We start from the raw sequence: 269,002 nt of genomic DNA, 5'->3' as shown, positions 1-269,002 counted from the left end.
GAACTGTATGCAGTATTTTCTCTCCCATAAAAAAAAAAAAACAGATACAGTAAATTTAACATTGAAGTCTTTGGAAAACAGATGAGCCTTTAATGTCAACCGTTTAATTCTGAGCATGCCCAGAACATAAAAAAAAAAAAAGTTTGTTTAACTGAACAATAACGGATCCAAATAGATAACATCCGTTTTATTGACCTTTTTTTTTAAAGTCCGTTTTTATTTTTGACAGGAGATGAACAGGACAGGTCTAGACGGCCGTGTGAACGCAGCTTAAGAGGGTTTATCCTGCCTTCTAGTTAGTATTACCGTATTTTTCGCCGTATAACACGCACTTTTTCTTCCCCAAAACTGGGGGGGGGGAAAGTCAGTGCGTCTTACATGGTGAATACACACCTATCGGGTCGGTCCCTGCGGCCATCAACGGCCGGGACCCGCGGCTAATACAGGACATCACCGATCGCGGTGATGCCCTGTATTAACCCTTCAGGGAAAGTGACACTAACCCGGCTGTTCTGGACCGCCGCATAGCCGGGTTAGTGCTTACAGGACACCGGGAGGGACCTTACCTGCCTCCTGGGTGTCTTCCCCGTTCAGGGATCCCCTGTATGGCCGGCGCTCTCCTTCCTCATCATCACATCGTCCCGTACGTGCATCAGCATGCGCAACGACGGCGACGGAGAGCGAGGATACCCGGCCGGCAGCAGAGACGTTCAGCCGCAGGTCGGCAGCAGAGCGACGGGGACACGGCGACAGCGATGGAGCGACATCCAGGGCAGCGGTGACGGGTCCGGAGCGGCGGGGACACGTGAGTATTACCTCCTATGCAGTGGTCTTCAATCTGCAGACCTCCAGATGTTGCAAAACTACAACTCCCAGCATGCCCGGACAGCTAACGGCTGTCCGGGCATGCTGGGAGTTGTAGTTTTGCAACATCTGGAGGTCCGCAGGTTGAAGACCACTATTGGGTTCAAAATCTTTTAGATTTTGCACCTAAAAAAAATAGGGTGCGTCTTATACGCCGGTGAGTCCTATAGGGCAAAAAATACAGTACTTGTGTTCCATCTGTGGTTGTCAGACACCCAACAGATGAGCTCTTAATTCCTTTAAAATGCCTAAAATTGATAGCCTAATCTCAGGCTAGGTCATCAACACTAGATTAGCAGGGGTCCGACTCCCATCAGCCCCAAGGATCAGCAGTCTGAAAAGGCCATGTTTGTACAAGCTCTGCAGGTACTTTAAATGTTCCCCTGTATTTCCATCCAATGTTGCAGAAATAAATATTGTAAGGGTGGAAGTACTGCAGCCTCTGGTTTGGTTTTCTTCTCAGCCCTGTAATAGTGCCAGAACATTGTACCACAGCTTCCCCTACTGAAAAGGGGTTATACATGAAGGGGGGGGGGCGGGGAACACTATCTACAGGATGTATGTAATACTGCAGTCCAGTCCCATTCACTTCAATGGAGCAGACCAGACAACCTGTAGTCTAAAGTCGTGTTTCTGGCATGTGTGTTCTTTGGCCTCCTCAGACAATGAGCGGGTGTTTTGCTAGATAGACCTTGGTCTTATCTGAAGAGGCCTAAATTGACTCAGTTATAGGATAACAAAAATAAAAATCTTGTCACTGACTACAGGCTGGAACAGTTTCCCCTAACAGAGTGCCTCCAGCCGTTGCTAGACTACAACTCCCAGAATGCCTGCAGAGCCTTTGTCTGTCCAGGCATGCTGGGAGTTGTAGTTTTGCAGTTTCTGAGGCACACTAGGGGAAATCCTGGGCTAGAACCAACCCAAAAGCAGCTTTACTCACCACCGCAGTGTACATTGACTCTTTTATACATAAACCCCCCCCACTTGTGCCCACTTCTGTAAGCAAGAAACAGAAGTGGGCACAAGCCAATCTTGCTCTTCCTACTAATATCCACAAACCAAGACTCCCATGCAGTGTACTGAGGTCTCGCTTGAAATAGCCGGGTGCTCAGTCTTATTAAAAAGACAATAAAACAAAGTCCACAAATGTTATAGTAAAGTAACAAGAGGCACTCAATGCATCTGGTGTTCAATGATTTAATTTTTTGCGTGCTGATAAAATTATGGCATGACTGGGTTAGGATGCTGTAATTATGTGCACACGAAGAGTTAAAAATCACATTGACCACAAATGCAGTGTGCCTCGTGTTACACTTTAACCTGTTAAGGACCCAGGGCGTACCTGTACGCCCAGAGTCCGCTCCTGTTCTATAATGCGGGGCTAATGGCTGTGACCCGTGGCTAATAGAGCATGGCACCGATTTTGGTGCTGCATGCCATTAACCCTTTAGATGTGGTGTTCAAAGTTGACCACCACGTCTATAGTGAAAGTAAACCAATGCCGGATAGCTCAGTGGGCTGTTCAGGATGGCCGCCGTGAAATGGCAGCATCCTGAACAGCTTACACGACAGCTGGAGGATCCCTACCTGGCTCCTCGCTGTCCGATTGCCGAATGACTGCTCAGTGCCTGAGATCCAGACATGAGCAGTCAAGCGGCAGAATCATCGATCACTGGTTTCCAATGAGAAACCAGTGATCAATGTAATAGATCAGTGTGTGCAGTGTTATAGGTTCCTATAACTGCAAAAAAAAAAACAAAGTGAATAAAGATCATTTAACCCCTCCCCTGATAAAAGTTTGAATCACCCCATTTCCCATTTTTCCTCATCACCTTCTAAAATTCATAACGCTTTCAAATTTGCACCTAAAAACACATGATTGCTTTTTTGCGCCACCAATTCTACTTTGCAGTGACATTAGTAATTTTACCAAAAAATCCATGGTGAAATGGAAAAAAATTGTGCGACAAAAATTAAATTTTTGTAACTTTTGGGGGCTTCTGTTTCTATGCAGTGCATTTTTTGGTCAAAATTACACCTCATCTTTATTCTGTAGGTCTATGGTTAAAATGATACCCTACTTATATAGGTTTGATTTTGTCACACTTCTGAAAAATCATAACTACATGCAGGAAAATGTATACCTTTAAAATGGTCATCTGCCCCTATAACAATTTTTCTGCGTACGGGCCGGTGTGAGGGCTCATCTTTTGTACCGTGTTCTGAAGTTTTTATTGGTACCATTTGTGTTGGACTTTGATTTTTATGATCTAAAAAGTGACTAAAAATACGCTATTTTTGATGTCTACACCATTGACCGTGCAGTTTGATATTTTATAGTTGACATTTCTGCACGCGGCGATACCACGTTAATTCTTAGTTTTTTATGGGAAAAGGTGGGCGATTCAAACTTATTAGGGAAGGGGTTTAATGACCTTTGTTCACTTTTTTTGCAGCGCTATAGCTCCCATAGGGACCTATAACACTGAACGCACTGATCCCTGCAAAGCCATAGCTTTGCACGGATCAGTCAGATAGGGGCTTTATTGCTCAAGCCTGTAGCAATCGACGATCGGACGCCACGGAGACCTCCCCGTGTCCCAGCTGATCGGAACATCGCGATGTCCCGATCAGCCCAACTGAGCTGCCGGGAAGAGTTAACCTTCATTTTCAGATGCGGCGATCAACTTGGACCCCTGCGTCTGAAGGGTTAACAGCGCGTGGCACAACGATTGGTGCAGCATGGTGTTAGCCCAGGGTCCCAGCTATCGTTAGCAGCCGGACCGACCTGGTGTGATGCAGGGTCACGGCATGACCCCGTTTCACACCAGGACTGGGCTCAGGGCGTAAAGGTAGATCCAGAGTCCTTAAGAGGTTAAAAAAATTAATAGAAAAACCAAACATGTGGTATCACTGTGTGCGGAAATGTCGAATTATAAAAATATCATTAAACCGCATGGTCAATGGCGTATGTGCAAAAAAATACCAAAGTCCAAAATAGTGTAATTGGTCACTTTCATGAAAAAAAATATAAGCGATCAATCCCAAGTCCTATCAATACAAAAATAGTACCGCTAAAAACTTCAGATCACGGCACAAACATGAGCCCTCATACCCCATATGCAGAAAGTTAAGTTATAGGGGTCAGAAGATAAGACAATTTTAAATGTATAAGTTTTCCTGCATTAAGTTATGATTTTTTCCCCAGAAGTACCACAAAATCAAACCTATATAAGGAGGGTATTATTTTTATTGCATGGGCCTACAGAAGATCGTGTCATTTTTACAAAAATGTACCGTGTAGAAATGCTAGCCCCCAAAAGTTACAAAATGGCGCTCTCCAAATTTGTCTATGATTTTTATTTCCATTTCACTAAATTTTTTGGCTAAAATGACTGATGTAATTACAAAGTAGAATTGGTGTTGCAAAAAAAATCAATCATATGGATTTTTAGGTGCAAAATTGAAAGTTATGATTTTTTTAAGGTTAAGGAGGAAAAAATACAAAAAAATGGAAAAAAACCTTGGGTCCTTAAGGGTTACTATAGTATTTAATGAAGTGGTTTGACTTGTTAGAAGTCAGGAGGAACATTGAAAATGGAATTCCTCAGGTTGATCATTCCTTGTACTGTTGAAAGTATAAACACTTCTACAAGAGCACCATAATTTAGCAACTGAAGGATCCCAAAAACAAAACACAACAAGCACACTTTATTTAAATCGGCTTTATTGATAGCAAGTTTGTTACAGTTTTAAAATACAGTAATATGCGAAAGGGCTCAGAATCAGTTTAAAAAGGTTTCTTTTTGGATTACCGGCTGGAACTGACCTATTAAAAACCCAAAAGCTTCCCCTAGATCTGCTGATAACATGCACATTAAAGGGGTACTCCTGTGAAAAAAAAAAACTCTCAACTGGCACCAGAAAGTTAAACAGGTTTGTAAATCACTTCTATTAAAAAATCTTAATCCTTCCAGTACTTTTTTTTTTAGGGGCTGTATACTAAAGAGAAGTCCAAAGAAATGCATTTCCTCTTATGTCATGACCACAGTGATCTCTGCTGACCGTTTTAGGAACGGTCCAGAGCATCATATGTTTGCTATGGGGATTTTTTCCTGTTCTGAACAGTTCATGAAATGGACAGCAGAGAGCACTGTGGTAATGATAGAGGAAATGCATTTATTTTTGGATTTCTCTTTAGTATACAGCCCCTAAAAAGTACTGGAAGAGTAAGATTTGTTTAATAGAAGTAATTTACAAATCTGTTATAACTTTCTGGCACCAGTTAATTAAAAAAAAAAAAAACATTTTCCACGGGAGTACCCCTAACAAGACAATGTAGCCAATATATGGCCTTGGCTTACATGTAACCACCGGGGCTGCAATACCATATTAATACAAGTGATTTCACTACAGTCATTGACTGATTCTTTTTGAAGTCAGTGGGGAAAATGTTAAAGTCAAAATCTGCAACTGAAATACTTGAGGCACCACATTCATCTCCAAACCTGAACAATCTGGTGCAGAATCATCACTTAGGTGTGGGTAAAGTGCTTTTGGGTGGCTTGACATTTGTTTTTTCAAACTTCAGCCTGACTTGAGTGGCAGGAAGGAAGCCTTTTCTTACAAAGAAAAACCTCCACCCCATAGCCCAATGATATGAGGAAGCCAAGAGATTGTTGTCACAAGTTGCATACAAGCCAGTATTTGCCAGAAATTCCTGCAGTTCCTTTAAGTTGCAGAGAGACTCCCTGACCAGTTGTCTTTCCCATTAACTTTGGAGGGATGTCCAGCTTAGTTAAAGGGGTACTCCGGTGAAAACCTTTTTTCTTTCAAATCAACTTCTATTAAAAAATCTTAATCCTTCCAGTACTTAGCTGCTGACTACTACAGAGGAAATTCTTTTTAGAATGCTCTCTGATGACATCACAAGCACAGTTCTCTCTGCTGATATAATAATGCTTTATTGTTCTTAGTGGGATTTGAACCCAAGTCCCCAGCACTGCAAGGCAGCAGTGCTAACCACTGAGCCACCATGCTGCCCTTAGCATACATCTGCTATGCATGGTTGCTAAAATGGACATAGATGTCAGCAGGAAAGCACTGTGCTCGTGATGTCAGTGTTCCAAAAAGAAAGGAATTTCCTCTGTAGCATTCAGCAGCTAATAAGTACTGGAAGGATCAACATTTAATAGAATTTATAAACCCGTTTAACTTTCTGCCACCAGTTTATTTAAAAGAAAAGGTTTTCACCGGAATACCCCTTTAAGTCTCTGTTTCATGATATATCTAATGGCTTGGAAATTTTGTACCCTTCTCCTGAATAAGATCCCTCTGCTGCTTTGGAAGCTCTCTATGGACCCTAGCTTTTGCTCTGAGGCAACTAAGTAGATGTCAGCAAAAAGCCTACTAGAACAGCTGAACTTTGGAAGGGGTGTAATGGCTGCTATTTAACGTGTAATTGGCTAATTCTTAAAATATCCACATCCCCAGTTATGAGGTAGTGCACATTTATACTATCAGAGTGTTTGTTTTTCCCTTGTAGACAATTCAACTGCAAAACTGAAATCTTTATCAAACGAAACTTTCTGATATGACTTATTCATCACAAGAACCTGACATTTTTGAGGGGTGTGAACTTTACTGTAGGAGACCATTTCTGTTGTCTCTTATCCTGCACATATGGCATCTTGTCGCTACCCAATCCATTAGGAACCATACAAACCAAACTTCATTAGCCTTGAAATCTCTTGACAGCAGAGAAGATTGTTTACCTGTGAAGAAGCTGAAAAAACATTGAACTGATTAGTATAAAACATAACTCCAAGTATTAACCACCTATAACATTGGGGAAAACCAATACTGGAGTTAGTGCAACATGACATATTGACTAGGAATAGACAGATCAGATTGGCCGATATGCACGATTTTGAACATTGCTCAGCGTTTGAAACAAACCGTTTTGATGCCGGGGGGCTTGTGATTTCCTGCCCCAGCCCCTCAATGCAAGTCTATGGGGGCCTCTCCCATAGACTTGCATTGAGGGGGCAGGAAATCACAAGCCCCCACCCAAAAACAGTTTGTTCCAAACGCTGAGCAGCGGAGTACCCCTTTAAGATAATCTATACTTTCCTCACTACATCACCCCTTGAGGACCTTTCCTAATGAAATCATCATAAGGGGCATGCACGTACATGGTTTCAAGTTAACAGTACGGAACTGTATAGAAAACTGTATGCAGTGACTTAACATTGTAAACTGTATGTCAAACGCATCATCCGGTTTAGGCTGGGTTCACACCATGTTTTGTTATACGGCTCCCGTATACGGCTGGGAGGAGGGCTTAATCGCGGTGCCCGCACTCAGCCGTATTCGGGAACCGTATTTAATGCATGTCTATGAGCCGAACGGAGTGAACAGTAGCCTCCGGTCGGCCTGCTTTTTTGGCCGTATGCAGTTTCCCGACCGCAGGCAAAAACGTTGTCGACCGCGTTTTTGCCTACGGTCGGGAAACCACATATGGCCGAAACACAGCCGACCGGAGGCTACGGTTCATTCCGGTTGGCTCAGACATGCATTACATAGTACGGTCGAAAAAAAGACACGTCCAACCAGAACTTTATGGAAATGGTTCCCGAATACGGCTGAGAGCAGGCGCCGTGATTAAGCCCCGCCCCCTCCTCCCAGCCGTATACGGGAACCGTAAATACAGACCGTAGTGTGAACCCAGCCTTACCACGTTTTTTGGTCTGGGTGAAAAATTACACCTTTTTTTTAACATGTGAGTCAATGGGAACTGTACAGAACTGTGTGCGTACGGTTCCATCCGGTTTTCACCATACAGTCTTTGAAATTCCAAGAAAAAAAAAACTGCGCAGACAATCAAGTGAAACTTTATTCAAAATGGAAGTTAAAAATGTACATATTTTTTTCTTATGACACAACAGGACATCATTTTTCAAACCGTATACGGGTTACAACTTGTACATGTTTTAATGCAGTTTAGTCAGGTTTTGAGGAATCAGTTCATTAAAAACCTTATACGGGAACTGTACTGCAAAAACAGTGTGCATGCACCCTAAGGCTGGGTTCACACCACTTTTTTGCAATACAGTTCCTGTATCAGGTTTGTGAGAAATGGCTTCCTCAAAACCTGACTTGACTGTACCACCACGTGTCCAAATATTTCATCTATATACAGTTGAAAACCGTATATGGTTTGAAGAGTAATGTCCGGATGCATTTTTTTTAAGAAAACCCGTATACATTTTTAACTTTTCACTCCATTATGAATAAAGTCTCTTGTTTGATTGAAATTCCAAAGAATATAAAAATAAATAAGTGAGCAAAGCCAAAAACCAGACGCAACCATACACACGTGGTTCCCATTGACTCCCATGGTTTAACAAAAAAAAAAAACATGTGGTTTGAAAAATGGACACAACCGTATACATAAGTGGTCTCCAACTTGCGGACCTCCAGATGTTGCAAAACTACAACTCCCAGCATGCCTGGACAACCAACGGCTGTCCGGGCATGCTGGGAGTTGTAGTTTTGCAACATCTGGAGGTCCGCAAGTATACATTATTGTGCAGAGTTTTGAATAGGAAGTCTATGGCATAGTTTTCTGTACAGTTGCACACTTTATGAAACCATGTAGTAAAATCGTGGTGTGAACCCACCCTAAGGCTGGGTTCACACCACGGTTTTCAAATACCGTTACCTTATACGGTTCTCCACTAAAACCGTATGGCAAAAACCGTATGACTCCAAATTAAAACTTATACGTTTTTTCCCCCGTACGGTTCTATCCGTTTGCATCAGTTTTTCCAACGGTTTTGCTATTTTGTTGGAATTAGCCTTCCAGCAATTTAATAAAGTTATTATTGTTCTATTGAAATTCCAATCTGCGCATGTGTCAACTCCAAAAACAGATTAGAAAAACCGTGTGCAACCGTATTCTGTATACGGTTCTCATAGACAAGAATGTTAAAAGAACCGCATACGGTTCTCCAACCGGAAGCAAAAACGTGGTCAACAGCGTTTTTCCCCTATGGTTGAAAAATCGGCAAAACCGTAGCCGAGGCAAAACGGATGCAACCATACACAACATTTGGAATACGGTTTACAATGCATTCAGTTTTGGATACAGTTGTATATGTTTTTGCAGAAAACCGTATAAAGTTAACATATTTGAAAAACATTGTGTGAACCCAGCCTTAGTGAGGCAGCCAGCACCACACGTGGCCAAACTGAGGTACTGCAACTTAGCTCCCACTGAAGTCTAAAAGGTCTGCGGTCTCCAAACTGGAACTCCAGTTGCAAAACTACCATTCAATATGCCCAGACAACCAATGGCTGTCATAGCATGCTGGGAGTTGTAGTCTGCAACAGCTGGAGGTCTGCAGATTGGAGACCACTCCTAGAATGATTACATGATTGCAGATAACTATGGAGACAAACAAAAGCCATAGGATGGAAACATTCTACTCTAAGGAATATTAATACACAACAATAGACAGGAGCCGCCATGCTGAGGCCGTATACCGCTTGTACCGGTGATTGAGGATAGAACCAGCCCAGGAGAAGAGCTGGCACCGAAGACATAGCACCGGAAATGTTCTACCTCCGAACATTACACACAGGGGTACGGACAACACCCGGCATGCCAAGAAATGGAGGAACTAACCAACCCCAACCCACAAGCGCACACAAAGCTTCTCACCTTCCCGAGCACGAAGAGAAAGAAGAGCGTGCGGCCAGCCCTTATATACCCCTCACTAGCTCCGCCTACCTGCCGACCCGTCATTGGTCAATGCGCAAAAGGCTACCGAAACCGAGGCACGGAACGCGAGAGGAAGCGGAAGTTGCTGGTCGAAGCGCACACGTGACTGCAGCATGGCTCCCGGAGGGAAGATCAACCGGCCGAAAACTGTACGTAGTGTTCGGTGTTCCGGGCTGTTCACGTGCAGTGATACCAATGTAAAGCAGGGGGATAGACAAGCACTGTGCGGGGAGTTACCAGACTAATACAAAGGGTGAATGGCGGAGTTTATTAGCCGGGTGATATTTTACAGGGCTCTCTAGTTGGTTTTCTTGGAGTAAAGGGAATGTTTGGGTCATTGTGAATAATAATTATTTAGGATATTTCTGAGTTTAAAGAGGTCAGGACGGTGTTTCCTCACCAGGGGGCTTCCACCTGTTGCAAAACTACAACTCCCAGCATGCCCGGACAGCCTCTGGCTTTAACGCAGGGCTCAACAAATCCCAGGTGCCAGCTCCTCTGGAAAGGGGACACTAATGACTGGCACACAGGGAGAGATGAGGGGACACTAATGACTGGCACACAGGGAGAGATGAGGGGGCACTAATGACTGGCACACAGGGAGAGATGAGGGGACACTAATGACTGGCACACAGGGAGAGATGAGGGGACACTAATGACTGGCACACAGGGAGAGATGAGGGGACACTAATGACTGGCACACAGGGAGAGATGAGGGGACACTAATGACTGGCACACAGGGAGAGATAAGGGGGCACTAATGACTGGCACACAGGGAGAGATGAGGGGGCACTAATGACTAGCACACAGGGAGAGATGAGGGGGCACTAATGACTGGCACACAGGGGGTGATAAGGGGGCACTAATGACTGACACACAGGGGGTACTAATGACTGGCACACAGGGAGAGATGAGGGGCACTAATGACTGGCACACAGGGAGAGATGAGGGGGCACTAATGACTGGCACACAGGGAGAGATGAGGGGGCACCAATGACTGGCACACAGGGAGTGATAAGGGGGCACTAATGACTGGCACACAGGGAGAGATGAGGGGGCACTAATGACTGGCACACAGGGAGTGATAAGGGGGCACTAATGACTGGCACACAGGGAGAGATGAGGGGGCACTAATAACTGGCACACAGGGAGAGATGAAGGGGCACTAATAACTGGCACACAGGAAGAGATAAGGGGGCACTAATGACTGGCACACAGGGAGAGATAAGGGGACACTAATGACTGGCACACAGGGAGAGATGAGGGGGCACTAATGACTGGCACACAGGGAGAGATGAGGGGGCACTAATGACTGGCACACAGGGAGAGATGAGGGGGCACTAATGACTGGCACACAGGGAGTGATAAGGGGGCACTAATGACTGGCACACAGGGAGTGATAAGGGGGCACTAATGACTGGCACACAGGGAGAGATGAGGGGGCACTAATGACTGGCACACAGGGAGTGATAAGGGGGCACTAATGACTGGCACACAGGGACAGATAAGGGGACACTAAGGACTGGCACACAGGGGGTGATAAGGGGGCACTAATGACTGGCACACAGGGAGAGATGAGGGGGCACTAATAACTGGCACTCAGGGAGAGATGAGGGGGCACTAATAACTGGCACACAGGAAGAGATGAGGGGGCACTAATGACTGGCACACAGGGAGAGATGAGGGGACACTAATGACTGGTACACAGGGAGAGATGAGGGGGCACTAATGACTGGCACACAGGGAGAGATGAGGGGACACTAATGACTGGCACACAGGGAGAGATGAGGGGGCACTAATGACTGGCACACAGGGAGTGATAAGGGGGCACTAATGACTGGCACACAGGGAGTGATAAGGGGGCACTAATGACTGGCACACAGGGAGAGATGAGGGGGCACTAATGACTGGCACACAGGGACAGATAAGGGGACACTAAGGACTGGCACACAGGGACAGATAAGGGGGCACTAATGACTGGCACACAGGGAGAGATGAGGGGGCACTAATAACTGGCACACAGGGAGAGATGAGGGGGCACTAATAACTGGCACACAGGAAGAGATGAGGGGGCACTAATGACTGGCACACAGGGAGAGATGAGGGGGCACTAATAACTGGCACACAGGAAGAGATGAGGGGGCACTAATGACTGGCACACAGGGAGTGATAAGGGGGCACTAATGACTGGCACACAGGGAGTGATAAGGGGGCACTAATGACTGGCACACAGGGAGTGATAAGGGGGCACTAAGGACTGGCACACAGGGGGTGATAAGGGGGCACTAATGACTGGCACACAGGGAGAGATGAGGGGGCACCAATGACTGGCACACAGGGAGTGATAAGGGGGCACTAATGACTGGCACACAGGGAGTGATAAGGGGGCACTAATGACTGGCACACAGGGAGAGATGAGGGGGCACTAATGACTGGCACACAGGGAGAGATGAGGGGGCACTAATGACTGGCACACAGGGAGTGATAAGGGGGCACTAAGGACTGGCACACAGGGACAGATAAGGGGACACTAAGGACTGGCACACAGGGGGTGATAAGGGGGCACTAATGACTGGCACACAGGGAGAGATGAGGGGGCACTAATAACTGGCACACAGGGAGAGATGAGGGGGCACTAATGACTGGCACACAGAGTGATAAGGGGGCACTAATGACTGGCACACAGGGAGAGATGAGGGGGCACCAATGACTGGCACACAGGGAGTGATAAGGGGCACTAATGACTGGCACACGGAGAGATGAGGGGGCACTAATGACTGGCACACGGAGTGATAAGGGGGCACTAATGACTGGCACACAGGGACAGATAAGGGGACACTAAGGACTGGCACACAGGGACAGATAAGGGGGCACTAATGACTGGCACACAGGGACAGATAAGGGGGCACTAATGACTGGCACACAGGGAGTGATAAGGGGGCACTAATGACTGGCACACAGGGAGTGATAAGGGGGCACTAATGACTGGCACACAGGGAGAGATGAGGGGGCACTAATGACTGGCACACAGGGACAGATAAGGGGACACTAAGGACTGGCACACAGGGGGTGATAAGGGGGCACTAATGACTGGCACACAGGGAGAGATGAGGGGGCACTAATAACTGGCACACAGGGAGAGATGAGGGGGCACTAATAACTGGCACACAGGAAGAGATGAGGGGGCACTAATGACTGGCACACAGGGAGAGATGAGGGGGCACTAATAACTGGCACACAGGAAGAGATGAGGGGGCACTAATGACTGGCACACAGGGAGTGATAAGGGGGCACTAATGACTGGCACACAGGGAGTGATAAGGGGGCACTAATGACTGGCACACAGGGAGTGATAAGGGGGCACTAAGGACTGGCACACAGGGGGTGATAAGGGGGCACTAATGACTGGCACACAGGGAGAGATGAGGGGGCACCAATGACTGGCACACAGGGAGTGATAAGGGGGCACTAATGACTGGCACACAGGGAGTGATAAGGGGGCACTAATGACTGGCACACAGGGAGAGATGAGGGGGCACTAATGACTGGCACACAGGGAGAGATGAGGGGGCACTAATGACTGGCACACAGGGAGTGATAAGGGGGCACTAATGACTGGCACACAGGGACAGATAAGGGGACACTAAGGACTGGCACACAGGGGGTGATAAGGGGGCACTAATGACTGGCACACAGGGAGAGATGAGGGGGCACTAATAACTGGCACACAGGGAGAGATGAGGGGGCACTAATGACTGGCACACAGAGTGATAAGGGGGCACTAATGACTGGCACACAGGGAGAGATGAGGGGGCACCAATGACTGGCACACAGGGAGTGATAAGGGGGCACTAATGACTGGCACACAGGGACAGATAAGGGGACACTAAGGACTGGCACACAGGGACAGATAAGGGGGCACTAATGACTGGCACACAGGGAGAGATGAGGGGGCACTAATAACTGGCACACAGGGAGAGATGAGGGGGCACTAATAACTGGCACACAGGAAGAGATGAGGGGGCACTAATGACTGGCACACAGGGAGAGATGAGGGGGCACTAATAACTGGCACACAGGAAGAGATGAGGGGGCACTAATGACTGGCACACAGGGAGTGATAAGGGGGCACTAATGACTGGCACACAGGGAGAGATGAGGGGACACTAATGACTGGCACACAGGGAGTGATAAGGGGGCACTAATGACTGGCACACAGGGAGAGATGAGGGGACACTAATGACTGGCACACAGGGAGTGATAAGGGGGCACTAAGGACTGGCACACAGGGGGTGATAAGGGGGCACTAATGACTGGCACACAGGGAGAGATGAGGGGGCACCAATGACTGGCACACAGGGAGTGATAAGGGGGCACTAATGACTGGCACACAGGGAGTGATAAGGGGGCACTAATGACTGGCACACAGGGAGAGATGAGGGGGCACTAATGACTGGCACACAGGGAGAGATGAGGGGGCACTAATGACTGGCACACAGGGAGTGATAAGGGGGCACTAATGACTGGCACACAGGGACAGATAAGGGGACACTAAGGACTGGCACACAGGGGGTGATAAGGGGGCACTAATGACTGGCACACAGGGAGAGATGAGGGGGCACTAATAACTGGCACACAGGGAGAGATGAGGGGGCACTAATGACTGGCACACAGAGTGATAAGGGGGCACTAATGACTGGCACACAGGGAGAGATGAGGGGGCACCAATGACTGGCACACAGGGAGTGATAAGGGGGCACTAATGACTGGCACACAGGGACAGATAAGGGGACACTAAGGACTGGCACACAGGGACAGATAAGGGGGCACTAATGACTGGCACACAGGGAGAGATGAGGGAACACCAGTGAGAAAAAAAAAAGCAACCAATCAGATTGCTAATTTTATGTTTCAGATGCCTCTTTAAAGGAGTACTCCGGTGGAAACTTTTTTTTTTTTTTTTTTTTTTAATCACCTGTTCCCAGAAAGCTAAACAGATTTGTAAATTACTTCCATTTAAAAATCTTAATCCTTCCAGTACTTATCACCTGCTGTATGCTCCAAAGGAAGTTCTTTTTGAATTTATTTTCTGTCTCACCACAGTGCTCTGACACCTCTGTCCATGTCAGGAACTGTCCAGAGCATGAGAGATTTGCTATGGAGATTTTCTCCTGCTCTGGACAGTCCCTAGATAGGAAGTTAATAAAGAGTTAATAACAGACATGGACAGAGGTGTCAGCAAACAGCACTGTGGTCGTGACAGAAAAGAAATACAAAAAGAGAAGAATTTCCTCTGTAGTATACAACAGCTGATAAGTGCTGGATAGATTAAGAATTTGTATTAGAAGTAATTTACGAATTTGTTTAACGTTCTGGCATCAGTTGATTTAAAAAAAAAAAAAGTTTTCCACCGGAGTACCCCTTTAAAAATAAAAGTAGCAAGCTGGTTTGGCATCAGCTCCCCTCTAGTTCTCTACAGAAGTTATTCCTATGTTTATTGCTACATACTTATTGGTATCAGGTTAATTATTATTATTATTATTATTATTATTTTTATTTATTTTTTTCATCGTCAACAGGATTTGCAAAAAAAAGTTTTTAAAAGGCGCCGTCTGATTTCTCGGGAGAAACGGAAGAAGCATAAGATAGTTGGTGCTGTGGTAGACAAAGAGTTAATAACAGTTCATCACTTACGGAAGAGAAGGTTGGTGGAATAATGGGAGAGATAAATAGAACTACACACAAAACATAAACTGTCTTACACGCCTTGCACTATATTGTGGCATTATGCACTATATACTGAATTGCGCATTTTACCGCTGTGTATATATATTTTTTTTTTCTCACTCATTCCCAAACCGGGAATGGTCTGGAGAACTAATCATATATGACCCGCGGGCACTGCTCTGCTTCTCCTCCCCCCAAATGAATTATCAGCCGCAGCGCTCTGTTCCCGCATCGGGGGACTAATCATATGTTACCCGCAGGCACTGCTCTGCTTCTCCTCCTGTGAGCGCTGCACATCCTCCCCACGTCAGGAAATTAAAGGGGTACTCCGGCGCTTAGACATCTTATCCCCTATCCAAAGGGTAAGGGATAAGATGCCTGATTGCAAGGGTCCCGCCGCTGGGGACCCCCGTGATTTTGCACTCAGTTACAATCAGTCCCTGGAGCATGTTCGCTCCGGGTCTGATTACTGGCAATCACGGGGCCGGAGCATTGTGACGTCACGGCTCCGCCCCCATCAATGCAAGCCTATGGGAGGGGGCATGGCAGCTGTCACGCCCCCTCCCATAGACTTGCTTTGAGGGGGCAAGGCGTGACATCACACGGGGGGGGCAGGCAGGCAGAGTCCTGACGTCATTCCCATGGTCCAGCGCTTCTGGAGCAGAAACAGGTGGGTGCCGCATGCTATATTGCCAGCGGCGGGAACCCCCGCAATCCTTTGGATGGGGGATAAGATGTCTAGAAGTGGAGTACCCCTTTAAATGTAGATAAAATGTTTGAAATGCCATTTTTCCATGACTCCTGAATTTGACTACTTTGGATGGGAATAATACCATCATATACCCCTTCCTGTGCGCTACAACCAACATTCCTGATGTGTACATTTCCTGTTTTTGTCTTTCTAGTTCCAGCGCTAGAGCAAATATCACACTTTCTGGTAAGAAGAAGAGAAAATTGATTAAGCAAATCCAACATCTCCAGAAAGAGAAGGCGACCATGCATGGTACGGTTATGGATATGAAAAGTGACAGACATCCACAAATGCATCTATTACAAGCTTGTTAGGTCCTGTTTACACTGGTGACAGCGCTTCTGTTATTAGCAGACTGGAATGTAAAAGAATGTATCCTAAAATATTCCAAAAAAGGGCTATCTATCTTATTTTATTGGGTAAAATGGTGAACATCTTTCTGATACTTACAGCTGCATTCTCTTCCTGAAAAGTCCAGTTTGAATAATTTAAAGAGGTACTCCGGTGCTCCAGAGTTTTGAACATTTTGTTCAGAACTACCTGGAGACAGAGGCCGTGATCGTGACTTCATTGCCACGCCCCCTCCATTCATGTCTATGGGAAGGGGCGTGTCGGCCCCTAGAAATGAATGGAGGGGGCGTGACATGAAGTCATGAGGGGAGTGGCTGTGACATCACGACCACTGCCGCAGGAACCCGGCGTTTGTTTAGAATGTCATGTGCTGCGAGAGATCTTAGGGGACCCCAGCAGCGGGACCCCCATGATAAGACATCTTATTCCCTATCCTTTGGATAGGGAATAAGATGTCTTGCAGCGGAGTACCCCTTTAATGAGTGTAGATGGACAGACTGCCTAGTGGGGCATTAGGCTATGTTCACACATAGTATTTTTACAAAAAAATTGCCAAAAATAGGAGTGGGTGGAAAGCACAGTAATGGTACAAATCTTTGTTAAGGCTATGTTCACACAGGGGAATAGCGGTGGAATTTCTGTGGGCTCAAAACACAGAATTCAAGCCCGAAATTCAAAGCCCCATTGAGTTCTAAGGGATTCCACCCGCAATTCTGCAAAATGTAAACACAGGTCTTTAAATTATGCACAAATTCCACTATGTGAATAGGACAGCGGAATTTCATTAAACATATTTTTGCGGGATTACGAAATTCCTCTGTGTGGACATAGCTGTATAATCTTTTTGTCTGTATCACTCCAGGTTTTGACTAAAAATACAGAACAAAATATTCCAACTTAAAACACTTTTTTTTTTCTAATCAACTGGCGCCAGAAAGTTTGTAAATTACTTTGATTAAAAAATCTAAATTTTTCCAGTACTTATCAGCTGCTGTATGCTCCAGAGGAAGTTGTGTAGTTCTTTTCTGTCTGACCACAGTGCTCTCTGCTGACACCTCTGTCCATGTCCGAAACTGTCCGGAGCAGGATAGGTTTGCTATGGGGATTTGTTCCTGAAATGGACAGAGGTGTCAGCAGAGAGCACTGTGGTCAGAGAGAAAAGAACTACACAACTTCCTCCAGAGCACACAGCAGCTGAAGTACTGGAAGGATTACGATTTTTTTTAATAGAAGTAATTTTACAAATCTGGAGCCAGTTGATATGAAAAAAATAGTTTTCCAGCGGAGGGTTTTTCCGTTTTTGCACTTTCGTTTTTTCCTCCTTACCTTTTAAAAATCATAACCCTTTTAATTTTCCACCTAAAAATCCATATTATGGCTTATTTTTTGCGTCACCAATTCTACTTTGCAGTGACATTAGTCATTTTACCCAAAAATGCACGGCGAAACGGAAAAAAAAATCATTGTGCGACAAAATCGAAGAAAAACGCCATTTTGTAACTTTTGGGGGCTTCAGTTTCTACGCAGTGCATATTTCCGTAAAAATGACACCTTATCATTATTCTGTAGGTCCATATGGTTAAAATGATACCCTACTTATATAGGTTTGATTTTGTCGCACTTCTGGAAAAAATCATAACTACATGCAGGAAAATTTATACGTTTAAAAATGTCATCTTCTGACCCCTATAACTTTTTTATTTTTCCACGTACAGGGCGGTATGAGGGCTCATTTTTTGCGCCGTGATCTGAAGTTTTTATCGGTATGATTTTTGTTTTGATCGGACTTATTGATCACTTTTTATTCATTTTTTTTAATGTTATAAAAAGTGACCAAAATGCTCTTTTTTTGACTTTGGAATTTTTTTGCGCGTACGCCATTGACCGTGCGGTTTAATTAATGATATATTTTTATAGTTCGGACATTTACGCACGCGGCGATACCACATATGTTTATTTATTTATTTTTTACACTGTTTTATTTTTTTTTATGGGGGGGTGATTCAAACTTTTATTAGGGAAGGGGTTAAATGACCTTTTAACACTTATTTTTTTTTACATTTTTTTGCAGTGTTATAGGTCCCATAGGGACCTATAACACTGCACACACTGATCTCTCATCCTGATCACAGGCGTGTATTAACACGCCTGTGATCAGCATTATCGGCGCTTGACTGCTCCTGCCTGGATCTCAGGCACGGAGCAGTCATTCATCGATCGGACACCAAGGAGGCAGGTAAGGGCCCTCCCGGTGTCCGATCAGCTGTTAGGGACGCCGCGATTTCACCGCGGCGGTCCCGAACAGCCCGACTGAGCAGCCGGGTCACTTTCAGTTTCACTTTAGAAGCGGCGGTCAGCTTTGACCGCCGCTTCTAAAGGGTTAATACCGCACATCGCCGCGATCGGCGATGTGTGGTATTAGCCGCGGGTCCCGGCCGTTGATGAGCGCCGGGACCGATGCGATATGATGCAGGATCGCGGCGCGATCCCGCTTCATATGGCGGAAGCCGGCGCAGGACGTAAATATACGTCCTGGGTCGTTAAGGGGTTAATGTCCTGGGCCCGGCTCACTTTCAGCCTGCTCCTTGTATGCTAAAAGACACAAATGTGAACAGAACCTAATTGACCATCGTTTATCCCACGAGTATATTAATATCTGGCTTATATTTATTTTCTTCTTAGTGGAGCCCAAGCCAAAACCTCAAAAACCAATCAACACTATGGAAGTTGAGGCCGGCACTTCAAAAAGGAAATCCAAGAAACCTCTGCAGGATGTGGAAATGGAGGAAATCGTTCCAGAAACCATTACAGAGGGAGGATCTCTTGCATAGGGATTAGTGTGATCAGCATTAAAGGGGTACTCAGGTGGAAAACGTATTTATTTATTTATTTTTTAAATCAACTGGTGCCAGAAAGTTAAGCAGATTTGTAAATCACTTCTGTTAAAAAATCTTAATCCTTCCAGTACTTATTAGCTGCTGAATACTAGAGCAGAAATTCTTTTCTTTTTGGAACACAGTGCTCTCTGCTGACATCTCTGTCTATTTTAGGAAATGTCCAGAGCAGCATATGTTTGCTATGGGGATTTTCTCCTACTCTGGACAGTTCCTAAAATGGACAGAGATGTCAGCAGAGAGCACTGTGCTCGTGATGTCAGCAGACAGCTCTGTGTTCCAAAAAGAAAAGAATTTCCTCTGTAGTATTCAGCAGCTAATAAGTACTGGAAGGAATAAGATTTTTTGAATTTGAAGTCATTTACAAATCTGTTTAACTTTCTGGCACCAGTTGATTTAAAAAAAATAAAATAAAATAAAAAGTTTTCCACCGGAGTACCCCTTTAATTCGGGCCATCTGCCTCTTAATCTTTTTTGGGGGGCATTTTATAGTAATATAAGATACAAAAGATCCCTGGTATAAACATATCACTTCTCAAGTGGATTTTCTATTGACCACCAGCCCTTTCTTCGAGGTGGAGCCCACAAACCGAGGACTAACAGATGTTGCAAAGCTACAACTTCCAGCATGCCCAGACAGCCAACGGCTGTCTGGGCATGCTGGGAGTTGTAGTTTTGCAACAGCTGGAGGGCCACAGTATGGAGACAGTTTACAGCCTAAAAAAATTGTGCAAAAATATAAAACAGCTGGACTGTAGCATATAGCAGGAACTACGTGCCTTAGTTATGCTCTCCACCTTCCATAAAGGATCATGGCTAGAGATGAGCGAATTTACAGTAAATTCGATTCGTCACGAACTTCTCGGCTCGGCAGTTGATGACTTTTCCTGCATAAATTAGTTCAGCTTTCCGGTGCTCCGGTGGGCTGAAAAAGGTGGATACAGTCCTAGGAGACTCTTTCCTAGGAATGTATCCACCTTTTCCAGGCCACCGGAGCACCTGAAGGCTGAACTAATTTACGCAGGAAAAGTCATCAACTGCTGAGCCGAGAAGTTCGTGACGAATCGAATTTACTGTAAATTTGCTCATCTCTAATCATGGCGTCAATCCCAGAACTGGTTTGCTAGCAAAATGTATTAATTGAGAATATTGCATAATAAGGCTCTTTTCTAACTGCTGCACTCCTCTGGAGCAGTGTTTTTCAACCAGTGTGCCTCCAGCTGTTGCAAAACTACAACCCCCCCCCAGGCTGTCCGGACATGCTGGGAGTTGTAGTTTTGCAACAGCTGGAGGCACCCTGGTTAGGAAACAATGGAGTATACAGTGTGTAGCCCTGCATGCTGGGAGTAGTAGTGCCACAACAGCTGGAGGCACCCTGCTCTAGAGCTATAAACCATAACTGATGTTCATTCTGCCAATACCCACGTCATAATGCTATTCATACTGTATTTTTTGGGCTAATGTGAACAGGGTTCAACTGATGTGCCTGAACAAAATTCATGTAAATTAGTTTTTTTTTTGTTGTTGTTTTTTTATGCAATAAACGCCTGTAACAGGGTTATTCATTTATCCTGTATAAAGACTTTATCTTGTTTCCCATACAGATGCTTGGACCTGCCTGGCATATACTTTATTACAGGCTCTGCATATTTCCCATATCTGAGGATACGTCATTGATTTGCATCATTTTTTGGTAGTATGGAAGAGATGCAATTTTTGTGAATTGCCAAATCTGTATATAAAGTATGTGTGATCCTTAAAGGGGTTCTCTGGTGGAAAAAAACATTTTTTTTAATCAACTGGTGCCAGAAAGATAAACAGATTTGTAAATTATCTTATTTTTCGCCGTATAAGACGCACTTTTTCTTCCCCAAAACTGGGGGGGAAAGTTTGTGCGTCTTATACGGCGAATACACCCCTATCAAGTCGGTCCCTGCGGCCTCAACGGCCGGGACCCGCGGCTAATACAGGACATTACCGATCGCGGCGATGCCCTGTATTAACCCTTCAGACATGGCAATCAAAGCTGACCGCCGCGTCTGAAGGGAAAGTGACACTAACCCGGCTGCTCAGTCGGGCTGTTCGGGACCGCCGCGGTGAAATCGCAACGTCCCGAACAGCTTACAGGACACCGGGAGGGCCCTTACCTGCCTCCTCGGTGTCTGCTCCGTGCCACTCTCCTTCGTCGTCATCACGTTGTCGCGCATGCTGTCGCGTCATCCAATAGGAGCGGCGTGCATAGCGACGTGATGACGGCGACGGAGAGCGTGGATCCCGGGGAAGAAGACATCTGGAGCGTCGGGGGACGTGGCAACATCGATGGAGCGACATCCAGGGCAGTGGTGACGGAGCGGCGGGGACACGTGAGTATTACCTCCTATGCAGTGGTCTTCAACCTGTGGATCTCCAGATGCTGGGAGTTGTAGTTTTGCAACATCTGGAGGTCCACAGGTTGAAGATCACTGTTGGGTTCAGAATCTTTTTATTTTTTTTTTTCTAGATTTTGCACCTTTAAAATTGGGTGCATCTTATATGCCGGTGCGTCCTATAGGGCGAAACATACGGTACTTCTATAAAAAAAATCTTTACCCTTCCTGTACTTTTTAGCAGCTGTATGCTACAGAGGAAATTTTGTTCTTTTTGAATTTTTATTTTTGTCTTGTCCACAGTGCTCTCTGCTGTCCGTGTCAGGAACTGTCCAGATCAGGAGAAAATCCCCATAGCAAACCTATGCTGCTCTGGACAGTTCCTGATACAGACAGGTGTCAGCAGAGAGCACTGTGGACAAGACAAAAAAGAAGTTAAAAAAGAACTACAGCCTTTAGCTGTCAGGGCATGCTGGGAGTTGTAGTTTTGCAACATTTGGAGGTCTGCAGGTTGGAGACCACTGCTATAGGAGATACTGAAACAACTCAGTGTAGCACATATAACAAAAAGCTTCCCAATTTTATTTAGGATAACCCTTAAAGGGGTACTCTGCCCCCTAGACATCTTATCCCCTATCCAAAGGATAGGGGATAAGATGCCTGATCGCAGGGGTCCCGCCGCAGCACCCCTTGCCATCTGCTGCATAGAGCGAAGTTCGCTCCGTGCCTGATGACGGGCGATACAGGGGTCGGAGGATCGTGACATCACGGCCCCGCCCCCACAATGCAAGTCTATGGGAGGCACGTCGTGGCCATCACTCCCATAGACTTGTATTGAGGAGGCGGGCTGTAACGTCACAGAGTTCCCCTTTTTAATGGCGCCTTTTTTGCTTTTAAATTAGGAAGTTTTCCTTATACAGTGTCCCCTAAAATTCTTAATTTATATAAAAGAATATATCTAATTTCTAGACACACATAAGTCTAAGCAAAGGATTATTGATTAGAATGGCATATTGTTAAAGGGTAGCTCCCACCATCCTATTTATTTTTTTTTATTTTTTTTTCTGTCCCTGCCTATTGCTAATCTATCCCTAACCCCCTCCCTGCTTTTTATTTTTATTTTTACTATATTAAAAATGCTTTTTGTCTGCCTGGCAGTGTGCTCACTACCAGGCAGACTTCCCCAGCAGGCACTACGTCACTGATGCCTGCTGGGAGGGACTTCCGCCCTTAGTTCATCTACACAGGGTGCCTCCAGCTGTTTCATCACTACAACTCCCAGCTTGCCCTGACATCTATTGGCCGTCAGGGCATGCTGGGAGTTGTAGTATTGAAACAGCTGGAGGCACCCTGTGTAGATAAACTATTAGTTACATGCGGCGCTAGCCTCCCCCCCTCCTTCTCCCTCCCCCGCATCCCCCCCCCCCCCCCCCCCGTGCCATTGTGCCATACCCCGTTCCCTCCATCACAACACCCCCCCCATTACACTTACTGCAGAGTCCGGCAGCGGGCGTGCAGGGACAGCGGCGGCGACGAGACGGCGGCGATGTGCGGGAGGAGTGGCCGGGGAGCCAATGCGCTCGCTACCTGCCTGTCTGATTGACAGGCAGGGAGCGAGCGCAGGCTGAATGACCGGGCATCAGTCCTTTTTCAGGCGTGTCATCACGCCAGGCTGCAGCCGGCCACTAGGAGGGATACCCCTAGTGGCCGGTTTTCAAATGTAAATTAAACTATTTTAATTTAAAAAAATAAAATAAATAATAAAAGTATATTAGAGATATGTTGTAGTACATAAGTACTACAACATATCAAAAAATAAAGGTGGTGACAGTGCCCATTTAAGTTTACACTGCCATTGTGTTCTGACCCATTCTGCGTCCGCTTGGCTTTTTAAAATTTATTTAAATTTTTTGCACTGATGGCAGTGTGAACCTATTAACTGATTTATACAGAGTTATACCACCGAAAGAGATATTTCTACCCGATAAGTAGAAAAAAGGTGCATGAAAAACGTATTGCACCTACAGAAAAAATGCACCAGATACTGGAATATAGACAAAAAGTATAAGCAATCTTTATTTAGACAAAACATCAGTTAAAAACATACATAGAACAAAGTAGAATAGCACCAGTCACATACAAGGTATAGGTAAGGAGAGCACTCAGTACATAAGATGGTATTGTAACAGAGGATACCTATGTAAAGTACAAACAGTAAGCCAAATGTAAGAATACCGTATTTTTCGCCCTATAGGACGCACCGGCGTATAAGACGCACCCTATTTTTAGGTGCAAAATCTAAAAAATTTAAGATTTTGAACCCAATAGTGGTCTTTAACCTGCGGACCACCAGATGTTGCAAAACTACAACTCCCAGCATGCCCGGGCAGCCGTTGGCTGTCGGGGCATGCTGGGAGTTGTAGTTTTGCAACATCTGGAGGTCCGCAGATTGAAGACCACTGCATAGGAGGTAATACTCACGTGTCCCCGCCGCTCCGGACCCGTCACCGCTGCCCTGGATGTTGCTCCATCGCTGTCGCCGTGTCCCCCATCGCTCTGCTGCTGAACGTCTCTGCTGCCGGCCGGGTATCCTCGCTCTCCATCGCCGTCATCACGTCGTGACGCACGTACGCGACAACGTGATGATGAGGAAGGAGAGTGCCGGCCATACAGGGGATCCCTGAACGGTGATGGAGGCAGAAAATGTAGTCTGTTCTAGAGTAGGATCTTCGAGGATGGGAAAAGAAAGTATAATCTCGGGTATCAGGATAGAGGGCTCGCCAGACATCATTCAACTGCATTAGGTGCAGTTTCTTCTTTAGGGCACGTAGTTTGCGATAAGACGTATAAGAGTGTCCCGTAGAGGCATCCAACAATGGAAAAAGTGAAAGATTCAAGTCACCACAAAAAATAATAGGACCTGTGGAAAATGAAGCCAGTAGATCCAGCGTCCTGAGAAGAAATGGCACCTGAGCATGATTGGGGGCATAGATTGTCGCTATCGTCAATTTCTGACCCGCCAACTCACAGTTAGCGAAGATGAATCGGGCCTGAGGATCTATTAATATATTAAAACAACTATGGGAAATGATTTGTGGAAGGCTATGGAGACACCCTTCGTCCTGGCTTCTGGGTTAGTGCTGTGCAACCAGGTAGAATGATATCTAGTGGAGACAGGAGGGAAAAAAACGGTTTTAAAATTCGTTTCTTGCAAACACAAAATATGCGGCCTTTTCTTATGAAATATGTAAAGGAGTTGTGCTTTTTTTCTCCGGTGTATTAAAAACCTTTACATAAAGGGTAGCAAGTCTGATGTCAGCCATGGGGAATGTGTAGTGATAGGAGATGAGCAAATTTCTGGAAAAATTCTATTCGGCCGATAGGCTATTTCTGGCCTATGGAGAGCCTCAATAGGTGTGCAGAACACTTTGCCTTGCTGTAACACGCATAGGGTGTGTGCTGGGTTAGTGAAATAATACTGTTCAGAATGACATGCAGATTAGAGGCGTCGCTAATAGAATCACTGTCGTAGAGCGGCACAATGACACAGCATGGAGGTGGCGGCAGCATGAGGAGACCATATAGTGCCTGAATGACACAGCCTGGAGTTGGCGGGAGCATGAGCAGACCATATAGTGCCTGAACGACACAGCGTGGAGGCAGCGGCAGCATGAGGAGAACATATAGTGGCTGAATGACTCAGCGTGGAGGTGGCGGCAGCATGAGACCATAGGGCCTCACAATTGAAAAGAATAAATATATTTGTAACATTTAAATTGAAGATTTCAAATAGATGAACCTAAAAAGTTTTATTCAATGTGCCAGCAGCATGAGGAGACCACATGGCGGTACATTGACACAGCCTGTAGTTGGCGGAAGCATAAGGAGACCATATAGTCACTGAATGACATAGCCTGGAATTGGCGGCAGCATGAGGAGGCCAGATAGTGTCTGAATGACAGCCTGGCGTTGGCGACAGCATGTGGAGACCATATAGTGGCTGAATGACAGCCTGGAGTTGGCGGCAGCATGAGGAGAACATATAGTTGCAGAATGAGACAGCCTGGAGGTGGCAGTATGAGACAGCTTTGAGCTGGCATCAGCATGAGGGGAACATATGGTGGCAGAATGAGACAGCCTGAAGGTGGCATCAGCAGCATCAGAAGGTGATGTAGTGGGGAGGTGGGTGGCAATACCAGTACTCGGTGATGAAGGTGAGTGAAAAAAGGAGAACTTGGCAGAAGATGTGTGGCTTCAGGCGGGTGGCAGGATCAGAATAGTAGCTGAGGCAGGTAGGCAGATGAAAACGGTCTCTTTTGGTAAAAGTGTTAGTGTGCACAAGTAAGTATTGAGGATATGTATTGCGTAAAACTTAACTTTTAATAATATTCTTAGGATAAAATATATGTACCCCAAATTTTTTTGAAATCAGACAAAAGGAAGGTGTGCAAAAACCACCATGTGCCACCAACAAGAAAGCTACTCGTCAGCGACTGTAAATCAGACTGCTGCTGATGGAGTTGGTACTGCTCCTGACACCCCACCCCTCCCCATCAGTCATGGCAGTGGAAGGTGAGCGCAGAGGGCCCCCTGAGTCAAACATGCGAGAGGATGGATGATGGTACAGATAGGCATTGGCCAACTGACTACATAGGATGTCTCTGTAGTAGGTCAGTTTGTCCTCTCTCTTAGTGGGTGTAAAAAAGGCCCCCATTTTCTGCTGTTAAAGAGGGTCCAATAAGGTGGAGAGCCAGAAGTCATCCCGCTGCTGAATGGTGACAATTCGGCGGTCACTACCGGCAATTGAGCATGCATCGTGCCATTTGTGCAAGTGACTCGGAGGGACTACCTGCCTCCATCTCCACTGCCCCGGTGTGTCTGGATCCTCTGTCTCGTCTTCCTCATAACCCTCTAGCTCCTCTGGCTGCTTCTGCAACTCCTCTCCTGTCAGATGACTAGAAAAACCGCACATGTTGCAAAACTAAACTGTGCTCCACCATGCCCCTCCCCCCCCCTCATCCTCCACCAGTTCAGCCCCCACAGGGGCTCATGTGGCCGTGAGATGTAGGCGCCACTTCACTAGTGCCCTGATCAGACATCGTTTTCAACACGTGTTGTAGTAAATGAAGCAGTGGAATGACGTAGTTCATCCCGTAATCCTGGCGACTGACTAATAATGTGGCTTCCTCAAAGGGCCTGAGCAAGCGGCAGGTGTCACTTATGGTTGACATTGAAGTTACACTGGGGGAGTCCCCTTATCCGCTTGGATCATCAAGAAATCGGTGATGGCTTTTCTCTGTTCGTATAGTCGGTCCAACATATGGAGGGTGGAATTCCAACGTGTGGAAACGTCGCAAATCAGACTATGTTGGAGGATACCATTCTGATACTGCAGCTCAAGGAGGGTGTCCTTTGCGGTGTATGAGTGGCTGAAGTGCATGCAAAGTTTCTTTCCCATTGTTAAGATGTCTTGCAGATGGCGGGAACACTTCAGGAACCACTTGACAACCAGACTGAACACAGGTGCCATGCAGGGCGCATGCCTCAGACTTTCTTGTCGCAGCGCAGACAAGATGTACTTTTCGTTGCCGGTCACCATGGTTCCCATTGCCAGTTTTCGTGAAGTAAGCCATGATTCGATTTCTTTATAAATGTGTGACTCTGTTCGCCAAGGCAAACCATTATGAAGAACCGCGTGACACCGCAGTGCCCTGCACACATGGAATGCTGGAGGGGCGCTGAGACCTGTCCGTAGAGTGGAGGCTGAGGACACGGTGGAGGAGGTGGAGGCGCACACTGTCAAAGGACCAATGACCTGAGAGCGTGGAGGCTTAAGCGGCGTGACCTGTCCAAGTTGCTGTTGTGGCTGTGCAGAAACCACATTCACCCAGTGGGCTGTAAAGGACATGTATTGTCCCTGACCATAGTCACAGCTCCACACGTCGGCGCTGCCGTGCACTTTGGTACACACCGACAGGCTCAAGGATTGGCCCACCTTCTGTTCCACAAAATTGTGCAGGGCTTGTACTGCCTTCTTCGCAAAGAAATGACGGCTTGGGACTCTCCAACTCGGCTTGGCACAAGCCATCAGTTCTCTGAAAGGTGCAGAGTCTACCACTTGAAAAGGGAGGGACTGCAGCACCAGCAACTTGGACAAGAGCACATTTAGCTTCTGCGCAGTTGGAGGAGTGGGCACATACTGTTTTTGCTTGGACATGGCTTCGCTGATGGATTGCTGGCAGAATGACTGACTCGAAAGAGAAGGAACAGGAGCATCTGGAGCGACAGAAGATGGGTAGGACACACAGCTCCCTTCGGCTGAGGTGGTGGAGCCTTGGCTGGCTGAAACAGGGAATGGCATGCCAATGGGTGATGCAGCAGGCTGGACCACCACATCGGAGCCACGGTTCTCCCAGGCTGTTTTATGATGACGCTGCATATGTTGATGCAGGGCCGTGGTGCCAACAATCGGACCATGGCCTTGCTTCACCTTCTGCCGACACATCTTGCATGTGGCCAGGTTAACATCCTCCGGATGCTTCATGAAAAACTGCCACACCGCCAAGTAGCTTATTTTCCCACCAACAGTCCGCACTGATTGACTGCTACTGCCACCGACTCCAGGAACCCCTGTTCCACTACCTCCCGGGAAGGTAGGCTGCTGCAAAGCAGGGGGTCTACCCCGCGCATGTTTGGCTCCAGACTTTCCACTTCTGCCACCATGCTGACTGCCAACCATGCTACCACCTTGCTGGCTTAGCTGCTGCCTCACGGGTAACCTGTAACCCTTTTCTCCTGATGATGATGAAGCCCCTTCTGCACCCAGCTCCCAAGTGCAATCGGCTTCATCATCATCGACTTTTGTCTGCACGTCACCGATGTCCTCCTCAGGTTCCTCAACAGTGTCTGCTTCAAGACCCTGAACGCTCACAACACCTGTCACGCCACTCTCCTCATCACTGCGGAGGAAGCGGTGGATGTCTCCTCCACTTCTTGGCTGGGCAGTAGCTGCTGACTGTCCTCTATTAGATCGTCCTCACAAAATAGTAGAGCTGAACCCACAGCATAAGATACTTCTGTGGCGGAGGGAACAGCATAGGACAGAGGCAATGAAAGGACAGGAACTGCTCACTGGCCATGCCAAATATTAGTGTTGTGTCTGATGAACCCACCGACTGTTGACTGGGGGTGTCAGATGTCACTTGTGATAAAGTGGATGATTGTGTTAACCAATCGATGACGGCAGATGGGTTGCTGGTCGAGACACGACCGCTAGCTGATACCAGGAGCTTAGGCCTCTCGCTGCGACTCCTGCTGCCACTCGCCTCTAGTCTGCTGCAACCTCATCCTGATGAATTTAGGCCTCTGCCATTCCTCTGTGCACATCCTGGCCCTTCTCTGCCTGACATACTTAGTGCGTATATGAGGGGAGTACAATATGCTCCACTACGCTTAACACAGTATTTGTCTACAACACCAGCAGGTGTGTACTTTTGGCTGGCCTTTCACAGTGTCTAGGCCCTTAAGACTTTAACAGGAATAAAATGGTACACCACTTAGATGTACGTATGTTGTATGCACTTATGAGGGGAGAACAATGCGCTCCGGTATGCTTAAAACAGTATTTGCCTACAACACCAGCAGGTGAGTACTTTTGGCTGGCCTTTCACAGTATCTAGGCCCTTAAGACTTTAACAGGAATAAAATGGTACACCACTTAGATGTACGTATGTTGTATGCACTTATGAGGGGAGGACAATGCGCTCCGGTATGCTTAAAAGAGTATTTGTCTACAACACCAGCAGGTGTGTACTTTTGGCTGGCATTTCACAGTATCTTGGCCATTAAGACTTTAACAGGAACAAAATGGTACACCACTTAGATGTACACACAGGTTACACTTAAAGGACAATACGCTTTTAATGGTGTGCTTACCCCCACTGGCTGGCTACTATTAGCTTTTCAGTTGTTGTACACACCAGTGCAGCACACAGTCACTGTGTACTACACCCAAAATTGCAATTTCTCTCTCAATCTCACTCCCTTCCCTATCAGTGCTTCTAGGTTGGATTTGGGCTTGATGTGAATCGTTGCTGTAAAAATGCTTTTCTGTTCAACACAAACTGCTCTCTGTCCCTCTCTCTCTGCAAAGGAACGTTGATGTGACTGGCTGCAATATGGCTGCCGATTATATAGGGCTGTGACATCACAGGGGTGACTGGCTGCTTGTGATTCAGGGTCATACTGCCGACCCTTGTTCCGACCTTCCCAGGATTCCTTGTCCCATGTCCTCACATGTGGGTCCACCATTTTAGATGTCCTGGAGCCTGGACCACACTAAAATGGAGTTTAATGAAGCGATTCATTAATCGCGGCGATATTCGCATTCGTTACGAAACCAATTTTTCCTGATATTCGTAACGAATTCGGATTCGGCAGATTTGAATCGTTCATCCCTAGTCACTTACCATGACTCAGGAGAGCCCAGAGTGTGAGGCGCCCTGTCGGCAGTATATAAACAACCACACATGTCCTATGAAAAGAAGAAAAAAGAAGGGGTATGAGAAATGGAACAAAGAAGATCAGAAAACTAAAGGAAAGTAAGAGGACAGTCATAAGGGGTCTAAGAGAGGAGGCCATAAGGACGATGTCAACACCGGAACCAGTCCGGGCAATAACCAATAACAGTATGCCACCTTTGTATTGTGTCTCAGTTATAGATCCTTATATGATTAAATCCAATGATGTAGTCTATGCAAAAAATTCCCCAAAATAATCCTGTGTGCCAGTAATTAAACTAAACAGAGTTGCGATGTGAGCGCCGGATGATGTGAAAGTTATAGTTTAATTACACACTGTCCAGTCTGTTCAATAACCTAGTGGAGAAAAACGCGGGAGGAACAGTAGAAGGGCAGCAAGAGGGCAGAGAAAGTTAAGGCTGAGAACTACATAGGGAGAGGGCCTAATAATTCAGGAACAAGTACCCAGCCCACTAAGTCGGTTATCAGTGGGTAGCTTAATAGGGCAGCAGTAATAGCTGGTGAGCAGGTCCATACAGACCGTATTTATAATGTAGGGAAAGGCAGGAATAAATACTATGAACAATGTTATTAAAGGGGTACTCCAGTGGAAAACTATTTTTTTTAATCAACTGGTGCCAGAAAGTTAAACAGATTTGTCAGCTCTCTCTGCTGACATCATGACCACAGTGCTCTCTGCTGACACCTCTGTCCATTTTAGGAACTGTCCAGAGTAGGAGAAAATCCCCATAGAAAACATATGTTGCTCTGGACAGTTCCTAAAATGGACAGAGATGTCAGCAGAGAGCACTGTGTTCCGAAAAGAATTTCCTCTGTAGTATTCAGCAGCTAATAAGTACTGGAAGGATTAAGATTCTTAAATAGAAGTAATTTACAAATCTGTTTAAAAAAAAAAGTTTTCCACTGGAGTACCCCTTTAAGGGAGTAAGAAAAACAAATAATGCAAACACATTAATGCAAAATTCAGGGAAATCCAGTAGGATTCAAGATGAAGCATGTTTTTTTAAAAGGCACCATCAAAGAAGAGAAAAGGCAGTAACATAAGTATCACAAAGCAGGAGAGTCTCAGGTCTGTTCTATGTCCTATACATAGAACAGATCAGTATTAGCAATCATGGTATTGCTATGAATAGTCCCCTATGGGGACTATTCTAGTGTAAAAAAAATGTAAAAGTAAAAGTAAAAAAAAAGTGAAAAATCCTCTCCCCCAATAAAAAAGTGAAACGTCCGTTTTTTCCTATTTTACCCCCAAAAAGCGTAAAAAATTTTTTTTTATAGACATTTGGTATCGCCGCGTGCGTAAATGTCCGAACTATTAAAATAAAATGTTAATGATCCTGTATGGTTAACGGCGTGAACGAAAAAAAAAAAAAGTCCAAAATTCCTACTTTTTTAATACATTTTATTAAAAAAAATTATAAAAAATGTATTAAAAGTTTTTATATGCAAATGTGGTATCAAAAAAAAGTACAGATCATGGCGCAAAAAATGAGCCCTCATACCGCCGCTTATACGGAAAAATAAAAAAGTTAGAGGTCATCAAAATAAAGGGATTATAAACGTACTAATTTGGTTAAAAAGTTTGTGATTTTTTTTAAGCGCAACAATAATAGAAAAGTATATAATAATGGGTATCATTTTAATCGTATTGACCCTCAGAATAAAGAACACACGTCATTTTTACCATAAATTGTACGGCGTGAAAACGAAACCTTCCAAAATTAGCAAAATTGCGTTTTTCGTTTTAATTTCCCCACAAAAATAGTGTTTTTTGGTTGCGCCATACATTTTATGATATAATGAGTGATGTCATTACAAAGGACAACTGGTCGCGCAAAAAACAAGCCCTCATACTAGTCTGTGGATGAAAATATAAAAGAGTTATGATTTTTAGAAGGCGAGGAGGAAAAAATGAAAACGTAAAAATTTAATTGTCTGAGTCCTTAAGGGGTTAAAGGGCTATTCCTGTTTACAGCATTTATGGCATGTCCACAGATCCCGCCAACCTCTGGACCCTCAGTCTCCAGATAGGTACAGATACCAGAGGTGGTCATCCCAAAGAAAATGGCGGCTTTGCATAATGTTGGGTGGACTGAAAATCTGTAACACAAAGTATGGTCCTGATAAAGAGATGGTCTTCTCAAAGGGGTAGTCTATTGAAATGGTTTCACTTTATATAAATGTCAGGAAGGAATCTCTGCTGGAACATTTACCTGGCTGCTTAGTTTTACATTTTTCTATAATAGCTTTACAAATAGACACAATAAATTATTTTTATTTTTTTATTTTATTTTTACAGTTTGTAAGGACACACATTTATATTACTATATATCTATGCTTCCAAGAGCTTACTTCTATGTCAATTTTGTGTAAATTAAATTTTCTCTATTTCAATATTCCCTGATGTCTCCTATATATATAAAGTCCATATGGCTGTAGCCGGCTGTAAGATGACAGCAGTAAAGATACTTCCCATCTGTGTGGCACCATGTAGGAGGGTATACGACGGAAGCCCTTGCTTTGTCAATCACCTTCTGGCTGACACATGTAATGACCAATCCTCACCACTAGATGTCACAATCATTCTATTTGCTTTGCACTTCCTAATTACCTGGAAGCTGTGATAACACCCCACGGAGTCAGGCCCTGTAACACTTTATTCTGGAATAGGCTGTGATACCCAACGTCAACAATACCATAGAAATGTCATTCCAAAACTGCAAAGGAACAGCCTGCTTAGAAAAACAAAAGGTCACAAAAATATCAGGAGTAAAAAACATTTTGAAGATGGAAGTATAGATTGTTAGAAAGGATAGACAGATAGATAGACATTAGATAGGTACGTAGATAGGTAAGTAGGTAGGTAGATAGATATGAGATAGATAAAATAGATCGATGCATGGATGGATAGATATAAAGTAAACGAATAGATAAATAGCTAATTATTGGAAAAAAAATAGCATTTAAAGGGCCTGAGGAAGACTACGAAACATGTGTCGAGGTGGGGGGGGGGGGGGGGGGCGGTCCAGCGATCTTGAAGGACTCAGTATGACAACCTTAGGTAATGATATATGACCATATTATTTTCCACAATTCTGTTATTACTGTACTGTCTGAGTCCATAGATGAGCTGCCCCTACCTTGTTTGTGGGGTTGGTTTTAAGGGTGGGTCTTTTTAATTGGGTGGGTCCTGTATTTGTAACTTATTTGTAATAAAGTTTTGCAATTTTGACATTTATTGTGATCTCTATAATTATTTTGTGCTAGTTGTAGGTTAGTAGTTAGTTTCTTTCTGGCACTTTTAGTTAAGCTGGTGTATGGCCAGAATTGTAGGTTTATAACATTTAAAGGGGTACTCCGGCCCTAAGGCATCTTATCCCCTATCCAAAGGGGACCCCCGTGATCTTGCATTGGGCACCTACCTCTGAGCTGCACGCCGCACTGCCAGCTCACAAACTGCCAAGTGCTGTCCACGGTACTCCGGTACTCCGTGACATCACGATACTCCGGCCCCGTGGTCGGCACCCAGCAGTTTGTGAGCTGGCAGCGTGGTGTGCAGCTCAAAGATGTGGGTGCCCAATGCAGGATTGCAGGGGTCCCTGGCGGTGGGACCCCCATGGTCAGACATCTTATCCCCTATCCTTTGGATAGGGGATAAGATGTCTTAGGGGCGGAGTACCTCTTTAATGGAAGAGAAAGGGGAAAGAGGACAGTGTGGTGTCAGGGTGTGTGGTGCAGGGCAGATGTTGTTACCCTAGGGGCAGATGGCATTAACTCCTTGTATTTGTGACACCAGGGCGTGGTTTAGCCTATAACCACCCGAAGGTATACCGCTGGATCCTGGGCTAGGCACGGGGGCAATAAAGACTCTGACTCCAAGTTACGGACAACGGTAGCTTTACTGAGGGTAGACAGAGGGTAAAGTCTATACAGTTCAGCCAGGGCCCTACAAGGTGACCAGTGATGCAGAGACCTTAAGGGCTTGCTGGGACTTGTAGTAGGACTGGACAATTGAATGCAGACCACGCAGGGAGCCCATAGGTCAATCTTGGGATCACCTGGTCACTGGTACCTCCTGGGTAACAATCACATGACATATCACATGGTATAACTCTTAAAGGGGTACTCCGGTGGAAAACTTTTTTTTTTAATCAACTGGTGCCAGAAAGTTAAACAGATTTGTAAATTACTTCTATTAAAAATTATTAATCCTTGCAGTACTTAATAGTGTCTGTATACTACAGAGGAAATCTTTTCTTTTTGGATTTCTTTTATGTCCTGACCACAGTGCTCTCTGTTGACACCTCTGTCCATTTTAGGAACTGTCCAGAGCAGCATATGTTTTCTATGGGGATTTTCTTCTGCTCTGGACAGTTCCTGGCATGGAAAGAGGTGTCAGCAGAGAGCACTGTGGTTGTGACAGAAAAGAAATCCAAAAAGAAAAGATTTCCTTTGTAGTAAAAAAAAAAAAAAAAAAAGTTTTCCACTGGAGTACCCCTTTAAAGCAACATTACATTTTATAACACTTTACATGGTAAAACATATTTACAATGGGGAAACAAGTGCAGGGGGCCTTGGGGACACTGAAGGAGGCTGCCTGACAGGGCAGCAGGAGCACGGGGTAACACCTCCCGTACTGGGACACCACAACAGTAAGGGAGAAGCTGAGACAGATTGATAGATCATTGATAGATAGATAGATAGATAGATAGATAGGTACATAGGAGGAGATTTATCATTGGCTTTACACCACTTCAATGTTCTAAATGTCTTTGCATTTTTTGCGCAATTTTTGGTAGAACATCTTTAAAAATTGTCTACTGTTTGGTGCACTGTATCCCACTTTTTTGCAGTGGAGCTGTATCTATTACTTACGCAATTTAAATTTAGAAGTGTTTTTTTTGCGCAAATCTACACCACCTAAAAGGGCGTGGTACAAAAGTGTCAGATGCCAAAGCACAAAGCTTAAACCAATCTCTGCAGATCACTGGTTCCTATAATTGTCCTATGTCCTAAAAGTCCTTGCCACCTTTTTGATAAATTTTGAGCAACTGAGCAAACAGGGGTAAAATATTTACTAACTTACACCAACATTGATAAATGTCCCCCATAGAAAGTAAAATAGACAGATAGATGATAGATGGAAATAAAGATAGACAGATGAGATAGATAGATAGATATAAGATAGATAGATATGAGAAAGATAGATAGATAGATATGAGATAGATAGATAGATAGATAGATAGATATGAGATAGATAGATAGATATGAGATAGATAGATAGATAGATATGAGATAGATAGATATGAGATAGATAGATATGAGATAGATAGATAAATAGATAGATATGAGATAGATAGATATGAAATAGATAGATAGATATGAAATAGATAGATAGATAGATATGAAATAGACAGATAGATAGGTAGATGATAGATATGAGATAGATAGATAGATAGATATGAGATAGATAGATAGATAGATAGATACGAGATAGATAGATATGAGAAAGATATGAGATAGATAGATATGAGATAGATAGATAGATATGAGATACATAGATAGATATGAGATAGATAGATATGAGATTCTTTGTCTAGATATGAGATAGATAGATAGATAGATATGAAATGGATAGATGATAGATAGATAGATATGAAATAGATAAATAGATATGAGATAGATAGATAGATATGAAATAGATAGATAGATATGAAATAGATAGATAGGTAGATAGATAGATATGAGATAGATAGATATGAGATAGATAGATAGATAGATAGATAGATAGATAGATATGAAATAGATAGGTAGATAGATAGATATGAGATAGATAGATAGATAGATAGATATGAAATAGACAGATAGATAGGTAGATGATAGATATGAAATGGATAGATAGATAGATAGATACATATGAGATAGATAGATAGATATGAGATAGATAGATAGATATGAGATAGATATGAGATAGATAGATAGATATGAAATGGATAGATAGATAGATTGATATGAAATAGATAAATAGATAGATATGAGATAGATAGATAGAGATGAGATAGATAGAATTGCTATTTATTGGAAAAGAGAATAGGAATTTGATGGAAGAGAAAGAGGGAATTGGAGAGCAAGGGAGGAGGTGTGACAGAGAGAAGGAGGTAGAGAATGAACTTGAGAGGGAGGGAGAAGCGAAGCAGGAAAGACGAGGAGTCCAAGGTATTAGAGACTGAGCAGCAAGGAAGAATAAGAGTGCTCCACCAGGACGAGAGTGCTGAAGATGTGTATGTGTGCGCTGACATCCTAGGTGGCGTGCCCCCCACTGCCCACCAGCACAGACAGGGGTACAGAACAAAGAGCCTCAGCACACACAGAAGAACAGGAGACCAGCAAAGAGGTGACAGGGACTTTGTGACAGGCAGCGACCGAACGCAAAGAGGAGGAAGGACTCAGCAAAGACAACTAGCGCACATCCACACATGAAGATACATTGATGTCTACTTCCAAGTCCAGTGCCACACACCCACACAATGAGAAATACATGGCGGAGAGGAGAAGATAGTTCTCCCCACATTGAGAATTAACCAGATTTAAGAAGACCCCCTGGACCAGGCCAAGTCCATCACCTGCTGTCACGTCACCTGTCCTAGACTGGGACTGGAACTTCCTAAGCTTGCTATCACCTTGGCTGGGACTGAGTCAAAGTGTCTGCCTAGCAGTGTGTAAGTGCTCAGCTCATTGACTAAAAAAAGGGTACCTTGCCACCCCGTGACTATTTCAAGGAATTCTCCTGAAGTCCCCCTTTGGCGGACCTATTGGGGGGAAGTAATATTTCTTGGTAGTCTGTTACAGCCCAGAACAGTCCTGCTTCCTGCAGCTTTTCCGCCAGCCATGGCGTTTACCTTTGCAGCCTTCTGTTACATGCTGACTCTGGTCCTCTGTGCTTCTCTCATCTTTTTCATCATCTGGCATGTGAGTTTATCTATTGCTAGGGGTCTTATTGTTGGGGGGCGGGGGGGGGGATGTCACAAGTTCAGGGGGTCCGCTAATAAGGGTGGAGGGATATGGGGAGTAGAGAGTGGTAGTAAAAAAGCAAGAGAATAAGGAGGATTCGGAAAAAGTACTATGAATGTAGGCCAGTGTTTCCCAATTGGAGTGCCCCCAGCTGTTGCAAAACTACAACTCCCAGCATGCCCGGACAGCCTTCGGCTGTCCAGGCATGCTGGGAGTTGTAGTTTTGCAACAGCTGGAGGCACCCCGGTTGGAAATCACTGCACAATGAGCACAACAGGCCTATGGCAATGGGCAGCGCAGGATGGGAACAATGCACTTGATCAGGGAGTTGAAGTTTTGCAACAGCTGGAGGCACCTCGGTTGGGAAACGCTGCAGAAAGAGCACAACAGGCCTATGGCAATGGGCAGCACGGGATGGGAACAATGCACTTGATAAGGGAGTTGTAGTTTTGCAACAGCTGGAGGCACCTCGGTTGGGAAACGCTGCAGAAAGAGCACAACAGGCCTATGGCAATGGGCAGCACGGGATGGGAACAATGCACTTGATCAGGGAGTTGTAGTTTTGCAACAGCTGGAGGCACCTCGGTTGGGAAACGCTGCAGAAAGAGCACAACAGGCCTATGGCAATGGGCAGCACAGGATGGGAACAATGTACTTGATCAGGGAATAGTTCAGGATCAGTCAAAAGCAGCATGGCTCTTGCCCTTTGTTTGCAGATATGTATATATATATATATTTATATATATATATATATATATATATTTGTGTGTGCGCAGGTCTCAGGTGTCACTATATTCACAACTATACAGTTCACTGCCCAAGTCACAGCTGTTCCTCTGCTCCAGCAAGTCATTTACACTGTGTCGCTTCTCTCCAGTCCTTTCCCTTTTAGTCTTGTTACACATGGCAGGATCGATTTGCCAGGTTTAACATGAGAGTCGTTCACTTTGTGTAGAATCAATTCACTCTTTATACCCTATGGTCAATGGTCTCCAAACTGTGGGCCTCCAGCTGTTGCAAAACTACAACTCTCAGAATGCCCGGACAGCCAACGGCTGGAGGTACACAGTTTGGAGACCACCGCTCTGTGCACTTAGGGATAAAACAGATCTAACCGAGCTGGTTTTTAAGAGATTCACTCTTTATACCCTATACCAGTGGTCTCCAAACTGTGAGCCTCCAGCTGTTGCAAAATTACAACTCCCAGCATGCCCGGACAGCCGCAGGCTGTCCCGGCATGCTGGGAGTTGTAGTTTTGCAACAGCTGAAGGTCCATAGTTTGGAGATCACTGCTCTATGCTAGTGTTTTCCAAACAGCGCGCCTCCAGCTGTTGCAAAACTACAACTCCCAGCATACCTGGACAGCCGTGTGCTGTCTGGGCATGCTCGGAGTTGTAGTTTTGCAGCAGCTGGAGGAACGCTGTTTTGAGATCACTGCTCTATGCCAGAGTTTTCCAAACAGCACGACTCCATCTGTTGCAAAACTACAACTCTCAGCATGCCCGGACAGCCAACAGCTGAAGGTACACAGTTTGGAGACCACCGCTCTGTGCACTTAGGGATAAACCAGATCTAACCGAGCTGGTTTTTAAGAGATTCACTCTTTATACCCTATACCAGTGGTCTCCAAACTGTGAGCCTCCAGCTGTTGCAAAACTACAACTCCCAGCATGCCCGGACAGCCGCAGGCTGTCCGGGCATGCTGGGAGTTGTAGTTTTGCAACAGCTGAAGGTCCACAGTTTTGAGATCACTGCTCTATGCCAGTGTTTTCCACACAGCACGCCTCCAGCTGTTGCAAAACAACAACTCCCGGCATACCTGAACAGCCTGGTGCTGTCTGGGCATGCTGGGAGTTCTAGTTTTGCAACAGCTGGTGGTCCACAGTTTGGAGACCACCACTCTATGCACTTAGGTATAAAACAGATCTATCCGACATGTTTTTTTTAAATGTATTTAGTTATAAAGAGATTCACTCTTTATACCCTATGCCGGTGCTCTCCAAACTGTGTGCCTCCAGCTGTTGAAAAACTAAAACTCCCAGCATGCCTGTAAAGCCAACAGCTGGAGGTCCACAGTTTGGAGACCACCACTCTATGCACTTAGGTGTAAAACAGATGTAACCGAGCTGCTTGACGTCTAGCTAACTTTCTCTTAGTGTGAACAGATGTTAACAAAAAACACAGTGCCTATGGTTGCAAGAACATGGTCCCCTACAGGACATGACACAGACAGGCTATTACATGCGGATACATAGTGTCCGCACAGAACGGATATATATATATATATATATATATATATATATATATATATATATATATAGTTTGATGGTTTGAAGAAAAAAAAAAAGACAAGTCAGTCAAGTCCATCCCATAACCCTACTGTGTTGATCCAGAAGAAGGCGAAAAAAATAAATAAAAAATAAAAGAAAAAGCCCTCTTATGAGGCCGATGCCAAAATACCCCTGCCCGACTCCGAATATGGCCATCAGAATAAATCCCCTTATATAGAACTTATAAATGGAACTAGAACATAATACTAAAATCTGGGTGTGATGAAATAACAAAATCCATCTATGGGTTCTGGAATTATACTGTGGGATTCTCTATTGCCTTGACTGTACAACAGCTGATGTTGTGTGCATGTATATATATATATATATATATATATATATATATATAAATATATAATCTCTATATATTGTGGCTTCCGTCTGTAAGGCTATGGTTTTTATTAGGCAGAAAATCCTTTACTATGATGTGTTCCGTGGCCTCGATCTGTAGTGATGAGGATAGGACGGGGTTCCTTTTGTGTAGCCGATCCCATTGTTATACGGATTTGTCTCAGATTGTGCCAAACTTGTAATTTACTGTACCTTTTATTCTGCGTATTTTTTTTTTGCAAAATATATGCATTTGCGTTTGCTTTTCTATGAATCTACATATATATATATATATATATATATATATATATATATATTGTATCACAATGTGTGTATAATTGTGTGTGCCACATTTTCTAAGCCCCCACCCTCCCCCATGTGTTCATCCTTTATGTTTCTGCTTCTCTCTGTTGCTTTGGAGACTGATCTCGTATCCATGGAAACTGCATATGTTTATAAAGTGGTACCCAGAGAAGTAAGCGTGCCTTATGTACAGTACAGATCCAGCGCATCAGCCCCTTCCATTGTGTCTTATACGTCTGCCGTAGCCGTACCTCTCCTCCGCTCCTATTGTCTTCTTGTCATTCTACTTTCTGTCTGTGACTTCCTCTCGGTTCCTTGTCTCCTCCATACTTTTCCATTTGTATCTACCTCCTGCATTAATGATATATATATATTTTTGCTAATTTTTTGTGTCGTTTTTAGTCGAATCGAGGAAATGCAGACACATTGGCCCTCATTTACTTACAAAATCGGGTTGTAAGTCTATCTTGCTTTCTTACCCGACTGCTTTTTTCCCCTGGTATTTATTATTATGTCGCATCCTGTTTGTCGTACGTGGGTTTTGTTGGTTTTGGTTTCCAACTCCTCTGAATTGTCGGGAAAAAATCCACAACAATTCAACAAATTCGGGTTGGAAACCCTTATAAATACGTGGGAAAGCTCAGAAATGTCGGGTTACGCCCCCTTTTCGGGTTTGGGAGAATCCACATCGGGTCCGTCGGGAAAAAATGTTGCATCGTGTCGCAGACTGGCGCACGATGTCTGCGACATGTTGCAGACAAAGATGCGCCAAAAAAACCCGGGTTTAGAATAGTAAATGAGGGCCATTGTTTTACAAAAATTATTGTTTTTATTGTTACTATTTATGTTTATAAAACAACCGTATTCTTTGGAATATGTCATATGCTGTCTGGGCATGTTGGGAGTTGTAGTTTTGCAACAGCCGGGGGCACGCTAGTTGGGAAACACTGCCATAGGGTAATACAGGGCTCATCACAAATGTAACTACCTACTTTTTGAATGTACCAAAAAACAAAAACAAAAAAGGTCAGAAATTGTCTAATATTGTGAAAAGACACAGGGAAAAAGTATTGAACATGCTTACTGATATTTAATACTTTGTACGAAAGCCTTTGTTGGTCATGACAGCTTCAAAATGCCTCCTGTATGGAGAAACTAGTGGCATGCATTGATCTGGAGGGATTTTGGCCCATTCTTTCACACAGTCTTTAAATCTTGAAGGTTCTGCGGGCCTCTTCTATGTATCACGATCTTCAGTTCTTTATCATAGATTTTCAATGTGATTTAAGTCAGGTGATAGGCCGGGCCATTCTAGCAGCTTTATTTTCTTTCTTTGAAACCATTTAAGAGTTTTCTTGGTGATGCGTGTTGGGATCATTGTCTTCCTGAAATGTCTGCCCCCGTGTTTCATCTTCATCATCCTGGTAGATGGCAGCATATTTTTGTCAAGCCTCGGTAAATTTGTCCATTCATTCTTCCTTCAATAATATGGAGTTTTCCAGTACCATTTGCTGAAAAGCAACCTCATACCATGATGTTCCCACCTCCAAACGTCACTGGTTTTTAGGGTGCAGCATAGACCACAGCATATTCTCTCAGTATTTCATTGGATCTTCCAAATGAATGGGCCTCATTTACTAAGGCTTTTCCAAATAGATTTTGTAGGACATGTGTCATGCGCCAGAATTTCTGACAAAAAAAAGAAAAATAATACCCTACTAACTCTCCACTGTACTAGCGTGCCGACGGTAAAGGGGCATGGTCACTGGAGAAGGGGCGTATCCCCGACAGTTTTGAAAAATCTATTAAGGTCCCTCTGTAAAACACAACAGCTTAGAGCAGTTGTAAAAAAAAAAAAAAAAAATGTAGGGAAAGGAGCAAAACTTTTAATCCCCCAATTTACAAAAAATAAAAAACTACAAAAATGGTGTGGCCATCAGGAAAAAGGGGCATGTCCTTAAAAAAAACCACATTTTCTAAAGAAACCTACAAATGTTTTTACATTAAATGTGGTGGATTTCAGCTCTGGAAAACCTGGCAGCTTAGAGCATGTGTAAAAAAACAAAAAAAGCAAAACAAATACAAGATACAATAGTAAATACCATGGAAAAATACCTGTCGGAAACAAAAACCCACAAAGATAGCTACACTCCACTCTTGGTAAATGAGGCCCATTGTCTTTCCACTTCTATCTTATGGCCTCCAACAGGGCTCACTGAAACATTCTGAAGCTTAGAAATGCACCTGTAACCAACGCCATTGTTATGTTGGGAAGGTCCTGAGACAACTCTTAGCTTTTACCCATCATGAGATGTGTCTTGTGTGACACCTTGGCATTGAGACCTTTTTGTAGCCTTTAGTTGGGACTGAACCAGATGATAACAATTTGCACTGACAAGAGGCTGGATTACTTTTTCATTACTGATAGATTTCAGCTATTGTCTTGGATTTCCATGCCTTTTTGCACCTTCCATTCTTCATGTGTTCCAGACATTTTTTTCCTGTGTCATTTCACATTTTTACATACAACTAAATTTCTGAGCTTTCTTGTTTTGGTGTCTTCGTATGTATGTTGTTACCAACATCTGGTGAAAATTTCACCTTTGGATATATATTTAGTGAAAAAAAATGGTGACGGGTCCAATACTGATACAATCTGTCCCTAGTTGTTTTTCTCCCATAGAGTTAAAGGGGTACTCCGCCCCTTGACATCTTATCTTCTATAAAAAGGATAGAGGATAAGATTTCTGATTGCGGGGGTCCCGCTGCTGGGATCCCCGTGATCTCTGTTCAGCACCCAGCGTTCATTTAGAACACAGGGTGCGGGTGGCAGGGTCGTGACATCACGCCATGACATCTCAATGAGAGTCTATGGGAGGGGGTGTGGCGGCCGCCACGTCCCCTCCCATAGACTTTCATTGAGGGTGTGTAGCGTGATGTCACGAGGGGGGCGTGGACTTGATGTCACGACCCCGCCGCCCCCTGCAAGCGAGCGGAACAAAATGTTACGAACGCCGGGGAGTGGAGTACCCCTTTAAATAAGATGTGTGGGCAGATTTTTCAATATGAGTAGTTTTAATAAAAAACAAAAAAAATACAGCACTGCGAAAAAGTTAACAACATAGTCTAACACTGTGACTAATATACTGATGCGAAGGTCTTGCCGACCAATTTCCATTCACTGCTGCTGTAAGTAACGCACAGTAGGTGTCTATAGAAAAGCTTTCTTTTAAAAGGCCTAAGAATTGCTTTCATCTAAATAAAAGGACACTGTCGCAATTTCCCGTGTAAATTGCTTGAAATGACGTTTTTTGTATTACGGAGCCTGGAAACCAGAGTTATACAAGTCTGGGCTGACATTCAATGTACGGGAATCAATACAATCTTTTTGTTCAGCTCAAATTATTAACAATTCTCATGTGCAAAACGCAGTGGGGGAGATTTATCAAAACCTGTGCAGAGGAAAAGCTGCTGAGTTGCCCCTAGCAACCAATCAGATCGCTTCTTTCATTTTTAAAAAGAGGCCTGTGAGAAATGAAAGAAGCGATCTGATTGGTTGCTATGGGCAACTCAGCAGCTTTTCCTCTGCACAGGTTTTGATAAATCTCCCCCAGTGAACTTAGCAGGTGTCCATATTAGGTTCTGTTGTGGTCACAAGGGTTGGCCACTCTGCTACCAAATTAACCCCTTGGGGACGCAGGAATTGTTCATTTTTACACTTTCGTTTTTTCCTCCTCGCCTTTTAATAGCCATATTACTTTGTACGTCCTGTGTATCGATGTTCCGTAATTCCTAATAAAGAAAGTTTTATTCCACGTATTACCGCGCTGGACATTTCTCTCTACAAGTTCCTCCAGTTGTACTTTGTAATGACGTTACTCATTTTACTACAAAATATAGGGTAAAAGCAAAAAAAAATAAAAAATTTTTTGTAGGATTAAACAAAATAAATAAATAAATAAACTCCAGCCATTTTGCAACTTTTGGGGGATTCTGTTTCTACACAGTGCACTTTTCAAAATAAATGGCACATTGAGCCTCATTTACTACGGCTTTTCTGAGTAGATTTTCTAGGATTTTTTATGTCGCATGTGTTGTGCACCAGAATTTCCTACAAAAAATCCAAAAAACCCTACTAACACACCACTTTACTCAGAAAACCCTTCAAAGGGGTGTGACCATCAGGGAAAAACCCTACATTTGTTAAAGGGGTACTCCGGTAAAAAAAAATGTTTTCTTTTTCTTTTTTTTATTTAAATCAACTGGTGCCAGAAAGTTAAACAGGTTTGTAAATTACTTCTATTAAAAAATCTTAATCCTTCCTGTACTTATTAGCTGCTGAATACTACAGTGGAAATTATTTTCCCTTTGAAACACAGAGCTGTCTGCTGACATCATGAGCACAGTGCTCTCTCCTGACATCTCTGTCCATTTTTAGGAACTGTCCAGGGTAAAAGGAAATCCCCATAGCAAACATACACTGCTCTGGACAGTTCCTAAAATGGACAGCAGGTGTCAGCAGAGAGCACTGTGGTCATGATGTCAGCAGAGAGCTCTGTGTTTCAAAAAGAAAAGAATTTCCGCTGTAGTATTCTGCAGCTAATAAGTACAGGAAGGATTAAGATTTTTTAATAGAAGTAATTTACAAATCTGTTTAACTTTCTGGCACCAGTTGATTTAAAAAAAAAAAAAAAAAGGTTTTCACCGGAGTACCCCTTTAACCCCTTAACCCCTTAAGGACTCAGCCCATTTTGGCCTTAAGGACTCAGACAATTTCATTTTTACGTTTTCATTTTTTCCTCCTCGCCTTCTAAAAATCATAACTCTTTTATATTTTCATCCACAGACTAGTATGAGGGCTTGTTTTTTGCGCGACCAGTTTTCCTTTGTAATGACATAACTCATTATATCATAAAATGTATGGCGCAACCAAAAAACACTATTTTTGTGGGGAAATTAAAACGAAAAACGCAATTTTGCTAATTTTGGAAGGTTTTGTTTTCACGCCGTACAATTTCTGGTAAAAATGACATGTGTTCTTTATTCTGAGGGTCAATACGATTAAAATGATACCCATTATTATATACTTTTATATTATTGTTGCGCTTAAAAAAAATCACAAACTTTTTAACCAAATTAGTACGTTTATAATCCCTTTATTTTGATGACCTATAACTTTTTTATTTTTCCGTATAAGCGGCGGTATGGGGGCTCATTTTTTGCGCCATGATCTGTACTTTTTTTTGATACCACATTTGTATATAAAAAACTTTTAATACATTTTTTATAATTTTTTTTTTAATAAAATGTATTAAAAAAGTAGGAATTTTGGACTTTTTTAATTTTTTTTCGTTCACGCCGTTCACCGTACGGGATCATTAACATTTTATTTTAATAGTTCGGACATTTACGCACGCGGCGATACCAAATATGTCTATAAAAAATGTTTTTTACGCTTTTTGGGGGTAAAATAGGAAAAAACGGACGTTTTACTTTTTTATTGGGGGAGGGGATTTTTCACTTTTTTTTTACTTTTACTTTTACATTTTTTTACATTTTTTTTTACACTTGAATAGTCCCCATAGGGGACTATTCATAGCAATACCATGATTGCTAATACTGATCTGTTCTATGTATAGGACATAGAACAGATCAGTATTATCGGTCATCTCCTGCTCTGGTCTGCTCGATCACAGACCAGAGCAGGAGACGCCGGGAGCCGCACGGAGGAAGGTGAGGGGACCTCCGTGCGGCGTTATGAATGATCGGATCCCCGCAGCAGCGCTGCGGGCGATCCGATCGTTCATTTTAATCGCGAACTCCCGCAGATGCCGGGATCTGTATTGATCCCGGCACCTGAGGGGTTAATGGCGGACGCCCGCGAGATCGCGGGCGTCGGCCATTGCCGGCGGGTCCCTGGCTGCGATCAGCAGCCGGGATCAGCCGCGCATGACACGGGCATCGCTCCGATGCCCGCGGTTATGCTTAGGACGTAAATGTACGTCCTGGTGCGTTAAGTACCACCTCACCAGGACGTACATTTACGTCCTGTGTCCTTAAGGGGTTAAGGACTCAGGGTTTTTCCGTTTTTGCACTTTCGTTTTTTCCTCCTTACCTTTTAAAAATTATAACCCGTTCAATTTTCCACCTAAAAATCCATATTATGACTTATTTTTTGCGTTGCCAATTGTACTTTGCAGTGACATCAGTCATTTTACCCAAAAATGCACGGCGAAACGGGAAAAAAAATCATTGTGCGACAAAATCGAAGAAAAAACGCCATTTTGTAACTTTTGGGGGCATCCGTTTCTACGCAGTGCATATTTTGGTAAAAATTACACCTTATCATTATTCTGTAGGTCCATACGGTTAAAATGATACCCTACTTAGGCTGGGTCCACACTACGTTTTGTCCCATACGGGAGCGCATACGGCAGGGGGGAGCTAAAAGCTCGCGCTCCCGTATGTTACCGTATGCGCTCCCGTATGTCATTCATTTCAATGAGCCGACCGGAGTGAAACGTTCGGTCCGGTCGGCTCATTTTTGCGCCGTATGCGCTTTTACAACCGGACCTAAAACTGTGGTCAACCACGGTTTTAGGTCCGGTTGTAAAAGCGCATACGGCGCAAAAATGAGCCGACCGGACCGAACGTTTCACTCCGGTCGGCTCATTGAAGTGAATGGCATACGGGAGCGCATACGGTCACATACGGGAGCGCGAGGTTTTAGCTCCCTCCTGCCGTATGCGCTCCCGTATGGGACAAAACGTAGTGTGGACCCAGCCTTATATAGGTTTGATTTTTTTCGCACTTCTGGAAAAATTCATAACTACATGCAGGAAAATTTATACGTTTAAAAATGTCATATTCTGACCCCTATAACTTTTTTATTTTTCCACGTACAGGGCGGTATGAGGACTCATTTTTTGCGCCGTGATCTGAAGTTTTTATCGGTATGATTTTTGTTTTGATCGGACTTTTTGATCACTTTTTATTAATTTTTTAATGGTATAAAAAGTGACCAAAATACGCTTTTTTGGACTTTGGAATTTTTTTGCGCGTACGCCATTGACCGTGCGGTTTAATTAATGATATATTTTTATAGTTCGGACATTTACGCACGCGGCGATACCACATATGTTTATTTTAAAAAATTTTTACACTGTTTTATTTTTTTTATGGGAAAAGCGGGGTGATTCAAACTTTTATTAGGGAAGGGGTTAAATGACCTTTATTAACACTTATTTTTACATTTGTTTTGCAGTGTTATAGGTCCCATAGGGACCTATAACACTGCACACACTGATCTTTTACACAGATCACAGGCGTGTATTAACACGCCTGTGATCAGCATTATCGGCGCCTGACTGCTCCTGCCTGGATCTCAGGCACGGAGCAGTCATTCGTCGATTGGACACTGAGGAGGCAGGTAAGGGCCCTCCCGGTGTCCGGTCAGCTGGTCGGAACGCCGCGATTTCACCGCAGTGGTCCCGAACAGCCCGACTGAGCAGCCGAGTCACTTTCACTTTCGCTTTAGAAGCGGCGGTCAGCTTTCACCGCCGCTTCTAAAGGGTTAATACCGCACATCGCCGCGATCAGCGATGTGTGGTATTAGCCGCGGGTCCCGGCCGTTGATGAGCGCCGGGACCGATGCGATATGATGCTTCATATCGCGGGAGCCGGCGCAGGACGTAAATATACGTCCTGCGTCGTTAAGGGGTTAAAGAAATCTACAAATTTACTAATGTTTCCAACCTAAAATGTGGTGGATTTGAGGTCTGGAAAACCTGACATCTCAGAGCATGTGTAAAAATTGCAAAATACAAAATACAATGGTAAATACCGAGGAAAAAACCCACAAGGAAAGTTTTCTTTTGTGTTTTTTTTTTCAAACAGATATTTTTCCACAGTATTTACTAATGTTTCCCTACATTTTGCACTTTTCATGCATTTAGATTTCTTTTTACACATGCTCTGATCTGTGGGATTTTCCAGAGCTCAAATCGACCACATTTTCTGTGGAAACCTTAGTAAATATGTTGGGATTTTTTGAAAATTTTGGAGACACACCCGCTTTTTGGCAACCACACCCCCTTTTTACTACGAAGCCACACCCCTGTCTCGGGTTTTCTAACTCCTATTCTGGTGGAAACAGAAATTCTAGTGCAATGTTCCAAATTCTGGTGCACAACCCGTCAAAAAAGATCAGGTTTACAATAGTAAATCAGGGCCGTTATCTTTATTCTGTAGGTCTATACGATTGCATCAATACCCAACTTATATAGGTTTTGTTTTATTTTACTACTTTAAAAAAAATGATAACTTTTTGTACAAAAAATTATAATGCTTAAAATTGTCATTTTCTGACCCCTATAGTTTTTTCATTTTTCTGTATATGGGGCTATTTGAGGGCTCATTTTTCACACCGTGGTCTGTAGTTTTTATTTATACTATATTTGTTTTAATGTGACTTTTTGTTTGCTTTTTATGATTTTTTCTTGTATATGAAGTGACCAAAATTACTCAATTCTGGACTTTGATATTTTTTTTTAATGTTTACACCATTGACCATACAGTTTAAATAAAAGTTGTAATTTAATAGTTTTGCATACGGCGATTCCACATATGTTTAGATTTAGTTTTGTTTACATTATTTATTTTAACCCCTTAAGGACCGGAGGTTTTTCCGTTTTTGCATTTTCGTTTTTTGCTCCTTGCCTTTAAAAAATCATAACTCTTTCAAATTTACACCTAAAAATCCATATGATGGCTTATTTTTTGCGCCACCAATTCTACTTTGTAATGACGTCAGTCATTTTGCCCAAAAATCTATGGTGAAGCGGGAAAAAAAATCATTGTGCGACAAAATTGAAAAAAAAACGCTGTTTTGTAACTTTTGGGGGCTTCCGTTTCTACGTAGTACATTTTTCGGTAAAAATGACACCTGATATGTATTCTGTAGGTCCATACGATTAAAATGATACCCTACTTATATAGGTTTGATTTTGTCGGACTTCTGGAAAAAATCATAACTACATGCAGGAAAATTAATACGTTTAAAATTGTCATCTTCTGACCCCTATAACTTTTTTATTTTTCCGTGTATGGGGCGGTATGAGGGCTCATTTTTTGCGCCGTGATCTGAAGTTTTTAACGGTACCATTTTTGCATTGATAGGACTTATTGATCACTTTTTATTCATTTTTAAATGATATAAAAAGTGACCAAAAATGCACTATTTTGGACTTTGGAATTTGTTTGCGCGCACACCATTGACCGAGCGGTTTAATTAATGATATATTTTTATAATTCGGACATTTCCGCACGCGGTGATACCACATATGTTTATTTTTATTTTTATTTACACTGTGTTTTTTTTTTTATTGGAAAAGGGGGGTGATTCAAACTTTTAATAGGGGAGGAGTTAAATGATCTTTATTCACTTTTTTTTTTCACTTTTTTTTTGCAGTGTTATAGGTCCCATAGGGACCTATAACACTGCACACACTGATCTTCTATGTTGATCACTGGTTTCTCATAAGAAACCAGTGATCAACGATTCTGCCGGATGACTGCTCATGCCTGGATCTCAGGCACTGAGCAGTCATTCGGCGATCGGACAGCGAGGAGGCAGGTAGGGGCCCTCCCGCTGTCCTGTCAGCTGTTCGGGATGCCGCGATTAGCCGCGGCTATCCCGAACAGCCCGACTGAGCTAGCCGGGAACTTTCACTTTTAGCCGCGCGGCTCAGCTTTGAGCGCGCGGCTAAAGGGTTAATAGCGCGCGGCGCCGCGATCGGCGCTGCGCGCTATTAGAGGCGGGTCCCGGCTTCACTATGACGCCGGGTCCGCCATGATATGACGCGGGGTTACTGTGTAACCCCGCGTTATATCAGAAGAGCAGGACCAAGGACGTACCGGTACGTCCTTGGTCCTTAAGGGGTTAAAAATGGGAAAAGGGGGTGATTTAAACTTTTATTAGGGAACGGGCTTATTCACATTTATTAACATTTATTTAAGACTTTATTTTATTATTTTTTGTACTATTACATGCAATCTTTAGATTGCATACACTAAACAATGCTGTGACATAGCACAGCACTGATCAGTGTTATGGGCGTTCCATTGCTACGGCCTGCCATGGCTTTCTGCAGCATTGGAGCACCGACCGGATGGCTAGGGGGCAGGTAAGAGACTTACCTTCACCCTAACAGCTGACCAGGACCCTGCGCCACAGGTGTCCCTTTCAGCTACCCTAAGTTTCTGGAATGTGTTTTGCAGGAATGTGTTTTGCAGGACTTTAATGTACAAGGGCATACATTAAAAGTTTACCTGTCAGATACCACAAAAAAAAAGTACCTCATCCTGACCATGCCCATCTCTATCACCTATTATGCTTGTATCACCTATTTTTTATTATAAAAATACCTATTTTCATTAGCTCACAGTATTAGAAATCCTCTAAGGGGAAGAGGGTGTGTCCTCTGTGGTGGGAGGTGATTGGTGTGTGGTGGGAGGGGGGGTGTCCCTCCCTTGTGGTGGTGGGAGGTGATTGGTGTGTGGTGGGAGGGGGTGAGTCCCTCCCTTTTGGTGGTGGGAGGTGATTGGTGTGTGGTGGGAGGGGGTGTGTCCCTCCCTTGTGGTGGTGGGAGGTGATTGGTGTGTGGTGGGAGGGGGTGTGTCCCTCCCTTGTGGTGGTGGGAGGTGATTGGTGTGAGGGGGTGTGTCCCTCCCTTGTGGTGGTGGGAGGTGATTGGTGTGTGATGGGAGGGGGTGTGTCCCTCCCTTGTGGTGGTGGGAGGTGATTGGTGTGTGGTGGTAGGGGGTTTGTCCCTCCCTTGTGGTGGTGGGAGGGAATTGGTGTGTGGTGGGAGGGGGTGTGTCCCTCCCTTGTGGTGGTGGGAGGTGATTGGTGTGTGGTGGGAGGGGGTGTGTCCCTCGCTTGTGGTGGTGGGAGGGGGTGAGTCCCTCCCTTGTGGTGGTGGGAGGTGATTGGTGTGTGGTGGGAGGGGGTGTGTCCCTCCCTTGTGGTGGTGGGAGGTGATTGGTGTGTGGTGGGAGGGGGTGTGTCCCTCCCTTGTGGTGGTGGGAGGTGATTGGTGTGTGGTGGGAGGGGGTGTGTCCCTCCTTGTGGTGGTGGGAGGTGATTGGTGTGTCTGATCATACATCCTTGTCCATGACTCATCTCTTGTCAGTGACCCATGGACATGCTGATTCTGCTGCAGGACTGGTTTTAGTGTCTCAGTAGGTATGGGGACCCCTAATAGTGGGATTTCAGGAGCTGTTTTCTTTATAAAATATTCAAAAAATGTAAACAACCATATTACAACCATCTTTAATTTTCATCAGTAACAACATATAAAAAGTTTTTTGATCTGACATTCCCATTTAAGGGGTTAAAGGTATTCCAAATTAAAACATCCGCTACCCACTGGGATTCCCCATGATCTTGGAATAGGGACCCAAGTTTCACCTCCGAATGAAGTAGCAAGTCACACATTTGTACAACAGCTCCAGAGAATTTACAATCACTGCTGTAAAACTTATATTCTTCACATTCCATCGCAAGTGCTGCTTCTTATGTCTTTATTGCAAAATAATTTGTTTATGCCACTATATTCCGGGACTCATACCTTTTTTTATTTTTATTTTTCTGCCAAAGAGATGTGTGAGGGCTTGAATTCTGCAGGTTGAGTTGAGGTTTTCGTTGGTATTATTTTGGGGTACATATAGCTCTTTAATTACTTTCTATTTAATTTTGTAGGAGGTGGAATCAACATAAAAACTACAATTCTGACTGTTTATTTTTTTATGTTTTATAGTTTTTCATTGCTGGTAGAATAAACAGAAACACCCCTGTATTATAATGTATTAGAAATGTTAGTGTCAGTATGATGCTGATAAGCATTTTATAGCAAGGTATGCCAGAAAAAGCAGAGCAGCTCCAGTAGATTTACATTTCATGCTTTATTTGTAATCTTAGTAAAAATGTATCACTGGAAAAAGCCGCGGCATTGCGGACACGTCGCTGATCTAAATCATAGCTGTGTATTAAACTTTCTATAGGATGTACATTCCATCATAACAATTATGTCAAATCTGCGGCATCCAACAATAGGGAAGCAGAGCAGATTGAATGGTAAGTTTATACAAACGTGGACAAAATTGTTGGTTCCCTTTCCCTAAAGACAGAAAAACCCACAATGCTCATTGAAATAACTTAAAACTGACAAATGAATAAAGTAATAAATAAAAATGTACTGAAAGTTAACTGATTAGATCAGACATTGCTTTTATATTGTGGTTCAACAGGCAAAATAATGAAACTGTCCTGGACAAAAATGATGGTCCCCTAAATTAAAAGGGGTACTCCGCCACTACCCCCTATGATAGGGTATAGGATGTGTGATTGGGGGACTCCTCATAAGATCCTGCTCCAGCTGTCTTAGTTGTGAAGGTGTCTTCTCCAGACTGCAGGTATCTTGGCTCCACTCCTCATAGGATCCTGCTCCAGATGTCTCAGTTGTGAAGGTGTCTTCTCCAGACTGCAGGTATATTGGCTCACTCCTCATAAGATCCTTCTCCTGCTGTCTCAGGTGTAAAGGTGTCTTCTCCAGACTGCAGGTATCTTGGCCCAGACTGCAGGTATCTTGGCTCACTCCTCATAAGATCCTGCTCCAGCTGTCTCAGGTGTGAAGATGTCTTCTCTAGACTGCAGGTATCTTGGCCCACTCCTCATAAGATCCTGCTCCAGCTGTCTCAGGGGTGAAGGTGTCTTCTCCAGACTGCAGGTATCTTGGCCCACTCCTCATAAGATCCTGCTCCAGCTGTCTCAGGGGTGAAGGTGTCTTCTCCAGACTGCAGGTATCTTGGCCCACTCCTCATAACATCCTGCTCCAGCTGTCTCAGGAGTGAAGGTGTCTTCTCTAGACTGCAGGTATCTTGGCTCACTCCTCATAAGATCCTTCTCCTGCTGTCTCAGGTGTAAAGGTGTCTTCTCCAGACTGCAGGTATCTTGGCCCACTCCTCATAAGATCCTGCTCCAGCTGTCTCATGTGTGAAGGTGTCTTCTCTAGACTGCAGGTATCTTGGCCCACTCCTCATAAGATCCTGCTCCAGATGTCTCAGGTGTGAAGGTGTCTTCTCTAGACTCCGGGTGTCTTTACCCACTCCTCATAAGATCCTTCTCCAGATGTCTCAGGTGTGAAGGTGCCTTCTCCACACTGCAGGTATCTTGGCCCACTCCTCATAAGATCCTGCTCCAGCTGTCTCATGTGTGAAGGTGCCTTCTCCACACTGCAGGTATCTTGGCCCACTCCTCATGCCTTGATTTGAGATGAGATTTCATTGTATCCTGTACAGAGTCAAGATTCAAGACACCCTGTGCCAGATGCAGCAAAGCTCCAAAACATACCCAAGCCTCCTCCATGCTTCACAGTAGGAACGCTATTCTTTTCTTTGTAGTTTTTTTTTTTTTGCATCTGTGAATACAGAGCTGATGTGACTTGCCAAAAAGCTCCAGTTTTGTCTCATCTGTTCAAAGGACATTCTCCAAGAAGCTTTGCGGCTTGTTCATTGGACAGATTTGTCAAGTCAAATTTGCTGTGTTCTCAGACATAAAAGCACATACAAAAAAAAAGAATACTATACCTACTGTGAGGCATGGAGGAAGTTCAATGGGATTCTACTGCACCGAGCAAACGGCGGAATTGGTTGAAACATCTGCTGTGGAAATGCAGATTCTGGCCTCCGTAGAAAGAATTGACATGTCAATTCTTTTTGCGGAATCTGCTCTGAAATGCATTGCCGTTTATGGGGATGACACATTTGCAAGCGGTCCTAGCACCGGCATGTTTTGATGGAAATTTTTTGGGTGGGCGTTCCACTTTCTATATTTTATTTGAGTTTAAAAGAGCTGCCACTAGGTGTCTCCCTACTTGTCCAGAGCACATTTTCCCTCATCTTTTGCACAGACCTTGGACTCCTGCTCGCCTGGCAGAAGTCCAAAATCAGGAAATGCAGCATGGAGTGCTGAAGGGGGTGTGTGCAGCTTCAGACAATCATAGCTCATCTCACACTGAACTGCTCTGGGCTGTGTGTAGCAGAGTAAGGGAGGAAGTTCTCCCCTGCATGGCTTCAGATGATGTCAAGCCTGCTGGGTAAACCCAGAAAATACAGAGTAATATAAAGGTAGAAAACAAAAAAATAATAAAAATAAAGGCAGGGGGTGGTTTATCATGGGGGCAGTGAACCGGAAGGATTATAAAATGTAAAAATCTCATGCGAGGTACTCTTTAATGGAAGGGTACTGACAATTTTGTCCACGTCTGTATATATATAGCCTTTCTAGTTCTCTATAATAAATATACGCCTGTAAACAAACTTCTCTAGTTCTTTATGTGATAAGAAGGTAACAATTGAGAAAAAAGCAGAGCTCTCTAGTTCTGTATGTGACATACAGTAAGCGTATAACCGGAAACCTCTAGCCCTGTGTAGTTCTATATGAGATAGAAGAGTTATTTCTGTATATAGTAGCAATATTATTATACATACAATCAGAGGAACGTAGTTCTATATAAGATATGTATGTTACCATAATCTATATACACTGCTCAAAAAAAATAAAGGGAACACTTAAACAACACAATGTAACTCCAAGTCAATGACACTTCTGTGAAATCGCACTGTCCACTCAGGAAGCAACACTGATTGACAATCAATTTCACATGCTGTTGTGCAAATGGAACAGACAACAGGTGGAAATTATAGACAATTAGCAAGACACCCCCAATAAAGGAGTGGTTCTGCAGGTGGTGACCACAGACCACTTCTCAGTTCCTATGCTTCCTGGCTGATGTTTTGGTCACTTTTAAATTCTGGTTGTGCTTTCATTCTAGTGGTAGCATGAGACGGAGTCTGCAACCCACACAAGTGGCTCAGGTAGTGCAGCTCATCCAGGATGGCACATCAATGCGAGCTGTGGCAAGAAGGTTTGCTGTGTCTGTCAGCATGGAGGCGCTACCAGGCCAGTACATCAGGAGAGGTGGAGGAGGCCATAGGAGGGCAACAACCCAGCAGCAGGACCGCTACCTCCGCCTTTGTGCAAGGAGGAGCAGGAGGAGCACTGCCAGAGCCCTGCAAAATGACCTCCAGCAGGCCACAAATGTGCATGTGTCCACTCAAATGGTCAGAAACAGACTCCATGAGGGTGGTATGAGATCCCGACATCCACAGGTGGGGGTTGTGCTTACAGCCCAACACCTTGCAGGATGTTTGGCATTTGTCAGAAAACACCAAGATTGGCAAATTCACCACTGGTGCCCTGTGCTCTTCACAGATGAAAGCAGGTTCACACTAATCACATGTGACAGATGTGACAGAGTCTGGAGACACCGTGGAAAACGTTCTGCTGCCTGCAACATCCTCCAGCATGACTGGTTTGGCGGTGGGTCAGTAATGGTGTGGGGTGGCATTTCTTTGGGGCGCCGCACAGCCCTCCATGTGCTTGCCAGAGGTATCCTGACTGCCATTAGGTACCGAGATGAGATCCTCAGACCATATGTGAGACCATATGCTGGTGCGGTTTGCCCTGGGTTCCTCCTAATGCAAGACAATGCTAGACCTCATGTGGCAGGAGTATGTCAGCAGTTCCTGCAAGAGGAAGACATTAATGCTATGGACTGGCCGCCCGTTCCCCAGACCTTAATCCGATTGAGCACATCTGGGACATCATGTCTCGCTCCAGCCACCAACACCACGTTGCACCACTGACTGTCCAGGAGTTGGCGGATGCTTTAGTCCAAGTCTGGGAGGACATTCCTTAGGAGACCATCTGCCACCTCATCAGGAGCATGCCCAGGCATTGTAGGGAGGTCATACGGGCACGTGGAGGCCACACACACTACAGAGCCTCATTTTGACTTGTATTAAGGACATTACATAAAGTTGGATCAGCCTGTAGTGGGGTTTTCCACTTTGATTTTGAGTGTGACTCCATATCCAGACCTCCATGGGTTCATAAATTTGATTTCCATTGATAATTTTTGTGTGATTTTGTTGTCAGCACATTCAACTATGTGAAGACGAAAGTATTTCATATGATGAGTTCATTCATTCAGATCTAGGATGTGTTATCTTAGTGTTCCCTTTATTTTTCTGAGCAGTGTACAACCAGATCTTTCTTGTTCCTTATGTGATACAGATGTTATCATGTGTGTGTGTAAAAAAAAAAATAAAAAATAAAAAAAATATATATATATATATATATATATATATATATATAAAACCAGAGCTATCTTGTTCCTTATGTGATACAGATGTTATCTTGTATATATAACCAGTGCTCTCTATTTCTATACAAGATACAAATGTTATTGTAATCTCTCTGCATATTTGGGTTCCAATTTTTCTAATAAAAAATGAAAAGTCCTTATGCTGTATTCCTTATAAGGAAAAAAAGAATGAAAATTGTGTGGGAAGGGAAGGGGAACTTCAGTACAAGACATCTTATCCCCTATCCACAACATAGGGGACAAGATATTTGATCATGAGGGGTCTGCTCATGGGGACCCCCTCGATCTCTGGCCCGGCACCCCAGTGTTCTGGACATTTATGTCCAGAACGCCGGCTGTGCTAGGCTTTGGAGCAGCCGGGATCATGTATCTCCGATTCTCCCATAGAGATATATGGAGGGGGCGTGTTGACCCCAGCTTCGGTTTGTGGTTGACAGAAATCCGCCACGGGGCAGAGATTGCTCTATTATGCGGATTACCGGGGTACTGGGCGGGAGATCGTGGGAGTCCCAGTGGCCTGAGGCCCTGTGATCAGACACTTATGCCCTATTCTATGGTTCAAAGTTCACCTTTAAAGGGATAAACATATTAAAGAAGAACACTCTAGTTCTTTGTGTCAGACAAATTGTATTATGTAGATATAACCAGCCTTCTATAGTTGTATACAAGGTACAATTATTACTATAATTATTTATATAACCAAGCTCTCTAGTTCTCTACGTGATATAAATGCTACCATATACACACAACCAGAGCTTTTTCTTTAAATATAGATATAAATGTTACCATATTCAAGTATACAGAGCTTTTTTTTATACATACTGTATACTAGAAGTCTAAAAATACGCAAAACCTTAGTGCACTACCTCTATATGATATATATATATATATATATATATATATATATATATATATATACACACACACAGAGAGCTTTTTTCTACATATGATATATGTTACCATGTACATATAACCAGAGCTTTTTATAATATCCCTATGTTAATATACTATGCACACACAAGCTTTACAGTGTATAGGAGACATCAGCCGTAGTTCCTGTGATTTCAGTTCTGGAACCAAGCATGAAGTCACACTAGAAAGATAGATTTAAGCCTGTTTTATTGAAAGTCCGGGAAAGCAGTTGCCATGGAGACATACGCGCTGATTGGTTGTACGGCTCTTTGCAAACAGCTCCATTCTCCATCATTCTGATTTGGTGACAGCGTAACAGGTGACTTCCAGACTTACTTTTTATAGAGGTTAAAAAAACGACAACACAAAAGGTTAAACAGGGTGTAAATAAATTAAAATCCTTATATGCATCCTGGCATTCTAAGGATAGGGGCCGGGGATATTTGCGGGTAGCGTGCCCCTTGGTGACAGGACCTTGGTGACACTTTTCAGTGACGAAGAATAAAAGAAGGTACAGAATTGAAACTTGCTCTTTTTGAGTGTTGCTGTGTAAGAGGGGGCGTGAAAGAGGAGTTTCAAAAACTGGAGTTTGAAAGCAGGAGGTTGAGATCGCTGTGAGTTTTCATTTTTGAACCCACAAGGTCTACAAAAAATTTTAAGTGTCATTTTGACTGTCTGTTTTTTTGTGAAATCCCCATAATTAGATGGCCTCCATGTTGGAAAATGCAGTCCAATGTACATCCTGTTCAATGTATGCAATCCTTGAACAACAGTTTGAGGGTGCATATTGTTGTGCGAGATGTGTGCTAGTTGTCCGTTTGGAAGCCCAGATCCTGCATCTAGAGGGGCGACTGGCAACAATGAGAAGCATTAACAACATGGAGAGGAGTCTCCTGCTCACTGAGCAGGCACTCTCGGGAATAGAGGTGGGGGAGGAGAGTGGGACGGAGTTGCAGGACAGTCAGGCAGTTAGCTGGGTTACAGTTAGAAAGAGGGGTAGGGGAAAAAGTGTCAGGGAGGCTAGTCCTGAACTGGCACACCCCAACAAGTTTGCCCGCTTGGCAGATGAGGGGGATGCCATTACAGAGCTAGCAGAACTGCAGCAGGATACCGCCTCTGACCGCCAGGGGGGTGTCTGCTCCAGTAAGGAGGGAGGGAGGAGTACAGGGCAGGCCAGACAGGTACTAGTGGTGGGGGACTCAATTATTAGGGGGACAGACAGGGCAATCTGTCACAAAGACCGGGATCGCCGAACAGTGTGCTGTCTGCCTGGCGCACGAGTTCGGCACATCGCGGATCGGGTTGACAGGTTGTTGGGCGGGGCTGGAGAGGACCCAGCAGTCATGGTACATATTGGCACCAATGACAAAGTAAGAGGTAGGTGGAGTGTCCTTAAAAATGATTTCAGGGACTTAGGCCGCAAGCTTAAGGCAAGGACCTCCAAGGTAGTCTTTTCTGAAATACTACCAGTACCACGAGCCGCACCAGAGAGGCAGCGGGAGATCAGGGAGGTAAACAAGTGGCTCAGAAGCTGGTGTAGGAAGGAAGGGTTTGGGTTCATGGAGAACTGGGCTGACTTCGCTGTCGGTTACCGGCTCTACCGTAGGGACGGGCTGCACCTCAATGGGGAGGGTGCAGCTTTGCTTGGGGAGAAGATGGCTAGAAGGGTGGAGGAGTGTTTAAACTAGGGACTTGGGGGGAGGGAACCTACAGCAAAGAGGGGGAAGATAGTGTAGATAGAGAGGTGGGAATTATAAATGTACCTGGGGGTGGAGCGGAGGGAGGGGTTAGAATAGTTAATAGGAATAGGCTTCATAGGAAAATAAAACTTACACCCTTGAATCCCATTAACCCCAATAACATAAAGGATGGAAATGTAAAGTGTATGTTCACAAATGCCAGAAGCCTAGCAAATAAAATGGGGGAGCTTGAGGCCTTGATACTGGAGGAACATATTGATATAGTTGGGGTCACTGAGACATGGCTGGACTCCTCGCATGACTGGGCTGTCAATCTGCAGGGGTTTACATTGTTTCGCAAGGATAGAATGAACAGAAAAGGTGGTGGAGTCTGTCTGTATGTAAGAAGTGGTATGAAAGTCAGTGTGAACGATGCCATAGTGTGTGATGATTCTGAGGATGTGGAATCATTGTGGGTAGAATTACAAAAGGAGGGAAATACTGAAAAAATAATATTTGGGGTAATCTACAGACCCCCTAATATCACTGAAGAGATAGAAGTTCGGCTTCATAAACAAATAGAGAGGGCCGCCCGGGCAGGTACAGTGGTAATAATGGGAGATTTTAACTATCCAGATATAGATTGGGGTCCGGGGTTGGCTAAAACTACAAAGGGGCGACAATTCCTAAATTTATTGCAGGATAATTTTATGGGCCAGTTTGTGGAGGACCCAACAAGAAGTGATGCCTTGTTGGATCTGATCATTTCCAACAACGCAGAGCTGGTTGGTAATGTAACTGTGCGGGAAAACCTTGGGAATAGCGACCACAATATAGTTACTTTTGACTTAAAATGTAGAAAACAAAGACAGGCGGGGAAGGCAAAAACATATAACTTTAAAAAGGCAAATTTCCCTGGGCTGAGGGCTGCACTACAGGACATAGACTGGGGGGAGGTGTTGTCAAATACTGATACAGAAGGTAAATGGGACATCTTTAAATTAACTCTAAATAACTATACAGCTAAATATATACCAAAGGGGAACAAATATAAACGATTGAAACTAAATCCTACATGGCTGACACATGAGGTTAAAAGAGCAATAAACAGCAAAAAAATAGCCTTCAAAAAATACAAATCTGATGGGTCAGCGATAACATTTAAACAGTACAAGGAGCTTAATAAAATCTGTAAAAATGTAATAAAAACAGCAAAAAATCAAAATGAGAGACAGGTGGCCAAAGAAAGCAAAACTAATCCTAAATATTTTTTTAGATATATAAATGCAAAAAAACCAAGGACAGAGCATGTAGGACCCCTTAATAATGATAATGGGGAGGTTGTCACAGGCGATCAAGAGAAGGCGGAGCTACTGAATGGGTTCTTTAGTTCTGTATACACTATGGAAGAAGGAGCTGACATTGGCCAGGTCAGTGCTGGTAACACATCATATAATGTACTGAACTGGCTTAATGTAGAGATGGTACAAGGTAAGTTAAGTGATATAAATGTAAGCAAATCCCCAGGACCGGATGGACTACACCCAAGAGTTCTTAGAGAGGTAAGTTCAGTAATATCTGTACCCCTGTTCATGATATTTAGAGATTCTCTGGTGTCTGGTATTGTGCCAAGGGACTGGCGCAAGGCGAATGTGGTGCCAATCTTCAAGAAGGGCTCTAGGTCTTCCCCAGGAAACTATAGACCGGTAAGTTTAACGTGCATTGTGGGTAAATTGTTTGAAGGACTTATAAGGGATTACATACAGGAATACATAGGGGATAATTGTATTATAAGTGATAGCCAGCATGGGTTTACTAAGGATAGAAGTTGTCAAACCAATCTAATTTGCTTTTATGAAGAGGTGAGTAGAAGCCTTGACAGAGGAATGGCTGTGGATATAGTGTTTCTGGATTTTGCCAAAGCGTTTGATACTGTCCCTCATAGACGTCTGACAGGTAAGTTAAGGTCTTTGGGTTTGGAAATTTTAGTTTGTAACTGGATTGAACACTGGCTCATGGATCGTACCCAGAGAGTGGTGGTCAATGATTCGTACTCTGATTGGTCCCCGGTTATTAGTGGTGTACCCCAAGGTTCAGTACTGGGCCCGCTGTTGTTTAATTTATTTATCAATGATATAGAGGATGGTATTAACAGCTCTGTTTCTATCTTTGCAGATGACACCAAGCTTTGTAGCACGGTACAGTCTATAGAGGATGTGTATAGGTTACAAGATGACTTGGATAGACTAAGTGTCTGGGCATCCACTTGGCAAATGAGGTTCAATGTGGATAAATGTAAAGTTATGCATCTGGGTACTAATAACCTGCATGCATCGTATGTCTTAGGGGGGATTAAACTGTCAGAGTCACTGGTAGAGAAGGATCTGGGTGTACTTGTAGATCACAGACTACAGAATAGCATGCAATGTCAGGCTGCTGCTTCCAAAGCCGGCAGGATATTGTCATGTATCAAAAGAGGCATGGACTCAAGGGACAGGGACATAATACTCCCCCTTTATAAAGCATTGGTACGGCCTCACCTGGAATATGCTGTTCAGTTTTGGTCACCTGTCCATAAAAGGGACACTGCGGAGTTGGAAAGGGTGCAGAGACGCGCGACTAAACTAATATGGGGCATGGAACATCTTAGCTATGAGGAGCGATTAAAGGAGTTACAATTGTTTAGTCTTGAGAAGAGACGTTTAAGGGGGGATATGATAAACGTATATAAGTATATTAATGGCCCATACAAAAAATATGGAGAAAAACTGTTCCAGGTTAAACCCCCCCAAAGGACGAGGGGGCACTCCCTCCGTCTGGAGAAAAAAAAGTTTAGTCTCAAGGGGCGACACGCCTTCTTTACCGTGAGGACTGTGAATTTATGGAACGGTCTACCTCAGGAACTGGTCACAGCAGGAACAATTAACAGCTTTAAAACAGGATTAGATACATTCCTGGAACAAAATAAGATTAATGCTTATGAAGAAATATAAAATCTCATCCCTTCCCCAATATCGCGCCACACCCCTACCCCTTAATTCCCTGGTTGAACTTGATGGACATATGTCTTTTTTCGACCGTACTAACTATGTAACTATGAAACGTTCCAAAATAATGTCGAAAAAGGCTTTGTAAATAATGAAAAAGAAATCACAATATGTGAAGTAAAATAAAAGAGCATTTTCCATAAACAAATACGTGCACAGTTGCCACCATCAGGCGGCACTAGAGAGTCATGTTTCCACTCCATTCTGCATACCTTTCCTAGAGGATATTGCCTTTAAAGGGGTACTCCGGTGAAAACCTTTTTTCTTTTAAATCAACTGGTGGCAGAAAGTTAAACATATTTGTAAATTACTTCTATTAAAAAATCTTAATCCTTCCAGTACTTATTAGCTGCTGAATGCTACAGAGGAAATTCCTTTCTTTTTGGAACACTGATGACATCACGAGCACAGTGCTCTCTACTGACATCTCTGTCCATTTTAGCAACCATGCATAGCAGATGCATAGCAGATGCATAGCAGATGCATAGCAGAAGTACGCTAAGGGCAGCATGGTGGCTCAGTGGTTAGCACTGCTGCCTTGTGGTGCTGGGGACTTGGGTTCAAATCCCACTAAGGACAACAATAAATAAAGCATTATTAATATTATAATAACGTCAGCAGAGAGAACTGTGCTCGTGATGTCATCAGAGAGCATTCCAAAAAGAAAAGAATTTCCTCTCTAGTATTCAGCAGCTAATAAGTACAGGAAGGATTAAGATTTTTTAATAGAAGTAATTTACAAATATGTTTAACTTTATGCCACCAGTTGATTTAAAAGAAAAAAGGTATTCACCGGAGTACCCCTTTAATGGGGTACTCCGGTGAAAAAACTATTTTTTTTTATTTTAATCAACTGGTGCCAGAACGTTAAACAGATTTGTTAATTACTTCTATTTAAAAATGTTAACCTTTCCAGTACTTATCAGCTGCTGTATGCTCCACAGGAAGTTCTTTTCTTTTTGAATTTCTTTTCTGTCTGACCACGGTGCTCTCTGCTGACAAATCTGTCCATGTCAGGAACTGTCCAGAGCAGGAGCAAATCCCCATAGCAAACCCCTCCTGCTCTTGACAGTTCCTGAAATAGAGGTGTCAGCAGAGAGCACAGTGGTCAGACAGAAAAGAAATTCAAAAAAGAAAAGAACTTCCTGTGGAGCATACAGCAGATGATAAGTACTGGAAGGATTAAGATTTTTAAATAGAAGTAATTTACAAATCTGTTTAACTTTCTGGCACCAGTTGATTAAAAAAAAAAAATAGTTTTTCACCGGAGTACCCCTTTAAGGAGAATCAGTATGGAAAAAAAGGTATAACTAGGCGCAACAGCTGTTACCCAGCTCACGGATGACTAGCTGCGTCCCTGGAAAATCGTCCGTGCACACCCCATGTCTATGCACCGACGAAATAAAGTATCCGTGACACTGCATCCCGGGGAGTGACACCCTTCAACTCTACCTGTACAGTGTATAACTGGGTAGATTGACCTTACTGGGTCTAGCGCAATGTTTTCAAATCAGGGCGCCTCCAGCTGCTGCAAAACTAAAACTCCCATCGTGCCCGGACAGCCTTTGGCTGTCCGGGCTCGATGGGAGTTTTAGTTTTGCAGCAGCTGGAGGTGCAACGATTGGGAAACACGGGTCTAGGGAATTTAGATAACTAAGTATAAAGCACTAAGGGGGAGATTTATCAAAACCAGTGCAGAGGAAAACTTGCCCTGTTGCCCATAGCAACCAATCAGCTTGCTTCTTTCATTTTTATGAAGGCCTGTGAAAAATGAAAGAAGCAATATGATTGGTTGCTATGGGCAACTGGGCAAGTTTTCCTCTGCACACACTGATCTTTCACATTGATCACTGGTTTCTCATAAGAAACCAGTGATCGATGATTCTGCCGCTTGACTGCTCATGTCTGGATCTCAGGCACTGAGCAGTCATTCGGCGATCGGACAGCGAGGAGGCAGGTAGGGACCCTCCCGCAGTCCTGTAAGCTGTTGGGGATGCCGTGATTTCGCCACGGCTATCCCGAACAGCCCACTGAGCTAACCGGCATGGTTTCAGTTTCACTGTAGACGCGGCGTTCAACTTTGAATGACGCGTCTAAAGGGTTAATAGCGCGCGGCACAGCGAACAATGCCGCGCGCTATTAGCCACGGGTCCTGGCCGTTGTTAGAGGCCGGGCCCGACCCGCTATGATCGGGAGCGGACACATGACGTTCCAGTACGTCATGTGTCCTTAAGGGGTTAAGAGTGTTGTGTAGTTTTCTTTGTGGGTTTTAATTCCCTACAATTTTTTTTCCACGGTATTTACTAAGATTTCCCTACATTTTGCACTTTTCCCTACATTCTGCTTTTTTTTTTTTTTACACATGCTCTGATCTGTCGGGTTTTCCTTAAATCCACCACATTTTCGGTGGAAACCTTAGTTTTTGTGAAAATGACGGGGACACGCCCCCTTTTCTGCAACCACGTCCACTTTCCCAGGTGGTCATGCCCCTTTTTCAGGTTTTCTCAGTAAAATGGAGAACTAGTCAAGTTTTTTCCAATTCTGGCGCACCTTCTGGTGCAGACAGAATCTGGACCACAACCCGACAAAACATGTCGGGTTAACAATAGTAAATTTGGGCCAATCTGTCCATCTGGAAAATCATTTTGGACTTGGCTCTTGACATTTTTGGACTGTCTGGAGGGCTGCAAAACTGGTGCCTCCGATGTGACTGCTATAAACCGCGCTTCATGTGTCTGATATTCATTTCTTTACTGTCCTTGATGTGCGTCTAATGTATTGTTTTTACATGGACACTGTATGATGTAAATTATGTTTTCATTGTTACATGTTAATAATTCTTTGATTGTATATTCTGTATGGTTTGAATTGGTTTTTCTAGGAAAGGATGTTTTTTTTTACAGTTGTTGCATTGCATGCATCTGTGGAAGCCTTAGGCCTCTGATATTGAGGATTGATGTTGATGCTGTTTTATATTTTTTGTGAACTTGGTTGTGGAGGCTTTTTATAGGCCCAGATTAGGAGCTTTTGTAAAAACAATGGGAGCTTGTGATGGTAGCGATGGGCCTATGGTTTCATCAGTCTGTAATAGATGCCAATGTTTATTGATGATTCTCTTGATCTGACGATGCACTATGTCAAATGGTAAATCCAGTTTTGCTGTTGGAAATCTTGTGTTTTAGATCGTCTATCTGTGAAAAAAAAAGGGATCGGTCTTGTTGTTTGGCGTCCTCTAGAAATTTTATTGGATAATGTTTGTGTTGGAATTGTTGTATGTCTGTGCAGTTGCGTCTTATCCGTCTGTATTGTCCATATGGGATGTATATAAGCCATTGGGGTAGGTGACAACTGTCAAATCTGATAAATTCATTTCTGGCTGTTGGTTTATGATAAGTATTGCATGGTAATTTTGAATTATTAACTTTAATGGTAAGATCTAAGAAATCTATCTGTTCTATGCTGATGTTTGGAGCGAATTATAGATTGAATGAATTTAGATTCAGATGATTTATGAAAGTTTGTAAGGATTGTGGGGTGTCTTTCCATATGATGATAATATCATCTATGTAGCGTTTCCAGAGAACAAGGTTTGCGCCCAGGTGGGGAGATATGGTTAATTCTTTCCAATGGGCCATGAATAGATTAGCGAAACTGGGCACAAACCTGGTCGCCATAGCTGCCCCGAAAATTTGAAGGGTCCATTACGGACCAGAAACGCGTTACTACAGTACAAATAAACCTGATTTTAGGACAATAACCGTGTGTCCTTACCATTTCTAACTCATTGGATCAGCGCCTAGAAGCTCGAATTTTTCTACTTGATATGAGTATTTTCCTACCGTACTAGCACCACTAACACCGGACGAACCACGGCTGCAGATCCAAGGCTACCAGCATAATAATTGATGCCCTCTGAGGTGTTGTGCTCTTAGCGCAACCACCCTTGGTCAGTGCAATTCCACCTATTATATGCAATTTGTATTCGGACATATTTCAGTGGGGCGCATATCGCGTTTTCAGCTTTTTCATTGAAGATTTGGAGGTAGAACTGATCATTAAAACAGAAAAAATTGTGAGTGAGAATGTAATGAATACCTTGCAGACTAAATGTGATGTGTTCATGAGAGATATTGCTTTTGGATAAACAGTGATTCTATCCCTGAGATCATTGGCCTGCCTGGAGGTTTCAAAGGATTTTTGTGTATTTTCGGGATGCAGTAAAATACAGGTATACGTTTTTCTGTGTTAATGATGTATTCATATTCTTGTTATGTTAAGACCTGTTGGTCTAAAGCATTTTGCATAGATTATGTAGTTCATTGGTAAATATATTAGTTCATTACTCTGAGCGCTGTGTGCGGGCTTCTGTGTTCGCGGCTGCCGGGCGTGACATCACGCCCGGCCCCTCGCAACGTCTTGCCCGTCCCCTCGTGACGTCTCGCCCGCCCCCTCGTGACGTCATGCCCGCCCCCTCGTGACGTCACGCCCGCCCCCTCTACCAAAGTCTATGGGAAGGGGGCGTGACAGCGGTCGCGCCCCCTTCCCATAGACTTTCGTTGAGGGGGCGGGTGAGACGTCATGAGGGGGCGGGCGAGAGGTCGCGAGGGGCTGGGCGTGACGTCACTCCTGGCGGCCGCGGACACGGAAGCCCGCACACAGCGTTCGAAGTAATGAACTTCCGGACGCTGTGAGCGGAGCTCCGAAAGTCAGGGCAGCGCACAACCCCTTTAATATCAGCCAGTTGACTCCACATCTAAAATGACAATACCTCCGCTTTTATCGGCAGGATGGATCACTACCTGGTTGTCTGTTTGTAGTTCCTTCATGGCTTGTATCTCTTTATACGTCAAGTTATGTTTTTTGTGTGTTTTTAGTTTACAGTGGTCCTTCAACATATGATATTAATTGGTTCCAGGAGAACCATCATATGTTGAAACCATCATATGTCGAGTACATATGTCTATGTAAAAATGGTAATTGGTTCTGGGGCCTTGGAACCATTGTATGTTGAATACATATTTCTATGGGAAACTGCTAATTGGTTCTGGGATGACCATTGTATGTGGAGTTTATGGGGAGTGTTTAACATACCAGGGTGCCTCCAGCTGTTGCACAACTACAACTCCCAGCATGCATGTACAGCCATTGACTGTCTGGGCATGCTGAGAGTTATAGTTTTGCAACAGCTGGAGGCACACTGATAGGGAAACATTGATGTATGGGGTGTATAGTGTGTATATGTATTGTATGTGATGTGTGACATCACATACAGTACTGTACAGTTCTTTAAATACCTTCAGGGGGGACAGAATGTCCTCCATTACCATCCTGCCAACCACAGCTCTATAGGAAAGGAAGGGGAGGGCAGCCAGCAGCTCATTGGATGCCTGCAGCAAGATGCTCCAGGCTATTGGCTATAGCTGCACTGGGGGGGCGGGGCTTACACGGAGCACACAGTGGAAGCCTGTATGAGTTAGCAGGACAGCATGTGAGTAACAGGAGGCAGAACGGGGCACACGGGGCACATTATACAACTATCTGTCAGTTGCTGAAGTTGTCAGCGCTGTCAGATAGCTGTTTGTACGATGGCCCCGACACACAGCAGCATCATATGTTGAGGCTGCCTTCAACATACGATGGGCTCTGAGAGGCCATCATATGTTGAAATGATCATATGTCGAGGCCATCATAAGTCGAGGGGTCACTGTATTAACATCATTTTCTACATTGAATTTAAAAGCTTCAACTGTTTCACTGGTCTCTTGTTTGGGATAGAATTTTGGTTTGGGTTTTAATGATGTGTGTGTAGGTGTATTGTTGTTTTGGAATATGTTGCTGCTCTATAGGATTTTTTAAGTAATATTTTTTTTAGACAAGGTTTTTGCATATATTTTTCTATGCCTATGTATACCTTGAACTTGTCAATTGGTTCATTTGGAACAAATTTTAAACCTTTATTGAGTAAAGGTAGATGGTTAGGGCTAAGTGTTTTGGAACTGAGATTGGATAGGAGATAACATGTCTTATCGTGGATGGTTCCGCGATTTCTGGGCCGTTGCTGTGGCGTTACAGTCACAGAAGCCCCAGGCGTCATGACATCATGCCATGTCCCCTCCATTCATGTCAATGGGATGGGGCGTGACTGCTAGTACACAGTCGTCATGCCTCCTTCCATAGACATGAATTGAGGGGGGGGGGGTTGGCGGCTGTGTTCGCCAGTCATCCGGCACTGCATGGAGTTCATGTGCACCAGATGACCGGGGCAGAGATCGCGGGGGTCTGGGTGCTGTATAGGGGATAACATGTCTAGGAGCAGAGTACCCCTTTAAATAGGCAGCAAAAACACTGTTGATTTCACACATCTAAATCGCAGCGGAATTGTTATTTGTGTATGTATCCTTAGTCAAGTGTTTGTTCCTTTTTTGGAGCACATGAGCCAAAAGTTCAATGTTCAAACCAATAAAAAAATTTTTTAGGTTTCACTATAATAAATCATTATAAAAAAAAAATGCATAAAAGTACAAACAGCAGAAAATACTACAAAAAAGTGTGTGTGTGAAGAAGGCCTTATGGTTGTATGCCCAGCCATGCCAAGGGGGTATGCCTCGAAGTGTCAGCATCAGTAAACCCAGGACTTGCAGTCGTAATACAGATGCTAAAATGTCGGCTCCATTACAGCGGTCTAAATAAGGACTAAATCATTGCTGCCTTAAAGGGGTACTCCGCCTCTAGACATCATATGCCCTATCCAAAGGATAGGGGATAAGATGTCTGAGCGGTCTGGGCGTGACCGTGACATCATGAGAGGGGCGTGGTCATGATGTCACGAGTCTCCGACGCTGCCCCCAACGCTCTAAATGAATGCTGGGTGCCGCAGGGAGATCGCAGGTGTCCCCCGCGATCAGACATCTTATTCCCTATCCTTTGGGAGCCCTGAGGTCAGTTTTAGGTGGTTTCTTATTAGGAATGTCTGGACTCTGTGCTACTGAACTTTAAGGGGTTATCAAGAAATTAAAAAACAGAGCTAATTTCTTTTTTTTTTTTTTAAAACCTCCCTGTCTGTCTCCAGGTTGGGTGTGGTTTTGCAGCCCAGACCCATCGCGATCAGAAATCTTATCCCCTATTCTCTAGATAGGGTATAATATGTTTAGGGGCAGAGTACCCCTATAAGGGATTAAAGGGGTACTCCGGCGTTGAGACATCTTATCCTCTATCCAAAGGATAGGGGATAAGATGCCTGATCACCGGGGTCCTGCCGCGTCACGCGTCATAGGCTTGCATGGAGGGGGCGGAGCGTGACGTCACACGGGGGCGGAGCCGTGACATCACTATTCTCCGTCCCCATGATCGCCAGTAACCAGACCAGAAGCAAGCACGCTCCGGGGGCTGATTCTAATGGGGTGCGGCGTGGAAGATCGCGGGGTCCCCAGCGGCAGGACCTCCGCGATCAGGCATCTTATCCCCTATCCTTTGGATAGAGGATAAGATGTCTTAGCACCGGAGTACCCCTTTAAGGCCCAATTCATATAGTTTGGATTTGTTGAATTTTTAAATGCTTTTTTTTTTTTTTTTAAATAAAATTCTTCTAGATGTTGAGATTTGAACATAAAAGAACAAATTCTCCCAGTGCAATGTAAAGTGCCATTATTACCTGCATTGTCTAATTACTTTGATTTCTTCTACCCGCCCACAGTTTTTGGAATGTACGGTTTTTCTAGCAACAGGGAAAATCCTCTGCGCACACTGCTGGATTTGTTCCTGTTCTGAAATGCTGGCTGCGGTTGAATCATTAAATTTGCAGCCTTTATTAACTCTGTTCTGCTTATTCAAGGAGGATACATATCAGAGAAACAGTAATGGTCATACATGCTTACAAAATTCTGTGTCCTACTTTCCAGTCCTGCATAGACTTAAAATCATATCTTATTTTGAAGGTATATGTTTTGCCCCACGTGTATATTTTGCTTTTTTTTTTCTGTTGAACATTAATCCAAAAGTATACAAAAAGAAGGTAAATATTTAAAATATACCCCTGTATATGTAAACACTAGAAATCATGTATTAATATTCTTGGTAGAATTATTAAAGGGGTAGTCCAGTGGTGAAAAACTTATCCCCTATCCTAAGGATAGGGGATAAGTTTGAGATCGCGGGGGGTCTGACCGCTGGGGCCCCCTGCGATCTCACTGTACGGGCCCCCGGCTCTCCGGCCAGATAGCGGGTGTCGACCCCCGCACGAAGCGGCGTCCGACACGCCACCTCAATACATCTCTATGGCAGAGCCGGAGATTGCCGAAGGCAGCGCTTCGGCTCTTCCATAGAGTTGTATTGAGGGGGCATGTCGGCCGCCGTTTCGTGCGGAGGTCGACACGCCCCCTTCCCGCGGGCTGTCGGGGCTCCGTACAGGAGATCGCAGGGGGCCCCAGCGGTCGGACCCCCCGCGTTCTCAAACTTATTCACTTTCCTTAGGATAGGGGATAAGTTGTTCACCACTGGGTCACCACTGGACTACTCCTTTAAGCTGTTCTTTAAAGGGGTACTCCGGTGGAAAACAAGTTTCTTCAAATCAAGTGGTGGCAGAAAGTTGAACAGATTTGTAAACTACTTCAATATAAAAATCTTAATCCTTTCAGTACTTTTCAGCTGCTGTATGCTCCACAGGAAGTTTTGTATTTCTTTTCAGTCTGACCGCAGTGCTCTCTGCTGACACCTCTGTCTGTGTCAGGAACTGTCCGGAGCAGGAGAGGTTTGCTCTGGGGATTTGCTTCTACTCTGGACAGTTCCTGACACAGACAGAGGTGTCAGCAGAGAGCACTGTGGTCAGACAGAAAATAACTATACAACTTCCTCTGGAGCATACAGCAGCTGAAGTACTGGAAGGGTTAGTTTTTTTTTAATGGAAGTAATTTACAAATCTGTTTAACTTTTTGGAGTCAGTTGATTTAAAAAAAAAAATAATAATTTTCCCCCGGAGTACCGCTTTAATGTATCACTAAATATTCAGAAACTTTCCTATATTATTCAGTTGTCATGGATCAGAGATGGGCATATTGTGCGCTGTACTGCAGCCGCTGTGTTCTATGTGAGGTTCCACTTCATAACACTAAAAGCCCTGATGTTACTGCTTATAGGGGAAAACTTATTCTGATATACGACAACCAAGGGAGAATGCTGCAATTTTTTTTAATGCAAACTCCATATACAGTTCTATAAAAGTCCCAGTTGAACAAGCAATAACATAGTATTCAGAATTCAAATGCAAAAACTTGCAAAAATACAAAACGTTCTTTTAACATCGACCTGCCATATGGAGTTCACATGTCATGTCGTGTACAATTTAAATATATGATGGACATGTTGAAGGCAGCATCAACATACGATGTCGGGGCCATCGCCTAAACGGCTATCCGGCAGCGCAGATTGCTTCAGCTGCCTCCGGATAGCAGTTTAAGGTGCCCCGTGTGCTCCGGTGATGATCACTCACCTGTCCCGGCACTTGGGACCATTCTCTTCAGGATCCCCTGCATTGCCGTTGCTCTCCTTCGTCGTCATCACGTTGCGGCGCACGCCGTGCCGTCATCCAATAGTAGCGGCGTGCGTAGCGGCGTGCGCAGCGACGTGATGACGGCGATGAAGAGCGACGATCCCAGGCAGCAGACACGGTCCGGAGCAGCGGGGACACCCCGGGGACTCAGCGACAATGATGGAGGGCGACATCCAGGGCAGCGGTGATGGTCCGGAGCGGCGGGGACAGGTGAGTGTAACTTCCTATACTTATCATTGCACCGATCCCTCAACATACGATGGTTTCTACTAACAATGGTTCATTTGGAGCAAATTACAATCGTATGTTGAGGGACCACTGTATTAGGTAGGGAAGTATAGAGCAGGCTGAGCAGTAGACTTCACACTCCGATGCTGGACATTTAACCTCTTAGATGCTGTGATCAGTAACGACCACATAGGGCTCATCCAAACTGCGGACATTCAGCCGGGTTCCTCTATTTTCAATGGGATTCTGCTGCTCTTTCCAAACTGCAGAGTTTTTACACAGAATTCTCTGGACACGGAATGGATGCCCACCAAAAAAATTGACATGTTTATTCTTTGGGGGGAATATTTGGCTAGACTGCATTACTGTCTGTGAGACCACACACGTCCGTTCAGTCCTGTCGTTGATGAATGCGACGGCGCCTGCTGCAAGCAGAGTTCTGGTGGCTGAATGTCCGCAGTGTGGATGAGCTCTAAGGGTACGTTCACATGAGCGGATTTTTGCAGCGTATTACGCTGCGGATCCGCTGGTGAAGGCCCGCTCTATTGTCACGATGCCGGCTGGCAGGTAGTGGATCCTCTGTGCCAGAGAGGGATTGGCGTGGACCGTGCTAGTGGACCGGTTCTAAGCCACTACTGGTTTTCACCAGAGCCCGCCGCAAAGCGGGATGGTCTTGCTGCGGCGGTAGTGACCAGGTCGTATCCACTAGCAACGGCTCACCTCTCTGGCTGCTGAAGATACTGAAGATAGGCGAGGTACAAGGGAGTAGGCAGTAGCAAGGTCGGACGTAGCAGATGGTCGGGGGCAGGCGGCAAGGTTCGTAGTCAGGGGAGATAGCAAAGGTACTGGTACACAGGCTATTTAACACACAAGGAACGCTTTCACTGGCACTAAGGCAACAAGATCCGGCCAGGGAGTGCAAGGGAGGAGACTAGATATAGCCAGGGAACAGGTGGGAACCAATTAAGCTAATTGGGCCAGGCACCAATCATTGGTGCACTGGCCCTTTAAGTCTCAGGGAGCTGGCGCGCACGCGCCCTAGAGAGCGGAGCCGCGCGCGCCAGCACATGATCGCAGGAGACGGGAACGGGTAAGTGACCTGGGATGCGACTCGCGAGCGGGCGCGTCCCGCTGTGCGAATCGCATCCCCAACGGCCATGGCAGAGCAGCGCTCCCGGTCAGCGCTGACCGGGGAGCTGCAGGGAGAAGGACGCCGTGAGCGCTCCGGGGAGGAGCGGGGACCCGGAGCGCTAGGCGTAACAGTACCCCCCCCCTTAGGTCTCCCCTTCTCTTTATCGGGTAACTGCCTCCCCTGGGATGAGGACACCGGGAAAGGATGGAGGGATTCCTCAACGGCAGGCAGAACCGCAGGAGTAGGAATGGGGAGAGAGGGCAGAGGGCGAGACCTGGCACGGGGCAGTGTGACACCAGGAGGAGGGCCATGAGGGGGCACAGAAGCTTGCCTGATGGAACTGGGAGGGGGGGAGGGGCATTTCCTGTGGCAGGCAGAGTCCTTAAAGACCTTAGGGGGACCGAATACAGGAGGAACCACAGAGTTACGGCAAGGGTTACTGGGAACCGGTTTTAGACAGTTCTTGGCACAAGAGGACCCCCAACTCTTGATCTCCCCAGTGGACCAATCCAGGATTGGGGAATGAAGTTGAAGCCAGGGAAGTCCAAGGAGAATTTCCGAGGTGCAATTGGGGAGGACCAAAAGTTCAATCCTCTCGTGATGAGATCCGATGCTCATAAGAAGGGGCTCCGTGCGGAAACGTATGGTACAGTCCAACCTGGCTCCGTTGACCGCGGAAATGTGGAGTGGCTTGACAAGACGGGTCACCGGAATACGGAATTTATTCACAAAGGACTCCCGAATAAAATTCCCAGAAGCTCCAGAGTCCAGGCAGGCCACGGCTGAGAGGGGAGAGCTGGCTGAAGTGGAAATCCGAACAGGTACCGTGAGACGTGGAGAAGCCGACTTGGCATCAAGAGACGCCACACCCACGAGAGCTGAGTGCGAGCGTGCGTTTCCCAGACGTGGAGGACGGATTGGGCAATCCACCAAAAAATGTTCAGTACTGGCACAGTACAGGCAAAGATTCTCTTCCTTACGGCGATTCCTCTCTTCCAGGGTCAGGCGAGACCGATCCACTTGCATGGCCTCCTCGGCGGGAGGCCTAGGCGCAGATTGCAGTGGAGACTGTGGGAGAGGTGGCCAGAGATCTAAGTCTTTTTCCTGGCGGAGCTCTTGATGCCTCTCAGAAAAACGCATGTCAATGCGAGTGGCTAGATGAATGAGTTCATGCAGATTAGCAGGAGTCTCTCGTGCGGCCAGAACATCTTTAATGTTGCTGGATAGGCCTTTTTTGAAGGTCGCGCAGAGGGCCTCATTATTCCAGGACAATTCTGAAGCAAGAGTACGGAATTGTACGGCATACTCGCCAACGGAAGAATTACCCTGGACCAGGTTCAACAGGGCAGTCTCAGCAGAAGAGGCTCGGGCAGGTTCCTCAAAGACACTTCGGATTTCCGAGAAGAAGGAGTGTACAGAGGCAGTGACGGGGTCATTGCGGTCCCAGAGCGGTGTGGCCCATGACAGGGCTTTTCCGGACAGAAGGCTGACTACGAAAGCCACCTTAGACCTTTCAGTGGGAAACAGGTCCGACATCATCTCCAGATGCAGGGAACATTGGGAAAGAAAGCCACGGCAAAACTTAGAGTCCCCATTAAATTTGTCCGGCAAAGACAGGCGGAGGCTAGGAGTGGCCACTCGCTGCGGAAGGGGTGCAGGAGCTGGCGGAGGAGATGGTTGTTGCTGCTGTAGCTGAGACTGAACTTGCTGTAGCTGCGACTGTTGCTGCTGTTGCTGTGACTGGAGCTGCTGTAGCTGCGACTGGAGTTGCTGTGTCATGGAGGTCAAGTACGACAGCTGGTGCTCTTGTCGGGCGACCAATGTAGGGAGGTCGGCGGCAGCTGGCAGAGGAACTTCAGCGGGATCCATGGCCGGATCTACTGTCACGATGCCGGCTGGCAGGTAGTGGATCCTCTGTGCCAGAGAGGGATTGGCGTGGACCGTGCTAGTGGACCGGTTCTAAGCCACTACTGGTTTTCACCAGAGCCCGCCGCAAAGCGGGATGGTCTTGCTGCGGCGGTAGTGACCAGGTCGTATCCACTAGCAACGGCTCACCTCTCTGGCTGCTGAAGATACTGAAGATAGGCGAGGTACAAGGGAGTAGGCAGTAGCAAGGTCGGACGTAGCAGATGGTCGGGGGCAGGCGGCAAGGTTCGTAGTCAGGGGAGATAGCAAAGGTACTGGTACACAGGCTATTTAACACACAAGGAACGCTTTCACTGGCACTAAGGCAACAAGATCCGGCCAGGGAGTGCAAGGGAGGAGACTAGATATAGCCAGGGAACAGGTGGGAACCAATTAAGCTAATTGGGCCAGGCACCAATCATTGGTGCACTGGCCCTTTAAGTCTCAGGGAGCTGGCGCGCGCGCGCCCTAGAGAGCGGAGCCGCGCGCGCCAGCACATGATCGCAGGAGACGGGAACGGGTAAGTGACCTGGGATGCGACTCGCGAGCGGGCGCGTCCCGCTGTGCGAATCGCATCCCCAACGGCCATGGCAGAGCAGCGCTCCCGGTCAGCGCTGACCGGGGAGCTGCAGGGAGAAGGACGCCGTGAGCGCTCCGGGGAGGAGCGGGGACCCGGAGCGCTAGGCGTAACATCTATGCTGTCTTTACATGTGCCTGCTCGTATCGGCAATACGCCGCTACGAGCAGACACACTGCGATGTGCGAGTCGCTGTATACTCGCACATCGCGGGGGCTCTCTGCTTAGCCAGGGAGAGTGGCCATGATGTGCGAGTACGCCGCACACATCGCTGCAGTGTGTCTGCTCGTCGCGGCGTATTGCCACTACGAGCAGGCACATGTAAAGACAGCATAGAACGGGCCTTCACCAGCGGATCGTAAGCGTAAAATACGCTGTAAATCCGCTCGTGTGAACGTACCCTAAGGCTGATGCCAATTACCCCATAAAAGAGAAAGATCTCTATACTGTGCATTCATATATTTAAATACATATATTTATATATATACTGTGCCCCTAAGATGTCTTAAAATATAAGGAATAAGGGTCTGTCTAGCACGGTACTTAATTCCTGCATAACTCTGGGATGGATGCCATCTGGGCCCGATGATTTCTGTGTTTTAATGTTAATAAAAACCAGGACATCTAGGATGTTACATGACAGGTGCCGACTCTGACTGTCACTCCTATGAAATGAAGCAACTTTTAAATCCTCTAGAGCAGTGGTTCTTAACCTCGTTGGATGTACTGAACCCCACCAGTTTCATATGCACATTCACCGAACCCTTCTTAATTGGAAAAATAAAATATGACTTTTTCTAATTCAAAACATAGGAGGTAGATATTTGATTATATATTTATACATAGGTGCACAAAATGAACAAAACCATTAAAGAACAAAACCATTAAGACACATTAGGCGCAGGCAGTGTTCCCCCACACATTAGGCCTAATGTGTCCCCCACACATTAGGCACAGGCAGTATTCCCCCCACATTAGGCAGGCAGTGTTCCCCCACACATTAGGCGCAGGCAGTGTTCCCCCACACATTAGGCGCAGGCAGTGCTCCCCCCACATTAGGCAGGCAGTGTTCCCCCACACATTAGGCGCAGGCAGTGTTCCCCCACACATTAGGCGCAGGCAGTGCTCCCCCCACATTAGGCAGGCAGTGTTCCCCCACACATTAGGCGCAGGCAGTGTTCCCCACACATTAGGCGCAGGCAGTGTTCCCCCACATATTAGGCGCAGGCAGGTTTCCCCCACACATTAGGCGCAGGCAGTGTTTCCCCACACATTAGGCGCAGGCAGTGTTCCCCCACACATTAGGTGCAGGCAGTGTTCTCCCACACATTAGGCGCAGGCAGTGTTCCCCCACACATTAGGCGCAGGCAGTGTTCCCCCATATAAGGCAGGCAGTGTTCCCCCACACATTAGGCAGGCAGTGTTCCCCCCAGATTAGGCAGGCAGTGTTCCCCCATATTAGGCAGGCAGTGTTCCCCCACACATTAGGCAGGCAGTGTTCCCCCCACATTAGGCAGGCAGTGTTCCCCCCCCCCACATTAGGTGCAGGCAGTGTTCGTCCACACATTAGGCGCAGGCAGTGTTCCTCCACATTAGGCAAGCAGTGTTCCCCCCCACATTAGGCAGTCAGTGTTCCCCCCCCCCCCCCCACATTAGGCGCAGGCAGTGTTCATCCACACATTAGGCGCAGGCAGTGTTCCCCCACATTAGGCAGGCAGTGTTCCCCCACACATTAGGCGCAGGCAGTGTTCGTCCACACATTAGGCGCAGGCAGTGTTCCCCCACATAGAAACATAGAATGTGTCGGCAGATGAGAACCATTTGGCCCATCTAGTCTGCCCAATAATCTGAATCCTATGAATAGGCCCTGGCCCTATCTTATATGAAGGATAGCCTTATGCCTATCTCTATCTTATATGAAGGATAACCTTATGCCTATCTCTATCTTATATGGAGGATAGCCTTATGCCTATCTCTATCTTATATGAAGAATAGCCTTATGCCTATCCCTATCTTATATGAAGGATAGCCTTATGCTTATCTCTATCTTATATGAAGGATAGCCTTATGCCTATCTCTATCGTATATGAAGGACAGCCTTATGCCTATCTCTATCTTATATGAAGAATAGCCTTATGCTTATCTCTATCTTATATGAAGGATAGCCTTATGCCTATCTCTATCTTATATAAAGGATAGCCTTATGCCTATCTCTATCTTATATGAAGGATAGCTTTATGCCTATCTCTATCTTATATGAAGGATAGCCTTATGCCTATCTCTATCTTATATGAAGAATAGCCTTATGCCTATCTCTATCTTATATGAAGGATAGCCTTATGCTTATCCCATGTATGTTTAAACTCCTTTACTGTATTTGCAGCGACCACTTCTGCAGGAAGGCTATTCCATGCATCCACTACCCTCTCAGTAAAGTAATCAGCTGTAGCATCCCTATGATCAGACATGTTGTCCCCTATCCTTTGGATACGGGATAGACATGTGCAATTAGTTTAGTAATAAATTTGTTTTTGTCTGAATTGTTCATTTTTTGTACATCCGGATAGCATGAGAGTCCACAGGTAAAATACCGTATATACTCGAGTATAAGCAGAGTTTTTCAGCACGATTTTTCGTGCTGAAAACACCCCCTCGGCTTATACTCGAGTGAACTCTCCGCCCTCAATGGTCTTCAACCTGTGGACCTCCAGAGGTTTCAAAACTACAACTCCCAGCAAGCCTTGGCAGCCATCGGCTGTCCGGGCTTGCTGGGAGTTGTAGTTTTGAAACCTCTGGAGGTCCGCAGGTTGAAGACCACTGCGGCCTTCGACATCATCCAGCCCCCCTCTCACCCCCTTTAGTTCTGTACAGTACTCACCTCCACTCGGCGCTGGTCCGGTGCTGCAGGACTGTTCGGTGGGGATGTCGTCCGGTGGGATAGTGGTACCGGGCTGCCATCTTCACCGGGGAGGAATCTTCTCCACGCTTCTGGCCCGGCCCCGGAATAGTAACATTGCCTTGACGACGACGCAGAGGTACATTCATTACCAACGTCCCTCTGCGTCATTGTCAAGCCAACGCCTCTATTCCGTGCCCGAAGCGCGGAGAAGAAGCCCCCCGGTGAAGATGGCAGCCCGGAACCACTATCGCACCGGACGACCTCCCCACCAGACAGTCCTGCAGCACCGGACCAGCGCCGAGCGGAGGTGAGTACAGAACTAAAGGGGGTGAGAGGGGGGCTGGATGATGTCGAGGGCCGCAGTGGTCCTCAACCTGCGGACCTCCAGAGGTTTCAAAACTACAACTCCCAGCAAGCCCGGACAGCCGATGGCTGCCCGGGCTTGCTGGGAGTTGTAGTTTTGAAGACCACTGAGGGCGGATAGTTTACAAGAGGATGATGACAAGAGGATGATGACAAGGGGATGATGAAGGGGGGTGGGGATGATGACAAGGGGATGATGAAGAGGGGGTGTGGGATGATGACAAGGGGATGATGAAGAGGGGGTGTGGGATGATGACAAGGGGATGATGAAGGGGGGGGTGGGGATGATGACAAGGGGATGATGAAGAGGGGGTGTGGGATGATGACAAGGGGATGATGAAGGGGGTGTGGGATGATGACAAGGGGATGATGACAAGGGGATGATGAAGGGGGTGTGTGGGATGATGACAAGGGGATGATGACAAGGGGATGATGAAGGGGGGGGTGTGGGATGATGACAAGGGGATGATGAAGGGGGGGGTGTGGGATGATGACAAGGGGATGATGAAGGGGGGGTGTGGGATGATGACAAGGGGATGATGAAGGGGGGTGTGGGATGATGACAGGGGGATGATGAAGGGGGGGATGATGACAAGGGAATGATGAAGAGGGGGGGTGGGATGATGACAAGGGGATGATGAAGGGGGTGTGTGGGATGATGACAAGGGGATGATGAAGGGGGGGTGGGGATGATGACAAGGGGATGATGACAAAGGGATGATGAAGGGGGGTGTGGGATGATGACAAGGGGATGATGAAGGGGGGTGTGGGATGATGACAAGGGGATGATGACAGGCGGTGATGATGACAGGCGGTGATGATGAAGGGGGGATGATGACAGGCGGTGATGATGAAGGGGGGATGATGACAGGGGGGATGATGACAGGGTGATGATGATGAGGGTGTTAATGACAGGGGTCTGGATGATGACGGGGGTCTGGATGATGACGGGGGGGATGATGTATTTCCCACCCTAGGCTTATACTCGAGTCAATAACTTTTCCTGGGATTTTGGGGTGAAATTAGGGGCCTTGGCTTATATTCGGGTCGGCTTATACTCGAGTATATACGGTACCTCTCTATTTTAAGGGTAGGATCACACATTGTATATTCTCTTGAAGCCAATAGCACTATGTATTGCATGTGCCTGCTTTGACGTAAAGAGGTACTCTGCCCCTAGACATGTTATCTAGAGATGAGCAAATTTTTAAAAAATTTGATTTGGCCAATTAGCCGAATTTTCCGAAAAAATTTGGTTCGGTCTTAATTTATTCTCTGTGAATCGCTATTAAAAATGACTATTTCTGGCCTACTGAGAGCCTCAATAGTGGTGTAGAACACTTTGCCTGGCCGTAACACGCATATGGAGTGTGCTGGGTTAGTGAAATAATACTGTTATTCAGTATCACATGCAGATTACAGGCGTCACTATTATAATCCCTGTTGCAGAGCGGCACAATGACAGAGCAAGGAGATGGCATCAGTATAAAGAGAACATATGGCGCCACGTCTCCAGTGCCCTGACAAGCCATAATGGTGAACACCAACTCTTTATAAATGGTAGGTCCACGTGTGTTTTTCATCAGTAAGACAGAGGCTTACAGTCTGAACAGAGCGATATACAGACGCATTGCCTTAATCTAAGCCGATATTCAAATAAGCCGTCCATTGCACCTTCCGCAACAACTTTAAATCCATACCGACTGGGTGTACAGCAAAGACCGCCGCCAGCTCCACGAGTGTCATGTTTTTGCATCAAGGAGAAAGGTCCAACACCAGAACGGGTGCAAACTGCTGTTGTGGACCGTCCACCTGGGAGTCTCTTACCGGATCTCGAGTCACAACAGGCTCATACTGCCCGCACACCGTTGACAACATTGCAGCACTGGCAGAATATACCATCTTCGGCCCGTCGCAGTACGGGACCAGCGGTCACGGTGACATAACGCATATCCATTCATCTATAGACTATGGGCAGCATAATCTAGACCAACCTAGAGACTGAATTTTTCATTCCACATCCCATTTGCCGGATTAGCAGTATATTCCGGATTATCGGCATTTATCAATATTATATTGCTAGCACTTAAAAACAGGCAATTGCTTCATACTATACACCAATTCTAACATTAGGGCCCAATGACAGACTATTGTAACATCTAATATTGCTCTCCGTCTTACTCATTTTATAATAATGTTTTTGTTTTAATTTATTTTATTGTATTTTAATACATTTCTACATTTGTTTCAAATTGGCTGTTTCCAATCAATTTCCATTGTGTACCCAGTAGGGTGATGTTCTTGAGGTGTGGTTCAAACATTTTTTCTATATTATAATACATTTTGATTGGTGGGGATCGATCTTTCGGCCACATTAACCTCGGACACCTTGTTGTGAGCTGCACACACGTTCTTTGTTCAGTTGGTTTAATTTATAAATCTGTTTAACTCTCTGGCACCAGTTGATTAGAAAAAAAGAAGAACTTTTTGTCGGCTTCATGGATAGAATTTCTGTTTCTGTGCAACTGCCCTAAAGTTTTTCAATGCCAAGCATGGCTGTCAATGCCAAGCACTGACTGGCATGCTATGTGCCTCACCATCACTGGGCTATGGAGCAATGGAAATGCATTCTCTTGGGAAATAAATCACATTTCACCATCTGGTAATCTGAGAGAAGAATCTGGACTTGGTAAATGCCAGGGGAAGACGTTTCAATCCAAACTATATGAAGTGCCCAACGTTAACCACTCATTTAGAGTAGCGTATGTTCTAAAATTACCGCAACTGTTCTAAATATCCATGAGGCTGTTTTTATGGTTGGATCTTTACACCCAATGAAGGAACATCTCATAGGTTATACATAAAAATGTGGAAGAGTTTGAGGTTGAAGCCCTAGTCTACTCAGAGCCCGATTGCCCAACCTTCTGAAATGTCCTGTTGTGATTTAGTGCAATCCTTCCTTAGAGCGAGATGTTTAAGTCTTTACTCATTTTTGCCCATTTACTTTTTCTAAATCTATTGAAATTATATATTTAACCCATTTGTGACCAAGCATTTTTTTTTATTTTTTATTATCGTTGCAGTCTAGTAGCTAAACCTTTTTAATTTTTCTTTGTCCGCACAAGAGCTTGTTTTTTGCGGGACAAGTTGTACATTTTTTTTTACATTTTTTTTCCTCCTTGCCTTCTGAAAATCATAACTCTCTTATATTTTCATCCACAGTCTAGTACGAGGGCTTTTTTGCGTGATCAGTTGTCCTTTGTAATGACATCACTCATTTTACCATAAAATGTATGGCACAACCAAAAAAAATACTATATGTGTGGGGAAATTGATAAGAAAACAGCAATTTTGCTAATTTTGGAAGGTTTTGTTTTCATGCTGTACACTTTATGGTAAAGTAGACCTATTTTCTTTATTCTGTGGGTCAATACAATTAAAATGATACCCATGATTGCATACTTTTCTAATATTATACTGCTTAAAAAAATTGCAAACTTTTTAACCAAATTAGTGCGTTTAAAGGGGTTATCCACCATAAGGTGATTTTAGTAGGTATCTGGCAGGCAGTAATGGTCAGGATCTTAGGAAGGATCTGCGCTTGTCTTGGGGCTAAATGGCTATGTTGTGAGATTACCATAACACTGTGGCTAGCTTTTTGTGAACTTGTATTTCCTGTTTGACTTTTCTTTTTTTGACTACAAATCCCACAATTCCATTTTCCTCCCTGCCACACATTAGCCACCCCACCCAGTGAAACATAAATGAGCTGCACCCATTCAAAAGACCTGTGGTTTTCAATCAGGGCGCCTACAGCTGTTGCATTAGTTGCAGATTGATCTCTCTCCCAATAAGCGATCGCTCCACCCATTGAAGCAGACAGGCTCCCTGTCATCAGCTGACTAGTTAGTCAGGTCTCGGCCGCATTGCAAGCTGGGAAAAATCTGAGACAACAGTCATTTTGTATGCCGATAAAAGTAAAAATTGGAGTAAAAATCACAGAAGAATTGTGAGAAAACTGTCACACACAGGTACAGACACTATATTATGAACTACACTAACTTTACATCCCATGTAGCATAGTCAAATAAAAAAAATTCCTGGAATACCTCTTTAAAATATTTTTCTTTTGCTGACCTATAACTCTGTTTGCCGTTCTGGATGATCGGATTTCCGCAGCAGCGCTGCGGGCGATCCCATCATCCATTTTAGTGACCACAGTGCTGCAGATGCCGTGATCCGTATTGATCACAGCATCTGAGTGGTTAATGGTGGACATCAGCAGCCGGGGCCTGCCGCGCATTACGCGAGCATCGCTCGCGGTCATGTATAGGACGTAAATGTACGTCCTGGTGCGTTAAGTACCACCGCACTAGGACATACATTTACGTCCTGTGTCGTTATGGGGTTAATGGGACAATTTTGGGGTTCATATAACATATTGATTATTTTATTATTATTTTTTTGGGGGGGAGGGTTAAAACAATAAAATAAAGTCTTGTTTTTAGCAATTTATATGTACGCCATTTACCTTGCAGTAATAACACCATTATAATTTTATTTTCTGGGTATTATTCTCAGATACTCTCCCTTCTTTGGGAAGGGGTTAAAATATATGGCGCAATTTTGAAATTTTTTACAGTGTTTACAGTATAACTTTTATAGTTCCATTGGTTATGGATGTGGCAATACCAAATATGTGTTGGTTTAAAAAAAAAATAATAATAATGTTTTATGCAAAATGTGTTTTGTAAGGGGAAGTAATGCATTATTATTTTATATTTATATATTTTTAATGGACACTGTGAGAATCAAAAACTTTTTACATGCTTTACATCTTGGCAAAACATTAAATGGGTACTCCGGTGGAAAACTATTTTTTTTTTTTTTTTTTTTAAATCAACTGGTGCCAGAAAGTTAAACAGATTTGTAAATTACTTCTATTAAAAATCTTAATCCTTCCATTACTTATTAGCTGCTGAATACTACAGAGGAAATTATTTTCTTTTTGAAACACAGTGCTCTCTGCTGACATCTCTGTCCATTTTAGGAACTGTCCAGAGCAGCATATGTTTGTTATGGGGATTTTCTCCTACTCTGGACAGTTCTTACATTGGACAGAGATGTCAGCAGAGAGCACTGTGCTCGTGATCTCAGCAGAGAGCTCTGCGTTCCAAAAAGAAAAGAATTTCCTCTGTAGTATTCAGCAGCTAATAAGTACTGGAAGGATTAAAAGGGTATTCCAGGAAAAACCTTTTTTTTATATATATCAACTGACTGCAGAAAGTTAAACAGATTTGTAAATTACTTCTATTAAAAAATCTTAATCCTTTCAGTACTTATGAGCTTACTAACTTTTTGACTTACTAACTTCATATCCTCACCATCCCTAGGGTCAGGAACATCCCCCGGGGATTGTGAGGATAAAGATTTTACCATATATAACACGTTTAACCCCTTCAGGATGCATCCATTCATTCTAGATCTTTGGGGCAATACATTTTTTTTCTGTCTTTTCATTGTCGCACTTCCAGAGCCATAACTTGATTTTTGCAGGATGAGTTATCTTTTTTCCACTGGTGCTTTTTTTGGGAACCTATATCTCCATGACTTTTATTCATTTTCTTTGGAGGAGAGGGAGCAAAAAAAAATAAATAAATAAAAAAACAGCGATTCTGACAAGCCACTTATTACAAGGTATAAATAGCAATTTAATTTTATGCTACGAGTGGTTATGTTTATGCCAATAACAGATTTAAAATTTAGAATTTTTTTATAACTTTTACTTTACAAAAGCATTTATTATGGAGGAAAATTGTATCGCTATAAGGCCAACATAGCTTTTTGGGGATTGTTTTTTAAAGAGTACCTGTCATCAAAGAGGTAGAAAATATTTAGTTAACTAACTCAGATTATATTCACTAATTACTCCTAACACACCTCCTACCCTAAACAAAATTTCTGAGCTTTAATCCCTTAAAGGGGTTGTGCGCTGCCCTGACTTTCGGAGCTCCGGAAGTTCATTACTCCGAACGCTGTGTGCGGGCCTCCGTGTTGGTGGCCACCGGGCGTGACGTCACGCCCGGCCCCTCATCCGCCCCCTCGCGATGTCTCACCCGCCCCCTCGTGACGTCTCGCCCGCCCCCTCAACGAAAGTCTATGGGAAGGGGGCGCGACCGCTGTCACGTCCCCTTCCCATAGACTTTGGTAGAGGGGGCGGGCGTGACGTCACGAGGAGGCCGGCGAAACGTCACGAGGGGGCGGACGAGGGGCCGGGCGTGACGTCACGCCCGGCAGCCGCGAACACGGAAGCCCACACACAGCGTTCGGAGTAATGAACTTCCGGACGCTGTGAGCGGAGCTCCCGAAAATTAGGGCAGCGCACAACCCCTTTAAGGACACAGCCCATTTTGGCCTTAAGGATGCAGGCAATTTTATTTTTGCAGTTTCGTTTTTTCCTACTCAACTTCTAAAAATCGTAACTCTTTTATATTTTCATCCTCAGACTAGTATAAGGGCTTGTCCTTTGTAATGACATCACTCACTTTACCATAAAAATGTCTGGCAAAATAAAAATTTTGCAAGGTTTCGTTTTCATGCTGTACAATTTATGGTCAACATGACATTTTTCTTAATTCTGTGGGTCAATACAATTAAAATGATACCCATGATTGCAAATTTTTCTATTATTGTACCGCTTAAAAAAAATATCAAGCTTTTTAACCCAATTAGTGCGTTTAAAATCCCTATATATAAACGGCGGTATGAGGGCTCATTTATTGTGCCGTGATCTGTACTTTTAAATAATTTAAAAAAATTGGGGGTAATATTATGTGACAAAAAAGTAGCAATTTTGGACTTTTTTTTATATGTTTACGCTGGTCACCGTATGGGATCAATAACATTATATTTAGATAGTTCACACATTTACACACACGGCGATACCAAATAATGTAGATAAATAAATAAAAATTAAATGGGAAAAAGTGACGATTTACATTTTTATTGGGGGAGGGGATTTTTCAAATTTTTTTACTTTTATTTTTTTTTATACATTTTTTTTACACTTTAATAGTCCCCATAGGGGACAATTTATAGCAATCACTTAATTGCTAATACTGTTCAGTGCTATGCATAGGGCATAGCACTGATCAGTGTTATTGGCGATCTTCTGCTCTCGTCTGCTCAATCTCAGACCAGAGCAGAAGACCCCTGGAGATGGCTGGAGGCAAGTGAGGGGACCTCCGTCCGCCATTATGGAAGATTGGATCCCTGCGGCAGCGCCGCCGGCGATCCGATCATCCATTTTAATGACCGCACTGCTGCAGATGCCATGATCTCTATTGATCATGGCATCTGAGGGGTTAATGGCACACATCAGTGCGATCGCTGATGTGCACCATTACCGGCGGGTCCCTGGCTGATAATAGCAGCTTGCACCTGCAGTGCATGACGCGAGCACCACTCCAGTGCTCGCCGACATGTACAGGACGTAAATGTGCGTCCTGGTGTGTGAAGTACCTCCTTTGTCGTTAAGGGGTTAAAAAGTTGTGTATGATGCCGTTCCCTTTGCTCCCATTGTGTGAGCTCCCGGCAGGAGAAAGTGGGCATTCCCCAGCAGGAACAACGTCACTGAAGCCTGTGAGAGCTGCGCCTCGCCATGCCCACAGGCACTTCCTGAGTTTGGACTTCTGCAAGTCTGGGTGGAGTAAACTAGCACAGTCCCCTGATATAAAGAACACATCGCACGCAAAACTAGGATACACAAACACGAAAAAAGCGTTATAGGATTTAAAAATACTTTGTTGATTTATTTGATAAAGCAACATAAAATATGAACAAGATATACCCTGAGGGTCAGGGATAAAGAGAGATAACCAGTGTGACACTGGAGAAAAAGTAAGGACTCACATCATTTAACCCCTTAAGGACATAGGGCGTATCCATACGCCCCCGTTTCCAAGTCCTTAAAGACCGAGGGCGTATGGATACGCCCTGAGCATTTCCGGCCCCCACCGCTAGCCGGAGGGGAGCCCTGAGCCGGATGCCTGCTGAAATCGTTCAGCAGGCATCCCGGCATATCGCCCAGGGGGGTCATTATGTCCCTCCATGTCGGCGATTGCCGCAGATCGCTGGACAATTCAGTCCAGCGATCTGCGGCGGATTCCGGGTCAATCGGGTCTCCAGTGACCCGATGACCCGGAATTACTAGCTGATCGGGGCCGTCAGAGACGGCCCCGAACAGCCAGAGCCTGCAGGGGTGAGGTGGCACTGGTGCCACCTCACGATCGCCCTGATTCGTCGGCCGGATTACCGGCCGACCAATCAGGGCGCCTGCTGCGGGTGTCACTCCCGCAACCCGCTCCGCCCCTCTTCCGGAGGACGTGAGCGGGTGCGGGAAGACAACCCCCGGAGCTGGAGACCCCGATCCCCGGCGTCCCTGTTGGGATCGGGGCCCCAGGAGCAGCGGCGGCGGCGGCGGAGACGACGAGGGACTGACCTGTGCGGCTGGATCGTTGGAGGTGAGTGACAGCCTCCTGCTGTTGCTTAGCAACAGCTCCCAGCATGCAACAAGGGCATGCTGGGAGCTGTAGTTATGCAACAGCAGGAGGCAGACCACCACAACTCCCAGCATGCCCTTATGGGCATGCTGGGACTTGTAGTTTTGCAACAGCTGGAGGCACATTCTTTCTATGTAAAAGTGTACCTTCAGCTGTTGTGTAACTACAACTCCCAGCTTGCACAATCAGCTAAAGTGCATGCTGGGAGTTGTAGTGGTGCATCTGGTGGTTGCATAACTACAACTCCCAGCATGCCCGTTGGCTGTCGGTGACTGCTGAGAGTTGTAGTTTTGCAACAGCTGAAGGCACACTGAGTTAAGTAGTAAACCAGTGTGTCTCCAGCTGTTGCATAACTACAATCCCCAGCATCCCCAGCCAATGTAGTATGCCTCCGGCTGTTGCATAACTACAAGACCCAGCATGCCCTTCCGCTGTCCGTACATGCTGGGGGTTGTAGCTTTTGCAACAGCTGAAGGCACACTGGTTGCAAAACACTGAGTTTGTTACCAAACTCGGTGTTTCACAACCTGTGTGTCTCCAGCTGTTGCAAAACTACAACTCCCAGCATGCACTGATAGACCGTACATGCTGGGAGTTGTAGTTTTGCAACAGCTGGATGTTCCCCCCCCCAATGTGAACGTACAGGGTACACTCACATGGGCGGAGGATTACAGTAAGTATCCGGCTGCAAGTTTGAGCTGCGTCAAATTTTCTGCCGCAGCTCAAACTGCCAGCGAGAAACTACTGTGAACCCCCGCCCGTGTGACTGTACCCTAAAAACACTACACTACACTACCACAAAATAAAATAAAAAGTAAAAAACACTACATATACACATACCCCTACACAGCCCCCCTCCCCTCCCCAATAAAAATGAAAAACGTCTGGTACGCCACTGTTTCCAGAATGGAGCCTCCAGCTGTTGCAAAACAACTACTCCCAGTATTGCCAGATAGCCACTGACTGTCCAGGCATGCTGGGAGTTTTACAACAGCTGGAGGCCCCCTGTTTGGGAATCACTGGCGTGGAATACCCCTATGTCCACCCCTATGCAATCCCTAATTTAGGCCTCAAATGCGCATGGCACTCTCACTTTGGAGCCCTGTCGTATTTCAAGGCAACAGTTCAGGGCCACATATGGGGTATCGCCGGACTCGGGAGAAATTGGGCTTAAAATTTTGTGGGGTATTTTCTGCTATTACCCTTTTTAAAAATGTAAAATTTTTGGGAAAACAAGCATTTTAGGTAAAAAAAAAATTTTTTTTTTTACATATACAAAAGTCATGAAACACCTGTGGGGTATAAAGGTTCACTTAACCCCTTGTTACGTTCCCCGAGGGGTCTAGATTCCAAAATGGTATGCCATGTGTTTTTTTTTTTTTTTTTGCTGTCCTGGCACCATAGGGGCTTCCTAAATGCGGCATGCCCCCAGAGCAAAATTTGCTTTCAAAAAGCCAAATGTGACTCCTTCTCTTCTGAGACCTGTAGTGCGCCAGCAGAGCACTTTTCACCCCCATATGGGGTGTTTTCTGAATCGGGAGAAATTGGGCTTCAAATTTTGGGAGGTGTTTTCTGCTATTACCCTTTTTAAAAATGTAAAAATTTTGGGAAACCAAGCATTTTAGGTAAAAAATAAATAAAAAATGTTCACATATGCAAAGGTTGTGAAACACCTGTAGGGTATTAAGGTTCACATTACCCCTTGTTACGTTCCCCGAGGGGTCTAGTTTCCAAAATGGTATGCCATGTGTTTTTTTTTTGCTGTTCTGGCACCATAGGGGCTTCCTAAATGCGGCATGCCCCCAGAGCAAAATTTGCTTCCAAAAAGCCAAATGTGACTCCTTCTCTTCTGAGACCTGTAGTGCGCCAGCAGAGCAATTTTCACCCCCATACGGGGTGTTTTCTGAATCGGGAGAAATTGGGTTTCAAATTTTGGGGGATATTTTCTGCTATTACACTTTTTAAAAATGTAAAATGTTTGGGAATCCAAGCATTTTAGGTAAAATTTTTATTATTTTTTTTACATATGCAAAAGTCGTGAAACACCTGTGGGGTATTAAGGTTCACTTTACCCCTTGTTACGTTCCCTGAGGAGTCTAGTTTCCAAAATGGTATGCCATGTGTGTTTTTTTTGCTGTTCTGGCACCATAGGGGCTTCCTAAATGTGACATGCCCCCCAAAAACCATTTGACGCTCCTTCCCTTCTGAGCCCTCTACTGCGCCCGCTGAACAATTAACATAGACATATGAGGTATGTGCTTACTCGACAGAAATTGGGTTTCAAATACAAGTAAAAATTTTCTCCTTTTTACCCCTTGCAAAAATTCAAAAATTGGGTCTACAAGAACATGCGAGTGAAAAAATGAAGATTTTGAATTTTCTCCTTCACTTTGCTGCTATTCCTGTGAAACACCTAAAGGGTTAATACACTTTTGAATACTTTGGGGGGTGTAGTTTTTATAATGGGGTCTTTTATGCGGCATTTCTATATGAAGGCCCTTCAAATCCACTTCAAACGTGAACTGGTCCATGAAAAATAGCGAGTTTGAAAAATTTGTGAAAAATTTCAAAATTGCTGCTGAACTTTGAAGCCCTCTGGTGTCTTCCAAAAGTAAAAACTCATAAATTTTATGATGCAAACATAAAGTAGACATATTGTATATGTGAACCCAAAAAAAAAATATTTTGAATATCCATTTTCCTTACAAGCAGAGAGCTTCAAAGTTAGAAAAATGCTAAATTTTAATTTTTTTCATCAAATTTGGTGATTTTTCACCAAGAAAGGATGCAAGTTACCATAAAATTTTACCACTAAGTTAAAGTAGAATATGTCACGAAAAAACAATCTCGGAATCAGAATGATAACTAAAAGCATTCCAGAGTTATTAATGTTTAAAGTGATAGTGGTCAGAATTGCAAAAAACGCTCCGGTCCTTAAGGTGAAAAAGGGCTCGGTCCTTAAGGGGTTAAATAACTGGTGTTAGCTAATACAAGCAGTGCAAATGCACATAAAGAGTGAATAACATGGAAGACTTAATAATTACCTAGTGGACAGAGGAATAGTGAGACGTGGGCCCTTACCACTGACGTGTCGCCAAGTCCAGGTGAAGACCAAACTAACTGTTTGACTTGTGCAGGGAACAGAACAGAGCCACCTAGTGGCCGTTTTTTTCATTCACATTAAAAACATATAAAGGTTGAGAATTTTAACAGCAAGTAAATAGCAAAGTGTTTTATAATAACATAAGGAACAATATATTGAAAGTTTTGTTTTATTTCAGGGTTACATTTTTTAATGGTACCATTATGAGGTGCAAAAAAGTCATTTTTAGGGGGGGGGGGGATTTATAGGAAGAACAGTAACTCCACTGTTGTTTCTGGGGTTTTTCTCTTTTATTATTGTGAATAATGGAAAAATAACACATTTTACGTTTATAGATACGGGAAGAGATGAAGCGGACGGCAACTCACTTGTATCCACGGCTACTTAATTTGCTGATACAGGTGCAAGACAAACAGGTACAGACTAATGGAGCGACATTGCGCGTTACAGGCCTCTTCCGGCTCACTCACTCAGAGTCAGCCGGAAGAAGCGCGTAACGCGAAACGTCGCTCCATTAGTCTGTACCTGTTTGCCTTGCACCCGTATCAGTAAATAAATTAGCCGTGGATACTAGTGTTGAGCGGCATAGGCCATATTCGAATTCGCGAATATTCGCGAATATATGGACGAATATTCGTCATATGTTCGCGAATATTCGCATATTCGTAATATTCCCGTGTTATTTTCGTAAACGCGAAAACTTCGCGTATGCGAAAATTTACATATGCAAAAATGAGCATATACAAAATTAACATAAGCGAAAATTCGCATATGCGAAATTAGCATATGCAAATGTTCGCATATGCGAAAAGTCGCACGCCAGTCTCACACAGTAGTATTAGAGCCTTCTTTACACCACACAAGCTGGAAGCAGAGAGGGATGATCACTGTGATGTGTACTGTGAAAAAAAAAAAAAAAAAAAAACTAATATTCGTAATTACGAATATATAGCGCTATATTCGCGAAATTCGCGAATTCGCGAATATGCGATATTCGCGAATAATATTCGAATTGCGAATATTCGCGAGCAACACTAGTGGATACAAGTGAGTTGCCATCCGCTTCATCTCTTCCCGTATCTATATCAGCTGACTTTACATTCATGGGACGGCATTGCTGGAAAGTTGCGGTAGCAGTGCACCCTTTTCGGGGGGGACTATCAGTTTTTCGGCCGATACCAGTGGCAGTGCCAGCTACTATTCTCCTATACACATTTTACGTTTATGATGGACTTTGCAATATAAATAAGACTTTAAATGGAAAATTTCATTTTTGTAAAACTTTACATTGTTTAACATTTTTTTAAAGCATACCTGTCATATCACAGAAAGAAATAATGTTTATACATTACTATGTCATGCTGATTCTTTACATGTCGTTGTTTAACTGTTTAGCTTCTGTATTTGGCTCTGTTCTGCTATTTACTCATTCCGACATCCACTGCCAAGAAAGGGGCTTGTCTGAGGCAAGCAATGAGCCCGCCCTCACTCACCATACATTCACTTCCTCCCTGGGTCTGCTGTACTGTGCTGGGTCTGTGCTGCTCTGTAACTCTTCCTCTCTGTTCTCTGACAGGAGTCTGATAGACAGGACAGGAGTGAGCACACATACTAGACTTTATCCCAGCTTATGCTTCACCTGGTATGGGGGACCCCTAATTCTCTTTTTTTTTATAAGCCATGCTTTCTTAAATATCTATACATTTTTTTTTATGAAGTATATTAGAAAGGGTTATAAAAAAATATTTTTAAAGTTATAGATACTGGCAGTGCCCATACATACAATATAAATTGGCTTCAAGTTGATTATTGTATATTGACTAAAACTCTATGAAGAGAGATAATTGGTCCTGAAGCCCCTAAAATGTCATTATGACATAAGAAAACATGATGAATAAGAGAAACAAGCATAACACACTATAAGGGTTTCCAGCTTACAGCATTGATTATCTATCCATAGGACAAGTAATACATGTATGATCGCTGGGGGTCCCACTGCAGGGACCCGGCTAGCCAAGTGGTCTCTTAGCTCCCTGAAGTACCCTTCATCACTATTTAGGCTGCGCTCACACTGTGCTTTCGTATATCGTAGTAGACCATGTACAGCAAGATGAGACTGTACAGTGATCCCTCAACTTACAATGGCCTCAACATACAATAGTTTCAACATGCAATGGTCTTTTCTGGACCATCGTAAGTTGAAACCAGACTCAACATACAATGCTACAGACAGTCCAGATCTGTGACACGTGTCAATGGCTGGAAGAACCGACCAATCAGAATGGGCATTCACTGGTAAAACCCCTGTATTACTGAAGTGTATGCACTGACTGATGTCTGGTAGCGCCCCCTACAGTACAGGGAGGTATTACATGTTCTGTACACTTTACCTGTACCAGGGTTAGCTGCTCCTTTGGACACCAGGTGAGGGCGACTCCATTACTTTTTTAGGACATTGTGTGTACCCCAAAGAAGTTCCTGTCCTCTACATAGATCAGTGTTTCCCAAGCAGGGTGCCCCCAGCTGTTGCAAAACTACAACTCCCAGCATGCCCGGACAGCCTTTGGCTGTCCGGGCATGCTGGGAGTTGTAGTTTTGCAACAGCTGGAGGCTCCCTGCTTGGGAAACACTGACATAGACAGTGATTTACAGCTCCCAGCAGATCTTTCTTACTTTTATATATAAGGATTTGCTTTATCTATATTAGTTATCTACTTATTTTTCTTTAATTCTCACTTTTTCCTATTTTTGGATTACATTTTGGTGCCTTTAGAACCAATTACCAGGTTTCCATAGAGTTCTGGTCTCTACATACAATGGTTTCAACATACAATGGTCGTCCTGGAACCAATTAATATTGTAACTTGAGGGACCACTGTATATATGTTTGAGAAATGCACCAAACATAATCAATAGTAGGATTGGTTGGATCTATCTTTCAGAAACTTAAGCTTTGGCTATATATAAGATATATATATATATATATATATATATATATATATATATTAGTATTAGATATATATTGAGATATATATTAAGCTGAGAGTTATATATTTGTTTTCATTGAAACGTAAAATATCTTAGAAAAACTTCAAACATTTTACGTTTATTGGAGGAAAAAGGAATGGGTCTATAGAGTCCACACTTGCTGTGTACCAGTCCTGAGGACTATACGAGAATCCTGAAAGGGAATGTGTCATAAGAAAATTACCTATTTTTAAATCAAGTTTTTATATTAAACATATTTTAAATTAGCATTTTACGATCTTTATGGGCACTGTCAAACCTAAAAACTTTTTATGTTTTTACTGATGAAAATTAAAGACCTTTTGTAATATGGTTGTTAAAATCTTTTTTAAATTTTTAATAAAGAAAACAGCCCCTGAAAATCCCACCACTAGAGGTCCCCATACCTACTGGGACATTAACCAGTCCTGCAGCAGCAGCATCAGGCTTGTCCATGAGTCATGGACAAGAGATGAAACATGGACAAGGCTGCATGTCCATGTTCGAAATTTTTTTTTTGTTACCTAACAAAATTCTGAAAAAACGCCCACAGGGAAACTGCCCAATGGGCCAAAAATGCAATTTTCACAGAAAGCTAAAAATGCCAGAAAAACTTGCCAAAATGCAGGGAAATTCAGTGGCAGTTTTTGTAGTGTTTTCTACCTATAGAAAAAAAAACTGAAAACCTAGCCTCTTTCCCCTCCCTGCTCACTGACCTCTGCACAAGTCACACAGCATAGCTAGAAACCTCTCCCATAGAAGTAAATGAGTCCTCTCCAGTTTATTGTTCCTATACCTACGGGGCTTGCTTTTACAACTTTTTAAAAACTTTAATAACCCATTTTTGTCAAATAATAAGGTGACTCCTGTCTTTTGTTTGCTTTAAATTGTGATTCTCCATCCGCCTGGTAGACGCATAGATTTGCTTTAAAAATATAGTGCACATGAAATGCCTTGATCCGATTTTCAATGTATAAAAATAACATGTTCCATCTGGAGAATGGGTCAGATACCAAGCGTGATTCTCAGCGCCATTCTCTTTCTGCCCTCTTTTCATCCAGGAATGCATATGCTGTTTTTTTTGTACATTGATCAGAAATGCCATTCGTCACCTGCTGGTGAAATGAATTTAGAGCATTTCCCTGACGTAGAACAACATGAGCAATAAACCAGACGGCAGGAAAGTTTTCTATTCTGTGGCCTCACCCTATGATGTATTTAATAAAACTGGTGAAATCACCTGATCCTTTCATATACAAATGAGACATGCTACATTTCGGCTTGCTAAATATGTCTATAAGCATTAAAGGAGTTATCCAGGAAGAGAAAAATTTTGCTAATTTCTTTCAAAAACAGCTCTATGTCTGTCTCCAGGTTGTGTTGTATTACAACCTGACTGCATTCACTTCAATAGAACTGAGCTTCAGAACCACGCCCAACCTGGAGACAGACAGGGAGCGGTTTTTGCAAGAAATTAGCTCTCTTTTTCTATTCCTGGATAACGCCTTTAAAGGGGTACTCCGCCCCTAGACATCTTATCCCATATCGAAAGGATAGGGGATAAGATGTCAGATTGCGGGGTTCCCGCCGCTGGGGACCCCTGGGATCTCGGCTGCAGGACCCACCTGTTGCGGCTTCCGGAAACGCTGGAGGCTTCGGCTCCCGACCACGGTGATGTGAGATCGTGGCGTCACGACTCCGCCCCTCAATGCAAGTCTATGGGAGGGGGTGTGACAGCTGTCACGCCCCCTCCCATAGACTTGCATTGGGGGGGCGTGACGTCACACAGGGGCGGAGTCGTGACGTCGTGATCTCACGTCACCGTGGTCAGGAGGCATTAGAATGAGAGCCTCCAGCGCTGCCGGAAGCCGCAACAGGTGGGTCCTGCAGCCGAGATCCCGGGGGTCCCCAGCGGCGGGACCCCCGCGATCTGACATCTTATCCGCTATCCTTTCGAAAGGGGATAAGATGTCTAGGGGCGGAGTACCCCTTTAATGGCAAAGGAGAAAAAGCTGCCTGTAAGTGAAGGGAATGCCAGAGGCGACTGCTGGTGATTTTGTGCAGCGGTATGCACTTCATCCGACCTCTAAGGCTGGATGAAGAGCATGCCGCTGTGCGAAACCGCCACCAGTTGCCTCTGAGATTGTAGAATTGATCCTCACCTACCTGCTCCAGCCAACCCTAGTTCTAATTCTGCTGTAAGTGTAGGAAATGCCAGAGATGACTGCCGGCGGTTTTGCGCAGCGGTATGCACTTCATCCGGCCTCAAAGGTCAGATGAAGCGCATACCGCTGTGCAAAACCACCGACAGTCGCCTCTGGGATTGTAGAATTGATCCTCACCTACCTGCTCCAGCCAACCCTAGTTCTAATTCTGCTGTAAGTGTAGGAAATGCCAGAGATGACTGCCGGCGGTTTGCGCAGCGGTATGCACTTCATCCAGCCTCTAAGGTCGGATGAAGTGCATGCCGCTGCGTAAAACCGCAGAAAGTCGCCTCTGGAATTGTTGAAATGATCCTCACCTACCTTCTCATGCCAACCCTAGTTCTACTGTAAGTGAAGGGAATGCCAGAGGTGACTGCCGGCAGTTTCGCGGATGAAGCGCATACCACTGCGCGAAACCGCGGGCAGTCGCCGATGACTGCTCCACGCTGGACCTGATCCCCCTGCCCTGCGGTGCTTCTATGTAAGAAGCATTATGTTGTATTTTTATTTGCCATTATCTTCCTGCACCTCCACTTGGATAGATTGTTGAATTGATCCTTACCTACCTGCTCCAGCCAACCCCTAGGTGTCTAATTCCCATATGGGACACTGTGGTGCCGCTCTCATTCTCTCCCCATACGTTTACAGTAAAGGGATGCCAGATGATACTGGAGGAGGTGCCTTGATGTATTATTCTTCCCAGCTTACGCTTTTTGGACACCGCTTCCTACTGTTGGCTAAAATAAAGGAAATTAATTATCCTGAGACATTTCTTTTGATTTTCGAGGGCATAGGAGATTACAGGAGCATGTAATCCATTCTATAATGACAGAGTTATTCAAAGAATTTCAACGCAGCTGTTGGTAATATATAGCTACTTCTGATAGCAGGTTGATCTGCTGAGTTTTTCAATTAGCGCAGGGAATGTTACTGAAGAATATGGTTATTATAGGGAATGTGTGTAATATGTCAGGAACTGGCATATGGGGTGTGGTTGTCAATGATACTGCACAGACATCAAAGGTATAAAGGCAGGGGTCAGGTCCTGGGAAAAAAAAGTATGGAACGCTTCCACTCACGGGCTGGTCCTCGTGGACTCCTACTTATCGGAACGGTGTTCCTGTGGTGAAAAACGGGCAGGAGCTTAGTTCCCACGCCTTGCTGCAGGACTTCAAGGGGTACTTTTTCTTTATAATTCAACTGGTGCAAAAAAGTTAAACAGATTTGTAAATTACTTCTATTTAATTTACTCCCTGCTGACACCTCTGTCCATTTTAGGAACTGTCCAAAGTAGGAGCAAATCCCCATAGCAAACCTATCCTGCTCTGGACAGTCCCAAAAATGGACAGAGGTGTCATCAGAGAGTACTGCGGTCAGACGGAAAGGAAATTCAAAAAGAAAAGAACTTCCTGTGGAGCATACAGCAGCTAATAAGTACTGGAAGGAGAAAGATTTTTAAATAGAAGTAATTTACAAATCTGTTAAACTTTCTGGCACCAGTTGATTTATAGAAAATGTTTTCCAGTAGAGTACTCCTTTAAGCCCTGTATAAAGAGGTTGTCCGGGGAATACTTTTTACTGCGGTAAAAACATGTACTCAACTGCCCCAGTTCCTCACTTTCACCGTTGTGGTGTCCTACTTTCGACACACGCAATTGCCGGCTCAGCTAGTCAACGGTTGTCCTGTACTGTGACCTACCTCAGCCAAATCCAGACTGGTCCTTCAGACCCCAGATAGAGAAGTGTGTCCTGTCACACCCCACAGAACATGTTTCTTCTGCTCCAGAGTCTGGTGGTGTTGTGCTCTACACCACTTCATCCAACGCTTGGCATTGTGCTTGGTGGGGTAAGTCTTTCATGCAGCTGCTCGGCCATGGAAACCCATGCCATGAAGCTCCCAGCGGGCACAGTTTCTGACTTTGATGCCAGATGAGGTTTGGTCTTTACAGTTATGGATTTAGGAGAGTGTTGGTGACTTTTTTGCGTGGTCACCACCTTATGCTGTGGTTCCTAGATGCTTCCACTTCTCAATAATACCATTTAGAGTTGCTGGTGAAAGATCTAGGTGGGAAAACCTCTGTCTGTGTCAGCAACTGTCCAGATTAGAAGCATATCCCCATAGCAAACCTCTCCTGCTCTGGACAGTTCCTGACATGGACAGAGGTGTCCGCAGATAGCACTGTGGTCAGACTGAAAAGAACTACACAACTTCCTCTGTAGTATACAGCAGCTGTTTAGTACTGGAAGTATTAAGATTTTGAAATAGAAGTAATTTACAAATCTGTTTAACTTTCTGGCACAAGTTTATTTGAAAAAAATAAATAAAAATTCTACCGGAGTACCCCCTTTAATGTGTATGGAAAATCGGGAGAGATAGAAGTCGGCTGAACGGATGTTAGGCTGTAGGATGGCATACTGTGAAGCAACAGGCTTTATGTGCTACTGTACAGTGCTTTGAGCAGTGTCATCATAGAGCTTTTTCCTTGCGGCCCAGGAACTATAAGCTACCTCCATGATGACTTGATACATTTTGTGCTTGACAACTAGTTTTGGTGCTTTTATCATTGATCATTTTATACATTTACACCGCGACTGCATAATAGTAATTGGGAGGATAATAAGTACATAGAAACGGACCCTCTGCTCAATGAGCTTCTACCCTCTGCTATGTTCTTTAATTAGCACAATAAACAGTAGTAGTTAAATATAAGCCCCACAGTACATTACATGCCCAGAAGGCAGAGCTACAGCCGTGTATGGGTTAACAAATTAGGCTCTGTAGACGTGTTACTACCAAAAATTCCCACAGCATCCCCCTAAACCACCTTGAATCAGCATGGCATCGAGAACATGGGAATGAAACAGCACTTTCCATTGTGCAGTAAATTAGACCCTTGTTGAACACAAAGCTAAGGCAGCAAAAATTGCGCTCACAAATTGCCTTAGACGTCAGCCGTTTTAGTAATGCTCAGCCTCATTTATATAGGTGCTAAATAACCTGATTTGGACTAAGTCGACTTATCTGATTTTTTTTTTTCCGGAATAATTTTTATTACATTTTATTGTATTTATTTTATCTATTGTCTCTTCTTTTTTAGAAATAATTGAGACATGCACAGGGCTTGATGCGAACTACTGTGTGAAGCTGTTTGGATTAAAGATATACTCCGCTCCTAAATATCTTGATTGTGGGGGTCCAGCTGCTGGGATCACCCACGATCTCTGATGCGGCACCCCAGTCATCTGTTGCATGGAGCGAACTTCGTTCCATACCGGATGATGGGTGACCACAGCCATCACGCCCCCTTCATTCATGTCAAGAAGAAGGTGTGGATGCTATGTACTAGCTGTCGTGACATGAATGGACAGGGCGTGGCATGACGTCACGGATATGGAAGCTCCCAGATTCCATGGTGTTGGCCCAGAGATTGTGGTGGTGGGGGAGGTGGTGGTGGAGGTGGGTGGGGGGGGGTCCCAGCAGCCGGACCCCCCCCCGCGATCAGACATCTTATCCCTTATCCTTTGGATAGAGGATAAGATGTGTATAGGCGGAGTACCCCTTTAAGGTGTGAATGCATCACATCCAGGTAAAAGGATATCATGATATGTTACTGCAAAAAACATATCAGGTCATGGCTGGTTATTATGGTTTTCTTCTACTTTGATGTAAGTTCCTGTAGAGAACAGATCAGGTCAAAGTATCTGATAAAGCCATGAGCACTGGCAAAGATATTCCTGATATCAGAAATGACAAATGTGTGTAGAAACTGGGCTGAAAGAACCAGACGTCTAATTTTACTTAAAACCTGACCCTTCAATCCAGTTCTACTCAAAGATAGGAATATGACAATGAGATTTGAAGGGCTACTGTAGCTCAGCTCCCATTTATATCAATGTGTGCTGAGCTGCAGTAACCCTGCATGGCCACTACACAATATACAGAGCTTCCAGCTTTGTTCTCTTCATAAGTGGACACTGTGGCTCTGGATGATCGGTATGAGTGCTGGTGGTGGGACAATAGCCAGATATTGATGGCCTATCCTAATATGGTCATAGGAAACAGTATACTTTGGGAATGTTTTCTATGCATGCCCTGTGACCTGTGCTTAGGTCAGTGTGCAGGGAGGGGAATGATATCTGTGACCATTGCCTATTGTGAATAGCCTAATCATGTCTTATCTATAAATTGATGTTATCTTTGACTGTAATTGTAATTACGTTTATCTGAATTATGTATTTCCGGCTTTTGGTTCTGTTCAGACATTGTGTTTGTCTGAACAGTTTCTGTGTTCATTCTCCCTGGGATGGGAAAAGTTAACCTTCCTGACTTTAGCACTGGGAGGATATTTAAGGCCTCTTCAGGTGCTGCTCAGGGCTGGTTTAATGTTCACTATGTCTGTCTGTGCACATATCCTGAGTTTTAACTATTGTTATCAGTCCTGTTTGATATATAGATTTTAGCCTCCTTTGTTTTAGTACATTTGTTGGATTTTAGTATTTGTGTATGTTCAAAGCATTTGCGTTGTGTTGTATTAGGCTGTATCCACACTGTACGTTTGTCAGACCTGTTTTTACCTTGCTTGATCCTGCAACTCAGAAGATAGAATCTTGTTCTGAGCCTTGTGCTAATCTGTCTATCTTGGAGTGAGTTAGTCTTGTGTCTGTACCTGTGTTTGCCTGTATTTAGGATTTTTGTTTCCTCTTAGGCCAGTATCCTGATCACTCGGCGGAGAGTGCCCGCCAGCTAGGAGCCTATTTGGCTTTGGTATTTATGTCCCTCCATGATTGGAGTGGGGCGTCTAGCGTGTTCCTTGTTATGAGTCCAGTGTGGACAGTGCTCTTGATTTCCTGACCTGTTTAGTGTTCTGTTAATCCTGTTCATCCCCTGAATCTCCTGGTTTTGTCTGCTGTATACTTATCCTCATATTTAGTCTTGTTCATATTATCATATCTGCCGTTAATCTTGATTCAGGTTTCTGAACTGTATGTTAGTATGCTATATCCTGCCTTTTTTTTATTTATATATCTGTTTGTTGGTTATTGTATGTTCCTGACTTGTTTCCTGACCTTGTATGTTCCTGACTTGTTTCCCGACTTTTTACAGTTCTGTTTGTTTTGGCAACCAGCTCTTTACTAGTGTAAAAATCTCAGAAATGGTTGTTTTTTTTTTATTAGGGGGAAAATGTGCTATTTAATCAATTATTGAAATATAAATATTAATTATTGGCAAATGTTAATAAAAAAAAAAAATAATTTTTCTTTTCATGGTCACTGCTAGAGATGAGCCAAGTTACAGGAATTGGATTTGTCACAAACCCCGCGGCTCGGTGGTTGCTGACTTTAGCCTGCATAAATTAGTTCAGCTTTCAGGTGCTTTGGTGGGCTGGAAAAGGTGGATACAGTCCTAGGAGAGTCATCTCTAGTCACTCCACCTGCACTCACATTTAACCCCTGGACATGTTTTATCTACACAGTTATCTCTTGTTTGGGTAATAGTAATTTTATAAAAACTAATTTGTGTTAAAAAAAAATTGTCGCCTAACTCAGCAATTTTTGGGCGAAAAAACAAAAACAAAAGTGGCCCAAAAATAAACTCTCACATATTTTCATATTTTTAAAGCAGCACAATAGACCTTTGAAAGTGTGAGGAGAAAAAAAAAGTCGGATTAATATCGGTGTAACAGAAATTACAGTCGTTTTTGTAATATCTCCCCCAATGTGTATACACAGCCTTTAGGATAGTGGTATATACCGTATTTTTCACCGTATAAGACGCACTTTTTCTTCCCCAAAACTGGGGGGGAAAAGTCGGTGCGTCTTATACGGCAAATACACCCCTATCGCGGCGGTCCCTGCGGCCATCAACGGCCGGGACCAGTGGCTAATACAGGACATCACCGATCGCAGTGATGCCCTGTATTAACCCTTCAGACGCGGCGATCAAAGCTGACCGCCATGTCTGAAGGGAAAGTGACACTAACCCGGCTGTTCAGTCGGGCTGTTCGGGACCGCCGCGATTTCACCGCGGCGGTCCCGAACAGCCCGACTGAATAGCCGGGTTAGTGCTTACAGGACTCCGGGAGGGACCTTACCTGCCTCCTCGGTGTCTTCTCCGTTCAGGGATCCCCTGTATGGCCGGCGCTCTCCTTCCTCGTCATCACGTCGTCGCGTACGTGCGTCGGCGTGCGTAACGACGTGATGGCGGCGACAGAGAGCGAGGATACCCGGCCGGCAGCAGAGACGTTCCGGAGCGACGGGGACACGGCGACAGCGATGGAGCGACATCCAGGGCAGTGGTGACGGGTCCAGAGCGGCGAGGACACGTGAGTATTACCTCCTATGCAGTGGTCTTCAATCTGCGGACCTCCAGATGTTGCAAAACTACAACTCCCAGCATGCCCGGACAGCCAACGGCTGTCCGGGCATGCTGGGAGTTGTAGTTTTGCAACATCTGGAGGTCCGCAGGTTGAAGACCACTATTGGGTTAAAAATCTTAACTTTTTTTTTAGATTTTGCACCTATAAATTGGGTGCGTCTTATACGCCGGTGCGTCCTATAGGACGAAAAATACGGTATATATCTGCTGATCCTATAGCAGCAATATACAGATCTGGTTGGGGAGGGGAGAGGTTTGGGAGCTAGCAGAAGGGGATCTGATAGGTGATGATGTCTGCTGTAGCTTACAAGAAGTCAGCTGGCCCAAGACTTAACTTTCTTTCGACACTTTAAAGGGGTACTCCGCCCTAGACATCTTATCCCCTATCCAAAGGATAGGGGATAAGATGTCTGATCGCGGGGGTCCCACGAGTCATCACTGCACAGAGCTACGTTTGCTCTGTGTGCGATGACTCACAATAAAGGGGCCGGAGTATCGTGACGTCACGGCTCCATTCCCTCGTGACATCATGCCCCGCCCCCTCAATGCAAGTCTATGGGAGGGGGCGTGGTGGCCATAGGTTTACATTGAGGGGGTGGAGCCTTGACGTCACAATACTCCGGCCCCTCTATCGTGAGTCATCACGCACAGAGCTAACATAGCTCCATGCAGTGATGACGGCGGGGTGCTGCAGGAGAGATTGCAGAGGTCCCTAGCAGCGGGACCCCCATCATCAGACATCTTATCGCCTATCCTTTGGATAGGGGATAAAATGTCTAGGGCGGAGTACCCCTATAAGCCATGTGATTTTCTGGATCAGACTGGTGATCACATGACTGAGTTAGAGTAATGAAATGCATGGATGCAGCAGTGCTGGAATTGAACAAATGGGGTTTTACGATTAGTGATGGGGAGTGTGAATGATTTGGGCAAAAGGAAAAAAAAACAGAATGCTTTTTTAAACACTAAGTTCTTTTTGGATGACACATTCGCTTTATATCACATATGATTTATCACTGAGGTTTTTATCGCCTGGGACTTAAAATGATTAACTATCAGTCTACGGACTTCTATAAATCTGTATACCGCCGGAGAGCCGGGCACTGCAGAATAAAATCGAATGGGCACAGCTGAGCACTTCTGTCTGTTCATTGTACCCGGGCCCCAGAAGTTTATTTTTTTTAAAGTGACAGTAACCTTTTAAACAGGTAGGTCCAAAATACCAAGCAAAATTATGTTTTTTTTTTTTTGTCAATTGAGAGAAACAGCAGATGGGATATCCAAAGCAAATTTTTAGATGCTGAGCGTTTGATAGAAAGCCAACTTAACTTTTACCTGTCACAACAATCCATAGCAAGGATATTTAAAGGGGTACTCCAGGGGAAAACTTTTTTTTTTTTTTAAATCAACTGCCAGAAAGTTAAACAGATTTGTAAATTACTTCTATAAAAAAAAAAATCTTAATCCTTCAAGTACTTATTAGATGCTGAATGCTACAGAGGAAAATATTTTCTTTTTGGAACACAGAGCTCTCTGCTGACATCACGAGCATAGTGCTCTCTGCTGACATCTCTGTCCATTTTAAGAACTGTTCAGAGTAGTAGAAAATCCCCATAGCAAACATATGCTGCTCTGGACAGTTCCTAAAATGGACAGAGATGTCAGCAGAGAGCACTATGGTCATGATGTCAGCAGAGAGCTCTGTGTTCCAAAAAGAAAAGAATTTCCTCTGTAGTGTTCAGCAGCTAATAAGTACTGGAAGGATTAAGATTTTTTAATAGATGTAATTTACAAATCTGTTTAACTTTCTGGCACCAGTTGATTAAAAAAAAAAGTTTTTCACTGGAGTACACTTCTAAGTTTTTTCTTAATGAGTGCCTTCCAATAGCCATAACATTTTATTTTTCCATCATCATAGCTGTATGAGGACTTATTTCTGCAGGTCAAGTTAATTTTACAACTGATTCTAAATTCACAATATACCTGTCAAGAGTTAGAAGGAATGATGCCACCCAGAGCTTACAGTCCAATGGGAGGTCATGGAAATGGTAGTCATTTTAATTGGCATACTTAAAGCGTACCTGTCATCCCACATAAAAAAAGAAAGAAATTCAGTACTTAATCCTGACCATGTACATGTCATTGTTATGCCTCTATCCCTCCCTTGTGGTGATGGGAGGTGATTGGTGTGTGATGGGAGGGTGTGTGTTCTTCCCTTGTGGTGGTGGGAGGTGATTGGTGTGTGGTGGGAGGGGGTGTGTTCTTCCCTTGTAGTGGTGGGAGGTGATTGGTATGTGGTGGGAGGGGGTGTGTTCTTCCCTTGTGGTGGTGGGAGGTGATTGGTGTGTGGTGGGAGGGGGTGTGTTCTTCCCTTGTGGTGGTGGGAGGTGATTGGTGTGTGGTGGGAGGGGGTGTGTTCTTCCCTTGTGGTGGTGGGAGGTGATTGGTGTGTGGTGGGAGGGGGTGTGTTCTTCCCTTGTGGTGGTGGGAGGTGATTGGTGTGTGATGGGAGGGGGTGTGTTCTTCCCTTGTGGTGGTGGGAGGTGATTGGTGTGTGGTGGGAGGGGGTGTGTTCTTCCCTTGTGGTGGTGGGAGGTGATTGGTGTATCTGCTCATGCAGTCTTGTCTATGAGTCATCTCTTGTCTTCTGCTGCAGGACTGTTTAGAGTCCCAGCAGTTATGGGGACCCCTAGTGGTGGGATTTTCAGGGGCCGTTCTCTTTATTAAATATTCCAAAAATTTTAAACAACCATATTACAAAAGGTCTTTAATTTTAATCAGTAACAACATATAAAGGTTTTTGGATCTGAAAGTGCCCCTTTAAAGATGTTCTTTAGAGCAGGGATTCAAAACCACAGCCTTTGGCTGTCATGGCATGATGGGAGTTGTAGTTTTGCAACAGCTGGAGAGCCACAAGTTAAAGGGGTATTTCATGAAAAATTACTTCTATTGAAAAAATCTTAATCCTTCCAGTACTTATCAGTTACTGAATTTGAGAACAGTGCTCTCTGCTGGCACCTATGTCTGTCTCAGGAACTGTCCATAGTAGCAGCAAATCCCCATAGCAAACCTCTCCTGCTCTGGACAGTTCCTGAGACAGACAGATGTGTCAGCAGAGAGCACTGTTGTCAGACAGAAAAGAACAAATCAACTTCAGCAGCTGATAAGTACTTGAAGGATTAAGATATTTTTATAGAAATAATTTACAAATATGTTTAACTTTCTGGAGCCAGTTGATATGGAGCAAATGTTTTCCAGTGGAGTACAACTTTAAAGACTTGTTTTCGGTTATGTGCCACAAAGCAAAGATGCAGAACATTTTTACTGAGCTTATTTTCGACTGACCACCTTCTCGTCTGCTTGTTGAGCCAAATGCTCCTACTTTCTGGCTGCCTCTTATAAACAAAGCCCATGGTAGAATCCTTTCAATCTCCTAAGAGATTGTAGCCAATGGGTGATTCAGAGTAAAATATTTTTATAAGTATTGGCCATGTTGTAGTGGGAGAGAAGAAAGACCTTGAAAGCCAGGCTAAAGGTTTCGAGGCATGGAGGAAGCCCTCCTTGTCACAAATGTTCTCCTCTTAAGCAAACTTGGGACTTAATGTGATTTCTGAAATCACTATTTGTCTGCATTAGACTGGAAATTTTATTTAAAAAAAAACCTTACATGACCCACATTTTTACACCCTTAGGGTTATTCCTGGCAAGAATATTTTATCCCCTATCCAAAGGATAGGGGATAAGGTGTCTGATCGCGCGTGGGGGGGGGGGGGGGGGCGCTGCTGAGACCCCCCGTGATCTCCCTGCAGCTCCAGTTTTCCGGGACTGGGGACGTGACGTCATACAACGCCCCTTCCATTCATGTCTTTGGGAGGGGGTGTGATGGCTGTCACGCCCCCTCCCATAGGCATGAATGGAGGGGGCGTGGCGTGTCGTCACGTCCCCAGTCCCGGAAACCCGGAGGTTTCCGAAACAAGAGAAGCAGTCCCCACATAGAATGCGGGTACTGCAGGGAGATCGTGGGGGGTCTCAGCAGTGGGCCCCCTGTGATCAGACATCTTATCCCCTATCCTTTGGATAGGGGATAAAATGTTTTTGCCAGGAATACCCCTTTAAAGGAGAACTTCAGAATATGTTTTTTTTTTTTTTTATTTTTTTAACGAACATGCCCATTCTATCAGGTATAAAAAAAATAATCATCTACTTACCTCTCCCCGCTCTGCTGGTGCCTCTATTGTCCTTCTGCGTTCCCCAGTGAGCTCATTATCCTGGTTCCCTGTCGACAGTATGTCCTGCCTTGGCCAGTGTTTACAAAAAATGATGAAGCAGAAGTTCTGCTAAACGTATAGCATTATGGGTAATAAAATCGTTTCTTACTGACAAGAGCCCTTACTGTCGGCCAGTGATTAGCTGAGTGGCAATGGGATGTATTAATTCCCTGCCCCAGGAAGAAGGGCCATTGTATGTGACACTTCTAATGTGGAACAAGTCAAGAATGTGAGTAGAGTCTGTAGATGGTTGTATCTTGGACACATTCAGATGCCTAGCATTTAAAGCATAATGTGAAACAATAGTAACTTAGTCATTTAAAGATAGTGTTGGGTACTAAAAAGAATCAACCTTCAGGGTCTTCAATTGATGTTGGAGATGCCAGAGTACAGCATAGCACTCAGGTTTCCTTGGCGCCCACATAGAGAATGAATGGAGCGCGTGCCATCCCCAGGACACACTCCTCTGAGACACTGGGGCCTGTTCAGGAGATCGTGGGGGTCTGACCGCTGGGACACTTATGCCCTTTCCTGTGGATAGGGAATAAAGTACTTTTTGCTGCACAAGCCCTATAAGAACAAATGGATATATATTTTTTTTCATATAGCAACACCCTTACTTATGTCCAGAGCACTAGCTACATAGAAAAGATAGTAGAAGGCAAAGAATGAATGGTCAAAAAATATAGAAAAATGAGACAAAGCCCTTTCCAATGGAAACTTTTATAAAAATGAATTGTCTTGGTACATTTGTTAATGGGAGGGGTTTAAACCCACAAAAAAATTGGGGTACAATTGTTGGCCTTGGCCTATTTATGATGTGGTGATGGTGTGATGAGGGTAGATGGAATTACCCTAGGGGCAGATGGCATTAACCCCATTCAGGGCATGGTTTAACCTCTTCACCACCCAAAGGTATACCGCTGGATCCTGGGCTAGGCACGGGGGCAAATGAGAAATCCAATCCCAGGTTATGGAACAATGGCAGCTTTACTGAGTCAGACAGGTGTAACAGTCTATACAGCTTGGCTAGGCCTAAGGAGGTGACCAGTGACTTCAGAGACCTCAGGGACTTATAGTGGACTTGGACAATTTGATGCTGACTTGAGACAGATTGACTTGGACTGACTTGATTGGGACTGATTAGACAGACTTCACCCCATTTGTAGCTTACCAAGTTTTGACTTTCACCTGTGGGGTAGTAGACTTGTGGATTCGTGGCTGCAGGGTAGACTTTGGGCCTTCTTAGGACACCAGACAATCTCTCAGGACTTGACCTTGCTGTACTCAGTAGAGCAGAGACTAAAAGACTGAGCTAGCGCCACTGAGGGCTTAAATGGGGGATACTCTGGAGGGGTCCCATAGGTCAACTGTAGGTCACATGGTCACTGGTACCTTCCTTGGTTACAACACTTAGCAACATTACTTAAAGGTATATGACAAATTATGTACACGTTACACTACATAACATAGGCACTTAATAGAGATCTGTAGTGCTCTGAACTTTATCCCCACGGGGGTCCGAGCGCTGGGGCCCCCTGTGTTCTCCTGTACGGGGCCGCGGCAATGTACAGGAAAGGGGGCATTCCGTCCCCGCATTACGCGGCAGCTGGCGTGCCAGCTGCCGCGTCATGCGGGGACGGAACGCCCCCTTTCCTGTACATTGCCACGGCCCCGTACAGGAGATCGTGTGGGAGGGGGGGGGGCAGCGCTCAACCCCCCGCGATCTAAAACTAAAGTTCAGAGCACTACAGATCTCCTTTAAGATTAAACCTAAGACACAGGTACAAGGGGAGGCCCAGGGCTCACGGAATGGAGTCTGCCTGACAGGGCAGCAAGGGTACAGGGGTGCAACTCCTGTACTGGGCCACCACAATGATATATCAAAGAAATTCATATAGCCTCAAAGCAGATGGCTATAGAGCCTAGAAAATAGAATGGCCCCTCTCTCTGGAAGGAGGAAAATAAAAACCATTCCAAAACAGAAAGAGACAAACAGAGGAACAAATATCAAGAAAGAGAATCGTAAGACGGCTGTAACGCAAGGAATGTGAGCGTTAAGTGAACAAAAGACATTTGGGGAGTGCCTAACTCAGATTGCTAGAAAATATTACCTCAAAATGAAAACATTACATAAAACTAAACAACTTAAAGTTCACAACCAGATTTACATGGGTGTTATTACTAGAACAGCAAAAAAATATGCATAAAAACTCATTCAAGTATTAAGGGGAACAAACCAGTTCATACGGTGTTAAAGACCTCCATTGTGCTGTGCATGAAAGGTCGGTCGGTGCTTTTGTTTACAAAGGAATAAAAGAGAATAAATGCTACTGATCCTCATGACCTGAAGACCCCTGTGTAGTAGAGACAAAAGTGAATGTGAATCATTGTAATCAGGATGTCGCGGGTTAAAGTGTACCCGTCAGATCCAACAAAAAAACATTTTTTTTATATATCACTCAGTACCTAATCCTGACCATGTACATCTAATTTTTATGTGTCTTGCACCTTTATTTATTTTTTTACTAGCTGAGTACCCGGCGTTGCCTGGTTTTTCCTTCCTAATCCTTTTTGGGGAGGAAAATAAACAAAGGAGGAAGCTTTTGACTTCATATGCAGTCCTCATATATTGTTGTCATATCCGAACCCCACATCCCGACCTCCTATCCCGACCTCCTATCCCGAACTCCTATCTCGACCTCCTATACCGTCCTCCTATCCCGTCATCCTATCCCGACCTCCTATCCCGACCTCCTATCCCGTCCTCCTATCCCGTCCTCCTATCCCGTCCTCGACCTCCTATCCCGTCCTGCTATCCCGTCCTCGACCTCCTATCCAGACCTCCTATCCCGTCCTCCAATCTCGAGCTCCTATCCCGACCTCCTATCCTGACCTCCTATCCCGACCTCCTATGCAGACCTCCTTTCCCGTCCTCATATCTCGACCTCCTATCTTGACCTCCTATCCTGTCCTCCTATCTCGACCTCCTATCCCAACTTCCTATCCAGACCTCCTATCCCGTCCTCATATCCCGTCCTCCTATCTTGTCCTCCTATCCCGAGCTCCTATCCCGACATCCTATCCCGACCTCCTATCTCAACCTCCTATCCCGTCCTCCTATCCCGACCTCCTATCCCGACCTCCTATCTCGACCTCCTATCCCGACCTCCTATCCCGACCTCCTTTCCCGTCCTCATATCTCGACCTCCTATCTTGACCTCCTATCCCATCCTCCTATCTCGACCTCCTATCCTGACCTCCTATCCAGACCTCCTATCTCGTCCTCCTATCCCGACCTCCTTTCCCGTCCTCATATCTCGACCTCCTATCTTGACCTCCTATCCCGTCCCCCTATCTCGACCTCCTATCCCGTCCCCCTATCTCGACCTCCTATCCCATCCTCCTATCCTGACCTCCTATCCAGACCTCCTATCCAGACCTCCTATCCAGACCTCCTATCTCGTCCTCCTATCCCGACCTCCTATCCCGTCCTCCTATCCCGACCTCCTATCCCGTCCTCATATCCCGTCCTCCTATCTTGTCCTCCTATCCCGACCTCCTATCCTGACATCCTATCCCGACCTCCTACCCGACCTCCTATCCAGACCTCATATCTCATCCTCATATCCCGTCCTCCTATCCCGACCTCCCATCCCGTCCTCATATCCCGACCCGTAATATGTGTACCAGGTAATGAAATAGCTCCAGCCTAACGAAAATTATATGGGAGCATACATTTCACATTGATTTGCATGGGACTTTAAAAAAAAAAAAAAAAACCCTGACCCTCACAAATGGGGGTAGTTAAGGGTTAAATTAACTATCCTATATTTTAAGTGGACATATAAGTAACATGTGACCAAGTATTATCGAAATATCTCCAGCCGTTTGGAAGTTATGCCGTAACATATATTTCCCACTGACTTGCATGGGACTTTAAACATAAGCCCCGCCCCTGGCAAATGGGGGTGAGTAAGGGTTAAATCACCTATCCTATGTTTGTTGTTGACACATAAGTAACATGTGTGCCAAGTTTCATGTTAATATCTTTAGCCGTTTGAAAGTTTTTGTCTACATACATAGTTTTTATCTACATACATAGATAAATACATACATACATAGATATATACTGTACATACATATATACATACACACACACACACGTTGAGTTTTATATATATAGATTCCACTTTTAATTTAGCTCACTAGTCTGAATTCCTCTCAAAGGGAGGGGGCGTGGCCTCACTGTGCAGGTCTCCGCCCCCTCCCTCAGTATGCTGTCTGCTCACATCTCCCCTAGCATTAGCAAAACTACAACTCCCAGCATGTCCTCACTGACAGTAGCGGGACACAAGCTGAAAGTGGAAGGATTTTTCCTCTAGCTGTGAGCCCTGCGCTTACAGCTGTCAATCAAGGAAGTGTGTCCATGACATAGGTGATGACGCATGGACACAGCGGGACTAGTATGTGTCCAAGCAGGCAGGGGGGGGGGGCAGTTTTTTGACTGGCTCTTATAGTATGAAATACTGAAAATTTTCTAATGAAAGCAATTGCAAAACCTATTGGTTATACATGCTTTACAACACATCAAAAGTTTTTGTATCTGACAGTGCCCATTTAAGGGAAGAGACAAGGTAATAGCACAGGAAAAAACTATGAAAAGTTTTGAAACCATTTTACAGGTACCTTAAAGGGGTTGTCCAGCAAAAAATGTATCCCCTATCCCCATGTTACTGTGGAAGAGGACAAGCTTCTTTTTCCAGGCTTTGCACAGATCTATAGTACTAGCGAATATAAAAAACTTTGTAGTAAATCTTATTAAGAAAAAGAAATGCTTCTTTCTTCTTGCTGTCAAGCCCCCCCCCCCCTTCCTGATAGACTGTCTCGAACTCTGAAAATCCGTTCAGTTTTGTCCTGTGTCTGCTCAGTGTTTGTCTTGTAGCTCACTCAGGGATTAAATTACAAGCAATAAAAGTCTATGGAGGAGGAAAATTATTGGAGGAAATGTCCCTGGGAAAAACACGCTGCAGAGGGAGACACAGTCAAGGAAATCCACAAGACTTAAAGAATATAAAATAAAAACTTCACACAAGTTTGAGGCTGCACCAGTCGGTCCTTCTTAAGAGTTCAGGAGTCCAAAAACCAGGGAATCAGCAATTTTAAGTAGGTGGCAGGTGGGGCTATCTAATATATACTCAGTGTTTTGACAGCAGTTTTGAAGTCTTTAGTCAGAGCACTGTGTACACCATATCTCAATATGAGGAGACTAGTTTGATGGGGAGGCCTCAGTAGTCTAAAATATCTAGAACAGATGGCAAACTGGTATGGTTTTATAGCCCTGCACTGGTGGCTGGAACAAGTACTGGAAACAGATGATTTCTAATCTGAAAGGTAAAGTGTGAGGTAGTGCGGGCTGCCGCCAGTAACTGTTCTTTAATATAGCAATAAAACCTTATAAGAGTGAACCCGGCAGACCCTATTGTTTGGGTTCTTTGAAAGAACTATAAATGCTATTCATCGCAAGGTACCAGTAGAGATCCCTTACTGGAGATCTTGTAAAAGGGCTGTGTGGTGTATTGCAAGGCCTCAATAGATTCAGATAGACTTTACAAGCAAAGGCTAGTCTCACAAGTGTAGTTTTCAGTTTTCCAATTTTTTGTTAAAGGGGTACTCTGCAGTTTTGTGACCACGCCCCCTCAATGCAAGTCTATGGGAGGGGGTGTAGCGGCCACTTCGCCCCCTCCCATAGACTTGCATTGAGGGGGCGGGGCATGACATCACAGTAGGGGGCATGGCCGTGGGACACCCACGATCAGACACCCTGATGCACACTCTATTCCTGACCAAGCTGCTCTCTTCGGTCTGTTTTTCTCTATTTAACAAAGTGAATTTTCCAAAATGTCCCACAAACTCATTCTAAGACCTTACCCAGAAAACTAAAGAGCTGGATGGTCTTTGTTCAGTTCTAGAAGGCAATTCTAGAAGAGCAGCATAAGATGTCTACTGGTGGGGTACCCCTTTCAGCGCATTCGTTTTTTCATTGGCGTCAAAGGCTGATGCCGCTCTTTTAGAATTGCCTTCTAGAACTGAACAAAGGCCATCCAGATCTTTAGTTTTCTGGGTAAGGTCTTAGAATGAGTTTGTGGGACATTTTGGAAAATTCACTTTGTTAAATAAATTAAAACAGACCCAAGAGAGCAGCTTGGTCAGGAATAGAGTGTGCATCAGGAGAGTGTGCATCAGGAGAGTGTGCATCAGGAGAGTGTGCATCAGGAGAGTGTGCATCAGGAGAGTGTGTATCTAGAGGGAGAAAACCTGATGCCATAGTTCCTGCCCTGTTTTTCTTGGCAGGCTGTATTGAGAAGGAGTTGTGTGGCATGTTTTCTGGAGGAAGAAGGGCACCACAAGCAGAAATAATAGCCTGTCTGGTTCAGGCAAGCCAGGGTAGTGAGGAATTTAATGTGCACTTCACTTCACAAATATAAGGGGGGTCTCAGTAGACATTCATCTGAGGGTCTGGGTATTGGTAATAATTGCAGTCACAAATGAATGATCATGTGGTGGCCCAGTACAGGAGTTGCACCACTGTACCCTTGCTGCCCTGTCAGGCAGCCTCCATACAGCGACCCCTGCCCCCCCCCCCCTGCACCTGTACCCTATGTATGTTCCTAAGTGCCTGTGTTGTATAGTTTATTGCATATAAAATATGTTATGCCTTTAAGACCTGTTGTCATGTGATTGTAACCCAGGAAGGTACCAGTGACATGTGACCTATAGGACCGCTCAGAGTCTCCCCCATATAAGCCCTGGGTGGAGCCTCTGCTCACTCTCTTCCTGCTTAGCGGAGTTGCAGTAAGTCAAGTCCTGTAAGAGTGTGTCTGGAGTAGTGATTCCAATATTTTGGAATATATGGACGAATATTTGTCCTATATTCGCGATATTCGCATATTCGCTTTGTTCGTTCTCTTATTTTTTCCATGCAAAAATTCATAATGAAATTTGCATAGTGCGCATGCGCGATTATATCTTTCACCTAAAAAAAGGGAGGGATCAGTGTCCAGTGCCGATATTCGTGAATATTTGCATATTTGCGAATATTTGCATATTCACATATATTCGCAAAAAAAAAAAAATATACAGGTATTTGTCATTACGAATATATATCACTATTCTAAATTATTCACGAAATTGCGAGGTGCCGATATTCGCAGTAAAAAGTCGCATTTCGAATGTTCGCGTTCAACATTAGTCTGGAGTTCAGAAGAGGCCTAAAGTCTGCCATGCAGCCACGAATTCTAAAGTCCAGAACCCCACAGGTCAAGACACAGCCTGGTAAGCTACAGAAGGGGTGAAGTCAGTCATAGTCTGCCATAGTCAAGTCAGTCCAAGCCAATCTTCAGTCAGCGTGGCTCTGCAGCAAATTGTCCCAGTCCACCATAAGTCCCAGGAAGCCCTGAGGTCTCTGAAGTCACTGGTCACCAACATGGACCTAGCCAAACTGTATAGACTGTTACACCTGTCTGACTCAGTAAAGCTGCTGTCGTTCCGTAACTTGGCGTCTAAGTCATTATTTGCCCTCGTGTCTAGCCCAGAATCCAGCCGTATTCCTTCGGGTGGTGTAAAGGATAAACCACACCCTGGCATCACGAACACAAGGGGTTAATGCCATTTGCCCCTAGGGTAGTTGCATCTGTCCTCATCACACCTTCACCACAACTTTTGGCGTCCTACGAACAGGATACGGGTGTGGACCTTATGCCTAAAGTACCCCCCAGTCTGAACTGTGTCCAGTATTGCAGAGTAAAACGCACATCAGTCCCCAGCGGTGACACCTCTTCAATACAGCGAAGAGGAACCAAAGAGCCGCCCTGTGTAGCACAGGGGAAGATTTTGCCGACCGGAAGTTCCCTGGGTGCATCCATATTGGAGGCGACGGCTGCTGCACTCGTCCTCGGCTGTCATCTACCAAGTACCCGCTTCAGCACAGACTCTGCAAACACCAACGATCATCAGTATAAGGTCTCTGATGCCTGAGTTCACCATTTATTGTTGTCTGATTGTCTGCCAGTCTGGTCGCAAGACTAATTATTATAGAGTACTGGCAAAAAAGAGGGGGCGTGTCCCCAATAGTGCCCCAAGCAGTCAAACGAGAGCCGCTGCAGTACTTCAGAAGTCATCTTAAAGGGGAAAGCTCCCTATTCTTCTTAAAGAGACATCGCACTCAAAAAGCAACAAGATTTCTGAACCCAGCACCACAGATCAATGGGGTGCCCGCGTCCCTTCATCTCTAGCGTACTCCCTTTGCACCTGTTCAAGAGCCAATAGGGGTGGTAGCCACACCTATACCACCACCGTCACCAGCCCCCGCCCCAGTGCAACCTACTATGCCAGTCACTGCAACCTTAGATCTACAGAGCCTTAAGCAGGACAAGGGGGGAAATAGCCAAAGCTGTTAACCCCTTGGGGACAGAGGGTTTTTCCGTTTTTGCACTTTCGTCTTTCCCCCTTACCTTTTTAAAATCATAACTCTTTAAATTTTGCACCAGAAATCCATATGATGGCTTATTTTTTGCGCCACCGATTCTACTTTGTAATGAAATCAGTCATTTTACCCAAAAATCAACATCGAAACACAGAAAAAAAAAACATTGTTACAAAATGAAAGAAAAAACGCCATTTTGTAATTTTGGGGGCTTCCGTTTCTACGTAGTAAATTTTTCGGTAAAATTGACACCTTCTGTAGGTCCATACAATTAAAATGATACCCTACTTATATAGGTTGGATTTTGTCGTACATCTGGAAAAAAAACATAACTACATGACAGGAAAATGTATACGTTTTTCATATTCTGACCCCTATAACTTTTTTATTTTTCCGCATACGGTGCGGTATTAGGGCTCATTATTTGTGCCGTGATCTGAAGTTTTTAAGGGCACCATTTTTGTATTGATCTGTCTTTTTGATCGCTTTTTATTCATTTTTTCATGATATAAAAAGTGACCAAAAGTACACTATGTAGGACTTTGGAATTTTTTGTGCATACGCCATTGACCGTTTGGTTTGATTGATGATATTTTTATAATTCAGGCATTTCCGCATGCGGCGATACCATATATGTTTATTTTTATTCACACTCTGTTTTAGAACGATGCTAATTACAGCTCCTTCAAATTGGTACTTCTCGCCCGGGCAAGGGGCGTGACAGAAAAGTTCGAAGGCCACTCCATTAACTGTCTGCATGGATAATGACCCGCTGGCCCACCTGAACACTGTCAGGTGTGGCGCCATCGAACAGCGTTGGCCTTCAAGATTAGCAATCAGTTTGGTTAGTAGAGATATAACATGGTAGAGGGGGGTGTAATATGGTACATCGTACTGTACTGTGGAGATAGTTGGCACTACTACCTGTGAAAACATTTGCCCACGTTTACTATGCCTGATGTGGCAGAATTTTGGCTCAAAATGAGTCATATATGTGGCAAACTTATTATGCCAAAAAGAGCAGGAAAATCTGCCTTGCTTGACAAGGGGAATGGCCTACCAATAAAGTAACATAACATGGGCAGAAGGGGGCGTGGCCTACTAGTCCACTAGTGCTTGGTGAAAAACTAAAACTTGGGACCCTACCCTAAAACAGAATGCAACAGCACACAAAGTTGAATCAAGTTTTTTTCTTTAATCAACTGGCGCCAGAAAGTTAAACAGATTTGTAAATGACTTCTATAAAAAAAAATCTTAATCCTTCCAGTACTTATTAGCTGCTGAATACTACAGAGGAAATGATTTTCTTTTTGGAACACAGAGCTCTCTGCTGACATCATGACCACAGTGCTCTCTGCTGACATCTCTGTCCATTTTAAGAACTGTCCAGAGTAGGAGAAAATCCCCATAGAAAACACAGGCTGCTCTGGACAGTTCCTAAAATGGACAGAGATGTCAGCAGAGAGCACTGTGCTCGTGATGTCAGCAGAGAGCACTGTGGTCCAAAAAGAAAATAATTTCCTCTGTAGTATTCAGCAGCTAATAAGTACTGGAAGAATTAAGATTTTTTTTAATAGAAGTAATTTACAAATCTGTTTAACTTTCTGGCACCAGTTGATTTAAAAAAAAAAAAAAAAAAAAAAAAAAAAAGTTTCCCACCAGAGGACCCCTTTGTAGCACCAAAGTCAATGGCAACAGGAGAGGCATTCTGCTTCACTCCATTCAGTACCTTTCAAAAAACATTCAAAAACGTGATGTGAACGAGGCCTAAGAAGCAGGATGGTGTTAGGGGCAGTGTGCCATGTGGGCACTACTCTGTTGGCATCAGATACGGTTCTGCTGTGTGGGTAGACCCATAGAGTCATCTTCCTTCCTGTTTATGGATAAGCTGACACTTCAGCTGCTGTAGAACAAACTTACAGCTCCAATCCTTCTAGAGCGAGGACATCAGAGAGAATTTTCGGATGACTGCACCATCAGTCAGGTGGAAGAACGTGATGCATCTGTGTTTGTTCATGATCATAGGTATTAGACTATTTCCACATGATGTTTTTTGCATCCTGTCGAAATATTCCTTTTTTTTTTGTGTGTGTGTTTTCTAGTTTTGAAAGATCTGGTAGGGCCAGCTGGGAGTTCTGACAAACAAAGCAGTTTTATAATAACAGAACCCTGCGCAATCCCTCGTGGCCCCAACAACGTTTGTTAATGGGGGCTGCACATGTAGCTTTGACCCTGGAGCATCTGGTTTTAGATGTACCCGTCATATATAGTGTAACAAGTTGTGAACATGGACATCGGACAGTAACTTTACTAAGGTCATTTTCTCGGTGCAGCAAATACAGGGCACAGGCCCAGATTTATCAAACTGTGTGAGAGAAAAAGTGGAGGGATTTTCCCATAGCAACCAATCACAGCTCAGCTTTCACTTTACCTCAGCTCATTATCTGAGCTGTGATTGGTTGCTGTGGGAAAATCACTCCCCTTTTTTCTCTCCCAAGGTTTGATAAATCTGGGCCACAGTCTTTATAAGGCACAGGATAAAGGTAGTTTACACACACTTTAACTTCAGCGTATGAGAAGTGGTAACAATCCCATTGGTATTGACAAGTTTAAAGGGGTACTTCACTGTTAGACATTTTATCCCCTATCCAAAGGATCCCTCCTGCAGCAGCCCGGAGCTAAGTTTTCTCCACGGCTGATGACGGGCGGTGCAGGGGACGGGGCATCGTGACATCATGGCCCGCCCCCTCATGACATTGTGTCCGCCCCCCTCAATGCAGGTCTATGGAAGGGGCGTCATGCACCGCCCATTATCAGCCTCTGAGAAAATTTAGCTCGGGGCTGCTGAGGTACCGGGCTGCTGCAGGGGGGATCGCGGGGATCACCGAGTGGAAGGTGCCGCGCGATCAGACATCTTATCCCCTATCCTTTGAATAGGGGATAAGATGTCTAACAGTGGAGTAGCCCTTTGAGTGTTAAAGGGGTATTCCAGGCCAAAGCTTTTTTTTATATATCAACTGGCTCCGGAAAGTTAAACAGATTTGTAAATTACTTCTATTAAAAAATCTTAATCCTTCCAATAGTTATTAGCTTCTGAAGTTGAGTTGTTGTTTTCTGTCTAACTGCTCTCTGATGACTCACGTCCCGGGAGCTGTGCAGTTCCTATGGGGATATTCTCCCATCATGCACAGCTCCCGGGACGTGACATCATCATTGAGCAGTTAGACAGAAAACTTCAGAAGCTAATAACTATTGGAAGGAATAAGATTTTTTAATAGATGTAATTTACAAATCTGTTTAACTTTCCGGAGGCAGTTGATATATAAAAAAAAGTTTTTGCCTGGAATACCCCTTTAACTTTCCGGAGCCAGTTGATATATAAAAAAAAGTTTTTGCCTGGAATACCCCTTTAATTTAAAGGGTACAAATGTTTTCAATTCAACTGGTGCCAGAAAGTTATACATATATAAAAATCTTAACCCTTCCAGTACTTATCAGCTGCTGTATTCTCCAGAGGAAGTTGTATAGTTCTTTCCAGTCTGACCACAGTGCTCTCTGCTGCCACCTCTGTCTATGTCAGGAACTGTCCAGAGTAGGAGAGATTCTCCGTGGGGATTTGTTACTACTCTGCACAGTTTCTGACACAGACAGAGGTGTCAGCAGAGAGCACTGTGGTCAGACTGGAAAGAACTACACTTTTTGATTTTTTTTATAGAAGTAATTTACAAATCTGTTTAACTTTCTGGCACCGGTTAAAAACATTTGTTTTCCATTGGAGTACCCCTTTAAAGGGAAACTGAATATACACGTGGTTAGTGCGGGTGATCCCGAGTAAACAGATGCATTCCTTATCCCAATCCGTTCAGCTATTCACGTGTTATCACACAAGCTAACAATATACAAATGATCATTTGAAGACTATCTGCACCACTGATGCCGTCCCCTGGGTCCTGTTTGTGCCGCCATGCTGATCAATATTCATCTACTGCTAAGATGATGAGCAGGGTGGTGCGGGTGGGACCCAAGGGATGGAATCAGTGGTGCAGATTTGCATATTGCAAGATTGTGCTATATCTCAAGAACGGCTGAATGGACTGGGGTAAAAAAACAAAAACATTGTATTACTCAGGATGGTCAGGTTAGTGGGGTTGATCCATCTGTCATCTTACCTTTAAAGAAGTCCAATTCAGTGGGGGAAAAAGTGTTTAGTCAGCCACCAATTGTGCAAGTTCTCCCACTTAAACAGATGAGAGAGGCCTGTAATTTTCATCGTAGGTATACCTCAACTATGAGAGACAGAATGAGAAAAAAAATCCCTAAAATCGCATTGTCTGATTTTTTAAGAATTTATTAGCAAATTATGGTGGAAAATTAGTATTTGGTCAATAACAAAAGTTTATCTCAATACTTTGTCATATAACCTTTGTGGCAATGACAGAGGTCAAACATTTTCTGTAAGTCTTCACAAGGTTTTCACACACACAGTTGCTGGTATTTTGGCCCATTCCTCCATGCAGATCTCCTCTAGAGCAGTGATGTTTTGGGGGCTGTCGCTGGGCAACACAGACTTTTAATTCCCTCCAAAGGTTTTCTATGGGTTAAGATCTGGAGACTGGCTAGGCCACTCCGGGACCTTGAAATGCTTCTTACGAAGCCACTCCTTTGTTGCCCGGGGAGGTGTGTTTGGGATCATTGTCATGCTCAAAGCCCCAGCCACATTTCCTATTCAATGCCCTTGCTGATGGAAGGAGGTTTTCACTTAAAACCTCACAATACATGGCCCCATTCATTCTTTCCTTTACACGGATCAGTCGCCCTTGTCCCTTTGCTGAAAAACAGCCCCAAACCATGATGTGTCCACCTCCATGCTTCACAGTAGATATGGTGTTCTTTGGATGCAACTCAGCATTCTTTCTCCTCCAAACACGACAAGTTGAGTTTTTATGAAAATGTTCTACTTTGGTTTCATCTGACCATATGACATTCTCCCAATCCTCTTCTGGATCATCCAAATGCTCTTTAGCAAACTTCAGATGTGCCCGGACATGTACTGGCTCAAGCACGGGGACACGTCTGGCACTGCATGATTTGAGTCCCTGGTGGCGTAGTGTATTACTGATGGTAGCCTCTGTTACTATAGTCCCAGCTCTCTGCAGATAATTCACTAGGTTCTCCCGTGTGGTTCTGGGATTTTTGCTCACCCTTCTTGTGATCATTTTGACACCACGGGGTGAGATCTTGTGTGGAGCCCCAGATCGAGGGAGATTATCAGTGGTCTTGTATGTCTTCCATTTTCTAATAATTGCTCCCACAGCTTATTTCTTCACACCAAGCTGCTTGCCTCTTGCAGACTCAGTCTTCCCAGCCTGGTGCAGGTCTAAAATTTTGTTTCTGGTGTCCTTTGACAGCTCTTTGGTCTTGGCCTTAGTGGAGTTTGGAGTGTGGCTGTTTGAGGTTGTGGACAGGTCTCTTTTATACTGATAACAAGTTCAAACAGGGGCCATTAATAGAGGTAATGAGTGGAGGACAGTGGAGACTCTTAAAGAAGAAGTTACAGGTCTGTGAGAGCCAGAAATCTTGCTTGTTTGTAGGTGACCAAATACTTATTTTACCTAGGAATTTACCAATAAATTCCTACAATGAGATTTCCTGTATTTTTCCCCCCATTCTGTCTCTCATAGTTGAAGTGTACCTATGATGTAAATTACAGGCCTCTCTCATCTTTTAAAGTGGGAGAACTTGCACAATTGGGGGCTGACTAAATACTTTTTTGCCCCTCTGTATGCTTGTATACTGCTGGTAAGGGATCTTCACAGGTTGGCTCCCCGTGGTGGGTAAGGGCTGGTTTACAAGGCCATTGTATTCCTGTAAAGGGAGCTCTGTCGGCCAGTCCGTTAAAAGGATGGGAGTTGAGCGGAGAATAAATAGCGCATGTCCTATCATCGTTCTCCGGTCAACTCCTGTAAAATACTGGACACCTGATAGACCCCATTCAAATCAATGAGATCTGTCGGTACCCATTATGTATCCACTCCCTACGGCAGGGCATATAACGGTAAGGTTTGTGGCGTGGCAGTCATGTTGTACCAGGTCCACTAGGAGTCTAGTAGGTGTGTTCTTCTTCCTTCTGACTTTAAAGGGGTACTCCGGTGGAAAACTGCTTATTTCAAATCCACTGGTGGCAGAAAGTTATACAGATTTGTAAGTCTGTAAGTCTTCCTGTAATTATCAGCTGCTGTATACTACAGAGGAAGTTCAGTTGTTCCTTTCTGTCTGACCACATTGCTTTCTGCTGACACCTCTGTCCGTGTCAGGAACTGTCCAGAGCAGGAACAAATCCCCATAGCAAACCTCTCCTGCTCTGGATAGTTCCTGACATGGACAGAGGTGTCAGCAGAGAGCACTGTGGTCAGACAGAAAAGCTATTTCAAAAGAAAAGAACTTCTTCTGAAGTATACAGCAGCTAATAAGTACTGGAACGATTAAGATTGTTAAATGGAAGTAATTTACAAATCTGTTTAACTTTCTGGAGCCAGTTATTATTGAAAAAAATAATAATATTTTTTTCCACTGGAGTACCCCCTTAAGCAAATCTCTCTCTCTCCTCTAAGGTAGAATCTGGATTTTAAATAATATTCCTTTAGGCTGAGCTGGTAGCAGCTTGTGGGTGTAAGTCTACTTCACACAATGCTGTTAGATTCACTGTGAATGACGCAGGCTAACTAGAATTGCAGATTTACTGGCAGAGGGCTAACTAGCTTTCTGCACAGCAGGCATGCTGGTAGACTGGACTTCCTTCACTGTCCTTAGACAGGCTTGGGCTACCTATCTGCTCAGAAGCAGAGCTTGGGGACAGGGGCAGATGCAGAGTCAAGTCTCGGGAGGGGCACTATCAGAATACCGTGCGGTGGTCGACACGCCCCCTCCCATAGACTTGCATTGAGGTGTGTGACATCACAACCCCAGCAGCCCGTACCCAGGGTTCGGAACAAAATGTTCAGAACGCTGGGGCAGTGGAGTACCCCTTTAAATACGCAGCATAGTTCCCCCACACTAGGTAGGCAGCATAGTTCCCCCACACTAGGTAGGCAGCATAGTTCCCCCACACTAGGTTGGCAGCATAGTTCCCCCATGCTAGGGGAGAGCAGTGTTTTGCAGAAAGCAGTGTTTTTTTTTTCACTGAAAAGGATTTTTACTGGAGCCATTAACCTCCCAGTTACTTTCTTCAGCATTGTATTACAGAGAGGGGCAGATAGCTGTATGTTGCCTCATAAATTTCAACAAGCTGCCTCAACTTCCTAAACCTTTGCAGAGGAGGCAGGAATAATTTTTCAGCGCAATTCTGTGTTTTTGTTCCACAACAAATCATCTGCTGGTTATATTAGTCTGTAGACGGTATAATACCCAGCAGTCCATTCCTAATAGTCCTTGACAGAGTGAAATTTTGTGTTTAGTACACAGCTTTTTTGTGCTGCAGCACTGTTGTGTTCTGCTGGTGTTGTGCAAAAATACATATTTTTAAGCGTACAGTAGCGCATATTTCTTCCCTCATAAGTGCATACCACATACATACATCTAAGTAGTGTACTATTTTGTACCTGTTAATTTGTCAAGGGCCTACATACTGTGAAAGCACAGTCAAAAGTAATCACTGGCTGGTGTTTTATTAAAATACGTTTTTTTTAAGCGTACAGTAGCGAATTTTTCTGCCCTCATAAGTGCATACCACATGCGTACATATAAGTAGTGAACTATTTTGTACCTGTTAATCTGTCAAGGGCCTTGATACTGTGAAAGTCCAGGCCAAAGTAATCACAAGTTGGAGTTTTACTAAAATACCTTTTGTTAAGCCTACTGTAGCGCATTTTTCTGCCCTCATAAGTGCATACCACATACCTACATCTAAGTAGTGTACTATTTTGTACCTGATAATCTGTCAAGGGCCTATATACTGTGAAAGTCCAGGCAAAAGTGATCACCAGCTGGGGTTTTACTAAAATAAGTTTTTATAAGAGTACTGTACCACATTTTTCTGACCTCATAAGTGCATACCACATACCTACATCTATGTGGTGTACTATTTTGTGCCTGTTAATCTGTCAAGGGCCTACATACTGTGAAAGGACAGCCAAAAGTAATCACCGGCTGGTGTTTTACTCAAATAATTTTTGAAGCGTACGGTAGCGCATTTTTCTGGCTTTATAAGTTCCGCCAATATTTGTGCCGCCATATGGTCTCCTCATGCTGATGCTGCCACCTCCAGGCTCTCTAATTATGCTGCTCTATGGTCTCCTCATGCTGATGCTGCCACCTCCAGGCTTTTAATTCTGGTGCTCTGTGGTCTCCTCATGCTGATGTTACCACCTCCAGGCTCTCTCATTCGGCTGCCATGGATACTGCAAAACATAATTAAAAACAGAAATTTCTTGCATTAGGGTCACTTTCCGGACTCCTGATGCCATCTCTAGGCTATCTCATTCAGCCACTATATGGTATCCTCATGCTTCAGCCACCACCAGGCTGTGCCATTCATCGAATATATGTTTTACTGATGCTTCAGACACATCCAGGCTTTGCCATTCAACCAATATATGGTTTACTGTTGCTTCAGCCAGCTCCAGTCTGTGTCATTCAGCAACTACATGGTTTAGTGATGCTGCTGGGCCCATTACCTATATATGTTTATGGTAGTACTAGGTACCTTACATCTTCAATGGAAATTTCAAAATTAATATTTTATTCTTAGAGATTGTGAGGCTCTATTGTCTACTCATCTGCCGCCAACTCCAGGCTGTGCCATTCAGACACTATATGGTCTCCTCATGCTGCCACAAACTCCAGGCTGTGTCATTTAGCCAATATAGGGTTTACTGATGCTGCTGGGTCTGGGCCTAAAAATGTTTTAAGATAGCACTAGCTACCCTAAATACTCAATTTAAATTTCAAAATTAATCTTTTATTCTTAGGTATTGTGAAGTCATGGTTTCTATTCATGCTGCTGCCAACACCAGGCTGTGCCTTTCAGACACTATATGGTCTCCTCATGCCTCAGCCAACTCCAGGCTGTGTCATTCAGCCAACATATGGTTTACTGATGCTGGTGGGCCTGGGTGTGGGTCTAAAAATGTTTTTATGGCAGCACTAGCTACCCTAAATCCTCAATTTAAATTTCAAAATTAAACTTTTATTCTTAGGGATTGTGAAGCCCTGGTGTATACTCCCGCTGCTACCAGCTCCAGGCTGTGCCATTCAGACACTATATGGTCTCCTCATGCTTCAGCCAACTCTAGGCTGTGTCATTCAGCCAATATAAGGTTTACTGATGTTGCTGGCTTCTGGGCCTAAACATTTTTATATGGTAGCAATAGCTACCCTAAATCTTCAATTTAAATGTAAACATTTGTCATTTGTCTTTTAATGTTAAGGATTGTGAAGCCCTAGTGTCTACTCATGCTACTGCCAACTCCAGGAAGTGCCATAAGCCAATATTTGGTTTACTGATGCTGCTGGGCCTGGGTCTGGGCCTAAAACCTTTTTATGGTATCACTAGCTACCCCAAATCTTCAATTTAAATTCGAAAATTTGTCTTTTAATCTTAGGGATTGTGAAGCCCTAGTGTCTCCTCATGCTGCTACCACCTCCACGCTGTGTCATTCAGCCACTATATGGTCTCCCCATGCTTCAGCCACATCCAAGCTGTGTCATTCAGCCACTATATGGTCCTCTCATGCTGCCAACACCTCCACGCTGTGTCATTCAGCCACTATATGGTCTCCTCATGCTTCAGCCACATCAAAGCTGTGTCATTCAGCTACTATATGATGTCCTCTTGCTGCCATCACCTCCATGCTGTGTCATTCAGCCAATATATGGTCTCCTCATGCTGCCAACACCTCTATGCTGTGTTATTCAGCAACTATATGGTCTCCTCATGCTTCAGCCACATCAAAGCTGTGTCATTCAGCCACTATATGATCTCCTCTTGCTGCCATCACCTCCACGCTGTGTCATTCAGCCAATATATGGTCTCCTCATGCTGCCAACACCTCCATGCTGTGTCATTCAGCCACTATATGGTCTCCTCATGCTGCCAAGATCTCCATGCTGTGTCATTTAGACACTGTATGGTCTCCTCATGCTGCCAACACCTCTACGTTGTGTCATTCAGCCACTATATGGTCTCCTCATGCTGCCAACACCTCCAGGCTGTGTCATTAAAGCCACTATATGGTCTCCTCATACTGATGCCACCTTCAGGCTAGTCATTGTGCCGCTCTGCAGCAGTGATTCTAAAAGCGATGCCTGTAATCTGCTGCATTCTGAATAACAGTATTATTTCACTACCACAGCACACTCCATATGCGTGTTGGAACAAAACAAAGTGTTCTACACCCCTATTGAGGCTCTCCGTAGTCCAGAAATAGACATTTTTAATATAGATTTGCCGCAAATAAATTTGGATCGAACCAAGTTCGCTCATCTCTAGTTGGCAGTATAGTTCCCCCATATTAGGTTGTAGTTGCCCCACATTAGGTGTGCAGTATAGTTCCCCACATTAGGTTGTAGTTCCCCCACATTAGGTAGGCAGTGCCCCCCCCCCCCCAGACATACAGCCTTCTGCCATACACTGTATACACTGCATGTCTGTGTACTGCCCCACCTCAGTGCTCTGATCTACTGTAGACCTATAGGCCATAGCAGTAGGTCCTGGTACTGGAGGAGCGGGAGTCAGAGCACCGAAGATGATGTGCCGCTGGTACTTACCATGCGTTCATCCTCACTGCTCCACTCCGCTCTGCCCCTTCATCCCCCTGGATCTGCCACTGCTTGGAGATACAACCTCTCACCAGGGCCAGACTGACTAACTAGACTGTTTCAGCCCTCTGGGGAGAGAAGGTTCAACTCCTCCCACAGAAATTTCTGGTAGTCTCAAGCAGAAGCCTTCAGCTACATCCAAGCTGTGTCATCCAGCCACTATATGGTCTCCTCATGCTTCAGCCACATCCAAGCTGTGTCAAGCCACTATATGGTCTTCTCATGCTGCCACAGAAATTTCTAGTAGCCTCAAGCAGAAGCCTTTGAGGAAAGGATCATGCTACCTACTTCTCATACGCTTACATACAATCCACCAGAGGTGGCAGCACGAATAACATGAACCAACTACAGTGTATCCATAGATTAGGTTATGCAAAGCAAGGTAATACATGTTAGACGTGTTCTGACTTCAAGAATCGATACCAGATCATAATCTAAGAAGGCATAGGGAAAAGAATAGATAGATAGATAGGTGCTATATGTGCCTAAACCCTTTTGTATTGGAGTTCTGAAATGATGGTAGTGTATTCACCTCATAATGCTGAGCAAAGGGTGTTGTACCCATATATGCTCAAAATATTTGTGACCAGGAGATCTCCGCATCCAGTCATGGTCTAGTAAATAGAGAAGTATATACACCAGGAGCCTTGGAGACGATCCCAAAGAACAGAAGGAGGATGCTGATTGTTGGTAAGGTCAGGGTAATGTAATAAACATGGATAGGAACAGGTCCAACATATATAATAAATACAACTGCATTTCATAGATTTTACACAGTCATATTAATTATGTATGTTTGAGCTGTTACTTTGTATGTTTATTACATTACCCTGGCTTTCCCTCCGCTGTCTCCGCTATTCCATTTTTAATTTTCACCAGGGGGCGCAGTGTTTTAAGCTAGGACCAGACGAAGAGAGGGGCAACTTTTCGAAACGTGTTGTTCTTTATCCGTTTTTAGGAATTGGAATTTTTTTTATTTTCATATTGTTGTATCAGAAAATGGTTAATTTGTCCCGTTACTGCCGGTTAGAGCCAATCAGCACAATTCTTCGGGATCATCTCCAAGGCTCCTGCCATACTAGATCATACAGAGGTGGATCTACTGCCACATGACAACCTATGTAGTAGATTGCATACCTATCGGGATACTGGATTTGTATCAGTTTTGCCTTTTTCAGAGACACTGGGCTCTGTTCACACTGTCGTTGCTGCTTCTATTATAGCCGAACAATTGGCAATTTTGCTTTCTTTCTGTCATATTAAATAGAATTACCAATGGACGCTCCAAATCTGATGGTGGTATGGACAAAGCCTTAGGGTCTACTTACACGGCTGAATTCCGCCTGACATGAAAGCGCAATATGCTTCTATGGGATTCCGCAATCAGTGCGAAATCCCATAGAAGCGTATTGGGCTTTCATGTCAGGCAGAATTCGTCTGGCGGGAATTCAGCTGGCGGGAATAGACCCTTAAAGGGGTTATCCAGGAAAAAACTTTTTTTTTTATATGTCAACTGGCTCCAGAAAGTTAAACAGATTTGTAAATTACTACTATTAAAAAATCTTAATCCTTTCAGTACTTATGAGCTGCTGAAGTTGAGTTGTTCTTTTCTGTCTGAGTGCTCCCTGATGACACCTGACTCAGGAACTGTCCAGAGAAGAAGCAAATCCCCATAGCAAACCTCTTCTACTCTGTGCAGTTCCCAAGACAGACAGAGGTGTCAGCAGAGAGCACTGTTGTCAGACAGAAAAGAACAACTCAACTTCAGCAGCTGATAAGTACTGGAAGGCTTAAGATTTTTTTAATAGAAGTAATTTACAAATCTGTTTAACTTTCTGGAGCCAGTGGATATATATAAAACATTTTTTCCCTGGAATACCCCTTTAAAGTCAATTGCTAGATTTATTTAGAAAAAAACAGATGCCAAACAGGATGGATCAACTCTGAAGCATCTTGTTGCCATTGACTTTCATTGTACAAAGAACGGATCAGTCAGAATCATGTTTTTTGTCCATTTATCTGTCCTGTTGAAAAACAAGGGTTCGTGATAGAAATTTGTCAAACCCAAATGTGCACTTTTATCCATGCCCAAAGCCCCATCAAAAAACTTATGGATCAGTTAACTGATCTGTTCAAAAAATAGAGCAACCAAACATAATGTGAACAGGCCCTTAAAGGGGTACTCCGGTGGAAAACTTTTTTTTTTTTAATCAAATGGTGCCAGAAAGTTAAACAGATCTGTAAATTACTTCTATTTAAAAAAAATCTTAATGGTTCCAGTACTTATTAGCTGCTGAATACTACAGAGGAAATGATTTTCGTTTTGGAACACAGAGCTCTCTGCTGACATCATGACCACAGTGCTCTCTGCTGACACCTCTGTCCATTTTAGGAACTGTCCAGAGCAGCATATGTTTTCTATGGGGATTTTCTCTTACTCTGGACAGTTCTTAAAATGGACAGAGGTGTCAGCAGAGAGCACTGTGGTCATGATGTCAGCAGAGAGCTCTGTGTTCCAAAAAGAAAAGAATTTCCTCTGTAGCATTCAGCAGCTAATAAGTACTGTAAGGATTAAGATTTTTTAATAGAAGTAATTTACAAATCTGTTTAACTTTCTGGCACCAGTTGATAAAAAAAAAAAAAAAAAAGTTTTCCACCGAAGTACCCCTTTAAGCATATATGTCCTTAGTGGTTTGTGGCAAGTGATTGCCGGAGCGGGCAAATTTTTGCCGAATCTTTTTTCTAGTTTTGAACCCTTACATAACACAAGAACTTAGGCAAAAAACCTATATACCTATATTGTTTAAAAGTAATCCAATCATATAATACATGGCACAATATTCTTTTAACTTAGTAGCTGTATGCAGTTTTAATGTCTTATTAAGGTCACCACCGCTCGGAATCAGGACACAAGAACAATTAACTCTGCGGAGCTGAGTAGAAAACTTTTGCATCCCCGTAGTATTTATGTCTTGACCCAGCTCGCATTATAATGAAGCTTTGTAGTATGTGCATAGATAATATTGTGCATAGATAATAGAATTGCTTCTATGTGCAGAATAAATGAATCTTTAGTTGCAGTAAAGTAGCTTACTTCTTAACTATGGTGTACAAGATATCATATATGTGTCGAAATTATTTTCTAAATCCACCCAAAATGTCACATTGGCGGAATGTTAGTGAATTGATATTTGGAACAGAAATATTGGCATTTTTCTGTTCATCCAATGCAGCTGTACCGGATGTTAATTTTAAACTAGCTCTCAGACACCCAGAATGGCTGCATTTAAAGGGGTTCTCCACCATAAGGTGATTTTAGTACCTACCTGGCAGACAGTAATGGACATGCTTAGGAAGGATCTGCACTTGTCTTGGGGCTAAATGGCTATGTTGTGAGATTACCATAACACTGTGGCTAGCTTTTTGTGAACTGGCTATTTCCTGTTGGAGCTTGTTCCCTCCAACTACAAGTCCCATGTTTCCTTGTTTGTAAGTGTGAGGTCACTTTTCTCCTTCCCACACATCAGCCACCCCACCCACTGAAACACACCTGTGATCCCTTCCACGCAATATACCCCTGTTTTCTGAACAGGGTGCCTCCAGCTGTTGTAAAACTAAAATTCTTGCAGAATGATCTCCCTCCCACCCGGCGATCGCTCTACCCATTGAAGCAAAGACAGGCTCCTTTTGAACACCTGACTAGTGATGTAATGTCTCGGGCCACACTGCAACCTGGAAAAAGCTGAGACGACACTCATTTTGTATGATGTTAATAATAAACATTGGGGCAAAAATCACAGAATAATTGTGAGACCACCATGAAACACAGGTACAGACACTGTACAGTATTATGAACTACACTAACTTTACAGCCCCCTAGTCAAATAAAATGTAAAAAAAATCCTGGAATAGCCCTTAAAAGCGATTTTGCAGTGTTATGTACCAACACACATCACATTGATCATCTCTTTACCAGAGCTGCAATGCCTATAGCAAATAGCTATGTACCGTATTTTTCGCCGTATAAGACGCACTTTTTCTTCCCCGAAACTGGGAGGAAAGTCGGTGCTTCTTATACGGCGAATACACCACTATCACGGCGGTCCCTGCGGCCATCAACGGCCGGGACCTGCGGCTAATACAGGACATCACCGATCGCGGTGATGCCCTGTATTAACCCTTCAGACGTGGCGATCAAAGCTGACCGCTGCGTCTGAAGGGAAAGTGACACTAACCCGGCTGTTCAGTCGGGCTGTTCGGGACCGCAGCGATTTCACCGCGGCGGTCCCGAACAGCCCGACTGAATAGCCGGGTTAGTGCTTACAGGACACCGGGAGGGACCTTACCTGCCTCCTCGGTGTCTTCTCCGTTCAGGGATCCCCTGTATGGCCGGCGCTCTCCTTCCTCGTCATCACGTTGTCGCGTACGCGACGGAGAGCGAGGACACCCGGCCGGCAGCAGAGACGTTCCGGAGCGACGGGGACACGGCGACAGCGATGGAGCAACATCCAGGGCAGCGGTGACGGGTCCGGAGCGGCGGGGACACATGAGTATTACCTCCTATACCAGTGGTCTTCAACCTGCGGACCTCCAGATGTTGCAAAACTACAGCTCCCAGCATGCCCGGACAGCCGTTGGCTGTCCGGGCATGCTGGGAGTTGTAGTTTTGCAACATCTGGAGGTCCGCAGGTTGAAGACCACTATTGGGTTCAAAATCTTGATTTTTTTTTGATTTTGCACCTAAAAATAGGGTGCGTCTTATACACCGGTGCGTCCTATAGGGCGAAAAATACGGTACATTGTGTAGAGACAGTGCTTGGCTTCCTTTGAAGTGAACGGGAGCTGAGCTGCAGTAACCTATTACAGCCACTAAACAATGTATGGAGCTGTCTGCTCCAGCTCCGTTCTCTGTATATGCGAGTGCTGCAGGTCTGACACACAGTTGATCAGCAATTAGAGATGAGCGAACTTACAGTAAATTCGATTCGTCACGAACTTCTCGGCTCGGCAGTTGATGACATCCTGCGTAAATTAGTTCAGCCTTCAGGTGCTCCGGTGGGCTGGAAAAGGTGGATACAGTCCTAGGAAAGAGTCTCCTAGGACTGTATCCACCTTTTCCAGCCCACCGGAGCACCGGAAAGCTGAACTAATTTATGCAGGAAAAGTCATCAACTGCCGAGCCGAGAAGTTTGTGACGAATCGAATTTACTGTAAGTTCGCTCATCTCTATCAGCAATGTGTCGGCTACCCATCTGATATTAATAACCTAATATGTGAATTACCATCAATAAAAAGTCTATATCAGGGGCAGATTTAAAGGGGTATTCCAGGGAAAAACTTTTTATTTATTTATTTATTTATTTTTTTTAAATATCAACTGGATCAACTGGCTCCAGAAAGTTAAACAAATATTTCTATAAAAAAAAAAATGTTAATCCTTCCAATAATTATCAGCTGCTGAAGTTTGAACGGTTCTTTTCTGTCTGGCAACAGTGCTCTCTGCTGACATCTCTGCTTGTCTCGGGAACTGCACAGAGCAGAAGAGGTTTGCTATGGGGATTTGCTTCTACTCTGGACAGTTCCCGAGACAGGTGTCTCGAGAGAGAGCAGTTAGACAGAAAAGAACAACTCAACTTCAGCAGCTCATAAGTACTGAAAGGATTAAGATTTTTTTTTTATAGAAGTTATTTACAAATCTGTTTAACTTTCCAGAGCCAGTTGATATATATATATATATATATATATATATATATATATATATATATATATATATATAACCCCTTTAAAGTTATAACTTATTCACAGAATTGGGGAGGTCTGACTGCTGGGACTCCAACCGATCATTTAAATGGAGAACAAACGTCCCCCGAGTGAATGGAGTGGCTTGCTTGCCACCACTTCTCTTAGACTTTAGAACATAGCCAAACCCTGTACTGTGTGTACACTATAACAGCTACAGTGTGCCAAACACAACATTATACATGCTATAGATGGAAGTAATTATGTAATCAATACATATACTACAAAGCTTCCATATATTGCAAAACGTGCTCAGTAAAGAAGTACAGTGGTCCCTCAACATACGATGGTAATCCGTTCCAAATGGACCATCGTTTGTTGAAACCATCGCATGTTGAGGGATCCGTGCAATGTGAAGTATAGGACAGTGGTCTACAAGCTGCGAACCTCCTGATGTTGCAAAACTACAACACCCAGCATGCCCGGACAGCCGTTGGCTGTCCGGGCATGCTGGGAGTTGTAGTTTTGCAACATCTGGAGGTCCGCAGGTTGAAGACCACTGGCACAGGAAGTTGTACTCACCTGTCCCCACCGCTCCGGACCCGTCACCACTCATCACCGCTGCCCTGGATGTCGCCGTCCATCGCTGTTGCCGTGTCCCCGGGGTGCCCCCGACGCTCCGGCAAGGCCTCTGCTTCCCTGGCATCCTCGTTCTCCGTTGCCGCCATCACGTCGCTACACAAGCCGCTCCTACTGGATGACGGGACGGCGTGCGCAGCGACGTGATGACGACGATGGAGAGCGCCGACGATGCAGGGGGTCCTGAAGAGGACACGCCGGAGCCCCGAGGACAGGTAAGAGACATCACCGGAGCTCACGGGGCTATCCGGTGGTAGCTGAAGCAGTCTGCGCTGCCGAATAGCCGTTTATGCGATGGCCCCGACATACAAAAGCATCGTACGTTGATGCTGCCTTCAACATGCGATGGCCTCTGAGAGGCCATCGCATGTTGAAATGATCGTATGTCGGGGCCATCGTAGGTCGGGGGATCACTGTACAATACAAGGTATATGCGGCGATATATAGCCGAGCATGTGCACTGCAACTTCATTCACTTGAAAAGAAAAAGCAAAAATAGAGGTTGCGCGCCCTGTGAAGCCTGTATGGACAGATAGGCAATGTATGAACGTTAGTGATGCGCTAACCGGATTGTGTAATGGTATGTGAGAAAATATCCAAACAGGAACTGCAGCCACGATCGATCCTGGCCTGGAGCTGAGTCCACCAGGCAAATAGACATTCTTCCAAAAGTGCAAAAAATGCGATCACTGTAGCGCTGTTCCTTTAAAGGGTAGCTCCCACCATCCTATTTTTTTTTGCTAGCCCGTTCCCTCCTCCCCCCCCCCCCCCGCCTACCCCGTTCCCTCATTACACTTGCAGTTACTGCAGAGTCCGGCAGCGGGCGTGCAGGGACAGCGGCGGCAACGAGGCGGTGGTGATGTGCGGGAGGAGTGGCCTCCCAGCCAGTGGCCGGGGAGCCAATGCGCTCGCTCCCGACTGTCTGATTGACAGGCAGGGAGCAAGTGCAGCCTAACTGAAAAAGGACTGATTGCCACTCCAAAATCAGTCCTTTTTCAGTAGCCGGTTTTTAAATGTATATTAAACCTTTTTAATGAAAAAAAAAATTATAAAAGTATATTAGAGATATGTTGTAGTACAGAAGTAGCCCATTTAAATAAATTACACAATGGCATGGTAAAGTACAAGGTGATTTTATTGGGCACACTTTAACGCGTTTCTGGTCCAGGGATCGAACCCTTTGTCAGGACATTGCATAGATATGGAAGACTTCATTCACTTGGGGAGGGGTCTCCTGTGCATAGGTGAAAGCTTTTAAACCCTTTAACCAATGCCAAGAATGGGCACCAAGACCTCACTGGCCAACCATACCACACTACATTCGCATTGTCTAAATGATCTGTGCAAAAAATGTAAGACTTTCCACTCATTGCTTTTAACATCAAAAAATGGTAACACCGATGATAAATTCCCTCCAAGGTTTGAGAATGCAAGGATTGGGCTCGTTTTCTACAAACAGATATATCATGCATGTCGTTAGTAGCCTCTACAAATGTTCTTAGCTCTACTAAAAAGAAACTTAGCCGAGCTGTGTGCATTAAACAGGACATGTGCATAGGATAGCAATTACCCCCAACTCCCCCATAGCTAACAGTGTTAATGTCATTTTAATAGGGAAGAGAGACAAGCGTCTGCCAGACACATCTGGTGACACTTATCTCCTGGGAAACAAAGGATCAGGCTGCTTGAAATCTAAATGACAGGCTGATAATCACAGTAAAGAGAATTGCCACCCTAAATGTGCAACCGGCCATAGCTCTGTAAATTAGAAGGTAAAGCAACAGCAGCCAAAGTCTGGTTATTCTGTTCTTATACATATACTAGCTGAGTACCCGGTGTAGCCCGGTATTTCCTTCCTAATCCTTATTGGGGAGGATAATCAACAAAGAAGGAAGCTTTTGACTTCATATCCCGTCCTCATATATTGTTGTCATATCCCAACCCCATATCCTGTCCTCATATCTCAACCTCATATCCCGTCCTCATATCTCAACCTCATATCCCATCCTCATATCCCGTCTTCATGTCTTGACCTCATTTCCCGACCTCCTATCCCATCCTCATATCCCGTCCTCATATCTCGACCTCGTATCCCGACCTCATATCCCGTCCTCATATCTCAATCTCATATCCCGTCCTCTTATCCCATCCTCATATCCCATCTTCCTATCCCGTCCTCCTATCTCGACCTCATATCCTGTCCTCATAGCCCGACTTCCTATCCCCTCCTCCTATCTCGACCTCATATCCCGTTCTCATATGCCGACCTCCTATCCCGACCTCATATCCGTCCTCAAATTCCGACCTCATATCCCATCCTCCTATCTCGACCTCCTATCCCGTCCTCCTATCCCGACCTCGTATCCTGACCTCATATCCGGTCCCCATATCCCATCCCCATATCCCGACCTCATATCCCATCCTCCTATCTCAACCTCATATCCCGCCCTCATATCTCAACCTCCTATCCCATCCTCATATCCCGTCCTCATATCTCGACCTCGTATCCCGACCTCATATCCCGTCCTCATATCTCAACCTCATATCCCGTCCTCTTATCCCATCCTCATATCCCATCTTCCTATCCCGTCCTCCTATCTCGACCTCATATCCCGTCCTCATAGCCCGACCTCCTATCCCGTCCTCCTATCTCGATCTCATATCCCGTCCTCATATCCCATTCTCATATGTCGACCTCCTATCCCGACCTCATATCCGTCCTTATATCCAGACCTCATATCCCGTCCTCAAATTCCGACCTCCTATCCCGTCCTCATATCCTGACCTCGTATCCTGACCTCATATCCGGTCCCCATATCCCATCCCAATATCCCGACCTCATATCCCATCCTCTTATCTCGACCTCATATCCCGTCCTCTTATCCCATCTTCATATCCAGTCTTCCTATCCCATCCTCCTATCTCGACCTCATATCCCGTCCTCATATCCCAACCTCATATCCCGTCCTTATGTCCCATCCTCATATCCTGTCCTCAGGTGGGACTGATTTGTGATGAAGATATCTATATATATAGAACTCAATGTGTGTGTGTGTGTGTATGTGTGTATGTTCCAGCATCACGTCCAAACGGCTAAAGATATTAACATGAAACTTGGCACACATGTTACTTATATGTCAACAACAAACAAAGGATAAGTGATTTAACCCTTACTCACCCCCATTTGCGAGGGTCAGGGTTTTTGTTTAAAGTCCCAAACAAGTCTATGGGAAATAAATGTTACGGCATAACTTACAAACGGCTGGAGATATTTCGATAATACTTGGTCACATGTTACTTATATGTATAGTTAAAATAAAAGATAGTTAATTTAACACTTAACTACCCCCATTTGTGAGGGTCAGGGTTTTTGTTTAAAGTCCCATGCAAATCAATGGGAAATGTATGTTCCCACATAACTTCCATATGGCTGGAGATATTTTAATACCTGGTACACATATTACGGGTCGGGATATGAGGTCGGAATAGGAGGTTGAGATAAGAAGTCGAGATTGGACGAGGGGATATGTGGACGGGATATGAGGACGGGATAGGAGGTCGGGATAGGAGGTTGAGATAGGAGGTCGAGATAGGAGGTTGAGATAGGAGGTCGAGATAGGAAGACGGGATAGGAGGTCGAGATAGGAGGACGGGATAGGAGGACGGGATAGGAGGACGGGATATGAGGACGGGATAGGAGGACGGGATAGGAGGACGGGAAAGGAGGTCTGGGATTAGGAGGTCGGGATAGGAGGTCGGGATAGGAGGTCGAGATAGGAGGACAGGATAGGAGGTCGGGATAGGAGGTCGGGATAGGAGGACAGGATAGAAGGTCGGGATAGGAGGTCGACATAGGAGGTCGGGATAGGAGGATGGGATAGGAGGATGGGATAGGAGGACGGGATAGGAGGTCGGGATAGGAGGGCGGGATAGGAGGTCGGGATATGAGGACGGGATATGGGGTTGGGATATGACCTCATATCCCATTCTCATATCCTGACCTCATAGCCCGTCCTCTTAACTCAAACAGGAAATACCAGTACACAAAAAGCTAGCCATAGTGTTATGGTAATTTAGCCCCAAGACAAGCGCAGATCCTTCCTAAGCATGTCCATTACTGTTTGGCAGGTACGTACTAAAATCACCTTATGGTGGATAACCCCTTTAAGAGACACTATATTATATACCTATACAATAACACACTTGGTATGGTTTAACCGGTTGGGGTGTCATTTAATCATTGCATTTTATGACACATTTATGTCTTTGTGTGTTTTTGGTTTGTAACGCCTGGATGTTTTTGACTGGCACAAATAAAAGTTATGTTTTATAGATCTCTGCAGTGTATGTGGCTATGGGTCCTTACTCACTGACATTTTTGGATCCTGGAGCTTTAAAGGGGTACTCCACTGCCCTAGCATCCAGAACATTTTGTTTGGAACGATGGGTGCGGGCTGCGGGCTTGTGATGTCATAGTCGCAGCCCTCGTGGCGTCAAACCACGCCCCCTCAATGCAAGTCTATGGGAGGAGGCGTGGTGGCTGCCACGCCCCCTCCCATACACTTGCATTGAGGGAGCGTGGCATGACATCCCGACCCCGCAGCCCGCATCCAGTGTTCGGAACAAAATGTTTCTGATGCTGGGGCAGGGGAGTACCCCTTTAAGGCCAGAAATCGTTGAGGAAAGGAGCCCTCCTGACTGTCTCTTTCTCCTTTCGGTAATTTATAAGTACCGGTTGATGCCAGGAACATGTACAGAGGACTTGCAGGTGTAGACACAGGATTGTAGAAAAATAAGCAGCAGGTAAGGACAGAAACATTGATTTGTGGTGGGCAGGTTTGGACACAGAGCTGTAGAACAACAAGAACAACAGGAGGGCAGGTATGTGGCCACAGGATTTGCCGTGTAAGTACAGGGCTGTAGAACATCAAATAACAAACCTTGTTATTAGAAGGACTAGGGAGAAGCAGAATCCAGGAGCAGGCTGGTTCAGAGCCAGAAGATGACTTGTAAAAAATTAAAGTGTACTTTTCAGATCCCTCAAAAAAATTATATGTTACTCAGTACCTAATCCTGACCATGTACATCTAATTTTTTTTGCCTCTATAGCCTATATTTATTATAAAAATCCCTCTTTTCATTCGCTCACAGTGTTAGGAATCCTCTCAGGGGAAGGGGACGTGTTCCTCCCTTGTGGTGGTGGGAGGTGATTGGTGTGTGGTGGGAGGGGGTGTGTCCTTCCCTTGTGGTGGTGGGAGGTGATTAGTGTGTCTGCTCATACAGCCTTGCCCATGACTCATCTCTTGTCTATGACTCATGGACAAGCCTTATGCTGCTTCAGGACTGGTTAGTGTCCCAGTAGGTATGGGGACCCCTAGTGGTAGCTTTATCAGGGGCCATTTATTTTATTTTTTTTAATAAGTATTCACATTTTTTTAAACAACAATATTACAAAAGGTCTTTAATTTTCATCAATAACAGCATTAAAAAGTTTTTGGATCTGACAGTGACCGTTTAAAACAAGGAGACTATAGTTGGACAGAAAAAGAACAGAGCGGTCACTTATGCCGAGATTGGGAGAATAACAAGGTTTTTATAGTTGTCCGTGAAAAAAACAACAAACCTGCTTATTTTTTTCTGTTTAAAGACCGAAATAACCATCTCAGTGGTGGCACAACCCAGAAGTGATGTTTTTTGTTACATATGTCCGACAATCCAGCTCCGTTTCCCTCAGCTGTTTCTCTAGAAAAGCTCCAGATGGAAACTGATCATTGTGCTGATCCCATTTACTTAAATGGGACAGTTCAGATTTATCAATTGGGACGCCAGATCTCTGGATAAGCTGCTCGGCCTGCAGAAATAACTGGGCGCTGGACCATGCCAGAACTGATGCACTTTGCCATCAGCTGTGGTATCAGTTGTGGCGGATATATGTGATGGTACCCTTAGTTGTAGTGATAAGACCACACAAGTTATGTCAAAGGGTTCTCCGGTGCTCCAGAGCACTCGGAGCCAGAGGCCACGATCGTTATTTCACGGCTACGCCCCCTTGTGACATCCCGCCATGCCCCCTCTATTCATGTCTATGGGAGGGGGCGTGTCATCTGACACGCCACTTCCCATAGACATGAATGGAGGGGGCGTGGCGTGATGTCACGAAGGGGTGTGGCTGTGATGTCACCACCACTGCCGCAGGAACCCGGTGTTTGTATAAAATGCCGGGTGCTGCAGGAGATAGCGGGGAACCCCAGCAGCGGGACCCCCGCGATCAGATATCTTATCCCCTATTTGGATAGGGGATAAGATGTCTAGCAGTGGAGTACCCCTTTAACCTTTCTGAAAGTAACTTGGCTTGAAAAAGACTCTGTAGTGAGGCAAAATGTTGCATAGCTGTTTACAAATAAAGTTTAGCTGTGTTTTCATTATTTTTGAGTTCTGTGACTATTCCTTGATAGATAGATAGATAGATAATAGATAGATGATGGATAGATAGATGAATAGATAGATAATAGATAGATGATGGATAGATAATAGATAGATAGATAGATGATGGATAGATAGAGTAGATAGTTAGACACATTAGATAGAGTAGATAGATACAGTAGATAGATAGTTGGTTAGATACAGTAGATAGATAAATAGTTGGTTAGATACAGTAGATAGATAATAGATGATTGATAAATAGATATAGATAGATAAAGAGAGAGAGATACAGTCGATAGATAGATAAATAGATACAGTGGGGCAAAAAAGTATTTAGTCAGCCACCAATTGTGCAAGTTCTCCCACTTAAAAAGATGAGAGAGGCGTATCATTTTCATCATAGGTATACCACAACTATGAGATACATAATTAAAAAAAAATCCATGAAATCACATTGTCTGATTTTTTAAGAATTTATTTGCAAATGATGGTGGAAAATAAGTATTCGGTCAATAGCAAAAGTTAATCTCAATACTTTGTTATATACCCTTTGTTGGCAATGACAGAGGTCAAACGTTTTCTGTAAGTCTTCACAAGGTTTTTGCACACACTGTTGCTGGTATTTTGGCCCATTCCTCCATGCAGATCTCCTCTAGAGCAGTGAAAGACCCAACCATGTTTCATCTTTAATGCCCTTGCTTATGGAAGGAGGTTTTCACTCAAAATCTCATGATACATGGCCCCATTCATTCTTTCCTTTACATGGATCAGTTGTCCTGGTCCCTTTGCTAAAAAACAGCCCCAAATCATGATGTTTCCACCCCCATGCTTCACAGTAGATATGGTGTTCTTTGGATGCATCTCAGCATTCTTTGTCCTCCAAACACGACGAGTTGAGTTTTTTTTTTTTACCAAAATGTTCTACTTTGGTTTCACCTGACCATATGACATTCTCCCAATACTCTTCTGGATCATCCAAATGCTCTCTAGCAAACTTTAGACAGGCCCGGACATGTACTGACGTAAGCAGGGGGATACGTCTAGCACTGCATGATTTGAGTCCCTGGTGGCATAGTGTGTTACTGATGGTAGCCTTTGTTACTTTGGTCCCAGCCCTCTGCAGTTCAGGTGAGATCTTGCGTGGAGCCCCAGATCGAGGGAGATTATCAGTGGTCTTATATGTCTTCCATTTTCTAATAATTGCTCCCACAGTTGATTTCTTCACACTAAGCTGCTTGCCTGTTGCAGATTCAGTCTTCCCAGCCTGGTGCAGGTCTACAATTTTGTTTCTGGTGTCCTTTGTCAGCTCTTTGGTCTTGGCCATAGTGGAGTTTGGAGTGTGATTGTTTGAGGTTGTGGACAGGTGTCTTTTATACTGATAACAAGTTCAAACAGGTGCCATTAATACAGGTAACGAGTGGAGGACAGAGGAGACTCTTAAAGGGGTACTCCGGTGCTTACACATCTTATCCCCTATCTAAAGGATAGGGGATAAGATGCCCGATCGCGGGAGTCCCGCAGCTGGGGACACCCGGGATCATGCACGCGGCACCTTGTTTGTAATCAGTCCCCAGAGCGTGTTCGCTCCGGGTCTGATTACGGTTGACCGCACGGCCTGCGGCGTGTGACGTCACGCCTCCGCCCCCGTGTGACGTCACGCTCCGCCCCTCAATGCAAGCTTACGGGAGGGGGCGTGACAGCTATCCCGTAGGCTTGCATTGAGGGGCGGAGCGTGACGTCACACGGGGGCGGAGGCGTGACGTCACACGCCGCCGGCCCTGCGGTCGACCATAATCAGACCCGGAACGAGCACGCTCCAGGGACTGATTACAAACGGGGTGCCGCGTGCATGATCCCAGGCGTCCCCAGCTGCGGGACCCCCGCGATCAGGCATCTTATCCCCTATCCTTTGGATAGGGGATAAGATGTGTCAGCACCGGAGTACCCCTTTAAAGAAGAGGTTACAGGTCTGTGAGAGCCAGAAATCTTGCTTGTTTGTAGGTGACAAATACTTATTTTTCCACCATAATTTGCAAATAAATTCTTTAAAAATCAGACAATGTGATTTTATGGATTTTTCTCTCATTATGTCTCTCATAGTTGAGGTATACCTATGATGGAAATTACAGGCCTCTCTCATCTTTTTAAGTGGGAGAACTTGCACAATTGGTGGCTGACTAAATACTTTTTCCCCCCACTGTAGATAGATAGATACTAGAAAGTATAAACAGTTTTATTAGCAACTAATACATCCATTTTCTGTAAATTGGGTTGCAGATGTACATTCTCTGTATTTCATGCTGGTCAGCTGAAAGTTCTTTCAGGTCTTATGAACTATGCAGTAACTATGGTTGTCAATACTGGATCTCAATTATTAATGCACCATATTCTGTTTCTCGGCCTATTGTGTACAGCTAAACCTGTGCTACTGCAGAATATAAAAAGCTCATAATGCCTCATTGAAACTGTGTTAGTAATCAGAATTTCCCATTTCTCTCAGGCCCCTTTAACAGCATTTTTATAGCCATACAATTGCTGCAAGCATTTTGTTTGCATTGAAAAGCAAACGGTATAATCAACTTTATGCTGAATATGTTCGAGGCTGGATGGCATTTCATATCATAGGGTATTACATGAGCTTAGCAGTTGCCACAACATGTGCAACATTAAGAAACATTCCACCTAAAATGTATAAAAAAGCTTCATTGGTAAATCGTAACCAATGTTTGGTGACAACAGGAAGTGCGGCCATATTTACTTTTTTTTTGGTTTCTCAGAGATTAACAAATCACCCGACTTTTGTAATTTTATATTAATAAAAAAATGACAATCTTACAACTCTGTTGGATGACGTTATTAAGAAAATATTGGTAAGGACCCTAATAACAAGGGACCATAACACTTAGTTAGGCAGGAAAAACCTTGACCATTGGTTACTGATTTCTGTAAGGGCCAATACACATGACCATAGAAGTGGTCCTACACTGTATCCTATACGCGACTCTCTTCCTTGCGGAAAGTTATTGCTATTGACTAGTAGTAGGTGGACATGCACATTGCTATACACTTTGAACACCAGGTGGCACCATACTATGTAAATGTCATCACTCCTGTTTTAAAACAGTGGTTCTCAACCTTTTTTTGCCTGAGTACCCCTTGACGGCCCATTCCCAAAAAATTGTACCCCCATATTAGAGACATTTTGTAATGATTATAGTACAATTCATATGCATCCTCTATAACAGGCATCGTGTTCCTCTCCCTATCTCCCCAGTCCCCCGATTTACAGGTGACTCTAACCGGAGATGTTTACTTTTCTTTACTTCACAATCTGGCCTAGACCGCCATTAAGATTTCTCCCATACAACACTTACCCACAATACCCACCTATTTATAAACTCCCCATGTTTATTGTCACACGCACAGTAATAGTTCCTGCTTTTGTGTCCCCATAAAGTTGTTAGGCCCCCTCTGTGTCCCCAAATATAGCTGTAGGCCACCATACTGTCCCGCTTTGGTGCTCCACTGCTCCTCTGGTCTGGGGATCCATTGCTATGGCTCATAGCAGTAGGTCCCCGGTCTGCAGGGGCAGTGGAGCAACAAAACTGATGGTAGTTACTGCCCGCAGCAGCTCAGTGCCCGTGCTTCCTCTTTGCGGTCCTCCTGATCTGCTCCTTGGTGCAGTGACATCAGCCTACCATTAGTTTCAAAGTGGTCCAGACCAGTAACCAGTGGCTGCCATTAATGATTTTTTTTCAAGTACCCCCTGGAGAACTGCTAACTACCCCTGAGGGTACTTGTACCCCAGGTTGAGAACCACTGTTTTAAAACAGCAGTGTTCTTTAAAATGTAAAACATGAAAAAATAGCATAAAATGCATTTTGTAGGTCCTTTTCGCCTATGTAACAAAATAGCAGAAAGAAATTCCAAACCCAAACCATGCAGTTTTTATCACTGATCAAAAGAAGCTAAAACCACAAACTAGTTTATGGAGCAACAAAAAAATAAATAAAAAATAAAAACAACACAAGAAAACGGTTTGAAAAGATACTGTGAAAATGTCAAGAAATGCTTTTTTCAGTGCACTTTGCATAAAGTGATAGTACAAGTGCGTACAATAAACTTTGCAATGTATCTTATTATAAGAAAATTCCACTGTCTTCAGATTTATTTTCTATCCCCTCCAAAACTCATCATTTACAGAGAGGAGATAAATAAATGATCAGTTCACTGAGGGATCCTGTTATGTGCTGTCTTTAGATTATGGAGAGAGGAGGGAAAAAGAGAGAAGAAAGGGGCAGTGACTATATATATATATATATATATATATATATATATATATGTGTGTGTGTGTGTGTATGTGTCAAGTATATGGAAGACATTGCAGAAGCTAGTCTACACCCACTAACTCTAGAACAAATTAAAATTAGAGATGGGGTCTGCAGGATAGAAATGTGGTGAAAATGCCCTATACAAGTAATATAAGAGCCAAAAATAATGTTAGTCATGTACACACATGACAGCTTATCCTGAAAAATTACCTAAAACATCAGGTACACTTTAAGTATAGGCCATCTTTATTAAAATCCCAGGAAACCCCCTACAAACAGTCCATAAATATGTCATTGTTTTGTGCATGAGCCCTAACTTTGAGCTAAAAGGCGACATTTTTTGCGACAATGTTTTAGGAGGTTTTGTATAGGATGGGGGAGTGGTGGGGGGCGGTGGGGGTGGTTAGAAAACCAAACATATGTGGACAATGAAGCACATTAATTTACCCAACTCATACATAGCTTTGTCATACACCATAATAGGTGGAAAAGTGCGAATAAAACCAGGAGAATTATGGGTAAGCCAAAAATAAAGAATCATGCTTTCTTTTCTACAACATAATTGTGTTGTGGCATCATAATGGGCAATCACCAAGGAAACGCAAGCTGAACTATACAGCTAAGATTGGCGGCTTTACTTGTCCACTTCCTACAAGATCCTTTTATCCTAACAATACAAATAAAGAGGCTCTGACATAAGGCCTGGGCAATAAAAATACAAAACATCTAAACACAGAAAACATAATGCAGATACCACAGTACAGTGATCCCTCAACTTACAATGGCCTCAATCAACATACAATAGTTTCAACATACAATGGTCTTTTCTGGACCATCGTAAGTTGAAACCAGACTCAACATACAATGCTACGGACAGTCCAGATCTGTGAAATGTGTCAATGGCCGGAAGATCTGACCAATCAGAATGGGCATTCACTGGTAAAACACCTGTATTACTGAAGTGCATGCACTGACTGGTGTCTGGTAGCGCCCCCTACAGTACAGGGAGGTATTACATGTTCTGTATACTCTTTACCTGTATTACTGAAGTGTATGCACTGACTGGTGTCTGGTAGCGCCCCCTACAGTACAGGGAGGTATTACATGTTCTGTACTACTCTTTACCTGTATTACTGAAGTGTATGCACTGACTGGTGTCTGGTAGCGCCCCCTACAGTACAGGGAGGTATTACATGTTCTGTATACTCTTTACCTGTATTACTGAAGTGTATGCACTGACTGGTGTCTGGTAGCGCCCCCTACAGTACAGGGAGGTATTACATGTTCTGTATACTCTTTACCTGTATTACTGAAGTGTATGCACTGACTGGTGTCTGGTAGCGCCCCCTATAGTACAGGGAGATATTACATGTTCTGTATACTCTTTACCTGTATTACTGAAGTGTATGCACTGACTGGTATCTGGTAGCGCCCCCTACAGTACAGGGAGGTATTACATGTTCTGTACACTTTACCTGTACCAGGGTTAGCTGCTCCTTTGGACACCAGGTGAAGGTGACTCCATTACTTTTTTAGGACATTTCATGTACTGTACAGGACACTGAAGAAGCTCCTGTCCTCTACATAGACCAGTGTTTCCCAAGCAGGTTGCCCCCAGCTATTGCAAAACTACAACTCCCAGCATGCCCGGACAGCCTTTGGCTGTCCGGGCATGCTGAGAGTTGTAGTTTTGCAACAGCTGTAGGCTCCCTGCTTGGGAAACACTGACATAGACAGTGATTACAGCTCCCAGCAGATCTTTCTTACTTTTATATGTAAGGATTTGCTTTATCTATATTAGTTATCTACGTATTTTTCTTTAATCCTCACTTTTTCCTATTTTTGGATGACATTTTGATGCCTTTAGAACCAATTACCAGGTTTCCATAGAGTTCTGGTCTCAACATACAATGGTTTCAACATACAATGGTCATCCCAGAACCAATTAATATTGTAACTTGAGGGACCACTGTATATCAACACAGGCTGTATGGGGGCTCACGGAGCCTTTGAGCTGTAGACGCTTCATGGATGACTATATGGCGCGCTGTACGGTGCCCTATAAGGTAAAGTCCCACAGAATTCTATGAAGGTCGAATGATACGACGTTATATGGAGCTGCACTGTGTAGATGTCAGCATTATGGATGTTGTGCTATTAAATCTTAGGACCTTTTCTCTGATTGACTACCTGGAAATATTCATGATAAATCTGGACATATACTGTGAGACTACAATAAAAGATAAAAGCACTTAAAGGGGTATTCCAGGGAAAAACTTTTTTTTATATATATATCAACTGGCTCCAGAAAGTTAAACAGATTTGTAAATTACTTCTATTAAGAAATCTTAATCCTTTCAGTACTTATGAGCTTCTGAAGAAAAGGTTGTTCTTTTCTGTCTAAGACCTCTCTGATGACACGTGTCTCGGGAAACGCCCAGTTTAGAAGAGGTTTGCTGTGGGAATTTGCTTCTAAACTGGGCGGTTCCTGAGACACGTGTCATCAGAGAGGTCTTAGACAGAAAAGAATAACCTTAACTTCAGAAGCTCATAAGTACTGAAAGGATTAAGATTTTTTAATAGAAATAATTTACAAATCCGTTTAACTTTCTGGAGCCAGTTGATATATATTAAAACAAAGTTTTTTCCTGGATAACCCCTTTAAAGGGGTATTCCGGTGCTTAGACATCTTATCCCCTATACAAAGGATAGGGGATAAGAGGCCTGATCGCGGGAGTCCCGCCGCTGGGGACCCCCGTGATCTTGCACGCGGCACCCCGTTTATAATCAGTCCCCGGAGCGTGTTCGCTCCGGGTCTGATTACCGGCGACCACAGGGCCGACGGCGTGTGACGTCACGCCTCCGCCCCCTTGTGACGTCACGCTCCGATCCTCAATGCAAGCCTATGGGAGGGGGCGTGACAGCTGTTAATCACTTAAATGACCACCCAGTTGTTTCAACCAATAAATGACAAGTTCTACTAAATCTTTTCCCATAATCCCATACCTCAATCTGCCCAACTCCTTTTTAAAGGGTTACTCTAGTGGAAATTAAATGGTTTTTAAATCAGCTGGTACCAGAAAGATAAACAAATTTGTAAATTACTTTTATTTAAAAATCTTAATCCTTACAGTACTTCTCAGCTGCTGTATACTACGGAGGAAGTTGTGTCGTTCTTTCCATTCTGACCACAGTGCTCTCTGCTGACACCTCTGTCCATGTCAGGAACTGTCCAGAGCAGGAGAGGTTTGCTATGGGAAAAACAATTAGGGGAAAAAAAAAATTTTAGATTTCATATGGACAGAAGTATTCAGACCTTGGCAATGAAACTTAAAATGTAGATCTGGGGGGTTTTCTTTTTTTTTTTTTTTAATCATCTTTGAGAAGTTTCCACATCTTGATTTGAGTTCACCATGTGATGGCCGCCCCATCAAGCTCAGTAATAGTAGGAGAATGGCCTTGGTAAAAAAGGCGACCAAGAGCCCAATGCTCACTTGAGATCCAAAGATCCTGTTTGCAGTTGGGTGAAACCTTCAAAAGGTCAAACTCCACTGCAGCCTCTACCAATCTGGGCTTTATAGTAGAGTGACCGGAGAGAAGCCTCTCCCCAGTAATAGACACACAGTGGCGTAATTACAGAGTTCGCAGTTTTTTTTATTTATTTTATGTTTTTTTTTTTGGGGGGGGGGGGGGGGGGGGAATTTTTCCCCTAATAAAAGAACCTTAGCAATGCAGGTGGATAGAGCCGAAGAAGCAACCGTAGGACTATCTAGAGTTATTGAAAGAAGAGGGGCCATAAGGGGTTCTGCAGTAAGGATAATCTTTGCTCTCCAAAACCTTTTTCTATTGATCAGTGAGGGCAGCAATTGATCCCTTAGTTATTCGACAATACCTTGACCTTTTGCACCAGGGCGCATGAGTCATTAGTTTTTCCCCTGAAGACACATGAGAGCATAGTGGTGGCCGCATACTGTGAGTTGTTTTTAACAGACACAGAGACTGATCAAGCTTAAGAGAAAGCTGATGTTAAGTCAGGCAGGTAATAGTGAGGCCCTACTCTCACCTGGACCTCTGTCCCTGCTTATTAGATAGTGGACTCCTAACTGGGTGATGGTTCCTGCGCTGGACTTAAATGGGCACTTTCAGATGATTCAAAAGCTTTTTATATGTTGTACATCTTGGCAAAACATGAACTTTTCTAATATACTGTACTTCAAAAGAAAATGCTATTTCCTTTTTATAGAAGTCATGGCTTTTGAAATCATGGCTTTGTCCAAGCTGAAGCACAGGCCTGGACAAAGTCCAGTAAGTGAGTGTGGGATAGCATTCCTCTGTGCTCTCTCCTGTATGATAGCACTCCTCTATGCTCTCCTGTCTGATAGTACTCCTCTGTGCTCTCGCCTGTCTGATATGACTCCTCTGTGCTCTCGCCTGTCTGATATGACTCCTCTGTGCGCTCCTGTCTGATAGCACTCCTCTGTGCTCTCCTGTCTGATAGCACTCCTCTGTGCTCTCTCCTGTCTGATAGGACTCCTCTGTGCTCTCTCCTGTCTGATAGTACTCCTCTGTGCTCTCGCCTGTCTGATATGACTCCTCTGTGCTCTCGCCTGTCTGATATGACTCCTCTGTGCGCTCCTGTCTGATAGCACTCCTCTGTGCTCTCCTGTCTGATAGCACTCCTCTGTGCTCTCTCCTGTCTGATAGGACTCCTCTGTGCTCTCTCCTGTATGATAGTACTCCTATGTGCTCTCTCCTGTCTGATAGTACTCATCTGTGCTCTCTCCTGCCTGATAGTACTCCTCTGTGCTCTCTCCTGCCTGATAGTACTCCTCTGTGCTCTCTCCTGTCTGATCGTACTCCTCTGTGCTCTCTCCTCTCTTATAGCACTCCTCTGTACTTTCTCCAGTCTGATAGTACTCCTCTGTGCTTTCTCCTGTCTTATTGGACTCCTCTGTGCTCTCTCCTGTCCGATAGGACCCCTCTGTGCTCTCTCCTGTATGATAGTACTCCTATGTGCTCTCTCCTGTCTGTTAGCACTCCTCTGTACTCTCTCCAGTCTGATAGTTTTCCTCTGTGCTTTCTCCTGTCTTATTGGACTCCTCTGTGCTCTGTCCTGTCTGATAGTACTCCTCTGTGCTCTCTACTGTCCGATAGGACCCCTCTGTGCTCTCTCCTGTATAATAGTACTCATATGTGCTCTCTCCTGTCTGATAGCACTCCTCTGTACTCTCTCCAGTCTGATAGTACTCCTCTGTGCTCTCTCTTGTCTTATAGGACTCCTCTGTACTCTCTCCAGTCTGATAGTACTCCTCTGTGCTCTCCTCCATCTGATAGGACTCCTCTGTGTTCTCTCCTGTCTGATGGTACTCCTCTGTGCTCTCTCCTGTATGATAGCACTCCTCTGTGCTCTCTCCTGTCTGATAGCACTCCTCTGTGCTCTCTCCTGTCTGATAGTACTCCTCTGTGCTCTCTCCTGTCTGATAGTACTCCTCTGTGCTCTCTCCTCTCTTATAGCACTCCTCTGTACTTTCTCCAGTCTGAGCGTACTCCTCTGTGCTTTTTCCTGTCTGATAGCACTCCTCTGTGCTCTCTCTTGTCTTATAGGACTCCTCTGTACTCTCTCCAGTCTGATAGTACTCCTCTGTGCTCTCCCCCATCTGATAGGACTCCTCTGTGTTCTCTCCTGTCTGATGGTACTCCTCTGTGCTCTCTCCTGTCGCATAGGACTCCTCTGTGCTTTCTCCTGTCGGATAGGACTCCTCTGTGCTTTCTTTTGTACAGGCAGGAGAGAGCACAGAGGAGTACTATCAGGCAGGAGAGAGCACAGAGGAGTACTATCAGGCAGGAGAGAGCACAGAGGAGTACTATCAGACAGGAGAGAGCATAGAGGAGTACTATCAGACAAGAGAGTACACAGAGGAGTACTATCAGACAGGAGAGAGCACAGAGGAGTGCTAGCCCACCCTCACTTACTGGACTTTGTCCATACCTGTGTTTCAGCTTGGACAAAGTCATGATTTTATAAGCCATGACTTCTATAAAAAGGAAATACATTTTCTTATGAAGTATATTAGAAAGGTTAGTGTTTTGCCAAGATGTACAACATATAAAAAGTTTTTGTTTCTGACAGTGGCCATTTAAGTGCAGGGGTGTCACAAGTCAAAATAACAAACAAAACGGTGAAAGTCAGGGAAAAAGGTCAGGGCATGAAGGGTTAACAAAGAGTACTCACAAACAGATACAGGATACAGATATACAAGTCAGAATACAGGTATCTGGAATCAGGTGAAAACACAGGTTCAGGTTTACACAAGATAAGAGAAGTACTAGGCAAGGGGAAAAGCAAAAAAAAAAAAGCAATGGGTCAGACCCATACCAAGGGTGAAATAGAAAACACTAGCAAAAAGGCAAAACAGAGGAAAAGTCAGGATAGAAGGCAGGCTAAAAATATACAGGATATAAACAGCAAAAGTGCAGAAAGAACTACAGAAAGGCAAAACAAGGCTAAAATCCAGACGTCAGGACTTAAAGGGTACCTCTCATCAAAAAAACTTTTGATATATTATAGATTAATGTATGCATAATAACTTTACAATTGCATGTTATTAAAAAATATGCTTCTTTCTATTTAATTTTCCACTTTGAAGAAATGACCACTAGGGGTCTCCCTACCAGTCCTGGCAGCAAGCATTTCAGACTCATGCTGGAGTCCTAAACACTACGAGCTGCCAGTATGCTTTGTTCACAAAGGAGAACACTCAGAGCTGCCAGCCTGCTTTGTTCACAGCCTGTTTGGCTGTGAACAAAGCAGGCTGGCAGCTCTGAGTGTTTAGGACTCCAGCATGAGTCAGAAATGCTTGCTGACAGGACTGATCGGGAAAAATACAATAGAAAGAAGCATATTTTTCTTTAACATGCTATTGGAAAGTTATTCAACATTCATTAATCTAAAATATATCAAAAGTTTATTTGATGAGAGGTACCCTTTCATCAAGAGCCCTGCCAGAGTGCTAAGGAGGAAACAGCAGCTGATTGGTCCGGTGCCTGTAAATCCTCACTGACCAGAGAGCAGCATGCACAGCCTGTCCAAGAGTGAACATTACAGCTGAACGGAGTAAAGTACAGTATTCTTAATAAAAACCTGATCCAAAGTGCTCTAGACCTCAGACTGGGCCGAAGACTCACCTTCCAACAAGACAATGACCCACAGCTAAGACAACACAGGAGCAGCTTAGGGACAACTCTGTAAGTGTTATTGAGTGGCCCAGCCAGAGCCCTGACTTTAACCCAATGAAACATCTCTGAAGACCTGAAAAAGGCTTCCGCCGACAGTCCCCGACCATTCTGACAGACCTTGAGAGGATCTGCATAGCAGAATGGCAGAAAATCCCAAAAATACAGAAGTGCAAACCTTGTGACCTCATCCCCAAGAAGGCTGGAGACTGTAATTGCTGCCAAGGAGGCTTCAACTAAGTATTGCAATAAGTAATAAAGGGTCTGAATACTTATGTCAATGCAATTGTTTCATTATTCTTTTGCAATAAATTAGCAAATATTTCTAACATTCTGGTTCCCCTTTGCCATGATGAGGTATACACAGAATGATGAGGGAAAACTTTTAGCACAAGGCCGCAACATAACAAAATGTAAAAAAAAGGAAAAGGTGTGAAAAATCTCTGAATGCATTGTATACTGCATTTAAAGGGGTTATCCGGCCAAAGACATCTTATCCCCTATCCAAAGAATAGGGCATAAGATGTCCGATCACAGGGGGGGCACGCCGCTGGGACCCCCCGCGATCTCCGTGCAGCACCCAAATTCTATGCAGGGCTGCGTCTCCAGTCTTGGAAAGCTCTTTGTTTCCGAGACTGGAGACGCAGCCCCGCATAGAATGCGTTTGCTGCTTTTTGGCTGGATAACCCCTTTAATGTTTATTCTAGGAATTGTGTGCAGTAAGGAATACAATATGGCCTAACAAAAGAAATTGTTGCAGTCCGCTGCACACGACACAGAAATTGTTCCCCTATTATTTGAGACGTATACTATACTGACACATACATTTCGTAGAACACCTGACAGCTTTCCTGACATGTCTGTTTTAGTAAATAATTGTATGTCTCGCGAAATAACAATTCTGGAACATCTTTTCTTAGAAATCAGCATTGTACCGTTTCTCTGTTATTCCGCCTGGATACGTATGAATAAACTGACAACTAGGTGCTACCATTCCATTGTCAATAAGATAAGGTCTTCCACACTCTAAGGGTATGTGCACACTTACTTTTCTGGTCCGTATTTAGAGCCTCTTTTAGAGCCGTATTTAGAGCCATTTGGTCAATTTTTGAGCCTTTTTTTTTTTTTTTTTACTTTTTGCATAAATTTTTATTTTAGTTTTTCAGACATTTTTGTTCAATTGTTTTTTTTTTTGTTTGTTCTTTTTTCAACTGCAAATGCTATTTTGCAGTTTGCAAACCATGCTATTTTTCTGAGACAAAAATGTGTAAAACACATTCTAAATAACAAAATATAATGTAGATCAGAGGGCACAGTCATTGGTTAGCGCACCTGCCAAGTATTATAAAGCACAGTCTTTGGCCGAAGCTGAAAAATGATGATACTGTCGGGGTGCTAAGTTACAAAAAAAAAAATAGAAGACAAGACCAATACTTAGAAAAAGGTGAACTTGCACTCACCGTCCATGTAGTTCATTTTCTTACGGGATCTCTGTGCGGCAGGGAGACATGAGATGATAGCGCTCAGAGGCAAATAGCCGTTTTCGCACACAGCTGCGTGCTTCTTCCGGCCAGGATTGGGATCTGTCCGTCACAAGATGGGACACCACTGTGGCTTCTGATTGGCTAAGCAGACAGTTCCAGCTCCTGCTTCTTGTCTCTGAAGCAGGAACAAAAGGGGAGGAACTGGAAACTGGAAGTTGGCGAGTTTAGTGCTGCAGCGGAACAGGGTAGGTAAAGCTCATTTATTTTTAACTTTTCCCAGTCCCAAGCAGAATATTTTTACCTGTCCCAAGTAAAATGTGAGGAGCAGCCTAGCTTCCTCTTCTCTAAAATAAAACTTAAGACTCTTGGGAATGCTTGGAACTAAAGCCCCATGTGAAGTGTACGGAATTGCCCAGGTCGTTCAGTCCAATACTGAGGGAAGATAAAAGGAGGCAAAGAAAAGAAAGTTCCCACATTGCATTCTAGGACCCACTGGGCTTCAGGCCAGGCCTAGTTTTCCACATAGGTGAGAGAGGTGCACCAAGTTCATTGCCTGCACCCTGCAGATTTGTGTAATGCACATCATTTGTATGTACTACAAATATTACAAACCCACCCAGACACAACCAACCAGTGAGATATCCATTTATAGGGATGAGCGAATCGAATCAGACGAATCTGAATTTGTTACGAATTTCAGGAAAAATTAGATTAGCAACAAATGCGAATATCACCGCGATTCGATTGCACAAATCGCTTCATTAAACTCCATTTAGTGCGGTCCAGGCTCCAGGGCATCTAAAATGGCGGCTCCACATGTCAGGACATGGGGCAAGGAATGCTGGGAAGACCCTGAATCACATGCAGCATGCAACCAATCAGCAGTCAGCCACCCCTGTGATGTCACAGCCCTATATAATCAGCAGCCATCTTGCGGCCAGTCACATTAGCATTCTATTGCAGAGAGAGAGAGGGACAGAGAGCAGTGTGTGTTGCACAGAAAAGGATTTTTACAGCAGCGATTCACCTCAAGCCCAAATCCAGCCTAGAAGCACTGATAGGGAAGGGAGAGAGATTGAGAGAGAAAGTGTAATTTTGGGTGTAGTACATAGCGACTGTGTGCTGCAGCACTGGTGTGTACAACAACTGAAAAGCTAATAGTAGCCAGCCAGTTAGGGTGGGCCGAGCACTAAAAGCCAAAATCACCTGCTATTAGTGCCTAATACTCGTTGAGTAGCGGAGCATATTGTCCTCTATTAAGTGTAACCTGTGCGTACATAGGTGGTGTACCATTTTGTTCCTGTTACTGTATTAAGCGTAGTGGAGCGCATTGTTCTCCCCTCATAAGTGCATACCACATACGTACATCTAAATCGTGTACCATTTTGTTCCTGTTAAAGTCTGAAGGTCCTAGTTACTGTGAAAGGCCAGCCAAAAGTACACACCTCCTGGTGTTGTAGACAAATACTGTTTGAAGCATAGTGGAGCGTATTGTCCTCCCCTCATATATGCACTAAGTATGTCAGGCAGAGAAGTGGGAGGATGTGCACAGAGGAGTGACAGAGGCCTTAATTCATCAGGCGCAGGCAGAGGTCGCAACAGACTAGGGGCAAGTGGCAGCAGGAGTCGCATTGAGAGGCCAGAGCTCCCGGTATTAGCTAGCGGTCGTGTCCCGACCAGCAACCCATCTGCCGTTATCAATTGGTTAACGTGGTCTTCCACTTAATCATAAGTGACATCTGACACCCCCAGTCAACAGTCGGTGGGTTCCTCAGACACAACCCTCAGTTGGCATGGCCCGGGAGCTGTCCCTGTCCTCCCATTGCCTCTGTCCTATGCTTTTCCCTCCCCCACAGAAGTATCTTATGCTGTGGGTTCAGCTCCACTATTTAGTGAGGACGATCTACTAGGGGACAGTCAGCAGCTACTGCCCAAGAACTGGAGGAGACATCCGCCGCTTCCTCCGCTAGGCGGGCAAGTAGTGATAAGGAAAGTGGCATGGGAGGGGGTGTTGTGAATGTTCAGGCTCCTGAAGTAGACACTGTTGAGGAACCTGAGGAGGACATCAGTACAAGCCATGCACAATTTTGTGGAACAGAAGGTGGGCCAGTCCTTGAGCCTGTCGATGTGTGCCAAAATGCACGGCAACGCTGACATGGGGAACTGTAACTACGGTCAGGGACAATACATGTCCTTTTGGGCCCACTGGGTGAATGTGGTTCCTGCACATCCACAACAGCAACTTGGACAGGTCACGCCACTTCCGCCTCCATGCTCTCCGGCCATTGGTCCTGTGACTGTGTGCAACTCCGCATCCTCATTTTCCACCGTGTCCTCAGCCTCCACTGCACGGACAAGTCTCAGTGCCCCTCCAGCATACCATGTGTGCAGGGCACGGCGGTGTCACGCTGTCCTTCACATGGTTTGCCATGGCGAACGGAGTCACACAGGGGAGGAACTGCTAAAAGTAATTCATTAAGAAATTGAATCATGGCTTACTCCACGAAAACTAGAAATGGGAACCATGGTGACCGACAACCGGAAGAACATCTTGTCTGTGCTGCGACAAGGAAGCCTGAGCCATGCGCCCTGCATGGCACACTTGTTCAATCTGGTTGTCAAGCAGTTCCTGAACAAAAATGGGAGACTTTTTTACACCCACTGAGAGGGAGGACCAACTGACCTACTACAGAGACATCCTACGTAGTCAGTTGGCCAATTCCTATCTGTGCCATCGTAAATCCTCTCACAGGTCTCACTTGGGGGGCCCTCTGAGCTCACATTCCACTGCCATGGCTGCTGGGGAGGGGTGGGGTGGCAGGAGCAGTACAAGCTTGATCAGTAGCAGCCTGAGTCTACAGTCGCTGATGAGTAGCTTTCTTCACCCACATAGTGAGGCAACTCATCAGCAGCAGATAGACCTGGAGCAGGACCTGAACCAGCAAGTGGTGGCATACCTTGACATGACCATGTCAACATTACTTGAAGATCCGCTGGACTTCTGGGCAGCCAAACTTGATTTGTGGCTGAAACTAGCAGAGTTTGCCGTGGAAAAGCTCACCTGCCCAGCCAGTAGTGTGCCATCAGAGCGGGTGTTTAGTGCGGAGGGGGCCATAGTTACCCCAAGGAGAACTCGTCTGTCCACGAAAAATGTGGAGAGACTGACCTTTGTGAAGATGAATCAAGCATGGATCAGCCAGGATTTCCAGCCACCAATGCCTGATGCATCAGAATAGACTGACCATGGTGCCACACAAACACTTCACAAAAATGGACAGTGCAAAACATGTTTAAACCCTTAACGACGCAGGACGTATAGTTACGTCCTGCGCCGGCTCCCGCGATATGCCGCGGGGTCACGCGGTGTCCCCGCGTCAAATCGGGTCGGTCCCGGCGGCTATCAACAGCCAGGACCCGCGGCTAATACAGGACATCACCGATCGCGGTGATGCCCTTCAGACGCGGTGATAAAAGCTGACCGCCGAGTCTGAAGTGAAAGTGAAAGTATCCCGGCTGCTCAGTCGGGCTGTTCGGGACCGCCGCAGTGAAATCACGGCGACCCGAACAGCTTACAGGACACCGGGAGCGCCCTTACCTGCCTCCTCGGTGTCCGATCGACGAATGACTGCTCCGTGCCTGAGATCCAGGGGACCTATAACACTGCAAAAAAAAAAGTAAAAAAAAAGTGTTAATAAAGGTCATTTAACCCCTTCCCTAATAAAAGTTTGAATCACCCCCCTTTTCCCATGAAAATAAATAAAACAGTGTAAAAAAAAAAAATAAATAAACACATGTGGTATCGCCGCGTGCGTAAATGTCCTAACTATAAAAATATATAAAAAGTGATCAAAAAGTCCGAACAAAAATCATAATGATAAAAACCTCAGATCACAAATTAGTCCTCATACCGCCCTGTATGCGGAAAAAAAAAAGTTATAGGGGTCAGAAGATGACATTTTTAAACGTATAAATTTTCCTGCATGTAGTTATGATTTTTCCAGAAGTACGACAAAATCAAACCTATATAAGTAGGGTATCATTTTAACCATATGGACCTACAGAATAATGATAAGGCGTCATTTTTACCAAAATATGCACTGCGTAGAAACGGAAGCCCCCAAAATTTACAAAATGGTGTTTTTTCTTCGATTTTGTCGCACAATGATTTTTTTTTTCCGTTTTGCCGTGAATTTTTGGGTAAAATGACTAATGTCCCTGCAAAGTAGAATTGATGACGCAAAAAATAATAATCCATAATATGGATTTTTAGGTGGAAAATTGAAAGGGTTATGATTTTTAAAAGGTAAGGAGGAAAAAACGAAAGTGCAAAAACTGAAAAACCCTGAGTCCTTAAGGTGCTGCTCCCCAGTTACAGACAATCCTCCGCATCAGACCACAAATAAGTATTGAGGATATGCATTAGCTAAAACTAAGGATAAAATATATGTTCCCCAAATTATTTTGAAATCAAACAAAAGGAAAGGTGTGCAAAAAACACCATGTGCCACCTACACCACCAAGTATTGATGTGATGCAAAGACCTCTAAAAGGTGGAAGGGAACAACGTATGGCCCATTGTGACCAGTGGGGGTAAAAACTTCCCCTGTAAGGCCCTACTCTCGCATTATTAATTCCCTTCTTGGCAAGTGTTACTCGCCCTAAAAAGGCGACCCCACACAGGAACCTCTTCCTAATTCCACCTACAAACACTGCCATTTCCCAGGGTTTTTAGGTGGAAATAGGGAGAGGTTCCTGTGTGGGGCCTCCCTTTTTAGGGCGAGTAACACTTGCGAGAGTAGGGCCTTACAGGGAAAGTTTTTACCCCCACCTGCTACAATGGACAATACATTGTTCCCTTCCACCTTTCAGAGGTCTTTGCATCACATTAACACTTGGTGGTGTAGTGGTGGTGGTGTTTTTTTGCACACTTTTCCTTTTGTTTGATTAAAAAAAATGTTGGGTACATATATTTTATGCTAAGAATGTTATTAAAAGTTAAGTATTACGTAATTCATATCCTCAATACTTACTTGTGCACACTAACACTTTTACAAAAGAGTCCATTTTTTTCTGCTTACCTGCCTCAGCTACTATTCTGAACTTGCTACCCACCTGATGCCACACATCTGAGGCCAAGTTCTCCTTTTTTCACCCACCTTCGTCACTGGGTACTGGTATTGCCACCCACCACCCCACTATGTCACCGGGTCACTTTCAGGACTCTTGATGCTGCTGATGCCACCTCCAGGCTGCCTCATACTGCCACCATATGTTCTCCTCATGCTGATGCCAGCTCCAGGCTGTCTCATACTGCAACCATATTTCTCCTCATGCTGCTGCCACCTCCAGGCTGTTTCGTTCTGCCACCATATGTTATCCTCATGCTGCTGCCACCTCCAGGCTGTATCATTCTGCCACTATATGGTCTTTTCATGCTGCCGCTAACTCCTGGCTGTGTCATTCAGCCACTATATGGTCTCCTCTTGCTGCTGCTAACTGCAGGCTGTGTCATTCAGCCACTATATGGTCTCCTCATGCTTCAGCCACCTTCAGGCTGTGTCACTGTACCACCAGGTGGTCTCCTCATGCTGCTGGCACATTAAATAAAACTTTTTAGGTTCATGTATTTGAAATCTTCTATTTAAATGTTAAAAATATCTTAAATCTTTTCAATTGTGAGGCCCTAGGGTCTCGTCATTCAGCCACTATATGGTCTCCCCATGCTGCCGCCACCTCCACGCTGTGTCATTCGGCCACTATATGGTCTCCTCATGCTGCCTCCACGCTGTGTCATTCAGGCACTATATGGTCTCCTCATGCTGCCACCTCCACGCTGTGTCTTTCAGCCACTATATGTTCACCTCATACTGATGCCACCTCCAGGCTCTGTCATTGTGCCGCTCTGCGACAGTGATTCTAAGAGCCATGCCTCTAATCTGCATGTCAAATACAGATTCGCCGCAAATAGATTTGGACTGAACCAAATTTCATCAGAAAATTCGGCAAATCGGCCAAATCGAATTTTTCAAAAATTCGCTCATCTCTATCTACTTAGTGAAGAGAGATCTTGTCTCTTCACTAAGTAGATAGAGATGAGCGAATTTTTGAAAAATTTGATTTGGCCGATTTGCCGAATTTTCTGATGAAATTTGGTTCAGTTTATATTAAATCTGCCAGGAACAGAACAAAGAAAGTGAGAGACCCTCATTGTATACCACAGTGCTGACTTGGTTCTCTCCTGCTCTGGTCACCTACTGCCAAAGAGTGGGAATCATTTGCTGCTTTATTGCCCAATGTTTGTGAAATGACTTTACTTAGTTGGACATAGTAAAGAAAGACTGTATGCATTTATTTATTTATTACACATCAACATCAGGGCTCCCCAAATTCCACCACATCTGACCATCACCCCCAGTACAGGGATATCGAACTCGTCGTTGATTTGATTTTTTTTATTGCCAGGGTATATGTGGGCTCTTGGGTGACTGTCACAATGTGCTTCCTATCAACACTACTCTTGGTATAGCAGGTTTAGGGTATGCTTACTTAGATCATGATGGCATTCCCAAGCTCTAGGCCAGTAGTTGCCAATCTTTGACCCACTTAATATTAACATAGAAACATAGAATGTGTCGGCAGATAAGAACCATTTGGCCCATCTAGTCTGCCCAATAATCTGAATACTATGAATAGTCCCTGGCCCTATCTTATATGAAGGATAGCATTATACCTATCCCATGCATGTTTAAACTCCTTCACTGTATTTGCAGCGACCACTTCTGCAGGAAGGCTATTCCATGCATCCACTACTCTCTCAGTAAAGTAATACTTCCTGATATTACTTTTAAACCTTTGCCCCTCTAATTTAAAACTATGTCCTCTTGTGGTATTTGTTCTTCTTTTAAATATGCTCCCCTCCTTTACCATGTTGATTCCCTTTATGTATTTAAAAATCTCTATAATATCCCCTGTCTCTTTTTTCTTCCAAGCTATACATGTTAAAGGGGTACTCCGCCCCTAGACATCTTATACCCTATCCTACCCTAAGGATAGGGGATAAGATGTCTGATCGCGGGGATCCCATTGCTGGGGACCCCCGGGATCTCCGCTGCAGCACCCCTCTGTCATTACTGCACAGAGCAAACTCGCTCTGTGCGTAATGACGGGCGATGCAGGGGCCGGAGCATTGTGAGGTCACGGCTACGCCCCTCGTGACGTCACTTCCTGCCCCCTTAATTAAAGTGTATGGGAGGGGGCGTGACGGCCGCCACGCCCTCTACCATAGACATGTATTGAGGAGGCGGGCATTGAGACATGTATTGAGGAGGCGGGCCATGATGTCATGAGGGGGTGGAGCTGTGACCTCACAATGCTCCGGCCCCTGTATCGCCCGTCATTACGCACAGAGCGAGTTTGCTCTGTGCAGTAATGACAGAGGGGTGCTACAGCAGAGATCCTGGGGGTCCTCAGCAGCAGGACCCCAGCGATCAGACATCTTATCCCCTATCCTTTGGATAGGGTATAAGATGTCTAGGGGCTGAGTACCCCTTTAAGGTCCTTTAACCTTTCCTGGTAAGTTTTATCCTGCAATCCATGTGCTAGTTTAGTATCTTCTCTGAACTCTCTCTAGAGTATCTATATCCTTCTGGAGATCCGGCCTCCAGTACTGCGCACAATACTCCAAGTGAGGTCTCACCAGTGTTCTGTACAGGGGTTCTCTCTTTCTACAGCAAAACTACAACTCCCAACGTGCGGGGAGTCGTAATTTTGCAACATCTTTCGGGCCACAGTTTTGGAGACCACTGCTCTAGGCCCTGGCGATGACGCCTGTGTTTACTAAATTTACATTCACAAAAGGTCCATATGCACAGAGCTGTAAATAGAAATGTTGACGAAGGAACACGATGCAATTCCGGGCTGGATATACGTGTTTTGTGATAACTAACGGAGAATACACGTAAGAAATCCTGGTCAGAAAGGTAATTTATACAGAACTCTCAGGGCAGACGTGTACGGCATTATGGCTGTGCTACGCCTTTGGCGTAGCACAGCCATAACGTCGTACACGTCTGCCACCTGAGAGTTCTGTATAAATTACCTTTCCTGACCAGGATTACTTATGTGTATTCGCTGCACGTCTGTTGCGGTAGAAACCACTTTGGTCGCTTCCTTTGCTCCTGCACCTGCTGCGCTGTTTGCTAATAAGCTTTTCTCTCTCTCTCTCTCTCTCTCTCTCTCTCTCTCTGCAGATTATCGCCTTTGATGAACTTCGAACAGATTTTAAGAATCCTATTGAACAGGGGAATCCGTCGCGAGCAGTAAGTGACTCCGATGTCGTGGGTGTCATTTTCCTACGTTTGATTTGCAGAGTATTCCGGTGAACAGCTGTGGGGCAGTGCAGGGGGCCCGCGTATAGTGTCTCACAATGTCACTAACCTCTCTGTATCTTTCTGCATGTCACCGTTTGTTTTAACCTCCCACCACCCCCCCACCGCCCGGTTGTGCCTCCCCAAATTTTCTTTTTTTGTCTTTTTCCATTACTTGCCCCTTGCTATTGCTCCTTGTCTTTTTATTCTTAAACCCGTCCTCTCATTTTTTCCGTTCTCTCTTTCTACCTCTCCTACCTTTTCCGCAGAGAGAAAGGGTTAAGAACGTGGAGCGGATTTGCTGCTTGCTCAGAAAGGTCAGCAATGTGTGTTACTGTACTCTGTTTGTTGTTGGATCTCATCAGACGTACTGTGTGTTGTATGTGCAGCCACCCCCACCCCCCACCCCCCCTCCCCCCGCCATGATTCTTCCAGTTAAATAATAAATTGATTTCTAGAAACATATTAGAATACAGTGGGGCAGATTTGTCAGTGTGTTGTAAGGTAAAAAGGGGCAGAGGTTCCTGACAGCTGCTTTAGGCAACCTGTACCATTTAACTAGACAGCTATGACATTTACTGACATCGCTATGGACACCATAGGGCACAAGTTTGGAATATACAAAGGGCAAAAAGGGGAAATGACTGGGCACCTAAGGACGTAACCTCACATTTTCATCAATGTCCCTCAGACAGTCCCAGCATCTAGGCATGAGAACTAAGAAATGTTCTCTCCAACAATGTAACACAGACCCTCTTTTTTAAAGGGGTACTCCCGTGGAAAACTTATTATTTTTTTTTAATCAACTGATGCCAGAAAGTTAAACAGATTTGTAAATCACTTCTATTAAAAAATCTTAATCCTCCCAGTACTTTTTAGGGGCTGTATACTAAAGAGAAATGCCCCCAAAAAATGCATTTCCTCTGATGCCATGACCACAGTGCTTTCTGCCGACCTCTGCTGTCCATTTTAGGAACTGTCCAGAGCAGAAGAAAATCCCCATAGCAAACATATGCTGCTCTGGACAGTTCCTAAAATGGACAGCAGAGGTCAGCAGAGAGCACTGTGGTCATGACATCAGAGAAAATGCATTTCTTTTTTGGATTTCTCTTTAGTATACAGTCCCTAAAAAGTACTGGAAGGATTAAGATTTTTTAATAGAAGTGATTTAAAAATCTGTTTTACCTTCCTGACACCAGTTGAGTAAAAAAAAAAAAAAAAAAGTTTTCCACGGGAGTACCCCTTTAAGCTTTGTTGCCCGTATACATGCAGTTCTGACTAAAAACAATATAGTAACTGATCTCACATGTTTAGGGTCCCACGTGCCGTATTTTGCAGTGTATTTTCTGCAGCTAATTTTGCTATCCATTAACCTCAATAGGTAGGAAAATACACAGCAACTAATATGCAGCAAAATACAGCACATGTGACCCTACACTTAGGGTCTTTTCACATGGTGGAATTTCCACAATTCCGCTGTAAATGAAAGCCCAATACACTTCTATGAGATTGCGCACACTTGTCAACGGGAGTGCGGAATCCCATAGAAGTGTATTGGGCTTTCACTTACGGCAGAATTCCGCAAGTGGAGTTCCGCAAGTGGAGTTCCTTAACCCCTTAAGGACTCAGCGTTTTTCATTTTTTGCATTTTCGTTTTTTCCTCCTTACCATTTAAAAATCCTAACCCTTTCAATTTTCCACCAAAAAATCCATATCATGGCTTATTTTTTTGCGCCACCAATTCTACTTTGCAGTGACATTAGTCATTTTACCCAAAAATCCATGGCAAAACGAAAAAAAAAATCATTGTGTGACAAAATTGAAGAAAAAACGCCATTTTGTAACTTTTGGGCGCTTCCGTTTATACGCAGTGCATTTTTCGGTAAAAATGACACCTTCTCTTTATTCTGTAGGTCCATACGGTTAGAATGATACCCTACTTATATAGGTTTGATTTTGTCGTATTTCTTGAAAAAATGATAACTACATCCCGGAAAATGTATACGTTTAAAAATGTCCTCTTCTGACCCCTATAACTTTTTTATTTTTCCACCTACGGGGCGGTTTTCATCGGTAACATTTTTGTTTTGATCAGACTTTTTGATTGCTTTTTATAAATTTTTTAATGGTTTAAAAAGTGACCAAAAATACGCTATTTTGGAACTTTGACATTTTTTTTATGTGTACGCCATGGACCGTGCGGTTTAATTAACGATATATTTTTATAGTTCGGACATTTACGCACGTGGCGATACCACATATATTTTTTTTATTTTATTTACACAGTTTTTTTTATGGGAAAAGGGAGATGATTCAAACTTTTATTAGGGAAGGGGTTAAATCACATTTATTAACACATTGTTTTTCACTTTTTTCTTGCAGTGTTATAGCTCCCATAGGGAGCTAACACACTGATCTTTAACACTGATCACTGGCGTGTATTAACATGGCATTGATCAGTGTTATTGGCGCTTGACTGCTCCTGCCTGGATCTTAGGCATGGAGCAGTCATTCGCCGATCGTACACCGAGGAAGCAGGTAGGGATCCTCCCGATGTCCTGTAAGCTGTTCGGGATGAAATCGCGGCGGTCCCAAACAGCCTGACTGAGCTGCCGGGATACTTTCACTTTCACTTTTTTTACACTGTTTTTTTTTTATGGGAAAAGGGGGGTGATTCTGACTTATTAGGGAAGGGGTTAAATCACATTTATTAACTCTTTTTTTTACACTTTTTCTTTGCAATGTTATAGCCCCCATGTAACATTCATTACACTGATTGTAGGCACTGTTCAATGCATTGCCATAGCATTACATTGATCAGTTTTATCTGCGCTTGATTGCTCAAGCCTGGTTTTAAAGGGGTACTCCTGTGGAAAACATTATATATATATATATATATATATATATATTTAAACAAAGCAATGGTGCAGCACTCCAATTCCGGTAAAAAAAGATTTGTGTATTTATTCACCACATCTCAAAAATACAGCAACGTTTCAGCTCAACAATAGAGCCTTTCTAGCTTGAGAAAGGCTCTATTGTTGAGCTGAAACGTTGCTGTATTTTTGAGATGTGGTGAATAAATACACAAATCTTTTTTTACCGGAATTGGAGTGCTGCACCATTGCTTTGTTTTAGTATCTGGTTGGCCTTGATCGGGCCTGGGTTGCTTGGCACCCACTATATTTTTTTGAGTTGTGCTGCAATATCTTTTGTATTTATATATATTTATTTATTTATTTATTTTTTTTTAAATCGACTGGTGCCAGAAAGTAAAGCAGATATGTAAATCACTTCTATTTAAAAATCCTAATCCAGTACTTATCAGTACTAATCCTTCCAGTTCTTATCAGCTGCTGTATACTACAGAAGAAGTTCTTTTCTTTTTGAATTTCTTTTCGTTCTGACCACAGTGCTCTCTGCTGACACCTCTGGCTGTGTCAGAGTAGGAGAAAATCCCCCTAGCAAACCTATCCTGCTCTGGACAGTTCCTGACATGGACAGAGGTGTCAGTAGAGAGCACTGTGGTCAGACAGAAATGAAATTCAAAAAGAAAAGAACTTCCTGTGGAGTTTTCCACTGGAGTACCCCTTTAAGATATGTTCACACAGCTTAAAATTTACCAGCATATTTCTATGCACACATTTCTGTCAGTACCCATTGAGAATGCGAGCACTGATTATGGACAGGAAAACGCACATAAGAATGAATATTATCACAGAGAGGGTGAGTGCCACAAACTTTATCCAATGCTATTAACTATTAATTCCTCTGTAGATTTCACACTCTGTAAACATACCTTTATTGTAAGATTGCCGTCACATATGTTCGGTGATCCAGCTCAATACTAAACCGGTTCACTGGCCACAACTGATGGCAAAGCACATCTACTGTGTATGGTCCGGCGCCCAGTTATTTCTGTAGGCCGGATGGGGGGAAATGCTGCAAGATGCATCCCCCCCCCAACCAGCCTGTCTAGCGGTCCAGCACCTCAATTGAGACACTGGATTCATTTGAACTGTCCCATTTAAAGACAATCTGTCATCAGATTTTACCATATACAACATTTATTGTCGGCAGATCCAGGTCATTTCTGTGAATCAGGTTGTTTTTTTTAGTTTTATTACTCTGGCTGTTACGCCTAGCGCTCCGGGTCCCCGCTCCTCCCCGGAGCGCTCACGGCGTCTTTCTCCCTGCAGCTCCCCGGTCAGTCCCGCTGACCGGGAGCGCTGCACTGTCATGGCCGTTGGGGACGCGATTCGCACAGCGGGACGCGCCCGCTCGCGAATCGCGTCCCAGGTCACTTACCCGTTCCCGTCCCCTGCTGTCATGTGCTGGCGTGCGCGGCTCCGCTCTCTAGGGCGCGCGCGCGCCAGCTCCCTGAGACTTAAAGGGCCAGTGCACCAATGATTGGTGCCTGGCCCAATTAGCTTAATTGGCTTCCACCTGGTCCCTGACTATATCTAACCTCCTCCCATGCACTCCCTTGCCGGATCTTGTTGCCCTTGTGCCTAGTGAAAGCGTATTGTGTGTCTAAAGCCTGTGTACCAGAACTTCTGCTATCCACCCTGATTACGAACCTTGCCGCCTGCCCCCGACCTTCTGCTACGTCCGACCTTGCTTCTGTCTACTCCCTTGTACCTCGCCTATCATCAGCAGTCAGAGAGGTGACCCGTTGCTAGTGGATACGACCTGGTCACTACCGCCGCAGCAAGTCCATCCCGCTTTGCGGCGGGCTCTGGTGAAAACCAGTAGTGACTTAGAACCGGTCCACTAGCGCGGTCCTCGCCAATCCCTCTCTGGCACAGAGGATCCACTACCTGCCAGCCGGCATCGTGACAGTAGATCCGGCCATGGATCCCGCTGACGTCCCTCTGCCTTATATCTCTGATATCACCACGGTGGTCGCCCAGCAATCCCGACAGATCGCCCATCTAACCCACCAGCTGTCGGAAGTATTCACCATTGTGCAGCAACTTCAGTCGCAACTTCAGCAGCAATCATCTCCTCCGCCAGCTCCTGCACCCCTTCCGCAGCGAGTGGCCACTCCTAGCCTCCGCCTGTCCTTGCCGGACAAATTTAATGGGGACTCTAAGTTTTGCCGTGGCTTCCTTTCGCAATGTTCTCTGCACTTGGAGATGATGTCGGACCAGTTTCCTACTGAAAGGTCTAAGGTGGCTTTCGTAGTCAGCCTTCTGTCTGGAAAAGCTCTGTCATGGGCCACACCGCTCTGGGACCGCAATGACCCCGTCACTGCCTCTGTACACTCCTTCTTCTCGGAAATCCGAAGTGTCTTTGAGGAACCTGCCCGAGCCTCTTCTGCTGAGACTGCCCTGCTGAACCTGGTCCAGGGTAATTCTTCCGTTGGCGAGTACGCCATACAATTCCGTACTCTTGCTTCTGAACTTTCCTGGAATAATGAGGCCCTCTGCGCGACCTTTAAAAAAGGCCTATCCAGCAACATTAAAGATGTTCTGGCCGCACGAGAAACTCCTGCTAATCTACATGAACTCATTCATCTAGCCACTCGCATTGACATGCGTTTTTCTGAGAGACATCAAGAGCTCCGCCAGGAAAAAGACTTAGATCTCTGGACACCTCTCCCACAGTCTCCACTGCAATCTGCGCCTAGGCCTCCCGCCGAGGAAGCCATGCAAGTGGATCGGTCTCGCCTGACCCTGGAAGAGAGGAATCGCCGTAAGGAAGAGAATCTTTGTCTGTACTGTGCCAGTACCGAACATTTTTTGGTGGATTGCCCTATCCGTCCTCCACGTCTGGGAAACGCACGCTCGCACCCAGCTCTCGTGGGTGTGGCGTCTCTGGATGCTAAATCGGCTTCTCCACGTCTCACGGTGCCTGTACGGATTTCTACTTCAGCCAGCTCTTCCCTCTCAGCCGTGGCCTGCCTGGACTCTGGTGCTTCTGGGAATTTTATTCGGGAGTCCTTGGTGAATAAATTCCGCATTCCGGTGACCCGTCTTGTCAAGCCACTCCACATTTCCGCGGTCAACGGAGCCAGGTTGGATTGCACCGTGCGTTACCGCACGGAGCCCCTCCTAATGTGCATCGGACCTCATCACGAGAAAATTGAATTTTTTGTCCTTCCCAATTGCACTTCCGAAGTTCTCCTTGGACTACCCTGGCTTCTACACCATTCCCCAACCCTGGACTGGTCCACTGGGGGGATCAAGAGTTGGGGTCCCTCTTGTTCCAAGGACTGCCTTAAACCAGTTCCCAGTACTCCCTGCCGTGACCCTGTGGTTCCTCCTGTATCCGGTCCCCCTAAAGTCGTTAGGGACTCTGCCTGCCACAGAAAATGCCTTTCCCCCCCTCCCAGTCCCTTCAGGCAAGCCTCTGTGTCCCCTCATGGCTCCCGTCCTTGTGTCTCCCTGCCCCGTGCCAAGCTTCACCCTCTGCCCTCCCTCCCCATTCCTACTCCTGCTGTACTGCCTGCCATTGAGGAAACCATCCATTCCTTCCCGGTGTCCTCATCCCAGGGGAGGCAGTCACCGGACAAAAAAAAGGGGAGACCTAAGGGGGGGGGGTACTGTTACGCCTAGCGCTCCGGGTCCCCGCTCCTCCCCGGAGCGCTCACGGCGTCTTTCTCCCTGCAGCTCCCCGGTCAGTCCCACTGACCGGGAGCGCTGCACTGTCATGGCCGTTGGGGACGCGATTCGCACAGCGGGACGCGCCCGCTCGCGAATCGCGTCCCAGGTCACTTACCCGTTCCCGTCCCCTGCTGTCATGTGCTGGCGCGCGCGGCTCCGCTCTCTAGGGCGCGCGCGCGCCAGCTCCCTGAGACTTAAAGGGCCAGTGCACCAATGATTGGTGCCTGGCCCAATTAGCTTAATTGGCTTCCACCTGGTCCCTGACTATATCTAACCTCCTCCCATGCACTCCCTTGCCGGATCTTGTTGCCCTTGTGCCTAGTGAAAGCGTATTGTGTGTCTAAAGCCTGTGTACCAGAACTTCTGCTATCCACCCTGATTACGAACCTTGCCGCCTGCCCCCGACCTTCTGCTACGTCCGACCTTGCTTCTGTCTACTCCCTTGTACCTCGCCTATCATCAGCAGTCAGAGAGGTGACCCGTTGCTAGTGGATACGACCTGGTCACTACCGCCGCAGCAAGACCATCCCGCTTTGCGGCGGGCTCTGGTGAAAACCAGTAGTGACTTAGAACCGGTCCACTAGCGCGGTCCTCGCCAATCCCTCTCTGGCACAGAGGATCCACTACCTGCCAGCCGGCATCGTGACACTGGCACTATAGAAGCACTTTATTTTTTTATTTTTTTATGAAAAAAAGCGCCGTCATCACATTACAGGACCTACAACATTGTATTCTTGCAGATGTCTATCTATCTATCTCATATCTATCTATCTATCTCATATCTATCTCATATCTATCTATCTCATATCTATCTATCTCATATCTATCTATCTCTCTATCTCATATCTAGCTATCTATCTCATATCTATCTCTCATATCTATCTATCTCATATCTATCTATCTCATATCTATCTATCTGTTTCTCTCATATCTATCTTTCTATCTATCTATCTATCTATCTCATATCTTTCTATCTATCTCATATCTAACTATCTCATATCTATCTATCTATCTATCTATCTATCTCATATCTATCTATCTTTCTATCTCATATCTATCCCATATCTATCTATCTCATATCTATCTATGTAATATCTATCTATCTATCTATCTCATATATATCTATCTATCTTTCTATCTATCTCATATCTATCTATCTCATATCTATCTATCTTTCTATCTCATATCTATCTCATATCTATCTATCTATCTTTCATATCTATCTATTTATCTATCTTTCATATCTATCTATCTCATATCTATCTATCTATCTCATATCTATCTATTTAATATCTACAACGTTTCGGCAGTATCACACTGCCTTTCTCAAGCATGCTTGAGAAAGGCAGTGTGATACTGCCGAAACGTTGAATCTTGATATGGGATATTAAATCGCACTTTGATTTGAACACTACTTGGTGTGCTGCCTAATACCTATTCTGGATTTTGGCTATACAGTCTGCGACTGGAACTGTTGATTTTTGGCCTGCACCCATCCACTGTGGGACTACTCCGGTGTGCTGTCCTCGCATTTCCTTCTGTGTATCTATCTATCTATCTATCTATCTCATATCTATCTATCTTTCTATCTCATATCTATCCATCTATCTCATATCTATCTATCTATCTCATATCTATCTATCTATCTATCTCATATCTATCTATCTATCTATCTCATATCTATCTATCTATCTATCTCATATCTATCTATCTCATATCTATATATCTATCTATCTATCTCATATCTATCTATCTATTAATATCCAAAGTTGAGAAACAGCACTACCAAAAATGCATAAGAGTAGGTGCCAGCAAGCAGAACAGTCTTGGTCCAGGACTCTTAAAATACAAAAAGAAAATATTTGCAGCACTCAAAGTGAGACTATGGTGAAAAAAAGTGTAGCTTTATTCCATCCAAAGAAAGTGACGTTTCAGCTGACTCACTCACCTGAATGGCTGAGTGAGTCAGCTGAAACGTCACTTTCTTTGGATGGAATAAAGCTACACTTTTTTTCACCATAATCTCACTTTGAGTGCTGCAAATATTTTCTTTTTTTTTATCTATCTATCTATCTAATCTCCTACCTACCTAAACACAGTCAATGGAGCACTGGAAGCAAAATCTGTGTGGTGCAACGGCTACATCCGGCATCCTCTCTGGCGCTCTATAGACATCCATGATGTACAGCGCCGGACGGCTTTTACAGCAGAATCTGAAAATTTAGCAGGCACCGCCCTCCTATCCAGTTTTATGCTGCCCGGCACCTCATGTGATGCAGCGGACAGCACACACAATCCCATTCAAAAGTATAGATCAGTTGTATTGTCATCTTAGACAGAGAAACAGAGCAGGACACCGCACATATGTACACTGGCCCATGTATAAAAATGATTGTGGAAAACATACTGTATATATATATATATATATATATATATATATAGAATATCAAACATAAGTGAGTCCACCCCCTTTTGTAAATATTTTATACCTTTTCATGTGACAAGAATGAAGAAATGACCCTCTGCTACAATAAAGTAGTGAGTGCACAGTCTTTATAACAGTGTTTAAAGGGGCACTCGGCCCCTAGACATCTTATCCCCTATCCAAAGGATAGGGGATAAGATGTCTGATCCCGGGGGTCCTGCCACTGGGGACCCCCACAATCTCCCTGCTGCATCCATTGTTTGTTTAGAGCGTGAGGTTGCAGTGCCAGAGGCTCGTGATGTCACAGCCACGCCCCCTCAATGCAAGTCTATGGGAGGGGGCGTGACGGCCGTCACGCCCCCTCCCATAGACTTACATTGAGGGGGTGTGGCTGTGACATCACGAGCCTCGGCCCCGCACCGCCAGTCCGCTGGGACATTCCCGGGATCTCTGGCCCAACTAGGGCCTTTAGGCTGTCAAGTTTTCATGATGCCCCGCACAGGAGACCCTTGTTGGCTTATTCCTGCCATACTGTAAAAAGATGTACGGGGAGGAATACCTGCCACACTATGCATATTGTAAATTATATGCATTAGTAAAAACATTCAATGCTGAGCTTTGTTTTCTGATACAGAACGCTAAATCCGCTCCATTGTCATCAGCTAAGTGTCCGAAATCTTTCTGTCTGCGGCTGAAGATAGGAGGAGCCTGGAGGCTTAATGCATATTATTTTATTATTGTGCGGTCAATATAAAGTGTGCAATAAGCTCATCCTCTGCTGGGGATTTAGTATTATTCTGTATTAGAAGAAAAGAGCTCCGACTGCTATAAAGATGTATTAAAAAAAAAAAATCAGCACAGAATTCTGGAACCAATCAGATTGAGAGAGAAAAGTTGTCGTGAATGGTAAAGAGTCCTTTTAAGGGCTTGTGTGTTATTAATAAAAATCCAGAAATAGCGCCACTAAACTATGATTGTGTGGAATTGCTGGAAAGTCCATTTCACTTACGACTAGTTATAACAGTGACCAATATTATGTGCTGGTTTAAAGGGGTACTCCAGTGGAAACCATTTTTTTTATTTTTTTTTTAATCAACTGGTGCCAGAAAGTTATTCAGATTTGTAAATTACTTCTATTTAAAAATCTTAACCCTTCCAGTACTTATCAGCTGCTGTATGCTTCACAGGAAGTTCTTTTCCTTTTGAATTTCTTTTCAGTCTGACCACAGTGCTCTCTGCTGACACCTCTGTCCATGTCAGGAACTGTCCAGAGCAGGAGCAAATCCCCATAGTATACCTCTCCTACTCTGGACAGTTCCTGACATGGACAGAGGTGGCAGCAGAGAGCATCGGGGTCAGCATGGAAAGCACTATAAACCAAATTTATATCCCTAGGTGGTCCCAGGGTAATTGAATGAAAAATGACATCAATCCCTAAACCCCTGTTCACTTAAGAACCCCCTTATTAAAATGTATTTATTTTTATTATTTCCAATTAAAATGACCAAAGGGCACGGATAAATGTGAGTTTAAAAGCAGGGTGTGTGGACAATAATATCCTTATAGGTTCTCAGATATGGATTTTATATTTGGGTAGTTAGGTAGGTACTTCCTGAGTTATTAATTTATAGCGTTATAGTGCTTCACGGTGGTATCTACTCCTGCCTTCTACCTTCCATATTTTCATATTATGTAACACACCCCGCTTTAAAACTGCTACTCTCTGGATCTTCCCGACGTTTCGCCGAGCAAATTGGCTTTGTCAAGAGACAAGGCACAAAGTAAAAAAACAACTAAGAACTACACAAAGAACTAAACAACTTCCCCTGGAGCATACAGCAGATGATAAGTACGGGAAGGTTAAAGATTTTTTAAATAAGAGTAATTTACAAATCTGAATAACTTTCTAGCTCTGGAGTATCCCCTTAACTTTACATTGAAGTAAATGGGAGCTGAGCGGCAGTAACCTGGTATGCTACTATACTGATGTTTCCAACCAGGATGACTTCAGCTGTTGCAAAACTACAACTCCTTGCATGCCTGGACAGCCAAAGGCTGGGAAACACTGTACTATATGGCAAACAGGAGTCATTGGGGCGGTCCCTGGCCACAGGCGTAGCTTTTAGCTTCTGGGCCCTGATGCAAAATCTGCAACAGGGCCCCATATGCCAATTATGATGCTGGTTTCTTATTGGGCAGATGTGCTTTGGGGCCCCCTTAGGCACCAGGGCCCCGCTGTGACTGCTGCCTCCATAGCTATGCCCAGGGGACCGCCCCAATTAATTATGAAAGTGATGACAGGTTCCCTTTAAGTCTTGTCTTTTCTAAAAGTTGTTTTCATGCTATTACAATACTGAAGCATCTGCAAGATGGCCTAATACAGAAACTGTGAAAAGGGACATGTGAAAGGAAAGTCCTATCACAAATAGTGAGCAAATCTGAATCCGCTAATCTAAGTAGTCAGAGCTCCAGGGAAATGTGCCACATGACCTTCTTCTCAGCTCGCAAAGGGTTCACAATGGGATGGACATATGCAACAAAGTATTTATAGCATTGAAATTAGCACTTCAAGAGAATGGTTTTGTGCCCCGGATCATCTGTAAGATGCCCTAATACAGAGGCATCGGTGCGAGTCATAGGACCTTTTATAAAGCATTTCTTTATAACCAGACTGCTGAGACCCAATTACCACCTAGCAGGCTATAACTACCCCTCCACCTTACTACAATAAATAATTAAATAATAACTGACACAACAACAAGCTTTATTTATAAAATTACTTATATACCGTATTTTTCGCCGTATAAGACGCACTTTTTCTTCCCCAAAACTGGGGGGGGAAAGTCGGTGCATCTTATACGGCGAATACACCCCTATCGCGGCGGTCCCTGCGGCCATCAACGGCCGGGACCCGCGGCTAATACGGGACATCACCGATCGCGGTGATGCCCTGTATTAACCCTTCAGACGCGCCGATCAAAGCTGACCACCACGTCTGAAGGGAAAGTGACACTAACCCGGCTGTTCAGTCGGGCTGTTCGGGACCCCGAACAGCCCGACTGAATAGCCGGGTTAGTGCTTACAGGACACCGGGGGGGACCTTACCTGCCTCCTCGGTGTCTTCTCCGTTCAGGGATCCCCTGTGTGGCCGGCGCTCTCCTTCCTCGTCGTCGCGTACGTGCGTCGGCGTGCGTAACGACGTGATGACGGCGACGGAGAGCGAGGATGCCCGGCCGGCAGCAGAGACGTTCCAGAGCGACGGGGACACGGCGACAGCGATGGAGCGACATCCAGGGCAACAGTGATGGGTCCGGAGCGGCGGGGACACGTGAGTATTACCTCCTCCTGTAGTGGTCTTCAACCTCTGGAGGTCCGCAGGTTGAAGACCACTATTGGGTTCAAAATCTTTATTTTTTTAGATTTTGCCCCTAAAAATTGGGTGCGTCTTATACGCCGGTGCGTCCTATAGGGCCAAAAATACGGTAAATAACAATTTAACTGTAACAAAGACACCGACTGGCTTCTTACCAACCCGAGAGGTGCTGCCACACGGTCCTGTGTGGAGGTCTACCCCGGGTTGACCCCGCTTTCACCGTCTTCTTACCGCCAAGCTGTGACTTACAATAAACAGAGATACAAAAAGAGAGGGAGGGAGGGCAAAACTCCGGGTCCTGGGCAGATTGAGGGGGGAAGGGAGACACCACAGCTATAAGTACCCAGGGGAGGGCCCCTGAAAGCTCGGGAAACTATTAAACCCCTGATTGGTGCACTCCTCCCACCCATGGAACATACCACTATTGTTACCGACAAGTTTTACAGCCGGGGGAGGGGGCTAAAAAACATTGCCTGTATTATTTCTTAACCCCTTAACTGCTCACCAGTCGGGGGGCAAGCTAGTTATGCACAGCTTGCCCCTCCAAAACGTGGTGAATAAAAAGAAGAGTGTACAGTAATTCTTTATCTAATACTTGTCCTCCCTTTAGGATTACTCCTTACAATAAATAAATATATAAACGTCATACTAAAGCCATGCGCACAGCAGATCTCGTATAAAATGGTACATACACAGGGCTGTAAGGTACCATCTGCTAGAAGCATATACCTCCAAACTATGAAACGTAGCCCTCCTCCAGAAAGAAGAGAGCTTGCTCCTTGGTGCTTAGCCTAAGGGTCTATTCACATGGCAGAATTCCGCCTAAAATGAAAGCCCAATACACTTCTATGGGATTCTGCACTCCCGTTGACACTTCAGAAATTCCTCTGCATAAATAGACCCTTAGGCCCACATTGTCTTGTCTTTAGACGGTTTTTTGTGTCTAAAAAAGGGGCAAGCAGGGTTTTTTGCACCTTTTTTTGCCCCTTTTTGTTTACACTTTTCTGCTGATTTTGAGTTGCAATCCACTGATTTTGGCAATAGACATGATATGGAAGGGTTTTAACATTGCCCCTTTTTATAAAAAGGAGCAAAAAAAAAAAAGGCGCAAAGCCACCGAAAAGTCTCTAAAACTACACCAGTCCAGACATGGTGCAGCTTTTTGGTGTATGTGAAAACAGAAATTTCAGAAAATGTGACCTGCACTAAATTTATCAAATGCTCTTTGACCATTTAATAAATCTGGTGCTCCTACACATTATCAGCACACAAAAAAAAAAGGTGTAAAAAATGGTTCGCTTACACTACAATGATAATAGACCCTTAGTCTTGAAACATGTCCAGAGATTTTCAGATCCCTGCTCTCTATTGACAAGGGGCAAGAACCCTAAAACAGCTGTCTACAAATCGATAGCTCTCACTAACCCAATAAACCAAAGGGCATACAAAGCCATTGCCACTATTTGCCTCTTGAGAACGCCGTTGTGGCGGCGAAACATGTTGAGGCTGGCAATATAGTGTTATATTTTAAATGTTATCCAGTGGGACACTAGGTATCTGCAGTACCTGTTATTCTTTATTGGAGAGATTTCTTCAAAACACATACAGTTCACTATCTCCACTGGAATAAGTTTTAACCAATTTATCTGGGTTTTATTTTATTATTATTAAAATTTTTAAGGGTATAGCAATAGGGGTGTTATACCCCAGGCTACGGCCCTGGGGTTTAGTGGATTATAGACTTCAGAGGTCCTCCCCAAATATATATCAATGTACAATTAGATTTTAGTTTCAGTTATATTTACAATTAAACTTAAAGGGGTATTCCGGGCAAAAATAGTTTATCCCCTATCCAAAGGATAGGGGATAAGATGTCTGATCGCTGGGGGCCCGTTGCTGAGACCCCGCAATCTCACTGCAGCACCTGCATTCTATGCGGGTGCTGAATCTTTAGTTTCGGAAACCTCCAGGTTTCCTGGACTGGGGACGTGATGTCACGCCACGCCCCCTCCATTCATGTCTATGGGAGGGGGCGTGGCGGCCGTCACGCCCCCTCCCATAGACATGAATGGAGGGGGCGTGGCGTGATGTTGCGTCCCAGGTCCCGGAAACCGGAGGTTTCAAAAACTAGAGACGCAGTCCCCTCATAGAATGCAAGTGCTGCAGGGAGATCGCGGTGGGTCTCAGCAGCGGGCCCTCCGCAATCAGACATCTTATCTCCTATCCTTTGGATAGGGGATAAAAATGTTTTGCCCGGAATACCCCTTTAATCCCAAAGTATTAGCCAACCAACCATTTTATGGAAGCGATTAGTCTTAATAGGGATCATTGACTTTACCCAGTAACTTTTACCAATCACTGATTTTTACCTAAAGGCATCGATGGAAATGATTAAGTGTACAGTATATAAGACCCAGAATATCACAATAACTTCTGACTTGACCCCGTTGTGGTAAAATTACTTCTGCTAATGTAGTATTGATCCAATAGTCACAAAGCAGCAGATGTGGTAGAAAATTAACCTTAGATGGGGGGGGCGGGGGTTGACCACATGTGACCATAGAGCAGAGTTTAACTACTTACTTATGGACTTATGGAATGAACTATATAAGATGCAGACTTTTATGACTTCTATAAGGCTGGTGAAAGCTTCAGCTGAAAAGTACGAGTAGGAAAAGGGTTCTACTGCCATAAAAAAATGACCATAAAAATGCTGATCGAGGTCAATGAAATTCCACTTTGGAATTCATGGGCCCACGATAAGATTTAAATGATATATACAAGTACATTATCCCTCAAAAGACGAAATTGATTGGTTACTGTAATTTACAATCACCCATGTCTGAGGGAGTCATTGGAATTTGTCTCACTTCTTTTCAATAGACCAATGTGTACTTATAGAAAAGTAAGGCTAGGTTCACACTACGGAATTTCCGACTGCAATTCTGCTTTGAAATTGCAGACAGAAATTCTGCTTACTAAAAAATAAATTTCGAGTCAATGGGTTTTAAATCCACCAATTCACGCTTTGAAATTATTAAAGCGAAATTTGTGAGTGGAAAATTTGCTTTCAAATTTCCGCCTGAAGAATGGTTGTGCTCATTCTTCAGGTGGATCTACTTGCAGAAGACATTGCCATCTGTTGGGGATGGCAATAGCCCCTCGGTCCTAGCACCGAATTATTCAGTTGGCGCTGGCCACACTTGGAATCTTTAGACAGAATTTTTCCTTCTGGAGATTCTTGTAAGAGGGTAGGGTAGTGGATCCACTGACCTGCGAGGACTATGACTGAACCATACCAGGGAGCGGAGTCTAAGGTGCCGCTGGTTTTCACCAGAGCCTGCCGCAAAGCGGGAAGGTCTTTCTGTGGCAGGTGGCACCCAGGTCACTACCCCTGGCACGATCCGTCCACACAGGTTGCCCAGATATAACTTGGCATGGAGGATAAATAGTAGTAAGGATGAACCACAGGTCAGAAGGGCAGGCAGCAAGTAGTGTAGTCAGGTCACAGACAAAAGGTCAGGAGGCTGGCGGCAAAGGGGCAAAGGTCAGGTCACAAGCTGGAGGTCAGGAACACAAATTAGGAACACACTGGAAAACGCTTTCTCTCGGCACAATGCACGAAGATCGGGCACCATAATAGGGAGGTGACGGACTTAAATAAGGTCCGCCCAGCAGCAGATCAATTAAGGGCGTACTGGCCCTTTAAAACTAGTAAAGCCGGCGCGCTTGGCCTAAGAAGAAGGGATGCGTGCTCCAGCGATGAACGTTAGGAGAGAGGGTGGGGACAGAGCCAGTTAAGGAGATGCCCGGGCTCACATGCGGGCGCGTCCCACAGAGCGAGTCCCGGAGCTGCCGAAACTAAAGGAAGAGGTGCATTCACGGCCAGACTGAACGGCCGGAGCGTTGCCCATAGCAACGCCTGGGACACGCGTGCAGGTACGTCCCGCACCACGAGTCCCGGGGTTGCAGAAGCTGGGAGAGAGGGGACACTCGCGGCCGGGATAAAAGGCCGGAGCGCTGCCCATAACAATTCTGTAGTGTGAACCTAGCCTAAGGGTCAAGTCACATGGCAGAATTTCCGCTTGCGGAATTCTGCCTCAAATTAAAGCCCATAGACTTCTATGGGATTCCGCACTCCCATTCACACGGCAGAATTTCCGCTTGCGGAATTCCACTAGCGGAATTCCGCAAGCGGAAATTCAGAAATGGGAATATGGAATGCCATAGAAGTCTATGGGCTTTCATTTGAGGCGGAATTACATGCAAGTATTTCTCTTTTTGTAGATTGTGCTTTATGAGAAGCAACTGGCAAAACATAATTTAAAGGACATCTGCAGCGCTACAAACACTTATCCCCTATCCTCAAGATAGAGGATAAGTGTTTGATCGCGGGGGGTCCGAACGCTGGGACCCCCTGTGATCTCCTGTACGGGGCGTCACCATCGACCTCTAGGTCGACACTACGCGCCATAGCGCTCACCATGAGCGCTTATGGCGGCGCCCCGTTAGGGAGATCGGGGGGGGTCCCAGCGGTTGGACCCCCGCGATCAAACACTTATCCCTATCCTGTGGATAGGGAATAAGTGTAATGCCACTGCAGTTGTCCTTTAACAATAGGATAGGGGATATATTTCTGATTGTGAGGGGTCCGACCGCTAGGGCCTGGCAAGTGGCTACTATGGGGGGTAAGCTACTCACCCATTTCAGTGCGCTTCAGCCCTCACCCACGAAGACGAGCTTCAGTGACAACCCGCTCAGCAAATCATCGGCTGAGCAGGGTCCCCGGTCGGACCCCTGTGATCAGAAACGTATCTGTGGCAATGCTGATAACTTTGCAAAGCCCTCACAAACAATATAGGTTCTATTTATGTAATCAAACAAACGCAACAAATTGTATGTGGGAACACAACCTAAGGGGCCTTATACAGGTGCAGAGTATTGACTGTTACAGGCATCAGGGAATAATACAGCAATGTGATCGATGCTCCATAAAGAAGCCTATAACATGACAATTGTCAGGAGGTGAACAGCCGATGGAATCATCGCTCATAACTTATGATCGTTCTTGCGCTCATTTATTTCTATAATTATTAACAGCCCATCTATGTACACAGGAAGATGTGCCACCAACAAAGTCAATTTTCATTGGTGCATTCAGTTGATAAACAGGCATCTGCTCATTCATTGGCTGTTCACAGAGTCTTTTACACAAGGCAATGATCGTGAATTAACTTTCCTACAAACATTTGTTCAGCCCTTAACTGGCCACGTAAAAGTCTCTTAGGCTAAGCTCACACCATATGGAATCCAGATGGATCCCATTAAAGTCAATGCGATCCATCAGGCTCTGATGGTGTCTGTGTAATGGATCATCCGGTTTTGTTTTTTTTGTTTTTTTTCAAGAGCGAACCCCATGATGAAGTTCCCGAACAGTGCTCTGATGTAGATGTGTACTTAGCCTTACACAGTAATATTTTGTTTTAATTTTTATGAGAGTAGATAAAAAGGGTAAAGATGTATAAATGTTTGCCAAATGACAATAGATTTGGCTTTCTATGATTTTTTTTCTTTAGCATTAAAGGGGTACTCCGGTGGAAAACATTTTTTTTTAAATCAACTGGTGCCAGTAAGTTAAACAGATTTGTATATTACTTCTATTAAAAAATCTTTACCGTTCCAGTACTTATTAGCAGCTGTATGCTACAGAGGAAATTATTTTCATTTTGAATTTTTTGTCTTATCCACAGTGCTCTCTGCTGACACCTGATGCCCATATCAGGAACTGTCCAGAGCAGGAGAAAATCCCCATAGCAATCCTATGCTACTCTGGACAGTTCCTGACATGGACAGAGGTGTCAGCAGAGAGCACTGTGGACAAGACATGAAAGAAATTCAAAGAGAATAGAATTTCCTCAGTAGCATACAGCTGCTAATAAGTACTGAAAGGATTAAGATTTTTAAATAGAAGTCATTTACAAATCTGTTTAACTTTCTGGCACCTGTTCATTTAGTACTGTAATTATGTCTAAATAGGGAGATGCTTCATATTGCCGCAGAAATTCATATTCTCCCACTGACTACAAACACACATCTGAATTCTTCATTATTAATGGTTGACACACAAATACTGGTTCATCATGTTAGAATATAGTACAGTATTGTACAGTGTGTCCATGTTTATAGAGAAAATATGTCCAACAAAAAAAACAACTGGAAGGAGAACTCGAGGATAAATGTGAAGCATAAATACCCAATACGCTAATAGTGGAGAAAGGGAGGGGGGGGGGGGGGGGTAATTCAAAGAATTTGGCGCCACATTTTTTGCTTTAGCTGCACTTCGTTTGCTTAAAATGTGGCGCACACCATTAGTGCCAGATATTCAGATAAATAGCACCTGATTAGCCAATTTTTTTTTTTAAATAGGGGCGTGGTTAGGATTTTTGTGCTATTATTATTCTATATTCCAACGTTTAGCACCACTTTCAGGCGCCCACCAAGTATACCTTGTGTTAAAGGGGTACTCCGGTGGAAAACATTTTTTTTTTTAAATCAACTGGTGCCAACAAGTTAAACAAATATGCTAATTACTTCTTTAAAAAAAAAATCTTAATCCTTCCAGTACTTATTAGCTGCTGAATACTACTAAGGAAATTATTTTCTTTTTGGATTTCTTTTCTGTCTGACCACAGTGCTCTCTACTGACATCTCTGTCCATTTTAGGAACTGTCCAGAGCAGCATATGTTTGCTATGGGGATTTTCTCTTACTCTGGTCGGTTCCTAAAATGGACAGTGGTGTCAGCAGAGAGCACTGTGGACAGACAGAAAAGAAATCCAAGAAGAAAAGAATTTCCTCTGTAGTACACAGAAGTAATTTACAAATCTGTTTAACTTTCTGGCACCAGCCAGTTTATTAATAAAAAAAAAAAAAAAAAGTTTTCCATCGGAGTACCCCTTTAAATGATTTGCTATTTGGGCTATTTGCCCCAAATTTTCAAAAGACCAAAAACACTTTTAAAAATGAGGCGCAGTTAACACTCTATGCGGAGCAAAATAAAGAGCCCTAATTATACAACTTTTTGAATATTCCCCCCAATATGTATAATACAACAGAAACAGTCCTCAAGATTGTCTCCAAATAAAAATGTATCGGTAGATAGATACAATGAAATAGTATTTGTATTCGTCTTTATTATCAAGAGACAGACAATAATGTTCAGATATAATATAAAACCCATAAATAAAATGACGGTACTTGAAATTGCTGATAGATACCAATAGAACATATCAAATCTATTCATGCAAATAAATAAATAAATCTATCAACAGATGTGGGGTTCATCTGTGGCCTTTCATTCCTATAAGGTAAAAGAAAAGAATCTCATCCGAAATAGCAACTAAACAGAGGTAAAAATTTGGGAACGTTTGTCCAACTCATTCAACCACTAGCATGGACAGAGGAGATCTGTTCAATATTGATCATGCATGAAACGAGTCCTAGAGGAATTAAAGGACAATTCACAGATTCCCTGTATGAAGTACAATATATATATATATATATATATATATATATATATATATATATATGTGTGTATATACAGTGATCCCTCAAGTTACAATATTAATCGGTTCCAGGATGACCATTGTATATTGAGACCATAACTCTATGGAAACCTGGTAATTGGTTAAGAAGCCACCAAAATGTCATCCAAAAATAGGAAAAAGTGAGGATTAAACAAAAATAAGTAGATAACATATAGATAAAGCAAATCCTTACATAGAAAAGTAAGAAAGATCTGCTGGGAGCTGTAACTCTTTTTATTATAAAAATGAAAAACAAATCTGATACAAAACATAAAACAAAAACAAGCTTAACCAGCTATAACAAACATAACATAAATAAAATTACAAAAACAAAATCTGCCTAACCGGCCAGCCCAAATTTACTAAAATATACTTTTACTTTTTTCACATACCAAAAAACTAAATATCACACTCAAACACGCATTCCAAAAAGAACATAAAAATAGCCCAACTTGGCTTATAAAAATATATAAAACATAAAATAAGCACGACTTGGCTATAAAACAAAAGAAAAGGAACATAAAGGTAGCACAACTTGGCTGTAACTCAAAAATGACCCTTACCCAGGGGACAAAATAAAAAAAAATAAAAAAAAGTAAAAAAAAATATTTCAGCACAACTTGCTAATAAATAACACTCTGCCTCACAGCCAGAGATCCACCGGTGAAAGAAGGGCAGGGAAAAGCAGCGCGGCCGGAGAGAGGGCCCAAAGAGCCCAGCCCCATGCACCGCCCCCGCACGGCCGCAAGGCCCGCGAAGCACGCCCAGCACGGCAAGGAGCCGAGGACGGCCAGAGAGGATCTGCGCGCGGCCCAGAAACCGGCGAGAGCCGGACCCAAAAAGAGCAAGCCACAACCGAAGAAAAGGACAACACCGCCGAAAAGCGAGACCGCGAAGCCGGAGGCGAGGAGAACAGAGACACCGGAGGGGAGCAGCCCCCCCAAGGAGGAAAAAATAAAATATAAAATTTTATACACAAACATGTCTACATGCATATACGCAAGCATACACATACACATACATATACATACACATATACATATATATACGTATATACATACACATGCACATACACATAAACGCACACATATATATACACATAAACACATATGACACTACTTAACTACTGGCCCGACTGCCACTATACACTATATAATATAAAACAATATAAATACAAAACTCAATATATACAAAACACAATATATACAAAACTTACTGAAAATACACAAAAATATACTACAGAAAACAACGGAAAACACCTACATTAAAACTGTCCCCTCACCCACACCACCCCTCCTGTACATGGGTCAGAGTCCATACCGTCCATACAGTTCTCAAAGTCCAGTCCTTAACTGACCCATGTCAGGACCCCAAAACACCACAAAACCACCACCCACAAATACACCCTCCCCACCTAACACTCCTCCCAACCAACTTATATACAAACTTATACATTCTGAACCACCACCCCCTTTAGGCCCAAGTTTGGTTGCCTGTAAGCCCTTCATACCATGTAAATTGAAAACAAAACAAAAAGCTAATGTGCACATGCATCAGCCCACCACCAGGGAGAAGGATGGCAGACCTGATACATAAATCATTTTATACTCTTTCCCTAACTCCCCCTACAATTCTCCCTAATTCTATCCCTACAATAAATCTGACCCTACCCTCACCCTATCTCTACCCCTATAACACTGCCCCTAACCAAAAATAAAAGGTACTCTACCCAAAAGGTTTAGTACCTAGGGCACATGAAATGAGAAACCTCTCCACAGGAGAGAAGCCCTACTGGTACCAAGACTGCCATACTCCAAAGACCTGATCTTCCCGAGGTCACCAGTGATGTTCCTACAGACCTCCACCTCGGAGAGGATTTTCTGTTGGGTCGACACTAAGCACCGTGCGTTCCACGTGTAGTACCTAACCACTAAACTGACTAAAAATAAAGTGCCCCGATCTCGGCCACCCAGGTTCCTGAATGCCCCATAAGCCCACTCCGGATAGGCAAGGCCGGCAAGTTGACTCCAGCCGATGGAAGCGCCCACCCTGTTGTAGACCCCTATGTTAAAGGGACAATGAAGCAGGAAGTGGTCCATGCTTTCCAGCGTGTCCCCGCACTCTTCTCGGGGACATCCCCGGTCATCAGAGTTCCTGTACTTCAGGTTGTCCTTTACACATAGCTTCCCCTGAAAGCAGCGCCAGGCCAAGTCCCAAAACTTCTGGGGGATCCTTTTCATGTTTAAAAGATACAACCCCTCCCTCAGATCCCGACCTGGGCAGTCCCTGAGCGCCAGAGGCTTCTGGAAGTGGGTCAACAGAACCCGTTTGTCAAGGAACTGCCTTGACTGGGTCCTGATCTCCCACACTCCCAGACCCCACCGACGTATCGCCTTCAGAGTCGGGGTAGCGTAAGCCGGAAGATATCCATGGGGCGTACGGAGGTCCTTCACTTGCCCTCCTGTCTCCCATTCCTGGAAGAAAGGCCGAAACCACTCCTTGCAGGAGAGTACCCACGGAGGAGCCCTCTCTTTCCAGAGGTTTGCAATGTTGGCTTTCAAGAAGGTGTTCGTTAAGAACACCACGGGGTTTACCATAGATAAACCCCCTAGTCTCCTCGTGCGGTACGTAACCTCCCTCTTGACTAGGTTCAACCTGTTCCCCCATAACAGTTGGAAAAACAGGCTGTAGACCCTAGTGTAGTAAGCCTCTGGTAAGATACATACACTGCCCAGATAGATAAACAAGGGGAGCAGGTACGATTTGATCAGGTGTACCCTTTCCCTGAGGGTCATAGACCAACCCTTCCACTGGTTCACCCTCTGAGTGGCATCCTGGAGCTTACCGTCCCAGTTTTTGGTGGGATAATCATCCTGGCCGAATGTGATGCCCAGAATTTTTGCTGACTCTTGGAGCCCTGGAAGGGTGTCAGGGAGATCAAACGTGGGATCTCCCCCTCCCAGCCAGAGACTTTCACACTTATCCCGGTTGATCTTGGACCCGGATGCCTCCGAGTAGCGGTCCACCTCTGACATCACCACATCGACCTCCTCCCGTGAGGAGACGAAAATAGTGACATCATCAGCGTACGCCACTACTCTCTGGGCGACATCCGGCTCCGCCAGAGTCATCCCGACTCCCGTCAACGGCCCACAATCTACCCTCCGGACGAAGGGATCGATTGCGAACACGTATAACAGCGGGCTCAAAGGACAACCCTGACGGACTCCGGACCCCACCTCAAAAGAGCGGCCAGACCAACCGTTCACCAGCGGGAAACTCTCTGCCCCTGCATATAAGGTGACAAGCCAATTCACAAAAGTACTCGGTAAGCCATATCTCAGGAGGACGGACCAGAGGTACTCGTGGTTCACCCGATCAAATGCTTTGGCCTGATCCAAGGACAGCATGTACCCCTTCCAGAGACCCGCACTACTCCGCTCCACTGCCTCCCTGACACTGAGGACAGCACTTAAGGTGCTTCGGCCCGGAACAGAGCAGTGCTGGGCCCCCGAAAGGAGCCGGGGTGCAAATTTCACCAACCGATTAAACAGTATCTTGGCCAGAAGCTTCCTGTCCGTATTGAGAAGAGCTATGGGCCTCCAATTCTCAATCCGGCTAGGATCTTTACCCTTTGACAGAAGAATCAGGGCTGACCTCCTCATTGACTTTGGTAGAGTGCCCGAGGAGAGACACTCATTGAATACCTCAGTCAAGAGGGGAGCTAAAGACTCCTTAAAGGTCCTGTACCACTCGGATGTTAAGCCATCCGGACCTGGCGACTTCTTGGGGGCGAGCCCCTCGATCGCCAGTCTCACTTCCTCTTCCCTGATTTCTTCTGCCAAAACATCAAGAGAGGGGTCTACCCCTGGCTCAGGAATAGTTTCAGCCAGGAAAGCCGACATCCCATCTCGATCTAGATCCTTCCTTCCCAAGAGGTGCAAGTAGAAGGATCTGACGACCTCCAGGATCCCTGATCTGGACCGATTCAGAGATCCCGTACTATCAATCAGTCCTGAGACCACTTTACTACTCACTGACATCTTACAGTTCTTGTAAGGGTCGGGCGAGCGGTACCTCCCGTAATCCCTCTCAAAAACCAAAGATGCGTGCCTATCGTACTGACACCCCATCAGCAAGGATTTCACTCTGGAGATATCCTCCCGGCTACCTCCAGTCGAGACAAGGAGCTCGAGTTTCCTCCTCAGACCCTGATACAGGCGGTACCTATTCAGGGACCTGAGGCTCGAGAGCTGGCGGAAGAACCCCGCAACCCGCTTCTTGAATATCTCCCACCACTCTGACTTACTACTACAAAAGTCCAGTAAAGGTACCTGACTCTGAAGAAAATCCTCAAAGGACTGTCTTATCTCCGCTTCCTCCAGGAGGGACGAATTCAGCTTCCAATAACCTTTACCCATCCGGGGGGTCTCTGAAACATTCAAGGAAAACAAAATCATACAGTGATCGGAGAATTCCACCTCAACCACGGACACTGCGGAAGAGACGGCTTCCTCCTTTAAATAAAACCTGTCTATCCTAGACCTGCAGCTACCTCGATGATAGGTGAAACCCACGTGGCCTGAGGGGCTCCGGATGTGGGCGTCCTCTAGGCGAGCTTCCCTAACTATATTATTGAGGGCCACGCTATCGTAAGCCAGCGGACCATTGGAACCTCTCCTATCTTGGGACCTCGTGACATTATTGAAGTCCCCTCCAAAAATCACTTGCCGGCTAGTAAAAAGGAAGGGCTTAATCCTCATAAAGAGATCTTTGCGGCCCCACTTGGTTTGTGGGGCGTAGATGTTAATGAGCCGGAGCTCTTGCCCCTTCATGAGGACATCTAAGATCAGGCACCTCCCCATTTCTAACTCAATAACCCGTCGGCATTCAACCGGAGCGGTAAAAAGGACCGCCACCCCACTATACGGCTCAGCCGCAAGAGACCAGTGGGAGGGACCGCGCCTCCACTCTCTTCTGGCTTTTACCAGGGAGGCTAGATCTGACAACCTGGTCTCCTGCAGATACAAAATGTCGGCTTCAACACGGCCGAGAAAATCAAAGGCTGCGAATCTAGCCGTATCAGACTTTATGCTGGCACAGTTAATGGATGCCAGCGTCAATGGGGTGAGTGCCGCCATCATGGGTGATTAAGTTAGACGGCCTCACCTTTATTTCTTCTTCCCCTTCTTCTTCGTGCCCTCATCCCCAGAAGAAGAAGAAAGGGCAGGACCGCTTTTACCCCTTTTTTTGGACTCACTCTGGTCCATATGGTCCCCGTCTCCGTCCCACCCCGGTCTAGCCCTGCCCTCTGAGGAAGGTGCCTCAACAGGACAGGGCCCAGTTCCCCCCAGAGGCTCTCTCTCCCTAGGCACCTCGCCCTCACCTTCCCCCTCCAAGGAGGGGGAGGAGATGTTATCAAGGACGAGGTACCGGTTTGACAGGTCAACCAGAGGGGGGGCAGTCAGGCTTCCGCTTTGGACCCGGCCCGCAGTACGAGGGAGAGAGGGCTTGGACCTCTTCTTTCTCCCTTTCCTTTTGCCCTTGTCTTTCTTTTTGGCCTTCTCTACACTCTCCTCATCCACACTTTCATAGTGGGAGGAATCGGAAGAGTCGGCCATATTGCCTTCCTCTTCGCCCAGTCTCCTGACCTCCTCATCCAGCACGTCCTCCTCCAGGGCTTCAGTCATTTCAGGGCCAGCTTCAGGAGCAGGGGCCGGAGCTACCCCCGTCACTTGGGCACTCTCCTGCTCCCTACTCCTCCTCCGATTTTCCTCCCGCCTTAGTTTGGCGGGGCCCTTCTTCCTCACTAGCCCTGGTGCGCCCCCATCCCTGCTCGTACCCTCTCCAGCCGAGGCAACTTCACAGCTCTCCCCAGCCGGAGCGGCCGCCGCATGGGCGAAGGCGCTAGGGCAACGGCTGAAAGGGTGCCCGAGGACACCACACAGATGGCAGCGGATCTGCCTACAGGATGCGGCCAGATGACCCACCCCACCACACAAAGCACAGACCTGTACAGTACAGGCTGCGCTAAAATGGGTGGGGCTACCGCACCTGTGACAGACCTTAGGCTGCCCCTGGTAGAAGACCTGGATCCTGTCACGTCCAAGGAAGGCGGCTGACGGAATGTGGGCAACCGTACTCCCTGAACGCCTGAGTTTGACGGAAAACGTCCAGGCCCCGGACCAGATCCCGTGCTCATCAATGTTTTTCTTGGGCATGTCCGTCACATCCCCATACCGACCGAGCCAGGTCATGATGTCGTAACAAGAAAGTGACTCGTTACGGGTCAAAACGGTCACCTTCTTGACCGAGTTCTGACGGGAAATTGCCTTTACGGCAAAATCCCGCCAGCCGGGCTCGTTCTTCGCCACCTCGTAGTTTGACCAGAAGAGTTCGAGACCCTCTGGCCGAACGAAACTGACGTCAAACTCGGACGTACCGTAGGGGTGGATCAGGGCAAAGATGTCACTCGCCCTGAATTCCATCTGGAGGAGGAGCTCAACCACTTTAGCGCGAGGTGGGCACGCATCCTCACCCCTCCAAATCAGACGGACCACATTCCTGCGGTTATTGTCCTGCCCGGTTGTCGGGAGGGACCAGACCACCTCCCCATTCTGCTCTCGGAAAGCCCCCAAACCGTGCCTCTCTATCCAGAAAGACAGGTCGACCTCACCCCTTCCCTCTACCTGGATCGACCTGTCTCCCCTACGCAGAGCCTCCAGGAGGCGCTGTTGCAAGTAACCCCCCGGGGACGGACGGAGACGGGGACCCCCCTGGACCCCCGGCAGCGACATTAGCATAGCTCCTAGGAGCAGTCACTGCCGGGGGGGCAGCCGGGCCAGACCCAGACCCAGACCCAGACCCAGAACCACCATTCACACCACCACTCACATCATCCTTTTTTCCATCCATACCACTACTCCCACCAACATTCACTCCACTGACACTCCTCTCATCCACAACACTACTACACTCAGCATTCTCACTCATACCCTGCCTAACTGATTCTGGGCTGGCTGGGAATTGTTGTACTGCTGGCTTAACTACATTCTTTTTGTCCGGCTTGGCTGCTGCTGCTGATGATGATGGTTCTTCCTGACTGGGCAATGATCCAGGCACCGGGACACTCCCCCCCCTCACAGGGGAGTTCCCCGCAGTGCCCGCAGAACAAACTGTACTCGGGGGACCGCCCCCCGAGCACACGGACTCAACGCTCTCTGGCGCCCGGACACTCCCCCCCCTCACAGGGGAGTGCCCCGCAGCGCCAGTAGTGCCCACAGTACTCGGGGAACCGCCCCCCGAGCACACGGCAGCGTAACTTGTCTCTGGCACTTGGACACGCCCCCTGCCACCCTGGGGCGGTCCTGCAGTGCCAGAGCTGCCCGGCATGAGCCCATCCTGCCCTTCCCTACCGACAGGATGGGTGGGCTTCACAACTATTGCGCCCTTAGCCTTTCCTGACGCCTTACTGTACTCCCCGTGCTGGCCCCGCTCCACCACAGGAACGGGGTCTGGCAGTTTGGGGGAGCCCGCAGCCTGAACCAGCTTTGCAGCTGGCCCAGACTGCTGGAAGGGGACAAATACATATTGTACCGTCTCCTTTGTCTTCCTTTTCTTGGACCTCTGCTGGACCACCACATCTTCACACTCCTCGTCCCCAAAGGTGAAATTCTGGAGGTGGGCTGGGGACTCCTGCATCACAATTGCCCTCAGCAGACCCCCAGCCTCACCCTCCACGTCATCCTCCTCACTCTCGCTTGGCGGAAGTGCCACCTGTCCAGCCTCAATGTAGCTGTCCTGGGTCTGGGTGTCACCTGGAGTAGCTACAACTCCCACACTTTCCTCCATCTTCTCCTCTTCACCACCATCCTCACTATCTTCGCCGCCACTACTCTCCCCATCATCCACCTCCACCTTACCTGGGGATTTCGTGGCGGCAAACCGATTGCTGTTGATCAGCTTCTCCTTGAAGAGACCGCTCCCCTCCAGTATCTCCGCTCTCCTCGCCTCCAGCTTCACAATCTCGCCTTTCAGCGATGTTATCCTCTTCTTCAGTTCTGGCTTGCTCTTTCTGGATCCGGTACTCATCAGACTCTGGGTCGCACGCAGATCCTCTCTGGCCATCCTCAGCTCCCCGCCGCGCTGCTCGTACTCCGCAAACCTTGCGGCCATGCGGGAGCAGTATGTGGAACTGGACTCGCCGGGCCCACTCTCCGACCACATCTCCACACTGCCTTTCCGTGCCTTTCTTCCACCAGTGGATCTCTGGCTGGCACCCGTAGCCTGGGTAGCAGAGCCTGCATTGCTGCAGACTCTGCCCGATCTTCTCCCGGCCGGAACAATGGCTGCCGAAGTTTTCACTCCACTTCCCGCCAGCCTGGAACGGGGAGTGGAGCCACGAGGCTCCATTGCAGGAGCTTCTTCCCCAGGAATCTGCCACAAACCTGGGGAAGGCTTGTTGGAAATCTCTGCTTGGTTCTGCTCTGCTGGAAGTCTCAGGAGACACACCCGCACACACCCTGCTGGGAGCTGTAACTCTTTTTATTATAAAAATGAAAAACAAATCTGATACAAAACATAAAACTAAAACAAGCTCAACCAGCTATAACAAACATAACATAAATAAAATTACAAAAACAAAATCTGCCTAACCGGCCAGCCCAAATTTACTAAAATATACTTTTACTTTTTTCCTCATACCAAAAGACAAAAAACACACACAAACACTCATTCCAAAAAAAAAAAGAACATAAAAATAGCCCAACTTGGCTTAAAAAAAAAAAAAAAAAAAAAAATTTATAAAACATAAAATAAAGCACGACTTGGCTATAAAACAAAAGAAAAGGAACATAAAAGTAGCACAACTTGGCTGTAACTCAAAAATTACCCTTACCCAGGGGAAAAAAAAAAAACAAAAAAAAAAAAACAAAAAAAAAAAAAAAAAAACATTATTTTATAATATTTCGGCACAACTTGCTACTAAATAACACTCTGCCTCCCAGCCAGAGATCCACCGGTGAAAGAAGGGCAGGGAAAAACAGCGCGGAGACGCGGCCGGAGAGAGGGCCCAAAGAGCCCAGCCCCACGTACCGCCCCCGCACGGCCGCAAGGCCCGCGAAGCACGCCCAGCACGGCAAGAAGCCGAGGACGGCCAGAGAGGACCCGCGCACGGCCCAGAAACCGGCGAGCGCCGGACCCAAAAAGAGCAAGCCAGAAGCAAAGAAGAGGACAACACCGCCGAAAAGCGAGACCGCGAAGCCGGAGGCGAGGAGAGCAGAGACACCAGAGGGGAGCAGCCCCCCCAAGGAGGAAAAAATTAAATATAAAATTTTATACACAAACATGTATTTAACATGCATATACGCAAGCATACACATACACACATATATATATATATATACATACACATGTATATACACATAAACGCACACATATATATACACATAAACACATATGACACCACTTAACTACTGACCCGACTGCCACTATACACTATATAATATAAAATAATATAAAACAATATAAATACAAAACACAATATATACAAAAATCACTGAAAATACACAAAAATATACTACAGAAAATAACGGAAAGCACCTACACTAAAACTGTCCCCTCACCCACACCACCCCTCCTGTACATGGGTCAGAGTCCATACCGTCCATACCGTTCTCAAAGTCCAGTCCTTCACTGACCCATGTCAGGACCCCAAAACACCACAAAACCACCACCCACAAATACACCCTCCCCACCTAACACTCCTCCCAACCAACTTATATACAAACTTATACATTCTGAACCACCACCCCTTTTAGGCCCAAGTTTGGTTGCCTGTAAGCCCTTCATACCATGTAATTGAAAACAAAACAAAAAGCTAATGTGCACATGCATCAGCCCACCACCAGGGAGAAGGATGGCAGACCTGATACATAAATCATTTTATACTCTTTCCCTAACTCCCCCTACAATTCTCCCTAATTCTATCCCTACAAGAAATCTGACCCTGCCCTCACCCTATCTCTACCCCTATAACAACCCCTAACCAAAAATAAAAGGTACTCTACCTAAAAGGTTTAGTACCTAGGGCACATGAAATGAGAAACCTCTCCACAGGAGAGAAGCCCTACTGGTACCAAGACTGCCATACTCCAAAGACCTGATCTTCCCGAGGTCACCAGTGATGTTCCTACATACCTCCACCTCGGAGAGGATTTTCTGTTGGGTCGACACTAAGCACCGTGCGTTCCACGTGTAGTACCTAACCACTAAACTGACTAAGAATAAAGTGCCCCGATCTCGGCCACCCAGGTTCCTGAATGCCCCATAAGCCCACTCCGGATAGGCAAGGCCGGCAAGTTGACTCCAGCCGATGGAAGCGCCCACCCTGTTATAGACCCCTATGTTAAAGGGACAATGAAGCAGGAAGTGGTCCATGCTTTCCAGCGTGTCCCCGCACTCTTCTCGGGGACATCCCCGGTCATCAGAGTTCCTGTACTTCAGGTTGTCCTTTACACATAGCTTCCCCTGAAAGCAGCGCCAGGCCAAGTCCCAAAACTTCTGGGGGATCCTTTTCATGTTTAAAAGATACAACCCCACCCTCAGATCCCGACCTGGGCAGTCCCTGAGCGCCAGAGGCTTCTGGAAGTGGGTCAACAGAACCCGTTTGTCAAGGAACTGCCTTGACTGGGTCCTGATCTCCCACACTCCCAGACCCCACCGACGTATCGCCTTCAGAGTCGGGGTAGCGTAAGCCGGAAGATATCCATGTGGTGTACGGAGGTCCTTCACTTGCCCTCCTGTCTCCCATTCCTGGAAGAAAGGCCGAAACCACTCCTTGCAGGAGAGTACCCACGGAGGAGCCCTCTCTTTCCAGAGGTTTGCAATGTTGGCTTTCAAGAAGGTGTTCGTTAAGAACACCACGGGGTTTACCATAGATAAACCCCCTAGTCTCCTCGTGCGGTACGTAACCTCCCTCTTGACTAGGTTCAACCTGTTCCCCCATAACAGTTGGAAAAACAGGCTGTAGACCCTAGTGTAGTAAGCCTCTGGTAAGATACATACACTGCCCAGATAGATAAACAAGGGGAGCAGGTACGATTTGATCAGGTGTACCCTTTCCCTGAGGGTCATAGACCAACCCTTCCACTGGTTCACCCCCTGAGTGGCATCCTGGAGCTTACCATCCCAGTTTTTGGTGGGATAATCATCCTGGCCGAATGTGATGCCCAGAATTTTTGCTGACTCTTGGAGCCCTGGAAGGGTGTCAGGGAGATCAAACGTGGGATCTCCCCCTCCCAGCCAGAGACTTTCACACTTATCCCGGTTGATCTTGGACCCGGATGCCTCCGAGTAGCGGTCCACCTCTGACATCACCACATCGACCTCCTCCCGTGAGGAGACGAAAATAGTGACATCATCAGCGTACGCCACCACTCTCTGGGCGACATCCGGCTCCGCCAGAGTCATCCCGACTCCCGCCAACGGCCCACAATCTACCCTCCGGACGAAGGGATCGATTGCGAACACGTATAACAGCGGGCTCAAAGGACAACCCTGACGGACCCCGGACCCCACCTCAAAAGAGCGGCCAGACCAACCGTTCACCAGCGGGAAACTCTCTGCCCCTGCATATAAGGTGACAAGCCAATTCACAAAAGTACTCGGTAAGCCATATCTCAGGAGGACGGACCAGAGGTACTCGTGGTTCACCCGATCAAATGCTTTGGCCTGATCCAAGGACAGCATGTACCCCTTCCAGAGACCCGCACTACTCCGCTCCACTGCCTCCCTGACACTGAGGACAGCACTTAAGGTGCTTCGGCCCGGAACAGAGCAGTGCTGGGCCCCCGAAAGGAGCCGGGGTGCAAACTTCACCAACCGATTAAACAGTATCTTGGCCAGAAGCTTCCTGTCCGTATTGAGAAGAGCTATGGGCCTCCAATTCTCAATCCGGCTAGGATCTTTACCCTTTGACAGAAGAATCAGGGCTGACCTCCTCATTGACTTTGGTAGAGTGCCCGAGGAGAGACACTCATTGAATACCTCAGTCAAGAGGGGAGCTAAAGACTCCTTAAAGGTCCTGTACCACTCGGATGTTAAGCCATCCGGACCTGGGACTTCTTGGGGGCAAGCCCCTCGATCGCCAGTCTCACTTCCTCTTCCCTGATTTCTTCTGCCAAAACATCAAGAGAGGGGTCTACCCCTGGCTCAGGAATAGTTTCAGCCAGGAAAGCCGACATCCCGTCTCGATTTAGATCCTTCCTTCCCAAGAGGTGCGAGTAGAAGGATCTGACGACCTCCAGGATCCCTGATCTGGACCGATTCAGAGATCCCGTACTATCAATCAGTCCTGAGACCACTTTACTACTCACTGACATCTTACAGTTCTTGTAAGGGTCGGGCGAGCGGTACCTCCCGTAATCCCTCTCAAAAACCAAAGATGCGTGCCTATCGTACTGACACCTCATCAGCAAGGATTTCACTCTGGAGATATCCTCCCGGCTACCTCCAGTCGAGACAAGGAGCTCGAGTTTCCTCCTCAGACCCCGATACAGGCGGTACCTATTCAGGGACCTGAGGCTCGAGAGCTGGCGGAAGAACCCCGCAACCCGCTTCTTGAATATCTCCCACCACTCTGACTTACTACTACAAAAGTCCAGTAAAGGTACCTGACTCTGAAGAAAGTCCTCAAAGGACTGTCTTATCTCCGCTTCCTCCAGGAGGGACGAATTCAGCTTCCAATAACCTTTACCCATCCGGGGGGTCTCTGAAACATTCAAGGAAAACAAAATCATACAGTGATCGGAGAATTCCACCTCAACCACGGACACTGCGGAAGAGACGGCTTCCTCCTTTAAATAAAACCTGTCTATCCTAGACCTGCAGCTACCTCGATGATAGGTGAAACCCACGTGGCCTGAGGGGCTCCGGATGTGGGCATCCTCTAGGCGAGCTTCCCTAACTATATTATTGAGGGCCACGCTATCGTAAGCCAGCGGACCATTGGAACCTCTCCTATCTTGGGACCTCGTGACATTATTGAAGTCCCCTCCAAAAATCACTTGCCGGCTAGTAAAAAGGAAGGGCTTAATCCTCATAAAGAGATCTTTGCGGCCCCACTTGGTTTGTGGGGCGTAGATGTTAATGAGCCGGAGCTCTTGCCCCTTCATGAGGACATCTAAGATCAGGCACCTCCCCATTTCTAACTCAATAACCCGTCGGCATTCAACCGGAGCGGTAAAAAGGACCGCCACCCCACTATACGGCTCAGCCGCAAGAGACCAGTGGGAGGGCCCGCGCCTCCACTCTCTTCTGGCTTTTACCAGGGAGGCTAGATCTGACAACCTGGTCTCTTGCAGATACAAAATGTCGGCTTCAACACGGCCGAGAAAATCAAAGGCTGCGAATCTAGCCGTATCCGACTTTATGCTGGCACAGTTAATGGATGCCAGCATCAATGGGGTGAGTGCCGCCATCATGGGTGATTAAGTTAGACGGCCTCACCTTTATTTCTTCTTCCCCTTCTTCTTCGTGCCCTCATCCCCAGAAGAAGAAGAAAGGGCAGGACCACTTTTAACCCTTTTTTTGGATTCGCTCTGATCCATATGGTCCCCGTCTCCGTCCGACCCCGGTCTAGCCCTGCCCTCCGAGGAAGGTGCCTCAACAGGACAGGGCCCAGTTCCCCCCAGAGGCTCTCTCTCCCTAGGCACCCCGCCCTCACCTTCCCCCTCCAAGGAGGGGGAGGAGATGTTATCAAGGACGATGTACCGGTTTGACAGGTCAACCAGAGGGGGGGCAGTCAGGCTTCCGCTTTGGACCCGGCCCGCAGTACGAGGGAGAGAGGGCTTGGACCTCTTCTTTCTCCCTTTCCTTTTGCCCTTGTCTTTCTTTTTGGCCTTCTCTACACTCTCCTCATCCACACTTTCATAGTGGGAGGAATCGGAAGAGTCGGCCATATTGCCTTCCTCTTCGCCCAGTCTCCTGACCTCCTCATCCAGCACGTCCTCCTCCAGGGCTTCAGTCATTTCAGGGCCAGCTTCAGGAGCAGGGGCCGGAGCTACCCCCGTCACTTGGGCACTCTCCTGCTCCCTACTCCTCCTCCGATTTTCCTCCCGCCTTAGTTTGGCGGGGCCCTTCTTCCTCACTAGCCCTGGTGCGCCCCCATCCCTGCTCGTACCCTCTCCAGCCGAGGCAACCTCACAGCTCTCCCCAGCCGGAGCGGCCGCCGCACGGGCGAAGGCGCTAGGACAACGGCTGAAAGGGTGCCCGAGGACACCACACAGATGGCAGCGGATCTGCCTACAGGATGCGGCCAGATGACCCACCCCACCACACAAAGCACAGACCTGTACAGTACAGGCTGCGCTAAAATGGGTGGGGCTACCGCACCTGTGACAGACCTTAGGCTGCCCCTGGTAGAAGACCTGGATCCTGTCACGTCCAAGGAAGGCGGCTGACGGAATGTGGGCAACCGTACTCCCTGAACGCCTGAGTTTGACGGAAAACGTCCAGGCCCCGGACCAGATCCCGTGCTCATCAATGTTTTTCTTGGGCATGTCCGTCACATCCCCATACCGACCGAGCCAGGTCATGATGTCGTAACAAGAAAGTGACTCGTTACGGGTCAAAACGGTCACCTTCTTGACCGAGTTCTGACGGGAAATTGCCTTTACGGCAAAATCCCGCCAGCCGGGCTCGTTCTTCGCCACCTCGTAGTTTGACCAGAAGAGTTCGAGACCCTCTGGCCGAACGAAGCTGACGTCAAACTCGGACGTACCGTAGGGGTGGATCAGGGCAAAGATGTCACTCGCCCTGAATTCCATCTGGAGGAGGAGCTCAACCACTTTAGCGCGAGGTGGGCATGCATCCTCACCCCTCCAAATCAGACGGACCACATTCCTGCGGTTATTGTCCTGCCCGGTTGTCGGGAGGGACCAGACCACCTCCCCATTCTGCTCTCGGAAAGCCCCCAAACCGTGCCTCTCTATCCAGAAAGACAGGTCGACCTCACCCCTTCCCTCTACCTGGATCGACCTGTCTCCCCTACGCAGAGCCTCCAGGAGGCGCTGTTGCAAGTAACCCCCGGGGATGGACGGAGACGGGGACCCCCCTGGACCCCCGGCAGCGACATTAGCATAGCTCCTAGGAGCAGTCACTGCCGGGGGGGCAGCCGGGCCAGACCCAGACCCAGAACCACCATTCACACCACCACTCACATCATCCTTTTTTCCATCCATACCACTACTCCCACCAACATTCACTCCACTGACACTCCTCTCATCCACAACACTACTACACTCAGCATTCTCACTCATACCCTGCCTGACTGATTCTGGGCTGGCTGGGAATTGTAGTACCGCTGGCTTAACTACAGACTTTTTTTCTGGCTTGACTGCTGCTGACGATGGCTCCTCCTTCTGAATGGACACCGATCCCGGCACCGGGACACTCCCCCCCCTCACAGGGGAGTGCCCCGCAGTGCCCACAGAACAAACTGTACTCGGGGGACCGCCCCCCGAGCACACGGACTCAACGCTCTCTGGCGCCCGGACACTCCCCCCCCTCACAGGGGAGTGCCCCGCGGCGCCAGTAGTGCCCACAGTACTCGGGGAACCGCCCCCCGAGCACACGGCAGCGTAACTCTCCTCTGGCACTTGGACACGCCCCCTGCCACCCTGGGGCGGTTCTGCAGTGCCAGAGCTGCCCGGCATGAGCCCATCCTGCCCTTCCCTACCGACAGGATGGGTGGGCTTCACAACTATTGCGCCCTTAGCCGTTGCTGACGCCTTACTGTACTCCCCGTGCTGGCCCCGCTCCACCTCAGGAACGGGGTCTGGCAGTTTGGGGGAGCCCGCAGCCTGAACCAGCTTTGCAGCTGGCCCAGACTGCTGGAAGGGGACAAATACATATTGTACCGTCTCCTTTGTCTTCCTTTTCTTGGACCTCTGCTTTACCACCACATCTTCACACTCCTCGTCCCCAAAGGTGAAATTCTGGAGGTGGGCTGGGGACTCCTGCATCACAATTGCCCTCAGCAGACCCCCAGCCTCACCCTCCACGTCATCCTCCTCACTCTCGCTTGGCGGAAGTGCCACCTGTCCAGCCTCAATGTAGCTGTCCTGGGTCTGGGTGTCACCTGGAGTAGCTACAACTCCCACACTTTCCTCCATCTTCTCCTCTTCACCACCATCCTCACTATCTTCGCCGCCACTACTCTCCCCATCATCCACCTCCACCTTACCTGGGGATTTCGTGGCGGCAAACCGATTGCTGTTGATCAGCTTCTCCTTGAAGAGTCCGCTCCCCTCCAGTATCTCCGCTCTCCTCGCCTCCAGCCTCACAATCTCGCCTTTCAGCGATGTTATCCTCTTCTTCAGTTCTGGCTTGCTCTTTCTGGATCCGGTACTCATCAGACTCTGGGTCGCACGCAGATCCTCTCTGGCCATCCTCAGCTCCTTGCCGCGCTGCTCGTACTCCGCAAACCTTGCGGCCATGCGGGAGCAGTACGTGGAACTGGACTCGCCGGGCCCACTCTCCGACCACATCTCCACACTGCTTTTCCTTGCCTTTCTTCCACCAGTGGATCTCTGGCTGGCATCCGTAGCCTGGGTAGCAGAGCCTGCATTGCTGCAGACTCTGCCCGATCTTCTCCCGGCCGGAACAATGGCTGTCGAAGTTTTCACTCCACTTCCCGCCAGCCTGGAACGGGGAGTGGAGCCACGAGGCTCCATTGCAGGAGCTTCTTCCCCAGGAATCTGCCACAAACCTGGGGAAGGCTTGTTGGAAATCTCTGCTTGCTTCTGCCCTGCTGGAAGTCTCAGGAGACACACCCGCACACACCCTGCTGGGAGCTGTAATCACTGTCTATGTAGAGGACAGGAGCTTCTTCAGGGTCCTGTACAGAACACACAGTGTCCTAGAAAAGTAACATGGAGTCGCCCTTACTTGGTGTCCAAAGGAGCAGCTAACTGTGGCACAGGGAAAGAGTACAGAACATGTAATACCTCCCTGTACTGTAGGAGGCGCTACCAGACAGGAATTTAGTACATGCACTTCAGTAAGGCTGGGTTCACATGACGTTTTGAAAATATGGGAACCGGATGCAGCTGGGGGGAGCGAAAACTGGGCACTCCCTTATCCCAGCCGGACCCGACCCGTATCTCATTCATTCGAATGAGCTGACCGGAGTCGAACAGTGACTCCGATCGGCTCATTTTTGCCCCGTGTCCGGTTTTCTGACCGAACCTAAAACCGTGGGTCAAAAATTAGCCGACCGGGGTCATGGTTTGCCCGTTTTTCGCTCCCCCCAGCTGGATCTGGTTCCTGTAGAGTGAAATCGTAGCGTGAACCCGACCTTATACAGGTGTTTCACCAGTTAATGCCCATTTTAATTGGTCAGATCTTCTGGCCATTGACATGTTTCGCAGATCTGAACTTTCGGTAGCATTGTATGTTGGAGTCTGGTTTCAAGTTACAATGGTCCGGTATATGCTAAAAAGACTAAATATTTTTTGAAGTGTCTAGGACTTGTATGTAACTTTTAACATAACTTTAAAGGAGTAGTCCATTTAGAAAAAAAAAATCCTCTATCTGCAGGACCACTGGGACCCCTGCGACCTCCTGCTCTGTGCCCCGGCTCTCCCCATGAATGAAGCGATGTGGACCACAGCACAAAACAATGGCCGATGCCCACTTCATGCATCTGTATTAGGAGAGCCGGAGATACAGTGTTCGTGTATCTCTGGTTCTCCCGTAGAGATGCATAGAGGGGATGTATCGACCGCTGCTTCATACCATGGTTGACAAAGCTTCATTCATGGGAGGAGCCGTGGCGCCATGCAGGAAATTGCAGGTGGTCCCAGCGGTCGGAGCCCCAGTAATAGGACACTTATCACCTATCCTGCAGATGTATACGAATAGTTTTTAAAGGAGTACATGCTGGGAGTTGTAGTTTTGCAACAGCTGGAGGGTCCACAGCTGGGAGACCACTGTCTTACACATGTATCCATGTTACAGTAGGACTATAGAGTTTGGGGTGACCCCACAAAGCTGCTTCACTACAGACTCCCTAAAGTTAAAGGGGCTCCCCCATTGCAACACACTCTATATATAATGCATTCCTGCAGACAGTGCCCATGCTGCCCCCAGTTCTGCAAAGTAACTCACTGCTCCTTGCACTGGGCACCCCAACCCCAGAGAGTAGTGCCCCCCCAGGGTCCAGGTTGTGCCCCCTCCTCACCTGGCACACCTGCCCCTTCTCCCCTGCAGGGGGCTCCTCTCTCTCCCACTCACACACAACTAGTGAAAGTTTGGCCGAGCATGCTGCCAGTGCCGCCCTCCCCCGGTCTGTAGCGTCACTCACCCCGGAGACTGAGGGATGATGCCCACCGCTCTGCCCTGCTGTCACCGCCGCCTCCACTTGTGGCTCCTCCCGGACCCCGAGTCCGCGCAGCTGTAATGCCGGAGAACACACAGGCGCGCCCCCGAGACTTGAGGCTTCTGGGCCGGGCGGGGCGGATCATATACTGGAGGAGAGGGCAAGATCAGCGGCTAAAGGGAGGCACAGGGTATAGGGAGAGCAGGGAGTGCTGGAGCGGTGTACAGTGTATATAGTACTCGAGGAACAGTATATAGAAGTGCATTCTATGTAGCACAGGCGCAGCACTACGCAAATAGCGTAGGGCTAACGTAGGGAGCAATAGGAGCCTAGCGTTAGCCCTACGCTATTTGCGTAGTACTGCGCATGCGCAGAATAAATTAACTTTGGGGGAGTAGCCGACTCCGGGCGGGGAGGCCGGCACAGCCCGCAGTGACTCATGGGAGCGATGGGTCACCGGGCGAAGATGGCGGCGGATCAAGAAGAAATACAGGTCAAGCGTCATCAAAAGACCCAGCTTCCGGACGGAGAGAAAAGCGAGGAGAAGACCGGGAAGAAGACCATATGGAAAACGTGAGTATATTAGAATGTTATATAACTTTGCCTCATGCTACAATTCCCCTATAAAAGGTTAGCTTCGGAGTACTCCTTTAAGGTGTCAGACAGCACTCCCCCTCACGCTCGTCGATCCTGAGAGTGCCTGTGATGTCCAATGTTGCTGCCATTCCGGCTCAAGCTGCATGCACGGTTAATGCCAGATGGCAGGCCAACCGAACGAGCAAGCCTGAAGGAGCATGTGAAAGATGGTACACGGACCTGGAGAGATTGGAGCATGATGGTGGTAGTAGTCCTGCTGTGCAGAGTATCAGCTGCTGTATTGGTAATACCAGGCAAGGTTGTATCCGGTGAGCGCGTGCTCTTGCGGTAAATGGAATCTTTTTGTGAGTAGCAATACTGGTTAAAGGGGAATAGAGATGAGCGAACTTACAGCGAATCAATTCGTCACAAACTTCTCGGCTCGGCAGTTGCTGACTTTAGCCTGCATAAATTAGTTCAGATTTCAGGTGCTCCGGTGGGCTGGAGACTCTCCTAGGACTGTATCCACCTTTTCCAGCCGACCGGAGCACCTGAAAGCTGAAGTAATTTATACAGGATAAAGTCAGCAACTGCCGAGCCGAGAAGTTTGTGACGAATCGATTCACTGTAACTTCGCCCATCTCTAAAGGGGAACTCCGGTGGAAACAAAGTAGAAAACAAATGTTTTTAAATCAACTGGTGCCTGAAAGTTAAACAGATTTGTAAATGACTTCAATTAAAAAAATCTTATTCCTCCAGTACTTATTAGCTGCTGTATAAAACAGAGACATTTCTGAATTTATTTTCTGTCTGACCACAGTGCTCTCTGCTGACATCTCTGTCCGTGTCAGGAACTGTCCAGAGCAGGAATCACATTCCCATAGAAAACCTCTCCTGTTCTGGACAGTTCCTGAGACGGACAGAGGTGTCAGCAGAGAGCACTGTGGTCAGGCTGGAAAGAACATCACAAATTTCTCTGTAGTATATCTGTAGTATACAGCAGCTGATAGGTACTGGAAGGATTAAGATTTTTAAATAGAAGGGATTTACAAATTTGTTTAACTTTCTTGCACCAGTTGATTTGCAAACATTTGTTTAACACCCGATTACCCCTTTAAAGTGCATGTACCAATATAGGGTAACAATGATCTATTAGGGGGAACCCCCAGGAACTATTCATTCATATCTATCTATCTATCTATCTATCTATATATATATATGAAAATATAAAATATACTTTTATTCCCCCAGGAACAAATTTTATGCATTATTAGGACTGAACTCTGCGACTTTCCATAATATTACTGATATCCTCTTCATCCAAACAACTAATAGTTGAATAAGTTGGACGATCTTGGCAATTTTTTACTTCATTTTTACTGTTATTTAGGATACAATCCTTTTCTTTTACCTTATAGGAACAGGAGGCCTCAAACGAACCCCACATCTGTTGATATGTTTATTTATTTTCATGCAAAGATTTGATAAGTCCTGTCAATATCTATCGGCAATTAACAATTGCCAAGTACCGTGACGTTATTATAAATGTTTTTGTAATTATACCTGAACATATTATTTCATTACTTTATCTGTTTTTTGGTGGAACTGCGAGGGCCCTGCAATCTACCCAGGGCTCAAGTCCTGCAGGAACGCATGGGAACGGAGTTCCTGCACTTTTTCCACAGCAGGAGCACTGTTCCCATTAGCAGGAGTCCTGCAGGACCAGCCCTTGTGAGGAAATCTTAGGTGAGTTCCCACACTTTTTTGTTCAAGGACTTGACCCCTGAATTTACCCCATTATTCCTCTTAGGGTACGTGCGTATTTTCTGCTGCAGATTTGCTGTAGCAGATTTTGCTATCCATTGAAGTCAATGGGCAGCAAAATCTGTTGCAAAAAAACGCACGTATTTGTATTCATTTTTATTATCAGAATAAATGTATTTATCTAACTTGCTATCCATTTTCATTTGGAGATAATCTTGAGGACTATTTCTGGTATTTTATACTAATTTCTTTCATGTTTATGGTCATCTTCATGTTTGTGTGCCTCCGGCTGTTGCAGAACTGCGACTCCCATCAGGCCCAGACAGTTGTTGTAGTTTTAGTTGTAGTTTTGCAACAGTTATAGTTTGGCTTGGCCAATGGCTGCAGATTTGTCAGTGGGTAATGCAGTATTTTCCAAACAGTGTGCCTCCTGCTGTTGGAAAACAAAACTACCAAAGGCTGTCTGGGCATTCTGGAAGTTGTGGTTTTGCAACAGCTGGAGGCACACTGTTTGGAAAACACTGCATAACCCACTGACAAAGCTGCATCCATTGGCCAAGCAAAACTACAACTGTTGCAAAACTACAACTCCCAGCATGCCCGGACAGTCAAAGGCTGTCCCGGCATGCTGGGAGTTGTAGTTTTGCAACAGCTGGAGGCGCACTATTTGGAAAACACTGTATCTGCAGATTTGTCAGTGGTTAATGCAGTATTTTCCAAACAGTGTGCCTCCTGCTGTTGGAAAACAAAACTACCAAAGGCTGTCTGGGCATTCTGGGAGTTGTAGTTTTGCAACAGCTGGAGGCACACTGTTTGAGAAACACTGCATAACCCACTGACAAAGCTGCATCCATTGGCCAAGCAAAACTACAACTGTTGCAAAACTACAACTCCCAGCATGCACGGACAGCCAAAGGCTGTCTTGGCATGCTGGGAGTTGTGATTTTGCAACAGCTGGAGGCACACTATTTGGAAAACACTGTATAACCCACTGAGAAAGCTGCAGCCATTGGCCAAGCAACGACCTTAGGGTATGTTCCCATTATGGAATTTCCGGCACAGAAGCATCCCGACAAGTCAATTCTTTTTTCGGCGGAATCTGCTCGGAAATGCATTGCCGTCTACGAAGACGGCTCATTTCCAAGTGGACCCAGCACTGGAAATGCTGGGAGTTGTAGTTTTGCAACAGCTGGAGGCACACTATTTGGAAAACACTGCATAACCCACTGACAAAGCTGCTGCCATTGGTCAAACAAGGCTACAACTGTGGCAAAACTACAACTCCCAGCATACCCGGACTCCGGTCATGCTGGGAGTTGTAGTTTTGCAACAGCTGGAGGCACACTCTTTGGAAAACACTGCATAACCCACAGACAAAGCTGTGTACCTGACTGAGTACAACGACCTTAGGGTATGTTCCCATGATGGAATTTCCGGCGCAGAAGCATCTCGACAAGTCAATTCTTTTTTTCGGCGGAATCTGCTCGGAAATGCATTGCCGTCTACGAAGACGACGCATTTCCAAGTGGACCCAGCGCAATTTAGAAAAAAAGGGACGTATGAATATCCTCATAGACAAAGTGGAAGCACTTTGCCTGTTTAACCATCGCACGTACTTGGAAGATGTCCTTATCCTGGAATATAAGGTTAATTTATACAATAGCTAGTGGAAAAACACGATGTCATCCTCTGTTTTGTCCTTGTGTGTCTTTCTGTCTGTCACTGACCATTACGTCATATTTCTTATCTACTGCTTTTATCTCTCTACCAGCTCGTAGTACCAGAATACTGCATTCATGGCCTCTTCTGTCTCATGTTTATGTGTGCTGCTGAATGGGTTACTCTGGGTCTTAACATACCGCTGCTGTTTTACCACCTCTGGAGGTAAGTAGCTATGCTTTATATATTATGGGGGAAGGGGATTTATCAAAACCGGTGTAGAGCAGTGGTTCCCAACCTTTTTCACGACCGTACCCCCAAAGGGTGAAAGTATTTCCGCGAGTACCCCTCGCGTGTAAATTACGTGTGAAGGGAACCCGCGGAAATACTTTCTAATGCAACAATGGCATGTGCTCGCCTTTCTAATGCAATACTAATGCAATAATTAATCCCATTGTACCATTATTCGCCCCCCCTCCCTCTGATCCCCTTTTGCCACTATGCCCCCTCCATCGTACTTCTCCTTTTGCCATTATGCCCCCTCCATCTTAATCCCCTTTTGCCATTATCCCCCATCTTAATCCCCTTTTGCCATTATGCCCCACCTCCATCTTGATTCCCCTTTTGCCATTATGCCCCCTCCCCCTCCATCTTAATCCCCTTTTGCCATTATTCCCTCTTCCATCTCAATCCCCTTTTGTTATTATTCCCCCCTCCATCTCAATCCCCTTGTGCCAATATTCCCCCCTCCGATCCCCCTGGGCCAATATATGGGATACATACAACAACAACCTCCCATACTGCGGTGTTACACTTAGTTTAACATGCTTACTAGGCCTGTGCATATCCCGTTCGGCAGGAGTCGGAGGGCCGCACTGACGGGTGACATCCTTCTGTGCTGTGCTGGCACCTCCTCGAAACTTCAGGGAGGTCACATGTCAGGCCCGGCAGCCACTGCTGCTCACGTAAAGTGGCAACGGCCGCAGCTCCAGCCACGGTACAATATAGCAAGCTGCCGTGGCGACTGCGGCATCCGATCTCCGCTCTGCGCTGACAAATACTTGCCAATGCATGGCCGGTGTTTGTTAGCAAATTGCCGTACCCCCACATATCCCCATAGGGGTACGCCTACCACTGGTTGAGAACCCCTGGTGTAAAGGAAGAGTAGTGCAGTTGCCCATGGCAACCAATCAGATTGCTTCTTTCATTTTTCAGAGGCCTTTGTTTTTTACAAATGAAAGAAGCGATCTGATTGGTTGCTATGGGACCTGCACCAATCCTCTACACCGGTTTTGATAAATCTTTACAAGTAGAAATAGATCCCGCACTCACCACAACTGTAGTTCTTCCGTAGTCAATGAGGCTTGGACATTCTGGGAGAGGGAAGCGGTTGGCGTGGGGGCGCTCAGAGGCGACTGCCATCAGTTTTGTACAATAAAACACTCTTGTTTAAGCCGGAAGCGTGTGTTCTATTGCACAAAACTGCCCGCAGTCGCCTCTGAGGTCCCCGATGCCATCCGCCTCCCTCTCCCAGAATGTCAGAGCCTCGTTGACTACGGAAGAACTACAGTAGCGGCGAGTGCGGGATGTATTTCTACTTGTGGAAATTTACTGCTTCACATGTAAATGTGCATCTCCGTAGTAGTATCCACTGCTCTTTGTATGGTACAGCACTCCCGTTGGGTTATGTTACTAGTGCCACCCTACACTATCTCTATTATATGGACTGTTTGATAAATCTCCCCCAGTGATTGTACATAAGAACTGTTTGTCAATGGTTGAATGTTAAAGAAGTACTCCAGTGCAGGAACACTTATTCTTCATCGAAAGGATAAAGGATAAGTGTCTATTTGACCGCTGGGACCCCACGTGTTCTCCTGCACGGCATCCCAACAGTCCACAAGAAGCGGTGGCCGACATGCCCCCTTCATGTATCTCTATGGTAGAGCTGGAGATGCAGATTATTTCCAGCTCTCTCATAGAGATATATAGAGCGTGTCAGCCGCCGCTTCCTGGGAACTGCTGGGATGCCATATAGGAGATTGCATAGGGTCCCAGCAGTTGGACCCCACAGCAATTAGACGCTTTTCCCCTATCCTATGGATAGCGGATAAGTGTTGCTGCAACGGAGTACTCCTTTAAGTTGAAAGGGTGTCATCCAGACTTTTAAAACTCATGGCCCAACGTCATGATGGTAGTGGTAGTGGTCTAACTCCCGATACCCGATCAGATGTTTTCACCGCAGCCTCTTTAGTCTTTGAAAGTGTTTGTATTTAAGGTCATCATACTATTAGGCCGGGTTCACAATTTCTGAGCAGAATGCAGTTTTGAAATTCCACTCGGAAATTCCGATGCAGCACAGTCCTATTGCTGGCAATGAGATTCCGCTGCACAATGCACACTATGGAATTTTAGACACTGAAATTTTGCCGCCAAAAGAATGGTCTTATCCACTCTTTAGGAGAAATCTGCTCTGCAGACATTGCAGTTTATAGGGACGGTAATGTTCCCACGGTCCTATTACCCACTGATTGGGTAAGTTCACACTACAGACTAGGAAAATTCCGGCTGTAAATTCTGAATGCGTCAAGGTTCCAACTGAATAAGTCGGAGCTAGGATCACATGGACATTGCAGTCCCATAGATGGCAATGTCTGCTGCCTGAAGAACATCCCACTGCCAAAATTCCATAGAGTGCACTTGCAGCAGGATTCCCATAGCAACGATGGGATTCAGCTCCACCAGAATTTTCGATTTTCGAAAATTCTGGTCAAAAATTTCGTAGTGTGAACCCAGCCTTAGTAGCGATGGTGCAAGTACTGCAGCATGGTCCTTTTCAGGTGAATTGGACATTACTGCAAGACCATACACTACCACTATTAGTAGTAAACATCATATTCAATGGTTCCTCATGGCACAATGACCTACAATTACAATATTTTTAACTTAAAGGACAAGTATCATGAATAAAAACTTATACCCTATCCGAAGGATAGGGGATAAGTTTTATATATCGCAGGGGGTCCTTGCGCTCGGGCCCCCTGCGATCTCCTGTATGGAGCCCCGACTCTCCTCCACAGCGGCACGTCACGACCCCCGCCTGAAGCGGAGGCGGCCACGCACCCTTTACATAGGGAGAGATGAAGATTGCCAAACGGCTCTCCCATAGAGCTTTATAGAGGGTGAGTGGCGGCTCCTGCTTCGGGCAGGGGTCCAGACGTGCCGCTGTGGAGGAGAGCCGGGGCTCCATACAGGAGATCCTGGAGGGCCCCAGCGCTCGGACCCCCTGTGATCTAATACGTTTTTATTCATGATACTCGTCTTTTAAAATATCTTTCCTGGGCCCTTACTGGAGCTACATTCAAAAAGCAATGCCACAAACATTGCCAATCTGCCCTATATGGAATTGGCTGAAACAAACAATGCCGCAAACATTTCCAATCTGCCACACATGGCAGTGACTGAAAGACCCTACCCGAAGATACAGGACTAATAGCATTTTTCCCCCTGTGCAGAAACATCTAAGGGTGCCATCACATATATGCAGTGGATTGGCTCAGTTTCCCTCTGTAGTAAAGCCCTGGGGTGAAACGGATAATCAAACTGATCCTATTCATATAAATGAGACTATTCATAGTTAATGTGTACCTGTCGTCTACAAAATTCTTTTATATAATGTAGATAATACCATTATATGTATATTTGTAATATAAATGTGTATATTTTTGTTCCAACAGCTATTGCCTGTGTGTATCAATGAGGAGACCAAATACAGAAAGTGAGGGTGGACAAGCAGGGCTCTGTGCACTTAGAACAAGCAGGGCTCTGTACACTGAGGACAAGCAGAGCTCTGTACACTGAGGACAAGCAGGGCTCTGTACACTGAGGACAAGCGGGGCTCTGTACACTGAGGACAAGCGGGGCTCTGTGCACTGAGGACAAGCGGGGCTCTGTGCACTGAGGACAAGCGGCGCTCTGTGCACTGAGGACAAGCAGGGTTCTGTACACTGAGGACAAGCAGGGCTCCGTACACTGAGGACAAGCAGGGCTCTGTGCACTGACAATAAGCAGGGCTCTGTACACTGAGGACAAGCAGGGCTCCGTACACTGAGGACAAGCAGGGCTCCGTACACTGAGGACAAGCAGGGCTCCGTACACTGAGGACAAGCAGGGCTCCGTACACTGAGGACAAGCAAGGCTCCGTACACTGAGGACAAGCAGGGCTCTGTACAGTGAGGACAAGCAGGGCTCTGTACAGTGAGGACAAGCATGGCTCTGTACACTGAGGACAAGCAGGGCTCTGTACACTGAGGAAAAGCAGGGCTCTGTACACTGAGAACAAGCAGGACAGTGTGCACTGAGGCTCTATGACATACCCCTGGCTCACACAGCAGGCTGATTGACAAGCAGGGCTCTGTACACTGAGGACAAGCAGGGGTCTGTACACTGAGGACAAGCAGGGCTCTGTACACTGAGGACAAGCAGGGCTCTGTGCACTGGGGACAAGCAGGGTTCTGTACACTGAGGACAAGCAGGGCATTGTACACTGAGGACAAGCAGGACAGTGTGCACTGAGGCTCTATGACACACCCCTGGCTCACACAGCAGTCTGATTGACAAGCTAGGAGCCTGCACAGAGCCCTACTTGTCCCTCCCTCACTTCCTGTATTTGGACTCCTCATAGAGACACACAGGCTATAGCTGCAGGGACAGCATTATTTCACCCAAAAATATACACATTTTTTAATCAATATATATTACAAATATACATATAATGGTATTATCTACATTATATCAAAAGTTTTTCTTGGCGACAGGTACACTTTAACCAGCTCCTCAATTGGAATGCCAGATCACCAGACAGTCCACATGGGGAACACATCTTGCAGCGTTTCCCCATACGACCTGTAATTAACTGGGCAAAACGATCATAGATAACTTTGCCATCAGTTGTGGCACCAGCTGAACCCAGTTTACTGAGCCGGATCACCGAATATATGTCACGGCGCTAAGTCTGAAAGAGCAATATTTGCCAGCACAAATAAGAGCAGACAGTTCTGATGTTCTGCAAATGTCAGAGAAAACAAAAGGACATACCTGTCTCACATAGTGGAATATTATGGGTTCAATTTAGGTAAGAGAAAAAGTATATATATGCATTGGTTGGATGCAACTAGAGATGAGCGAACTTACAGTAAATTCGATTCGTCACAAACTTCTCGGCTCGGCAGTTGATGACTTATCCTGCATAAATTAGTTCAGCTTTCAGGTTCTCCGGTGGGCTGGAAAAGGTGGATACAGTCCTAGGAAAGAGTCTCCTAGGACTGTATCCACCTTTTCCAGCCCACGGGAGCACCTGAAAGCTGAACTAATTTATGCAGGATAAGTCATCAACTGCCGAGCCGAGAAGTTCGTGACGACTCAAATTTACCGTAAGTTCGCTCATCTCTAGATGCAACCTAACCTGAAAATCTTCAGTGAATCCCAGTAAGACAATTGCAGGAACAACTTATCTCCTACAAGTGTCGCTTTTTGGGGGATTTACACAGACTTGACCAGCATAAATTTATTAAAGGGGTACTCCGCTGCTAGCCATCTTATCTATCAGATGTCTGATCATGGGGGGGGTCCACTGCTGGGATCTTCCACAGCACTCGGCATTCTAAACAAACACCGGGTTTCTGTGGCAGTGGTCGTGATGTCACAGCCACGCCCTTGTGACGTCACACCATGCCACCTCCATTTATGTCTATGGGTGGGGGCGTGTCGGTAGACACGCCCCCTCCCATAGACATGAATGGAGGTGGCGTGGAGTGACGCCACGAGGGGCGTGTCTGTGATGTCACATTACGGCCTCCAGCTTCGAACGTTCTGAACATAATGTTCAGAACGTTGGAGCACCGGAGTACCCCTTTAAAATATAAATATATATATATATATATATATATATATATATATATATATATACTACAAATATTTCTATATCCTGTTAAATGTTAAAGGTATCTAACACCAAGGATGCGTCCCAACATTGCAGCTGCCAAATCCGAATGCAGTCATGGCCGCATGTAGTGGTCAAATGCCACATCATTACTGGTAATTCTGCAGTTTTGCCGGAAAAATCCCGTAGCCATTGGCCATGGAACGAGGCTGAGTCAAACTTTTCTTTTTGGTTGACAACAGGTCCTCTTTAATATGCAATTTGCAAACCTTATGGGGGACATTTATCAAAACCTGTCCAGAGGAAAAGTTGCTGAGTACCCCATAGCAACCAATCAGATCGCTGCTTTCATTTTTAAAGAGGCCTCTGAGAAATGAAAGAAGGGATCTGATTGGTTGCTATGGGCAACTCAGAAACTTTTCCTCTGGACAGGTTTTTTATAAATCTCCCCCCATATCTTTAGGCTATAAACAGACCAAAAAATTCCTAAAATGTAAAAAAAAAAAAACACGACTTTTCTCTGCTAAAAAAATGACCCAAAAGACCCTTGCATTTAATTTTACGGACTTTAAAATGACAGATGTTAAATTAAACTACATGTGAACCGACAAGACGTTTTTCTGTAAATTCAAAGCCGGTAAATGGGGATATTGGACTTAAATATTAAATGGACGTTTTACGCCTCAATATAAGTTTAAAAAATTATTTGTATGAAGCCTTAAATCAACTGGTGCCTGAAAGGTAAACAAATTTGTAAATTACTTCTGTATAAAAATCTTAACCCTTCCAGTACTTTTCAGCTGCTGTATGCTACAGAGGAAGTTCTTTTCTTATTGAATTTCTTTTCTGTCTGACCACAGTGCTCTCTGATGACACCTCTGTCCGTGTCAGGAACTGTCCAAAGCCGGAGCAAATTCCCATAGAAAACCTATCCTGCTCTGGACAGTTCCTGACACGGTCAGAGGTGTCAGCAGAGAGCACTGTGGTCAGACAGAAAAGAAATAAAAAAAAATAAAAAAAAAAAAATGTTTCCACCGTAGTACCCCTTTAAACTTTTATTTTTTATTTTTTAATCAACTGGTGCCAGAAAATTAAACAGATTTGTAAATTACTTTGATTAAAAAAAATCTTAATCCTTCCAGTACTTTTTAGCTGCGGAATACTACAGAGGAAATTATTTTCTTTTTGGAACACAGAGCTCTTTGCTGACATCACGAGCACAGTGCTCTCTGCTGACATCTCTGTCCATTTAAGGAACTGTCCAGAGCAGCATATGTTTGCTACGGGGATTTTCTCCTACTCTGGACAGTTCTTAAAATAGACAGAGATGTCAGCAGAGAGCACTGTGGTCATGATGTCAGCAGAGAGCACTGTGGTCGTGATGTCAGCAGAGAGCACTGTGTTCCAAAAAGAAAAGAATTTGCTAGTAGCTAGTAGTTGTAGTATTCAGCAGCTAATAAGTACTGGAAGGATTAAGATTTTTTAATAGAAGTAATTTACAAATCTGTAAAATTTTCTGGCACCAGTTGATTTAAAAAAAAAAAAGTTTTCCACCTGAGAACCCCTTTAAGATTTCCAATCTTGATGTGTTTTTATGGGGACATTTATCATCGTTACTTTGGTAAGCGAGTTCTGTAGGCATTTTTTTTTTGCTTTTGGTTTTGCTTATGTGTGACATATTTATCACACTATGACAGGGGGTTGATAAATTTGGCTCACATAAGCAAAAAACAATAAATCACTTTTGAATACCATTTATTTAGCACACCATTAAATTACTTCAGGACAACACTTTGTAACACCACTTCCTCTCCACTTTTCGGCTCTAAAATCGCAGTTGTGAAAAAAATGTGCGAAATACAGTATAAACGTTATTTTAACCCCTTTTGGACGCAGTTTATTTTTTATTTTTGCACTTTCGTTTTTTTTTCTCCTCACCTTCTAAAAATCATAACGCTTTCAATTTTCCACCTTACATAGAAAGCCTTGTTTTTTGCACCACCAATTTTACTTTGCAATGAAATTAATAATTTCACCACAAGATCTACAGCAAAACATAAAAAATAATATTTGTGGGACAAAATTGGGAAAAAATACGCCATTTTGTAACTTTTAGGACCTTCCCTTTCTACCCAGTGCACTTTTCTGCCACGATGTCCCGTGAACTGCACATGTCAGGAAACGGCACATACGCAGTGAAGACCAGTTAGGAGCGACGGAGAGAGGGAGAGCCGGGGGACGGGGGGGGATGAATATTCATAAGTTGGCAGCGATGCGGCAAGCGGCGCAGATGTCACAGTGCCACTAGGCTCCTGAAAACCCCGCCCGTGCCAGTTACAGCCACATTTGCATATATATATATATATATATATATATATATATATATATATAAAAACTAAGATTGCGGGCGAGGGCAAGGTAGCACAAAAAGTCGCATCTGCGCCTAAGAATTTTTTTGTGTGTATTTAATGAAATGTAACAACATTTTAATACATATTTATAAAGTCGCATCGGATGTCAGGATTGACACACGCTGTGATCTGTCCTTAACTGCAGGTACTACTGCACCCAACGTGGAGTACACTCTGCTCCATGCTGGGACCTGTAGTAACTGTATTGATAGACAGATCGAAGTGAGTGTCACTTCTGACACCTGTTGCGATCCATTAATGCAGGTACTACAGCTCCCAGCATGAAGCAGAGTGTGCTCCACATTGGGAGCAATAGTACCTGCAGTTAAGGAAAGATCACAGTGGATGTCACTCCTGACACCCGCTGTGATCCTCCTGTATATTGTATAGATGCGGGCGGCCAGGCGCTCTTCCATGGTCCTCTGCACTGACGTATATATACACCTATTCATATTTCCCACAGAGAGTTGTGATTGGCTGGAACCATCTGGCCAATCACAACTCTCTGTGGGAAATATGAATAGGTGTATATATACGGCAGCGCAGGGGACCATAGAAGAGCGGCTGGCCGCATCTATACATTATACAAGAGGATCACAACAGACCCGGGGCGATCTGCCAATTAGTACAGGTACTACTACTCCCATCATGGAACAGTGTGTTCCATGCTGGGAGTAGTAGTACTACCTAAAATAAAATAAAAGAATAAAAAGTGAAAAACACACACACACACTACATTTTTATTGTCGGCTAAATTTTTTGTGCCCTGTCCGCACACATAAATTCATCCCTGTTAAAAAATTGATAAAAATTAGATAAAATTTCGTTAAATACAATTTTTTCCATTACTACTGTACAACAAACACCAACATTTGGTACGATTGGAATAGAAAATAAAAGAACATGGACATTTTGTGTGCTTTCGTGCCAGGTTTTTGTTCTTGGCCTATATATTACTGTGTAAAGTGTATATCGGCTGTTCTCTTTATCTGCAGAAGTCCAGCAGAGACACCATGATTGATTTAGCAGCTTTGCAATCAAAAAAATCCTCTTGGAGTATATTGTAGTTATCACTCTCGCCTGACAGCTGCCACCAAGGTCCTTTCCCGTAATGGCACCATACTGTGTATTCAGCAGTTACATCGGTGGTTCCACGGTGATATTTTCACATTACTGAGGCTGTTTTTATCCAGACGTCCAATTATTTACACATGTGAACTTGTTTAGAAATGGAGCAACTCTTGGAAAACAAGTATAAAACCAGCGTCAATGTAATACCATGTAAATGCCCATTCATTAATTTATTTTACTGGAGAATGTCACTTATGGACACGTTTACATTTCAGTTTTTTAGTCATTGTTTTGCATTAGTCTTTGTCATAACAGGATAAGGTTTTTTTTTGTTTGTTTATTTCATTTAGAGAGAACAGTACAAGCAGAAACATAATAAGGGTAGGGTCACACGGAGCACATCTGCAAGGTGAAATACGTTGCGGATGCTGACAGCAGTCACAAGAGTGAGCTGCCGGCTGCAGATGGGTAGCTCTGTGTATCTGCTCATAGCGGCAGATTTTCCGTCAGCAGTCATGAGCGGACACACAGAGCTACCCGGGAGCTGTCAGGGACCGACCAGGAGACACGGAGAGTGAGCCCTAAACTGGCCCTAAAACCGCTCTCCCTGCCTACTTGCCAATCCACCCTAAACAGTGGATGGTCAACTGCGCACCGGTCCCTCCCTGAGCTAAAATGCAGGGGCCTAAAAACACATACAATATAAATCGGTCACAAACCAGAAACATAACAGGAACATAGAACTCTGTTAATAAGTTCAGAGGGAACAGATCAGTGAGCAGCACAGAGGACACTTATAGACCAATGGTAAAGCACAGAGGAAAACACTATCTAAGTGATCATGTACTCTATGATCAGTGCATGTACAAAAACTCCAAAGATCTGAAATCAGAACTAATAAACATATAGAGTTCAAAACACCAGACAGGAAAACAGATGAGTCTGAACAGACTCCAGAAACAATCCCTAAACCTCCAGTAGACTCAGGATGAATCTCCCAGAGTCCCTATGGACCGGTAACAGGAATATCAGTTACAACTCAGAAAAACGATACAAAGGGATGTAATTATAGAACACAGTTCACACTGAACCCAAAACAGGAACCGAATTATAGAACACTGTTCACACTAAACACAAGACAGGAAAACGGATGAGTCTGAACAGACTTCAGGAACAAAAAGGAATATAACATAATCCCATCCCCCAGAACCTCCGGTAGACACAAAGTCCCCATGGACAGGTATCAGGGATGCCAAGTTACAACTAAAAAAAACGGATACAACAAGATATAATTATAGAACACTGTTCACACTGAACAAAAGACAGGAATAATCACAATCCCTCAGAAAACCTCCAGTAGACACCAAGTCCCCATGGATAGGTAACAGGGATGCCTAGTTACAAATCAGAAAACAGATGCAACAGGATATAATTATAGAACACTGTTCACACTGAACACAAGACAGGAATCACAATCCCTCAGAAAACCTCCAGTAGACATGGAGTTCCCATGGACAGGTGACAGGGATGCCTAGTTACAACTCAGAAAACAGAAACAACTGGATATAATTATAGAACACTGTTCACACCGAACACATGACAGGAATCACAATCCCTCAAAAACCTCCAGTAGACATGGAGTCCCCATGGACAGGTGACAGGGATATCTAGATCAGAGCCTCCAGTAGACACAGGAATGTCCCCATGGAGCGATAACATAGAAAAAGAATACAAGAGAAAGCACAGTGTGAACAGATACATAACAGAAAAGATATACAAATCCTAAAACTAACTATATAAACATAGATTAAAATCTACTAAGAGCATGCTAACTAACCAAGGCAAAAAGCCCAGAACTATCAAAGATAAATGCAAGGTGCATGCTAAAACAGAGATAGTGGATTAAAAGCACAAACTAGGAGTGTTTCACCCAAAGCTCCATGCAGCATGTCCATGTGTAATATGTAATCCCCAGCTCTGAGGCTAGACAGAGCTGATCTTATGTAGACACACCCTAAGAGCAATTGTAGAGAAAGCCCAAAGACTTTAACTATTCCCTAACCAGGGAACATAAAACTGTTCACACACAACCAAACCAATAGCTGTGTGTGAACACTGGCTAATACAGACATGACAGGAGCCCACTCTTCTGACTGATGTTGGCGCTTTGTGTCACCCTACCCTAAAAGTATCTGCACAGGGTACAATTCCAGGGAAATAAGGCAAGTCAGGTTGTGCAAATAACAAAAACAATCATCGTAAATATATACATAGGCTCAAACTGAACCAAAACAAAAGAAACGTAAGATTAAAAAAATAAGAAAAAAGAAAGTATAAGAAAAAGATCAACACTACCTTCCACTGTATGGTATTCATGCATAAGAATGAGTAATTTATAGCTACCTCAATCATGCCAGGTAAGCGTATTAGGCATAGTAAATAAACAGACAAAACATCTGAACTAGTGCATAGGGGAGTTTAGGCAACTAACAGAGTTAAGTTAACACTGGGTCAAGGGGGGGGGCCATACTCAAACTCAGGCAGGAATTTCCTATTCCTATGCCCCACCTGTGAGAAGGGTATAACAGATGTGCAGATTCTTCCGTTTGATAAGCATTGGTGGTCTTGGGTCCATCCACCGGAAAACAATAACCCAGGGAATAGCAATTCCCTTGAGGAGGTATGCACATGATGGGACCAAACTTCATCTGACAGCAAATGACCACCGAATAAAACAATAACGTATTTAACAAATGGGAAGGATCCACTATGGTGGACACCAGTTGTAGGACTTCCCTCCAGTTGTAGGACTTCCCTCCAATATGAAACCATGTAGGGGACAGGCCCACTTGTAGTCTAATAGGTGTTATATAGCTATAATGAATCATGTATAAATGGATTCATTTGTTATTAGCATCTGGTGGGACAGAGGTATGTGATGACATAATGTCCTCCCGATCATCTCCTGTCAGGGAGGGTACAGGATTAAAACACAGTAATTTACAAACCATTGTAATACATTTTTCTCTGTGTTAGGCCCCCTATACATATATCCAGAGATTTGTTGCCGCTTCCCTTAGGCGTTGTAGAAAAGTGCTGGAGGGAAACTGACGGTTGAACTGATCCAATTCATTTTAATGAGACGCTTAACATTCATCCGGTGCCTCAACTTGGATGTGGAATCATCAGGCAAGCCACACGGCCTTGGATGAGGGAACACATCTTGCTATGTTCCCCCGTCCAACCTGCACAATTCGGATCACCAAATATATGTATACCCACCTAAGATTCACTCCTGATTTTAGCTTGCAAACAGCGGTGCAAAATACTGACTAAAATACTGCTTTGTGAAAGTGATCTACCAGTTACAGATTAGGCTAAGTTCACCCCTGTGTTGTATTTTCCTTTATTCTGCTTTGCCATTGGTGGTGGCAAATTCATTACACACCTGACACGACTGGCACCCCATGGACCCCTATGAAATAAACCTCTTAATGCCCCATTGATATACATGTACATCATGGTGGCATCAAGGATGTGTGGCAAAGGCTCGGAAATCAAGCCCTCTCGATTCCCGCGAGCTGCCAGCAGCATTCATCTGATAGCAACAGTTAGTAACTGGCATTGGAACTAGCTGTGAGGGTGGGTATTTTACCACCTAGATGCCGGTGTCACCATTGATGAACACATTTCAGTCACTTCCCGAGTCCCCACCTCCCCCATTGATTATCATGTCAAATCTGCTATTATAGACTGCCATAGGCAGTAATAGTAGATCACCCAAGAGATAGTTTACTGGGAGATTTTAACTTTTAATTCAGGGGATTTAATTTTATATATTTTATACAAGCTTGACAGTTCACTGCAATATATATAGACATTGCAGTGAACTGTCAAGCTTCTATAAAATATATAAAATAAAATCCCTTGTATTAAAAGTTTAAAAGTTAAAATCACCTCCATTTTGCCCATTTTCAAATCAAAAAATCTAAGGTAAAAAAAAATATATCCATATATAATTGAGTATTATTAAATTGAATTGCCATTTTTGGACAACATGCATCCCATAAAAAAATTGAAAAAGAAGCAATTTAAACTCCCTTCTATCACAGGTCAAATCCACACACAACTATGTTGATGGTAAAATATACACTCATAAAAAGCGATGAGGAAAAACGAAAATGCAAATACTGAAATTGTCTGTGTTCTTAAAGGGGTATTCCAGTTTTTTTTTCCTTCAGCCTTTGAGCCCATGATGCCAAGTTATAATACTTTGTAATATGCTTCTATTACCGCTGTGTGCCACTTTCATGAATAGGACTAAAACCTGAAAATGCTGTAGAGCAAGTCTTTTTATTTTACTGTTGTTTGTGACCTATTCCAGAATTCCATGTGGCCAGAGACAATATGTCATAAGTCACATGGTCTCCAGGGGTTGTGTGTGTATATGCTACAGTGGGGTGGGTGGATAGCAGGGTGGAAGGGATTTACTGAAGTAATGCAATCCACTAACCCACTCCAGCATAGCCATGTCCCTAGAGACCATGTGACTTAAGGGGGTATTCCAGGAAAAAAAACTTTTTTTTTTATTTTTTATATCAACTGGCTCCAGAAAGTTAAACAGATTTGTAATTACTTCTATTAAAAAATCTTAATCCTTCCTATAATTAACAGCTGCTGAAGTTGAGTTGTTCCTTTCTGTCTGGCAACAGTGCTCTCTGCTGACATCTCTGCTTGTCTCGGGAACTGCACAGAGTAGAAGAGGTTTGCTATGGGGATTTGCTTCTACTCTGGACAGCTCCCGAGACAGGTGTCATCAGAGATCACTTAGACAGAAAAGAACAACTCAACTTCAGCAGCTCATAAGTAATGAAAGGATTAAGATTTTTTTTTTATAGAAGTAATGTACAAATCTGTTTAACTTTCTGGAGCCAGTTGATGCATCAAAAAAAGTTTTTTCCTGGATAACCCCTTTAATACATGGTGTCACTGGCAACATGGAATTCTGGGAAAGGTCAGAGACAACAGTAGAATACTTGCATTACAACATTGAGGATTGGGAAAACAGGACAATGGAGGTAATAGAAGCATATTACACAGTATTATAACTTGGCATCACGGGCTCAAAGGCTAAAGAGAAAAAAATCCTACAATATCCCTTTTAGTAGTTAATGAGGTCCTTTGGGTTTCATGCATAATGACCGGCATATTATCAGACAAAACAATGCAGCAATGTATATTACGGAGCCCGTGAAGGAGGCACCCAATGGCCCATACAACTCAAGTGTGAACACAGCCTTATTGTCATACTTTTTTGTAGTATGCTATTTTTTTTTTTGCCCTGCAACTGCTTTTCTTTAGATCGTGATTTATATATATATATATATATATATATATATATATATATATATATATATATACAGTAGTCCCTCAAGTTACAATATTAATTGGTTCCAGGATGACCATTGTATGTTGAAACCATTGTATGTTGAGACCAGAACTCTATGGAAACCTGGTAATTGGTTCTGAAGTCACCAAAATGTCATCCAAAAATAGGAAAAAGTGAGGATTAAAGAAAACTAAGTAGATAACTAATACAGATAAAGCAAATCCTTATATATAAAAGTAATAAAGATCTGCTGAGAGCTGTAAATCACTGTCTATTTCAGTGTTTCCCAACCAGAGTGTCTCCAGCTGTTGCAAAACTACAACTCCCAGCATGCCCGGACAGCCTTCGGCTGTCCGGGCATGCTGGGAGTTGTAGTTTTGCAACAGCTGGAGGCACCCTCTTTGGAAAACACTGGTCTATGTAGAGGACAGAAGCTTCTTCAGGGTCCTGTACAGTACACGCAGTGTCCTAAAAAAAAAAGGAAAATGGAGCCGCCCTTACCTGGTGTCCAAAGGAGCAGCTAACCCTGGTACAGGTAAAGAGTACAGAACATGTAATACCTCCCTGTACTGTAGGGGGCGCTACCAGACACCAGTCAGTGCATGCACTTTAGGAATACACGGTTTTCATCAGTGAAATATCCATTCTGATTGGTCGGTTCTTCCAGCCATTGACACGTTTCGCAGATTCCATAGCATTGTATGTTGAGTCTGGTTTCAAGTTACAATGGTCCAGAAAAGTCCATTGTATGGTGAAACTATTGTATGTTGAGGCCATTGTAAGTTGAGGGATCACTGTATATATATATATATATATATATATATATATATATCTATATATATATATATCTATATATATATATATACATATATATAAAGTACAAATAGATGCAGCACACCACAACTTGAAAATCACGGTGCAAAATTTATTCCATAGTGTATTCCAATAGACAACGTTTCACCAGCCTCACGCTGGCTTTTTCATATATATAAGATTATAATAAAAATATAGGAATGGATGTGGCTGAAGGACTTTGCCTCCAGTTAAAGTCCCATAGAAACAAAGTATACTTCACGTACAAAGAACAACAGCTCTCACATTTGACATTTACAGCTGACGTAAAGAGACACTGCATGGGGGAAACGTCAACCGGTTGCTATAGCAAACCTCGGAAATTAGAGTCTTGGTGAATTCAAGGCTTTGACGTTTGTTGCATCGGTAGCTGCCTTCACCTGCCTGACCTGCAGCTCTTCTGATGCCATTTGGAAATTTCAGGCGGGAAACTCATCCTTCTTCATAAGCTTAGATACACTTTAATAGGATCTGTTGATTCATAATCCTTTAATCCTTTTCTTTTTTTTGCAGAAAACCATAAGTATGAACCCAGCCTGAAAACGTTTTATAAACTGTCTTTAAAAGGACAGTCTACTTCAGTCCAAACATTTTCATTTATTAGAACATGTGAATGGTATAAAGTGGGGGAGAGACCGTGAGGATGATTCCTATTGCTACAGTAGATGAACTAATACAAATATTTGGCGGCTTCTCTTAGGTATTTCCACCGACCTGCTGATGGTTCAGAAGTTATGTTTGATCCAGTGTCCATAATGAATGTGGACATTTTGAATTATTGCCAGAAGGAGGCTTGGTGTAAACTGGCATTCTACTTGCTGTCCTTCTTCTACTACCTGTACAGGTAAGTTATTGGTTAAAAATAATAACATCCTATAATGAGGATACACTAAAGCTGGCCATAGACATGAGATACTTATCTGCAGGTCATTGGCAGATCCAGCTATTTTCGTAATATCTACGGTTAATCTTAAACTGCCCCTACACAAAAAATAGAGGCCAGTGGAAATGGATGATTTGGGGAATTTCGGCCAACCATCACTTGTAAATGACATGAAACTGATCATTTACAATAGCCAATGAATAGTCTACCAAACATTTGGTCGACAACATTGGACCAACAAACAAGTGTATGGCATGGTCGTCCAAATTTGGCCGGTTATTTGTCACATTGAACAAACTCACTGTCTTGTTGGTGGGATAGTTCAGAAAGTCCCATGTATACATAAAGCTTTATGGCCATGACCACCACAGAAATCAAATTGATCTCAAAAGTTGAGCTAGATCGGCCAAAGGTCTGTAAAGATGTGCATTATATGGAGAAAAGTTTTGGGCCCAATCTCTTAATCATTATAATTCGGTGTTCCTCTCAATCCTATGACCACAGGTTCTAAAGAGCTCAGTGAATTCCAGTGTGATTCTGTAATAGGATCCACCACTGCAAGTCAGTTCCAGACATTTCTTCCCTCCTAGATCTTGATATAGAAATTATATATTTAAGATGTAGAAGTGTTTAGAAACCACAGCAACAACAGCCACTAAGTAGAGACCACATTAAGTTACAGAGCGGGGTGACCAAGTGCTGAGTTTAAAGGGGTACTCCGCCCCTAGACATCTTATCCCCTATCCAAAGGATAGGGGATAACATGTCTGATCACAGGGGTCCCGCTGCCGGGACCTGCTGCGATCTTCATGCAGCATCCGGCGTTCTAAACAGTATGTTTAGAACGCTGGGTTCCCGGGGCAGGGGTCATGACATCACGCCACACCCCCTCCATTCATATCCATGGGACATAAGGTATAGACATGAATGGAGATGTGGTGTGACATCACGAGGGGGGCATGGGATCCCCTTTGGATAGGGGATAAGATGTCTAGGGGAGGAGTAGCCATTTAGACCTCATTTGGCATTAAAAATCTGCTTAAAAACTGTGCCCTGCTAGGAGCTTCATGGCATTGGTTTCCATGTTAAGAAGCTACATGCAAGTGTTACATCACCAAGCACAATGCTAATCGCCAAATAAAGTAATGTAAAGCCGAATTCCAGGAGAACATTACTGCCTGACTGCATTGTGCCAGCTGAAAAGTTTGGTAGAAGAGGCATAATTTTATGGGTTTGTTTTCAGGACTAGCCCCCTCGATGGCCTAGTGGAGGGACATCTTACAGCTTCAGCATGGCAAGACATAATGGACAGTTGAATGATTCCAGAATTATGGGTTTGGGTTTAGGCCTTTTTTGTTCAAGCATGGCTGTGCCTGAGGGCAAGGTCCATAAAGATATGGTTGGGTAAGTTTGGTGTGGTAGAGCTTGACTAGCCCATGTACATAAAATGGCTCTCTGTGAGATCTTGTGGGTGAACGGGTAGGGTCATACCCCATAAAAAATATTGTGGCCCCCACAAAGCTCTGACCTCATCCCCATCTAACACCTTTGGAATAACCAAGAATGGAAATTGTAAGACAGGCCCTCTTGAACATTGATCAGTTTCTGACCCCGCAAATGCTCTTCTGGATGAAGGGGCATAAGTTCCCAAAGGCACCTCCAAAATCTTGTAGAAAGGCTTCCTAGACGAGTGGAAGCTGGTATACCTGCAGTTTATAGATTTTTGCTCCATATTAATGTCTATGGATTTAGAAAGGAATGTCCTAAAGGCTCCTGTAGGTGTAATATGTAGGTGTCCTAATACTATTTTTCATATAACGTATGTCATATCTATGGCCAGACTCATACTAAAACTGTTTGCGTATAGAAGGCAGGGGAGAGGGGAACAGGTATGAGAAGTGAACATTTTATTAATTTTACACTTCATAATCAGGCTTCATTATCTCTCATTTTGGCTGCCACCATAATGTTTAATAGGTATAATTATCACCATGTCATTCTCATCAACAGGATCACTTACATGAAGCTTTCAGAATTATCTCCTTCCCATCTGCAGACATAAGTAAAGATAGAATTTTAGTTGCTGTGTAGGAGGCAAGAAAGGTGCATGGAGTATTGGAATTAAAGAGGTTATTCCAACTCGAAAAGTTATTTCTTATCCACAGGCTAGAGGATAACTAACTGATCTATGAAGGTCTGATCACTGGGACCCCCACCAATCCCAAGAGCAGAGTTCATATGTCCCCCAAATTAATGGGAACATTTACCTGCAGCCAGCGTGTGTGTGTGCAGTTAGCATATGCGCTGGTTGGTGCCAGGGGTGAACTGACAACTCATAGGGCCCTCAGGCAATAGATGATCATGAGGCCCCATGAGTTCAGCTCATAATCATCAACCAATGATGCTGGCCGGTGTCCAGCATTAAAGGGGTACGCCCCCTCCTTCTGACATCACGATACTCCGGCCCCGTGATCGTGAGTCATCAGACACAGAGCGATCTTCGCTCTGTGAGGCTGATTATCGGTGGGTGCTGCATGAGAGATTGCGTGGGTCCCCAGCAGTGGGACACCCGCGATCAGACATCTTATCCTTTAGATAGGGGATAAAATGTCGGCCGGAGTACACCTTTAACTCTTTAGACACCGCAATCGAAGTTGATTGCCGCATCTAAAATGGAAAAACCTCATCCTGTTCAGCTAAGAGGAAGGCGGAAAGGTCCTTACCTCCCTCCGTCTGTCTCATCAGTGCTCCAGTAGTGCAGGCAGCCTGTAATAATGGACCATCGATAACAGTGGTCAAAGCTGTTCTTTCGCACAAAGCTGTTCTTTCTATATGCATATCAGTGTTTGCAATCTAACGATCACATGTAATGGTCTCCTATGGACTAAGAAATTGTGATGAAAAATGAAAAAAAAAAAAAAAAGAAGGTAATTAATGTAAATAAGCCCCTTATCTAATAAAATATTGAATGTCCTCCTTTTTCCATTTTTTAAATAAAACATGAACATATGTGGTATTGTGGTAGAGGGTGATGGAATTACCCTAGGGCCAGATGGCATTAATCCCTTGTATTCATGATGCATGGGCGTGGTTTATCCACAATACCACCCGAAGGTATACCGCTAGATCCTGGGCTAGGCACGGGGACAGAGATGACTCTGACGCCAAGTTACGGACAACGGTAGTTTTACTGAGTGACAGATGGTACAGTCTATTCAGTTCAGCCAGGCCCACGGAGGGGGTCTATTCAGTTCAGCCAGGCCCCCGGAGGTGACCAGTGACTTCAGAGACCATAAGGGCTTGCTGACAATGAGGTTGACAATGCTGTGGCTGTAGCTTACTTGTAGAATTGTGGCTGCTGGACTGACTTGAGGCCTCCTATGGACTCCAGACACACAATAGGACTTGACTGCGCTGCATCTCAGCAGAAAGAGAGAGAAGAGACTCTTCCCAGGGCTTTTATAGGAGAGACTCTGGTGGGGTCCCATAGGTCACCCTTAACTCACATGGTCACTGATACCTCCTGGGTAACAACTCACATGACAACTGGGGATCACATGTTAACCTCTCTTAAAGTGATAACACTTTCTATATGCATTGTACAGTATAACACATGGCAAACAATATATACATAAGGGGACACTGTAAGGAGGCTGTCTGACAGGGCAGCAAGGGTACGGGGGCACCACTCCCGTACTGGGCCACCACAAACTCCCACTCTTAAACACAGCTGTCTTTGGCACCCAGTCCTGGAGGGTGGAAGACTGAAAGTGGCCACTGGGGTCTGGTGATGACAGTTCCTAGGGCATTATTGTCAAATGTCCTTCACAGGTCTGAATATGGAAACATAACTTGGGCCGAGTCCATGTAGCACTTTGTGAAAATGTCCATACATGCTCCTTGTGCTAATGGGACATAAACATGAGGGATTCATTACCCTTGTAACTGAATTATTAACACAATTAAACATACTTAAACACATTTGCTGTGGATTGGGCTGCCGGAGGCTCTCTACCAAATTCCTTAGCTACTGGGGCCCATTGGCACTAGGTACTTCTCCCCAGAACTCTATACATGTTTTCAACCATACAACAATGTTACCTTTGTATACAGCAACTCTGTCTCTATATGTGCTTTATTTATACCTCAGAGTACCCTGTACATGTGGACAGGAAAAACTATTAGACATATGTACACTAGACAATTGTGGACTGGTAATATACATCCTGGCTGCAGTTCTAACTAGCTATTACATGTGACTAGTCTATATCCAAGCTCTATGTACATCACTAAATTAGTTATGTGTGAACTGACTAGATTGGACTATATGTTGTACAACTTTATATATGGTACGGCAACTTATTTTCTATACCGAGCTGGTATTTGTCCCTGCGCCGACCTTTGGGATCTGTGCAACACCACCTCTGGAGAATCTGGAACTCTTGAGGTTTCTGGAGCTCTTGGGACTTCTGGCGTTGCAGCTGACTCTTCCTTAGTGAACTCAGGAGCTGGTACTAGTTCAGGACTGGCTGGAGAGTTGCTGGCAGCAGTGCTGGAGAAGCTGAAGACAGGGTTGGCACCCTGGAGGCTGGTGTATAGGCCGGAGCCAACGGTGAAAAGACTGGGTCTGGTGTGGAGACTAGTGTGGGTTGAACCACCCTCGGGGTTGGTGAGACACAGAAGATCACAGGCTGATTTGATGAAAACATGGGGAAATCCATATATGGGTGGATTCCCTCGCCCGGGACATACTCTCTTGCAGGTCTGACAGCTGGAGAAGGCAGTACTGGGAGCACTGGTAGATCTTCTTTGAGACAACTCGATTCAATTCCGGTGAACGAATTGTGGCTCATACCCAGGTTTTTGTACTTCGCACACATCAGACTCAGGATAGGGTATGGCAGTCACTGTGTATAGTTCTGTCTTCCAGATAGAGTCTAACTTGTTAGTCCTTGGAAACTTCCGTAGCCAGACTTTGATCACCCAATTGAAGTGGTTTGGCAGTGGCATGTCGGTTATAGTCCTCTTGTTGTCTCTGTTGAGCATCGCCCATCTTCTTGCTGACTTCTTCTTTGGCTTCTTGGATCCTTCACTGGTGGTCAGAGACCCATTCCAGGGAGGCTTGCGGAGAGTTGTTGAACGCAGCCTGGAGCCCAAATGTCCGGTCTTTAGGCAGCTGCCCATGTTGCCCCATAATCAAGTAGAAAGGGGTATACCCTGTATTGTTATATATCTCCAGTAATTCGGGCTGCAGTCAGGGCAACTATTGTTGTTTTGACACAGAGGCTGCTGGCAACATGTGGATAAAGACTTGATTGATGCGCTCACAGAGCCCGTTCCCCTGGGGATGGTAAGCGGTAGTCCGGAGTTTCTTGCAAGCATGGAATTGACATTACTCTTGGAAGAGTTGGGCCTTGAAGGCCATTCCTTGGTCCATTAGGACAGACTCTGGACACCCAAGGGTCTGCACCCAATTGGAATAGAATATCTGGGCCGCTGTCTTGGCTGTGAGATCTTTGACGGGTACAACGACAACCCATTTGGAGTAATGATCCACCAAGGTGAGAGTATAAGTATACCCGGACCGGGTAGGAGAAAATTTGACATGGTCTAGTGAGACCCACTGGTTGGGCCTTTCACTCTGGATGGAATGGAGGGGTGCTCTTGCGTCCTTGCATACATTCTTGGTGACTTTACAGACAGCACATTCACTGCTCCATTTCTCAATGTCACTCCGCATTCAGATCCAATAGAATCCTCGCCTGACAGTAGCTTCAGTCTTGTGGACTCCAAAGTGTCACGACTGATCATGAAATGCGTTGAGGACCATCGTCGTGTCTCTTCAGGGAACCAGAATCTGATGAAGTCGATCACCAGAGACCGGATCCAAAGAATTTCGGTACAACAGTCCTTTGTGCACAAACAGTCGCTTCCTCTGTCTCCCCGACATTTCAGCTCATAATCACACTGGGCCCGGTGAAGACAGGTTAGTACCTTATTCGCCAGAAGGTAGTCCAACAGATTCCCCATGAATCAACTTTCATCTTGAAGGGTCTTCCAGGTGTACAGGTCTTCTTTAACCTTTTCGGACCTGGGTTCACCATCTTTCAGGGCGGTCACAACATTCTGGTTCACAAACCGTTGATAAAATGGGGGCATCTCCATGTCTTCCCACACGTCTTTGACAGGTGGTTCTTCGCTGGGGGTCATTCGAGATAGTACATAGGCATTGACGTTTGACTTGCCGCTTCCGTAATTGATAGTGAAGCTGTAATTGGCCAAACTTGAAGCCCATTGCTGTTCAATGGCACCCAATTTGGCAGTGTTCAGGTGGGCTAACGGGTTATTGTCCATGTAGACAGTGAATGGCATGGCGGCCAAATAGTCTTTGAACTTTTCGGTCACGGCTTAGACCAGGGCAAGAAGTTCCAACTTGAATGAGCTGTAATTAGCATTGTTCTTCTCTGCTCCTTGCAGGTTATGACTGGCATAAGCAATTACTCGCTCTTGTCCATCCTGGACATGTGATAGGACTGCTCCCAGACCTTCAAAACTGGCATCAGTTTATAGCATCAGGAATAGCTGACTGTAGTCTGGATACGCCAGGATGGGTGGTTCTGTCAACAAATGTTTAAGGGCTCGGAAAGCTGTCTCTTGCTCTTCGGCCCATTCAATCGGTAGTCTTCCATTATAATTCTCCTTTGCCGTACCCCATAGGAGAGCTGTGAGGGGTTCTGCAATCTGGGCGAAGTGTGGGATGAAGCGGCGGTAGTAGCTGGCAAATCTCAGGAAGCTCCTGACATCTTTCAACGTGCGCGGGGTTGTCCAGTTCTTGACGACTTCCACTTTTCAGGATTGGGCTGGACTTCCTCTGCGCTGACAACATGATCCAAGTAATGGACTTGAGGTTTGAGCAAATGACACTTTGACGGTTTAATCTTCAGTCCATGCTTGATTAGGACTTGAAGGACATCTGACAGATGGCTTGAGGTGTTCCTGGTAGGACTTGGAATACACAATGACATCGTCCAAGTACAATAGGGCACTTTGAAAATTCAGATGGCCCAGGCACCTTTCCATCAGACACTGGAACGTAGCAGGGCCATTGCACAGCCCAAATGGCATACTTTTAAGCTCAAACAGTCCCATGGGTGTCACAAAAGTGGTCTTTTCCCAGTCCTCCCCGGCCATGGGCACTTGCCAGTATCCGCTGGTTAAGTCCAGGGTGGAGAAGTAAGCAGCAGACCCTAGGGCTGTGACTGACTCCTCGATAATTGGCAAAGGATAAGCATCTTTATGTGTAACGTTGTTCAGTTTCCTGTAGTCAACACAGAAGCGGATGGTGCCGTCTTTCTTCTTTACCAGGACAAGTGGTGTCGCCCAGGGGCTCTGACTTTCTTGCATCACGTCTGTCTCTTTAATGTTGGCCAGCATATTCTTGACATTCTGATACATGCCTGGAGTGACTATACGGTGTCTTTCCTTGATAGGTGGGCTGTCACCTGTGAGGATTCGGTGCTGTATCATTGAAGTTTTCCCAAAGTCTATGGGGTGCTTGCTGAAAGCCTCATTGTACCTGTTGGCAACATTGTTGATACCATTGACTTGATCCCTTGGGGTAGTGTCGTCTCCGACCTGGAGTTGCGCCCACCAGGGATCTGGAGGGCTCACACTGGATCCTTCGGCCACTTGAGCTGCACGCTGTCACAATGTCCTTCGACTCTAGGAGGTACAGCTGAGCTACCGGAATGTATTTGGGTAAGACAGTAGCAGAATCAGACAGGTTTAGTAACAACACCGGCACTCTCCCTTTGGTGACAGTGACATGGCTTCTTGCAGCTTGGACAAGAGGATGATCTTCTAGTTGCATAAGTTCCAGCAGGACCTGATAGTCCCTATTCTTGACTCCGGGACGTGCACAACACCAGATAATAGTCTCTTTGTTGGGTTGTAACGTCACCAACCTGATGTCTTGAACTCGTACTTAGCAGATTTCACCTTGCTTGTTGGCAAATTTCTGCTCTGCCTGTAGAACTTTCAAGTGGTGCTGCGCAGCCCACTGGCCTGAAGGGGACAGATAGGGAAGAGAGGCATGCAAGGCTTCTAATATTTCGGCAAATTTATTTTCATAATGTTCATCCCTAATATAAACTTGGCAGACCCCTTATCTGTCACATTAGTTACAATCACTCCCTGCCCAGTAAGTACATGCTTTCCCACCTGAATGGATGGCTCCCAGTAACTATATCTGGGGAATGGTTGCTATTACCTGCTACTACCCTGAAATTTACATCTTCAGGCTCACACAGCAAACAAGCATCCCAATGCTGATAGAAAACATTTTTAACTCTGGTAGACACTTGGGACCCTGTATCTATCAAGGCCTCTAAAGGTACGCCTTCTAGAATGACTTTTACTTAGGGGAAGGAGGCGACATAAAGTGAGAGTCCTTATTTAGGTCGCTCGTGGGTTGGACCTGGTGACTGTTTTCCATAGGGCCGATCCTCGACCACAGGGTGAATCGTTTAAATCCCAGCACTGCATTTTCCAATGGCCGGGCTTGTTACATCAGGTGCAGAAAGGCTGCCTGCAAACACTGCGGGTGGCCACAAGGAGTTATTGGCAGGACGTGGAACGAATGTCTCTTCGCTCTTTGAAACTCCTAAACCAAGCGCCCCAGCAGCCCTACAGGTGACACATCACTGGCAGCGGCCTTCTGTGGGGATGGCCCAGTCCACTGGGCAAATGTCCGGCTTGCCCGATTGCTGTGCCAGTCTGGTCCTGGGCCCGACCTGAAAACTAAAAAAAAAGTGCAGGCAGCGCGGTCCCCTCTCAGGTGCGGGCCCTCGAGCAGTGCCCATGTGCCCGACCTGTCAGTCCGCCCCTGGTGGGGTGCACTGAATTTATCCTCTGATTTATCTGATTTTTGCACAAATGTACTCCAGTGACCAGCTGGCATAGGAATGTGTGTGAGCTTTAAACCAGGGGCTTCCTATCATTTGTGCAAATTTATGAAGTGAATTGCGCAACATAATAGACTTTGCACGGCAACTGGGAAAACCAGGCACTTGCGCAGCAGGTTTTCACATTGCACAAAAATCTGCACTAATGATAAATTCTCCCCTATATTTTGCTTGTCTTAGTAACCAATCGGAACAGCCTCTCTGTATCAAATATTTGCATAATAGGGGGGAGATTTATCAAAACCTGTGCAAAGCACAAGTTGCCCTGTTGCCCATAGAAACCAATCAGATCACTTCTTTCATTTTGCAGAGGCCTTGTTAAAAATGAAAACGATCTGATTGGTTGCTATGGGCAACTGAGCAACTTTTCCTTTGGACAGGTTTTGATAAATCTCCCCCTATATCTGCGACCTTGCCAAATGCTATATCGGTAGAACAGTTGCCTCTTGTGCAAATTCTCCTATAGAAATTGTATGCATGGTATGGACTAGCTCGTAATAAAATGTTACCTGAAATAGGTCTACGGTAAGTTTCACTCTAGAGCTGAGCAAAACATCTAATAAAAGAACAATATATATGTCCCATATGTGTGTGGAATAAGTGGCACAGTCGCTTCACTAAATGACGTCATCTAAATAACGCCCATATCACATAATATACAAACTAGTGTCCAGCACTACCACTACCTTATTGTCTTCAGATCATATCGCGAGGTCAGTGTTATCCTGTAAACTTTTTATTGCAAGTTGTTCTCCAAGGGTTAAAGGGGTTATCCAGGAATAGAAAAAAAGAGCAAATTTCTTTCAAAAACAGCTCCATGTCTATCTCCAGGTTGGATGTGGTATTACAACTTGGCTCCATTCACTTCAATGGAACTGAGCTGCAGAACCACACCCAACCTGGAGACAAACGGGGAACAGTTTTTGACAGAAATTAGCTCTGTTTCTCTATTTCTGGATAACCCCTTTAAATTCCTTGTCTTGTTGCTGTATCCAGAAGCCATTGTCATTAACTTTTTTCCTTTTTCCTCCTCGCCTTTTAATAGCCAAAACTCTTTCATTTTTTCATTTACACACCCATAAGAGGGCCTGTTTTTTGTGAGGTCAATTGTCTTTTGTAATTACTTCTTTCCATAACATATACAAAAAAAAAATTTAAAAAATTGTGAAGTGAAATTGTGAGGGGGGCTACTTTCTTACACCATGTCAAACTGACACGTTACCTTCATTCATTAGGTTGGCCAGATTACAACACTACTCAGTTTGCATAGTTTCTATCATGTTTTAATACTTTTTTTTTAATTGCCATTTTCTGACCCCTATGATCCCTGGGGCTTATTTTTTTGCGAAGCGACCGCAGGACACGGCGGCCGACAAGCCCCTTTCGCATGCTGCGACACAAAACATGTATATATATATTTTTTTTGTTTATGGAAGGGGCTCATTTATATAGGGGTTAACACTATTGTTTGGTTTTTTTTACACTTTGTATTATTCCTCATTATTAAATGGCTCATATAGTTCAATGTAGTACCTATGTACTGCATTGATCCATGAAATTTGCACTCTATTGGTAGAGCCTGCTGGCTGTCGGGGCATACTGGGAGTTGTATTTTTGCAACATCTGGAGGGCCTCACTTTGGAGACCACTGGTTTAGACAGCTGATCATTGTCTATTATGTAAGGAGACACATCATAATGCTGCTTCATTTCTTGCTCTGTTACCCTCTGAGGATATCTTGGGTCTGTGTTTTCATCAGGCCTGGCGATAATGTTTTATGAGTTTATTTTTATCAGTTTTTCTCTTACAAGTATTATTGCCATTAGATGCTGCCTTATCTGTAGAATCCCCATCACTCTCAGTTATGTCAGATGTTCCCAGTGATGTACAGTGGGGCAAAAAAGTATTTAGTCAGCCACCAATTGTGCAAGTTCTCCCACTTAAAAAGATGAGAGAGGCTGTAATTTCCATCATAGGTATACTTCAACTATGAGAGACAAAATGAGAAAAAAAATCCATAAAATCACATTGTCTGATTTTTAAAGAATTTATATGCAAATTATGGTGCAAAATAAGTATTTGCTCAATAACAAAAGTTCATCTCAATACTTCAAATGTTTTCTGTAAGTCTTCACAAGGTTTTCACACACTGTTGCTTGTGCTTTGGCCCATTGCAAATCTCCTCTAGAGCAGTGATGTTTAGGGGCTTTCGCTGGGCAACACAGACTTTCAACTCCCTCAAAAGGTTTTCTATGGGGTTGAGATCTGGAGACTAGCTAGGCTCCAGGACCTTGAAATGCTTCTTACGAAGCCACATGTACTGGCTTAAGCAGGGGGACATGTCTAGCACTGCATGATTTAAGTCCCTGGCGCCGTAGTGTGTTACTGATGGTAGCCTTTGTTACTGTGGTTCTGGGATTTTTGCTCACTGTCCTTGTGATCATTATGAAACCACAGGGTGAGATCTATCGTGGAGTCCCAGATCTAGGGAGATTATCAGTGGTCTTGTATGTCTTCCATTTTCTAATTATTGCTCCCACAGTTGATTTCTTCACACCAAGCTGCTTGCCTATTGCAGATTCAGTCTTCCCAGCCTGGTGCAGGTCTAAAATTTTGTTTCTGGTGTCTTTTGACAGCTCTTTGGTCTTGGCCATAGTGGAGTTTGAAGTGTGACTGTTTGAGGTTGTGGACAGGTGTATTTTATACTTATAACAAGTTTAAACAGGTGCCATTAATACAGGTAACTAGTGGAGGACAGGGGAGACTATTAAAGGGGTACTCCGTCCCTAGACATCTTATCCCCTATCCAAAGAATAGGGTATAAGATGTCAGATCGCAGGGGTCACGCCACTGGTGAGCCCCATGATCTCTCCTGCAGCACCCCCATATATATGCAGCACGGAGCTATGTTTGCTCCGTGGCTGATGATGGGCGATACAGGAGCCGGGGTATGGTGACGTCACGCCCTGCTCCCTCAATGCAAGTCTATGGGAGGGGGCGTGGCATCCATCAAGCCCCCTTCCATAGGTTTGTATTGAGGGGCAGGGCATGGCATCATGATACCCAGGCCCCTGTATCGCCCGTCATCAGACAAAGAGCAAACATAGCACCATGCTGCTGATATAGGGGGGTGCTGCAGGAGGTGGGACCCCTGCAGTCAGACATCTTATCTCCTATCCCTTGGATAGGGGATAAGATGTCTAGGGGTGGAGTACCCCTTTAAAGAAGACGTTACAGGTCTGTGAACGCCAGAAATCTTGCTTGCTTGTAGGTGACCAAACACTTATTTTCCACCATAATTTGCAAATACATTTTTTAAAAATCAGACAATGTGATTTTATGGATATTTTGTTCTCATTATGTCTCTCATAGTTGAGGTATACCTATGATGAAAATTACAGGCCTCTCTCATCTTTTCAAGTGGGAGAATTTGCACAATTGGTGGCTGACTAAATACTTTTTTGCCCCACTGTATCTTTTTTTTTAAAGAACCATGATTTTTGCCACCTTTCTTTACAATTGACTTGTTAATATTAACATATGTGAATTCGGATCAGACAAGGGTTTATTATTGCATGTGCTTTACTGTGTGAGACAAAATATCGAATTAATTCTTAGGCAAGGTGAATAAGTTATGTTCAAAACACAGCAACCTATACAAACCCTGCATACAAACAGCATCCTGTACTAATCCCACTTCTTCCTCGCACGCAGGGTGGGGGCCACTGTACGTTATGTCAGCGCGTAGGATGCTGTGCCTCTTGCTGGTGAGTGAATTGCCCTTAGCCCCTATAAATGCCCCCACTCCTAGACCTCTTCCTGTGCACCTCCACCTTCTGCATGCTTATATTGATATTCTGTCCTATATATTGTCCTGGAACAACACAGCCCCAATAATAAACCCCTATTGTATGAACATGGGCTCCCATATATTCCCACTCAAATGTTGATGTTTTTTTATGCAGCTTAATACCTTGATGCTAACACTTCTTTTTTTCTTTTTTTCCTGCTACACTTTACCTCTACAACTAACTTCCCTTAATTTTGCCCCTGCCCTTATTTCCCCAATTCTCATTGCTTCATCGTGTCTCTCTTATGTTCTTGCTGTGCCCCCAATATATATTTGGTCATCTTGTCTACTTCCATGTTATGTCACTGCCCGTGCCCTCTCGTGCGCCCTACCTTGGTGTTGCCCTCTGTCTTTCCTCAGTATGATATACACACTCGTCACTTTTTGAATCTTGCCAGTCCGGATGTGTGAATTCAGGAGATAGAAGATCGAAAAGTAAGAGAGAGTTGGAAATCTTGGCTGACGAACAAGACCTGAAGGGCATCCTTCCAGTTTGCCTACTAGATTATTTTCTCTACCCCTGTCCATCTCTCTCTTTCTTGTCGGCCCTTCCCATTCTTTTTTTAATTTTTTTTTCTATTTTTTTTTCTCATTTTTGTCACTTCCTATTTTAGACTGCTGCTGGCTTACAGCTCTTATTTGTCTGTTTGAAGTCTGTGACTTTATTTCTCCAGATACTGTGTGACGTTTATTGTCAATAAAGGATATATCTATATATAAATAAAACGGTTGTCATTTTTAAATTCACATTTGTTTAAAAAGAGTAAATGTTATTAAAAAAAACAACTTTACATAAACCAATTGGAACAAAAAATTTAATAATATTCCTTACTAGAGAAAAATGCCTCCTTCTCCACTTTCTTTTCCATGTCTGCCTTCTTATCTGTTCTCTCTCTCTCATATCTCCAAGGGAAAGCCATATAGCATAGAGTATGTGGACTTTTTACTTCAGTGAGGGATTCCATTATGCTGCCAATAGAAGTCTATGAAGTGGGAGGGAGAAGAAGAAATGAAGTTCAGGGAGAGAGTTAGAAACACAGACACTTATTAGGCTCCTTTCCACCTTTGCCTTCTTATCAGTTCCTTCTCTCAATTTCTAATGAGATTATATGGACTTTCTGTTTCACTGAGGGATCAGTTACCCTGTCCTTAGAAGTCTATAAAAAGGGGAGGGGGAAGAGGAAGGAAGTGCTGGGGGCGAGCTAGAAACGCAGACACAGACACTGATGACTTACTGCTAATTTACTGTGCTGGATTTACAGCTTAATCTGTTCAGTACTGCTCCATAATTTCCCTCATGCTGCTGTTACTTCTAAGTGTTTACTACAGGGGGTAGGGTAGCAGGATTCCCTGTTATTTGTGAGCCCAGTCTATGGAAAAACCTTAGCAGCTAGTATTAACTGAGTCATGAGCTGAGTTCAGGGAAAGGTAACCAAGATGGAGCCTACAGAAGGGTACTATAGGCACTACTTTTTTTTTCCCCTTTAAGAACACTGCTACTGCCTTTGTATCAGCGCTGGACCTTGCTGCTAGTGCCAGTACAAAGCCATCTTCTTTTCCTGCATCTCTACATAGTCGCTTCACTGGCCCCATCTTGGATTACAGTTGGCTGCTGCTTTCCTCGGTCAAAGACACCGCAATAGGCTCTTCATGGTATTGTGCCCACACCATGACTCTTTCTGGTGAGGGTACTACTGTATATGCTCATCCAGCTGATACTATAAAAGGTAATGGCACTTAGTGCATCCTATGTTTCTTTCTTTTCTCTGCTTTAATTATATATTCAAACCAAGCTGTAAGGAGGTGCTGGGAGCATTGGTTACATGAGCGCACACACACATGGTGAACAGGCTCCGGGAGGCCCAGAGAGACCACCAGTTGACTGTTAGATTCACCGACAAGCACAGACAAATACAGGTGGCCTTTTCATTACAGACCCCTGCCTCTGCCCTGACCATTTCCACGAAATAAAGAGAAGGAAACTTGGGGTCTTGGTGCCCATTGACAGCCAGTCACCGTCATCTTCTTTTGCAGGGGTATCATAAACAAGGAACCATTTAGTTTTTAGTGACAAATCCAGGTTCTGTTTGGGATCCATCAATGGTTGCGTTCAAGTATGGAGGCCTCATGGCGAGCTCTGCAATCCTGCCTGCTGTGGGACAACACACTGCCCCAACTGCTGGTGTGGTGATCTGGAGAACCATCGCATACCACAATTGGGCACCCCGAGTAGTGATACAAGGTGCACTAACAGCTTAGTGATATGTGCAGGAGATCCTGTGGCCACATGTATTGCCTCCCACGACAGAGCTGCTAACTGGCATTATTTCAGCAGGATAATTATTCTGGCCCCCAGGATTTTTTTCTTAGAAATATCTCCACCTTACACTTTCTTTGGGCTGCCCAGTCTTCGGATTTATGGAAAACAAGCTTGGACAACCTCATAGTGTACATGATCTAAAGGGCTTACTACAACATCTATGGGAATAGGTGCCCCAAAATGCCATACAGAACCTATATACCTCCATGCCCAACCATATCTCATTTTGTATCCAGGTGGTCAAACAGGGTTGCAGGTCATCCTTTGAATTGTACAGTTATACCCAATAAACTTATCCTTTCGGTCTAATATTGTAATCTCCAACATATATAATCATTACATCCACTTGATTCCAACAACTTTTGCTTGGTGCCTTATTTTTTGTTGTTGTTGTCAATGAGTGTAGTTTAAGAGTGGATACACCTTTCCTAAAGCCAAATCTTCTGATGCAAACACTCATCAATCTCCATTTCCTTTTGTATATACAAAATATTTTTATTCTTCGGTGTTTGTTTTGTCCAGTATGAAAAAACTACAGTGTATTTAGACTTACATTTAGATATACTGACCATTCTAAACTCACTAAGCGTCAGACAAGTTCATAGGACACCAGGCTGCCATCATCCCACCGCTGATGGATTTAAGCTTTATTCTTTACTCTTACGGGAAGTCAAATATGAAATAATGAGCAGCAAAGGATCTGACAGGCTCAGTGATTGATTAAAAAGCACAACTGGGACATCACAAAAGATCAAATACATTCATTTCAGTAAAGCAAATAGCCAGGAGGGATCCATAATCTTAGACAGGCGATAATCCCACTGATCTGCTAGTCTGCATGATAAAAACACAAAAGAATTAAGACCATCGACGTTCATCACATATCCATGCTCAGGGGCGTAGCTATAGAGGTAGCAGAGGTAACAGTTGCATCGGGGCCTGGTGCCCAAGGGGGCCCCAAAGCACATCTGCCCCATAAGAGACCAGTATTATAATTGGCATATAGGGGCCCTGTTGCAGATTTTGCAGTGGGGCCCAGAAGCTACAAGCTACGCCTCTGTCCATACTCCTACTGTATAGCCATGGTCTCCAAAATTCATACCACCAAATGTTGCAAAACTACAACTCCTAGCATGCTGGGAGTTGTAGTTTTGTAACATCTGGGGGTCCATAGTTTGGATACCACTGCCCTATAGGCAGAGGCGTAGCTTGTAGCTTCTGGGCTCCGATGCAAAATCTGCAAAAGGGCCCCTATATGCCAATCACAATACTGGTCTCTTATGGGACAGATGTGCATTGGGGCCCCCTTAGGTACCAGGGCCCTGGTGTGACTGCGATCTCTGCTACCTCTAAAGCTATGCCCCTGCCTATATGGTTGTTGGCAATTGCTCTACGCTACTTCTTCCTTCAGTGAATGAGCTGTTGGGTAGGGAAATGAGGTCCCCCTGTCTAGCCATTGGTGGGTGACTCAACCAGTCAAATGCCCACAAATATAAGTTTTATAACCCTATGCTGGCAATAAATGCTAACTATCAGAATTATCTCTCAGAGATTTTGACTTCCTCAGAGCTGTGTTCTAATACTACATTTCAGTGCCTGCATGTTACTTATTCCCAACATAACGTTCTGTTCCTTTCTCCCTCCTTGGCTATTTGCAGCTCTCTTAAGATGTAATATTCTAGCTTCCTGCTCCCACTCTTGCCGTGTCTGGCTGAGTGGAGCTCTTATGGGTAACATTAGCTGTACTAATCTCCCACACACTGCTGTGTCTAGTTGTTCAGTTCGATCTTCTCATTTTCCTTTACCCATGCATAGTGTGGTTGTGGATAATGCTAAGCTTGCCCCATTTTAGGGATTTTATTATGCATAATTGGTTAAAGGGGTACTCTGCTGAAAAACATCTTATCCCCTATCCAGCCGCCACGCCCACTCCATTCATGTCTATGGGACTCGGCTTATCGAAAAAAAAAAGAGCTGCTTTTTGAATCAAACATTATAAAACTCCTTCAAGATAGATATCCAACCTGGAGTGTAGCAGAAGATGTTGGTTGTTCCCTGTCGGTTATGTGTAAAATTCTGGGGCAAGTATAAACAAAATTTGAAATTTATAAAAGAAAAACATATGGGTAGACCAAGGAAGACATCAAAGCATCAGGAAAAAAATAATAAAAGCAATAATAAGCTTTGAAAATAGAAAATAGTAAATCTTGTTTGTTTTTGGCACATCACCGATGTGGATCAACAAAGTATGGTACCAGAGGATGGAGGTTTTATAAGGAAGATTACTATGGGGTAGAAAATGAGTCAGATTGAAATATAGACAGTTTACTGCACCATAGGAGGAATAGGACTACATAATTTACTAATCTATTATGTAGCGACACAGTTGGTCCGGATTTTAAACTGGAGGGACTCCCAATTTTTGTGCACAGGGGTTAGAGAGAATAGGCTAAACAATATATATATGAGGTTCTGGAATTAAATGCACAAGAGGATAGGAATAGCATAAAAAAATTGTTGATGTTAAAATTCTGTAAAGTGTGGAATAAGCTAAAGAGTATGTTATATTTAAATAATAGTATGGGGTTCACACCACTATGGAATAATAAGAAGTTAGCAGAATTTTTTAGAAAAAAAAAGAATTAAAAAAGTTGAACAGCTGTTTGAAAATGGGCAACTACACAGTTTTAGTTATGTAAGAGAAGTATATGGATTTAGGGATAAGGATTGGTTATACTATTTCCAAATTATTCACGCCATGGGGAACACAGGACATAAGGAATAGTTAAAATAGAGAAGCACAAGATAGTAGAGACACTAATTAAAATGGATAGTATAAAAAAAGGAGTGTCAATAATATATAAAAGTTTGAATATGAGTGGAGGAATAAATGGAGTAGAAAGGGTTAAGTAGAAATGGAAAGACTACACGGATCACATAAAGGATAATACTTGGGTCATCATAGGTCAAAATATTAGTAAGGTATCATGTAATTTGCAAAATAAAACTGATAAGGATGACCCTTATGTTTCTGATGACTAATCAATATATTAATACTAATATGCCATTGCTGATGCTGGAAAAAGATATTTGTTAAACTACACTTAACCCATAAATCAGCTTGCAATCTGCTCGTGACAAAGAAAAAGACCTTGGAATGATGCCAGAAGGAACAAGATGAGATGTCTGGAGACAAAATATTTGAAGAGGATACAGATTGTATAGAAGGACAAGGATCTGGGATTTTCCAGTATGAGAGCGAGAGGGCCGCATAAATGAACTTTGGCCAAGAAACAAATGGATGTTAAATATGCTAATATATACAGAGATAAATAACCAATCAAAATGTAACATGGTGATTTTGATGTCATAACTAAACCTCCCTTTTTTGTCAAATGTAAAAACAATGTACTTCTGTGTAATTAAACAAAACTCCTTGGGCAGCTCTTTAGGCAGTATTCTGACAAGGAGATATGGTACCAACATTCTGTCTGGTGTGTATTCTTTGTGCCGCCATTCAGCAGTATATAGCGGCAGTCACTCACATTTTAATGCCTCACCTCAAGCCATCCTTGACAAAATCATGCAATTTAAAATTTTGCACATAGTTTATTATTCGCCACTACAGTTATACAAAAAGGGGGGTAAAAAGCTTGTTTGAAAAGCGGTATGGTTAACTCGGACTATTTGTCCAATTTTTGGACGTGTATAAAGGTGTCAATTTTTTGGGAACAGGTAATAATGGAAATCCCTCGTATGGTGGAATTTATCCTATTGGGTGCAGTAGAACGAATGGGAAAATATTTTACGTGAGGTTTTACGTGAGGTTAGTGATATTGAGAAATTGGACCATACAGAGAGGAGTGGAGGAAAGCGGTGAATGCGGTTAAAAACAAAGAACAAAGGTGGATAAAAGGTGAAAGAGGATGAAAGAAATGGGATAAGATTTGGAGTTACTGGTAGGACATTATAATATACTCTAATTAGGTCAGGATGTTTATTTCAGTGTATTTTTTTAATTTAATTTAAAAAAAAATTCTCTCCATTTTTAGTATGGACTATGTTTGGGGAACATGTTGTATTTAATCATAATGTGAAGTACTGTATACTGCAAAACAGTTTTGAGATAAAACATGTCCATGTTGGAAATGTTCAACTTCTCCCTTTTGTGAATCGAAATTTACCAATAGAAAGATTTAATATAAAAAAATTAAAAAAAATAAATAGAAAATGTGCAACAAATCAAATTACCAAAGCAAATTAAGGAAACAAAAGTAAATGTGGAGGGGATTTATCATTGGTTTTACCCTGTCTTTGTGGTGTTGATTTGTCGCACGATTTGTCTCAGTTGATGTTAAGAGACCTTTCATTGCTTTAGATGCTTTTTATAAATTTGTATACCTATAACATAGTCTGGTGTATGATTTGTCGCACAATTTATTGCAAAGCACTCAATTTGTTGCAAATCTTCACCAGTCCTGACCTGGCTGTGGACAGCCTTTTAAAATAGTCACACATTTTGGCGCAGAGGGTTAAAAAGCTGCAGAGGAGCAACCTTATAAATGGTGTACTGAAGTGTAGTTTAAAAAAAATATGCACTAACGCAATATTGATCACATGCAATGCAACATAGTGTTGTTACTAGTACAAACTGTTGTAATGAAAGCTACATAGCATGAATACTAAATTATAACACCTCCTCTTAGGATACATTAAATATCATCTTACCGTATATATATATATATATATATATATATATATATATAGATATATAACTCCAAAAAAGGAAAGCGGCACTCCAATGGCAGAAAAAAGGTGTATTTATTCACCCATCAAGTCAAATGCATTTGACTTGATGGGTGAATAAATACACCTTTTTTCTGCCATTGGAGTGCCGCTTTCCTTTTTTGGAGTTGTTTAAGAAGGGTTTGGAGTTTGAACCTGCGAAGGCTGAGCACCCGATCTGGACTTTAAGTCCCATTGTACAGTGCCGGTTCCCTCAATTTTTCTTTTTATATATATATATATATATATATATATATATATATATATATATATACTGTACTAATATACTGTAGACATGAAGGGGGGCCAACTTTATGGCATATGTCCCCCTTGTGCCAGGATTGGGAACTTTTTAGGCATATTGCACTATACTGTTATAATTGGTTCAACTTTGGCCCTGGTGGAATGGCATACCTAAATTATATATCATTTTTAATTATTGAGTTTGTTGAGTGTATTTCTATGGTTTTGCATGATAACCTGTTGCTTCTAATCTCTTAATTGCCTATATAGAGGAGTTTGTGTCTTTGTGACATGTCGAAAGTATTTTAAAATTATATATTAAAGGGGTACTCTGCCCCTGGACATCTATCTGAACTCCTCCCAGATCCATATACCGCCTCCCTGCTCGTGCTTCACGTCCTTAGGAAGCAAGATTGAAGTGTGAACAAAGAAGATGATTTGCTATACCAGACCGGGTGAGTGCTCCATTCATCTGCTTTTGTGATTGCATATTTCGCCTACATCATTCACGTGTAGCATCATTCAGCAGCAGTAAAAATTTCCAGGGGCGTAGTACCCCTTTATGTCCAGCAAGATGGGGATCAGATTTTTTTCCCCAGCACATTCCGCAGGTAGTTGTTTGCATTGAGATATGAAGAATCTGCAGGTCAAGTCAACACCTTGAACTCTTTGTCAGGTTCCTAAAATCCTTCCTCGGTATACAGTATAGAATATCACAGTAGAGTGTAGAGTCCGGCACTGCCCTTGACCAGGTAGTAACACTATTAACCTATGTGCGGCTATTTTGGGTACTCAGGTGTGGTGCAGGGTTTACTGCTGCTGGCGGTGCTACACGTGAATGATGTAGGCGAAATATGCAATCACAAAAGCAGATGAATGGAGCACTCACCCGGTCTGGTATAGCAAATCATCTTCTTTGTTCACACTTCAATCTTGCTTCCTAAGGAGGTGAAGCACGAGCAGGGAGGCGGTAGATGGATCTGGGAGGAGTTCAGAAGCCGGGCTCCCCCCAGATCCTTCTACCGTGTCATGACCGGTGCTCCGGCCAGTCCCTCCGGCACTGTGCGCTCTCCTCCTCTGGCTGCGGGCAGCTCCGGGATTCGCAACACGGGATGCTGCTGTATGCGAATCCTGGGCATCTTCTCACCTTCCTCATCTGTCGGCTTCTCTGCCTATGCACATGCCGGGTGCGCACGTTCCCGTCCCCTAGGGCGCACGAGCACTGGCACTCTGCATCTTAAAGGGCCAGTGCGCCCTTGATTGGTCTGCTGCTGCCGGACCTTATGAATTGCTGCACCTTCCTTTTCCAGCTGCCAGATCTTTGTGAGCCTCTGAGAAAGCGTTTCCTGTGTATAGCCTACTGTGTTCCAGACCTCCTTGCTAGTGAACTGACTTTGCTCCTTTGCCGCCTGCCTACTGAGCTTTGCTTTGTCCTGACTACGCCTATTATCTTCTGTGCTGAGTTACATTTGGGCAACCTGTGTGGACGGATCGTGCCAGGGGTTGCGACCTGGGTGCCGCCTGCTGCAGCAAGACCTTCCCGCTTTGCGGTGGGTTCTGGTGAAAACCAGCGGCACCTTAGACTCCGCTCCCTGGTACTGTTCAATCCTTATCCACACAGGTCAGCGGATCCACTACTCTCAGACGTTGATAGTAACATACTGCCTCCCTGCTTGTGCTTCATGTCCTTATGAAGCAAGATTGAAGTGTGAACACAGAAGATGATCTGCTATACTGGACCGGGTGAGTGTTCCGTTCATCTGCTTTTGTGATTGCAGTTTGTACAGTATCTTTTAAAAGACATATCTGCTATTGAAGGGTTTTACTTGGTCTGCAATAATGTTTAGGTAGGTTCAAGTGTCAATATAACATCCATAGGAATGCTAGCACCCAAGCATTCCCAGAGCTACCTCCTTCAGCCCACCTTCTTCCCATAGGACATCCTGGTGTCATCTCTTTACTGGGTAAGAAACATGGACACATGATGCACAGGAAAACATGATTCATCATACCAGACTGCCTTCCTCCATTGTTACAGTTATGATGCTCTCGTTCCCCTTATAGACACTTTCAGCAGTGGACTTGGTCAGCATGGGAGCCCTGACTGGTTTGATACTATACACGATATCTACATATATATATATATATATATATATATATATATATATATATATACATGAGATGCCTGGTTCTCCAGCTGCCTGCACTGTACCTGTATACAGTATTTGTGAGAGAAGTCTTCACCTTGCTGCACCAGTTGTTATAGCGCTGTGTGCACATGTCATGGTGTAGCTATGTGTGAGCGCTGACGGCTGGCACGGTCTCAGCAACAGCTGGTATAGTAATATACATGACAGAGCAGCTGGTGTCCCTTTCTTGACGTTCTTGCTTGGGGGGAGGTTACAGATGACAGATACATAAGCTGCGACACTGATCTCTATCCTAGAGGGACAGTCTCACATACTTTCCTCTGTCTCCTTCCATATCGCTGACCTTCCTTTTCTCACATGCTCTCCTTTTTTTCCTCTTTCCTGTCTCCCGTTCGCTCTCTTTTTCACGTACCCTCTCACTCTATTATTATTCTCACTCTGCTGTGTGGGGGCGAAAATGACCTGAAATTAACATAATTATAGAAGACACCCAGAGAGAGAGACTGAAAGAAAGAGAGTGGGTGGGAACGAGAGACAGTCAGGGAATACGAAAGTGGGAAAAAAGAGGCATATGGTGAAAATAAGACTAAGATGAAGCGGCAGATATGCTGCGGTGAGGTGTGGGCATAGTCATATTTACCATACATTAGCCAGGAGAAGTAATGGAGGTTTTTATGATAATGGTTGCATTACTCATAATTATACTCCAGGAAGTCAACTACATTGGCTGATGGGTCCATAGATGACACTAAAAGCTTCTACATTTATTACAAATTCAAAGATCTGACTCATCATGGAAATAATATGAAATATTAAGAAAAAAAACTAAATACATAGTGGAAATAAAACAATCGGACATGGAGCTGGATATTTATTATTATTTGTATACTACACTGTTTATGTGGCAGAACAGTGATCTGTGCCTATACGATATGAAGGTAGCAGTGTGATTCAGCACACAGGGAGACAGTATTACCTGTGCCTCTGTTATTTACATGTACAGAAAGGAATTAGAACTAGTAGTATCAGTATTTACATCATTTACAGGGAAAGACAGTATTATCTGTGCATACATATGTTACAGGAAAGAACAGGAAGACAGTACTATCTGTGCTTACATATGTTACAGGAAAGAACAGGAAGACAGTACTATCTGTGCTTACATATGTTACAGGAAAGAACAGGAAGACAGTACGATCTGTGCTTACATATGTTACAGGAAAGAACAGGAAGACAGTACTATCTGTGCTTACATATGTTACAGGAAAGAACAGGAAGACAGTACTATCTGTGCTTACATATGTTACAGGAAAGAACAGGAAGACAGTACGATCTGTGCTTACATATGTTACAGGAAAGAACAGGAAGACAGTACTATCTGTGCTTACATATGTTACAGGAAAGAACAGGAAGACAGTACTATCTGTGCTGACATATGTTACAGGAAAGAACAGGAAGACAGTACTATCTGTGTTTACATATGTTACAGGAAAGAACAAGAAGACAGTACTATCTTTATTTACATATGTTACAGGAAAGAACAGGAAGACAGTACTATCTGTGTTTATGTATGTTACAGGAAAGAACAGGAAGACAGTACTATCTGTGCTTACATATGTTAGAGGAAAGAACAGGAAGACAGTACTATCTGTGTTTATGTATGTTACAGGAAAGAACAGGAAGACAGTACTATCTGTGCTTACGTATGTTACAGGAGGCAACAGAGAAACATATACAGACAGAAACTTGAACAAGTACTATCAGTGTCTACATTATTTACAGGAAGAGACAGAATGGCAGCACTATTAGTGCCTGCATAATTTACAGGCAAAGGCATGTAGGAAGCATGATCAGTGGTTACACCATTTACAGGGAAAGACAGTACTATCTGTGCTTACATATTTTATAGGAAGCAACAGGAAGAGAGAAAGGGAAAGAAAGTAGTATCGGTGCCAAAAATACAGGCAGGAACTAGAATTAGTATTATCAGTGCTTACATTATTTACAAGGAGAAACATTTTGGCAGCACTATTAGTGGTTACATCATTTAAAGGGAAATGCATTACTGTTGGCGCCTATATTATTTACAGGGATAGACATGTAGGCAATCAGTACAGAAAGACAGTAGTAACTGTGCTTGCAGGGAGCAATTGAGAAAGTCAGTAATATTTGTGCCTACAGCATTTACAGACATGAAGGCAGCACTCTTAGTTCCTGCATTATTTACAGTAAAATACAGTAGTTTCCATTCTTACATATTTTACTGGGGCAACCGGGAGACCGTTTTATTTGTTATTCACAGATACAGACATAAACTAGAACTAGTACTATCAGTGCCTACATTATTTACAGGAAAAGACAGCAATATCTGTGCTTACCTCTGTTAGAAGGCCCAAGAGGGAGACAATACTATGCTTGCTTACATATGCTATGGGGAACAACAAGAAGACAATACTATTTGTGCGTACAGCCTTTTTGTGAAAAAACATTTTTATACATCTTTTTTTGCTTTATTTTTCTAAACAGCTTTTGTGTTGTTATATTTTTGCCCAGGTTTTACTTTAGATTTCATAATTAAATACATTTTTTTTTCCATAGACTTCTCTATAGGACTTGGAAATGCCATAAAAAAAACACAAAACTATGTGAAGAAGCCTTTACATGGATAGAGTCACGGGCAGTACTACAGTGGGGCAAAAAAAGTATTTAGTCAGCCACCAATTGTGCAAGTTCTCCCACTTAAAAAGATGAGAGACATAATGAGAAAAATAATCCACAAAATCGCATTGTCTGATTTTTAAAGAATTTATTTGCAAATTATGGTGGAAATTAAGTATTTGGTCATCAACAAAAGTTCATCTCAATACTTTGTTATATACCCTTTGTTGGCAATGACAGAGGTCAAATGCTTTCTGTAAGTCTTCACACGGTTTTCACACACACTGTTGCTGGTATTTTGGCCCATTTCTCCATGCAGATCTCCTCTAGAGCAGTGATGTTTTGGGGCTGTCGCTGGGCAACACGGACTTTCAACTCCCTCCAAAGGTTTTCTATGGGGTTGAGATCTGGAGACTGGCTAGCCACTCCAGAACCTTGAAATGCTTCTTACGAAGCCACTCCTTCGTTGCCTGGGCGATGTGTTTGGGATCATTGTCATGCTGAAAGACCCAGCCACGTTTCATCTTCAATGCCCTTGCTTTTGGAAGGAGGTTCTCACTCAAAATCTCACGATACATGGCCCCAGGAGCATAACTATAGGGGGTGCAGAGGTAGCAATCGCATCAGGGCCCTGGTGCCTGAGAGGGCCCCAAAGCACATCTGCCCCACAAGAGACCAGTATTACAATTGGCCCATGGGGCCCTGTTGCAGAATTTGCATCGGGGCCCAGAAGTTACAAGTTACTCCTCCGCATTGCCCCATTCATTCTTTTCTTTACACGGATCAGTCGTCATGGTCCCTAAGCAGAAAAACAGCCCCAAAGCTTGCCCAAACAGCCCCTATGCTTCACAGTAGGTATGGTGTTCTTTGGATGCAACTCAGCATTCTTTCTCCTCCAAACACGACGAGTTGAGTTTTTACCAAAAAGTTCTTGTAATTTCCGTTTGTTTTTGTATTTTTCTGTTTAGGTGTGCATTCACACACTAGTTTGTTCTGAGAAGTTTGCAATTCTCTTTGGATATGGAATAGTTGATGCTCTGAACCAATGAGAACTCGTTTTTTTTTTTTTTTACCAGAGTTCTCAAGCCCAGCTTTCTGACACTGGGCTGTACAGTGCGACCTGAAATCTGTTAGTAATCCTCAGATTTCATGATGCCTTGCACACATTCAAGGCACCAAGTGCCAGAGGCAGCAAAACAACCCCAAAACATCGTTGAACCTCCACCATATTTCACTGTAGGTACTGTATTCTTTTCTTTGTATTCCTCATTCCATTTTTGGTAAAAAGTACAATCATGTGCTTTACCAAAAAGCTCTATCTTGGTCTCATCTGTCCACAAGATGTTTTCCCAGAAGGATTTCGGCTTACTCAAGTTCATTTTGGCAAAATGTAGTCTTACTTTTTTTTATGTCTCTGTGTCAGCAGTGGGGTCCTCATGGGTCTCCTGCCATAGCGTTTAATTTCATTTAAATGTCGACGGATAGTTCGCGCTGACATTGATGCTCCCTTAGACTGCAGGATAGCTTGAATATCTTTGGAACTTGTTTGGGGCTGCTTATTCACCATCCGGACTATCCTGCGTTGACACCTTTCATCAATTAATCTCTTCCGTCCAAACCCAGGGAGATAAGCTACAGTGCCATGGGTTGCAAACTTCTTGATAATGTTGCGCACTGTGGACAAAGGCAAATCTAGATCTCTGGAGATGGACTTGTAACCTTGAGATTGTTGATATTTTTCCACAATTTTGGTTCTCAAGTCCTTAGACAGTTCTCTTCTCTTCTTTCTGTTGTCCATGCTTAGTGTGGCACACACAGACACACAATGCAAATACTAAGTGGACTTCTCTCCTTTTTATCTGCTTTCAGTTGTGATTTTTATATTGCCCACACCTGTTACTTGCCCCAGGTGAGTTTAAAGGAGCATCACATGCTTGAAACAATCTTATTTTTCCACAATTTTGAAAGGGTGCCAATAATTTTGTCTAGCCCATTTTTGGAGTTTAGTGTGACCTTATGTCCAATTTGCTTTTTTCCCCTCCCTTTTTTGGTTTAGTTCCAATACACACAAAGGGAATAAACATGTGTATAGCAAAACATGTGTTACTGCAATCTTTTTCTGTGAATAATACTTTCAGGGGTGCTAACATTTACGGCCATGACTGTACACTTCCATGTCTGCTGAGCTTGTATTTATCTTGTGATATTATCTGAGTTTTAGCCATGGTTAAATAGTCTTGTTTATATAGCTTTTAGTCTGCTTGGTTTTATAGGACATCTGACGATTTTTAGAATTATGTATGTTCCTTCTGCTTAGTCTGTGTTCACACTGTGTTAGTCTTGCCTTACCTGTGCTTTGTATGTTATAATTCCTGCTTGGTATCCTGGAGTCTATTCAGACTCATCCGGATCTGGTCTAGTGTTTAGTGTTCCATGTTTTATATTTCTGTTTCCTACTAGGTCAGCATCCTGGTCATACGGGGGAGTGTGCCCGCTGGCTAATAGTCTATTTGGCTTTATAATGCTGTCTACTGCTTTTGTGGAGTGGGTTGTTTTTTGTTTCTGGTCTGTGTCCCAGTGTGAACAGTGTCCTAGGTTCCTGATCAGTTTAGTGTTTTTCATTCAGTTCTTCCGTCCATCCCCTGCATCTCCTGGATTTTGTTGGATACCTGTTCCATACCTAGTCTTGTTCATTTTATCATGTCTGCCGTTTATCTGGATTCCGGTTTAAGAACTCTTTGTTAGTACACTATATTCTGCCCTGTATAATTATATTATGTCTGGTTTTTGGTAGTTATTCTGTTTCTGTTTCTGGCCTGTGACCTACCATGTTTATAATTTGCTTTTACGCCACTGCACTTTAGTGCAGGGAGGGACTGGCTCCAAGTTTTCGATCCACCGTTTAGGGTTGCTGGGCAAGTAGGCAGGGAGAGTGTTTCTAGGGTCAGTTTAAGGCTCACTCTCCCTGTCCATCCCCAGTCATGACAGTTCTACTTTGGTTTCATCTGACCATATGACATTCTCCCAATACTGTTCTGGATCATCCAAATGCAATCTAGCAAACATTAGATGGGCCCCGACACGTACTGGCTTAAGCAGGGGTACACTTCTGGCACTGCACGATTTGAGTCCCTGGCGGCGTAGTGTGTTACAGATGGTAGCCTTTGTTACTATAGTCCCAGCTCTCTGTGGGCATTCACTAGGTCCTCCCGTGTGGTGCTGGGATTTTTGCTCACCGTTCTTGTGAACATTTTGACCCCACGGGGTAAGATTTTGCGTGGAGCCCCAGATCGAGGGAGATTATCAGTGGTCTTGTATGTCTTCCATTTTCTAATAATTGCTCCCACTGTTTATTTCTTCACACTAAGCTGCTTGCCTGTTGCAGATTCAGTCTTCCCAGCCTGGTGCAGGTCTACAATTTTGTTTCCGGTGTCCTTCAACAGCTCTTTGGTCTTGGCCTTAGTGGAGTTTGGAGTGTGACTGTTTGAGGTTGTGGACAGGTGTCTTTTATACTGATAACAAGTTCAAACAGGAGCCATTAATACAGGTAACAAGTGGAGGACAGAGGAGACTCTTAAAGAAGAAGTTACAGGTCTGTGAGAGACAGAAATCTTGCTTGTTTGTAGGTGACCAAATACTTATTTTCCACCATAATTTGCAAATACATTCTTTAAAAATCAGAAAATGTGATTTTATTTTTTTCTCATTCTGTCTCTCATAGTTGAGGTATACCTATGATGAAAATTGCAGGCGCCTCTCATCTTTTTAAGTGGGAGAACTTGCACAATTGGTGGCAAACTTAAAGGGGTTCTCCGGTGCTTAGACATCTTATCCCCTATCCAAAGGATAGGGGATAAGATGCCTGATCGTGGGAGTCCCGCCGCTGGGGACCCCCTACATTGAGTGGCGGAGCGTGACATCACACAGGGACGGAGGCGTGACGTCACACGCCGTCGGCCCTGTGGTCGCCGGTAATCAGACCCGGAGCAAACGCGCTCCGGGGACTGATTACAAACGGGGTGCCGCATGCAAGATCACGGGCTCCCCAGCGGCGGGACTCCCGTAATCAGGCATCTTATCCCCTATCCTTTGGATAGGGGATAAGATGTCTAAGCACTGGAGTACCCCTTTAATACTTTTTCCCCCCACTGTATTTCTATGTTACATACAGCAGTGGTCTTAAACTGTGGCCCTCCAGATGTTGCAGAACTTCAACTCCCAGCATGCCAGGACAGCCGAAATCATTGCATGACCTTTTTTTTTAATGTTTATAAGAAAAACACGCTAATTGGCTCTTTTGGCATGTTTTCATTCCTTATTGGCGTTTTTTGGCTGACTGGCAGTTTTCCAAAACTGCAGCATGCTATGACTATGGCGTTTAATTTTTTCTGAAAATTTTGGCGCTTTTTTTTAATCCTCCAGACTTCTATGGGAGAAACAAAGAAAAATGTGGGTTTAACACTAACAGACAGACATTTAAATTTTTTCTTTTGTATAGCTGTATGGAACCTCAATTACTCTTTTGGAGTAAACGTATTGTATTAAGTAAGTTTTATGAACTTTTTTGTGGGGGAGGATGGAGAAGAAAATATCAAATCTAGCCATTCTGAAATATTTTTGGGCTTTTTTTTATATATTTTTTTGTTAACTATATACAGTAAAAAAGTTGTTCTTTTTATTTGGTTTATTTAGTAAATTTTTCTGTAAAACCATTGACCGCAGCATCTAAGGGGGTAATGTAACTGTTCTCAATGACTGCAAATACACCTTTTTATAGCACTCAGTGGTCATTGCATATGGAGTATGGCAGTAAGCTGTAAAAGCAATTAAAAACGAAAACAAAAAATGTCCCTCCGCCCCATATAATACGGGCCTCTTCTGCCTTAATATAGTACAGGCCCATCTGCCCCCATATAATACAGGCCCCCTCTGCCTTAATCCCTTAAGGACATGCACTGTAAAGGTACAACACTGCTTAGTGCTACTTAGCGCACATCGCCGTACATTTACGGATCAGCTGTGATGCGAGTGCAGCAGCTGTGCTCGCTTCTTTCGTGGCGGGTCCCAGTGGCTGTCAGCAGCCGCGGACCCGCTGGTAATGGCGGACATCAGCGATTACGCTGATGTCTGCCGTTAACCCCTCAGATGCCGTAATCATTACATGCCGCGGGGATCAGATCAGCCAAGATGGCGGACGGAGGTCCCCTTACCTGCCTCCATCCATCTCCCAGGGTCTTCTGCACTGATCTGCCTTCTAGCAGACCAGAGCAGAAGATCGTCGATAATACTGATCAGTGCTATGCCCTATGTTTAGCACTGAACAGTATTAGCAATCTGATGATTCCTATAAATAGTCCCCTATGGGGATATAAAAAGTGTAAAATAAATGTAAAAAAAAGTTTAAAGAAAACGTGAAAAAAAATGTGAAATAGTCCCTCCCACAATAAAGTTTTAAATCACCCATTTTCCCTATATTTTAACAAAAAAGCTTAAAAAATTCTAAATAATAAGCATATTTGGTATCGTCGCGTGCATAAATGTGCGAACTATTAAAAAATCCCCTGCGGCAAACGGAGTAAATGTGAAAAAAAAAAGCTTTTTTGTCACATCAAACTGCAAAATTTTTTTTTATAAAAAGCGACCAAAAAGTCACATATATGCAAATGTTGAACTAAAACAAACTACAGATCATGGCGCAAAAAATTAGCCCTCACACATCCCTGAATACGCAAAAATAAAAAAGTTAGAGGTGGTCAAAATAGGGCAATTTTAAACATACTGATTTTGTAAAAAAAGTTTGAGATTTTTTAAAAGCAGTACAATAATAGAAATGTATGAAACATGGATATCATTTTAATCGCATTGACCCAGAGAGTAAAGAAAACATGTAAATTTTACTGTATAGTGTACAGCGTGAAATTTTTTTGGGTTTACCATACATTGTAGAGTAAAATGAGTGATGTAATTACAAAGTACAACTGGCAACACAAAAAAACAAGCCCTCATATGGGCCTGTAAATGGAAATATAAATGAATTATGGATTTTAGAAGGAGAAAAGAGGAGCGAGGAGGAAAAAACAAAAATGCAAAAATAAAATTGGCTGTGTCCTTAAAGGGGTACTCCGGTGTAAAACTTTTTTTTATTTTTATTTTTAAATGAGCTGGTGCCAGAAAGTTAAACAGATTTGCAAATTACTTCTATTTCAAAATCTTAATCCTTCCAGAACTTATTAGCAGCTGTATGCTACAGAGGAAATTCTTTTATTTTTGAATTTCTTTTTTGTCTTGTCCACAGTGCTCTCTGCTGACACCTCTGTCCGTGTCAGGAACTGTCCAGAGCAGCATAGGTTTGCTATGGGGATTTTCTCCTGCTCTAGACAGTTCCTAAAATGGGCATTAGGTGTCAGCAGAGAGCACTGTGGACAAGACAAAAAAGAAATTCAAAAATAAAATAATTTCCTCTGTAGCATACAGCTACTAATAAGTACTGGAAGGACAAATATTTTTTAATAGAAGTAATTTACAAATCTGTTTAACTTTATGGCACCAGTTGATTTAAAAAAAAAAATTCCACCGGAGTACCCCTTTAACCTCTTAAAGACACAGGGCAAACCTTTACGCCCTGCGCCCGGTCCAGGTATATAACGCGGGGTCATGCCGTGACCCCGCATCATACTGGGTCGGTCCCGGCAGCTAATGATAGCCAGGACCCTGGGCTAAAAGCATGCGGCACCGATTGTTGTGCCGCGCGCTATTAACCTTTTAGATGCGGCGATCAAAGTTGATCGCCGCGTCTAAAATGAAAGTGAAAGCTTCCCGGCAGCTCAGTCGGGCTGATCGGGACCATTGCGATAAAATCGCAATGTCCCGAACAGCTAGCACGCGAGTGGAGGTCCCCTCACCTGTCTCCGTCATGTCTGATCGACAATTGATTGCTCCAAGCCTGAAATTCAGGCTTGAGCAATCGACCACCTATAACACTGATCAATGCAAAGCTATGGCTTTTCAGTGAACAGTGTAAAAGATCAGTGTGTGCAGTGTTATAGCCCCCTATAAAGTTAATAAAGGTCATTTAACCCCTTCCCTATTAAAAGTTTGAATCACCCCCCTTTTCCCATAAAAAAAAAAGTGTAAATAAAATTTCAAATAAACATATGTGGTATATCATTAAAGGGGTGCTCCGGTGAAAACCTTTTTTCTTTTAAATCAACTGGTGGCAGAAAGTTAAACATATTTGTAAATTACTTCTATTAAAAAATCTTAATCCTTTCAGTACTTATTAGCTGCTGAATGCTACAGAGGAAATTCCTTTCTTTTTGGAACACTGATGACATCACGAACACAGTGCTCTCTGCTGACATCTCTGTCCATTTTAGCAACCATGCATAGCAGATGTATGTGAAGGGCATCATGGTGGCTCAGTGGTTAGCACTGCTGCCTAGCAGTGCTGGGTACTTGGGTTCAGATCCCACTAAGGACAACAATACATAAAGCATTATTATTATTATTATAATGTCAGCAGAGAGAACTGTGGTGGTGATGTCATCAGAGAGCATTCCAAAAAGAAAAGAATTTCCTCTGTAGTATTCAGCAGCTAATAAGTACAGGAAGGATTAAGATTTTTTAATAGAAGTAATTTACAAATATGTTTAACTTTCTGCCACCAGTTGATTTAAAAGAAAAAAGGTTTTCACCGGAGTACCCCTTTAATTAAACCGTACGCGCAAAAAAATTCCAAAGTCCAAAATTGCGTTTTTTGGTCACTTTTTATTTCATGAAAAAATGAATAAAAAGCGATCAAAAAGTCTTATCAATACATCAATGGTACCGATCAAAACTTCAGATCGTAGTGCAAAAAAAATTAACCCTCATACCACCCCGTACGCGGAAAAATAAAAAAGTTATAGGGGTCAGAAGATGAGAATTTTTAACGTATACATTTTCCTGCATGTAGTTATGATTTTTTTCAGAAGTACGACAAAATCAAACCTATATAAGGCAGGGTTCACATCACGTTTTCTCCCATATGGGAGCGCATACGGCAGGGGGGAGCTAAAACCTTGCGCTCCCATATGCCTTCGTATGCGCTCCCATATGTCATTCATTTCAATGAGCCGGCCGGAGTGAAACGTTCGCGGATCTGCATTCAGCCAGATGCACTGTATCCAGAGAAAAAGAAAGATCGATCCCGAAATGTAGAAACAGAATCCAGCTTATTTGAAGGGACACGGTAAAATAAGGTACAGCAACCTTCAGTATATCATCAAACACGTTTCAGGCACATGCACGCCCTTCATCAGTGATTCCTGCCCCCTGTGCAGGTGTCCATTAAATAATGCCTGGGAAGAGAAGGGGTGAAACCTCAATTTTAAATATATATTTATATATTTAAATAGAACTTCTGGAAAGGAATCGGTACTGTGTTGTGGATTCCAGGTCCAGGTGGGTGCTCTGCTGCTGGGGACAGGACTCAATGTCCCATGAACTTCACATCCAAAAAGAAAAAGAATGTGTATTTGCTGCCAATGATCTGCAGAGAAAGGAAAGATGTCACGTGCGCTACAGTTCACTGCAAACTCCGATATCAATTGTTCTGTAGAGAAACATCATCCTACACAGCATTGTCTTCATGCTAGAACATTGTATGATGCTAAAACACAATGACTAATAGATGACTGCATCTATATATATATATATATATATATATATATATATATATATATACAAAAAGAAAAAGAAGCGGCACTCGGTGGCAGCATTAAAAATAGCGTGGTTTATTCACCCATTGTGATACAGTGCTATGTTTCGGTCTTCACAATGAGACCTTTCTCGAGGCTTGAGAAACGTCTCATTGTGAAGACCGTAACGTAGCACTGTATCACAATGGGTAAATAAACCACGTTATTTTTTATGCTACCCCTGTCTCTGTGTCAGCAGTGGGGTCCTCCTGGGACTCCTGATATAGCGTTTCATTTCATTTAAATTAAGACGGATAGTTCGCAATGACACTGATGCTCCCTGAACCTGCAGGACAGCTTGAATATCTTTGGAACTTGTTTGGGGCTGCTTATCCACCATCTGGACTATCCTGCGTTGACTTTCATCAATTTTTCTCTTCTTTCCATGCCCAGGGAGATTAGCTACATTGCCATGGGTTGCAAACTTCTTGATAATGTTGCGCACTGTGTACAAAGGCAAATCTAGATCTCTGGAGATGGACTTGTAACCTTGAGATTGTTGATATTTTCCCACAAATTTTGGTTCTCAAGTCCTCAGACAGTTCTTTTCTCCTCTTTCTGTTGTCCATGCTTAGTGTGGCACACACAGACACACAATGCAAAGACTAAGTAAACTTCTCTCCTTTTTATCTGCTTTCAGGTGTGATTTTTATATTGCCCACACCTGTTACTTGCCCAAGGTGAGTTTTAAGGACCCCGGCATCTGGTTCACTTTGACTTACTCTACAGAGACAGTGAGTTTTCTGGACGTTCTTGTGACGTTACATGATGGACGATTAACTACTGATCTTTTTCCAAACGAGACTGATTGCAATACATTGTTAAAATTTGACAGCTGCTATCCCAGACCCATGGTGAACTCCTTGCCCTTTAGCCAGATGCTGAGGGCAAGGAGGATCATGAATACCGCTGATAAGCTAGAGAGAGCACTAAACAAAATGGTGAAGAATTTCAGGGAGAGAGGCTATCCGACAGACAACGGACTAGGGTAAATGGTCAGGGGATTGACAGTACGCAGGATACCACATGAGAGTTCATGTATCTCGTTCGTTTCCACATAAAATGACCTCTCCCCTACATAGGGAGACCAATACGCAGATTTAGGCATTTATTGGGGGATACAGTCATGTTCCTGAATTTTTGTCCCCCCCTGTCGTATAGGCGTCCAACCAATCTGAAAGACAAGCTTGTAAAAGCAGATATCACTTTAAAAAGTGGTGATTAGCAACGCTGTCTCACAGAATCAAAAAAAGGTAGCTTTCCATGTAGAACAGTACCCTTCATGTGTAAACTGTGGACGGATTTGTAAAGGGAGTGAATTTACACATCCCTCCACAGGAAAGAGTTACCCCATTAACCCCTTAAGGACTCAGCGTTTTTCCGTTTTTGCATTTTCATTTTTTCATCACCTTCTAAAAATCATAACGCTTTCAATTTTGCACCTAAAAATCCATATTATGGCTTATTTTTTGCGCCACCAATTCTAATTTGTTGTGACATTAGTCATTTTACCAAAAAATCCATGGCGAAATGGAAAAAAAATTCATTGTGCAACAAAATTGAAGAAAAAATTTCATTTTGTAACTTTTGGGGGCTTCCGTTTCTACGCAGTACATTTTTCGGTAAAAACGACACCTTATCTTTATTCTGTAGGTCCATACTGTTAAAATGATACCCTACTTATATAGGTTTGATTTTGTCGTACATCTGAAAAAAATCATAACTACATGCAGGAATATTTATATTAGCCTGTTATTAGGGCTCAATTTTTGTGCCGTGATCTGAAGTTTTTAGCGGTATCATTTTTGTATTGATCGGACATTTTGATCGCTTTTATTCATTTTTTCATGATATAAAAAGTGACCAAAAATATGCTATTTTGGACTTTGTAATTTTTTGCGCGTACGCCATTGAACGTGCGGTTTAATTAATGATATATTTTAGTTCGGACATTTACACACGCGGCGATACCACATATGTTTATTTTTTATTTTTATTTACACAGTTTTTTTTATGGGAAAAGGGGGGTGATTCAAACTTTTATTAGGGAAGGGGTTAAATAACCTTTATTAACTTTTTTTCCCACTTTTTTTTTGCAGTGCTATAGCTCCCATAGGGACTATAACACTGCACACACTGATCTCCTATGCTGATCCCTACAAAGCCATAGCTTTGCATGGATCAGCGTTCTAGGGGCTTGATTGCTCAAGCCTGAAGCTCAGTCTTGGAGCAATCAAACGCCGATCGCATGCAACGGAGCAAGGTAAGGGGGTCTCCGCTCGCGTCCCAGCTGATCGAGACATCGTGATTTTATCATGATAGTCCCGATCAGCCCGACTGTGCTCCAACTCCTCCTTTGTTATCTATGTGCTTTGGTGCCCATGTGTCTCCTCTATGTGGGGGAGACCACATGGGACCTTAAGATTAGGCAAAATCAACATAGATACATCATTCGTAAAAAGAAAATGGATCTCCCAGTATTCAAACATTTTACTGAGATGGGACATGGAGAGAAGGAACGTAGGTTCATGGTGGTGGACCATATCCCTCAGATGAAACATGGAGGAGACAGACAGGGCAAACTAAAAAGACTAGAACTAGAATGGATCTTTAGTTTAAACTCACTGAAACCGTTTGGTTTAAATGTTGAATTTAAGACCCCAAATAGAGTGACAGGAAGGTGAGATCTATCCGGGATAGCCAGAATCGGGTATACAGAAGTGTCAATATACTGAAGTACAAATGTGTAATTATTCATATATATAGTAAATGTATGATAAGTAATTGTCTGCCTCTTTTTTCTTGCAGTTACATGATGGGAGAAGTTCTTCACTCACCAGTACATTCACCTTATCGGCACTTAACATATTTACTGAATAAAGTATTACATTTAGTTGCTTCTATGTTTTATTGGGTGCCATGTGACGGATGCATGGGAACCATAGCAGTATATAAGGGTTAATCAGAGTTTAGGGTTTTCATTTATTCATTCATTTATTTATTTATTTATTTTTCTTTATGTTTATATATTTTTTTTTTAACTTTTCTTCTTTATATTTTTAATTTTTAATGAAACATTTTTTATTGTGTATTTTTTTTATTATTATTACAATTTTTTTCTTTTTTTCATATTTATTACTTTAATCTAGTTTATTGGTTATAGAATAGTATATATTTACCTATAGGACATGGTCAGAAATCATTTGGTCCATTCATGATGCATGGTGTGTGTGCCCCTTTAATGACCGTGACGGTCTGTTCAGACAATGGATACCACCTGACTGGTGGATTCCCCGGGTTCCGTGCTCAGTTGTTCCGGCAGCTGGACACTTTAGTGTGTCTGACTGCAGGATCGAAATACCGAATGTCATATAATTGTGGGGGGGGGGTGCCTGTGCCTGAGTATTGTGATGGGACCAGTGTAATATGGCTTTATTTTGATCTATGTCCTCATATTGTTTGAGCTATATGCCATTACTAAATATTATTCTGCCCTTATTGCAAACGCACAGTGATGTCATCATTAGGATAGAGTTTCTCCCTGTACTTGTCTGACACTGCCATATCTATCTATCTCATTACTATCTATCTCATATGTATCTATCTATCTATCTCATATCTATCTATCTATCTATCTATCTCATATCTCATATCTATCTCTCTATCTATCTTATATCTATCTCATATCTATCTATCTATCTATCTATCTATCTTGTATCTATCTCATATCTATCTATCTATCTCATATCTCTCTATCTCATATCTATCTATCTATCTATATCATATCTATCTATCTATATCAAATCTATCTATCTCATATCTCTCTATCTCATATCTATCTATCTATATCATATCTATCTATCATCTATCTTAGTGTTGCTCGCGAATATTCGCAATGCAAATTTTATTCGTGAATATCGCATATTCGCGAATTCACGAATATTCGCGAATATAGCACTATATATTCGTAATTACGAATATTCTTTTTTTTTTTTTCACAGTACACATCGCAGTGATCACCCCTCTCTGCTTCCAGCTTGTGTGGTGTAAAGAAGGCTCTAATACTACTGTGTGAGACTGACGTGCAAATTTCGGCATATGCGAATATTTGCATATTTTTGTATATATATATATTTTTGTATTTTCAACTTTTCGCATATGTTAATTTTCGCATATGCGAAAATAAAACGAGAATATTATGAATTTGCGAATTTAGAGAATATATGACAAATATTCGTCCATATACTCGCGAATATTCGCGAATTTGAATATGGCCTATGCCGCTCAACACTAATCTATCTATCTATATCATATCTATCTATCTATCTATCTATCTCATATCTATCTATCTCATATCTATCTATCTATCTAGAGGTATTCACAAGGGAGATTGCAGCACTCAAAATTCAAGTGAAAAAAACTTAAAGTGGTTTTATTCCATCCAAAGTGCGACGTTACGGTCGCCACATGCGACCATTTTCAAGCATGACAACATGGTGAATGTGCAACATATATATAGGGGTGGTACAATAGAAGTGCAATCAGTGACAATTAGTACAGAAATTATCATATTATGAATACAGTAGAAATCACATACATCAAAGGTAAACAGTGACATAATGGTAATAAAGTGCATTATGTAAGGTACACATAAGTATGTACAGTAAAGTGACGATAGTGCCATATGCAGACAAAATATAATTAGTGTCAGGTGTGTTAAAAACTCAATTCTGTCTAGAACAGGTAAAGAAAACAGGTAAGATCGGCACTGCTCAGTCTGTGAAGTATGTATGGGACTCTAGTGGATTAAGGGATAGCTTGGTGAGCTGCTTCCATGAAACCTTAGTGGTGCTCTGACTTGACGTATAGCAATGGTCATATAGCAATGAAAAAAGAAAGAAGTCGGCGACTCACCGGAGCTGGTTTTCAGGCAATTTCTTCTTTATTAATACTCACATTCATGGGGAGAGAAAAGACGTACAGGGGGTGCAGCTGTCTCCCAACGGGACCGTTTCACATGCTTAACATGCTTCGTCTGGCCTGAGCTGGAAGAATAACACGTGACTCTATATACAGGTAAGTACCTCCTATTAGCCTATCACCTGCAACCACTTTGTTAAGTGACGGAGAAGGTGGGCGGTAACTAAATTAGTAATGGTCCACCTTTCTTATGAAGATAAAATCATGCAATACAGACTGTATAGAAAACTATATTTAAAAACAAGGAGCTAAACCGACCCGGTCATTAAGACCCAGAGGGCCGGTTGCCTGAGTCTTTAAAATCCAGTAAGTCTCTCTCTGGAGTAGGTACTTATCACGTGACATACCTGGTCTGTGTTCCACTCTTTCTATTCCCGCAAAGGACATAGCTTCTGGATTCCCTCTGTGCGCTCCAACTATGTGGTTTATCAGACGCGGCGCACCCTTTCGGGTACGTAAAGAATAAACATGTTCGCGTGTGCGGTTAAATAATGGCCTGATAGTCTTTCCCACATAGAAAAAACCGCACGGGCCGAATGTTACATACACCACATATTTTGTGCGGCAGGTAATGAGTGTAGTTACAGGTCCTAAGCGCATTGTTTTTAGACCGTTATTACGTTTACAGAAATTGCAACTTTTGCATTGATAGTTACCTACAGGGACAATGGGGGAGATTTATCAAAACCTGTGCAGAGGAAGAGTGGTGCAGTTGCTCATAGCAACCAGATTGCTTCTTTCATTTTCCACAGGCCTCTAAAGAGGCCTGTGGAAAACGAAAGAAGCAATCTGATTGGTTGCTATGGGCAACTACACCACTCTTCCTCTGCACAGGTTTTGATAAATCTCCCCAAATATCGTTAAACCAGGATGCTTTTGTAGTTTTAGATTTCTTTGTATGGTTTTTTAGTGCATCTACCAGTGTTTTATTTTTTTTTATATGCTATTAATGGTTTCCTTTTTGCTACATTTCTCAGGTCCTCATCTCCTTCTATTATAAACCAATTTCTTCTAATCGCTTGCTCTATCACTTTATTTACTGGTGAGTTTTTAAATGTAAATATGAACCTCTTCTCATCCTCTTTCTTCTTTCTTTTACTCTTAGACCTTAGTAACTCATCTCTTTTTAAATTGTCCGCTCTTTTTCTAGCTGTTGTTAGCATTGTTTCTGGATATTTTCTTTCTTTCAATCTTATTTGTACCTCATCTGCTTGAATTCTATATGTGGTTTCTGATGCGTTATTTCTTTTGAGCCGGACAATTTGTCCGTAAGGAATTCCCTTTTTAACTCATTCAGGGTGCGAGCTTTCATAGTGTAGTATTGTATTTTTAATGAGCTATTGCTAATAAGCGGACGTCCAGAAATTCTATTGAGTCTCCCCCAACTTGAGAAGTAAACGACATATTGGTATCTTTGGCTGTATTTAAGTATGTGACAAATTCCTGAAATTGGGACTCTGTCCCTGACCAAACAATCAAAACGTTGTCGACGAATCTTGAATATGACTGGATATATTGGATAAAGGGATTTTTACTGGAGTAAACATAAATGTTTTCTAGCATCGCTAGGAAGATATTGGCATACGTACAGGACACCGGTGTCCCCCTCGGGGTCCCGGTGTGCTGACGGTACAAATTCTCCTCGTATCTCCTTTGTGAATACCTCTAGCTGTAGCCGTGACCTGGCTTTTTGGATTGCGGGAACCTGCATCTGTTCATACCGGTAGTGCTGATTCAGAACCTCTTTCTCTATCTCATATCTATCTATCTATCTATATATATATATATATATATATATCTCATATCTATCTATCTCATATCTATCTATATATATATATATATATATATATATATATAAAAAAAAATCCAGGAAACAGCAGCACGTTTTCGAGCTTGAAAATGGTGACGAGAGGTCACAGAAACGTTGCTCTTACTTGTTACACTGGATATATGGAATAAACTTCCACTTTTTTGACACTACTTTTTTTGTGTGCTGCTGTTTCCCGGATTTTTTTATGTGAGTGGAACCATTGACCAAGGCTCCCATACAGCTTGCTCCTAGCTCTAATTCATCTAATATTTGGTTATGCTGCTTTCCTGGGACATTATCTATCTATCTATCTAGACAGCAGAAAAAAAATCTTGTCCACAGCACCAATTCCAAAAAAGTGTAGGTTTTATTCCATAACAGGTGTCAATACAACAGCGACGTTTCAGTCAGCTCAAGCTGACCTTTCTCAACCAGTCCTGTGACTGCTTGAGAAAGGTCAGGTTGAGCTGACTGAAACGTCGCTGTTGTATTGACACCTGTTATGGAATAAAACCTACACTTTTTTGGAATTGGTGCTGTGGACAAGATTTTTTTCTGCTGTCTAAACAATTTTTGATCCTCTAACCAAGGATCCAGGATCTGCGAGCATCTCCATACGGATATATTAGAGCTGGATGTGCTGTTCTTCTATTATCTTCTGTATCTATCTATCTATCTATCTATCTATCTATCTATCTCATATCTATCTATCTTATATCTATTTCATATCTATCTCATATCTATCTATCTATCTATCTATCTATCTCATATCTATCTATCTTATATCTATCTATCTCATATCTATCTCATATCTATCTATCTATCTCCTATCTATCTATCTCAAATATATCTATCTCATATCTATCTATCCATCTATCTATTTATCTATAAAAAAGAAGATCAGGACAGCACTCCAATAACGTGAAAAAGGTGAATTTATTCCATCAAAGCAAAGTGCAAAAACAGCAGCGACGTTTCGATCCTCTCCAGGATCTTTTTCAAGCAGTTTTTTTTATATCTATCTATCTATCTATCTATCTCATATCTATCTATTGTATATCTATCTATCTCATATCTATCTATCTATTTATCTATGTCATATCTATCTATGTCATATCTATCTATGTCATATCTATCTATCTCATATCTATCTATCTATCTATCTCATATCTATCTATCTATCTATCTCATATCTATCTATCTATCTCATATCTATCTATTGTATATCTATCTATCTCATATCTATCTATCTATCTCATATCTATCTATCTATTTATCTATCTATCTATCTCATATCTATCTATGTCTTATCAATCTATCTATCTATCTCATATCTATTTATCTATCTCATATCTATCTCATATCTATCTATCTATTTATCTATCTATCTATCTCATATCTATCTATGTCTTATCAATCTATCTATCTATCTCATATCTATCTCATATCTATCTGTCTCATATCTATCTATCTATCTATCTATCTCATATCTATCTATCTCATATCTATCTATCTATCTTTCTATCCATAGTAAAAATGTTGCATAGCAAAACTTGCAACATTCCAAAATAATGTTTTTTTTTTATTATTTCATTATATCTCAGCAAGCAACGTTTAAATTCACTCTATGGCAGTGTTTCCCAACCAGGGTGCCTCCAGCTGTTGCAAAACTACAACTCCTAGAATTCCCAGGCAGCCAAATATGCTGGGAGTTGTAGTTTTGCAACCACTGAAGGCACCATTGTTGGGAAACACTGCTCTATGGGATCATTCTCAAGCAGTGTCATACCTGCAAATAGAGTGTATATATATATATATATATATATATATATATATATATATATATATATATATATATTTATTTGTCCATGTGTATAGAACAATCCATCAATAACAATTAAAGTTCACATATAAGCAATCATAAAAATCCATTACAGTGTAGAAAGTGCAAGTGCATTATAAGCCTGAACCCGCAGTATGTAAATACAACTTAAGGCCTACATAGTGCTTATGCAGCGCATTTCATGCTGCACAAAATCTGCTGCACAGTAGGAAATATGCTGCGTGTTCTCCGATCAACATACACACAGGGCTACCCGGCGGCAGCCCTGTGTGTTCAGTGAGGTTTGGAGGTGGGACGTGTACCATACGTGAAATACGCCGCATAAGCACTAGGTGGTACTACGTGGTACTGTACCCTAAGGGTAGGGTTACACATGCCGTATTTTGCTGCCTCATATTTTCCTACGCACTGAAGTTAATGGGTAGCAAAATATGCAGTTGATTTTGCTACCTATTGACTTCAATGGGTGGGAAATTATGCAGCAGCAAATACGTAGCAAAGTACGGAACGTGTGACTCTACCCTAAAGGTCTATTCACGTACAGTATCCTGCGCGTGTATGATGTGCAGCATTTAAAGCTGCAGATTTGATGCTGCGTTTAGTCATTTAGTTTACATTGAAATCTGTAGCTTTAAATCTGCAGCAATATGCACAGGATACTTTATGTATGAATAGACCCTAAAGGTTTGGGTGCAGCCTTAGCCAATCATAGCTCATCTCACACACTGAACTGCTCTGGGCTGTGTGTAACAGAGTGAGGGAGGAAGTTCACCCCTGTATGGCTTCAGATGATGTCACGCCTGCTGGGGAACGCCCCTTCCCAGTCTGTGAATCTGACTGAGACTGAGCAGAAAATACAGAGCCCCAATGTAAAATGTTTAACAGGGCCCCGTGTATACTGTGCGCCATTAATAATACTGATGTTTTCTTGTGATGTAGAGTTTCCTTTGGGCCCCCTTAGGCATACAGGCCCCAGTGCGACTGCTACCTCTGCACCCCCTAATAGTTATGCCCATGTTACCGGTGGGGTAACCCTGGGGCAAAGGTGCCTTGGGGCCTCTCAGTCACAGGTGCGACTTCTACCTCTGCACCCCCTCTAGTTAAGCCCCTAAAATTGCTCTTACGGTCCGTTCACACTGATGGATTTCCTGCAGATTTTCTGCAGCGTATTTGCTGCAGAAAATCCGCAGCAGATTTTGTTACAATTGACTTCATTGGTGTGCGAAAAACCAGCAAATCTGCCACAGACAGATCTACCCAGTCTACATGTCTTACATAAAGGATTTTGATGCAGATTTGCTGCTGACTTGGAGTGGATAGAGTCCACAGCAATTTTATTACAAATCCACATTTATTCATGCATCAGAATTTGCATGTAGGATAGGGGATAAGATGTCTGATCCCGAAGGTCCTGATGCTGGGGCCCCCCGCGATCTTCCCCAGCACTCGGTGTTCTAAACAAACTCTGGGTTGTGACATCATGGCCACGCCTCTTCCATTCATGTCTATGGGAGAGGGTGTGTCGGCAGAGTGACGTGGCCGTGACATCACGATCACGGCCTCCGGCTCCGAGTGTTCTGAACAAAATGTTCTGAACGCTGGAGCACCGGAGTACCCCTTTAAAGCTGCAGATTTGAAGTTGTGTTTAGTTATTTATTTTACATTAAAATCTGCAGCTTTAAAGGGGTACCTCTCATCAAATAAACTTTTGATATATTTTAGATTAATGAATGTTGAGTAACTTTCCAATAGCATGTTATTAAAAATATGCTTCTTTCTATTGTATTTTTCCCGATCAGTCCTGTCAGCAAGCATTTCTGACTCATGCTGGAGTCCTAAACACTCAGAGCTGCCAGCCTGCTTTGTTCACAGCCAAACAGGCTGTGAACAAAGCAGGCTGGCAGCTCTGAGTGTTCTCCTTTGCAAACAAAGCAGACTGGCAGCTCGTAGTGTTTAGGACTCCAGCATGAGTCTGAAATGCTTGCTGACAGGACTGGTAGGGAGACCCCTTGTGGTCATTTCTTCAAAGTGGAAAATTAAATAGAAAGAAGCATATTTTTTAATAACATGCAATTGTAAAGTTATTCTGCATACATTAATCTATAGTATATCAAAAGTTTTTTTTGATGAGAGGTACCCTTTAAATCCTCTGCAGGATCTGTACATGTAAATACACCCTTGAAAGTTTTGATCTGTCTGGGTCTCAGTGCTGAGATCCCCACCGATCACTATAAATATAGTCTGGAGGAAGCTGGACGTGAAGCGGGATACAGTGCGCTTCTCCCTGCTTGTTCTAATGGAGGTCTGGGACATGTCAAAAGTTTAGTTTTTTTTTCAATGACATGAATCACAATAGAGATTTATTCAAACTGTCTAATAAAAATGTTTTTATTTGTTGCCCATGGCAACCAGTCACAGCTCACCTTTTATTCTACCAGGGCAGCTTAGCTGTGATTGGTTGCTACAAGCAACAGAGACAGTTCTTTACTTTGATAAATTAAGATTCAGTTGCCCAAATTTGCTAAAACAGTTTTTATTTACCTTTTTGTGCCTGTGTTCTTACACAGTTTTCTTTATTTTTTTCTGTCTATTTTTAAAGACATATTTATCAAGCATTGGTGCAATTTTTTTCTTTTTTGCAACTTTTCTTTCTGCTCAACATTATTAGTTTTTAAAGAAAGAACTGGAGTAGTGTGGACCCGGCGCTGCAGATCTAGGGTATAGTGTAGGAGTGCGGGCTAGTGTCCGTGCAGGTGAGGCGTCGGTGGTGCAACTCAATGTAAGAAAAGTAATCCACAAAGAAAGAGTCAAAGAGAGATGGCACTCACCATCCACAGGCTTTATTCGCTGGAATACAGGCACATATATTAATAATGCAAAATCCCATCCTGCCTTTTGTTCAGGCCTATCGGATGTCGGATGTGCATGATCCAATAGACTTCTCTATCAAGAAGTTTTTGTCTGTGGTCGCCCCCTCTTACCGTGCGTGTGCTTGTACATCTACTTTATCTTGTTCTGCCTCTTTGTATCAGTTACATGGGTGTAGTCTCCTTTACCTTGTCCGCTGTCTTCCACACCTGTGGGCATTCCTCGATCACATGATCTGGGATGGTGTCAGCAGGTACATGACAAGCCTGTGCTGACGTCATTTTCTGATGCCCTCTTAAGGTGCGGCGCCAGTTTCAAACGTCACACACTGGCTAGAAGAAGCGCGTATTAGCGCGAAACAACTTGTCCCGCTGTGCCCCTGCCTCCGCTACATGTGCCTGTATTCCAGCGAATAAAGCCTGTGGATGGTGAGTGCAATCTCTCTTTGACTCTTTCTTTGTGGATTATTAGTTTTTAGCCTTAAAATAGTTTGGTGTGGTTTAAGGACAGTGGCTTTGTAGAAATATTTATTTAATGCACCTTTTTAAAAAGTGGCAACATTTTCTGTGGCACACAATGTCGCATCTTAAATCACACCCGCAGGACTGGGCGTGAAAACCAGCCCTGGAAAAAATTACATACCAGCCCCATAGTGTTGCGTCATTATACCAGCGCGTCGTCATTTTCTTGTTCATAAAAGGTAAAATCATGCATTTTAAGAAGAGTGCCTTATTTAAAGATAAGACGTATATAAAGAGCAAAAAAAGTATAGTTTCCCCACATTAGGTGCAGTATATTTCCCCTACATTAGGTGCAGTATAGTTCCCCCACATTAGGTGCAGTATAGTTCCCCCACATTAGGTGCAGTATAGTTCCCCCACACTAGGTACAGTATAGTTCCCCCACACTAGGTGCAGCATAGTTCCCCCACACTAAGTGCAGTATAGTTCCCGACATTAGATGCAGTATAATTCCCCACATTAGGTGCAGTATAGTTCCCCCACACTAGGTACAGTATAGTTCCCCCACATTAGGTGCAGTATAGTTCCCCCACACTAGGTACAGTATAGTTCCCCCACACTAGGTGCAGCATAGTTCCCCCACACTAAGTGCAGTATAGTTCCCCCACACTAGGTGCAGCATAGTTCCCCCACAATAGGTGCAGTATAGTTCCCCCACATTAGGTACAGTATAGTTCCCCCACATTAGGTGCAGTATAGTTCCCCCACACTAGGTGCAGTATAGTTCCCCCACACTAGGTGCAGCATAGTTCCCCCACAATAGGTGCAGTATAGTTCCCCACATTAGGTGCAGTATAGTCAATCACATTAGGTGCAGTATAGTTCCCCCACATTAGGTACAGTACAGTTCCCCACATTAGGTGCAGTATAGCTCCCCACATTAGGTGCAGTCACTGAGGACAATCAGGGCTCTGTACACTGAGGACAAGCAGGGCTCTGTACACTGAGGACAAGCGGGGCTCTGTACACTGAGGACAAGCGGGGCTCTGTACACTGAGGACAAGCGGGGCTCTTTACACTGAGGACAAGCGGGGCTCCACACACTGAGGACAAGCAGGGCTCCGTACACTGAGGACAAGCAGGGCTCTGTACACTGAGGACAAGCAGGGCTCCGTACACTGGGGACAAGCGGGGCTCTGTACACTGAGGACAAGCGGGGCTCTGTACACTGAGGACAAGCAGGGCTACGTACACTGGGGACAAGCGGGGCTCTGTACACTGAGGACAAGTGGGGCTCCTTACACTGGGAACAAGCAGGGCTCCTTACACTGGGAACAAGCAGGGCTCTGTACCTGAGGACAAGCAGGGCTCTGTACACTGAGGACAAGCAGGGCCTGTACGAGAGAGAGCAGGGCGGCGGGCGCACTGCTCGGTGGCACAGTGAACTCCGATATGGCGGTCTGCTGCGCTTAGACGTGAGGTCATGTCACCCCCACGGTAACGTGACCTCACGTCGGAACGCAGCAGCACGCCACGCCGGAGTTCAAAGCCCAACCCAGGGCCATAAGTAAGAAGCAGGGCCGGCCTGGGACAGTGCAGGGCCGGCCCTCTTCTTCTGTTAAGATATGTGTCGTGGGTGACAGGCGGCCTATGCGGGCCGCCTGTGCAGGCCGCTGGGCCTATTTTCATGTAGGGGCCTGGTACCCGTACGTTAATCCCTGCAAAGCGGCACCAGGGCCGGCGGCCCACCAGGAAAATTCCTGGTATCGAGTTAGGCCAGTCCGGGCCTGCACAACCCTTGTTATGGTCATGAGTGAAAAGTATCTAAAAATTGTTTAACAAATAATAAAGGCAGTGTAGTTTACGTAAGTAAAGTTTTTTTTTTTTAAAGAAAAATAATGCCAGAATTCTCTCACATTTGTAATAGTAAATTTGCCCAAATTGATCTCTTAATTTTGGTAATCCAGACCAAAATGTGCAGGAGAAAATCTGCAAAAATTCCTCACCAAAATGCACACGATTAGAGGAAATTTATCAAAACCAGTGCAGAGGAAAAGTTGCCCAGTTGCCCATAGCAACCGATCAGATTTCTTCTTTCATTTTTCAGAGGCCTTTTCAAAAATTAAAGAAGCGATCTGATTGGTTGCTATGGGTAACTGGGCAACTTTTCTTCTGCACAGGTTTTGATAAATCTCCTAGACCTGTGTAGTTGTAGCCTGAGGCTATGTTCACATGGCAGAATATCTGCTGGCCGGCTATACTGCAGCCAGTGGGCGCCGGCAGAATGTGCCAGTGCTAGGACCGCTCAGAAATGCGTTTCTCTGTGATATGTCAATTCTTCCTGCGAGGCTGGGATTGGAACTTCCACGACAGATGTTTCCGCCGTGGAAATTCCGCTGTGTGTACAGGCTGGGAAGCATAGGCCGGGACAAAGTCCAGGAAGTGAAGGCCAGACCGGCACTCCTCTGTGCTCACTCCTGTCCTATCAGACTGCAGCATGAAAACAGAGAGGAGGGGGTTACAGAGCAGCCTACAGTTATTGGATGAAAAGATGCAGCACATCAGGCTCAGGGAGGAAGAGAATGCGCAGTGAGTAAGGGCGGGCTCAGTTCTTGCTCCTCGGACAAGCCCCTTCCTGAGCAGTGGATGTCAGAATGAGTGAGCAGCAGAACAGAGGGATTTGTGAGCCAAATACAGAAGCTAGATACATAAAAAAGTTATGTAAAGCATCTGCATGACCTAGTGGGTAACATATATAAGCATTATTTTTTTTCTGTGATATGACAGGTACGCTTTAAACCAGGTTCCGCAAGATGATGATTGTCCATTGACCTATGTATCTCCTTGTGGGATCTAAGCCCATAGTAAAGTGCTCTCTAAAATGTGGACACCCAGATGATACAAAACTACAACTCCCAGCATGCCCGGACAGCCAACGGCTGTCCGGGCATGCTGGTAGTTGTAGTTTTACAACAGCTGGAGGTCCACAGATTGGAGACCACTGACATAGCACCATTATGGTATTAGTACTATTATTATATTATTGTATTAGTCCTATTATATTATGGATTAGTACTACTATAATATTATGGTATTAGTCCTTATATTATATTATGGTATTAGTTCTAATATTATATTATGGTATTAGTCCTATTATACTATGGTATTAGTCTTATTATTGTATTATTAGTATTAGTACTATTATTTTATTATGGTATTAGTCCTATTATTACGGTATATTATGGTATTAGTGCTATTATTATATTATGGATTAGTCCTATTATTATATTATGGTATTAGTACTTTTATTATATTATGGATTAGTACTATTATATTATTATGGTATCAGTCCTATTATTATATTATGGTTTTAGTACTTTTATTAGATTATTGTATTAGTACTATTATTATATTATGGTATTAGTACTTTTATTATATTATGGATTAGTACTATTAAAATATTATGGTATCAGTCCTATTATTATATTATTAGTATTAGTACTATTATTATATTATGGTATTAGTCCTATTATTATATTATGGTATTAGTACTTTTATTAGATTATTGTATTAGTACTATTATTATATTATGGTATTAGTACTATAATTATATTATGGTATTAGTACTATTATTATATTATCAGCCATAATATTAAAATAATAATATAATAAATCTACATAATACAGATATCTTGGGGATGAATCTCTAATAGTCAATGGTAAAATATAAAAATTCTCCTGGCAAATCTATTGTGGGTTGTGAGAAATAACATATTTTGGGCGTTGCAATATTACAAACAAATGAATTAATACTCGGTAATAAAGGCATTTAAAGCAAAAGTAATTTTTTTTCTGTATACTGGACCTGATTTTTCTGTGAAGATTTCTGCCATCTTGTGGTGACAGCTGGTATAGCAGTATCATCTACAGATATAGATCAACATGTAAATGGTGTGTTGGATACATGCGGATAGCAATTCTTAGTGAAGCAAATTCACTGCACAACATATTTTCAATGAATAAAAACCGTGGACACCGGCAGAGTACAAAGCTGTTTTATTTTAGCCTCCATAAAGGGTTTCCTTTTGTTTCAGTTCTTCATGTATACGTCCCATTACTTTTGAATACACAGCTGGTTTTGGCTCGAAGAAATTCACCAAAGACTGCTTGTGTGATTTTAGTTTTAAAGGCTGTCAGATGCAATTCACATTCCAAACTGTTTACACAGTAGATCTTTGGGGCTTAGCCAGAATGACCATTGGGTTCTTGGTGACCTCTCTTACCAATGACCATTGGGTTCTTGGTGAACTCTCTTACCAATGACCATTAGGCTCTTGGTTACCTCTCTTACCAATGACCATTGAGTTCTTGGTGACCTCTCTTACCAATGACCATTCGCTTCTTGGTCAACTCTCTTACCAATGACCATTCAGTTTTTGGTCACTTCTCTACCAAGGACCATTGGGTTCTTGGTCACTTCTCTACCAAGGACCATTGGGTTCTTGGTCACCTCTCTTACCAATGACCATTGGGTTCGTGGTGACCTCTCTTACCAAT

General features: G+C 44.3%; 2 protein-coding genes, 1 long non-coding RNA gene and 1 other non-coding gene across 4 annotated transcripts; 3 read left to right on the top strand and 1 right to left on the bottom strand.

The window, feature by feature from the left end:
• Positions 1-9,412: 9,412 nt before the first annotated feature.
• On the bottom strand, positions 9,413-9,546 carry LOC130277822 (small nucleolar RNA SNORA57). Its single transcript, XR_008845588.1, has one exon. It is a non-coding gene; the product is annotated as a small nucleolar RNA SNORA57 (small nucleolar RNA).
• Positions 9,547-9,690: 144 nt separating this feature from the next.
• C6H11orf98 (chromosome 6 C11orf98 homolog) lies at positions 9,691-19,394 on the top strand. The gene is made up of 4 exons (XM_056528524.1): positions 9,691-9,798; positions 15,229-15,353; positions 16,282-16,379; positions 19,161-19,394. Exons 1-4 carry the CDS (start codon positions 9,763-9,765, stop codon positions 19,307-19,309), a joined length of 408 nt encoding a protein of 135 aa, XP_056384499.1. The 5' UTR covers positions 9,691-9,762; the 3' UTR covers positions 19,310-19,394.
• Positions 19,395-36,470: 17,076 nt separating this feature from the next.
• CNIH2 (cornichon family AMPA receptor auxiliary protein 2) lies at positions 36,471-232,315 on the top strand. Its single transcript, XM_056527474.1, has 7 exons — positions 36,471-37,247; positions 159,744-159,812; positions 160,130-160,177; positions 202,342-202,454; positions 218,594-218,737; positions 231,454-231,506; positions 231,950-232,315. The coding sequence occupies exons 1-6, from the start codon at positions 37,167-37,169 to the stop codon at positions 231,485-231,487; spliced, it is 489 nt and encodes a 162-aa protein (XP_056383449.1). The 5' UTR covers positions 36,471-37,166; the 3' UTR covers positions 231,488-231,506; positions 231,950-232,315.
• Positions 232,316-239,986: 7,671 nt separating this feature from the next.
• Positions 239,987-255,376, top strand: LOC130277775 (uncharacterized). Its single transcript, XR_008845564.1, has 3 exons — positions 239,987-240,680; positions 253,124-253,163; positions 255,292-255,376. It is a non-coding gene; the product is annotated as an uncharacterized LOC130277775 (long non-coding RNA).
• Positions 255,377-269,002: the final 13,626 nt, after the last annotated feature.

Source organism: Hyla sarda, chromosome 6 (genome assembly GCF_029499605.1).
Source record: "Hyla sarda isolate aHylSar1 chromosome 6, aHylSar1.hap1, whole genome shotgun sequence".
Taxonomy (NCBI): Eukaryota; Metazoa; Chordata; class Amphibia; order Anura; family Hylidae; genus Hyla; species Hyla sarda.
Note: the sequence above shows the minus strand (reverse complement) of the source record. Positions and strands in the feature narration are given on the sequence as shown.

Bases quoted from the DNA above. Each gene is read 5' to 3' on its own strand.
- CNIH2 (XM_056527474.1), top strand. From the start codon at position 37,167: ATGGCGTTTACCTTTGCAGCCTTCTGTTACATGCTGACTCTGGTCCTC. The intron at 37,248-159,743 runs GTGAGTTTATCT...CTCTCTCTGCAG, and splicing joins TCTTTTTCATCATCTGGCAT to ATTATCGCCTTTGATGAACT. The intron at 159,813-160,129 runs GTAAGTGACTCC...CCTTTTCCGCAG, and splicing joins AGGGGAATCCGTCGCGAGCA to AGAGAAAGGGTTAAGAACGT.
- C6H11orf98 (XM_056528524.1), top strand. From the start codon at position 9,763: ATGGCTCCCGGAGGGAAGATCAACCGGCCGAAAACT. The intron at 9,799-15,228 runs GTACGTAGTGTT...CATCGTCAACAG, and splicing joins AGATCAACCGGCCGAAAACT to GATTTGCAAAAAAAAGTTTT. The intron at 16,380-19,160 runs GTACGGTTATGG...TTTTCTTCTTAG, and splicing joins AGAGAAGGCGACCATGCATG to TGGAGCCCAAGCCAAAACCT.